We start from the raw sequence: 288,358 nt of genomic DNA, 5'->3' as shown, positions 1-288,358 counted from the left end.
TTTGCAATATTTAGAATTATTTTTTGTCATTTTTTTAAATTAAATTAATAGTGTAAATCTTCTTCTTTCATAAACTATGAAAAGTATTACTGTAACTTCATCATTTTCTGACTTAAAGTGTTGCAAAAAAAATTAATTTGGGATAAACAAATTAAATAACTTTTCAACTATTTGACCAATTGCTTTGAAATTTAGGGTATAATTTAAGCACCAGAAGTATCAGCAATTCGTGTAATAAGAAGGTTCTAAGTTAATTTTTACATAAGTTATGAATATTTATAAAAACTCAAAATTTATTATTTATTTTGCAATTTTCTAAGCAATCAATAAGGATTGACATATTCCGCGAACGCCATATTGAAGTTTTTTATTCCGTTTATGAGTTTCTTACTCTCAAATTTGTTTAAAATGCCTAACTTTTTGGTAATAGACGAAAAAAGCGAAAATTTACCGTTTTTTATCTTCATTTGTTTATAACTATGTATATCATCAAAATCGACTGCAGGAAACATATAGGTTATTATTATAGATGTCCATACTACTCAAAAAATTTGGTTTCCGCCTGGAGGGGGTTGTGTCACCAACAGGATATTTTTTTCCTTATTTCTCCGAACTATATACCTATCTTGGAACAATAGTAAACGAACAATGGGATCACTCACAAGAAATAAAAGGTAGAATAGAGAAGGCTAGGAGTGCATTCAATAACATGGCCAAACTCTTTAAAAGCCACAACCTTAATCTGGAGATAAAATTAAGACTCCTACAATGTTATATCTTCTCAATATGAGAGTTGAATCCAGGACACTCACTAAAGCGATGGAGAAAAAAAATTAAAGGCACTCATGGGAGTGCCGACAGAAGTGAAAACTTCTTATAGTATATAAATTACGAGCTCAATGCTTTTACCCCATCCTAAAAGAAGTGCTGTACCTATATCATATACGATATACGCGATGCGTATGCCCTGTGCTATTTATGTATACATACACATAATTTATATATATGTACAAAATTTATTTCAGCGAAGTGATGACCATAAAGAAATTTTCAATTCAAAAATTTATTTCGTCGAAGCGATAACGGTCGCTAATTTAATAATTTTCCCCATCCAAAAAGTGCACAACGTCCCTCAACAAGTTTCACTTCAAATATTTATTTCGTCGAAGCGATGATAGTTGCTAATTTATTACTTTTTTACATCGAAAAAGTGCACAACGTCCCTAAATAAGTTTCATTTTAAATATTTATTTCGTTGAAGTGATTACGGCCCTAATTCAATACTTTCCTCCATAAAAAAGTGCACAACGTCCCTAAAAAAGTTTTTACTTAAAAAATATATTTCGTCGAAGCGATGACGGTCGCTAATTTAATAATTGGTTCTTATCCAAAAAGTGCACAACGTCCCTCAAGAAGTTTTCATTTCAAAAATTTATTTCGTCGAAGCGATGAAGGTTCGCTAATATAATATTTTCCCCATCCAAAAAGTGCACAACGTCCCTCAAGAACTTTCCACTTCTAAAATTAATTTCATCGAAGCGATGAAGGTCGCTAATTTAATACTTTTTTCCATCGAAAAAGTGCACAACGTCCCTAAAGAAGTTTCACTTCAAATATTTATTTCGTCGAAGCGATGGATGACAGTCCCTAATTCAATACTTTTCCCCCATCCAAAATGTGCACAACGTCCCTAAAGAAGTTTCACTTCAAATATTTATTTCGTCGAAGCGATGACGGTCTCTAATTTAATATTTTTCCCCATCCAAAAAGTGCACAACGTCCCTCAAGAAGTTTTCACTTTACAAATGTATTTCATCAAAGCGATGACGGTCGATAATTAATACTTTTTTCCATCCAAAAAGAGCACAACGTACCTAAAAAAGTTTTCACTGCAAATGTTTATTTCGTCGAAGCGATGACGGTCGCTTATTTATTACTTTCTCCCCATTCAAATTTAATAATTTTTCCCCATACAAAAAGTGCACAACGTCCCTAAAGAAGTTTTCACTTCAAAAATTTATTTCGCCGAAGCGATGACGGTCGCTAATTTAATACTTCTTTCCCATCTAAAAAGTGCACAACGACCCCAAAAGAAGTTTTTACTTTAAAAATTTATTTTGCCGAAGCGATAACGGTCGCCATGACGTTCGCTAATTCGATACTTTTTCCCTATCTAAAAAGTGCACAACGTCCTTAAAGAAATTTTCACTTCAAAAAGTTATTTCGTCGAAACGATGACGGTCGCTAATTTAATACTTTTTCCCCATCCAAAAAGTGCACAACGTCTCTAAAGAAGTTTTAACTTCAATACATATACGTACAAAATATTTATTTCGCCGAAGAGATGACGGTCGCGAAATAAATCCTTTTTCTCTATCGAAAAATAGGTTTTACATTTATTTTAAATTTAAATACTTCTATACAATTATTTATGTATAGGTACACGTAATATAGAAAAGTATTGTCGAAGCGAAGATCGGTGGAATATGCGCATTTTATCAGTGAAATTCGATATTTTTAAGATATTCCAGAAGCCGCTACAGATAAAATGTTTTAACGACCTATTAATCATTTATAATTACTCAACGGATATTAGTACAGTTAAAATAATTAAGACGATAACCGGACAACATTGATTTAATGAGTAAAATTTAGTTTTTTTTACTTTAATGACAAAAAAGCAAACCCATTAGTAGAACCCAATTAAAATTATTTTGCACATCATATTTGAAACATTATTTGGTTGAAAAATCTCATTTTTGTGGGCAAAAAAATATATTAATTTGTTTGGACTAAATTACAGTTGTGCTTATCTTAAAAAGGATATGTTACTATCAACATTCGCACAGTGTTGCCAAACTGAATTTTGTTATTTTGGGTGTAAATTTTTTCCACGGATCTCCGAGGGTACAATACAAAATTTATTTTGGCGAAGAGATGACGGTCGCAAAATAAATCTTTTTTCCCCATCCTAAAATAAGTTTTACATTTATTTTAAATTTAAATACTTCTATACAATTTACATATACATACAAATAATATATATAGCATAAGTGATGACGGTCGCAATGACGGTCGCGAATTCAATGCTTTTTCCCCTATCCAAAAATCTCACAACGTCCCTAAAGAAGTTTTCACTTCAACAAGCAATTTACATTTCGTGAGTTCAATCAAAAAATAGATAATATTACTATTATTATACGTATATTATTATAATATACGTACAAAATTTATTTCGTCGAAGCGATGTCGCGGTGACAATCGCGAAATCAATCCTTCTTCCCCATTCTAAAATAGATTTTATATTTATTTTAAATTTAAATACTTCTACACAATTTATGTATACATACAGATAATAAATACACGTAGAAAATTTATTTCGCCGAAGAGATGACGGTCGCTATGACGGTCGCGAAATAAATCCTTTTTCACCATCCAAAAATAGGTTTCACATTTATTTTAAATTTTAATACTTCTACACAATTTATATATACATACACATAAAATATATATTGTACCTACAAAATTTATTTCGCCGGAGAGATGACGGTCGCTATGATGGTCGCGAAATTAATCTTTTTTCCCCATCATAAAATAGGTTTTATATTTATTTTAAATTTAATACTTGTATACAATTTATATATACATACACATAATAAATTAATATATATATATATATATATATATATATATATATATATATATATGACTGAAGGATGATCACAGCTGTCTAATTAATATCAATGTCAAAGGTAAAGTTCATTGGGTGTGCAGCTGGAAATGAAAGCCAAAGTGTACTCTTTTCAACGAGCTAGCAATATTTCGTTTAATTTCTTAAACATCATCAGGCCAGTTGTTGGATGAGCTTGTTAAGCCTCGATAGAAAAAAAGTTCCATGAAGAAACGCCAAAGTGAAAAAACCAACATTTGATTTAGTGTACAGTGAAAGGCATAATAACTCACACAACCAAGTGTATTAATTTCCGTGTGTGCCGGAGTAGTCAAAATTACTTAAATTAACATTTAGGACAAACAATTTTACGAATACATATACGAAACACTTAATAATTCAACATTTTGATGTTGCCATGTTGAGAGGAGGGCGTGAAAGCAAAAGCCTTTTGCTTTCACGCCCTCCTCTCAACATGGCAACATCAAAATGTTGAATTATTAAGTGTTTCGTATATGTATTCGTAAAATTGTTTGTCCTAAATGTTAATTTAAGTAATTTTGACTACTCCGGCACACACGGAAATTAATACACTTGGTTGTGTGAGTTATTATGCCTTTCACTGTACACTAAATCAAATGTTGGTTTTTTCACTTTGGCGTTTCTTCATGGAACTTTTTTTCTATCGAGGCTTAACAAGCTCATCCAACAACTGGCCTGATGATGTTTAAGAAATTAAACGAAATATTGCTAGCTCGTTGAAAAGAGTACACTTTGGCTTTCATTTCCAGCTGCACACCCAATGAACTTTACCTTTGACATTGATATATATATATATATATATATATATATATATATATATATATATATATATATATATATATATATATATATATATATATATACACAATTTATTTCGCCGAAGAGATGACGGTCGCTATGATGGTCGCGAAATTAATCTTTTTTCACCATCGTAAAATAGGTTTTACATTTATTATAAATTTAAATACGTCAACACAATGTATATATACATACACATAATATATAGCATGAGCGATGACGGTCGCAATGACGGTCGCAATGACGGTCGCGATGAGGGTCGCGATGACGGTCGCGAATTCAATGGTTTTTCCCCTATCCAAAGAAAGTGCAAAACGCCCCTAAAGAAGTTTTCACTTCAAAAACTTGAAGTCTTCGAGATGTGGCTATACAGGCGAATCCTAAGGATATCGTGGACGGACAAGGTAAACAACGAGACCGTATTACGAAGAAGATGGATAGAAATAGAGGTGATGTATACCATTAAAAGGAGAAAGTTAGAATATCTCGGACACATAATGGGAAACGGCACTAAATATAGAATACTGAAGGTAATTCAAGGAAAAGTATTCGGAAAGCGATGAATTGGGAGAAGAAGAATATCCTGATTAAAGAATCTGAAGAAATGGTTCTCCACAACAACAAATAATCTATTTAAAGCATCAGTTAATAAAATAATTATAGCCATAATTATCGCCATTATTCGAAACGAATAGGCACCAAAAGAAGAAGAAAAATATTTTTAGTATAAAGTCTATTGTTTCCTTGGATTAATTATCCTTGCGACAGAGTATATGTCAGTTGGTAGTTCAGATTTTTTTCCTAGGTGGCGCTAGAAGTTATCGTCTCGGATAAGCTGTGTATAGGATTTATATTAGCATCCAAAAAATAAGACTAATCCATATCGATTTAATTTTTAAAAGTCAAACAAATATTATTTACATGTACTGTTTACATTACGTAAATGGCTGACATTGTTTCTGCAATGTAGGCCACTCGTTTTGAAAACAACGGAGTCAGCAATTATGTTACTATTAGTATTTTCATGGTCACATTCAGGTGTAGTCAATCATAACAAAACAATTACGATTTATTTATAGATACGGAGAAAGTAAAGAAGAGAGATTATTCATTATTCAGACAGCGACGTGGTCAGTGGCGGCCCGTAAGGTAGTGCCATAGAGCCATGGCACTACCTTGCTAACTATCCATAAACATATTTTTTATCTTCAAAACTTTTTAGTTCCTATTAATTTTTTTGTGTGTATTTCTTTTGATCTTCATAAATTATATAAAATATGGCAACTATGGGCGCAATACAATCCCTGCCGACAGCGGAGAGCATTCGACAGGAGAATCTCCTTCGCGCCGAAGTCAGTACTGGCACGAGTAAAGAGAGAAAGATTTTACGAGCATTATATGTAAGTGACAGAAAAAGAGCTATATTGGACTATTAGTATACCTTAACATTAGAATCTCTGTGCCAGGCACGAGGGTATGAAGCCAGGTCTATTTATTTTGAGTTTCTTTACGTGCTGGTTTGTCGCTTTTATTATGTATATTTTCTGTTAAAAAGTTTTTGTATTTATAATTAAACTTTTAGTGCATCATGATCGTGGGTATTTTGATAATATTTTGATTATTTATTAAGTTTAATTTATTAACTGACAATAAAGATTAGTATTTTAAAAAATTTTTTGGTGGTTTTTCGCTAGAAAAAAAAACTACAAATGTTATAAGGTGTTGTGGAGCTTTCGAGTTAGCTTTAAGAGGTCACGACGAAAAAGAAAATTCAGAAAATAGAGGCATATTTAAGGAGCTGGTCAATTTTAGCGCCGAATTAGACAACGACTTAAAGGTTCATATTATTCAAAGTACCAGATCTTTCAAAGGTCTACCTTCTCCGGACATTTAGTTGCTTCTAATTTATTTATGTCGGAGAAGTTTTCTGCTTATAAGCATCGGTTCTCCGAATCATTTCTTAATGAACCATGGAGACAATTTTAATTTTTAAGCAAAACTCGGTTTAAAACTGAATTATAAGTAGGTACTGTATTAGCGAGACGAATTAAGTACTACCTCTGGGGCTGTTTCGCTATCGGTTTTATTGTAGAGGGAAGGTTTAAAAAGCACATTTGAAGAAACTATTAAACTTTTAAGTATTTTAGTTACCATTCCTATATCAACATCTGAAGCAGAACGCTGTTTTTCGATGTTTACATCGAAACCTAGTGCTTTAGGTATGCTATCTGCAGAAAAGCATTTTGTAAATTGTATTGATAATTTTAATTATAAAGTCATTGAAAACTTTGCAACCAAAAAATAGAAGAATGAACTTCATATATCGTAAACTTTAAAAGTGACATTACAAAAATTTGTGTATGTGTGTGAATAATGAAATAGTATTATTTTTATAAATTGGTAAATAGAGACTAAATCGTAATAACAATTTTCAAGCACTATTAGCAGTAAATGCTGGTGGTAGGTTAAGAGGTTTTTATTATTAATTAATTTACGGAACTGTTTTGATCAATGTTGGACAATTGCTTGGCACCTCAGATCAATAAACTTAAGATATGTACATAAGATAAAAGTATCCGCGCATATTTTTTTTTTAGTTTTTGTTGTCAGTATACCTTTTTTTGACAATATCGTGAATCCGTCACTAAAAATTTTGGCGGCTGCCCGAGTTGTGGCACTACCTTCTTAAAGTGGTACGAGCCGCCACTGGACGTGGTTAGATCAGATACGTTGTCCACCAACTAGTTACTATCTTATTTAGTGTTCTAAATAAATATATTTTGCTAAAAAGTGTTTCAACCCCATTATCGGGGGTAACAACCCCCAGTACCAAGATAGCCGCGTTTCTCCTTGACGTTTGATTTTACAATGTCAAATCATAACTGTTATGTCATTATGTGACATGTTAAGGAATGGCTAAATTGCCGATCTACGTTATTTAAATTCGCAGCATTCTGCAAAAATTTTTGACCGTTATTACTTATATTTTTTGTTCTATGCGTTCGTATTCAAAAACCCTGTGATTTGTTTTTAACGAGTATAAGGAAAACTTCATGTTGTTCCCGTTGGTACACGTCTGGCACCGCCACCAAACCCTTTCACTTGATCCCCGTGACCCATCAAACCGGCAAACAGCGAGAGCGCTCAAATCAACGAAAACATAGTCGGCGGTGGCTTTCACCTGCCGGTGGGCCGTTGGCGGGGCGGTGGCGGCGGCAACCAGCGGCGAATGCACCGATTGGGGGTGGGTCGGGGGCGGCGAGGCGGCCGCCGCCGCCGCATTGATCCCGCCACTCGAGACAGACGCGTCGCGTCGGGGTGCAGCGCTCCTGCCATAATGCAGGTCGTCGGCCGTTACTCTAGGACATTGGCACTCGCTTGTGCTCTTGTGCCTTTCAGACCGACCAGGACATTGTACACTTCTTGAATTGTACCGAGGAAGGAATCTGTCCTTGTTTGAATTAAATCCATACAGTGGAAGAATGATTAATAAAGTACAGTCGGAGGAATAAGTAATATCACTCATTTTTTTTGCAGTTTCGTTATATTTACTTTTAAAATAAAAACCGTGATGTATCTCTTAAAAAATGAATAGGTCACAAATATAGTCCTAAACGTTCTGCTTTGGCACAAAATATATATATATTGTATTTTTTTAATAAAGAACATTTTTAAGCACCATAGTCCAGGAAGGATCTCTTTTGAATTGGACAATTTCCATAGGAGTCTATTTTTTTGCTGAAATCACCTCAGGTTGGCCGTTCTATCTAATAATAACGATATGCGCCAGTCATAAACCTTGTGCTTAATTTTTTATTAGGTACTAGCATTGTATAACTAGACCACAATGTAGTGTAAATAAACAATGGTACTAGTACACTTTAAAAAACCAAAAATAATCATTTTTTCAAGAATTTTTTTCTCAGAACCTTTATTAAAAATGAACATAAAACTTTTTATATATTAATATCTAACTCTTAGAGAGTACAAAAAATATATCTTTTTTCATTTATGCACGTACGCTAATATTGTAGAGGGCGCAAAAGTCGAGGCCTCGAAAAATGATGGCGGACAGTTAATCTCAGGATTGGGATATCTGAAACAAATGAATCGTACTACATGTGAAAGAGGAAGGTTTCTCACGTGACAATTTACCACAATTTGACCAAAAAATAAAATATAAATATTTTTTAACCATGAAAAACTGAAGAAAAACGGGCGATTTTTTCACAAATTTTTTTCAAATTTCCGTAAAATCTTTTTTTTGCGGAATTTTTCACTAAAGGTGGTAAATTGTCACGTAACAAACCTTCCTTTTTCAAACGCCGTACGATTTTTTTGCTTCAGATCCTGAGATCCAATCCTGAGATTAACTGTCCGCCATTGGTACTACTTTTTTTCGAGGCCTTGAATTTGACGCCCTCTACAATATTAGTGTACGTGCATAAATAAAAAAAGATATATTTTTTGTATTCTCTAAGAGTTAGATATTAACATGTAAAAAGTTTTATGTTGATTTTCAAGAAAGGTTCTGAAAAAAAATCTTGAAGGAATGCTTATTTTTGGTCTTCTAAAGTGTACTAGTACCTTCAAAAGTTGAAAAAAATCGAAAAAATTTGCTTTTTGCGCCCATATTTTCGTCTGTAACTTGAGAGATACAAAAAAAATTATACAAGGTCAAAGTTTCAATTTTACGTAATATTTACTAGTAGTCTAGTAAAATAAAATTACACTACATGTAAATCAAAATGTAAATTCGTACAGGTTGAAACAAATTTTATACCAAAGTTTAGGTGGGTACAAAAGATATTTTCAAGAAAGTATCCAAATCATACAAGCGGATCATTGTTTAAATAATTAAAAAGGGGTAATTTTTGCAAAAAATTACTTTTTTAACTGCTGAGGTCATTCAATTAAAAATGAAGGTCTATAGGATTCTTTTCTGTAAAGTTGAAGGGTAAATCTTTCACATAAGTCTTACTAAATTAAATTTGACCCCCTATTTGTTTAAATAATTATACATAAATCTTTAAAAATAAATTTGCAAAAAATTATTTTTAGCGTTTTAAATAAGCCCTATAAGATATCTTATTTTACAGGATAAATTGTAATATGTTATCAGTATTAAGCAAAAAAAAATTGGTCGAAAAATATTTAATATTTTTTGAGATATTGAATTTGTTTATTAAATGTTACTATATTTTCAATTGCAAAAACGCGGTTGTTGCCAAAGAAATGTTCACCTGTATTAAATCTTATTATTTTTATTTTTATGTATATTTTCGATAAATGTATTGATAAATTTAAATTTCAATTAAACTGCCCCCTAAAATTGCATTTGAAAATAATTCAAATTTGTTTAAAATTTGTTGTTTTAATAACGTCGAGGTGATTAAATATTTTAAAATGCCGTTTCGATAATTGGGTTCCTGGGAATTTTTGACTAATTAACAATTTTTTTTGTCTTTTTTCCTCTTCTTTTTTTTTTCTTGGCATTGTATTACTACGGGCCCTTTTTGGGTTAAGTTTCATTAAGAATATCGAATCTCTAAGTTGTAGATTCTAGACCTAAAAATATTAAGATTGGTCTAAAATCACTTAAATAAAATGTGGCTACTTACTGAGTTACAGGGTGTTTTATTTAAAAATTTAAAAATTATTTTTACCAAATACTTTCAAACTAATTGGTGTATCCTTATCATACTTGGCAGAAAGTGTGGCTACTATACAGTCTACTAAATTGTGATAAACAAAAGTTTCTATCTACTACGAGAGGCGTACGACAGAGGATAGTGAATGGTTGACCCTTCCCAAATTCTACGCCACTGAGGGAATTACTATTTTAGCGAAATTTTTCGATTCTCCAATACTTTCTATGTAAATAATATACTCTTTACTGGTAATGATTAAGTCATTAGTTTTCGAGATATTGGACGTTAAAAATGAAACGGCATAGTTATTTTGATTCATTCATTCATTCATTTTATACTTCCAGTATCTCTCAAACTGATGACTTTATCAATACCAATAAAGTTATTTACATACAAAGTATTGGAGAATCGAAAAATTTCGCTACAATAGTAATTCACTCAGTGGCGTAGAATTTGGGAAGGGTCAATCATTCACTATCCCCTGTCGTACGTCTCTGGCACTAGCTAGAAACGTTTATTAATCACAATTTAATAGGGTGTATAATATCCACACTTTCTGCCAAGCATGATAAGGATACGTCAAATAGTTTAAAAGTACTTGGTAACAATAATTTTTAAATTTTTAAATAAAACACCCTGTAACTCAGTAAGTAGCCACATTTTATTTAAAAGATTTTAGTTAAATCTTAATATTTTTAGGTCTAGAATCTACAACTCAGAGATTCGACATTCTTAATAAAATTAACCCTAAGAGGGCCCGTAGTAATGTAACTCCAAGAAGAAAAAGAAGAAGAAAAAACGACAAAAAAATTTTGTTAATTAGTAAAAAAATCCCAGGAACCCAATGATCGAAACGGCATTTCAAAATACTTAATCCCCGCGACGTTATTAAAACAACAATTTATAAACAAATTTGAATAATTTTCAAATGCCATTTTAGGGGGGAGTTTAACTGAAATTTGCAAATCTTTGAAATTTGAAATTTTTTAAGCAGGTGAATATTTCTTTAGCAACAATCGCGTTTTTGCAATTGAAAATGTAGTAACATTTAATAAACAAATTCAATATCTCAAAAACTATTAAATATTTGTTAACCAATTTTTTTTGCTTGATACTGGTAACATAGCGCAACTTAGTCTGTAAAATAAGATATTTTATAGTACTTATTTAAAACGCTAAAAATAATTTTTTGCAAATTTGTTTTTAAAGTTTTATATATAATTATTTAAATAAATAGGGGGTCAAATTTAAATTAGTAAGTCTTATGAGAAATATTTACTCTTCAACTTTGCAGGAAAAAATCCTATAGACTTTCGTTGGCAATTGAATGACCTCAGCAGTTAAAAAAGTATTTTTTTTTTGCAAAAATGACCCCTTTTTAATTATTTAAACAATGATCCCCTTGTATGATTTGGATACTTTCTTGAAAATTTCTTTTGTACCCACCTAAACTTTGATATAAAATTTGTTTTAACCTGTACGAATTTACATATTGACTTTTTTTATTTTATTAGGCTATAGCTAGAAATTGAAAATTTAATGTTTATTGTTTAAAAAATTGCAATAATTGGGAAAAAAGGGATAATAAAAATTGAGTATTTTCTTTAAATTTTTTCGACCCATTAAACATAACTTTTTTCTTTCATAACTAAATTTCGTTATAATCGGTTTAATAGTTATTACTTAACAATTTTGCAATCCACGGACTGCAAAAAAATTGCAAATTTCCAAAATTATACTTGGCCCAAAATAAGCACTTTTTTTACAGTTTCACTGCAATCCTTCTTTAACAGTTCTCTCCAGCTTGCCTATTTCGCCAATCCCCATTTTAAATACTTTTCCATGATCTCATCTACTTCATCTCCAAACAATCTTGGATATATTTCTCTGTTTGTTCTTCATATCGGAGTTCATTTTATATTTTTTTATCCAGCCTTCTGAGTCCGCTTTTCTGAACTGTCAGAAGTAGAATAATTTTTTCCCTATATATCTGAGGTAATATTCTTATATCTTTTAATCTTAACATTCTATAACTTCTCCTTAAGAAATTATATCTCTATTGACCTTATTTTGACTTCGTTTTTCTTATTTCTTATCTATTTTTCCGATCCGTAGGGTACATATCGTTAGAAAATTTAACAAGTCTTTACAATGACTTATATTCTGAAGCAGATCATAAGTGATTAGTGCAGATTAGGGACATACAACTCAAACTTAAAAAAGAAAATCATCAGCAACTGCAGCCGACTAACTAAATAAACCTCGACTGTATATTCGAAATAATATCCAAAATAGTTATTCATCTACTCTATGTCATATTATGTATAAGTTTTTTTTGTGCAGCCGTCCCGAAAATAAAATTTTCGGTCATCATCATCATCATTCTTTTTGCCTTATCCCTATGCGGGGTCGGCTTTCCTAATTGCATTTCTCCACACAATTCTATCTTGGGTCATATCAATGTTAATCCCCTTTACCAACATGTCCTGCCTTATCGTCTCCCCCCAGGTCTTCTTTGGTCTTCCTCTCCTACTCCTTCCAGGAATCTGCACTTCAGCTATTCTTCGTATTGGGTGATTAACGTCTCGACGTTGAACATGACCAAACCATCTTAACCTATGCTCTCTCATTTTGGCATCAATTAATTGGTGCCACACCTAGACTTCCCCTAATATACTCATTTCTAATTTTATCCTTCTTTGTCACTTCACTCATCCATCTAAGCATTCTCATTTCCGCCACATGCATTCGTTGTTCCTCTTTCTTTTTTACTGCCCAACATTCAGTTCCGTACATCATAGCCGGTCTTATGGCTGTTTTATAGAATTTTCCCTTCAGCTTCATTGGAATTTTGCTGTCACAACACACCACTCGCTTCTTTCCACTTCATCCATCCAGCCCTAATTCTACTGCATGCATCTCCATCTATTTCTCCATTACTCTGTAATACCGATCCTAGGTACTTAAAACTATTGCTTTTCACAATCATTTCACCATCCAAAGATACCATTTTATTTGTAGTAGCTCCATCTTTAAATGAACATTCCAAATACTCTGTTTTTGTCCTACTAAGTTTTAAACCTTTTTCCTCCAGAGCTTGTCTCCACTGTTCCAGTTTTTGTTCTAAGTCTCTTTCACTATTTCCTACTAACACGACATCATCAGCATACATTAAGCACCATGGAATAATGTTACCTTGTAACATTATTTCGCTGTTATCTGGTCCAAAACTAATGAGAATAAATACGGAATAAGCACAGAGCCTTGGTGCAATCCTACTTTCACATGAAATTTATCAGTCTCTCCCACACCTGTCCTAACACTAGTCGTTACTCCCTTATACATATTCCTCACAATCTTTACATATTCACGAGGGACTCCTTTCTTATTGAGTGCCCACCACAGAATCTCTCGAGGAACTCTATCATATGCTTTCCCAAGATCAATGAATACCATATGAGCGTTTGTTTCTTTACTCCTGTATTTTTCCATCAACTGCCTTATAATGAAAATTGCATCTGTTATATAAAACCCTGCATAGACCCTGCATAAAGCCAAATTGATTCTCGGATATTTCGGTCTCTTCACGTATCCGTCTATCAATTACCCTTTTCCATATTTTCATGGTGTGGCTAAGCAGTTTTATAGCCCTGTAGTTTGTACATTGTTGTATATCTCCCTTTAGTGGAGTCACTGAAGGTGGATATGAGCTATTACCTCCGATTTCGTTGAACCTCCATCGATTTGCATAAAAATTGGTGACTGGTTAGAGGATATCTCAAGGAACAAAGGTGACATGGTGCCAACTTGCGCTTTTACCCTGGGGGTGGATGCCACCCCTTCTCGGGGGTGAAAATTATGTTATTAAAAATAACCCCATAATTAAATAGATGGACAAATTTCAAACAAAATTTGTTATATAAAGTTTTTAAAATAAATCAAAACTTTTTGAGTCATTAAAGATCAAAGATTTTAATTTTTCTTGACAAAAATGCATGTTTTTAACCAATTTTTCATCATTAACTCAAAAAGTGTAAGTTTTTACAAAAAAGTTATTATTATCAAAATTGAAGCTAATAAAAAATGAAATAAATCCCTTTTTACAAAAACCTTTTAATGTTAACTAAAAGTAAGTTATAGGTAATTGAATGTATATTTTTTCGGCGAGTAAAAAACTCTAAGTATTAAAGCTGAAATAACGGGAAATTGATGCATTTTATAACAAACTTATTAAACATTTATCAAAGCACTTAAAAATATCTATTAAATGAGCCCCTGACCATGATAATATCTTTAAAATTTATGTTCCAAAATTTTTTCAAAATTTATCTTTTAAAAATTTTTCTAAAAAAGTTATGGTTTTTTTTAATAAGTCCGTTTACGATATCAGGTTCATCTAAAAACTGTTTGAAAGTTAATTTCAAGTGCTATTTAAGCGCGTTAAACTTAATCTTTTAAACCCCTTACTTTTTTTAAAAATAAAAGGTTGAATGACCCCGGTTGCATGGTCCCCACAGCAAAATTTAAGGTTTAAACGTTTCTATCTCGGTTATTTTTTACGCTATAGAAATAGTAAAACAGGTAGAATATTTGGTCCGGAAAAGACTAAAATTTAGTTATATATAATTTTTTACGTATATTGAGTATTTTTGGAGTTATTATCAAAAACATATGAGAATTACAATAATTTTAAAAACTATGATTTTTTTAAATTATATCTTTTTTTCAAAAATATGCATTCTAAACCGGTCAAAATTATCGAAAACATTACTTTTGCTAATATAAAGAAGTTTTTGTAAGGATTACTATAAATTTAATTTTTTGTGGAAACGGCGTATGTTTTATTTTTCACTTTTCCCTAAAAAATTCGAAACGGTTCTTTTATTTTCATTATAACTTGCTTAATTTTGACGCCATTACCTTGTTCTAAAGCTCATTTGATAGGTACTCCGAAGTACTTTGGCAAATGTTTAGCGGGAATATTTTATACATTGCATCATTTTTCCGTTACTTAAGCTTGAATATTTAGATTTGAGTACTCGTCGAAAAAAATACACATTCAATTGCCAATAACTCACTTTGAACTAACATTAGTTTAGTTCTTTATGTAAGGAATGTATTCAATTTTTTATTGTCTTCAATTTCAGTAATAATAACTTTTTTGTAAAAGCTTATAGTTTTTGATTTATACGTGAAAAACCGATCTAAAACATACATTTTTTTACGAAAAAATAAAATTTTTGGTCTTTAATAACTCAAAAAGTGTTGATTTATTTTAATAACTTTATATAACAAATTTTGCTTATAATTTGTCCCTCTATCGACTTATGGTATTATTTTTAATAAAATAATTTTCACCCCCGAGAAGGGGGTGGCATCCACCCCCAGGGTAAAAGCGCAAGTTGGGATCATGTCACCTTTGTTCCTTGAGGTATCCTCTAATTACTCACAAACTTTCATGAAAATCGATGGAGGTTCAACGAAATCGGAGGTGAAAGCCTTCAGTGACTGCACTACTTGTTTTTTTAAACAGGTACTAGTATACTGCTTCTCCATTCGTCTGGCATTTGTCCAACTTCCATAATTCTATTAAATAGACCTGCTAGCCACCTTGTTCCTGTCTGTCCCAATGCTCTCCATACTTCCCCAAGAATATCATCTGGCCCTACCGCTTTTCCTTTCTTTATTTTTTGAAGCGCTTGAGCCACTTCCTCGTTGGTTATTTTGGTGACCATTTTGGTGGTCTGTCAAATTCTTCATTTAATAAGCTGTCAAAGTACTTTCTCCATCTCTTTTTGACATCCCTTTCGTGAACTAGTATTTTATTATTTTCATCTCTGATACATCTAATCTGATTAAAATCTTTTGCGTTCTTTGCTCTCTGTTTGGCTATTTTATATATCTTCGTTTCGCCTTCCCTGGTATCAAGTTGATCGTATAGGTTTGAATACGCTTCTGCTTTGGCTTTTGCTACTGCTACTTTCGCTTCCTTTTTCGTCACCATATAGTTTTGAAGATCTGTGTCGGATCTGGTTTCTTGCCACTTTTTATATAATTTTCTCTTCTCTTTTATTTTCCCTTGTACTTCGTTTGACCACCACCAAGTCTCTTTATCCTCAAACTTTTTTTCCTGACGTTTTCCCAAGTATTTCAATAGCCGAAAATAAAATGCTTTATTAAATCGAAAGTACCATTTTACACAACCCGTACCGAAAATAGCTACTTTCGGGATTAATTTTTTTCGGGACGATTTTGGGTAGCTGGGTAACGGCTTTGACAATAACTCAACTTTGTATTTTATTATGACAACGGTTGTCATTTAAGATTCGTGTGTGTTTTCGCTCAGTTTTTCGTTTTTCAATTCCAAGAAATGGAAATCAGCAGTGAAAGTGAAGCCGAAATGATTCCAGATGAGATTATGGAAACTAAATATCAATGTAAATAACTGTTATAATTGTGTTATTAATATTCATAAGTAGATTTTTCTAATGTTGAATTCACGAGAATAACTTTAAAGGGTTTAATAAAGTTCATAAGTAAAGTTTATCCATATATTCTTTTTAACATACAAAACGGCTGCAGAAAAAATATTGTACGTAACACGATCCAAATAGTTATTTATGAAACAGTTCGTGAAGTATGCTTTTTGCGAACGCACGCGATATTTAGAGCACAAGCGACAACGGAGCGAGTGCTATAAATCGCGTAAGTTCGCAAAAAGTACTTCACGCACAGTTTCATACAATATTTTATCTACGATAAACAAATAAAAAACTTCGTCACTGGAATTCATTTCTATTCTACAATTTTTAGAACTTTGACATTTAAAAATTCTAACTACTTTCAAACCACAAAACTATCAAAACTTTTGTTGTAATTCATTGCTCATATTGTCATCACCATGACAACGCGAAAGTTAAGGATTGTCACCATGACAACTTGAAAGTTAAAAACAGTGCGAAAAAGTAAGTCCCATTTAAAATACATTGTTACTTCACGCACACTTTAAATCGTTCACGCACTGTTATCTATAATGACAGTTTTCACAAACTAAAAACTTATACATAATGTAACGTGACTATTGTAATTACTTATAATTACAATAAAACTAGCGGTTCGTATTTATTTACGACTTTATTATTTATTTATACAAGTTTACTTTACAAACTTTAGCTTAAGACTAAACTGTATTTACAAATATGCCCGTATTTATACCCAGTTGTTATTCTGGAACAATCGACGCCCATCTCTAGCTATCAGCGTGTTCCGCCTACGGGTCGTATGTTCGAGAAGTTCCTCCTCCTTTCCGCCGAGGCCTAGATCATTCGATGACGTCATTCTCGAGGTGTTTACTGTTATACGGCGGTCGGCCAAGTTTTATCTTTTGTTACAATAATATGACATAGAGTAGATAAAGTGATTTTACGAGACTCGCAGGATTCCAGGACTCGCCTACAGCTCGCCCTGGAAACATCCTACTCGTCTCGTAAAATGTCACTTTCGGAACTTGTTACGTAATAGATATTTATGATATAAGTGTTAAAAGTACAATTTTAAGGCACGCATGTGAAAATTTGCAGAATGAGCGAAGCGAATTCTGCAATTCACATGAGTGCCTTAAAAATGTACTTTTAACACGTATATCATACAATATTTTTTCTACAAACGTCTTATGTGTCAACAATTATAATTTATTCATTTAGTCCAGAAAGCCACTGCGCATCCGCTAGGAAAAATATTCTAATTCAGATTTTTTGCACAATCTTACTCAACAAGGACTCCTTTTAACAAATTTGCATGTTGCCAAAGGTGGTCAAAAATTTTTTAAACGTTTTTTTTTTTTTGTTTTTTTCCTAAAGTTATTTTTTTTGCATGGAAAAAAGTTTTTTTAAGGTTTTTTGGATCATTCCAAAGAGAACAGGTCTTTAGTGACTTTTCTCTAAAAATGATAGTTTTTGACATATAAGCGATTAAAAATTGAAAAATTGCGAAATCGGCCATTTTTAACCCTCAAAAACTATGTGAAAAACTAAAAATTTGAATGTTGCCAAGGTAAGTAGATTTTCTTTAAACATCGTTGATGAAATCCCGAACAGTTTTTTGCAATACAGTATTCAAAACTCCTTTGTTTTTTAATTGCTAATCAAGCGTGCGCGACACTATTTTCCACCGACAGTATGGTGTAAATGAAAAGAATAAATTCGTTATTTCGTAAACCGGCGACTTTAAGGAAAAATTCCAAAACAGGTCGATTTTTATTTTTAAGTTGTGATATTGCGGCATATATGGTATACTAGTGACGTCATCCGTCTGGGCGTGATGACGTAATCGATGATTTTTTTAAATGAGAATAGGGGTCGCGTGCTAGCTCATTTGAAAGGTTCTTCAATTCTCTATTTAGTAATATAAACATTTACATAATTATTTATACGGGGTGTCCAAAAAAATTTTATTAAATTAAATTATTTGACATAAAAAGAAGTAGAAGGACACCCTGTATAAATAATTATGTAAATGTTTACATTACTGAATAGAGAATTGAAGAACCTTTCAAATGAGCTACCATACGACCCCTATTCTCATTTAAAAAATCATCGATTACGTCATCACGCCCAGACGGATGACGTCACTAGTATACCATATATGCCGCAATATCATAACTTAAAAATAAAAATCGACCGGTTTCGGTATTTTTCCTTAAAGTCGCCGGTTTACGATATAACGAATTTATTCCTTTCATTTGCACCATACTGTCGATGGAAAATAGTGTCGCGCACGCTTGATTAGCAATTAAAAAACAAAGGAGTTTTGAATACTGTATTTCAAAAAACTCTTCGGGATTTCATCAATCGATGTTTAAAAAATATCCACCTACCTTGGCAACATTCAAATTTTCAGTTTTTCACATAGTTTTTGAGGGTTAAAAATGGCCTATTTCGCAATTTTTCAATTTTTAATCTCTTATATGTCAAAAACTATCATTTTTAGAGAAAAGTCACTAAAGACCTTTTCTCTTTGGAATGATCCAAAAAACCTAAAAAAAACTTTTTTACATGCAAAAAAAATAATTTTAGAAAAAAACAAAAAAAAAAACGTTTAAAAAATTTTTGACCACCTTTTGGTCCTGGCAACATGCAAATTTGTTAAAAGGAGTCCTTTTTGAGTAAGATTGTGCAAAAAATCCGAATTAGAATATTTTTCCTAGCGGATGCGCAGTGGCTTTCTGGACCAATTCTCAATTACAGGACCATATCTACAAAAACTTTTACTTGAACTTGACCGACATTCCATTTTTATATTTTTCTTGACATTACATCAAAACTGCCTATACTGTCAATACGTAAATCATAACAACTATAGAATAACATCTTACTTTTATTGTATATTCTAACAAATTTTAATAGTTTTTTTCTACAAACGTGTTAAAAATGCAATAATACAGTTTAAATTAAATTTTAAAAAACCTTTTAAACCATCTTTCTCAAATTGCGCAAGATATACTATTAATATTAATGTTAATAAATTAAATATAAATATTTTGACGTTTTACAATTTGACAATTCACTTTTAACTGCAGTGCCTTAAAAATTTTAAAGCACTAGTGCTTTAAAGTAGCATTTTTAACGCTCTTATGGAGTGCTAAAAATTGCATTTTTAACACGGTTAGGTTGTAGAAAAATTACTATTAGTTTGTGAAAACTGTCATTATAGATACTAGCAGTACGTGAAGTGTTTAAAGTGTTGAAGTAACAATGTATTTTAAATGGGACTTACTTTTTCGCACTGTTTTTGACACACTTTAATATAATCAAATATCCTTAACTTCCGCGTTGTCGTGGTGATGACATAATGAGCAATAAATTACGACAAAAGTTTTGACAGTTTTGTGGTTTGAAAAAGTTAGAATTTTTAAATGTCAAAGTTCTAAAAATTGTAGAATAGAAATAAATTCCAGTGACGAAGAGTCACAGTTTTTTTATTTGTTCTTCATAGATAAAATATTGTATGAAACTGTGCGTGAAGTACTTTTTGCGAACTTACGCGATGTATAGCATTCGCTCCGCTGTCGCTCGTGCTCTGAACATCGCATGCGTTCGCAAAAAGCATACTTCATGAACTGTTTCATAAATAACTATTGAATGTCAACAATCTCAGATGCACAAATGACATGGTACTGATTGCTTCCAATGAAAAAGAGTCGCATCGAGTTATAAACAGGCTGCCTGAAATATCTGATGAATATGGGCTAAATCAGTAGTTTCGAGCAGTAGTCCAGGGCGCATCTGTTTTGAGATGGACGTTGAGAGGTGACTCAAATTTTTTTGCAGAAATTGCTTGAAAATAAATCAGATAATAATATTTGAGTTATCCTCCCTCTCAAAAAGGTCCGGAACATTGTTTAAAAAATCAAAATGTCAAAAAATGAAGGAAAAATTCGATTTTTGTCTAAGTTTTTTGATTATAACTTTAAAAGTATTCATTTCCGAGAAAAGTTGTACTGACATAAAAGTTGCGTAATTAAATTTCCTACAATATAAAATTGGTTAAAAATTTAAAAAATAGTCACCCTGGTTGCAAAATAGCAATACTTTCGAAAAAACCATACAAAAACAAGTATTCGCATTTTACGTTTTTCAACCATTTATGCTACATTTAGGACCTTCACATTTCATCCAGAAAAACTTTATGATACAGTAAAACAATACTATAAATTTCATTAAGATCGGTTCAATACATTTTGCAAAATAAATTTTGCAATCCAGCAAAAAAAAACATTTTTTCAAAATGTTACTGAAAATTAGGAAAATGTTAGGACTGAAAATAAAGCAGATAGCAAGTTGAATTTTTTTTGCTTATAGAAGTGTATTGTACCTTTCATTTGCAATTTACAAAATTAAAACCGATTAATTACCACGGCGTCAGGAAATTTTTTAAATAAACATTAGTTTTTGGTGCTACGCGCAGGATAGCGGTGTGTTCGATTCACACAAGTTGATTTTCACCAAAATTTCTTCCAATCTTTATCTAATATATTATTTTCTTACTCTATATTTTGTTGTATTTTAATATTTTAATTCCACAAAAATCAAACTAATTTTATTATTGTTTGTGAAATATTGTTTAAACAATTGCATATTATGTTTAAAAATAATAAAATTTTATTCTCTTAGTTAAAATATATGAACAAAGAAAGTTTTTGCTAATTAAAGTGTTATTTCAAAGGATAGAGTATGTGTTTTTTTTGCAATAAACAAATTTATTTATTTATATCGAAATGTAATAAAAATGAAAATGTATCAATTATTATCAAAGGTCATTGGAATGTCCAATCAGTACAACTTTTCTCGGAAATGAATACTTTTAAAATTATAATCAAAAAACTAAGAAAAAAATCGAATTTTTCCTTCATTTTTTGACATTTTGATTATTTAAACAATGTTCCGGACCTTTTTGAGAGGGAGGATATAGGTCTGGATCCCGCGTATGAAAAAAAAGTTGATTAATAGCAAGCTGAAAATTTGTTAATAGCTTAAGGGTGTCTAGTCGAATAAACTTTGATATATGGGAACACTGGAACAGGGGCAGTTTTAATTGTGGAACAGGTTAAAAATTTGGAACGGCCACACCACGAAAACGGAACATTTATTTTGTCCGACAGAACAGACTTAAACTCTCCGAACAGAGATTAAACTCTCATGCAAAAATCAGACTGCTATTTATCACCTGTCATAATTCCTGTCATTTGACATATTCTACATGTTCCACTCATTAAAGCGCCCATTTGGTGATAAATAGCAGTCTGATTTTTGCATGAGAGTTTAATCTCTGTTCGAAGAGTTTAAGTCTGTTCTGTCGGACAAAATAAATGTACCGTTTTCGTGGTGTGACCGTTCCAAATTTTTAACCTGTTCCACAATTAAAACTGCCCCTGTTCCAGTGTTCCCATATATTAAAGTTTATCCGACTAGACACCCTTAAGCTATTAACAAATTTTCAGCTTGCTATTAATCAACTTTTTTTTCATACGCGGGATCCAGACCTAATAGCTCAAATATGATTATTTGATTTATTTTCAAGCAATTTCTGCAAAAAAATTTGAGTCACCTCTCAACGTCCAAATGTACTAATATTTTTACAGATGCGCCCTGGTCTACAGTTGTTCAAACATGAGAGACAATAGCCAATATTATAAAAAATACAAGATATTTTTTTTCTTTTTCGGCAATGAATTTTATCTTTTTATAGGTCCTATTTTATAGGTCATGACAATACATTTTATTTTTTAATTAAATCTGTTTAAAAATATCAGATAAAGCATAAACTATACGTAACATCTCGTTGTTAGTGTTTAGATACATTTTATAAGAGCGAACAAGAAAATGTGGTTTGCGCTACCAACCCTGTGTAATCCAGTGCGGTCAAGGACACGTTTTGCAGGACAATACTCCCATCCCGTCCCGTCTCCCGCTCCTAACCCGTTCATACGCCGGTTGACGCAGACACTCGCTGGCTCTACACAGCCTTCTAATAGAAAATGGAGATTTGCTATTTGCTGCCTAGATACTATTTCAGCTAATAGACCGGCCGTGGCCGTGGCCGTGGGACAGCCGCACGCATTTTTTGCACATTTTCTTGCTCGAATGCTGCTGGTACATGCAGGCGTCAGTCTATTCGAGTTTTTCTCTTCGCATTAACTATATATTATATCTACGAGAAACTACAAAAAATTTAATGTCTTATTAAGTACAATAAATGGGAAATATAAAAGTATCGCTAGTGTAAATTTATATAAATTATAGTTTATATAGGGCTTCAAATTCTGCATATTCAAAATAAAGGCCTTAAGCTATCTTTTTTAGAATCTATGGAAATTAATAAACTGAAAAATACAGATATAATTCTGAATGACCAACTCGAGACAAACAGCTACCCACTCCTCAACCTCTTCAGTTGAAGACTTAAAAAGGCAAACACATTGTAAACTATATCACTTGAGAAAGGCACTCTGCCGAAACAGCTGTAGTCACTTAATTATAATAAATTCTGTGGAAGTATAGAAAACAAACGTTTTCAGTGTTTTTTTATTAGATTATATAGGGCTTTTTAGTGCTTCGTTGCTTCGCCTACAATGGAGGTTGGCTACTGCAATTGAAAATTCTTGTTTGTCTTCAGCTGTTCTTATTAGCTTTTCAAAATTTATCCCTGTCCATTGTCGGACGTGTCTTAGCCACAATAGTCTTTTCCTTCCTAGTCCTGTCTTTCTCTTGATCTTTCCTCTCACTATTAGTTGAGCATATCGGTACTTATTACTTATTGTTTCTTAGTATATATCCTAGGTATGGTGTTTTTCTAACTTTCACTGTGTTAAAAAGTTCTCGTTTCTTTCATATTCTATGCAGCACTCAGCACTTCTTCGTTTGAAGTATGAGATATGAGATGTCCATGAAATTTTGAGAATTCTCTGGTAGATCCACATTTCAAAGGCCTCCAATTTATTTACGGTTGCCGTTTTAAGGAAGAATCGAAATGGTAATGGAAAATACTCAGAAGAATAACAGGCAACACACTGAAAAACACACAAAAAAATGTTAAAAGGTATAAACAATTGGGCACTAAATAGAAAAAAGAATAGAACAATCACATACACAGAATGGTGGGCACAAGTTTCGTTAAAGGGTCAAATCACCAACTGGTAGAAGAAGTATCAGCCGACCTAGCAAGGGATGGAGTGGCAATCGTTCATAGAGCCAACAACCTGCCAATGAACAAGCAAAATTGCTTATATAGAGGAAGAAAATAAAAAAGAAAATGAGTGACAGATAAATAAAACTAGAAAATATTTATAAAATAAAAACATTAAAATAATGGCGGGAGCGCCAGTTCAAATGATACCTGCAATGCTTTGAATTTTTCAAAAAATCTTTTCTATTATTTAAACGAATCTTTTTTTATTTAGGTGTTTGTTTTTTTTAGTAGTAAGTTAATCTTTTGTAGGCTAAATTATGTAATAGATCTAAAAATATCGCAGTGGAATTAATAGTCCAAAAGACACCTCATTGAATCTATATTATAGTTTTCTGCATCTTTTTTCTATGGTAAGTTCGTGTGTTCCTTAGATTGTGTGTGAAATATCAACAAATCGTTTGATATATTAAGAGACGAGGGTTTTGGTACAAAAGTCCAAGGACATTTACCAGAGATAGATGCCAGAGGTAGCTTGAACCGCGAAGAAGGAGAACTGCCACAAACAAGTATATATATATATATATATATATATATATATATATATATATATATATATATATATATATATGATATCGGTTTTATAACGTTCTACGCCTTTCCGTTCCTAATCGTCACTCCTTTCTATTGTGGCAGTCTTCCTTTCTTAGACATCTTTCAGACATCGCCTGGGAGATGCCCTTTATCCATGTAGTTGCTAATCTTGCTCGTTTTCGTTTTTCTGTGGGGGTCCATTCTAACATTTTTTGGGAATTCTCCTTTCGTCCATTCGTCTTACGTGTCCGTACCAAACTAGCTGTTGTCTTTCGATGTCACCGATAATTGTTCTTTCTATTTCCATTTGTTGTCTAATGTCGTCGTTTCTTATGTGTTCTAGTCTAAATCTTCTTGCTGACCTTCTCCAAAATTCCATCTCAGTGGCTAGTAATTTATCTTTGTACTTGTTGGTTAATTGCCAGACTTCATCTCCATAGGTTAACACTGGTTTAAATATTGGGCTACAAATTCGTTTTTTATTTTCTGTTCTTATATTTTTTTGCCACAGTACCGAATTCAGGGCTCCTATCACCTGTTTTCCCTTTACTATTGTTTTCTTAATATTTTCTTCGTTTCGTCCTCTACTAGTTAGTTTTATTCCCAGATATATGTATTCATTGCAGCTTGTAATTGTCTCCTGTTTGTTCCAGGTTCAGTTTCTCCGTTTCTTCCCGTCCCGTCCTACGCATAGATATTGTGTTTTTTTGGTATTCACCTCCAGGCCCCATTTTCTATATTCCTCTATTAGTTTTTTTGCCATATATTCAAGATCTTCCTTGTCCTGTGCAATTACAATTTGGTCATCTGTATAGTGCAGCGTCTAGAATCTAGAGCTAGAGTATCGCATCACCTATAGGTAGTCCCATTCCATTGCACTTCCTCTTCCATTGTCTAAATGCTTCATCAATATATATATTGAATAATACTGGCGACATACAGCATCCTTGCCTTAGACCTTTAGTGGCCAGGAAACCTTTTGATATTTTATTTCCGCTTTTAATTTTGGATGTCGAGTTTCTATATAGTTCTTTGAGTGCATGTATAATATACACATGTATGCTGGTCTTTTTTAGTACTTCCCATAGTTTATTAATGGGGACCGTGTCATATGCCTTCCTTAGATCTACCATGAGTAACCTCATGGCAGCCTTTTTTCTATTACTTTAGTTATAGAGAAAATGTTGTCTATTGTGGATCTACCTGCCCTAAAGCCACTTTGTTCCTCTGATTTGTATGGATGGTACTCTTCACATATTAGATCTTTTAGAATTCTTCGGTACAATCGACTTTGTGTACTAGTTACGGTAATACCTCTGTAGTTATTTGGATCTTGTTTACTACCTTTCTTATGTATAGATGTTATCCATCCTTCTTTCCATATCTGTGGTACCGGTTCTCCATTTAAAAATCTGTTCATTAATGTTGTTATTATTTTAGCTAATTTGTCAGTAACATTTTTAAGTAGTTCTGCAGGTATTCCTTCTGGCCCTGGGGCGCGGCCGTTTTCTAATACACAAACAAGTGTCAGATGAAAATAGTGTCTAGTATAAAATACGAAAAAGAAGTCTACGAAAATTTTCGATGCAGTTTTCAGTAACAATTTACCTTACTGGGAATTTTATAAGGGAATAAAATTCCAGAAAGTCTTTCCTGCCCATAATAATAAAAACACAAAGAGCATATATATAAGTAGTGGGGTTCCTACGGTCTCCTCCGCATCCCACATTTCGCCCACCATCGTTTTCTATCCACCCATTCGTTTTCGTCAATAGCTCTATCTGCCATAGACTGTTCTATGCCTTTCTTCCATGTTTCTGTAGGCCTTCCTCTTCTTCTTCTATTTATGGGTGTGTAATTTAATGCTCTTTTTGGCCATCTTTCCTCTGACATCCTCATAACATGGCCATACCATAGCAATTTCTTTGTTTCTATATGGTCAACCGTGGAATATAAACTATTTGTCCGTCGTCTTATTTCCTCATTTGGTACATGTTCTAATCTAGATACTCTGCATGCTCTACGTAAGTAATCCATTTCCGCTACTTCTATATTTTTTCTTTCCTTTCCTGTGAGTTGCCAATACTCTGCTCCATAAGTTATAATAGGTTCTACAATTGTTCTGTAGATTGTTAACTTTGTGTTCAGCTTCACCTTGTTAGACCATAGTAGACCATTTAAAATACGAGTTGCTTTCCTTCCTTCCTGTATCCTATGCTGTATGTCTCTTTTTGTAGTTCCTTCTTCTGATATTATGCTTCCTAAATATCTATATTCCTTACATTTCTTAACTCTAATTCCGGATCTTCGGTTTCCTCTCCTATTCTCAAATATTCCGTTTTCTCCATGTTCATACATAGGCCCCATTTTTCATATTCGATCTATAACTTTCTTAGCATATAATCCATATCATGTTCATCGTTGGCAAGAATTACTTGGTCATCAGCAAAAAACAAAGTTTTTAAGCAGTTTTCTTCAATCATTATTCCCATCCCAGCAACTGTTTTCCTCCATTGCTCCAGAGCTTTCTGGATGTATATTTTAAACAGTGTTGGCGATAATCAACACCCTTGCCTTAAACCTTTTGTAACAGGGAATGGTTTCGACATAGATTTTCCCTGCTTAATACAGCTTTTCGGATTTTGATACATATTTTGAATTGCTCGCACATATGCTTCGCTTATGCCTATCGTGGTCAAAATGTCAAAGAGTTTCTTTAAAGGTACCGTGTCGTAGGCTTTTTCCAGATCAATAAATGTTAGGTGAGTAGACAGATTCCTTGCTCTTCTTTTCTCTATTATTTGTTGCATCACGAATATGTTATCTGTAATCTTATAGTATCTTCTTATAGTAATCTTCCCATTCTTTGGTACTTATTAAATTTAAATTACTCTGCCCTTTATTTTCTTTTCTGATATTTTTTATCGTTTTCCATGCTTCAGCTACTTTGGATCCGCCTATGTATCTTTCCACCTCTTCGCACTTTCTTTCCCATGTGTCATTTTTACTCCTTATTACTTCTCTTTTCACTTCTCTGTTTAGTTGTGCGTATACTCTTTGATCTTGTAAGTCCTGTGTCTGTAGCCATTTTTGGTACGCTGTCTTCTTGTTATCTACTAAACCTTTTAGTTTCTCTGACCACCATTCTGGATTTTGTTTATCATCTTTTTCCAAATATCCTAACGCTTCCCTTGCTGCTGCGTGTATGCTTTCTTTTATTTGCTGGTACAACTTTTCGGTGTTATCGGTGTTACTTTCTATAAATCTTAATTTTGAGGCCAGTCTCAACTTATACAAAAATTTGGTCGATTCGTGTTTTAAGCTTTCCAACTTATAACACTTTTCTGAAATGTTAGTTCCTTCGTCTTTTTTTAGCCTTTTTGTATTTGTTGACCGGTAAGTTATTCTTATGCACAAAGAGCATATGAGTATATAAATATCTTCTTCTCAAGGTTCCGTCTTCTATAGAAAGTTTGATATCAACCAGGCTATTCTTATTTTACTTACAGTAGCTCTAAATAGTTGGTTAGAGCTCAAACTAAACCATTCCCTTAGATTTCGTAACCAGAAGGTCTGCTTCCTACATCTCTTTTACCGTTTAGTTTGCCCTCTATAGTCAAACGAAGCAGAATATTTACAGATATAAATGTCTACCTAGGTCAAATTAAGAGCAAGACTGGCTTGGGAAAGATTTGGGAAACTCTAACCAAGACAAATATTAACAAACTAGTCTCAACGGAAAATGCAATGTAAAGGGTGATGGAAAGAGTAACGTTAGGTATATGACAGTCAGATAGAAAGAGACGCGACAGGGTAAGATCCAAAACAAAATTCGAGAATATCACAACAAAAATTGCCAAACTCAAATCGAGATTCGCAGGCCATACTGTTAGACAAAAACCAACGTTTTAACCTCATAATACAAAATTCATCAAAATTCATCGATCAAAAAAATAGCCGGAACAAAGTATTTTGGATAAAGGATAAAGATCCATGGAAAGAGTTGAGAGTATACATACTATAGTTGACAACAATATTAACCAAATTACTTAAAACTCGAGAAAAAACAGCCTTTATTTAAAAAAAATGTGGCTTGGTACATTATTCCATTAATAATAAATACTTTGTTCATTTACAACCAAATGCAATAATATATCAAGCCACGTCATAAGCCACTACATTAATCTTTAATGGTAATAATGTGACAAGCCACATTTAGGAAAAAATTACATATCGCTGGATTTGCACTACTTGTGTCACTTCTAGATTGTACATAGTCAGGGTCACGGGTCACGGTCACTGTCATCAAATGTCAAGTCAACTTTGCTACTTTTCTTTCTAGAATCGTCAGAACTCAATCATTATCCGAAACGCTTCCGCCCATGTCCGCCATTTTGATGTGGCTTGTCATTATGTCGAGTAGATACTAGAACAAACTAGGCCTATGCAATAGTGTGACCATAGATTTATCGGGCCATATATTAACGAAGGGCTGAGATAATTATTTGTTAGTGGCTTGTTATACTATTACTTTAACCAAGAATAACACTAACTCTTTTTGAACTCATGTGTGGCTGGTCATTGTTTCACATTAAGCCCTTCAATTACACCTACCTAAAAGGAGTAGAATACTAAGATCAAGGATGACTTAGCGGTAGAAGCTTAATCATCATCATCATCATCATCATCATCATTCCTCAACCTTCTGCATCCAGTGTTGGATATAGGTCTCCTCCACATTCTTCCATTGTTCTCTATCGTGTGCCTTCTGTATCCAATTTCCCACTGTTTTCTCAAGTCATCCATGCATCTTTTTGGTGGTCTACCTCGGCGTCTTTGATCTCCTCTAGGTCTCCATTATATGATCTTTTGGTCCACTTATTATTATTTAAACGTGCTACATGTCCATCCCATCTTCATTTGGCTTGTGCAATTTTTTCTATGATGACATCTGTCACTTTAGTCTGCTCTCTCACTATCCTATTCGGTACCATATCTCCTCAACATTGCTCTTTCCATTTTTCTCTGGGTTATTCTCAATTTATTTGCAGAATGTTTGGTCAAAGTTATGGTTTCGGAACCATATATTATTACCGGCAGTATGCACTGGTTGTAAACTTTTTCTTCAAGCAAATCGGTAGGGTTCCTTTTAGAATATGTCGCATCTTGACAGATGCAGCCTATCCCAAGCCTATACGACGCTGCATCTCACAAGTTTGATTGTCTTTTCCTATTCTAATTTCATGTCCTAAATAGATATAGCTAAAAACTTGATGTACTTCGTGATCACCTACTCTCATAACATCATTTGGAACTAAATGTTATAGAGAAATGTAATTAGGAGAGACGACATCCCATCGGGATAAAGAGAAAGATAATGATGATGGCCATAGATTTACAGATATTGATATCTATGTATCCAAATATCTATATACGAGTAGATATAGATGGTATAGAATACATTCTAAATTTTGAGATAATAAAAATATATTTATTATTTTGGTGTTATTCTGAAAATCGTTTAAAGTCGATGCTTTTAAAAATTAATGTTGTTCATAACCACCCTGAGTTTAAATTATATTAAATTAGTATCTGGAATGTACTAAAATAAAGATTCCTGCTCATATTTTATTACCTAAACAAATACCATACCAAAAATACCAAATATTGAAAATTTCACGAAAGAAACGTAGTACATATATACTTTGCTCCAGCTGCTGGTTATCAACATTAAATCCTAATTGAAGAGGTGTGTGTACTTGTATATATAGTGATATTCTGCAAATATCTTGTGTTTGTAACCTTGAACTTGAACGCAGAAATGACGACGGTCGTTGATCTTGAACTTGAAGAATTCATTACTTGACTTACACATTCAATAAAGATACAGGGCGAAGCACTACACTGATTTAAGTCGTTTTCACCGGGCACTTATTTGGTATATGACATGTTGGCCATTATTACATGAAATTTGGAGTTGTCTTAAATCGATATATTGAGGTATTAACATAGTACTTTAATATACACATTCCTAATCTTTATCCTTTTTTTTTTCATCCAAAATGAGAATAAGTAGATATGGAATTATTGATTCATCTTGCTTTCACCTCACCTTGTTGAGAAAGAAACTGTGAAAAGGATACACAAGACACAACATAATAAAAATTTGAGAGATACAACAGACAGCTTAGAAATTAAAGAAATCATCAAAAAGAAAAGCAGAGTTTGGAAAAAAAGGTTCGGAGAAATAATGAAAGAAAACAGTAAAGAAATTGTAAAATCAGTTAATAGAACACTAAAAAACCTACAAAGCAACCGACGACAAGAAGTTGATAGAAAGATGAATAGAAAATTTCGAAAAACTATTGAATGGGGAGCAAGGAAAAGTAAAGGAAAATGAAAACAATGTAATTAGAGGATCAGAGGACAACACTGAGGAAGCAGAAGCTATACAGGAAAAAGGACTAGAGGAAGCAATAAGAAAAATAAAGACTGAGAATGCTCCTGGGGGCGATGAAGTTAGTCCAGAAATGTTGAAATATATAGGAGAAAAATCAAAGAGAAGATTATTACATATCCTAAATCTAATATGGAAGAGAAAAATATGGATTAAAGAATGCTCAAACGCAATAATCGTACCAGTGCACAAGAAGAGAAATACCAGAGACTGACAGACCTATAGAGGCATATCCCTATTATGTGTAGCAGCAAAACTATACGAAACAATAATAGAAAGAAAAAACGAGAAATAAAGATAGACAGATAAATAGAATGTAAACTAGATGACGTACAAAGCGGATTCCGAAAAGGACATAACATACAATACCATATATTGCAACGGGTCTTCTCTGTTCATATGGTGTGTATTCTAAACTAGAACATCCTAGACCTATAACAGAATGTAGGAACATAGGCGTAACCAGGATGATCCTAAGGGGGGGGTTACAACTACCTGAAAGGGGAGGGGTTACAACTACTGGGAGGTCTCTGAGGGCTATGGTGTTAAACGTATAGAGCTCAAAGTACATCCCAATGGGGGGGTTACAACCCCCAAAACCCCCCTGGTTACGCCTATGTGTAGGAACGATATTGCAGAGATAATCAGCTCTGTGACGGATGACCGAAGTTATCTTTAACGTAAAGTTATCCTGTAGTTAAGTTATAATCCTCAAATTGGTGTGATGTATCATATTTAACTTAACTACTTGCGTTATTTCTTGACAGTTCTTGAGTTATCTGATATATCAACTGTCACTTTATAACGCGACGTTAAACCTCAAGTTATGAGATAAGGAGGCGTTCAAGTATTTTGACCCCACTCTCCCCTATGTAACGCACCGTAATGGGGCGTTCAAGTAGTACGTAACGCAATTTTTGAAGATTTTTGACCCCCCTTCCTCCCAACCAGCGTTACGTAATACTTGAACGGCTCCTAACTCTGTAGTTATGCAAGGTTAGGTTCATCTTTTGACTTGTTTTTTGACAGAAATCAAGTGAATTTAGAAGCTAATAATTTAATAATTAAGAATAGAAGGGTAATACAATTTTAAAAATTATACAAAAATCAATCCGAGAGATAGAAGTTGAAATTTTATTTTAAGTACATACTGAGCTTTCTATCCAGAGTTACCAGATGATATTTTATAAATCCCCCACTTAGAAACTGAAATTCTCGCAAATTGAAGCTCAAATACCCCAAATTTAAATTTTTGACGCATTTTAATAAATTCGTAGTCAATTATACTACTTATCAATGAGGGCCCTGGAAATAATTCATAGTTCCTATCGTCTTCGATTATATGGGAGTATAATATACAGTTCTATGTACATTCACAAATTTAATTTACCCATGACCCCTTAAAATTCTGCATAATTTTCCGCCCCAAAAAAATCCCACTACAATTTCTGCTTAGAAAAATTTCCCTAGACGCTTTCAAATTACCCCAAAATTGTGGGAAAATACACCAATCTGGCAACCCTGTTTCTATCTACCGTTTGAAACACCACCGAACCCGAACAGCTGTTTGCTGTTCGGTCATCGGCGGTGGCCGACGACGGGTATTTACTTTTACGATCATATACCCATCCTATAGCATGTACTGAACAATCTCTCGCACTCACTCTAACTTGTACTTTTTCTACATAAGGTACTCTTTGTTACTTGAAACTTTGTTCCTCAAATGTTATTTCTAATATAACGTTGAAAAATAACTATCTCATAACGGTGAAGGATACATCACACCGAATTTTACATAAATAGTTATGGCATCGTTATTCCTGAGAGTTATTTTAACTTTAACTCAAACGTTAAAGATAACTTCGGTCATCCATCACAGGGCTGATTAGCAGGGAGAGTAAATCTTGGCAAGAAGCAACACAAATAGCGAAGAACAGAAAGAAATGGAGAAAATCCATCAAAAGCTAGACGCACCTCCTTCGAAACTTAACGGTAAAAGAGGGACGATTATGTATGTATGTAGTATTATTGCTTAAACATATTGTAAAAGTATTGTTACGCTTTCGTTTTATCACAAACACAAACACAGACTATTTTTGTCTTGACCGGTATAGTCATTCATTTTTTTCAAGTCTAATAAGTTTGTACCTTTGTATCGGGTGTCCCAATAAGGATGGCCCTCGGCCATATCTCAGGAACCGTTTATAGTACAGCTTTGAGAAAAAAATATTTATAACAAAAGTTGCCTCGGGAAAAGCCTGGAAATTATTTTCATAATTGTAGGTCCAACGCTAGAGAGCGTAATTAAATATCAAAAATTAAATAATAAAAATTCTACAAAATTTGCCTAATGAAAAGGTACTGGAAATCCCATCATCGTATTCTCCATAAAATTTTGCGCATATTTGATTTCACAAATTTAAGTCTATCTTTGCAAATAAGAGGTGGGGTGAGTGGGAACCTTCTTATGAAAAAATGGCTGTAAGTCCGGTTTTGCTAAATCGAATTTTGCATACTTGGTCTTGTTGAAAATAGCTTTTTTTCGTCAATGTAAGAGTCTTATTTTCGAAATAGCCTAATAAGTAATATGCCAGCTAGTAGGCGTTACTTAATTATTTTCGGAAATCTAGTTTTCTTTGGTTAATATTAAAAACAAGTATGCATTTTTAATCCTGTATTACACAATTAGACCGCATGTCGATACCTTTTTTCTATCGCGAGATATCTTAAGAAACATGTAAATTTTAAACAACTGTTAATGTCACCGGTAAACGAAGTTAAGGAAAAGTAGTGTGCTATGCAAAAAACAAAGAAACATTTTCCAGATGTAAACGTATATAATTGATTAAAACAACAATATAACAAACAACACTATAAAATATAACAAAGAAATAAAAGCAACTACTTACTTAGTGACGACCTAAATGTTTAAATTGTTGCCCATCATTTTCGATGCAAGAATTTACTCTTTCAAGAGTAGATTGAACAGTAGTCTCAATTTCTGCTATCTTGCAATGCTTTGAATGGCGATTCGTATTCTCTAGATCATGTTTTCTCGAGTAGTGGGCCTAGCTTCAAAAACAAGGTCTTTAATCCGTCCCCATAAATAAAAGTCTAAAATAGTTAAATCTGTTGCTGTTCAATCTACTCTTGAAAGAGTAAATGCCAACGAAAATGACGGGCAACAATTTGAATATTTAGGTCGTCACTAAGTAAGTAGTTGCTTTTATTTCTTTGTTATATTTTATAGTTTTGTTTGTCTTTATTGTTGTTTTAATCAATTATATACGTTTATATCTGGAAAATGTTTCTTTGTTTTTTCCATAGCACACTACGTTTCTTTAACTTCGTTTACCGGTAACATTAACAGTTGTTTAAAATTTATACGTTTCTTAAGATATCTCGAGATAGAAAAAAGGTATCGACATGCGGTTTTCGGTATTATATTGCTAATTTGGTCTAATTTTGTAATACAGGATTAAAAATGCATACTTGTATTTAATATTAACCAAACAAAACTAGATTTCCGAAAATAATTAAATAACGCCTACTAGCTGGAATATTACTTATTAGGCTATTTCGAAAATAAGACTTACATTGACGAAATCGAGCTGTTTTCAACAACACCAAGTATGCAAAATTCGATTTAACAGAACCGGACTTACAGTGATTTTTTCATAAGAAGGTTCCCACTCACACCACCTCTTATTTGCAAAGATAGAATTAAACTTGTGAAATCAAATATTCGCAAAATTTTATGAAGAATACGATGATGGGATTTCCAGTGCCCTTTCATTAGGCAAATTTTGTAAAATTTTGATTTTTTAATTGTTGATATTTAATTACGCCCTCTAGCGGTGGACCTACAATTATGAAAATAATTTCCAGGCTTTTCCCGAGGCAACTTTTGTTCTAAATATTTTTTCTCAAAGCTGTACTATAAACGGTTCCTGAGATACGTCTGAGAGCCATTCTTATTGGGACACCCGGTACATTATATTATTTTATAAAATGTTTTTAAAAATCGCATCTCATTCGTAAAATATCGTGCAAAACAATCGAAATCGAGCAAAACTGCTGCTTGTTTTGGCAGGCAAGCTTGCTCGATTTTACCCTATCCTAGATCTGTGCAACTCTCGACTAGCATAGCAGGGAGGAGAAACTGTCTCTCGCTCTCATCCCCTCGACAGAGACTATCAGGTCACCCTCGCCACCCTCGCTAGACAGTCGAGATGGGGAAATTGGGGATGGGGAGAGCACTGCACTTGTTGTAGTTCATTCCCCGTCTACTTTCACTATACAGTGACGCCGAGGAACGGGGGAGATTTGTTTTGAGTGATAAAAGGTAGGCGTGTTTTATGGATTTTTCCTTCGGGTCGCTGTCTATTAAAATGCCTCTGCTGTATGAAAAATGTTTGGTAGATTAAGTCATAAAAGACAAAAGAACGAAAAATTCTTGTTTCCATTACTCGTATAGCAGAGACGTACATATTGTATAGACATGGTATATGAGCAAACACCAGTCCTATTTCAATTGGCCCACCTTTGTAATTTGCAGTTTATGGAGATTACCATTAACAAATTATAATCTACATGCTTTTATAAGTTCCCATAATAATTACATATTATGGTATTTTTCATTAATACTTATTAAAAACATTACTCTTGTGGTTTTTTATTTATTTTTCACAATAACAAAAAAAGAGAATGTGTGTGTACTTTGTACGCACGTAAGAAGATATTCTTCTATTATATAGGTACATAATTTAAACGAAGTAAATATACTTAACATATACTTTGTATTTTATTTAAAAATTAAACTAACTTTCTTATCTACCACTTTCAAAATTTTTTTATAAAACAACCAAAAATAATAAAAAAATATGAATCGCCCAGGATTAGAATCCGCATCCTTCCAATCTCGGAGCTAACGCCCTACCAACTAGTCCATCGAGGTCCTTGTAATTGACGTGTAAGTTTCGGATATAATTACACAACACGGCGACAATTAGTGCAAAAATGTTATGCCTACATAATATTTTATTATTTTACTACAGAGGAACACAAATCCAAAAACACAAGAATTATAATAAATAATACATTTACTAAAAACACTAATATATTCTTTTAATGACTTATTTGCACGGTTACAGATACATACATACCTATCTTGAAAGATTAGCAATGAACTACATGCTGTCTGTGTGCGCAGGCGCGCAGATTTATGTACAATTTTACCCTCAATCGAATCGCCGCTAAAGAAGAATATCTTCAAAAATTCGTTTTGGCATTTCATTCACTTACATCAACATCCATTGACTTTTTCATAATTATGTTAAAACCAGAACTAACTGCGGATGTTAAATAATAGGTTTGTTCTAGCATCAGTTTCAAACGGTTTGAAACCATCAGCGAATAGTGGACCAGCGCAAGTAGAGGGGATAGCACTGGTGACTGAATTATGTTCTCTCACTGGCCAGTTGGTTGCTGACGGTTTCTGACTAGTTTGACTGTTTGCTAGAACAAACCTAATGTCAACTGTATTTTGTGATATCATAAAGCCTATTTTGTGAGTTTTAAAATGGGTGGAGGTAAAGTAATCGATGAGAACATTCGTTCAATCATCATTAGATTTTTTAATTCTGGAAAATCCTATTCAAAAATCGCGAATAAGTTAAAATTGTCACGGTATAGTGTTAGAATATACAGGGTGTCTGCGTAACTTGGAACCATATGGGAAACTTTTTTAATATCAATTTTACGAAAAAAAGTCATTCTTTATAAAGTCTAAAACCAAGATGCAATCATCAGATATAAAATTTTGTCAACAGTATACGAGGTATGTCAAAAAATATGAATTTCAATCAAGAGCAAACTACCTTTATATTTCAAAATATCAAAAAATTTTATTATGAAAAGTTATTTGTAATTAAAAGCCATATTCAAATATGCAATAACAGCCTTCTACTCAAAAAAAAATTCTGAAATTTTCCTAAATTACCGATTCCGAACATCATTTTTATTTATTAGACATGTAATAAATAACTCTTTTATTAATAATTTTAGGAAATAAAGTTATTCTTCATAAAAATCTGTGCATGGTCTAACTCTAACTAAACCTCAAGATGCAACCATCAGTTATCCAAGTTTGTTAATTTTATACGAGGTGTGTCAAATAATATGAATTTATAAAGAATTCTTTCTAAATTCATATTATTTGAACTGGGTATTCAAACTTGGATAACTGATGGTTGCATCTTGAGGTTTAGACCATGCACAGATTTTTATGAAGAATAACTTTTTTTCCCAAAATTATTAATAAAAGAGTTATTACATGTCTAATAAATAAAAATGATGTTCGGAATCGGTAATTTAGGAAAATTTCAGAATTTTTTTTTGAGTAGAAGGCTGTTATTGCATATTTGAATATGGTTTTTAATTACAAATAACTTTTCATAATAAAATTTTTTGATATTTTGAAATATAAAGGTAGTTTGCTCTTGAGCGAAATTCATATTTTTTGACATACCTCGTATACTGTTGACAAAATTTGATATCTGATAATTGCATCTTAGGTTTTAGACTATGCAGAGCACTTTATAAAGAATAACTTTTTTTCGTAAAATTGATATTAAAAAAGTTTCCCATATGGTTCCAAGTTACGCAGACACCCTGTAGTTAGAAGGGTACACGACAATTAGACCGAAATCGTTAGACCGAAAGCAGTAGACTGAACTCATTAGACCGAAAAGCACTTTACCGAAACCTCACTACACCGAACAGCATTAGACCGAAATGGTAAATAAATTTAAAAAGTTTGCAGTAAATTATGCTAAGATTTTGTATATCTGTCTTTTTGTTTATTGTATTTTTTTGTATTATTTTATATATAGACTGTGTAAATTGTTACTCTGTGCAGTCTGTTATGAAATAATTTTCATCCGTTAAACAAATTAGTGAAGGTAAAAATAACTTAAGGGTAGAGTGACGTTAACACCATTTTAACTGTTTATAATAACAATAACAATCCGAATAACATTTAGTTGTAATTACATTAGTCTTATCTCTTTTACTGCGACAAGTGAAAAGAACTGCTTTTCGGTCTTCTGCTGTTCGGTCTAGTGAGCTTTCGGTAAAGTGCTTTTCGGTCTAATGAGTTCGGTCTACTGCTTTCGGTCTAATGATTTCGGTCTCTTTACAGTAAACCAGTTAGAAGATACAAAACCTCAGGTTTAGTCTCACAAAACGTAGAAATGTAGAAATAAGTAAAATAACTGAAGCAGATTGAAGGGCATTAAGGAAATCATTTAGTGAAAAATCGCAACGTAGTCACTGAGGGGCTCACAAATTAGTAAGTACGTTGTATAGTTGAGAAAATCAGTATAAGTTGATGCGAATTGACAAGTTTAATTTTGTTTCAGGTTAAGGAAAAGCTACTTTTAGCATTTCAACAAAGGATAATAAAATGAGTGAAATGAATTTTAACAACGAATCAAGTAATCTGTTAACTAAGGTACTAAAATACCAACGGGCGACACTAGGAAAATATTCCAACAGTGCATCTCAGATTATTCATATGAAACGCTATCATTTTGTACTGTAATAAATACAAAGTATGGTATAAAAGAAAAATGAAAATATTCGGTTTCGTTTTGAACAAATCAGTCTCTTGACATCCTCTGACACCGTGTTTCGGGGTCTACCCTTTATCAAAAGAGGCTTCGCAAGAAAACTGATTTGAATCAAAACGCACCAAGAAGATTGTGTAAATATTCAAATATTTACACTGGAGTAAGAAAATTACACCGGAGAAAGAAAAATAGTTTAAAATGATCAAAGGAGCATTAAAATTCGACACATTCACGATGAGATGCAATAGAATGGAGTAATAATTCCAGATTTGCAGTGTGGATTGGAGACAATAGGAGTCGCGTTATTCCCAGGAAAAATCAAGTTTCTCAAACGACTGTCTTGAGAGAGAAAAATAAAATTGTCTGTGTCTATTATGATCTGGGTGACTCTATTTCCTCAACACTGATAGTAGAAATAATAATAAGGAAGACAAACTATAGTTATTGGATTTTGACAAGAGCTATAAGTCATGCCGATATAGTACACAATACAACATCCAAAACGGATAGTCATTACAAGAAAAAGTTTTATATTGTATAATAAGAAGTAACATTATTATTATTATATTTATATACCAATGCAAAAATTAAAAATATAGTTATATGTATCATTTTTGTAATATTATTTCTTCAGAAATGAGATTTCACATATAAAATTTTATCAAGAAAAACAAATACAGTGGTAAATACACTGTATATTATAATGGTAATATTATTAAATTGTTTTCGGTCAAAATTTAATACAAGTTACGTAAAAATTTTCCGAGCGCGCGAAATTGAAGCGAGCCGGGCGATTTGCAAAATTCGGCCGCTCGCAAAAGCACCGATTTTAAAAATAATTTTTAATAATTTAATGTAATTATAGTTTATGATAATTTTTAATTTAAGATAATATAAGTCTTTCTTTAGTCAATGACTGTAAAATAATTTCTTAATTGTTATAAATAAAGGCACTACGATTTAAGAAAAAATAAACAATTATCTCGGCTTCAGTTGGTTGTAAATTTTTTTTATTTTTTTATAAATCTTCGTTTCGCCTTTAGCAACAATAATCTGTAAGTTAGAAACTCATAGGATGTACAGGGCTGCTTCAGCTCTAAATGTTTATAACGAAATTTGCCCCCTTATTTTCAAACCCAACATTTAGGTCGTAGAAATTTCTTATTTTTTTATAAATCTTCGTTTCCTCTTCAGCAACAATAATCTGTAAGTTAAAAACTCATAGGATGTACTGGGCCGCTTCAGCTCTAAATGTTTATAAAGAAATTTGCCCCCTTATTTTCAAACCCAAAAATTAGAGGTTTAAAAATGTTTTACGCATTTATTTACATCAGAATATGAAAATATAACTCTTTAGAAGAAGATTGGATGTTACAACAACTCCCTACGATTTTTCTTCAAAAAGTTATAGCCTTCGACATTTGACCTCTTGGGATAAACAATTTATAATATCTAAGCAACAAATTCGTTAATCCGGCCTTGCAATTCTTTTTATGTTTAGAATTGAAAGATCTTCATTTTAAAGCTTTAAAAAATAAAAAAAATTATTTGTACAATAAATAACGCAATTGTAAAAAACGGCCATTTTGGACCTTTCGCATGCTGTTTTGCAATAACCAATAAACGAAATTAAACTTATCATAGCTCAAATTGTAGGTTTTTTAATTTACTACAGCTCTCTATCAAAAAGTTTTTCTCTAAAATCAATATCCTAAGCTGCAAAATTAAAAATCTTTAAAAATTGCAAATTTAACAAATGAAAATCGCAATTAAAAAAAAAGCTCACAATATTTTTGGTCACATTTTAGTAGAAGTTATTCCTTGCATCGTCCTTTACAACACCTGATAGGTTTCAAAAATTCCTGAATTATATCACGTTTTTTCACCCACAGCCTGGGGTACGTTTCGTTAGTGCGACAACGTAAATATGGTAATGACCCGGGACGCGGAAACGCGTCCAACCTGCACTCTAAAGTTTTTCAGAAAGTGGTAGACTCGCTCAAACAAAACAATGAAGACCATTTTTAAGAATTTTGTAAGCATCTTCCAAAGAGGACGATGTACTGTGAACTAAATGTTGCAAGAGGAGGAGAAATAATAATGAAAACAAATGCCGAAATTAAAAAAGAATTAAAAGAAGAAAATAATCTCTTTGCTTGGAATGGATAGGACCGTGACCCGTCAAAATAGCCCGGACACAAAATAGCCCCGGTCAAAACAGCCCCGGCTAAAATAGCCCCGGCTAAAACAGCCTTTTAGAAAACACCTCAAATAAAAAGTTTTACCTTTTAACGGAGTACCATTTATTTTAAATTACTATTCTAATTGGGAAATAAGCCACAATTTACTTAAAAAAATATTTCATTAACGTTTCAACTTCCACTTTCGATGTCGTTGTCAAAATACAAAATATTAATAAATTAAACAAAAATGTTGTTGCTCAGTAAAAAAATTTTTCTAATAATTTAACTTAATCTGACTCATTCATATTGGCAATTCAGCTACAGTATGGTGCAAATGGAAGGAATAAATTCGTTATTTCGTAAACCCGCGACGTTGAGGAAAAATCCTGAAATAGGTAGATCGATGTTTATTTTTAAATTACGATATTCTGTTATATATGTCATACTAGTGACGTCATCCATCTTTGCGTGATGACGTAATCGATGATTTTTTAAATGAGAATAGGGTTCGTGTGCTAGCTCATTTGAAAGGTTATTTAATTCTCTTTAGTAATATAAACAATTGCATAATTATTTATACAAGGTGTCCAAAAACTTTTTTTAATTTAAATTATTTGACAAAAAAAGAAGAATGTATGTAATTGATTTAATTTAAAATGCATTTTACTGTTGCCCGAAAACAGAAAAAAAAATTTATATCACAAATAAACATTGATTTTCGCTTAAATTAAATGTTCAAACTTCCGAGAGGCAGAGAAGACTGGACTCGAGTTCTCTGAAAAGGCCATTTTTATTTAATGTGGTTAAGATAAACATCTGAAGAGAGCATAATTACCATTTCCGAAAAAATGTATTTTTAAGGGTTTATTTCATGATGAATTCTGAAGGGAACTATTTTGTCGCGGCTATTTTGTCGGCGGGCTATTATTCCGCGGCTATTTTGTCTACAGGCTATTTTGTCGGAGCTATTTTGTGTGCGGGATATTATGTCGGGGCTATTTTGTCGGAGCTTTTTTGACGGGGCTATTTTGACGGGGTACCGGATAGGACATATACAGAGACCAGGGCCGTCTTAAGCATACACGGCGCCGGGGTGCAAGACTCATCTTTACGCCCTCTTTTGTAAAAATATTATATAGGTTATAGTTTCGGTAAAATTAAAACTAATTATTACCTACATTAAAAAAAACGTGGTTTCACTATTCAAACAAGATCAATTTTATAATTCATATTAAAGTCAATTTTTCCAGCTTTTAATTTGGCAAAAGTTTTTATTACTTCGGTGGTATCTATTTTTACTTGCTTTTCTATACTTAAATATTAAGATCAGGTTTGTTAATCTGTCTTGGGCCATTGTTGAGTGCAGTTAAGTTTTGATCAATTTAAGTGTAGAAAAAGACCTTTTTTCTTCAGCTACTGTTAGTGGAAGTGTTAAATGTATCCTAAGACACCTAGAAAATTAATTTGGGAAAACAGAGACAATATACATATATAACTGATAATATAGAGTGGAGTTGTGTCTTTATTTATAAAAAATATTGGTAAGAAATTCTAATTCATGGAATAGATCTTCACCATCTATATCAGATCAATTTTCATGCGCTAGTTTCTTTTTTCAATTTAAACATTGCGTTGTTTTTAAGTTTTCTTCGGAGTTTCTCCAACTTAATATATTTTCCAGGAAAGAAATATTATAATTATGTTTGCTTAACATTTCAAATCTTTCATCTAATTTTGCAATGACAATGTCCAATAAATAATAATAATTTAACTTTAAAATTTTGTTTTCAGTTTAAAAGAGGCTCGTTTGCACCCTCGTAATTGAGATTGAGATGTATTTTTCGGGGACATGGACGAACAGTTTCAGAAAATTTAGCTTCGCAATCTAGTTCTTTAGCAATTGATACTGAGTCAATTAATATCTGCTCAAACGCAGTGTCAGTGTGGTTATTGACAGGGCTGGATTTACATATGGGCTGAATAAGCTATAGCCCAGGGCGGCAGAATTTAGGGGCCGGCAAATTTTGGTAAAAAAGGAAAAAATGCGGAGGGGAGGGCGGCAAATTGTGGATAGCCAAGGGACGGCAAATCTTCAAATCCTCCTCTGGTTATTGGCTAAAGCTTTATTGACTTGATTAAGCATCTTGACAGCTTCGGAAATAATAATATCGCTCGTTTGCAAAGTTTTGTTGATAATATTAAACCTTTGCTAGAAAGTATTGTACCATGTCACGAAAGAGCAGATAAACTAAAAGTTCTTTAATTTGAAAAATTGAGGATAATACATCGTACATTTTCCCCATATTAAAACGAAGTATTTTTAATGAGTTAATTCTACTCTCACATCGCGTATTTGAAAGCAGTTTTAATGTAAAAGTGGGTATCTTATTGATTATGACATTCAACCGTAATGTTGATGAGGAAAAAAGACATAAATTTCTTGAAAACAAATTGTTATTTACAATGAGCATTTAACAGCATAATTTTAGCACTGAATTAAGGTGTGAGCCGTACACGAAACATAAGAGCACCAGGATTAATCTAAGGCTAAACATTTTTTTGAAGGCCAATATATTTTCCTCTGATATTTACCCCACTAGCATACCCTCGGCTTCGTAAATCATATCTAATTTAAATCAATATTAATTAATTTCAAAAATTCTAACAAATAGATTGCTCATCCTTGTTCGGTTAATATCAGTAACCGGTAAAAAACTTAGACTAACTTCGGCCATCATAAAAGATACTGGCGCCACTTTTAAAAAATAACGACTAGTAATGCGGCGCTTTTACATACATACATAACTCCGCAAACCGCAATTATACTTTTGTTAGCAGAATCGGAACTTTGCTCATAATCTAAATGGATTTCATATTTCATTTTCATATCGTAGGTGTAGTAAGCATGAATGCCTTTGTAAAAAAGACCGAAAGTGCACTTGTATATTTTTGTTATTTGTAGTTTTTTTAAGGACAAGAAGCGCAAGTTTGAGCCTAGCAAGAGTTCGTCTTGCGCCCCTTGGACTTGGCGCCCGGGTTCTTCGCACCCCTTGCACCCCCGGGTTAAGACGGCCCTGACAGAGACGCCCACACTCAGTTATGTTGACAAGGGTAACTAACTGGACATCACTATTGCCCAGGTGTAGAGGAAGACCTAAAAGAAGATGAAAGAATGGGAAAAAATCATATTTTTTAAGTGTGTAAAGGTATTTTAAATTTCTAGCTGAGCACTTTAGGCTTACAAAGCCATCATCAGAGCTATGCTACAATAAATAACTCTAATAATAAACTGAATTTATATTTAACAAAGTTAAACTTACATCAAAATTGTTAAAGTACCACTAAAAAGAGACAGTGGGATTCCATCTTGAATGGCCAGAAAAAGTTATTGGTTTTTATAATAAACAACTTGGTTGTTGGTTGAAGATTTTTTAATTGTACTATGTAGTCAGTAGCAGTGGCGGCGACTGGTCTAAAATATTGGGGGTGCACACATAATGTTAACATATAAAAAGACCTTGAGACCCTATTTCCGTAGGTAAAGGTTTTTGAGTGTCTTCAAATTGTAAAAATCGAAGGACCTTATTAAAAATTACAATAAATAATGTATTTTATTGACTTAAAATTATAATTTAGTGTTTAAATGTTACAAGCAAGTTTTGTAACGAAAGTCAGTCGACTGTTATTTTTTAGATAAATTATTCACAAACAAATTCAGTAAAATTTGGAATTTCTTGAATCATTTTTTTTTATTGAAAACATTGCGAGTGCAGTTAATCGATCCTGGCCCATAGCTATTCTAAGGAAAGTTTTGATACGTTTCAATGCAGAGAGATATCGTTCTGTTTCTGCAGTTGTCACTGGCATCGTAACAAGTACATAATTGGAGAATTCCAATCTGGAATTCCAACTGGATAGTTAAAATCGTATCTTCTATTTTATTCATTATGCTTCCTCTTCTCCAAATATGTGCTTCGCACCTACACAATTTGTAAGTTTTTACACAAATCTCCGTTTTAAATAATCATTTATAATCCCGACGTTTGCACTTTGGTACATTCTTAATTAACAAATTTGGTTTCGGCATTTTTAATTTTTCTTCTAAATATAATGAAAAAAATTTAATTGATTTTAAATATTCCACGCTAACATTTACGTCCACAAATCATTCCATTCTTAATATAGTTCCGAAATTCGAACTTCATGAAAGCAAAATTTAAACATACGTTTGCCGTGCACGTTTAAAACACCAAAGATCATGCCATAAGATCACATCCAACTTGTGATCCTATTGCCATCTAAACTTGTGGCTATAGCGGGTAGCGGGGTGGGTGGTGAGTTGTAATTTGTCGTATGAAAAGTCATTGGTATAGGAACCACTGTGAGAGCGGTGAACGCGGGGTTCTGTCTAAGGCCTCGCATCCGTGAACTTTCTCTTTTGAAATAGAATAAAAATAATTAAATGTTACCTATTAGATACTTATAAACTCCTTGGACCTGTTATTTCGAATTTCAATTACTGTATAGTTAGATTAAAATGTTATTTATAGAATGATAAATATTACATATATGAATGTTGGTGTGAAAATAATTTTGGGGGTTCACGTGCACATGTGCACTTATGGAGAAACCGCCACTGGTCAGTAGGTATTTAGTTGCGAAGAAAACAAAAAAACATCCAGGACATCACAGTAATGGATGTAAAGCTATAGGACAGGGGTGGCCAAACTGTGGTTCGCGAGCCACATGTGGCTCTTTGAAGGATTATTTGTGGCTCTCAATAAATATCTGAATTATTTTTAACTTTTTTCTTTCAAAATGTCTTAAAGTTAAGTAAGTAATTATTACTGACAACAAAAAATATAAAAGACTGTAACATCAAGACTTTGACAAGGAGACCCCTTGTCAATTCAATTTGCCGATTTGCGAATCGATGATCAAAACTATTGTTGGCCTTTGCTGGTGATCTAGGTGCAGTTGATTATTCTACAAGAGACGTGAGAGAGGTGTTTTCACAACTCGAGGAAGAAACAGGTTGTCTGGGCCTTCGAATTAATGAAGAGAAGACGAAATACATAATACATATTACATATGTAACCAACAATCCAACACCAACATTAGGCAGAACATAACTATTAATGACTACAACTTCGAAGTAGTAAAAGATTAATTATTTATATGGGAAATAAGCCACAATTAAAATGAAAAAAATAATTTTATTAACGTTTCGACGCCCAAATCGGGTGCCGTTGTCAAAATACAAAATACTACTAATGGAAACAAAAATGTTGTTGCTTAGTAAAAAAAATTCTTCTAATAATTTATTTAATTTGACTCATTTATATCGGCAATTCAGATACATATGATACATTTTAAAGTAGAAGACTTTAAAATGATATTGCCAATATTTATGAGTTGCGTTTCTGGGACGACTTTACTGAAAGATAGTTCATTCGATTACATGAAATCAACCCCAACTCAAAAATATCCGTCACAAAAAAAATCATAGCATGTGATCTATCTTTAAAAAGACAACCACATGCAACGGTGACATTAAAATTCTAGTGTTAGAGATCTCATAGTAAATCACGAGGGAAAACCAGGAAAAACCTCGTGATACTATCCCGACATCGTAAGTATTTGGTCTTACATTTAAATTACTCTCAAAATTAATACCAAATTCTGACTTTACTATAATTTTGTTTAAATTATAAATAATATCAATAATATATGGATATATAAGTAATACTAAAATATAAAATATGTACTAACTCGACTATTGACTTATTAATTGTGGTATTTTCTTTCTATTGGCTTCCTCTTTCAGTATGGGTATCCACATCCTACTGCATTCCACCGAGGAATTTGCGACACAATTGGTTTCGTTTAGCATAATTAGAGCCGCTTCTTTGATTTTTCTCTTTTTACTATCTGTTTCTTTCAGGACTATACTTGAATCTCTCCACTGAACTCTATGTTCATTATCCCATGCGTGTTGACATATTTGAGATCTATATAAAAGGACTATCCGAGAAACTTAAAACAATAGGAAATAAATTCAACATTTCAACAACATTCAAAACAAACAACACATTGAGATCTATTCTATCTAGACTAAACCTAACAATAAACAAGAAAGGACAAAGAATTGTATTTATAAAATACCTTGTGAATGCGAACAGTTTTATATAGGTGAAACATCAAGACCATTAAACGTTAGAATAAGTGAACATCAATCTTATATTAAAAATAGAGAGTTTGATAGATCTCAAATATGTCAACACGCATGGGATAATGAACATAGAGTTCAGTGGAGAGATTCAAGTATAGTCCTGAAAGAAACAGATAGTAAAAAGAGAAAAATCAAAGAAGCGGCTCTAATTATGCTAAACGAAACCAATTGTGTCGCAAATTCCTCGGTGGAATGCAGTAGGATGTGGATACCCATACTGAAAGAGGAAGTCAATAGAAAGAAAATACCACAATTAATAAGTCAATAGTCGAGTTAGTACATATTTTATATTTTAGTATTACTTATATATCCATATATTATTGATACTATTTATAATTTAAACAAAATTATAGTAAAGTCAGAATTTGGTATTAATTTTGAGAGTAATTTAAATGTAAGACCAAATACTTACGATGTCGGGATAGTATCACGAGGTTTTTCCTGGTTTTCCCTCGTGATTTACTATGAGATCTCTAACACTAGAATTTTAATGTCACCGTTGCATGTGGTTGTCTTTTTAAAGACAGATCACATGCTATGATTTTTTTTGTGACGGATATTCTTGAGTTGGGGTTGATTTCATGTAATCGAATGAACTATCTTTCAGTAAAGTCGTCCCAGGAACGCAACTCATAAATATTGGCAATATCATTTTAAAGTCTTCTACTTTAAAATGTATCATATGTATCTGAATTGCCGATATAAATGAGTCAAATTAAATAAATTATTAGAAGAATTTTTTTACTAAGCAACAACATTTTTGTTTCCATTAGTAGTATTTTGTATTTTGACAACGGCACCCGATTTGAGCGTCGAAACGTTAATAAAATTATTTTTTTCATTTTAATTGTGGCTTATTTCCCATATAAATAATTAATCATAAAAATGCCACAAGGAAATAGCTTCAGAACAGTAGTAAAAGAGTTTAAATATCTGGGGGCTGTAATCATAACCACATATAAAAAGGGGTCTCGGCAAGGATAGCTGCGGTGAATAGATCATCTTACTCCCTATCATCATTGTTAAGATCCAAGTTGCTAAAAAGACATTCTAAATTAATACTGTACATGCCAATTATTCGCCCAATGGTTACATATGAAAGTGAAAGATAGACTCTACATCAGCGGAAAATAAATATGCTGCTGGTTTTAAAAGGAAAGCTCTCAGAATGATATTTGGCCCTCAAAGAGATGAATTGACAGGAGAGTGGAGAAGGCGCCGCAAAGCTGAATTTGGTGACTGTATGGTACTAAAAACATCATAAGACATATTAAATATTTATAAAAGCTAAGATAAAATGGGCAGGTCATGTGGTAAGATCAGAGGAAGACAGAGTGTTTCAGACAGTGTTTTTTGAGAGACGGCAGAAGATCAGTAGGCCGTACCAGATAAAGATGGAAGGATGATGAAGAATCTAAATATACTGAAATAGTAAAGGCTGCTTGTAGACTTATTTCCATATTTGAAACGATTTGATCAATTTTATTTCAATTTAAAATTCGTGAAATCCAAACACCGAGAGAAAAATTTTATACCTTTTTTACACTTTCTAAATTTAAATAATTGTTTAATTGCGGCTCGCGAAAAATTTCAAATTTTGAAAAATGGCTCAGATTATCAAGGAGCTTGGCCACCCCTGCTATAGGATGTTAATTTTTTTAAACAGAAACATGAAAACGAAAACATTGAAAAGATGTGATAACGCAATAAAAAAAGACTGCTGAAACTTACCTTTAAAACAAAATCTACGTAGAACTATATCTCCTGTTCCGCTGGTCTGTATCAGCATCCATTACTGGTAAACTGGCGCTTCTCAGCATCCTTTTAACGATAGGTCGCGTGAATAACTCCGGACATCTTCTGATCTTGACGGTGACCAACCCATTCTGACATAAATACACACCATCACAAAACAGTTTCTATTAGTTATCCATTCAGTGTCATAAAGAAGAATTTTGATGATTCCTAATCAATGTTTGTGCTGCTTTTATTATGTAATTTTATAATGTGTTTTAGTGTAGACTGTCTAGATTCTGCCGTCAACCGTAGTCCCTAGTGACCATTGTACTCTGTAAACATATATTTTCATATATGCTAGACCTCGTCGGAGTTCAAGAGACAGTTTTCGACATTGTTGAGACAGATTTGTGTGATTGTAGTGTGTGGAAGTGAGAAAACAGTTGCATCTATTTCCATTTCCTTCTTTGCATCAAAATTCCTCTTTTAGACCGCTTTTTGGAATCACCTTGGTTAGCCTCGAACAACTTACCCAGAAGTCTCGAAAGACTCACACAGATTAGTTATGCTTATTGGCCCAGAAACTGGCAATTATCCCACTTAACAGTTATCAAAATTGCACTCAACTCTTACTCTGTGGAGTCCCTACATTTAATAAATATTTCAAAAAGGTTGTGAAACTGTTATCTTGTGGCATGTTCAAGAGTTTAAGTTAAGTATGAACTAAAATATACTCAAATATTTCAATATTTGATTTTAAATTATTATATTAAATATTTTGTATTTCATTTTTATTTATATTATTTAAACTTTTATGAATCTCATATCTCCACCAGACATATACTCCTACCTTTGCCGATAATAAAGGCTTGACATTAACGACACAGCGCTGGATGCTGTAAAAAACGAAAATTTGTTAGAAATTACAAATATATAGCGATGGCTAGTGTGAAAATAACAGTGCCGAGTATAGCGCCGATAACATCGAAGATTTACAGATGCTGCTAAATAGAGTAAATACTAAGCGATTAAAAATTGAAAAATTGCCAAATCGGCCATGTTTAACCCTCAAAAACTATGAAAAATTAAAAATTTGAATGTTGCCAAGGTAAGTAGATACCCTTTAAACATCGATTGATGAAATGCCTAAGAATTTTTTGCAATACAATATTCAAAACTCCTTTGTTTTTTAATTGCTAATCAGGCGTGCGCGACACTATTTTCCACCGTTGCATGTGTATACAGTATGGTGCAAATGAAAGAAATAAATTAGTTATTTCGTAAACCGACGACTTTAAAGAAAAATCCCGAAACATGTCGATTTTTATTTTTAAATTATGATATTGCGGCATATATGGTATACTAGTGACGCCATCCATCTGGGCGTGATGACGTAATCGATGATTTTTTTAAATGAGAATAGGGGTCATGTGACAGCTCATTTGAAAGGTTTTTCAATTCTCTATTCAGTGATATAAACATTTACATAATTACTTATACAGGGTGTCCAAAAATTTTTTATTAAATTAAATTATTTGACAAATTGACAAAAAATTAAATTATTAGACACCCTGTATAAATAATTATGTAAACGTTTATATTACTGAATAGAGAATTAAAGAACCTTTTAAATGAGCTAGCACACGACCCCTATTCTCATTTAAAAAAATCATCGATTACGTCATCACGCCCAGACGGATAACGTCACTAGTATTATATTTATGCCAAAAAGTCCTAATTTAAGAATAAAAATCGACCTGTCTGAGGATTTTTCTTCAAATTTGCCCATTCTCGAGATAATGAATTCATGCAGACTCAAACGTCCTCACTTATACTACAGTGTCGCGCCCGCTTGATTAGCAATTAAAAAACAAAGGAGTTTTGAATATTGTATTGCAAAAAACTCTTAGGCATTTCATCAATCAGTGTTTAAATAGTATCTACTTAGCTTGACAACATTCAAATTTTCAGTTTTTCACATAGTTTTTGAGGGTTAAACATGGCCGATTTGGCAATTTTTCAATTTTTAATCGCTTATATGTCAAAAACTATCAACTTTAGAGGAAAGTTACTAAAGACCTTTTCTGTTTGGAATGATCCAAAAAACCTAAAAAAAAATTGTTTGCATGCAAAAAAATAATTTTAGAAAAAAAATAAAAAAAAACGTTTAAAATATTTTTGACCACCTTTTGCAACTTTGGCAACATTCAAATTTTCAGTTTTTCACATAGTTTTTGAAGGTTAAAAATGGCCGATTTCGCAATTTTTCAATTTTTAATGGCTTGTATATCAAAAACTATCATTTTTAGAGAAAAGTCACTAAAGATCTTTTCTGTTTGGAATGATCCAAAAAACCTAAAAAAACTTTTTTCCATGCAATAAAAATAATTTTAAGAAAAAAAAACAAAAAAAAAAACGTTTAAAAAATTTTTGACCACCTTTTGGTCCTGGCAACATGCAAATTTGTTAAAAGGAGTCTTTTTTGGGTAAGATTGTGCAAAAAATCCGAATTAGAATATTTTTCCTAGCGGATGCGCAGTGGCTTTCTGGACTAAATTGATGAAATCAGTTCATCTCTGGAAGATAAATAAACGTACTAATTTTCGTTGTGATTTATTTGGGTTTATATGACTGCGGACACTAAATTCATTCGCCAATTCGTTTTTTAAATAGTTTTTTGATAAATTTTTTTTAAATTCAAAAAACGAAAAAATTTTAAATCGGATTTTCTGGAAAACGGTGTAATCTACCGACTTAACAAGAGTACCTTTTAGTACTAGAATTCCTCATAATTTACTAATCTAGTTTCAAAATGCCTAAAAATTAAAGACAAAAAATGTATGCGATAAAATAACCGTTGCCTTACCCAAAACGGACGCCTGTGACCGGTACTAGAAATTCACAATTGATGGGATCGATTTATCTCTGAAAGATAAATAGGCGTACCAGTTTTAGTTTTTCTAGACAGAAGCGTTCTGGAACTATTTTATAAAAACTAATTACTAAAACTAAGGCGCCATTTTCAAGGCGCCAGAGCCCTAGCTCCCTTCAGACCAGGTGAATTGGGTTAAATTATCTGAGGAATCTTCTGTCTTCGTTTGTCAGGAGAGTTTCTGGACACCCTGATTAAAAACAATCTAAATGTGGAATAGATCTATTTTGAATAAAAATGTCAATCATTTTTGAGTTTCTCACTGAACTACGGCCCTGAAACTATGCAGTTGAGATTATGCCGACGGACAGTTTCCAATCAGTAGTAAATCCGGTTGACCACTACCATTACCACTAGGACTAGGATAGTTAAATAGTTACATTATATGAAATTGGCGATGGCTTCTCCCTCTAGGATCAATAGCTATAATGTTGCCCTTTAGCGATAGCGATGAGCTCCAGGCGACGGCGACGCCGGCCGATACCGACGCCTACGCCCATCCTTCCAAGGTCAGTGCCCTGATCAGTTCCAACGGGAATTGACCCGCTTTTAAAATGCAGACACCTCTCGCTATTTATGGCTTTCGTTTGAAAGTCTAGGTGAGCAATAAACTTGGAAATAATCATTAAAGGGACAAATGATGTAGATGTAATGTATACAGTGAGCGCGTAGAGGTTGGAATAAATTCATTTCTTCGTCAATGAACGATTTTGGCAATAAATCCAGAAACCGGTCGATAAATAAAATCAATATAAATGTGAGGATAACAAAAATGGGGAAAACAGGAAAATGGAGAACAGGGGAAAAATTCTGAAAGGCAAAAAAGCATACGGAATGAATAGAAACCTTGCTGAGAAGCAAGACTCGTAAGTAAGAGAACAAAGAATAACCTATAATATAGATAAGACCTTAATACGACCTGTTAGGCCAGGGTAATAAGACAAAAATATGCCCTGTTCGTGACACTTCAGCAGCCAGGGTACTGAAGCGTTTTTTCGACAAGTAATACCAATAGGAACAAATTGTAACTATTTCCTGCCTAGGATCTGACGGCCATTTTTATTTATAAACAATTAATTGTCAAACAATGGCATTTTTCCCTTTTTTTTTTCAAATCAATGTAAAACAGTGAAACTTATGATTTTTTTAGTACAAATATCTTTGACATTATGGAAAAAGCTTTAAGAGGATCGGTACGTATTTTCAGCTGCAATGCTATTCAAATGGGGATTCATTTTTTTCGAATCCTGAGAAAACTAATAAGTATTTTTGAAAAATTTAAACGCAGAATGAAAGATCACGTTATTAGCGAGGGCCGAAAGTCCCTGAGAACTTCTATAATGTTTATTTTAATAAGTTACAGGGGTGAAAAACTAAGAGAAAATTTAGTGTGATTTTTAATTTCAAATATATTATTCAAAATAAACTTTTTATTTATTCTAAGGGACTTTCGGCCCTCGGTAATAATTTAGTCTTTCATTCTGCGTTTAAATTTTTCAAAAATATTTATTGGTTTTTTCAGGATTCGAAAAAAATAAACACAATGCCGTGGTAATATTTTCCAAATCTATCTTTGTCTTACAACGCACTCAGCCGAATATAATATTGTCAGCATATATTGTCAGTCAGACACTGACAATCAGTGACAATTTTAAATATTTGACATTGCATCGGGAATATGTTGAGTTATTGATTAAATAGTATTGAAATATAGTGTATTTGATAAATAATTGATTTAAGACGTGAACTTAATAAAAAGTTATTTATTGTGTATTATTTGTGGAAGATCCAAGCAGAGAATACATCAGGATAATATATTCTGTGATCCAAGTATTTTGTTGTTAAAGATGTTCAAAATTGTAAGCGTTCCATAACAATATATCTATTATTAAAAAATCACTTTAACACTTTTCTTCTTTTCTCGATTGAGTATTAGTCTTTGTTGTACAAATAAATTATTACAATCACTGAATACATAGTTAGTGAAAAAATTATCACATTTATTAACTAAATTAATAATTTCCAATTATAAAAATAACAGTTATCCAAGAACATTCAAAACCCATCTCTTTAAATTAATGATGACATTTTCAAGTAGAATGACATTCTAGTAATGTTTACATATCCATACCAGTGTGAATTTTACTACACGTAATTTGCCGTGTAAAGACAGAAAAAGTAGGGCTACACGTAAAATATTTGCGAATTATGTACCCATAGCCTTAAAATGACATTACAAAGTTTGATATACTCATTTATTGTTAATATAATTGCGAAAAAAGGTCGGAATTGCAAAAAAAAATTATTTTCGCAATAACTGTTGTAAAAATTGGTGTGCAGGTTTTTGTCAATTGAGGGTTCTTTGGTGCTTAATATGTGATAAAAATTTCAAAGCGATTCATTCAATTGTTTAAATTTTATTCGAATTGTTTATCTCAGAGAGCATTTTTTTTGCAATAACATAAGTCAGAAAAAAACGACGTTAGAACCATTCCACAGGTGTCAAATGGAAGAGCATGAGCTATATTTTTAACTTGGTTTAAAAAAGCGAATAAACAATGCATTTATTAATAATAAATAATTATGCAAAAGTATCGTAAATCTTTCCTTATAAACTTTTTGAATAAGTTTTCCCAAAAAAAATTAACTTTTTTAACCTGTTTTAAGTGCACAACTACCAAGTAATGTTATTTATATCATAATTGATAAAAAGTTGTAATAAATATATATAATTTCTTATATAGAGTGTCCCAAAAGTAGTGGAACGGTCGAATATTTCGCGAACTAAACATCGGATCGAAAAACTGAAAAATACGTGTTCAATCATTTTCAAAAATCTATCCAATGACACCAAACACCAATCCCCACTACACCCCCTGGAGGTGGGATGGGGGGTAACTTTAAAATCTTAAATGGAAACCCCCAGTTTTTCTTGCAAATTTTGATTCGTTACGTAAAAGTAGGCAATTTTTATTCAAGACGTTTTTTCGAACTGTGGATAGATGGCGTTATAATTTGGAAAAACGATTTATCCTGATACCATAGGTAAATTATAGAAACGGTCTAATATCTCACGAAATACACTTCCAAATGAGAAACCAAAAAACAGGTTTTTAATCTTTTTGAAAACCTATCGAATAACACCAAACATGACCCTCCAACCCACCCCCTGGATGTGGGGTGGGGGCAACTTTAAAATCTTAAATAACACCCACTTTTTATTGCAGATTCGGATTCGTCATAAAAAATTAAGCAACATTTATTCGAAACATTTTTTAAAATTTCTGATAGATGGCGCTAATAAATCGAATTTTTCCAATTAAGGCGCCATCTATTAACAATTCTAAAAACTGTTTCGAATAAATGTTACTTAATTTTTCATGACGGATCCGAATCTGTAATAAAAAGTGGGGGTTGCTATTTAAGATTTTAAAGTTACCCCCTACCCCACATTCAGGGTGTGGGTTGGAGGGTTATGTTTGGTGTTATTCGATAGTTTTCCGTAAAAGATTAAAAATCTGTTTCTTAGTTTCTCAGTTGGAAGTGTATTTCGTGAGATATTAGACCGTTTCTATAATTTACCTATGGTATCAGGATAAATCGTTTTTCCCAATTATAGCGCCATCTATCCACAGTTCGAAAAAATGTCTTGAATAAAAGATGCTTACTTTTATATAACAAATTAAAATCTGCAAGAAAAACTGGGGGTTTTCATTAGAGATTTTAAAGTTACCCCTCACCCCACCTCCAGTGGAGGTTGGTGTTTGGTATCATTGGATAGATTTTTGAAAATGATTGAACACGTATTTTTCAGTTTTTCGATCCGATGTTTAGTTCGCGAAATATTCGACCGTTCCACTACTTTTGGGACACCCTGTATAATAAAATAAAAAGTTTATAAGGAAAGATTTACGATACTTTTGCATAATTATTTATTACTAATAAATGCATTTTTTATTCGCTTTTTTTAAACCAAGTTGAAAATATAGCTCATGCTCTTTCATTTGACACCTGTGGAATGGTTCTAACGTCATTTTTTTCTGACTTACGTTTTTGCAAAAAAATGCTCTTTGGGATAAACAATTTGAATAAAATTTAAACAATTGAATGAATCACTTTGAAATTTTTATCACATATTAAGCACCAAAGAACCCTTATATGACAAAAATTTTAAAGCTGTACACTAATTTTTACAATAGATATTGCGAAATTATTTTTTTTTTGCAATTCCGATCTTTTTTCGCAATTATATTAATAATCAATGGGTATATCATACTTTGTAATATGTCATTTTCATATATGCTTTTCTCATAATCTCAAAGATATTTGTACTAAAAAAACCATAACTTTCACTGTTTTCCATTGATTTGAAAAAAAGGGAAAAATGTCATTTTTTGACACTTAATTGTTTATAAATAAAAATGGTTGCCATATCCTACGCAGGAAATAGTTACAATTTGCTCTTATAGGTATTACCTGTCGAAAAAACGCTTCAGTACCCTGGCTGCTCGAGTGTCATGGAAAAAACCTTATTACCCTGGACTATGTTGTTACATACGGGATGGAGACAACGACGATTAACAAGAAAGAGGAAGATAGATTTCTGAAATTTGAAAGAAAAATAATGAGAACGTTAAAATCCCCATCAAGATAGGGAGAAATAAGAATGAAAACAAAATTTGTTTCGTCTTAATGCCGAAATTTACAAATAATTATAAAGAGAAAATATAGTCAGATTCATAAAATCTCTTCGTTTAGAATGGATAGGACATATTATAAAGAGACGCTCACAGTCAGGTATGTTGAGTAGGATAACTATAACTGGACACCACTATGGCCCCGGTGTAGAGAAAGACCTAGAAGATGGCTGGATGATATAGAAGAATACATAAGAGCAATGAATGTTAAAGACTGAACAGATCAGTGCAATGACAGGAAAGAATGGAAAAACTCACAACAGCAGCAAAGATACACAGCTAGCTATAAATGACATAGGTAGAGGAGTAATCTACTTCAACCAAGAATAGGATTTTGAACGCCAGGGCATTAGCTATAATCCCTAGGGACTGTAATGCTTCATGAATGCATGAATAAATGTGAGGAACTACACTAGGGTGCAAAATTAACCGGACACCTTAAAAATGGGTCATTTTTGATGTCTCGAATTTCCTAAACCTGTTGTCCGATTTAAGTGATTTTTTAATATGTTATAGCATTATTTGTTAACAATATCGCTGTAATAATATTGTTGCTAAACGGGTAAATTTTCATTGTATACCTGGTGTACCAATGACACTGTGTTTTTTTCTCAAACTTCGCATCACCATGTGGAATATTCCAGTATTTATTATAAAAACTGAAATTAAAACTCAACTATAGATTCATGTTTTCTCAACATTCTGTTTTTTGATTCATTCGTTTATGTTGGACCCTATAAAGTTAGGTACTATAATAATTACCCATGTTTTTCATGAATACAGGGTGTTTTTTAGACAAGTGTGGCAAACCTCAAGGGTTTGCCCACAATTTTTTCTACATGAAAAAATAATGACAGTTGGCCTGATAAACCTATGTCCGCAAATGCTTCGTTTGTGTTGAAACCGCTTGAAATATGCAAATGAAATTTGGTGGGTTTTAAGACGTAGTTATTGTACATTTTTTGACATACAAGTAAGAATTTAATATTCACCATTGGCGCAGATCCGGGTAATATGAGCGGTTATATTACCCGTAGGCGCGCCAATGGTGAATATTAAATGCTTAATTGTATGTCAAAAAATGTGCAATAACTACGTCTTAAATCTTAATCAATAACTAAAACCGGTTAAATTTCAACACCCCCTATCTCGGAAACCAAGCATTTTCGGACATACCGTTTATACAGCAAACTGTCATTATTTTTTATGCAGAATTTCCCCTTAAAGTTGTCCATACTTATTTAAAACACCCTGTATTGATAAAAATCATGGCTAGTTGTTAAAATAACTAACTTTTTTATGGTCCAATGTAAGCGAATGAATCAAAAAACAAAATGTTGAGAAAACATGAGGTTATAGTTGGAATTTAATTTCTGTATTTTATAAATGGTAGAATATTCCACAGGGTGATGCAAACTTTTAGAAAAAAAACACAGTTTGACTGGTACACCCAGTATCAGGGGCGTAACAGAGGCTCCCACAGCGTGAAGCTTGCGGGAGGGCCCCAATCGATCAGGCTCCCCATCTTGTCGTCTGATATTTTCTAAAAATCTGTTATAGGTATATGATTTTACTTTGTGTATTTAAATTTAAAAACGTAAATTTCTAAATAGGCATATTCAGCAAATGAATCATCTCATATCTATAAACTTAGTCCTTTCCGGTCTCACGAACTTTTATGGTGACGACAATAAACTATAATGCTTTCTACGTGACTATTAAAAGATTTGAGAATTGCAAATTGCCGAATTTTAGAACAATATTTCTAAACTTAGAAACTTTAATCTTTACCTACGTTCAGTATTTCAATACAATTATCCAGAGGCGTAACAGAGGCCCCCACAGCATAAAGCTTACGAAGGGCCCCAATATGTCAAGGGCCTCTTGTCGTCTAATATATGTAAAAAAATGTAATATATTGTAATATATATGTAAAAAATGTAATGTCGTCTAATATATGTATTGAAAATGAAGTTGTCCATCCTAATTAATAAAATTGTAGATACATTATCTGATAGTACGTAGTGCACGAAGAAAATTATTCATCTCATAGAATAATACTATGTACTAATGTAATCATTTAGTATTTTTGTTCTATTTTATAAGATGAAAAATGTAAGTCGTCATAAACAATGCATGAATACACCAATAGCTCAGTAAATGACAGTTTTAGAGTGAAATTATCAGCGTCACGACGGACGTATGTGCTTGACAATTTGGATTTAGGTTCTAGTTACACTCCACTTCAAAGTTGGACTTATGTCGTTGGTTGTTTTTACTTTGGAGGGTGACATCCCTCCTTGGGGTGAAAAACATAAGTCCGAAAATGCATAAATTGACTAATTATAAAGATGGCCACTTTTTTGCGCTTTACCATTTACTTTAAATATTTATTGTTTATATGATCTGTAAGTTTGACCGGTTCGAAGTTCTTATTTTTGAAAAAATTTGGTTTCATAGTAAAAAAAGTTTTTTTATTTTGAAAAAATGCCTTTTTTTAAAATAACCTAAAAAGTAAGTATTAGTGATACGAAAAATCTCAAAGAGTAAAGAAATGTAGGTTTTGCTTTTATAAATATTTTGGCTTTATTTTATTTTTCTGTAAGACAAAAATTGGTTAAGATATGGCTGTTTAAAATTTGTATATATTCGTGATTAGTGACTCGTTCAAGCCCTTTCAACTAGAACCCTTTCAAAAATAAGCACTTTGAACCGGTGAAACTTACAGGTCATATAAAAAAGTTAAGTAATTTGTAAGGCGATAATGATTAGTTTCATTTGGGGTGCTAAATAGGGGAAGATTTTCACAATTTTTTTATAAAAAAATGGGATTAACTGTATTTTGAGCGTAACTGGCTTAGTTTTGATGCTAGAAATTTTTTTAAAAAATAAAGCTCCTTTTAAACACTTTAAAAAAGTTCTAATGAGTTTTCCCGAAAAGTATTTCATTTTTGGGTTACTTCAAGTTAAAATGTACGATTTGGAATTTGACGAATAAGAAAAACTTTTCATGAGCTACAACTATTCTTTTACTGGTTCGATAGACTTCATTTTTGTTTCATTTGTTTATAAGCTAGATATATTTTTGCTAACAATATTCTGTTCGATAAAATACTTACTCATTGAACTATTTGCGAAAAATCGCCTAAAAACGTGTTTTTTTTTGTTAGACAATAAACATTTTTATTCATAAATAACTCGAAAACTCTTGAGTTGACCACTTCGGTGGTGACACTGAAAATTACACGGTATCGCTATATTTTATGTTCATTTACTGGGCTGTAACACATAAGTATAGGTATTTATTGCACATGTCGCATTTAGTAATTTTTTAAAGGGGGCCCCATTTTCAATTCTGCGAGGGGGTGCCGACGGAGTTTGTTACGCCACTGCCCGGTATACAATGAAAATTTAACTGTTTAGCAACAATACTATTACAGAGATATTGTTAAAGAATAAAGCTATAATGTATTAAAAAAATCACTTAAATCGGACAACAGGTTTAGGAAATTTGAGACATCAAAAATGACCCATTTTTAAGGTGTCCGGTTAATTTTGCATCCCAGTGTAGTTCAATAAATTAAAACATATTTCTGTAAAACTTTTACCATACCATACATTATACAGAATTATTGTACGGAATGATCAAAGAGAGTGCCAAATTAACAAAAAAAACTCATCGCAAGAACCTGCTAATAGTAGGTACCTACTACATATTGATTGTATAAAAATACCATTAAATACTAAATAGACTCAAAAGTGCATTTTAACGTTAACTTATAATCATATAACAAGGAATCTAGTAAAATATTAAGGAATAAATGGTTGTATTACATAATTTCATCATGGCTGTTCTTGTGCTGTTTAAGTTACATCCAATAATTATCATATTTTTGCATTTACCTTTAAAAAATCATCAACAGAACAAATACTTACATTATGTACCATTAAACACTCATTCTTTACACTAATAAACACATTCTTGTACAGATTATTGGTAAAAAACTGTGAATAATTCATCAAAAACAGACGCGACCTAGTCAACAAACCGGCCATTACATCGTCTCTATCATTTGAAGATGGTATTAGCAAAATAACACCTTGTTATTGGTCCCGTAAAAACAATTGCCAAGTTGAGGTAACTAGAAAGAAACGAGCTGTCAAAACTTGATTGCACAAAACCCTTTGCTTTGCCCTATTGCCAAACCTATATTTGGTTTGAAGATGAAAACAAAAACAAGTGGAATATAATTTTTAAGGCAACTAAAACCAGAATTTTAATAGGAGGGTCTATTATTTCGTCCGATTTCCTAAACTTGAAATATAAGAATATTATATTATTTCAGTTCTTAGAATATTATTTGTAAGATATAATCACACCGCTTTATTAAAATATTCTTCTTTTAAATGTTACTAAATGCATGTATCGACCGCCAAATATGATTTTTTGTCACTTCTCAATTCTTCTGAATATACTTGTTTATACAGGGTGTTAGTAAATAAGTATGAAACATTTTAATGACTAATTCTACATGAAAAATTAATGCCAGTTTGCTCTATAAACATATGTCCGCAAATGCTTAGTTTCGGAGATACGGGGTGTTGAAATTTTTATTTTAAACTGCCAATTTATTTATTGCTCTAAGACCAGTTGAGCTATGAAAATGAAATTTGGTGAGTTTTAGGAGGTAGTTATTATGAATTTTATGACATACAATTAAGAATTTTGTATTCATCATTGGCGCGCCTACGGGCAATGGTCTGAATTATTTTAAAGAAAAAAATAGTACGCCACTGAGATATTTCGAATTAGAAATTATTTTTAAATTCCACGTCTAATTTATGATAAAAAACCTCTCTTGCCTTTTTTTCATATGATGCACCGTTTTTATGCAGAAAAATAAAACATCTTGGCGCATATTTTTCATTTCTTAATACATCATCAAGAACTATCCAATATAATAATACTAAATTAGAACAATAACAGAAAATATTACTAATACCATTTCAACTAGGTGCAAAGCTGCAAGAAATGTTTGAAATGATCTCCTTTACAGGTAACAGAAGAATTTTATATTCATCATTGGCGCGCCTACGGGTAATGGTCTGAATTTTTTGAAGAAAAAAATAGTACGCCACTGAGATATGTCAAACTAAAAATCATTTTTGAATTCCTCGTTCAATTGATGACAAAAAATCTTTCTTGCCTTTTTTTCATATGCGGCTCCGTTTTTATGCAAAAAAATTAAACATCTTAACGTTTACAAAGTATTTGAACTTAATTTCTATGCATATGGAAACTACCTCAAATACTTGGTAAGCGTTAAGATGTTTTATTTTTTTGTATAAAAACGGAGCCTCGTATGAAAAAAAGGAAAGAAAGATTTTTTATCGTAAATTGAACGAGGAATTCAAAAATGATTTTTAGTTTGACATATCTCAGTGGCGTACTATTTTTTTCTTCAAAAAATTCAGACCATTACCCGTATGCGCGCCGATGATGAATATAAAATTTTTCTGTTATCTGTAAAGGAGATCATTTTAAACATTTCTTGCAGCTTTGCACCTAGTTGAAATCTTATTAGTAATATTTTCTGTTATTGTTCTAGTTTAGTATTATTATATTGCAGAGACAATTTGTCACTGTTAACAATTTGAGACTGTTATTGTCAATTGCCCTCTCCTTGAGACTTCGCCTGGTGTCGCCTTTTTTTAAGAAAGAGATAATTATGATTGAAAATAAATAGTGAATTTTGTGTCCTGTTGACAACTGAATAATGGAATGAAACATAAAACAGAATTCCTTCTGCAAACTACGTGTTCTCGGTTTTACTGTATGGTGTCGAGTCTTGGACTGTGAATAAAATCGATCTACATACCTAAATCGCCTTGAGGCTCTCGAAATATGGTTCTATAGAAGAATTTTAAAAGTATCTTGGGTGAAGAAGATTCGAAACTCCGCAATACTATAACGTCTCAGCAAGACTACTGAGATTATAGAAGGCATCAAGAAGAGAAAAGTGGAGTATTTTGGACATGTAATATGTTTCAAATATAGGTTGCTACAAAATATTATGCAAGTGAAAATAGTAGGCAAACGCAGTCCAGGACGAAAAAGCACCTCGTGTTTGATTTAGGGTGGCAGTGATTAAAATTAAGATAGCTATGATAGTAACCAACGTTCTGAAAGGACATGGTACATGAAGAAAAATAAAGTAACAGCCCATACCGAAAAAGAATCCTGCGTACGCGAGTGGCGAGAAAATTTTTATTTCATTGCCCCCTCCTTGCAAGATTGCTGGATCCGCCGTTGTTATATTGGATAGTTCTTGATGATGTATTAAGAAATGAAAAATACGCGCCAGATGTTTTATTTTTCTGCATAAAAACGGTGCATCATATGAAAAAAAGGCAAGAGAGGTTTTTTATCATAAATTAGACGTGGAATTTAAAAATAATTTCTAATTCGAAATATCTCAGTGGCGTACTATTTTTTTCTTTAAAATAATTCAGACCATTTCCCGTAGGCGCGCCAATGATGAATACAAAATTCTAAATTGTAGGTCAAAAAATTCGTAATAACTACCTCCTAAAACTCACCAAATTTCATTTTCATAGCTCAACTGGTCTTAGAGCAATAAATAAATTGGCAGTTTGAAATAAAAATTTCAACACCCCGTATCTCCGAAACTAAGCATTTGCGGACATATGTTTATGGAGCAAACTGGTATTAATTTTTCATGTAGAATTAGCCCTTAAAATTTTTCATACTTATTTACTAACACCCTGTATAAAGTTCTCTTCTCTTTTGCTCTTAGATTCCGTTTTTTTTTTCGCTTTTATAAATATGTTTTTATACATGAAGATGTGAATTTTAGACCAGGGCATTTAGGAAAAAATAATAATAGTCTGGGCAGATTATCGGAGAATAGGTCATTTTTGGTAATAGTATATTACTTTATGAGGCGGAGAAGCATGACTTTTCTTGACGCGCCCGATATTACGCGCCGAACGAAGTGAGGCGCGTAATAGAGGGCAAGTCAAGAAAAGTCGCTTCTTTGCCGAATAAAGTATACTATTTTTTCTTCAAACGTAGCAATTTTCAACCATAAATAGTACAATTCATACGCTATTTTTACTCGAAATTAACTGTGACAACTATCAAAGTCGTCTAGATGTTAGAAATCAAGCACGGTTGCCGAAGGATATATAGAGGATTCAATAAGAAATAAGAACGATAATGCTCAAAAAATTTTAAACCCTCATGATTCGCCAACATCGGGAATGATTGCTGAAAGTTGTGCTCGACCATCAGTATCATCAGCAATTACCAATGCGTATCAAGAGTCGGGAACATTTTTGCACGGTTTCAATTTTGAAAATGCCTCATTAACTAATTGTACTTTTAATATTACTATAAATAAAAATGATGTTTAATTGTTGTTAATGACATTTGTATTGTTGCTTTGTGACATGTTTCATATTGTTGCCATGACAACATTTTTCCCTCCGCCGTAAAGAAATGGGAAAAAAACTGCTGCCGGCGGAGACATCAAACTTTGACAGGATCAAGTTAGATAAGTAATGTCATCATTATTTGACGTTTGAAGAAAATAGTACATTGTTTACCGGGTAGGAAAAGCTTAACATTCCTGGACGACTGTGAAGATTGCTAAGTCGAGGCGCAAGCCGAGACTTAGCAACACAGAGTCCAGGAATGTGGCTTTTCCTACGAGGTAAACATACTATTTTTCCGCAAATCGTTTAAAATTCGACAGATATTGATTGATTTAAAAAAAACGCGATAATTTTATTCCCAAATAAATGGTGCTTTGAAATTCCTAATAAAATTACTTGGGTTACTATGGAAACGTATTGAGGTTGAATTGTCAAACTTGACGCTTATAAATTTAATTGCTGGTGTTCTCGAAAGTAAAATGATAAGTGATGATGAAATTTCCATTCCTGGGACTCCTCCAGAGCTGGTTGAGGCAGTGAATACTGCTTCATTAGAATTATTGCCAAAGAAATCAAGAGAAAAGTACGAAAATGCATACAGACGTTTTATGGATTATCGCATGAGTAAAAATACGAGTTCTTTCTCAGAAAATGTTGTAATGGCATACTTCCTAGACCTTTGTTTAAAGATGAAATCTTCAACATTATGGGCCAATTATTCAATGCTGAAGTCAACCCTTGCACTTAAACACAATGTAGATATATCTACATACTCAAAACTTCGTTCTTTATTGAAACGGCAAGCTCAAGGTTATAGGGCAAAGAAATCTAAGATTTTAACGAAGGAAGAAATTGAAAAATTTATCCAGGAAGCTCCAGATAAAGAAAATTTAATGATTAAGGTAATTTACAAGGTTTTAATAGCAATGTGTTTTCTATCATTTATGTAGAACACTAACAACTGTACGGAAATATCATTTCCTTACAGTAAGGAAATGACATTTCCTTACAGTAAGGAAGTCCTGACTTTTTCTTCAAGAAATTTTGACAGGAATGTCAAAATTTCCTGGCGATTTGCGGAAAAAGTTATTTATTACCAGCAATTTTATTGCTGGAATCGAATCTTATGATTGTATATGTTACAGTTCAAGTTGATTATCCAGTTGAAGTTGACTTTTACTAGTTCGAGTCAACTCTAACGGATGGTTTCAGTAACAGTTGATTATAAATATAAAATGAAGATTTATATTCAACATTTACTAGTAAAAGTAGACTCCAACTAGGAAAAGTATACTCTTCCCAATGCCATTTAGCAAAAGTTGATTCTGATTCACACAAACAGCCGATTCTAGAAATTAAATGTTACTGAAGATGTTCAAATTAGTCTAGGCTATATTATCGCCCCCGTTAGGTAAATTACTCCGATTCGAACTTTTTGCACAAACTTACTCAAAAAGAGGTCCTTATAACAAATCTACTGGGTGCCATGCAGTACCTTGATCAATAAATTGTTTAAACAATTTTTTTTAGACAAATTCACAAAAATAATTTTTTCACTTCGAATATTTTTTTTAGATCATTTGGGTTATTCTGAGCAAAAAAAAGGTATTTTGTGATTTTTCTCTAAAATTGATTGTTGTCGAGTTATACGCGATTTAAAATTTGAAAAATGCGAAAATAGCCATTTTCAAGGCTTAATAACTCGGTTAAAATCCATTATTATGAAAGTCAGAAAGTGACCAAATCAAATTTTACAGCCCCATCTACAAGATCCAGCAGAAATTTTTGTCACTATTTTATTACTAAGCTGTTATTTTTAATTATTAACAATAAGCGCTAAGTGCGTATTAGGTGGCCGTCAATGGTGAGTGCTAAAGAGGTGCACCATTCCGGCAGTCCAATGGTGAATCTCACTCGCACTCACATTGACGGCCGCCTCAATACACGCTTAGCGCTCATTGTTGATAATTAAAAATAATATCTTATTAATGAAATAATGACAAAAATTTCTTCAGGATCTTATAGATGTAGCTTTAATCTTTGATTTTTTTTAGTTTCTGACTTTCATAATATATAATATCGTATGGCATTTTGCCTTTCGGACAGTTCCGGCGCCAATTACATCTTTAACCCTGTTTCAAGTAACTAGTGTCGATGTACACTAACCCAGGGGGACCGACGGCTTAACGTGCTCTCCGAGGCACGGTGAGACGGCTCGTGTCATTATTGGAAATGAAAATGGTTTGTCTTTGGCAGGGCTCGAACCCACGTGCACGTGCGTATGAGGCCAGCGATTATGAAGTTACTCCTCGGCCGCTCGCTCGACTTTCGCAATAATTATCTTTAACCGAGTTATTTAACCTCGAAAATGGTTATTTTGGCGTTTTTCAAATTTTAAGTAGCTAATAACTCGACAACAGTCAATTTTAAAGAAAAAAAGCCCAAAGGATCTAAAAAAAAATTGTACGAAGTGAAAAAATTTTTTTTGCGAATTTGTTTAAAATCATTGTTTATCGCCAAACGTCACTAAAATCATTCATTATTGTACTCATTTGCCCTCATTTTCGGAAGTAAAGTAACACTTTGTTGTATTGAAAGAAGAATGTTACTTTACCTGCCGCGATTATTAATCAAATTAACCGAGATTGAATGTAAGTGGTCAATGGCAGCAATCGATTATTTATTTGAGTGAAATTAAAATTTATTTAAGTGGTACTTTAATTATTAAAAATATTGTACAAAATTTATCTTATTATTAATAAAATTTATGTCAAAAAGTAAAATTCTGTAGTGTTTCGCAATTATATTCATACAAAATAATTCAAAACTTTACAGATTTAGTAATTAGGTAGGTATACAATATTGATAACTATCGATTAAACATCAAAACCGCCATCATGCAAAAGTCATCTGTCATTACTGTCATACGAATTTTTTATTTCGTCTAAAATTAAAAAAATTGCTCAAAGTTATAAGTAAGTGTTAATGTTTTTTATGATTGACGATACAATTTTGTACGCACGCTTCCTTCGCTTCCTCTGCTCGTAATATCAGACTCGTTCGATAAAGAGCCACTTTACTGACTTAGTACATAAATAACTATTAAACAATTTTTCGAACGCGGTACCGCGTGACACCCTGTGTATTTGTTATAAGGATTGTTATACGGATGTATTTCTTTGAGTAAGTTTGTGCAAAAAATCGAATCAGAATAGTTTACCTAACGGGGGCGACGTTACAGACTATACTAATAAGTAGTTGAAACGGTCAAAACAAAGAAACGCACACTCATCAAAAATGCATTTGAGATTCTCGTATAATCAACATTTACTGAATCGATCCAGGCAGAGTCAACTCCAACTAGTAAAAGTTGATTTAAATTTTTAAAATCAACTTTTACTGCTCGTTTCATTTGGAGTTGACTCCAACTAGTTGGAGTCAACTCTAACTGAGAATCAACTTGAACTGTAACATATATATTACTAGTATTAACATAGATATGCAAAGTCCGCAGATAGTGTGCTACTTTTTTTATAAACAGAACGGCGCCCGAAAATCGTGTGTTTCCCAAATTTTGCTCTCTATAACTCCAAAGATTTTAACTTTACACCAAAAACACTCAAATAAAAATTCACCGCAATTAAATTCTGCATAGAGACGTGTTTTTTCCGATTTACTTCGACGACAATTTTCCCCGGAAAATGCGAGTTTTTCCAACAAAATCTTTAATTTTCTACTAAAATTTGAGATAAGTAATCGTTTATCAAGAATTAAATAGCTTGGTAATATAAAAGCTCTTTTCATATAGATTATAATTCCAGAAGCTGATGGAAATTGAATAAACAGTTTAGCAACAATAGAATTGTTAATTAAAAATTTACGGTCGCTATAATAACCAGAATAATTATGATACATAAAAATAACTATGATTTTATATAAAAAAAGGCTATACCTATCTAATTTATTTTACAGAATTGAAATTGGACTATTTAAGCGATCTCAGGAATATTTTAAAATTATCAATAATTTTTTGGCTTATAAACAAATAGAATATCTCGGGAAATATTAAATTAAATTAAATCATGAAAACGGTATTGAAAAAAAAGCGGCAGGACTCTTCTATTAAAAGAAAAAACGTTTAATTGTGATAAGTGGTTCCTGAGATACAACCGGTCAAAGTTGACCGATATTTACGGTAAAGATATAAACAATAGAATCATAATTTTTGAACCATCATCTTTTTATTTTTGTCCTCTTTCTCCACACCAATTTTCGTACCTTTAAAATACTCATAACTGACATTATTATAAAAAAACTATCGATATTACGAGTGAAAATTTCCAACAATAGCAAAATTCCAATCAAAAATTAGGTTGGAGAAAATGTAATTTCAAAGTTCAAAATCGGTATACGTTAAAAAAATGCATTTTCTCGGCTTCCCATGGAGCAACTTTCTTCATTCTTTTTTTGTTCCCAAGTAACTCGAGTAAAGCTATCTAACTAGCGTATTATTAAATTTCAAAGTTGCTTTTGTTTTCTTATAATAAATTAATTTATTTATTATAACAAAAATTTTTAATTAGTTTAAATAAAGATTGTTTAATAATGAGAATATTTGTGTTTTTAACGTTAAAAGGTACACTTGTAGTAAGTTTATCTAAAAAAAAAAGTCTACAGCTGGAAAACATATGTAGTTTTCTTTTCTTATAAATAAATTAATCTATTATAAAAAAAACATAAGCAAGTTTGACATTCAATAATGCGTTAGTTAGATGGCTCTACTCGAGTTACTTGGGAACAATGGGAACAATGGCTCTACTTGGGAATGAAGAAAATTGCTCCATGGGAAGCCGAGAAAATGCATTTTTTTAAAGTATAGCGATTTTGAACTTTCAGATTACATTTTCTCCAACCTAATTTTTGATTGGAAATTTGCTATTTTTGTTAATTTTCACTCGTAATATCGATAGTTTTTATTATAATAACATATGTTATGAGTATTTTAAAGATATGAAAGTTGGTGTGGAGGAAGAGGACAAAAATAAAAAGGTGATGGTTCGAAAATTATGATCCTATTGTTTATATCTTTGCCGTAAATGCCGGTCAACTCTGACCGGTTGTATATTAGGAACCACTTATCACAATTAAACTTTTTTTCTTTTAAAATACCGTTTTTATGATTTAATTTAATTTAATATTTCCCGAGATATTCTATTTGTTTATAAGCCAAAAAATTGTTGATAATTTTAAAATATTCCTGAGGCCGCTTAAATAGTCCAATTTCAATTCTGTAAAGTACATTATATAGGTACAGTGTCTTTTTATACAAAAATCATAGTTATTCTTATGTATCATAATTATTGTGGTTATTATAGCGACCGTACATTTGAATTAACAATTCAATTATTTCTAAACTGTTCATTCAATTTTCATTGGCTTCTGGAATTAGAATCTATACGAGAAGAGCTTTTATTTTACCAAGTTATTTAATTATTGATAAACAATTACTTATCTAAAATTTTAGTTGAAAATTAAAGATTTTGTTGGAAAAACCCGCATTTTTCGGGGAAAATTTTCGTCGAAGTAAATCGGGAAAAACACGTCTCCATGCAGAATTTAATTGTAGTGAATTTTTATTTGGGTGTTTTTGGTGTAAAGTTAAAATCTTTGGAATTATAGAGCAAAAATTGAAAAAAAAAACACGATTTTCGGGGGCCATTTTGTTTACAAAAAAAGTAGCACACTATCTGCAGACTTTGCATACCTTTATTATTAATATATACAATCATAAGATTCGATTCCAGCAACAAAATTGCTGGTAAATAACTTTTCCTTGTATTTTGCTATAATTAGCCCAGAGTATAAATAAATTTGTAAATATAGTACACCGTACCTTATAGTGACTTATAACTTTTTGCAATATATTCAGGAAGACGTCAGGAAAAAGTTTTCAATACCTACAAAAATAGGTGAAAATGCATAATTGCATTTTAAAGTGCATAATGTGCATTCAAAAATAAATAAACATGTCAAAATCCGTATATTAAGGGCCAGATTTTGATATTTAGTGGGTTTGGGGTCACTGAACACGAATACGCAATCAGAACCTATCCCCGAAGCACTTGGTGCCCTGGTGTTGCCCAGGGTTATTGCTAAGGCACTTCATTTGAAGTTTCGAGGGTTTTCGGCACTAAATTTATATAAACAGGTTACTCGGAAGTTTTTGGGAATGCTGAATACGCATACGTCATCAGAATCGCTCCCCGCAGCACATGGTGCTCAAGACCACTGTTGAGAGTTGAGACGCGTCATCTTCTGGATATTCGAGGGTTTCCGGCACTAACTTAATACAAACAGATTACTCGGGGGATCTTTGGGGTTGCTGAATACGAATATGCCATCAGAACCGACCCTCGGAGCACCTAGTGCACAGGGTGACTGATATGCACGTTATCTTCTGAAATTTCGAGGGTTCTTGGTTTTCGGAGATCATTATTTTTAATTATATTCTTTTTTCAATGGCTATTTCACTATGTTTTATAAAGCGCATAACATTCTTACTTTATATCCTTAACTCATATCCTTGCGTTATCCAGCTAATATGAGTCAAAAACACATACTCAGATATCTTCAAATTAAAAGCCGAAGTTCGTCAAAGATGTGGTATCTCCCTCACGTTATTAAATGTATCTAGCGAATACACCATGTATATTACCTTCATTGGATAGCAAGGAGGAATACCAGTGGGAGACAAAAGATCAGCAATATCCGTGCTAATACTTTAGTGCTAGCTTTATTAACAGATGAACTTGATTTCATTATGAACAGAGTAGATACTGCTAGAATATGGACTCCAACTAAATTCATAGAAGACCAAAGTGATAATCATTGATCTAACTAGAAATAACCAACTGGAAATACGAAATGTAACAAGGTACACGCAACAAAAAAGGTACGTAATATCAATAAAAATGTTAATTCTGACAACAAACGCAATACTTAAAATTTGTCCAATTCTTAGTTTTATTGGAACAACAAAGCGATGTTCATCAATTCATTATTTTCGTTAGTTGAGCCAATGTATTACGTTTATTGAATGGATGAACATTCATTATGTATACCATAATATCAGTTTATTGGTATTACGAACTCTGTTCACTGAGTCAACGAACACTATTTATTGATATTACGAACTCTGTTCACTGAGCCAACGAACACTATTTATTGAAACAACAACGTCGTTAATTGACCGACGAAGACTATTCGTTGTGTCAATAACAGTGTTATTTCTCCTAATGTATTTCGTTTATTTCTACAATTATTTCCGTTTATTGTTACAATTAATTCCGTTCATTCCCACAATAAATACGGTTTTTCTTACAAGCAATTCTATTCATTCTTACAATCAGTTTCGTTCATTCCTACTAGGAACGTATTTTATATCAAATTACTGAATGCATTAGTCCGATGTATGATATTAATTGATTAATAATAATTTTTTAAATTCCCCTTTTTTATCCTTAACCTAATGGACTTTACTCTGTGTGATTTCTCATATGATTTCACTTATACAGTGCACTTTAATAAGTGTTACACTCCCCCCACCCCCTTATTAACTTATTTATTTTTAGCACGTAAGCAAAACGCTCGGACAGGTCGATTTTTAAAATAACCAAAGTATATTATAACATCAATGTTTCGAACGCAGAATAAAAGATTACATTATTACAGAGGGCAGAAAGTCCCTTAGAATAAACAAAAAGTTTCTTTTGAATGGTATATTTGAAATTAAAAATCATTCTAAATTTTCTCTTTTTCACCCCTGTGACTTATTAAAATAATCATTATAGAAGTTCCCAGGGACTTCAGACCCTCGATAATACTGTAATATTTTATTCTGCGTTTAATTCAAAATATTTCACGATAAGACACACACGAAAACTTCCTTCTACTACGGACTACACTTGGAAACGAAATATCCGGCACTTCGGTAGAGGTAACAGCATTGTTTAACAAAGAATTCTTTTTTAAACACAAAGAAGCTAGGGGTATCACGATAAGGAAAAGCCGTTACATTTCAAATGGTCAAGCAAAACATTTATTGTCTCAACAACCACGATTATTGTCACAATGAACGCATTGATTGTGGGTATTAAACGCAGTAGTAGATTGATTAATGCATTTGTTGTCTCAACAATCAGTTTACATCTTTACAATAATCATATATTACTCTATATTAACAACATTTGTACATTGTTTTAATGAAATATATACGTTGTCACGATAAACCAAGGTAATTGCTTGTCATGTACGAAATCAAGAAAGTGAGTTGCTGCCACAATTAACATTATTTATTAAATATACGAAACTAAGTTATTGGCTGAATAAATTGAGTGTTATTGATTAATGTACTCTAGTTATTCTCACAATTATTATTCAATCATTGTGACAATAACCAAATACATTCGTTAACGTCCAAAAGTTCGTTGAAACAACAAATTAAATTGTTGTTACAACGAAATACTATTCAATAATCACTGTTATTCAATAATGAACTAAATTTTTTTGAGTGTATGAAATGGTAAGCCGTTTCAATTACATACTTAGGTTCTGTTATCACAAACAAGGGTGGATGCGAAGAAGAGATACATCGACGCCTTACAATACAATGGCCAGATTAGTAATGGTCAAACTTACTAAAATCTGGAAAGATACGGCCATGACCAAGAACAAGAAACTGCTACCTCTCTTTCTGAGAAATTAAAACAATTTTTTTTCATTATTTTCAGTAATAAACCTCATAAAATGTGAACAAAAGTACTAGCTGTGCTGCGACTGCCAAAGTACTCTAAAATGATTTACTGCCAACCATTTCCTAAAAACTCTTGTGCAGAATAAAAAATCATTAAAATATTGTTCAGACACATTGTGTATGCACTTGGTCACCTGGTATTCTCCAAAGATGTTATGTTTTTGAATCCATTGAATTATTCATACTCGAGTCGAAATTTGGTTAAAACATTTTGAATATCAACTCCAGACGGTCCACGAATTGTATTCATGAAAAAGTCAATAACTTTCTGAGATACTTACATCAGTTTTTAAACATTACATTTACATTTTTATTTGCGACTAACACTTTATAGTTTAAATACTAAGTTTTCAATCTAATAGCACATAAAACAACATTAAAAATATTACTCTACATCCCACCAGATTAAAAACAATGGGAACCTTCTCTGGTAACACCTCCGAGGCTTCTAAAATTTGCAAGCCATAACGGATGCTGACACTATATAGAGAAGTCAGAGAGAGCAGCATATGTGCCTCCTGATAAGAGACTAATAAGTTTCGAAACCGGTAGAGGTGCTTGCTGCACTCTCTGATTGGACTAGAATATGGTGCGGGTGTATTTTTGTTTTACAACGAAATTGAAAATGGTTATTCATTTTTGACTTTATAGTTTATTAGAATGTTAGAAATCTTTGGAATTGGCTGTTATGTTAAACTAGCGTTCTTATTTTTTCCTATTCTTTGTCCATTTCTTGCAGTATTTCTGTGTTCATTTTCTTCTGTGTCTGTGTCCATGCTATTCTAAGCATCCTTCTGTACCACCACATTTCAAATGAATGCAGCTTATTTATGTGTTGTTCCTTCAATGAAGTTCAATGTCCAGCTTTTAAGTTCTTATTGTAGCATCGAAGATACACAACATCTGAGCTCTTGCTCTCAGTTCTAATCTAATGTCTTTATTGCAGAGAATTGCTTTTATTTTTAAAAACGTATTTATTGCTATTTTTATCTAATCAGATGATTTTATTCAAAAACTTTAATTTCTTTTTGATTTTTGTTTTGAATAGCACTATTCATCCCCAATGTATGCAGAGGTATTGCAGAAGTTCGTGATGGCCATACATACAAAGATTATTTTGACTCAATTATAAGGTTTAAATGTATGAAAACAACAGACTCTAGTGGAGAATATCGTAAAAAGGAGCAAAAAGAAGAGAATTTTATATTTATATATGTCAGAAAAACAGAATTTTGAGTCGAGAAATAATAAAATTCGTCGGCCAAGCAAGATCAGCCACTAGACAGCTACAAGGACTATTGTGAAATAGTAAAATAACAAAAGAAAATAAAAGAAGAGTTTATAAAACAACAATAGAAAGTATTGGGTTGTGTGATGCCGAACTCTGGGAAATAAGTCAAAGAAAATTAAAAATGAAGGCTGTGGAAAGTGGAAAAAAACTATTGGAGACGAAGTTGCAGGCACACCATACTTAATAAGGTGAGGAACGAAGATAATAACTATCTGGTATAAGTGATATAATAACTAACTGGTATATGTCTTATGAAATAAGACTAAACTGGTATCGTCACCTGCAGAGAATGCTTGAAAATAGATGGACAAACAGGATAGAAATATGGACCCCGCTCACTAGAAGAAAACGAGGTAGACCAAGACGGTTCTGGAGCAGGCGCGGATCCAAGGGGGGGTCAATGGGGTCAATTGCCCCCTCCTTGAGACCTCGACCGGTGTCTACTGACACGGTTTTTAAGAAAGAGATTACGATCTAACATAAATAGTGAATTTTGTGTCCTGTTGATAACTGAATAACTGAAACATAAATATGGCAGAATTCCTTGGAATAGAAAATCATTTAAAAGTCTTTAGAACATAATATGTAAATGAAAAAGTTCCACAATAAATCTGTTTATTGCCATCTATTCAATTTAATGCCAGAGACCAGATAAAAATAGTATGTAATTGGCGGTGCTGTTATCGTAATTTGATCATTTAATAAAACCCCCCGAATAAGAGGCGCTTTTAGAAGGATGCCCAAAGTAGTATGTAACAGAGACCTAAACTTGGCATTAAGGATCCGGACAACTTCGCTCCTACGTGTTCTCGGTCTTACTGTATGGTGAATATTGGTCTTACTGTATGGTTTTGGACAGACTGTGAATAAAATCGATCTAAATCGCCTTGAGGCTCTCGAAATGTGGTGCAATAGAAGAATTTTAAGAGTTTATTGGATGGAGAAGAATCGAAACACCACAATACTAGAATGTCTCAGCAATATTACTGCGATTATAAAAAGCATAAATAAGACATAGCTGAATTATTAGTCCAAACGTAGTCCAGGACGAAGAAGAACTTCATGGTTGATTTAGGGTGGCAATAAATAAAATTAAGATACCTATGATGGTAACCAGTTCTCGAAGGACATGGTACATGAAAAATAAGAAAATAACAGCCCATCCCGAAAGAGAATCCTGGGTACGCCAGTCACGACAAAATTTTTATTTCATTGCCCCCACCTTTCAAGGTTGCTGGATCCGCCTTTGTTCTGGAGAGAAGATGTGGAAGATGCAATGATCGCCAAAGATCAAAGATTTAAAATTGAAGATTGTTTCGACAGAAAACGGTGGAAGTTAGGATAAGAGAAACGGCGCCAACTGCAGAAAACTCGCCTATTATGTACTTGAGGTACTTTAGATCTTTTGGTAATCTTCTGCTATAAGCTATAAAAATTGTACTACCACTCATTTCCAAATGGAGTATAGTTAAATCATCTCTAGAATTATTTCTTCTGAATTTGCAATACCTTGTTTTTTAATTTTTTATACCATAATTTTTTTTATTTCGTAAGACCTTATATAGGTGTCTTATTTCCCATTCAAAGGACAGATATAGCTCGACCTAAAATAAAATATTCAGGTTCTCGAATAAATTCGTATCTGTTTTCTCATCCCTGGAAAGTTCAAGGCCGGAATAAGGGTCGAGGTCCTTCGATTCGCGTTCCGGCCTCTGGATATTTATTTTTGGGATGGTTGATAGCAAAACATGTGTGAAAGTTTGATAGCTGTAACTCGAGAGGAAAATTAGTTTTATATCATGTTTTATGTAGTTTGAATAATAAAATACTACAACTAAATTAATTCAGATACCAGATACCTACTAAGATAATGAAAAATTCCTAATTTTTACTATATCATGGGGCTATTTTTAAACTTAACTTGGACTGACGATATGTTCTAGACATCTAGGATATTTGTAATCTATTTAAGTTATGTCTTCTAATAATACACTGGAGACCAAGACAAGAAACATATCGAAGTAGAGGTCGTCCGCCAACCAGATGGTCTGATGACATCAAACGGATCGACAGAAACTGGATGCAGACAGCACAGGACAGAAATGCATGGAGAAGACTGAGGGAGACCTATATCCAGCAGTGGATAGATCCGGGTTGAATGATGATGATGGTGATGTCTTCTAATTCTTGACTTCCAATCCTAGATAAATTTGCTTCAACATCATCCTTCCAGCCTTCCATCTTTTTCTGGGACGGCCTACTGATCTTCAACCATCTGGTCTCCTCAAAAAACGCTGTCTTTCTCTAATCTTATCACATGAACTGCCCATCTTATCTGGTAGTTTTTACATATCTGACGATGTTTTCAGTACCATACAGAGTCACCAATTCAGCATTGCAGCGCCTTCTCCACTCTCCTGCCAATTCATCTCTTTGAGGCCCATATATCATTCTAAAAACCTTCCTTTCAAACGCCAGCAGCTTATTTATTTCCCGCTGATGTAGAGTCAATGTTTCACTTCCATATTATGTAACAACTGGACGAATAATTGACATGTACGTACAGTCTTAATTTAGATTTTCTCTTTATCAGCTTAGATCTTAATAGTGATGATAGGAAGTATAATGCTCTATCCTCTGCAGCTATCCTTCCTAAGACCTCTTTTTATATGTGGTTGTCATCTGTGATTACCGTCCCCATATATTTAAACTCTTTGACTACTTCGAAGCTGTGGTCATTATAATAGTTATGTTCTGCCTAACTCTTGGTTTTAGACTTTTGGTTACTAGCATGTACTTCGTATTCTCTTCATTTACTCGAGGCCCAGATTTCCTGTTTCTTCCAAACAGCATCTCCTTATCAGTATCATTATCATTCTCTTTGCCATTAACCCTATGCGGGGTCGGCTTCCCTAATTGCATTTCTCTACAAGTTTATATCTTTGGTCATATCAACATCAATCCCATTTACCATCATGCCCTGCCTAAGGGTCTCCGCCCAGGTCTTCTTTGGTCTTCCTCTCCTACTCCTTCCAGGAATCTGCACTTCAGCTATTCTTCGTATTGAGGGATTAACGCATCGGCGTTGAACATGACTACATGACGAAACCATCTTAATCTATGCTCCCTCATTTTGGCATCAATATACTCACACTCAATATACTCATTCCTAATTTTATCCTTTTTTGATACTCCACTCATCCCTCTTATGCCCAACTGCCCAACATTCACTTCCGTCTTCCGTACATCATAGCCGGTCTTATGGCTTTTATAGAATTTTCCCTTCAGCTTCCTCAACACACCATGGTGTGTTTTGTGACAGAAAAATTCCAGTGTACTTACTTTCGTCTATTTCATCAATCCAATGATTGATGAATAATGATATTGCATGCATCTCCATCCATTTACGCATTACTCTCGAATACCTATCCTCGTACTTAAAATTCCCACTTTTCACAATCATTTCACCATCCATCCAAAGATAACATTTTATTTGTAGTAACTCCATATTTAAACGAACATTCCAATTCCAAATAAGTAGGTAGGTACTCTGTCTTTGTCCTACTAAGTTTTAAACCTTTGTCCTCAAGAACTTGTCTTAAGTGTTCTAGTTTTTGTTCTAAGGCGCCTTCACTATTTCCCACCAACACCACATCATCACCATACATTAAGCACCAAGGAATGTTGCCCTGTAGTTTCGGTGTTATCTGATGCAAAACCAATGAGAATAAATACGGACTAAGTACCGAGCCTTGGTGCAATCCTATTTTCACATGAAACTTATCAGTCTCTCCCACACCTGTCCTAACACTAGTTGTTACTCCCTCATACATATATCTCACAATCTTTACATATTCACCGGAGACTCCTTTCGTATTGAGTGCCCACCGCAGAATCTGTCGAGAAACTCTATCATATATGCTATCTCAAGATCAGATGAGCCCCATATGAGCGTTTGTTTCTTTATTCCTGTATTTTTCATCAACTTCCTTATAATAAAAATTGTATCTGTTGTTGATCTTCCCTGCGTGAAGCCAAATTAAATAAATTGGTTATGGTTATTGACTATTTCGGTTTCTACACGTATCTTCTTCTTCTTCTATGGCACTACAGCCCAAATTGAGCCTTGGCCTCCTTTATTTTTTGCCTCCACCCTTGCTTGTCTGTGGCTGCTCTTCTCCATACACGGACTCCTAAAAGGGCTTGTGCGTCGCTGTTTACTGTGTCTTCCCAGCGTTTTATTGGCTTTCCAACCGGTCTCTTTATCTGCATTCTAGCATTCAGTGCTCTTTTTGGTAGCCTATCCTCTCCCATTCTTATCACATGTCCGGCCCATTGCAATCTTTGTATTCTAATGAAGTCTGACAGGGGTGCTTCCTTATAAAGTTGATAAAGTTCGTTGTTGTATCGACTTCTGAGATTCCGTTTTACTTCACAGGTCCTAGTATTCTCGTCAGTACTTTCCTTTCGAATGTGTCGAGTTTGTTTTTGGATGTTTCTTTCAGGACCCAGGCCTCACTGGCATAGCATGTTATTGGTCGAATTAAAGTTTTATAGATTCTCATCTTTGTATTTCGGTGGACACTTTTAGACCGAAATATATGGGAGAGGGTAAAATAAGCTCTGTTTACCTGCGTTATTCTCTTCCGTATTTCTCCATCTTCTGATCCGTCGGCATATATTTCTACTCCCAGGTATGTAAACTTTCCAACCGTTTCAATGTCATCTTCATGATAATGAATATATTTCTTCTCGTCTGAGTCATTATTTTTATTTTTTCTGTGTTCGTTTCCAGACCTAGCAATTTTGTTTGTGTTTTTAACTCTGCGTATGTTTCCTATGCTCATGTTGATGCTCTACTTATAATATTAATATCATCGGCATAAGCGGCCAGTTGAACCGTTCGGTTGGTCAATAGATTTCCTCGTCCAGTTTACATTTCCTAACCGCCTACTCCAGTGCCAGGTTAAACAATGTTGGGGCCAGCCCATCTCCCTGCTCTAGTCCCTGCGAAATTTTGAAAAAGTCTGTCCGGTGGTTTTGTATTCGTACACACGTCTAAGTTTCGTCCATTGTGGCTTTATTAATGAGTCTTATTATTAGCTTTTACACGTATCCGTCTATCAATTAGGTACTTTCTCACATATTTTCATGGTATGGCTAAGTAGCTTTATGGCCCTGTAGCACAGTATAGAGAGGAAACCTCTATATACTGTGCCTGTAGTTTGTGAATTGTTGTATATCTCCCTTGTTTTTGTAAACAGGTACTAATATATTGTTTCTCCATTCCTTTGGCGTTTTATTTGTCAAACTTCCATTATACTCTGGGCTAATTAGCAAAATACAAGGAAAAGTTAATTACCAGCAATTTTATTGTCTCTATATTTACAGCTATTGTCTCTATATTTACTATTATTTACAGCTCTATAACTCGAAAGATTTTAACTTTACACCAAAAACACCCTAATAAAAATTCACCATAATTAAATTCTGCATAGAGACGTGTTTTTCCCGATTTACTTCGACGAAAATCTTCCCCGGAAAATGCGGGTATTTCCAGCAAAATCTTTAATTTTCAACTAAAATTTTTGATAAGTATTTGTTTATCAACAATTAAATAACTTGGTAATATAAAAGCTCTTTTCCTATAGATTATAATTCCAGAAGCAGATGAAAATTGATGAACAGTTTAGCAACAATTGAATTGTTAATTAAAAATTTACGGTCGCTATAATATCCACAATAATTATGATGCATAAGAATAACTATGATTTTTCTATAAAAATATACTGTACCTATCTAAAGTACTTTACAGAATCGAAATTAGACTATCTAAGCGGCCTCAGGAATATTTTAAAATTATAAACAATTTTTTGGCTTATAAACAAATAGAATATCTCGGTAACTATTAACTTAAATTAAATTATAAACGGTATTGGAAAAAGCGGTAGGACGCTTCTTTTAAAAGAAAAAACGTTTAATTATGATGAGTGGTTCCTGAGATACAACTGGTCAAATTTGACTGGCATTGACGGCAAAGGTATAAACAATATGATCATAATTTTCGAACCATCACCTTTTTATTTTTATCATCTTTCTTCACACCAATTTTTATATCTTTAAAATACTCATAACATATATTAGTATAATAAAAACTATCGATATTACGAGTGAAAATTGCCAAAAATAACAAAATTCCAATCAAAAATTAGGTTGGAGAAAATGTAATCTCAAAGTTCAAAATCGATATACGTTAAAAAAATGCATTTTCTCGGCTTCCCATGAAGCAATTTTCTTCATTCTTTGTTTTGTTACCAAGTAACTCGAGTAGAGCCATCTGACTAACGCATTATTAAATGTCAAACTTGTTTTTATTTTGTTATAATAGATTCATTTAATACAAAATGAGCTTTTATATTACCAAGTTATTTAATTATTGATAAACAATTACTTATCTAAATTTTAGTTGAAAATTAAAGAATTTGTTGGAAAACCCCGAATTTTCCGGGGAAAATTTTCGTAGAAGTAAATGGGGAAAAACACGTCTCTATGCAGAATTTAATTACGGTGAATTTTTATTTGGGTGTCTTTGGTGTAGGGGAGAATGGGGGAATGAGAGCCATCGGGTAATGAGAGCCACCCAGTTTTATTTAAATTACGCGCTTTTAAATACTTGCTGACACTGGCGACACGTTACCGACAATGCAGAGATGCAGCGACATCGTTGCAGATGTTTATTCAGTGTTGTTTGAATGTTGTGTGAGCATAGTAGACTTTTTGCAGTAATCGTTATAATACACGTGGTTTACAAAATTCACGGTAAGTTAGTCCCAACATGTTTTTCTTAAAAACTATTTTATGCAAACTAAACTTAACTACCTAAAGAATAATTGCATGTGATTTGTTTTTTTAATCACCTGGTTTTGGTAATTTTTTTCATAGGTTAAAATTTTCTAAACAAAACGGGTAATGGGAACCATTATGAAGACTCATCAGATGGGACTCATCGGATTAAGAAAATGTCAGTGGTAAAGACCTTTGTGATGATAACTCGGATAATGAAGATGAAACAGATTTATGTTTGATCTGCTATGTACAGCTTGTGGTCAATGGGTACATGCAGATTGTTCGGGGGTTGACACAGCTAAAGATTATCTCTGTGACTTTTGTTTAAACAAAATGAGTTAAAAACAATGTATTACTATTTTTGTTATGAAAATTAAAAATTTAATACAGATAAAACTTAAAATAAATTGTGGTTCTTATTACCCGACCTATTGGGGCAATTGGAGCCATTCACTATATTTAGTAATTTCATAATAACTTTAACGTAACTAAATAAATTTACGCAATAATAATAGCGAAGGATAATTAACATTTTAAAGTAGCTCTTAGCCTGGACCGATTTTTTATATACCCTAAAATTTATTTTTTATTAAAGAATATAGTTAAGTGGTTCCCATTCCCCCATTCTCCCCTATAGTTAAAATCTTTGGAGTTATAGAGCAAAAATTGAAAAAAAACACGATTTTCAGGGGCCATTTTGTTTATAAAAAAAGTAGCACACTATCTGCAGACTTTGCATACCTATATTATTCCAGGAATAAAATTGCTGGTAAATAACTTTTCCCAAAAATAATGGCCTATTCTCCGATAATTTGCCCAGACTATGTTAGCCAACTTGCTCCTGTCTCTCCTAATGTTTTCCACACTTCCCCAGGAATATCATCTGGTCCAACTGCTGGTCATTTCTTTATTTTTTGAAGTGCTTGAACCTTGAACCACTTCCTCATTTCAAATGAGTCAAATGAGTCATTTGTCATTTTGGTGACCATTGTAACAAATGAGAAAGTGGCAAAAAGCATAATCCTTATAGATTCCTTTAATTTTTAGAAGTCTAATTAACTTTGATATAATAATTATTATAATGATAAAATCTACGTCATATTTTCACATTGTGTTAACATAAAAGATTGATTTTTTAACGGATTTCTGTCCATATTTTTTAAATAAGACCTTTTTCACAGCATCCAATATCCTGCACATCTGTCTGACATCTTTCGGAGAATGCTTGAACGACTATAGGTAAAATTACGTAATGTTGGATCAAAATTCAAAATATGAATTAAAACAAAGCATAAACAATATTTTACTATTTTGAGTACAAATATATAAAAAAATACATACAAATTATTAAAAAACTAAAAGTTTTCGAGAAAATGTCTGTAACAGTTTCCTCTTATTTTTGTAAAGTAGCCGCTAGATGGTGCACAATGTCAGTCAAGAAAATTCTTTAAAATATATTTTAAAAATGTACATGATGGCTCATTTTATTTATGAAACAGAAAAACCATTTAGACAATTTTTGGTTTTAGCAACAGACTTTATGTATTTCTTAATAAATGTCTATGTAATTTATCCTTTTACCCTAAAAAGCCCCATTTCTCTTATTGGCGTTTGAAATTGATACTTACGAAGATGGCAGCACATCTTCGCATCTGTCATATCTCAGTTACCAACCGAGTGACGGGACGCCACCATTATAGACGTTTTGTAGTCAACATTTTGAGCACGTGGAAAATTTCCTCTGCTTAAATCTTGTTTTTATTATTATTGAACTGCTATTATCGTGAATTTTGTGTGACAACTATTGCCCAGTGCTTTCCTGATTCTGTTACAGCTGAATTGGAGAAGCAACAAACTGTAAGTACTTAAAAATTAGCGTATGTTTGTCTGCAATATTTTAGCAATGTGGCCGGCTTACCTACATCTCAAAATTTGGTGAGGAGATATTTTAAGAATGCGTTTGGGTTGATTCATCTTTGGATTATTCTGATTTTATTGAATACAAAACTTACTAGTTACTGTCAGTTTTAGTGGTAATATTCGTGCTTTTGACAAGTTTTTGTACACCGTCTGGAACTTGGGTGTCGACATACTCAACGACTGCCGAATTCGTAGTAGTAGTTATTAAAATGTAGGCAGATACTTTATTTTAAAATTATAGGGCTAGAAATATGTTGTTAAGACGAACATTATGTGAAGCATGATCTTAAAAAGGTTTATATAAACAAAAACTGAACCTGTAAGCCTAATGTCAATTTGATTGCGGCTTAGAATACCTGTTGGTTATGATCAAAACTTATCACATAATAATTAAAGATTTTTAAGTTTGTTTGTTGGAAGATAACAATGTGTATTTACAGTGTTTTGTACTTGCTTTTCATATGTCATTTATTTAGGTTGAACTAAATCCTTTTTGACCTATTTTCTCTATCTATGTAATCGGGCTAGAGGCAGTTCACAGCATATTCGCTACACAGAAAAAAGGATAGTTTTCATTCAAACATTGTTTTATATTTAAAATATATTTATATTTCCTTGACACACGATTTAATTTATGTGGGTTATTGTAAACAAGAACCCCATAACTCAGTGAACAAATATTTTAAGTTCAAACCAGGGTCATTGTCTTGATTGTTCAATTTTAGTGTAATTGGATCAGGCATTGAGTTTGTAGTTTTCCTTAACAATTTGCTAAATGGAATTATTTATTCATCTGACTCCACACTTTTGCAACCTAAATATGTGGAATTGAAACAATACTAACTTGTTGTATTTGTTGCAAATTTCTGACTACACTAAGTAAGGCCTGTTCAGTTTCTAGTCATTCTCAAGAGTTCTAGTATATTAAATTTGCAAATTTGGATATGATAATACCATGAGATGAACAAGAACAAGTAATTTAAACATAACCTCCTTGCAGCCATGTGCTTCTTTGTTAATGTAGATTTGTCCAGGTCCAATTTTTTATTTAAATTTTAAAGATTATTTAAATATTGTTTGGAATTTGTATCCTTCTGCATTTAATATTGTATGCTAATAACTGGAAAGACCCATTAATTTGATTTGGTTGTGACACAAATAAATCAATTCTTTTTGATGACGAATGATGATCAACTCAGCTGATGATGTAAAGTTATGTAAAATGTAAATAACCCATAAAAACAAAGAGTGTATTTGTCCACCATCCACTAGAATGAGTAATGTATCCCTCCGGTGGACGGACCCATATGGAGATACAAGGTAATTTTATTTCCCATCTGCTGGAGGGTTCAATTACTTATTTGAGAAAAAAAGAGACCTTTATCAGAAAATTGACAGGATTCATTATAGGCTTGGATCCTGCGTACCAATAAAAGGTTGATTAATAGCAAGCTGAAAATTTGTTAATAGCTTACTAGTGTCTAGTCGGACAAACTTTGATGTACGGGAACACTGGAACAGAAAAAGTTTTAATTGTGGAACAGTTTAAAAATTTGGAACGTCAGATTACGAAAACGTCTTATGTATTTTGTCAGACAGAACATCCAATTGATTTGTTACCTTTTCATTAAACTCTCATGCAAAAATCAGACTGCTATTACTAACCAACATGATTCCTGTCATTTGACATGTTCTTCGTGTTCCACTCATTAAAATGCCCATTTGGTGCTAAACACCAGTCTGATTTTTGCATGAGAGTTTAATGAAATGGTAACAAATCAATTGGAAGTTCTGTCTGACAAAATACATAGAACATTTTCGTAGTCTGACGTTCCAAATTTTTAACCTGTTCCACAATTAAAACTTCCCCTGTTCCAGTGTTCCCGTACATCAAAGTTTGTCTGACTAGACACCGCTAAGCTATTAACAAATTTTCTGCTGGCTATTCAACTTTTTTTTGATACGCGGGATCCAGGTCTATTAGAGCAAGACAAAAAATGGTACCATGATAAAAGTTTATAATGATAGGTATCTATACCTATAGGTACCTAATCCTCACATGGTTGTTGGTCTCTGTTATGTGGATGTGGAAAGTTAGGTAATAACGAGAGTTACGCAAATAAGCATATTTAAATGTAAAGTATATGCATAAATATGCATGACTTTTCTCAATGTATTCAAAAAAATTGATTTTTGCCAATAATAGCATGAAAAAATTCAGTGTTCAACAAAACACACTATGAATACACGTAACTATATTTTTTGTTATATTGAATAGGCAAAAGTAAAACTTATAATAACTGTAGTAATATAACTCGTTTTATACTTCAGATTTCTCATAAAAGCAGACAATTAAATGTTTTTCAAAAGGTTCTTTTGAAAATATATGTTTTCTGTCAGAATATAGATATTTATAAATAAAAGAACTACTTGTTTCGGCATAAGGAAAGGAGTATATTTTAGATTGGCTAAGAGGCATTGGTCCACATTTATTTCTTCCGAAAATTTTCTCAGGAAAATATTTGCTACTTGAAGAACAAATGCTACAAATCGTTTATTTTTGTTAATGGTATTATTTTTTCTTCTTTTGGTGTCTATTTGTTTTTCGAATATTGGCGATCACTCTGGCTATAATTATTTTATTAATTGATGCTTAAAATAAATTAGTTATTGTTGTTCTGAAGCTATTTCCTTGTGGTATTTTTATAATAAACTATTTTAAATGGGAAATAAGCCACAATTTTTACAAAAAAATGAATTTATTAACGTTTCGACGCCAGGTGTCGTAAAAATACTAATTGTATTTTGACAACGACACCCGACTTGGGTGTCGAAACGTTAATAAATTCATTTTTTTGGTAAAATTGTGGCTTATTTCCCATTTAAAATTAGTTATTATTGTGGATAACCATTTTCTCAGGTTTTTTAACCATGATATTCTTCTTCTCCCACTTCCTTGCTTTCCAAATATTATTATTTAATTTTCGTAAAATTTGTGCTTCAATTATTTCCTTAATGTTTTCACATGAAAAAATATAATTGTTTCTACTAAAACAACACTTTCTGAAAGGGAAAAGACACTAAAAAAATTGATGTGTTAAACAATTTCGTTTTTAAATGTTCCTTGAACGGAAGAAATTTGATAGATTGTTGTCATGAGAAAATCTAAAGTTAAACATTTATTAAACATTTATTGTCTTCAAAATTATCTACATAAAAAAATACAGGATCTAACCAGTTCATCTTGTCACCACTGGTTTTGGAGGAAGTGGTGTGTTAGGAAGCCTGTCTTTTTAAAGTTAAACTCGTAATGGCTTTAACCAACCTTAGAGGAAAGTTTATTCTAATTTCTTCAGAAACCCTATTAAACCATGGACTTGACATGTCAAATGAATCATTTTGGGATAAAATATTTGTATTTTTTTTAACATCTTCATCATATGACAACATCAGGCAAAAAAGCAAGAGATTTTCATAAGTACAGCAGTTAAAAGATAAAAGTTGGACAATTTTTCTTGAATGAAACATGCAATTGTTATAGAATTTGTTTTATCTACTTGTTTTGAAGTTATTAAGTGAGATTTTGGTAATTATTTAATGTTGCGTACCCCAATCAGTAAATGAACTATGTATCAGCCTACTGAATCCGTCATTTCATACCCAATTATAAAAATAATTGCTTCCTATTTTGGAACTAGTTTTTTCTTTGTCTGACAATTTTAAACAATCAACATTGTTTGTGCTTAAAAGTCCTATCTTCCAAAATATTAAATTTACAATACTTCTTAAGAAATGAACTGAAGTTATTGTAGATATCTGCAAGAGCATTAGGGCCATCAGAGATCCACATAAATCTGTATTGCACAGTATATTTTGAACAATGTTGGTGACATTTAACATCATTCTTTTAAAACTATTTTCACATTATGCAATACTCATACTATGCAACACAGATTATGCAACCGCACTTGCCCACGCGATATTTTCAAGCAATTCCTGGGCTAGACAAAAAATTAGAACATGTTTTATTTTTTATGCAGTTTTGATGCAATTTTATTACCGTTGAAATGCATATTGTTAACATAGCAAAATTTATAGTTTAGAATAGAACTTAACCTTATTGTGTAAGTGTAAATGTTATTTATTTTATATAATTATGTTTGATTTATATTTGAATACATTTAATGCTGGACTGTAATTTCCAAGTGAAATATCTAAAATTAATGATTCAATTATCTCTTCTGTGGTATCTAAAATCACAAAGAAATAGCTCTGATGTAAACAAGATCAGGCTAGGCAAGAAATATCCTATGCAAGACGGACTTGCATAGCCTAGGGCCTAGATGTAAAGTTGCTTTAATCCTTTGGTTATGTCAAATTCTGGTGTTACGTTTTGTCTCAATTTAATTTGTGATTGATTATTTTTGTAGAGTGATTTTACTGCTTTTATTAATTATATATTGATGTTCGAGAGTTGTAACGTTTCTTAGAGTTTACTATTAATATATTCCTCATTATATGCTAGATTTTTTCATTATATGCTAATTGTTTTCTATTATTTGTGTCAGTGTAAACAGATGGTCATTTTTTATCGTCCTGCTCTAAATCCAGCTTGTTCTTTTGTTTCCATTTCGTTGTATTGTATCGCAGTTTATTTTGTTGTTGTTGCTTTCCATTGTTCAGGGACTTCTGATTTATTCATACAATTCCGAAACAGTTCTTTAAATAGAGAGTATAGCTTATCTGTTTTGTGTTTTATTCGTTCTCCTACTAGATTTCCTGGACCTGGCGCTTTTTTGTCCTTAGGTGATTTATAAACATCCTTTACATATTAAGATTCAGTCTGGTTGAGCCTTTGGTTATAATCTAGTCATTCGTGCTTTCACTGTTAAATTCTTTTCTGTTTTTCATGGAGCATGTTTGCAAAGTAGTTTTTTGTCAAACAAAAATTTAAAACAAGTTTAGTTTATGTTTTGCTTTTATTCAGACTGTCAAAGTTCAATGCAAATATCGTAATAAAGACAGCAAAATATTACTTAATAGGGTTTTTCATTCACATTCATTTGTTTCAAGTTGCAGTCATTTGTCATAAAATCCGTGTATATTAATATAATACACAGACTATACAACTTGACAGAAGCCCGAAACAAATGACAATCGATGAAAAGCCCTATATTAGCAAAATTGATTATTTTGGTGAATATCAATCACTATTTCATTTCTTCTTCTTCATGTGCCTCATCCTTTAAGGACATCATCATGGCCCATTTCACTCTGTCTGTAACAGTTTTGAAGAGTTCTATTGTTGTTTTTACACTCCACTGCTTTAAATTTTTCAAGCAGGACGTGCATCTTCTCTCCTGTCCTCTTTTATCTTCCACTTCCCCTTGTATAACCAATCGCTTCAACTCATATTTTTCTTTTCTTAGTATGTGACCAAAGTAGCTCATTTTTCTTTCCTTCATAGTGTTGAGTATTTCCTTTTCTTTTTTCATCTTAATATTTCCGTGTTTGTTATGTGCTGTGTCCATGATATTTTCCACATTCTTCAATAACACGTCATCCCAATTTCTACTACTATTTCATTAGACTCCAGTATTATAATAAAAATTATGAAATATTCCGCACTAAATCATGATATAAAGAAAAGGTTAGTAGAAATACAGTCAGAAAAATGAAAGAATACCCATGAACGATCACATCAATCACTTATTTTGTATTTGCTATAATTTTCTATAACAAACCTTTGTTATTTATAGAAAAAGACAGCAAATACAAAATAAGTGATTGATGTGATCGTTCATGGGTATTCTTTCATTTTTCCGACTGTATATAGTTTTGTTTTATAATCAAATGAAATGTTTACATTTGTATAACGGACTCCCCTTGTTAAGTAAATTGACACTTCCATCTACTTCACGTGTCGCTGTCAGTCGTGACGATTTTTCGTTTTACTATAGAGAAAAATTAATACAACATCACTATAAAAGTTTCGCTTCAAAAATTGCTAATGCCGAGAAGTATTCTGGGTAAAAAATTATCGATCATACAATTGTTATCAAAAATAAACAAATCAGGTCTCAAAATATTATACAGGGTGTTTCATTGGGAAACGGAAATACTTTAATGGTGAATAGAGGTCACCGAGCAGGTTCTAGATATAGTACTTACGTTTTTTGCCCTACCGACTTTTATAACCGAGTTACAGGGTGTCTTATTGATTTTGCCCATTTCTTTCCTAAGCCATAACTTTAGAACCACCCTGTACATTTTTTTGATATTTGGTACACATATGTCTCATTCAAAACCCAAACTACCGACATACTAACCATAAGAAAAATCTAGGTCCGGATTAACAAAAAATTATAAAGTAATTGTGACCTTAAAACAACACCCTGTATATTGAAATTTTGAAAATCTGCATATTTGAAAGGAGCACAAAGAAGTAAGTTAATGGTTCGCTTAAATTTTTCGGCCAGACAATTTTTAACTTTAATTTTGAAATTCTATTGAATTTTTTAAGAACTTTGACATTAAAAAGCAGATATTATTAACTTTTAGTTATAAATTATTAAAGTTAATGAATAAATACTCATTTTAAAAATAATCAATACTTATTTACCACATTGGAACGACCCAATTACTAATGACAAGAAAAATCCAGGTCCGGATTAAGAAAAAAATATGAAGTAATGGTGACCTTGAAACAACACCCTATATATTGAAATTTTGAAAATTTGTTTGTGTATTTTAAAAGAGCATAAAAAACTGCGTTAAAAGGTGCATGTCAAATTTTTGCGCAGATAATTGAATTACAGCAATTTTGAAATCATATTGATTCATTCTGTCAAGGTCACAAGAAGCTAACAGAAAAATGAAGAACAATCCCAATGTAATTAGAAAATCGATTCGAAATATTTTAAAACGAGCAAGGAAATGCATCAAACAAAATGGCGGACATTTTGAGCAACTGTTATAGTTCAAATATTTTTAATTTATGTTAAATTGTTGAATTGTAACGAATTTTTGTTTTATTAGATATAGCAGTTTTTTTAATTCTTTACTAAATCATTAAAATATCCCAATTCTCGCAATTCTAATTTTTAATGATGTGCATATAGCTACAAATCCAGAGAATATATGAAGCCAGCGTAGTAAATAAGTATTAAGTATTTTTAAAATAAGTATTGATTCATTAACATTAAATTGTTGTTAACAGTTAACAATACCTGGTTTTTAATCTCAGAGCTCTTTAAAATTTCAATATATGTAATTTCAAAATTGATGTAATTAAATCAACAGCAAAAAATTAAAATAAGCATTTAATCACAGTTTTTCATGCTCTTTTAAAATGCGGAGACAAATTTTTAAAATTTCAATATACAGGGTGTTGGTTCAAGGTCACAATTAGTTTGTATTTTTTTCTTAATCCGGACCTGGATTTTTCTTGTCATTAGTAATTGGGTCGTTCCAATGTGGTAAATAAGTATTGATTATTTTTAAAATGAGTATTTATTCATTAACTTTAATAATTTATAACTAAAAGTTAATAATATCTGCATTTTAATGTCAAAGTTCTTAAAAAATTCAATATAATTTCAAAATTAAAGTCATAAAATTGTCTGGCCGAAAAATTGAAGCGAACCATTAAACTTACTTTTTTGTGCTCTTTTCAAATATGCAAACAGATTTTCAAAATTTCAATATACTGGGTGTTGTTTTAAGGTCACAATTACTTTATAATTTTTAGTTAATCCGAACCTGGATTTTTCTTATGGTTAGTATGTCGGTCGTTTGGGTTTTGAATGAGACATAATATGTGTACCAAATATCAAAAAAATATACAGGGTGGTTCTAAAGTTATGGCTTAGGAAAGAAATGGGCAAAATCGATAAAACACCCTGTAACTCGGTTATAAAAGTCGGTAGGGCAAAAAATGTACTATATCTAGAACCTGCTCGGTGACCTCTATTCACCATTAAAGTATTTTCGTTTCTCAATGAAACACCCTGTATAAATACATAAATATAGTCATTGACCTGATCTGGCTTGTATTTGTTTCGCGTGCGAATGAATACAGGCCAATTTGGGGTTTTTCTCCTAATCTGCGTAGATTGTTTGGCAACATAACGACATTGAAAAGTGGAGTTCAAAACAAATCCTTGTCCTAATGAGTTGTGGATATGTCGTCACTTTCAAGATTGTTGGAATTATGTGATTTGGTATTTTTTGTCATTACCTTCTTTATTCAAATTTAGCACTCGTACTTTAGAAACTAATTGATAAGGTTTTTAGAATTCAAGTATTGATAACTTTTAAAAACAAGTATTCGGGTATATATAGTACCTACTACTTGAAGATGTAAGTCCACAGTACATCGTCCTTTTTTAAAAATGATTACAAAAGTCTTAAAAATGGTTTTAATTGCTTCGTTTGAGCGAATCTACCACTTTCTGAAAAATTTCAGAGCAGGTTGGACGTTTTTCCGCACGCCCCACGCCTAAATCTGTAACTTTAGCGCGGTTAGGTTTTGTGGTCGCAAAACTATAATTTTTAATTTTAATCAAAAGATTATGCGTTAGAATAAAATAAATTATTTTTGTCGGACAAGAAAGAGGGGATCGTCGAGTCCGACACCCTCAACAAAGTGCGGGTGTCGGACCCGCTTTTGTTATTACAAAATAGCTCGATCAAAGAACAATCTAACCCCAAAAAAAATAAAGGAAGGATGAAAATTTGGGAATAGGTAGTTGAAATTGTCTATTATTATATAAGAAAAAGTTTACAATTCTGCAACCCCTCCATTTTTCAAAAATATAGGGGAATACCCCCCTCTCGAAGGTGAAAAATATACATTCAAAATAAGTCCGGAATTGGATAAAATGACTAATTCTAAGCAACTTTTGTTCTATAGAGTTTTTTCCCTAAGTCAATACTATTCGAGTTATTTGCAAGTGAATATGTTCATTTTTAACAGAAAAAAACATGTTTTTCGGCGGTTTTTCGGAGATAACTCAAAAAGTAACTATTTCAGCGAAAAAATATTCCTAGCAAAAATATACCTTATAAAAAACTGAAAAAAATGGTGTATGCTTGAGATCTGTAGACCCAGTAAAAGCAGAGTTGTAGCTAATGAAAAGTAGCTTCTTCTTCATAAAATTTCAAATCGAATATTTCAATGTGAAATAACCCAAAAACTGAGCACTTTTCGGGGAAATTCATTTCAACTTTTTTAAAGTGTTTAAAAAAAGGATTATTTTTGTTGTTTAAAAAAACTTGTAACATTAAAAGTAAGTGAGTTACGCTCAAAATATTGTTGGCCCCTTTTATTTTTTGGTAAAAAAATCGCGAAAATCACCCCCTAATTAGCATCACAAATAAAGTTTATCATTACACCTTCACAAGTTACTTTGCTTATGTATTTAAAGTTAAATTGTAGCTAAAATGGCTTGAACGAGTAACTAATCACGAGTTAAGGCAAATTTTGAACAGCCATAGCACAATCAATTTCAGTATAACAAGAAAACAAAAAAGGAAAAATATTCAGAAAAGCAAAACGTACATTTTATTACTATTTAAGATTTTTGATATTATGTACTAATAATTTTTAAGCTAATTCCATGAACAATTCCTTTTTTTTTTTCAAAATTAAAAAAAAATGTTTTATTTTAAACCCAATTTTTTCAAAACTGATCACTTTGAACCAATGAAACTTATAGATAATATAAACAATACATAAGTAAAGTAACTTGTGAACCGGTTACGATTAATTTCATTTGGGAAGCTAATTACGGGGCGATTTTCGCGATTTTTGTACCAAAAAATAAAAGGGACCAACAATATTTTGAGCGTAACTCACTTATTTTTAATGTTAGAAATTTTTTTAAAAAACAAAAATAAACCTTTTTTTAAACACTTAAAAAAGTTGTAAAGAATTTTTTCCCGAAAAATGCTCTGTTTTTTGGTTATTTTACATTGAAATATTCGATTTGGAATTTGACGAAGATGAACCTACTTTTCATTAGCTACAACTCTGCTTATACTGGGTCTGCAGACCTCACGCGTACACCTTTTTTTTCAATTTTTTATAAGCTATATTTTTACTAAGAATATTTTTTTCTCTAGAGTACTTAATTTTTGAGATATCTGCGAAAAACCGTTCATAAACATGGTTTTTTCTTGTTAAAAATGAACATATTCACTCGCAAATAACTCAAAAAGTATTGACTTAGTGAAGAAACTCTATAGAACAAAAGTTGCTTAGAACTAGTCATTTTATCCAATTCCGGGCCTATTTTAAACACATTTTTTCACTCACGAGAAAATATTTTTCACCCCGTATTTCCCAATTTTTGTAAAATGGAGGGGATGTAGAATTGTATACTTTTTCTTATATAATAATAGACAATTTCAACTATGTACCTATTTCCAAATTTTCATCCTTCCTTTATTTTTTTGGAGGTTTTCGTAAAATTTTGTGTTCCCTGATAGGGTTAAAACCGCGTTTTTATTATTACAAAAATTTTCAATCGAAAGTACTTATAATTATGTAATTAGTAAAGATTGTCGATCTCTTGTCCGACAAATTTACAGCCTCGTTCCTTTAGTCGGACAACGTAAATATGTTAATTATGGCAGTTTATGTTTTGCGATTTAAAAATTTCTGATATGAATGATTGGAGGGTCATTTATCCAAATATAGCACTGTCCGACAAAAATTGGGTATCAGATAGCCAGTCCGACAAATTAATTTCAAAACTTTCTATACCGTAACCTTCGCGCTACTAGACACACGGGTACATTGAGCTAATACAGTCCTGGACCCTTCACACTTGCTTACTTTTAAGGCGAGTTGACATTACTAGTGAATAACGAAAGTGGCTCACGCTTACGTATTTTGCTCGTGCTATAGATAATACAATATCTAACAATAGCACGGGCAAAATACGTAAGCGTGAGCCACGTTCGTTATTCACTAGTAATGTCAACCCGCCTTTATGTCTAGAACATCAGAAAATGTATAGAAACCGAATGTAAACATAACCTAATTACTAAACGTTTCATATCCAAACAAAGCGTTGTTATGAAGCATTGAGACTAGAGGTAGGTGATTTGTGACGATACCGACAAAGTACAAGTAGACTATGGGCTGTTTCACATTATAAGAATTTTGAACGTGCGAGGGTTTTCTCGTGCGGTAGTTTTGATGCACTTGTCCTTTTCACACAATAGGAATTGAGTCGCACGAAGATATTTTGCTGTGTTGTTTGGTATACTATTTTTTATTACACTTTGTGGCGGAGGTAACGATGTCTGATATGTATCATTAATCATTACGATGTATCATTAAAAATGGGTATTTTTTGTCCATACTTTTGTCCTAATGTACTGTAATGTGTATTTAATTCATTTGCAATTTCTATTTTGTCAGTTATTAGTTCTTATGTTTTTAATTAAAAGTCTTAATTTGTTTTTATAATCGTTGTTCTACTAAGTTATTTGTGGAATCTTGGATAAGTTCATCTAATTAGCTCATACTATCTATGTAATAAACTATTCTAAATGGGGAATACGCCACAATTTAACTAAAAAAATGATTTTATTAACGTTTCGACATCGGATTTGGGCGTCGAAACGTTAATAAAATCGTTTTTTACTTAAATTGTGGCTTATTTCCCATTTAGAATAGTTTATTACAAAAATGCCACAAGGAAATAGCTTCAGAACAACATTACAATCTATGTTTTTCATGACTTTCATGAATTTAAAAGACCCTCCGTCATCCACTCGTTTTTAAATGTTGTTCCCCTCGTTTCAAATGTTGTTTTTAGATAATTTCACACAATACGTGACGGCCGTCCTACTCCAGTCTTCACCGAGTCGTTTACCCTATAAAACTAAATATAATTTCGTAGAATAAAAGGTATAGTTGTATTATATGGACCGAAATCAAATTATAGCGTTGTGGTTACTTTATCGTCGAAGAAAGAGAAATAAGAGGAACCGAATTCATTGGGTCCATAATATGAACGCAAAAAGATATAGACCAGGGCGCATCTGTAAAAATATTAGTACATTTGGACGTTGAGAGGTGACTCAAATTTTTTTGCAGAAATTGCTTGAAAATAAATCAAATAATAATATTTGAGCTATCCTCCCTCTCAAAAAGGTCCGGAACATTGTTTAAATAATCAAAATGTCAAAAAATGAAGGAAAAATTCGATTTTTTCTTCGTTTTTTGTTTATAACTTTAAAAGTATTCATTTCCGAGAAAAGTTTTACTGACATAAAAGTTGCATATTTAAATTTTTCACAATATAGAATTGGTTGAAAATTTAAAAAATAGTCACCCTTGTTGCAAAATAGCAATAATTTCGAAGAAACCATACAAAAACAAGTATTTGCATTTTACGCTTTTCAACCATTTATGCTACACTTAGGACCTTCATATTTCACTCAGAAAAACTTTATAATACAGTTAAACAATACTGTAAATTTCATTAAGATTGGCTCAATAGATTTTGCAAAATAAATTTTGCAATCCAGCTGTCTCAAAAAAAAATTCATTTTTTCAAAATGTTACAGGAGTGAAAATAAAGCAGATAGCAAGTTGAAATTTTTTTTGCGTATAGAAATGTACTGTACCTTTCATTTTCAATTTTGCAAAATTAAAATAGATTAACTACCACGGCGTCAGGAATTTTTTAAATAAACATTAATTATTGGTGCTACGCGCAGGACAACGGATAGTTTGCTCTGATTGGGCATTCCAATGACCTTTGATAATGATTGATACATTTTAATTTTTTTTACATTTTGATATAAATAAATAAATTTGTTTATTACAAAATAAAGACACATACTCTATCCTTTGAAATAACACTTTTATTAGCAAAAAATTTCTTTGTTCATATATTTTAAATTAGAGAATTAAAGTTTATTATTTTTAAACATATGCAATTGTTTAAACAATATTTCACAAACAATAATAAAATTAGTTTGATTTTTGTGGAATTAAAATATTAAAATACAACAAAATATATAGTAAGAAAATAATATATTAGATAAAGATTGGAAGAAATTTTGGTGGAAATCAACTTGTGTGAATCGAATACCGCTGTCCTGCGCGTAGCACCAAAAATTAATGTTTATTTTAAAAATTTCTTGACGCCGTGGTAATTATTCGATTTTAATTTTGCAAATTGCAAATGAAAGATACAGTACAGTTCTATAAGCGAAAAAAATTTCAACTTACTATCTGCTTGATTTTCAGTCCTGTAACATTTTGAAAAAATGAAATTTTTTTGCGAAAGCTGGATTGCAAAATTTATTTTGCAAAATCTATTGAGCCAATCTTAATGAAATTTACAGTATTGTTTTACTGTATCATAAAGTTTGTCTGGGTGACATATGAAGGTCCTAAGTATAGCATAAATGATTGAAAAACGTAACATGCGAATACTTGCTTTTTTAATGGTTTTTTCGCAATTATTGCTATTTTTCAACAAGGGTGACAATTTTTTAAATCTTTAACCAATTCTATATTGTAGGAAATTTAATTACGCAACTTTTATGTCAGTACAACTTTTCTCGGAAATGAATACTTAAGTTATAATCAAAAAATGAAGAAAAATATCGAATTTTTCCTTCATTTTTTGACATTTTGATTATTTAAACAATGTTCCGGATCTTTTTGAGAGGGAGGATAACTCAAATATTATTATTTGATTTATTTTAAGCAATTTCTGCAAAAAAATTTGAGTCACCTCTCAACGTCCATCTCAAAACAGATGCGCCCTGGACTAATACGATTTATATATTTTTATATTCACACATATTGATGGAACACCCTCTATACTCAACGTTAATTGCAACTATGTAAAATAACGTTTATTATAATATACTTAGCAGTTTTAATTACTGTTGTTATCAGTAACATATAATTAATTTTGCTGTACTTTACCAAATGTGTTTTTTTCTTTATAGTCCTGTCGCCAGGGGGGGTACAACGGCCTCCTGTATTCAGATGGACTTACCCAAGATTTTTTTATGTATTTTGACCTGTAGAACACGAATTTTTTGGGTAACAGTTGATCCGGATGTCGATTAGATTGTTATAAACCAAGAAGTTGAGGAATCACATAACAGCGATTTCTCGTAAAACAAAACATTTTTTTGTATTTTTTTGGCCATTCTAACCAAAAAATGTTCCTACAAATTTTTTCGTAGGATGCATAGTTTTCGAGATAAACGCGGTTGAACTTTCAAAAAATCGAAAAATTGCAATTTTTGAACCCGAATAACTTTTAATTAAAAAATAAAATAGCAATTCTGCTTACCGCATTTGAAAGTTCAAGTCAAATTTTATCGGTTTTAATTATTTGTATTGCTAAATATTTATTATTTTATTGTTAAACAAAGCTATAAACAGCTAGTGCTTGAGTGATGTTTTCAATGATTTCTCATTTAAAATCGAACGAGTAGGTAGCAGAGGTAGAAGTGCAAGCGGGCCTATTACTAAAAACGCATGTATTAGGCACGGGAAACACTATGTGTTTATAGCTTTTTTTAACAATCAAAAAATAAATTTTTATCAATGCAAATATTCAAAACATATATAATTTGACTCAAACTTTTAAAGGCGGTAAGCAGAATTGCTATTTTATTTTTCATTCAAAGGTTATTCGGGTTCAAAAATTGCAATTTTTCGATTTTTTGAAAGTTCAACCGCGTTTATCTCGAAAACTATGCATCCTACGAAAAAACTTGAAGGAACATTTTTTGGTTAGAATGACCCAAAAAATACAAAAAAATGTTTTGTTTTTCGAGAAATCGCTGTTATGTAATTCCTCAAGTTCTTTGTTTATAACAATCTTATCGACATCCGGATCAACTGTTACCCAAAAAATTCGTATTCTACGGGCCAAAATACATAAAAAAAACTTGGGTAAGTCCATCTGAATTAAGAAGGCCGTTGTACCCCCCCTGGCGACAGGACTATTATCGCCTAATTCATCAAATTTAATATTAAGTGCACGGCATACACTGTTCCAAGCATTTCTCGTCAAGTTTCTATCTTTATTATATTTCTATTGTTTTGTCCCAAAGAACAGGTCTCGCTTCCATTAATGTTATTAATATTTCACTATCAATTTGAGAAATCATAATATAAAATATATGCACCTACTTCAAACAGCCACAAAGTGTAAATGAAAATAATGTACCAAACAACCAAAGAAACTACCTTCGTGCGACTGAACGACAGTATCATATTATGAAAGGATGCATTAAGTCTCCTATGCGTAAGACTGGGTGCGTAAAGACGGCACGGCTGTCGTCTGTTGTTGTAGCAAGGGACGACATAAACAGGGCGACTTCACCGAACGTTCCAACCACCGCGACCGTCTAGTGAGAAAGGCTCCATATGATTACATAAGCCACCATTGGATTGTCGTCGTGCGTTCTAACTCTCGCACGTTTAAATTCTTATAATGTGAAACAGCGCTATCACTGTTTAAAAAGAATTTCGATTTTTTATAAGTTTGCGTCATTTTTTTTGTCGGTGAATTACGTTTTTAATAAACAAGTATTATTTGACCCGTGTTGAGCTGCCCCCCCCCCACTTGCAAAAAACAAATAGCCCTGATTTATGAGCTATTTATGAGCTCTCATATTCCGCAAACTAAAAATTTTGAGCTCGTTCCACTGAGCAGGAATTTGATACTTTAGTGGGGGGGGGGGGGCTGACTCAGCCCCCCCACCACTTAAAAATAGGAATATTGAATCGTTTTTTGCGGCAGAATTACGAGCTATTTATGAGCTCTTGAAATTATATAGTTTCGATTTTTGAGCTCATCCCCTTCACCCCCAAACAACCCTTTAATTGATTTAACTTAAGAGAAAAATGCTGAGAAAACCTAAAATATATAGTATTGCGGATATAATTCCTATAACTTATATACTCTAGGAATAAACTATTAAATCACGTGCATTTCGATTATTGAGCTACAACCCCTTCGCAAGAAAACCACCCTATGTTCCCGGCTTAAGAGAAAGTTGTACTTAAAATGCATTAAACTAATTATTTGGCGACTACATATCATTGAATTATTTATACTCTTCCAAATTACGCGCATTTAGATCAGTAAATTTCAATTTATTTTGTATAGTGCAGTCACTGAAGGTAAAAATCAACGATTACCTTCAATTTCGGTGAACCTTCATCGATTTTCACGAAAATTGGTCAGTAGTTAGAGGATACGTCAAGAAACAAAGGTGACATGGTACCACCTTGCGCCTTTACCCTGAGGGTGGATACCGCCCCCTCTCGGGGGTGAAAATTATTTTATTAAAAATAACTTCACAAATCAATAAAAGAACAAATTAAAAGCAAAATTTATTATTTAAAGTTAATAAAATAAGTCAATACTTTTTAAGTTATTAAAGATCAAAGATTTTAATTATTCGTGAAAAAAATTCATGTTATGAAGCGGTTTCGTAAATCACTGAAAAACTGTAAGTTTTTACAAAAAAGTTAATAGTAGTTTAATTCGTATAGCTTATATTCTAAGAATAAACTCTTAAATCACGCGCCTTTCGATTATAGAGCTACAACCCCTTCGCAAGAAAACCATCCCATATTCCCGGCTTAAGAGAGAGTTGTACTTAAAATAATTTAAATTAATTATTTGGCGACTACATACCGTTTAATAATTTATGAGCTTGCAAAATATACGCATCTCAATTATTGAATTGCCATTTTCTTTCTATAGTGCAGTCACTGAAGGTAAAAATCAACGATGACCTTCGATTTCGGTAAATCTCCATTCATTTTCACGAATTAACAATAACAACTTGGGGTTTTAACCTGGGGTATATGTCACCACTTCTCGGGGGTGAAAATTACTTTATTAAAAATAACCTAATCGAGAGAGGGACAAATTGTAAGCAAAATTTGTTATATAATGTGATTAAAATAAATCAATACTTTTGAGTTATTAAAGATCAAATATTTTAATTTTTGTGAAAGAAAATGCATGCTTTAAAGCGATTTTTCATAAATAACTCAAAAACTGTAAGTTTTTACAAAAAAGTGTTCATCACTAAAATTGAAGCTAATAAAAAATATAATAAATTGATTACTTGAAAAACCCTTTAATGTTAATTTAAAGTAAGTTATTGGTAATTAAATGTATAATTTTTTCTGCGACTTTTCAAATCTAAGGATTCAAGCTTAAATAAAGGGGAAAGATATGCATTTTATAACACTTAGGTACTAAATACTTGTCAAAGTACATACTTAGAAATACCTATCAAAAATGAGCAATTTCATTCAATTTTTTTATTCAAATTTTCGTGAAAATGAATGCAGATTTACCGAAATCGAAGGTCATAGTTGATTTTTACCTTCAGTGACTGCACTATAGAAAAAAATGGCAATTCAATAATTGAGATGCGTATATTTTGCGAGCTCATAAATTATTAAACGATATCTAGTCGACAAATAATTAATTTAAATTATTTTAAGTACAACTCTCTCACCGGGAATATGGTATGGTTTTCTTGCGAAGGGGTTGTAGCTCAATAATCGAAATGCACGTGATTTAAGAGTTTATTCTTAGAATATAAGCTATACGAATAAAACTACTAATAACTTTTTTGTAAAAACTTACAGTTTTTCAGTGATTTACGAAAAACCGCTTCAAAACATGCATTTTTTTCACGAATAATTTAAAATTTTTGATCTTTAATAACTTAATAAGTATTGACTTATTTTAATAACTTTATATAATAAATTTTGCTTATAATTTGTTTTTTTATAGATTTGTGCAGTTATTTTTTTATAAAATAATTTTTCACCCCCAGTATCCACCCGCAGGGTAAAGGCGCAAGGTGGTACCATGTCACCTTTGTTTCTTGAGGTATCCTCTAACCACTGACCAATTTTCACCAAGGTTCACCGAAATTGAAGATAATCGTTGATTTTTACTTTCAGTGACTGCACTATATAAAATAAATTGCAATTTACTGATTTAAATGCGCGTAATTTGAAAGCTTATAAATTATTAAATGAATGTAGTCGCCAAATAACTAATTTAATGCATTTTAAGTACAACTTTCTCTTAAGCCGGGAAGATAGGGTGGTTTTCTTGCGAAGGGGTTGTAGCTAAATAATCGAAATGCACGTGATTTAATAGTTTATTCTTAGAGTATATACGCTATAGGAATTAAATCCGCAATACGATATATTTTATGTTTTCTCAGCATTTTTCTCTTAAGTTAAATCAATTAAAGGGTTGTATGTGGGTGAAGGGGATGAGGTCAAAAATCGAAACTATATAATTTCAAGAGCTCATAAATAGCTCGTAATTCTGTCGCAAAAACCGATTCAATATTCCTATTTTTAAGTACTCAGCCCCCCCCCCCACTAAAGTATTAAATTCCTGCTCAGTGGAACGAGCTCAAAATTTTTAGTTTGCGGAATATGAGAGCTCATAAATAGCTCATAAATCAGGACTATTAGTTTTTTAATTTTTGAAAGTGGGGGGGGGGGGCAGCTCAACACGGGTTATTATTTGAACGTTAAAAAAAGTTAAAATGACTCTTGTAATCGCAAAACATAACCTGTCATAATTAACACATTTACGTTGTCCGATTAAAGAAACGAGGCTGTAATTTGTCGGACAAGAGATCGACAATCTTTAGTAATTTATTAATTATCAATACTTTCAGTTGAAAATTAAGAGTTTTGTAATAACGAAACTGTACCGCGCTAGAGTGACCTCTTGCGGGTGTCGGACTCGACAATTTATTGTATTCTAAAGCAAAATCTTTTGATTAAAATTAAAAATTATAGTTTTGCAATCACAAAACCTAACCGCGCTAAAGTTACAGATTTAGGCGTGGGGCGTGCGGAAAAGCGTCCAACCTGCACTCTGAAATTTTTGAGAAAGTAGTAGACTCGCTCAAACAAAGCAATTAAAACCATTTTTAAGACTTTTGTAGTCATTTTTGAAAAAGGACAATGTGCTGTGGACTATATTAAGGAGATACAATACACAGCCACTATAACAGGATGTTTAAATTTATCGAGATATCACATGATGTCAGAAATGAAATGAATACTCATTACATTCATTATATTCTACAATACGAAATAATTTACGGTATTTTAAATCAAATCAGATACACATTATCAACCTATCTATTTTAAGCTTTTCATTAATAATCATGAACTTTACAGCAGATACATAAAATATTTAAAAAACGCTGATACTATACGCGATCACCTTGCCACACCAGGACGTACTGTTATAATGCCATCAGACTAAATTATTAATTGACATTTAATTTCAGACAATCTGCATAAATTTCAATAAAACCCAAATAAAAAATGATACTGCCAAATCATATATACGTAAATAATATATGATATCTTTTTAAATTGGCGCAAGAATAAATCATTTGGGTATTGTTTCATTCTAATTTTTCTGTGACACAACACATCAGTGGCCTCCTTCCATTTCGTCTTCTTGCTTTAACTGTGCGACACCCATCTACATCTATTTTGTCATTGTTATGCAATAGATTCGATCATAGATATCTAAAACTATTACTTCTGTGTGATGGAAAATTCCAATAAATTGAAAGGTAAATTCTAAAAGATCCTTCTCCTTAGACCAGGTAAATGTATGTGTAGTACTTGTTTCTCAGAATGTCTCTCTCTCTCTCTCTTCTCTCAATATGCAAATTCCAACAGTGTACTGTTCCTTGTGCATAGAAGGCATAAGTATATTATGTAGTTTTCAAAAAAGACTTCCCAAACACCAGGCACCCGCCTAGACATCAGAGCAAATTAAGACCTGGACCAAACAACATTTCTGTTGGCAGTTCTCAAAAATCCGTCAACGTTATACTGTACACTGTACATTTACAAAGTGCTCTTCAATATGTCCAAATATTGTCCTGCTTTTGTTAAAAATTATAAGTTTAGTATTGCCCTTTTTGTATAAACCAAAGTGTCAGCAGTTTTCGTATTGTTCTCATGGTAAACTTAGATCTCAAGGTTGCCACATCTCTACATGCAGGATCTTCGTGATAGTGACTTTGATAGATAATAGTGCACGCAGACATTTGAAAGGCTATATGTCGTAACTAGTAAGTAATATTGTAGCTCTAGGGTTTTGCTTATGTTTATTTTGTTCCTATTTGTGTTCTAGTTTGTTTTGCTCTATTTGTATTTTCTCTCTTTCATAAATTCGTAGTACCTTTGGATAGTTTTTTGAACCGTTACTGTTAAGACATTTCAAAATTACAGATAAGAGTTCTCATATTTGTATCCGGCAACCCAAGTTATACACTCTCATTTAGGACAGTCTTCATGTTTGTCCTATTGCAGGGATGGCCACGCTCCTTGATAGTCAGAACCATTTTTCAAAATTTAAAATTTTTCAAGAGCCGCAATTAAACAATTATTTAAAAAGTGTAAAAAAGGTATTAAATTTTTCTCTCACTGCAGATGGACTTGGATTTCACAAATTTTAAAGTTAAATAAAATGGTTAACATCGTTGTTTCAAATATGCAAATATATAATTCTACAAGCAGCCTTTACTATTTCAGCATACTTCAATTCTTCACCATCCTTCCATCTTTTTCTGGGACGGCCTACTGATCTTCTACCGTCTGGTCATCAAAAAGCACTGTATTTAACCACCACTCTCCTTTCAATTCATCTCTTTGAGGACCAAATATCATTTTGAAAACTTTCCTTCAAAAACCAGCAGCATATTTATTTCCTGCTGATGGAGAGGCCATGTTTCATTTCCATAATCTAATAATTGGACGAATAATTTGCATGCACAATCTTAATTTAGATTGTCTTTTTAACAGCTTGGATCTTAATAATGATGATAGGGAGTATAATGCTCTATTCCACGCAGCTATCCTTGCGGAGACCTCTTTTTATATGTGGTTATCAAGTGCGATTACCGCCCCTAGATATTTAAACTCTTTTGCTACTTCGAAGTTGTGGTCATTAATAGTTATGTTCTGCGTAACTCTTGGTCTTGGATTTTGGGTTACTAGCATGTATTTCGTCTTCTCTTCATTTAATTCGAAGGCTCAGAGTACCCTGCTTCTTCATTGAGTTGTAAAAATACCTCTCTCACATCTCTTGTAAAATGAGTGTCTGCACCTAGATCATTAGCAAAGGCCACAGCAGTTTTGATCATCGATTCGCAAATCCTGTCAACTCACATGATATTTTACTTATTACATATTCCAAGGCCAAATTGAGTAGCAATGGTGATACGGGGTCTCCTTATCATGTCCTTATCTAAGTCCTGATGTTACACCTAGTCATTTATATTTTTGTTGTCAGTAATTTAAGACATTTAACACAAAAATTTAAAGTATTTCAGGTACATTTATTGAGAGCCACAAGTAATCCTTCAAAGAGCCACATGTGGCTCGCGAGCCACAGTTTGGCCACCCTGTCCTATTGTGTAGATATTAATTTTATCTACAGGTCTCCATCTTCAGATGTTCATAGGGGTTACATAGGTGTTGCGGGTAAAAAAAGTGACTTTAGAAAAATATATCTCGAAAACTAAAAATTATTTTTATTTATAATTGTTTCATGTAAAACTATAGACTTAAGGTACTCTCAAAAAAATTTTCAGCCAAAAATATTCATTTTTGTAGAGTTGACTGCAATTTTTCGACAACAGCCCGTTTTTTGCGGTGGGCAGCATAACTAAGTCCAGTCTCATCTGAAATCAAAAAATCAAAAAGTTTCTTGTAGCTTATACCTCTGGCTAGTGAATGAGCGAAGGAATTTTTATTAGGTGAAGTTGTTTTTGTTTTATAAAAAAAAACTACTTTAAAAATGGTCATTTTTGAAAAAATGAGAAAAATTGGGGTCGAAAATGTTTTTAAACTGTAAAATCTTCAAATTTCATTTTTTTTTAATTCCTTCGTTCATTCACTAGCCAGAGGTATAAACTACAAGAAACTTTTTGATTTTTTGATTTCAGATGAGACTGGACTTAGTTATGCTGCCCACCGCAAAAAAAGGGCTGTTGTCGAAAAATTGCAGTCAACTCTACAAAAATGAATATGTTTGGCTGAAAATTTTTTTGAGAGTACCTTAAGTACTATATTTTTACATGTTCCAATTATAAATAAAAATAATTTTTAGTTTTCGAGATATAATTTTTTTAAAAAGTCACTTTTTTTTACCCGCAAGACCTATGTAACCCCTTAAATAGTAACTCACTGGACTATTAGATGTTCCGATTACGAAAATTTGATAACTCCGCACAATATCTGCCTAATCATATTCAAAACTAGTTGGCGTAAAAGTGAAACTCAATCAATAAAGTGAAGCATTCAGAAAGCTAACCTGTCACTCTTCTTACAATCTAATAAATACCTGCCACTCTAAATAATTAGAGTGGCGTATCAATTATTTAATAGGTGCGAAGAAACATAAAAAAACGTGCTTATGGACAAAAATATTTTATATTTCTTCGATTAGGTGTACCCTGTAATCTGTAATGTAAAGCTATGAGATTGATGTCTGAGGTTTTGTCAGGCTCTCACGTTTATTGACAAGTCATGAATGCAGGTACATACCACAATTTGAATAAAGGTATCACTATCGTGATTATTATCGTTTAATAAGTTTGTGGTTGTTTACTCAGTAAACAAAATTTACTGCTATACTTTATAGTCGATATTTAACAGGTGTTTTTAAAATAGCAAGTATGCTCAACCCAATTCCAACGACCCGTTGAAGCGTGTGTTGAAGGGCGCTTCACCAGCTTACCAATTTAAACGTCGTCAAAGAGAGATAGAAAATATAATAATAGTGTAAAGGAAAGAGAACACGATTAGCACCCCTTGTTACTGTGCAATTAATAAATATTTTATTTTTTGATAAAATTGGTCGGACCCAGAGTAACGACGATACACCACCAGTGTGGGCGATAGAAATTTTATTAAGTTGGTTAATTCATACATTGATAAAACTCTTTAACACAACTTGGTTAGACCACTACATGTAGTAAAATTATCACGGTACTGATCGTGTTTCCATCGGTAGGATGGACGCTTTAGCACCTGTATGTTAAATTTCTTTGAACCGTGTCATTTTACCGACTATTCACGGGAAAAATGGGACGCTCCACAGGACAGAAAAATAGGGTACAGAGGCCATAAATTAGGTTTCGGTAAATAGGGTTTAGGTCCCCGTAAGGATCATTAATTTACTTTATGTAAAGGCTTCTTCACAAGCTGTCTCCGTTTCGAAGTTTTGCTATCGTCATTGCTATTTTGAGCTTAGATAAAGCTGCACGGAACAGTTGATTGCGATTTACAACCAAACCACTCGATTTAATATTAGTCCAGGAACCGAAGCTTTTCACCTCGCAATTTTTACAGAATGGATCGATTTGCTTGAAAATTTGAGAACAAGTAGTGGATAGTCCAAGGATCAAAATCTGTACGATGCCGAAAGGCATTTTTACCATGGGGGTGGTTGCCACCCCATCTTGGGGGTGGAAATTTTTTATTATATTTTGACCGCAAAAGTTGATAAAAACATTCATTCTAAGCTAAAAATGTTCTATACATTTTTTTGATAAAATTAATAGTTTTCGATTTATTCGCTATCGAAAGTGTTAGTATTACATCGAAAAAATCAATGTTTTTCGATAATATTCATTTACGATTAAAAAATTTTTCATATCAAGTTCTTGGGAATTAAATAACCTACAATTTCATATTTAAACATTTTTTCGTATCTCTGATGCTAATCTTTCTATTCTGAAGAAAATTGCATTTTTTACCAAACTACAAAAATTCGTTATTCGCTTTTAACTCCAGTGTTTTAAAAACTAACCATTCTAAGCCAGTCAAACTTCTAGAATCTATTAATAATACATAAATAAAGAAGAATCAATAAGGCCAATGACAAACACCGCCAACTTACATTATTATGCTTCCAATTGGATATCTCTTTTTTTTTCAAAAAAATATATTGATTTTTTAACAGTAACTTTTTCATTTTTTATCTTAGAAAGTTGGGTAAAAAAGAATTTTGTAGGTTTTTATAAGATCTATAAGCTTATTAATACTAAATCTTTTTAAAATCCTCAGTCACAAAAAAAATGACTTTGAAAGGGTTGGTAAAGGTGGTTTTTGCATGTTATAAGTTTTAAGTTTTAATTGTCAATAGCTTACTCAATTTTTGTCGTAGAAAAAATTTTTGCAAACAAGTTCTTGGGAGTTAAATAATCTACAATTTCCTATTTAATAGTATATTAAGTATGGAGAACGGTAAGGGTTTTATACCGATCGAAGACAATTATTTGGAGGAGGAGCGGAGCGACGACTCCAATTATTGTCTGAGATCGGTTACCCTTAACGTTCGACATGCTTATAACGTTTTTTGCACGATTGATACCATTATAAATTATAAAATTAAACATTTTCGTCATATTGACTAGTTTCATTCATTTTATCAAGATAGATACTTTGGTTGTTAGGTAGTAACTAGGGTGCATAACAACAATGGATAATTGAGTTTTTATTTAGTTGTCAATAATTTTAAGTACAATTTTGATTATTATAAATTAAAATATGAGCGAAAGTGAATTTGAAGAAATTGAACGGGCTTGGGAAGAAGGGTGTTCCGCAATTATTCCCGAAAAATCCAAAATCCGTTATCAAAATACCTACCAGTTTTAAAAAAAGGCAAGAATTTAAGAATCGAAGAAAAGACTCTATTGGCATATTTCGTTCAAAGACATATGCAGTTGAAAGCTCCTGGAAGCCTCTGGGCAGAATAGTCAATGATTAAATCCACCGTTTTTCTTTATGATGGCATTGATATTTCCAAGTTTTCAACTTTGATCGCGTATTTGAAGAGAAAAAATGTTGGCTATAGGCCTAAGAAGTTTCAATATTAATAAATAATTCGTTAGTTTTCTTTATTCTTTCAAAAAATAAATTAAAATTAAGAGATTTTTTAACTCGACGGTAAGTGAATTACTTACCGTCGAGTTGGAGGACTTACCGTCGAGTTGGATTACTTACCGTCGAGTTGGATTACTTACCGTCGAGTTGCTAGTAAATGTCACCTACTGACGTAAAATCTGTCACGGTAAACAGTCAAAAATGATCAATCGTGCAAAAACATTTTTTCGTATCTCTGATGATAATCTTTCTATTCTGAAGAAAAGGGCATTTTTTCCAAACTACAAAAATTAGTTATTCGCTTTTAACTCCAGTTTTTTAAAAACTAATCATTCTAAGCCGGCCAAACTTCTAGCACCTATTAATAATATATAAATAAAGAAGACCAAATAAGGTCAAGACTAATTTTAATTAGGGTGGTGATTAGGAAGTTGCTTCCGATCACTTTTTCGCTGAAAAAAATAGGGACTGACATTCTTTTCATTATAAGTCACTTAATTTTTGAGGTTAAGACTTTTTTGAAGTTATACTTATTTAGGCGCGATTGAGAGTAAAATTTTATATTACTGCGCGCATGCGCACACAGACAGTATTGCCGTTTAGTTGCTGAATCTTTCAAGTTATGTATAAATATATCAGTGCAAGAAAAGGTGTGAAAAGAATATATTAGTGTTTTTGGTAAATGTATTATTTATTATAATTTTTGTGTCTTTGGATTTGTCTTCCTCGGGAATAAGATATTTTATAATAATAGTAAGTATATTTAAAGTATTTTGTATTAAATTTGTCGGTATGTATGAGAAATCTTGTAACCTGTCAAAGCAAAAGGGATATAGCTCAGTGGTAGAGCGTGTGACCGGAGATCAAGAGGTCCCGGGTTCAAATCCCGGACGATTCATATTTTTTTATATTTTTGGTATCGTTTTAATAAACAATTTTTAAAAGTGGTAGGTAAAGAAAGTTATTTTAATATTTAAATAAAATTCAAATAACCTGTTAAGTATATTAATTTCGTTGAAATCATAATAATAGAAGTATAACTCCTTACGTGCGTGCAAAGTACACACACATTCTTTTTTTATTTCTGGAGATAGATATTTTTAAAAATATGTACTTTAAATTAGTTTGAACAAGTTATTCTAAAAAAAAATGTATAGTTTTCCCGTCTTTTGACTTTGAAACTACAATATTTATCGTTTGACGAAAAAGAGCTAACATAATAAAGTATAGCTCGATTACTATTGGTCTTAAAGAAAATTTAAAAAACAGTTGTGTTTATTTTTTTAAAAGGTACATTTTTGTTAAGTAAAGTTGTTTTGATAAAACGAAAACTTTTTGAGTTATTAGTAGAAAACTTGTTAAAAACATTGATTTTTTCAATATAAAACTAACACTTTTGATAGCGAATAAATCGAAATCTATTAATTTTATCAAAACAATATATAGAACGGTTTTTGCTTAGAATGAATGTTCTTACCAACTTTTGCGGTCAAAATATAATAAAAAATTTCCACCCCGAGATAGGGTGGCAACCACCCCCATGATAATAGCGCCTTTTGGCATCATATAGATTTTGATGCTTGTACTATCCACTACTTATTCTCAAATTTTCAAGCAAATCGATCCATTCTATAAAAATTGCGATGTATTATCCTATTTTAATCTTAATTACTTGGACTATATCGCAGCCAAGGCATCTTTATTCTCCCTATACTGTTCCTACAATTTATCCCTGGATTATGTTTAGTAGAAATTGTTAATTTATTGAAGCTTTATTTTCTTCTCGGATGTCTTCAATAAGCTATTTTACGGGTACTATTTAGGGATTTGTAGTATTTTCTGGTTTCATAATAAACTTTGTATCTAATTTAACGTTTTCTGTTCACATTCCCCCTTCTTAGGTCGATGGATACGCTTTTTCCTCTCTTCTGAGACGTCTATACTCTTTTTTTCTCCGTGTGCAACCTGCTTCAAGAGTGTTTTGATATGCTGCGTTTTTGCTGATTGTTCCCATCTTGCATTCTTTACAAAACCACGGACTCCTTTTTTCTGTCCTGCTTCTACCCAATAGTTAACCAATTTCTGCAATACAATATCTCGTATTTTCATCCATAGCTGGTTCATACCTTCTTCTATTACGTTTTCTGTCCTTATTTTATCTATTTGCACTCTCTTTTTTTAGTCTTTCAGTTTGTGAATTTTTTTCCTTTTCCTGATCTCATTTTTTTATTGACTAATTCTTCCTTTAAGAGCAGCCAAAGTCCGAAAATTGAATTTAAGTTTTTTTTTGGGTTATTATTGAAAATTATTCTCTGAAATCTTCTCTTTTCAACGATATACAGGGTGTCCCGGAAAATAGTGCGTTCCTTTAAGGTATGGAGAGAATACACAATTTGGAACAAAAAAGTCCTATACCATTTTTTTCTAACGTTAACCGTTTCCAAAAAAAAGTTAACATTGTTTTCCATATACCTGTATTTTAATGTTTGGAAATTTTAATAAACTGGCAACATCGTACGCACTACGGAAACGAAATAATAACATAATAAGAACTCGTTTGTGATTGTGATTAACAGTATTTAAAATAATCCAACCTAATAGTAGGTAATACTTATGTATTTACTATTTGTTTACTAAAATTATTTTCTTTTGAAATGTATTGAAATACCTATTGCATAATTTTAAACGAATTACACATCTTTTAACATAAAAACACATCTTTTAACTAAACTAGTATTATGTATTTACTTAGTAAGGTTTAAATGGGTTGAATGCTGAGTATTGCTGAGGGCTTTAAATGAATTACATAGTTTTAATAGTTTACAGTGGAACTTAAATACACCAGATAATGTCTCAGTAATTTGTTTACTTGTGAACTGAAATAACTAAGTTGTACTTACTTGAAAATAATTAATATACCGAATAGATGTTTCAAGTAACCTTTCACAAACACCATTCATAGGTAATAACATAATAGGTAATACACTCACTATTCGAAAACATTTTCGGCATTGACACTTAACAGGATTCTTTAAAACTATCTGTTTACTATCATCTTCTATATATTTACATGGGACTGTCTATGCTTAAATTTGCGTACCGCACATAGTTGTCAGATTTAAATTTGGATATCAAAATACATTTTAATTTTTTGGTCAAACGGTTGCATTTAGAAAAAAATGTTACAAGAGTTTTTTGTTCTACATGGTGCCTTCTACCTATACCTTTAAGGAACGCACTATTTTCGGGGACACCCTGTATAACACAAGTAGAAAATATCAGTGGCTACAAAATTATTTGTTTTTGAACATCCGCACTCAACTTAGCGTGTACCGGTCAACAGCAAAACCAGGATGATCCATGATCCAAAAGGGGGGGAGGGTTAAAACTCCTGGAGGGTCTCTGGAGGTATGGATTAAGCTCAAAGTAGTACATCCCAATGGGGGTTATAACCCACAAAACCCTTCTTGGTTACGTCGCTGGTACCGGTAGCTTTCTTTATAACCTATAAACTAGACATAAAGTATGGTATAACTAGACCCAAACCCAGACATCCAAAGTGAAAGTTATCCTCCAACACCAAATTGTTCTATATGGTCCACATAATGTTCAGAAAAAAGTCACACCATTTTGAGCGTCGGGTTTGGGGGGAGAGGGGGAGAAATCGGTAAATTCGTAGTTTTAGGTTTTTCGTCAATATTTCTAAAACTATGCGGTTTAGCATGAACAACCTTCTATACAAAAATGTTCTACGTTAAATTTGCAATAAAAAAGGTCCTATGCATAATCCTTCTAAAATGAACGGTTCAAAAATTACGGAGGTAGTATAGTATAATTGGTCCAAAAAAGGCCTAACCCAGACATCCAAAGTAAAAGTTTTCCTTCAACACCAAATTGTTCTATATAGTCCACATATTGTTCAGTAAAAAGTTACACCATTTTGAACGTCTGGTTTGGGGGGGGGGGAGATGGGGGAAAAGTCGGTAAATTAGTAGTTTTTTTACGTTTTTCGTCAATATTTCTAAAACTATACAAAAATGTTCTACGTGAAATTTAAAACAAAAAAGGTCCGATACATAATTGTTATAAAATCAACGGTTCCAGAGTTACGGAGGGTAAAAAGTGGAGGTTTTCGATACTTTTTATATTCTTTGGGCAATTTATAGAAATTTTCTTTAACAGGATTGTGTTTTGTAAATAAAATTTGCTATTTCAGTGACCGATGATATGTTAGTGATAAGCTCTTGAAGAAACGTCAACCTCACCACCCAAAATCATCATCAATTGCCCAGATAATATAGAAAGTATCGAAAACCTCCACTTTTCACCCTCCGTAACTCTGGAACCGTTGATTTTTTAACAATTATGTATAGGACCTTTTTTTGTTTTAAATTTTATGTAGAACATTTTTGTATAGACTATTGTTTACGCTAAAGCATAGTTTTAGAAATATTGACTAACTACTAATTTACCGACATCTCCCCCCCCCCCCCAAACCGGACGCTCAAAATGGTGTAACTTTTTACTGAACAATATGTGGACCATATACAACAATTTGATGTTGGAGGAAAACTTTTACTTTAGATGTCTGGGTTAGGCCTTTTTTGGACCAATTATACTATACTACCTCCGTAATTTTTGAACCGTTCATTTTAGAAGGATTATGCATAGGACCTTTTTTATTGCAAATTTAATGTAGAACATTTTTGTATAGAAGGTTGTTCCTGCTAAACCGCATAGTTTTAGAAATATTGACGAAAAACCTAAAAAACTACGAATTTACCGATTTCTCTCCCCCCCCCCCCCCCAAACCCGACGCTCAAAATGGTGTGACTTTTTTCTGAACATTATGTGGACCATATAGAACAATTTGGTGTTGGAGGATAACTTTCACTTTGGATGTCTGGGTTATGCCATTATTTGGATCAATTATATCATACTATTAGAGTGTTTTATATTTTTGCAATTTCCCGAATACTAGGTTTTTTAAATTTTGATGTCAAATGTCTCTGGATCCTTAGATGATAGAAGGTCCAAATTTTTACAGTAGTTGTAGGTAGATAATATCAAGTCCCGCGTAAAATATTATTGAAAAATGTATAATAACAAGTAAAATAAAAAATAAAATCTAAACATTTTTGGGTTTGTTTTGTAAGAGTATTTTCAACAAGCTGAAAATGCGAGCATTATCATAACGAAAACTTTGTTTACGTATTTTAATTCATAATATGGAAAATTGCTATTATGAAAAGTAGTTTAGAATTAATAATTATGTTTTAATGTGCAATTATATCATTCTAATTTATATGTTATGAACTGTAAAGGTAGTTTACTCTTGATCGAAATTCATATTTTTTATATACCTCGTATAAAATTAATAAATTTTTACATATGATGGTTGCATCATAAATCTTAGAACATGAAGAGCTTTTTATGAATAACTTTTCTTCGTCAAATTAAAAATAAAAGAGTTATAAATGAAAATGTTGTTGGTATCCATAATTTGAGAAAAACCTTCAAATATTTTTTTCCATTAGAAGGATGTAATTGCACATATCAGACCATAATTTTTTATACCAAACAATATTATTTCATATACTGTCGGTTCGCTAAACTCAGACACAACGCAAAAAAAAAATAATTACTAAGTAGTTAATAATTACTAATTTTGTCAATTTTGGCAAAATTCGCAAAAACAAAAAAATTGCCTACTAAAATCACTAGCCAGTTGTGTCGAGTTTAGCGAACCGACTATATTTTAATTTCATAGCAAATAGAACAGTCCATTTATCATAAAGGGGAGGCCGAATACTCGTATAAACCTTTTTAAAGCTGTTAATAAATTATTCCTTTTAAAATATACTCAAATTGTATTTTTGAACATCTTATTTATTTTATATAATAATTAAATTCACTATCAAATGCCATTGATATTTTATTAATACTTAATTTAAAATTTAGTTTGACATTCACGAAGTGTCAAACTTAAATGTAAATAACCTATGCTTTGCTTAACAAATCGAGATTAAAAAACTAGCCTACTTAATAGCAACGGTTTCAGCTGGACGTGTAGTGTGTCGGAAGAAAATAAAACGATTGTGACGTCACATTTTAGATTTTGAGGTCGATTATCTCGAAGACGGTTAGAAATATCGAAATGCCGTTTTCAGATTTGGATTCAGAAGAAAAAACTACATACGAATCCATCGATAAATCTGATCTGAGTATTGCAGGAGCTGCAACGCAATAACACACACACTTTTGCGAATTTATAAACGAAATGTTTTCGTTGAAAATTTTAAAATAAATGTTACCTTCACTGTAACTTTACAAAAATCTACGCGGTACTAAACAATACATCTAGTTTCAAAATAAAACAGAAATTAGGTCCCTAAGTACTTTGGTTACAGAGCTATGTGACATAATGTTAACATTGTCGTTAAATGGGACTTCGGATGCCCTTAAACCGTGCCTTAACCAAATAGTGATCACTATCTAGGTTTGCTCCTCTGAAAAACTTAACATCTAAAATGTTGAAACAGTGTCTTGCATCAATGACTATAATAACGTATTGGTTAGTCATTTCATTATCAGGCGATCTTCAAGTTCCCTTATGTATGTCTTTGTGGGTAAATCGTGTCCCACCTATTACAACATTCTGGATCATAGCAAAGTCCTAGTCCGTTGTCATTCGAGCCTGCGTGTAGGCTCTCTTCACCGAAGGTAGGGTTTGGTAAACGATTTGTCGATTTTCAATCTGGAAATCTTTCTCAAAAAAATTATTTATGAACGTAAAAAGAACCCTAAAGTGTATTTTTTTATTACAGTTATTTAGTTGTAATCAATGAAAAATGTCCTACAAAAAACTAGTTGAACAGAAACAAAACATAAAAATGAAGCAATTACTGTATATTTGATTAATTTTGTTTTCTTCTGTCCCAAAATTAAAGCAACCACCTCTGTATGAATACTAAAATATTATAATCAGGATTAAAAGATGTAAATATTGCTCCCTATTTAAAATAATTTATATCTCCGTTACTGTCTTCATGTAAGTTCCAAATTAGAAATCAACATTCTTCTAATGGCAAAATTTGACATGTCGCTATCACTAACCTAGATAGAGCTCTTTCTTCTTTCTTAATTTTTTTCTTTTTAATGTATCGGTAAACTTTCTGTCACGATAATAAACTCATTCCGTTAGATACGATTTGGCCGTTTATCATAGTGTTTTGTTGCAAAAAAATTGAACGTTTGAAATGTCGGCAACCAGAACTGAATTGTAATAGTCATCATGTATTTAGTCGATTCGTATATTATAACGTAGTAAAGTTATGCGATTAGCTAAAATATTTTTTTATTTAACTCGACAACTAAGGCCATTGACATGGTACGTTTGATTTCGCAATCAGATTATAATGTAATGTGTAGTGTGTGTGTGTTGAGTAAACGTCTTGTTACTTAGTAAAGTCGACGTCATTGTCTTTATAAAGAGACGCTACTTCATCGATCCCAATCCCAAAAGGACAGCAATTATTTTTATTTATTAATTTTTAATATAAAGAAAAATTTCCTACCCAGCTGGGTTTCGAATTCACAATCCTTAGATCCAAAGGTAGGCTCTTTTACCACTGAGTCATAGAGGAGGGGGATTTTTTTATTCATGAAACTGTAAATTAAACGATCTTTATATAATACAAATACCAGTAAACACTACATTTAATAATATTGGATGTCAACAAGAGAGAAATAACTATATTACGCCAAATTATTTTTAAAACATCATTGCTTAAATGCGATAAGAAGTGATTAAAAACAAGAGAACTTCAATATTTGCGTAATATTTTGCTGAATAATGAAAATTATACTACATTGTTGGGTATCATATCGTTAATACACTAATTAAATCTCTGGAAAGACGAAAGTTCAAAAAATTATCGTAGTTTTTATAATTCGCTCCGTATCAAGGTCAAATTTGTCAAATCTAAGTCAGTCAGGCTGATAGTAGATTTCCATAGCAACCAATACAAGCCCTAACATTTAATGGTTCTGGATTATAATATATAGCAACTAACGTCGAGGTAAAGAAAGAGGAGGCTTCTGAAATTTGAAAGAAAAATAGTGAGAACTCTACTGGGCCACAATGAAACAAGAGAGGGAGAAGGAGGAAAAAAATGCCGAAATTGAAGTAGAATTAAAGCAAAAAAATATAGTCAGATACCTACATCAAATCTCTTCGGTAATTCGGAAAAAAATGAACACGAACATGAAATGAACATGAGACGATTTAACATATTTTAAGTCTTCAAATCTATTTTGGAGTTCGGTCAATATTCCTTCCGGCTTTTTTATATAATATACCTACTCGTTTTTCTAGTATAATATGGTAAAAAAATTTTTCTAAGTCGAGTAAAATGACTTAAATTCAAAAGGTGTACCTAATACAAATTACAAATTACATCTGTAGCAAGAGTTATACAAAAATCGGTCTGGATTCGGTTGATTACTGACTTTTACATTGCGCCACTCTTATGTAATGGAATGTAATGAAATGTGATGGAAATGGAATTTGTTACAAAGTCTTTCATGTTTGTTGTCAGTAAATTAAAAGACATTTTGAAACACATATTATGGAACGATAATAATTTTTTTAAATCATATCTAATACAAAATTGAAAAATAACTCGGGTACAATCGAGAGCCACAAGTAATCCTTCAAAGAGCCGCATGTGGCTCGCGAGCCGCAGTTTGGCCACCCCTTACATAGAGGATTAATCCACCTCACTCAAGAAGAGGATTTTGAACGCCATGGCCTTAGATATAATCCCTAGGGATTGTAATGCTTTATAGTACCTTCTTTAAAGGTAAAATATTGCAAAACCTCTAAATTTTAAACAACCGCTTGGATTGACATGAAATTTGGCATGCACATAGCTAATAAGTCGAAAAAAAAAGTGATATTGTGCCGATATGTGCTTTTGCCCTAGGGGTGAGTTTCACCCCCTTTTGGGGGTGAAAAATATATGTTCAAAATAAGTCCGGAAATGGATAAAATGACTAATTCTAAGCAACTTTTGCTCTAAAAAGTTTTTTCACCAAGTTAATACTTTTCCAGTTATTTGCGAGTGAATATGTTAATTTTTCTACAAAATAACCACGTTTTCAGACGGTTTTTTGCAAATAACTCAAAAAGTAAATATTTTTGGTGAAAAAAAAAAATGAAAAACATGGTGTATATATAGTGTGACCAACTAGCCCGAAAAATCCGGGACATAGCCCGAATTACGAAGTCGTGTCCCGGCGTCCCGGACAAGGCTTCCGGGCCACCGAATTTTCAACGTTTAGTAAAGATCTATTTTGAAATTTTGAATACGTTATTCTTCTAAGAAATTGGTGGGACGAAAAAAAGTTGACAATTTCTGGAGTGTGATACTAATACCACATTCAAAACGCATCCATTTTATATCGTGATATTATAGTTCCACGAAAATTCAAACTGTGGACTTTTTTCGTTCCTGTATTTTAAATATCGTCCTGAAAAGACGATTCAAAAACAATATCAATTCATGTATAGGTGTACACATGAATCAGCTGTCCGAGACACGCCGCATGCAACGATGTAATGATGGCTGATAAATGTTTTTTCTCTGTTTTTGGAAAATGGCCCGTTTTTCATTGAAAAGTCCCGGATTTCAAGTATTTTTTTCAGCCTTGTCCCGAATTCGACTGAATTGGAGTTGGTCACATTATGTATATATTAGGTCACTATACCTAGTACAAGCAGAGTTATAGCTAATGAAAAATAGGTTCATATTCGTCAAATTCCAAATCGAATATTTTAACGTACCATAACCAAAAAACGAAGCACTTTTTTGGGGAAAACTCATTTTAACTTTTTTAAAGTGTTTAAAAAATGCTTATTTTGTTGTTTTAAAAAATTTTTTAGCATCAAAAGTAAACAAGTTACGCTCAAAATAAAGTTGGTCCCTTTTTTTTGGTAAGAAATCAGGAAAATCATCCCCTAATTAGCATTTCAAATTAACTTAATTGTTACCACTTCACAAGTTTTTTATTCTCGTATGTATTGGTCATATGATCTGTAAGTTTAATCGGTTCAAAGTCCTTATTTTTGACAGCTGTAGTTAAAAGGGCTTGAACGAGTCACTTATCATGAGTGTATGCAAATTTGGAAACCCCGAATCTTAACTAATTTTTGTCTTACAGAAAAACAAAAAATACAAAATATTCAGAAAAGTAAAGCCGACTTTTTTTATTGTTTAAAATTCTCGGTATCTCTAACAATTTTTAAGTTATTTTGAAAAAAAGCATTTTTTTTAAATTAAAATTTTTAAAAATTTTGCTTTAAAACCAAATTTTTCAAAAATAAGCACTTTAAATCTATGAAACTTACAGATCATATAAACAGAACATAATTAAAGTAAGTTGTGAAGCGGTAACGATTAATTTCATTTAAGTTGCTAATTGGGGGGTGATCTTCCTGATTTTTTTTTGCCAAAGCAAATGGGACCAACTTTATTTTGAGCGTACCTTGCTTGCATTTGATGCTAGAAATTTTTTTAGTAAAAACAAAAATAAAGCTTTTTTATGCCCGGTTGCACCAACAGATCTTAAGCTTAAGTCGAGAATATCATAAGAATTAATATAATATAGTTATAATATATTACAATAAGAATACCATAATATAATAAGAGATATAATTGGTAATAAGGTAAGAATCTAAAATTATGGTGCAACTCAAGTGATACTCAAGGAGGCCCTATTTATAAGTAAAGCTTAGCTAATCTGCAACTTAAGATCTGTTGGTGCAACCAGGCATAAAACACTTTAAAAAAGCTGTAATGTGTTTTCCCCAAGATGCTTCATTATTTGGATATTTCACATTGAATTATTCTATTTGGAATTTTTCGAATATGAACCTATTTTTCATTAGCTATAACTCTGTTTTTGCTAGGTACAGAGACCTAATATATACACCGTTTTTTCACTTTTTTATAGGCTATAGGTTTACTAAGAATATTTTTTTCGGCAAAATGCTTGTTTTGAGATATTTGCGAAAAACCGTCTAAAAACGTGGTTATTTTGTTGAAAAATGAACATATTCACTTGCAAATAACTCGAAAAGTATTGATTTGGTGAAAAAACTTTATAAAACAAAAGTTGCTTAAAATTAGTCAATTTATCCATTTCGGGACTTATCTTGGACATATATTTTTCCACCCCCGAGATGGGGTGAAACTCACCCCCAGGGCAAAAGCACACATCGGCGCCATATCACTTTTTTCTTTGACATGTTAGCTATGCGTGTGCCAAATTTCATGTCAATCCAAGACGTTCTTTAAAATTTACAGCAAAAACCGTGGAAAAATGGACTATTAATGAATTAATGAACTTGGATGTGAAAGTCAAATTGGCATGAAAAAATGTATCATCTGTGAAAAGGAGTACTGTTATAGTTCATTTAAATTATTAAAGCAGACTAAGGGTTTGTTTATACTCTCACCCTGTTTAAGCTCCAATAAAATATCTTACATGGGAAACAAGACTCAATGGTTGATCGCTTGATTTAAATACCGGGTGTCCACTTATATTTTCCCCCGTTTTTACTGCCTATAACTTCTAAACGGCTTAAGATACAAATATGCGGTTTTAGCTGAAATGTTAAATGTTTTATTTTAGTAAAAGTTTTGTCTGAATGGATTGAATTTTTTATATCGCTTTCAAATACAAAAAAAATGGCGAATTTTTGAAAAAAAAAACGTTTTTTGACTTTTTTTTAATGGAACACCCAGTATATTTTGTAAATTAAAAGAAAGGTCATGCACCTATCCAGCGATATAAAGTTTTTCAAAATCGGTTGTCAAATGACTGAGTAATTAATTTTTAAAATTAGAGGTGCAACGTGGATATCACATAACAAATTTATGTGATTTCCATATTGCATCTCTCATATCGCTAGATAGAATTGAGTGACACAATTTTCAATATGTGAGGTTCATTCCTTGCATATCACATCCACGTGGGTTGTAGTCCTGTGTTGCCCTGGGTTATATCCAGGAATATTTGCTACATCCATGTTTTAATAAAAATATGTAGTATCATTTAAGATCTTGAAACTTTTAAAGGGTTCTTACCCATAACTTTTTGGTGGCTCACGCATGCATGCTATTGGCTTAACACTGATGATGGATTACCATAACTTTTTGGTGGCTCACGCATACATGCTATTGGCTTAACACTGATGATGGATTACCTATTAATCCGAAAACGTTTTGTTTTGTGATGTAACCCTTATTGGGTCTTTTAAATATACCTTTTACAAATGATCTTGTATTTTTTGTAATTTACATAAGTTATCATTGTAAACAATTACAAAAAATACCTAATTCAGCTAAAAGATTAATCAGCAGACATTTGCTTGTTATTTAAAGATTTATTGTGCTTAAATGCATATTTTATAATTATCACACATTATGCATCTAACAAAAGATGTAATCACTTCCTCCTTTATAAGCCGAAAACAAGTCAAATATGTATTTTGTTCTGATAATTTTTCAGTCATAATTCGTGGATAAAGTTATTTACAGATTGTAGGTGAAAAGGCGACAGACAGTAGGCGAAATTTTGTGGTAAGTGGCTTCGTATCTAATCAGTTCCTGAGATAAGCCTAATTCAAGTGAGGGAATATAAAATCTACGATAACACAATATGCTTCGTTCAATGTAACAAAAATAAGTATTTTTTAACAACATTATAGTCTTTTTATAATATAATAAATATGTAAGTTTTTGATCTTTTATCAGGCTTTCGAGTAGCTGTTTTTGTATTAGTATAGGTAATAAGGTTTTTGATATACTTAAAATGTCTGAAGATCGATAATTTCAGATAATCTTTTATTACACATGAATATAAATAGGGTGAAACAGTACGCAAAAAAGTTATATGAAAATATATCAATATTGAAGCTATCAAAAATAATACAATTAGAAAAAAATTGCAAAAGGAAAATGACACGATATCGCCGTATTTCCCGTTCATTTACTGGACTACAAAGTGTTTCTATAATCTGTATTTAATCCTACATAATAATAATAATCAGACAAAATTACAAAAAAAAATCGTAGAATTATTTATTTTTTTATAATTGATGGATTCAACCGTTACTTGATTTCCGTTCATTTTATCTAACAATGAAACACTGAAAACGTTTGTTTTCTATACTTCCACAAAATTTATTACAACTATGTGACTACAGCTGTTTCGGCAGAGTGCCTTTCTCAAGTGATATAGTTTACAATGTGTTTGCCTTTTTAAGTCTTTAACTGAAGAGGTTGCGGAGTGGGGAGCTGTTTGTCTCGAGTTGGTCATTCAGAATTATATCTGTATTTTTCAGTTTATTAATTTCCATAGATTCTAAAAAAGATAGCTTAAGGCCTTTATTTTGGATATGCAGAATTTTAAACTCTTCATTGAAAGAATGATTATGATCTAGAAGGTGAAGTGCGTATGTAGAAGTGTCTGTTTTTCTATTGTTGAAAGCCCTTTTGTGTTCTGCTATCCGTTTGTCAAAAGTTCTGCCAGTTTGACCGATGTACGTTTTCGGACAGTCACCACAAGTTAGTTTGTACACACCACTCTGTAGTTACTTTCTCTTTTGGCTTTTATTGTTCTTAATATATTTGCTTAAGTTGTTGTTAGTTCTGAAAGCTGGTGTTATTCCTTTCTTTTTTATGTATCTGGCTATTTTTGTTGTTATCTTGCCAGTATATGTGAGAGAGCAGAAGGTACTGGGTTCTTTCTGTGGCGGTGGATACACTAATTTCAGGGCTTTCTTATGGAGTTTTTGGTTTAAAATTTTGTTAACTGTTTGTTCGTTATAGCCGTTGTTTACTGCTATTTGTTTAATGATGTTTAGTTCTATCTCGAAGTTATTTTTTGTCATGGGAATTTCTGTCAGTCTATGTATCATGCTATGGTAGGCTGCTAATTTGTGTTGTGTAGGATGGGATGATGAATTGTGTATAGTTGTGTCAGTATGTGTAGGTTTATGATATACGGAGAACGCATGTTTGTTGTGTAGTCTGGTAATCGTTACATCTAGAAAGTTTATGGAGTTATTCTGTTCTGTTTCTATTGTAAACTCAATATTACTATGAAGTGAATTAATGTATGATAGAAATTGGTCAAGTTGTCTGTTAGTTCCTGTAAAGCATACTAGTATATCATCCACGTATCTCCACCAAACAATATATTGGTCTATATATTACTATAGCGGATCTATTGAGCTTTATCCCACTAATCAATCACCCTGTAGATTAAATTTTTTTTAATATATCCTCGTAATTGCCCATATTTTGAGGTGTTTTGCGAGTTCTTCAAATTACTTATCAAATAATTTACATATTTTCATTCATTCATTATCTCCATCATTTTATATCATCCATCATTCATTATCTTTTTTAGACATAATAATTAATTTAAATAATTTCATAAAATTAATTATTATTGAATATTGAAGTTACTCAAAATCTTATCTTGCACCGCTCTCTCTCTCTCCTTCAAAATTAAAAATTTATTTTTCCTAAGTTGCAAAAAACTATTTATAAATGCTCGATTTAGATTATCCGGAAACATTTGGACAATTTATGCGATTTTTTCGTCCAAATTTACCCAACAAATCACAGTATAATGGTCGGCATTTGGTGCCAAGCAAATTTTAAAAAATCTTTGTGTTTTCGATATTTTTAAAAATCTAGTAGGAAGTTTTGCGCACCTCAGAACTTATTTTAGCAAGAAAAGGTAGAAGAAAATGCCAATTGGCAACAAACATTTTCATGATTAAAGGACGTCATATTGTTATTGTACAATATTGGTCTTACATATTTTTCAGTGTCACTTATAATTTATTTTAAAGTAAGTATTAAATTGTTTCCAAGCAATTTTCATTTTGAGATTTTTTGTACTTTCTGTATTTTCTTCTCCTTTTTCTTATACCGGGTGGTGAATTGGAAAACGGGCCATAGGAAACTCAATGTAAAATTCTAAATTGTTGAATTCCTGCTTCCCTAATTATTTTACATCAAAAGTCATGAGAAACTATTTGTAGAGGATTAAAATCTGTATTAAAAACAAAAGTTAAAATTGTTCTACGATTTAAACAGAGTCCAAAATTTTGAAAAATAGAATACATTTTTGCCATACCTAAGTAAGTGCGTAAAAGTAAGGCCACACGTTACTATTTCTGACAGTACACAAACTAATGACTAAATAAAACACCTTTATTATTATTACTACTTTCTCCTCAACTGAGGACATCTTTTCGACTTTATTGTTTTTTAAACAATAAAAACGATAAAATAAAAATACTGACAGTTCAAAATATTGTTAATATAATAATTTCATTGTGACTGAAGGCAACCTTATACACATTATTGCACTGTGTGTGGCCTAAATTTGCCAAATACTTTGATAAAATTTATTATATTTTACAAAATTTTGGAATGTGTTTAATTCGTAGAACAATTTTAACAATTGTTTTCAATAAAGATTTCAATCCTCTACAAATAGTTTCTCATGTCTTTTGATGTAGAATAATTAGGGAAGCAGGAATTCAACAGTTTAGAATTTTACATTGAGTTTCCTATGGCCCGTTTTCCAATTCACCACCCGGTATAAGATCTTGGGTTTACTCTTTTTCAACCTTAAGGTTTTATTCGGACAAATAAACAAGGCCGCAGTCATGTCCAGATGTTTGAGAGATGTGGTCTGGAATAACCCATATATGAGAATGGACAGCAAAGTTAGAATTTATAAAACTTGCATCAGACCTGTTATGACCTATCCTATGGTATTAAATCAAAAGAAGACACCAATAAAACCAGAAGCATGCTTCAGACAGCTGAAATGAAGACACTAAGAGCAATTGTAGGGAAGACAAAGAAGGGATAGAATACGAAATAACATCAGGGAACAATGTGGCGTGCAAGATGTAGTAAGATGGGGTAGGCAAAGACGAAGAGAATGGTTCAGTCACAGTAGATAGAGGTTCCACAGTAAAACCACTCCTCTGTCGGCGCTTTGATCTCAAGAAGTAATACCGGCAGTACGCAATTGGTAATTCACCAGTGGTGGATGCGGATTTTTCCTGTTAAAATCCGTACGTTTCTATGCGACTAGCAATGCGAGAGTGGGGCAAAAGCGACTAAGAACATTGCGCGGTCGCCATACGCGACTACAGATTTTACTTCCAATTTTTCGGAGAGTGGCTCTACTGTCCCTCTTTATACTGTGGTTCAGTCATGTAAAAATATAGAGGAGCACAGACTACCAAGAATTGCGCTAGAACGAAAACCAGTAGGCAATCGTCCACCGGGGAGACTACCAAAAAGATGGAGAGATAGCTGGCAGTCTAACCTCTCAAGAAATACTTCAACGTCAGAATTAACAGATCGACAGATCTACAGCAAGTATAAGAATAAGAAGGTTGTATTCATATTTATGACATCAAATGCACAATCTTTTAAATGATTTTTCTCTTGTCTGGTGTTCGTTGGTTTCTGTCCTCCCTCAGTAAACCTCTCCATTTATTAAAGTCTGTAGCCATTCTCGTCCACGATGGACTGCCAAGAAGATTTCTTGCGTCCTCATCCACATCATCCTTCCATCGCTTTCTCGGTTTTCCAATAGATCCCTTATTCCACTCCATTTGCATTTTATTATGTAAATCTGTCTAATCAGGCCTAAACATCCATCCTTGGGTATAGGCCTCCTCTTCCTTGTTCCATGCCTCTCTGTCTTTGTCTCTCTATCTCAGTTTGCATCCATTTTGACCCAGTGTGTTTCTTCAGGTCATCCGACCATCGCATCTGTGGCCTTCCCCTTTTTCGCTTGTGGTTCCACGCTCTCCAATGTATAATCATCTTAGTCCATCTTTCATCCTTCTGCCGTAGGGTGTGTCCGGCGAACTTCCATTTAAGCTTTGCTACTTGGGTAGAAACGTCTTTCAATTTTGTTTTGTTACGGATCCATTCGTTTCTTTTCCTGTCTGATAGTTTAATGTTCAGCATTTGTCTTTCCATTGATCTTTCTGTCTTTGCTATTTTTTCCATATTTTCTTTTGTAAACGTCCATGTCTGAAAGCTTATATTAGAACAGAGAGTATACATTGATTGAATACTCTTGTTTTTAGGTATTGCGGGTATTTTCTGTTCTTTAGAATATAAGACAGTTTTCCGAATGATGCCCAGGCCAATCTTATTCTTCTCTTTATTTCTTCGGTTTGATTTTCTTTATTTAATCTAGTGATTTGTCCTAGATATATATGTTATAGTCAAAGCCCGAATTTCAGGCACTCCTAGGTTTGACTAGGCAATCCTCAGGTCTGACTGACGGTCTTAGTCAAAGCCCGAAATAAATTACCGTTTCGGCCTTTGACTAGTCAAACCTAGGAGAGACTACGTTGGTCAGGCAAAGGTCGAAATTTAATTTTATGAAATCGGGGTTTGACTAGTCAAACTCCGATCAGCTATTAAAATGTCGTAATTTGTTAGATTAGGTTTAATAAAACGTCATTTTTTAATTTTATTGTTTATTATTTTTATATTGTCTTAACTAAAATATAAAAATTAGTGTTTGTGTTTATTCTCACATGTTGAGGCATTATGGCATTTAGAGTTGTACAATACGTTAGACCTTTTACACTTACGTAATTTGGAAGAGCATTTTTATGGCAGTAGCATTTTATAAATCCTTGTCCTCCAAATTTAGAATCTTTTGTACTAATTTCTTTTAGAGACAGAGACAGCTTAACGTCTGGAACATCTTCGAAATTAGGAAATTTCTCTTTGCATTCCCTTATTTGATTTCTTGAAAAAAGTGTGTTTATTATTCCGTATTTCGTACCAACTTATTTTTTCGTATCTTTTAGACTTATCTGTCGTTCATTTCGCGAAATATTCGCTTTTTTTGTGAAATATTGTGACTCACCCATTTCCTTACGCCCGCTGAAATCTTCAGGTTTTTGAAATTTTAACTCTTTTGCATATTTTAACTTATCTAAATCTGACGATTTCGAGATTTTCTAAGGATATATTTTTTCCCCTTAACGAACTCCCCTGTATTAAGAACCAATATGTGATAGAGGTACATTTACAGGGTACAAGGTTTCTCCTCATGTGATAAACTGACGCGCTCGAGTAACTGCAAAAATCCCCGCTTGGTTTCCCCTACCATTATATACCTAGTCCAGTCGGGATAGCATTTGACCTTGCATGTCAAGCTACCCAGAATTTTATTATTCCAATCTTTAGGGGAAGTCAACAGTAGAGCAAATTTAAAATCGTATCAAAAAGTATCAAACTTGTATAAAAAAGTATCAAAAGTAAGGTCACCATAGTACTAACTAAGGCCCTGGACCGTCGCGTCGTCACTAGTGGAGGAAGAAAATTGTCAAACAATTCAGATTATTTCTTCAGATGTGGTTTTTTGTATTTGCCAAAAAAGAGAGCTCTGACTCATATACGCGCATAATTTGTAATCGGGCGGTACAGACATGCGTTGTGCACAGGCAGAAAAGATTAAAATAAATAAAGGAAATGCGATTGAAGGTCTTCATGACCAGCCTATAATGCTATGAAACAATTAAATGAAAAAAAATGTCCTCCAATTTCGATCGGAAAAACTGTAACAATACCTATCCCCAGCTTTGATAGAGCCAAAGGAGATGCTTGAAATATTTTGGGTATCATACAAGATAAAACAATTGACTTGGTTTATATAGAGTTGGTACGAAATACGAAATAATAAACACACTTTTTTCAAGAAATCAATTGCAACAAAACAAAACAAAAAGAGAATGCAAAGAGAAATTTCCTAATTTCGAAGATGTTCCAGACGTTAAGCTGTCTCTGTCTCTAAAAGAAATTAGTACAAAAGATTCTAACTTTGGAGGACAAGGATTTATAAATTGCTACTGCAATAAAAATGCTCTTCCAAGTTACGTAAATGTAAAAGGTCTAACGTATTGTGCAACTTTAAATGCCATAATTGCCTTAACATGTGAGAATTAACACTATTTTTTTTTATTTTAATTACGACAATATAAAAATAATAAACATTAAAATTAAAAAATGACGTTTTATTAAACCTAATCTAACAAATTACGACATTTTAATAGCTGATCGAGGTTTGACTAGTCAAACCCCGATTTCATAAAATTAAATTTCGACCTTTGCCCGACCAACTTAGTCTCTCCTAGGTTTGACTAGTCAAAGGCCGAAATTGTAATTTATTTCGGGCTTTGACTAAGACCGTCAGTCAGACCTGAGGATTGCCTAGTCAAACCTAGGAGTGCCTGAAATTCGGGCTTTGACTATAACATATATTATACTCTTTTACTTGTTCTATTCTTGTTTGTGCCACTGTAATTATTAGTTCTTCTTGTTGATTGGTCATGGTTTTTGTTTTACTGTAATTCATCTTCAGTCCTATCTTTGTCGATTCTCTATCTAGTTCTTCCATCATTCTTTGCAATTCTTCACTTATTTCTGTTATTAATACAATATCATCAGCATATCGTAAGTGATTCAGATATTGCCCGTTTATGTTTATACCCAAGCTATCCTATTTGTTGTACCTTGTTGTACCTATTTTATTTTATTTGTTGTATGTTCAATTTGCAATTTATATAAATTTTGCAATAAATTGTTTTTGTCTTGGCTTTTATATTTTATACTGAACATTATTGACGATTTATCTAATTTTAGTAAATTGTAGTTGTTATTTGTTATTTATATTATGTTTTTCTTTTGACTGTATGTAAGCTTTGTCCATAAAATTGTAAAAATTTTCAGTGGCAATAAAGCATAAATATTTCTATTCTATTGTATCCCAGTGTAGTTGTTTGAACACATCTTCTAGCGCTTGGTTGAATAGCTTGGGCGAGATGGTATCTCCTTGTCTTACTCCTCGGTTTATTTTAATAGGCTCCGTTTGATTCATTAGCTTAATAGTTGTTGTTGCATTATCATATATATTTGTAATTAAGTCAGTATATCTGTAGTCTATTCTGCTGTTTTGTAGGGAATTCTTTACTGCCCAGTGTTCCACACTATCAAATGCTTTTTCGAAGTCAATAAATGCCATGTATAGCGGGATATGATATTCGTTAGCTTTTTCGATTAATATCTTCATCGTTAAAAGGTGGTCACTTGTACTGAAGCTCTTTCTAAATCCGGCTTGTTCTCTTGCCTGGTATCCATCTAATTTAGTTGTTTGTTAATATCTTGGTTAATAGTTTGTACATCACATTTAGTAAAGATTACTTTTTATAGATAAAAGTTAGATCCTTTTTATCTCCTTTCTTAAATAGTAACAATGTTACTGCTTCGTTCCAAGTGTTGGGTATTTGTTTTGTCATTAATATTTTATTCATAAGTATGTACAAAACTTCTCTACATAGTTGTTTTCCCACCATTTTTTAGCATTTCTACAGTTATACCGTCTTTTCCTGGCGATTTATTATTCTTCATCTCCTTGAGTGCTCTTTTTATCTCATTCTTACTGATTTCTGGTTGTAAGTCGGAATTGACATTTTTTATTATGTAAAATGAGTCATTATTCTATTCATGTACAGGGTGTTTCGTTCATAAAGATATCGAAATAAAAATGCTCATAGAGCCCGTTAAATACTCTGTAGAGTTGTGTGAATTTTCGCATTGTAAAAACAGGGATTATTAGAGGAACCTACGCAAATATGAGAAAATATACAAGGTGTCATCCAAGCCTGGAGAATACCATTGCCTACATTTTTGACCCCGCGTTGAATAATAATAATTTTGGTTTTTAGAAAAACCACTATTTTGACGACGTTTCGGCAAAGTCGCACTTGCCATTGTTAAGTCACGAGTTCCACTTAAAGTCCGCTGTGGCTTAAAGTAAACTGACACTTTTTCCGATACGGTCACTTATATAGTCGATCTTGACGCGCTTCCCCCGAACAGTTCTTGGCTCTTGTTATTGGTCATGTACATGTACAGGGTGAGGCAGATAAAGGTCCTATTAATAATATCTCGAGAACTAAAGGTAAGAGAATCATGAAAATTGGAACACAGGGGTTTTGAGGTATGAACTATTTAATGAAAATATTTTGGTCTCTTTGCTACTTCCGGTTATACCGGAAGTTGATTGTAACTACGTTTTTTTAAATGGGACACCCTGTATATTTTTACAATTTTGGATTCTGCTCGATGTCTTCTTTCTTAAAATATGAGGTTTTGTAATATTATACAGGGTAGTTTAAAAGATAATTACGGTTTTTTATAAATTTTGTAGCAAAAATCACATCCTGTAGAATTGTACTGATTTAACATCGAAAACTTCATTTATGTTCAAGTGATTTTTAATATAGTCTAATATTATTAAAAATTAATAATATAGCGAAATGTTTAATTTTAGTATACAGAGTTGGTCGAAACTCAGAATGAGTATTTTCTGAGTTTTCTTAAATGGAACACCCTGTATTTTTGTATTGTAATGAAATTATATTTTATATTACTTTTTTATTTCTTAAGCATTCCCTATACCTAACTGTTTTGGTTTGTAAGTTATTCGTAGTTCTTTAAGCCAACCAATAATTGCATCAAAAATTAAGTGAAATTTTATTAGGTTTGCCGTGAAAATATTCAATCATAAATAATTTTTCGAAAATAAACACATTAATCTCGACTGACCCTTAATTTATTAATACTGGTTGATATATCAAAATACCTACGTAGTTAAGATTGTTGGTGTGTTTAATATTAATAAAAACATACAATATTCTATCTAGTTGGCTATGACTTTGACACTAAAAGATGCTTAAACATTTGTTTGCTTAAACATTCTACGTTCTAACGAGGAACTGATTCAGATGTTTTTCCGTTCTAGGAGAGTATAACAAATAAAAATGTGCTACTAGCAATAAGAATTTATAATCAGCAATTCCATGATAGACGACAGCCAAAAAGAGAAACTTTTCAAAATTTACTAGAGCTGTCTCAACGAACTGGACATTTAGATTACGAGAAATCTGATCGAACGAAAACTATTGTAAATGATTAAAATGAATTAAATGTTGGTGTCACTGAGAATCTGCATATTAGTATGAACGTCCTCGTAATCTAAGTGTCTAGTACGTCGAAACTATTCTATAATAGTAAACTTTGAAAAGTTTCTCTTCTTGGTTGTCGTCTATCAGGGAGTTACAGATCATAAATTCTTATTGCTAGTAGTACATTTTTATTATACTCTCTTAGAACAAAAACTTTACTAATCAGTTCCCCATTACAAAAATTTATATTAGTAATGGTAACACAGCAACTGGAACTATAAACATAATACAATGTCTAATGTTTAATCAAGTTTAGTGTCAAAGCCATAGCCAACTAGGCAGAATATGGTTGGTTTTTATTAATATTTTATGCACCAACAATCTTAACAACGTAGGCATTTTGGTATCTCATCCAATATTAATAAATTAAGGAGCATTCTAGATTAGCATGTATTTATTTTCAAAAATTTATTCATGATTGAATATTTTCACGGCAAACCCAATAAAATTTCACGTAATTAAAGCAGTTAGGTATAGGGAATGCTTAAGAAATAAAAAAGTACTATAAAATACCATTTCACTGTAATACTAAAATACAGGGTGTTCCATTTAAGAAAACTCAGAAAATACTCATTCCGAGTTTCGACCAACCCTGTATACTAAAATTAAACATTTCGCTATATTAATAATTTTTAATAATAATAGACTATATTAAAAATCACTTGAACATAAATTGAGTTTTTGATATCAAATCAGTCCAATTCTACAGGATGTGAAGTTTGCTACAAAATTTATAAAAAACCGTAATTATCTTTTAAACTACCCTGTATAATATTACAAAACCTCATATTTTAAGAAAGAAGACATCGAGCAGAATTCAGAAATGTACAAATATACAGGGTGTCCCATTAAAAAAACGAAATTACAATCAACTTCCGGTATAACAGGAAGTAGCAAAGAGACCAAAATATTTTCAATAAATGCTCATACCTCAAAACCCCTGAGTTCCAATTTTCATGATTCTCTTACCTTTAATTCTCGAGATATTTCTAATAGGCCCTTTATCTGCCTCACCCTGTATAGGTTGGAGGGGCAATACTCGTCGATGTCTTTGCCTGATTTATTTTGGTATTTTTCTTCAGTACCGTTTTCCATGTTGTAGGAAGCATTTGAGCATCATCTCTTTGGTTTAGACCAGCGGTTCTCAACCTTTTTGAGTGATGTACCACCTACAGTTATTTTTATTATTTTTGGTACCACCTATATTTTTAAATTGTATTATCAATACTTACTAAGTACTACTATTTTAATTGTTTCTGTGTTTTGTGTACCACCGCCAATAATGATATGTACCACCAGTGGTACATGTACCACAGATTAAGAACCTCTGGTTTAGACTATTGCGATTTTTTCTATTTCTATCGATTCTCTGATTTCACGTTGTCTTTTGATTTTTATGTTAGCTAGTATCGTCGTTGGGTTCAGGTTTATTGTATGTCCTGTATTTGCTACATGTTATGCAAGGGATAAGGTTTTCTCTTCTTTCGATGGCATTTCGCTATTCTTTTCGTCTAACATGGATTCTTCGGTTGGTCTGTCCAATGTACGACTTTTCACAATCTCCACATGGAATCTCGTATACTCCTTGATTTTCTAACGATATTTTGGTTTTTGCTGTTGATAAAATAGTCGAGATTTTTCTGTCCGTGTTAAATATCGTTTCTATTTTGTGTTTTCTCAGCATTCTCCCTATTTTCTCTGCTGTACCCTCCACTTACGGCAGAACGGTTTTGTAAATCGGTTTTTCGTCTTCTGTTGGGTCCTAAATTCTTCTTCGAGCATTCTGAGCTTTTTCGATGGTATGTGTTGAGAAGCCGTTTTTCCTTAACGCTGTTTTCATATTAATGTATACAATATACATTAATAAATAAAACGACGACCATTCAATTCATTCACTTGGTTCTCATTGAACGGAAGTTATTTGCAGTCCAATGTTGTGTGACAACTATCGAAAAACAACAAATGCAATGGTCTATTTACCGTACATTCATAACTAAAATAGCTAAAATAAAGGGGAAACTCATACAGAATAAAACTTCTCATTCACCAAAAACTCGGCGAATCAAAATGCTTGCTTTCTCTCTTGATTTGTCACGGTGTGTAAACCGTAAGGTTTTTCACATGAATGGCACTAGAAAAGTGGTTAAGCAATTGTTTGTTTTGCATTGCGATTGTGTAATGTTCAAATAAAAACAAAACAAGTAAATAAGTTAGGTATGTAAATATGTATGTACACTCACCGGCACAAAATTTCGTCACCCAAATTTTTGATTAAGTTTGACAATTTAAAACTTTATTATTTGTACTCCGTTTCTAAGTATTGATATCGTTTATTATTCTGGTAACAAAAAATTTTGCTTACATGGCATTATACGGGGGTGAATGGAAGCGTTGTGTTTTCTCTTAACTTTAAAAAATTCTGTGGAAAAATTGAAGTGCTCATTTTGTTTCATCGTCCTGTGATATTATCCCGGGGGCATCACTAAAATTTTGTTTTTTGAATTATCCGAATATCTCTTTTCTTGTAAGAGCTGTACAATTTTTTATAAATAAAAACACTGATTGGCTCATAAACATAAATATCTTAAATGAAGGTTGGATTGATAAGATTAGAATGGCCCGCATACAGCACAGATCTCAATCCTATTGAGAATTTATGGGATGAATTCAAAACTATTCGCCGTCATTTTAGGCCTCCAGAAAATTTGGTATAGTTTTGGCCCTGGTAGAAGAATATCGAGCTATTCCCCAGGAAAGGATAACACATCTTTATTCGATTCCAAACAGACACCGAGCAGTCGTTGCTGCGAGAGGTGGACATACCCGCTATTTAATTGTTTTGTTGTTAATTTTAGTGCGTTTGATATTTCTAATTAAATAAACTTTTACAGCAGAGTTTTTATTTACAGCTTTTACAAGAAAAGAGATATTCGGATAATGTATGTATGTATGTATCGGTTTTAGAACGTATTTCGACGTTGTCCGATGCCTAACTTCCACGTCCTTCTATCATCCCATTGGTCATCTCTAAAATCCCTTGTACTCATTGCTTTGGTTACCCCTTCTTTCCATGTCTTTTTGGGTCTTCCTCGTTTTTTGCGGTTTGGCGGTACCCACTCCAAGATCTTTTTGGGCAATCTTGTGTCTTCCATTCTTTGAACATGACCATACCAAATCAACTGTTTCCTCTCAATGTCTGTTGTTAAGTAACCATCTATTCCAATTCGTCGTCTTACTTCCTCATTTCGAATTCTTTCCCTACGGGATATACCTAACGATCTTCTAAACACATCCATTTCTACAGCTTCTAATTTTTTCCTGTTGTTCTCGGTTATTCTCCAAGTTTCTGCTCCGTAAAGTAGGCTGCTTTTAATAAGTGTTTCATAGATGTTGTATTTTCGCTGTATTCCTATTTCGGAGCTCCAAAGTATTCCATTTAGGCATCCAATTGTTCTTCTAGCTTGTGTTACCCTTTTCTTTATTTCCTCATGGTCTTTTCCCGTTCTATCGAAGATTACTCCCAGGTACGTGTATTCACTACAGGATGTGATTTGTTCATTATCCTCTAGTTCGATATTGGATAACTCAGCTCCTATGGGTAGGCATTTAGTTTTTTCCACATTAATTTCCAAGCCCCACTGTTCATATTCCTCCTGATGATGACTTGGTCATCAGCAAATTGTAAGGTATACAAACAAACCTCTCCGAGGTCTATACCCATACCGTGGCATTTACGTTTCCACTGGTTTAGTTAGGATATTCGGATAATTCAAAAGCATTCTTCATTTGCCATTAAGTCATCGGTATGTAAACAAGTAAATTTTGGATCCCACGTGTTGGGATATACATTACCTTATGGCATTATCCCAGTTGCCATGTAACCTCACAAGGCAATTTTTCAAAGTACAGTAGAGCGTCGATAATCCGAACTAATTGGTACAGGGGTAGTTCGGATTATCGAACATATGTTCAAAATACATACAAAGTTCATAAACATAGTACATGTACATATGTACATACGTTTTAGTTACAAGGAATAAAACACCTGCATAATAAACAAATATATTGTATGTATTTCTGCATAAACAAAACAAAAATCCGCGGTCACATTTTGCCCATATTGTCATATTAAATCCAAAAATTCGGTCCGCGATCATATTTTTTAATTTTATAATTTTTTTTTGCGTTCGGATTAGCGATCGTTCGGATTACTAGGGTTCGGATTATCGACGCTCTACTGTATGCACTTATAACGCATCAATGTGATATTTAAAGGGTGTTTACCCTAATATTTTTCTTTTGTGACTCAGCTAGCATCAAGTTTATCTTCAACACTGATGATGATTTTATAAAAAATCGAAAACGTTTTGTTGTGATGTAGCCCTTTAAAGAGATTTTTAATAAAAAAAATTTATACCTTTTACAAAGGATTTTTTTCCAATTTTGTGATTGATGGTATACAGCCAACTACAGGAAAAACATTTCTTTTTCTTTGTGGATTTTTTACGTCGCTCTATTTTAGTTTCCGACGATATTCTAGGTTGCTGAAACACTCTATATACATATCATCTAATGCTAACGTATTTAGGTATATTATGTAAGCACAGATAATTATTGTTTATTTACTATGTTCTTATCACATGTAAGACGAATTCCTAGAATTTATCAACTTTATTCAAATCAGCAAAATATGGAAAAAACATGAATTTTGATGAATACCTAATAACCTAGTTTTAAAATAATTTTAAACCTATTTGTAAATATGTTTATACATTTGTTTACCTTCACGGAAATACCAGAATTTTAATAAATTTACACGGTTATTTATTAAAAATATAATATAATATATATTTGAATATATATTTTTTATTTTATATAGTTATCTTTTTCTTGCGCCCTTTCTATGACCGCTTGAATTTGGATTGTTTTAATAATTTATATAATATTCATAGTTCAACATATCTGAAAAATTTTCAGAGTAGATACATACAAAAGGCAAAAATACTCTTTTAGAAAACATCCACTCATTGTCTTCTTTATGTATGAATAGAAAACAAAAAAGTTGTGACTGGCTAATTGACACCCAAGCCTATGCCATAAAAAAAAACATCCAACAGTTTACGAACTGTCTTCTATTATTGTACATTCAGTATGTCACATCTACACTCACAAAATTCCGACAACCAAAATTGTTGATTAAGTTTGACAATTTATAACTTTATTATTTGTACTCCGATTTTCAATATTCTTTCATCAGTTTGTAGATAGATGTATTGATGTCGTTTGTTATTATTCCGGTAACAAAATTTTTTTGCTTAGATGGCATTATACGGGGGTGAATGGAAGTGTTGTATTTTCTCGAAACTTTAAAAAATTCTGTGGAAAAATTGCAGGGCAATTTTGTTTTTTGTTTTTGAATTATCCGAATATCCTAACTAAACCAGTGGAAACGTAAATGCCACGGTATGGGTATAGACCTCGGAGAGGTTTGTTTGTATACCTTACAATTTGCTGATGACCAAGTCATCATAGCTAATGATAAAGACGACCTACAGTATATGGCAAGAAAACTGAAGGAGGAATATGAACAGTGGGGCTTGGAAATTAATGTGGAAAAAACTAAATACCTACCCATAGGAGCTGAGTTATCCAATATCGAACTAGAGGATAATGAACAAATCACATCCTGTAGTGGATACACGTACCTGGGAGTAATCTTCGATAGAACGGGAAAAGACGATGAGGAAATAAAGAAAGGGGTAACACAAGCTAGAAGAACAATTGGATGCCTAAATGGAATACTTTGGAGCTCCGAAATAGGAATACAGCGAAAATACAACATCTATGAAACGCTTATTAAAAGCAGCCTACTTTACGGAGCAGAAACTTGGAGAATAACCGAGAACAACAGGAAAAAATTAGAAGCTGTAGAAATGGATGTGTTTAGAAGATCGTTAGGTATATCCCGTAGGGAAAGAATTCGAAATGAGGAAGTAAGACGACGAATTGGAATAGATGGTTACTTAACAACAGACATTGAGAGGAAACAGTTGATTTGGTATGGTCATGTTCAAAGAATGGAAGACACAAGATTGCCCAAAAAGATCTTGGAGTGGGTACCACCAAACCGCAAAAAACGAGGAAGACCCAAAAAGACATGCAAAGAAGGGGTAACCAAAGCAATTCTTCATTTGCCATTAAGTCATCGGTATGTAAACAAGTAAATTTTGGATCCCACGTGTTGGGATATACATTACCTTATGGCATTATCCCAGTTGCCATGTAACCATCACAAGGCAATTTTTCAAAGTATGCACTTATAACGCATCAATGTGATATTTAAAGGGTGTCTACCCTAATATTTTTCTTTTGTGGCTCAGCTAGCTCAAGTCTATCTTAACACTGATGATGATTTTATAAAAAATCAAAAACGTTTTGTTGTGATGTAGCCCTTTAAAGGGATTTTTATTATAAAAAAAATTATACCTTTTACAAAGGATTTTTTTCCAATTTTATATACATTAATTTTGAATCTCCAATGTAACAATAAATAGGTACCCCCCGTTAAGATTAGCCCGATCAAAGAACAACCTGAAACATGACCCAAAAAAAAAATAAAGGGAGGATGAAAATTTGGGAATAGGTAGTTGAAATTGTTTAATTATTATATAAGAAAAAGTTTACAATTCTACATCCCTCCATTTTATAAAAATGGAGGGGAATAGCCCCCCTCTCGAAGATGAAAAAAATACATTCAAAATCAGACCGGAATTGGATAAAATGACTAATTCTAAACAATTTTTCTTCTATAGAGTTTTTTCACTAAGTCAATACTTTTCGAGTTATTTGCGAGTGAATATGTTCATGTTTAACAAAATAAAACATGTTTTTGGACGGTTTTTCTGAGATAACTCAAAAGTAAAAATTTTAGCGAAAAAATAATTCTTAACAAAAATATAGCTCATAAAAAATTGAAAAAAATGGTGTATACATGAGGTCTGCAGACCCAGTAGAAGCAGAGTTGTAGCTAATGAAAAGCAGGTTCTTCTTCGTCAAATTCCAAATGGAATATTTCAATGTGATATAACCCAAAAACGGAGCACTTTTAGGGGAAAATTCATTTTAACTTTTTTAAAGTGTTTAAAAAAAGGTTTATTTTTGTTTTAAAAAAAACTTGTAATATTAAAAGTAATTGAATTACACTCAAAATATTGTTGGTCCCTTTTATTTTTTTGTAAAAAAATCGCGAAAATCACCGCCTAATTAGCATCACATATACATTTTAATATTACCACTTCACAAGTTACTTTCTCTATGGGCCATTCCACGAACATACGCCTGTTTTGGATTACTTGACAACGAATATTTTACTGTGCAAAATAAGAAGAACGAAAGTAAATTGCAAATTACATTGTTGTTTATTGGAATAATTATTAGCGCCATTTCCTTTCGTACTTCTTATGTTGCACAGTAAAATATTCGTTGTCGAAGTAATCCAAAACAGGCGTATGTTCGTGGAATGGCCCTATATATAGTATTTATATGATCTGTAAGTTTCATCGGTTCAAAGTGCTTCGTTTTGAAAAAGCTGTAGTTAAAATGGCTTGAACGAGTAACTAATCACGAGTTTAGGCAAACTTTGAACAGCCATAGCATAACCAATTTTTGTCTAACAAGAAAACAAAAAATTAAAAATATTCAGAAAAGCAAAACGTACATTTTATTAATTACTCTTTGAGATTTTTGGTATTCCTAATTGTTTTTAAGTTAATTCCATAAACAATTACAATTTTTTTCAAAATTAAAAAAAAATGTTTTATTTTAAACCTAATTTTTTTCAAAACTGAGCACTTTGAACTAATGAAACTCATAGATAATATAAACAATACATAAGTAAAGTAACTTGTAAAGCGGTAACGATTAATTTTATTTGAGAAGCTAATTAAGGGGTGATTTTCGCCATTTTTTTACCAAAAAATAAAAGGGGCCAACAATATTTTGAGCTTAGTTCACTTACTTTTAATGTTAGAAGTTTTTTAAAAAACAAAAAAAAAACCTTTTTTTAAACACTTTAAAAAAGTTGTAATGAATTTTCCCCGAAAAGTGCTCCGTTTTTTGGTTATTTTACATTGAAATATTCTATTTGGAATTTGACGAAGAAGAACCTACATTTCATTAGCTGCAACTCTGCTTCTACTGGGTCTGCAGACCTCACGCGTACAAATTTTTTTTCAATTTTTTATGAGCTATATTTTTACTAAGAATATTTTTTTCGCTAAAATACTTACTTTTTGAGTCATCTCCGAAAAACCGTCCAAAAACATTTTTTTTTTGGTTAAAAATGCGAACACATTCACTCGCAAATAACTCAAAAAGTATTGACTTAGAATTAGTCATTTTATCCAAGTCCGGACTTATTTTAAACTTACATTTTTTCACCCCCGAGAAAAAATTTTTCACCCCGTATTTTCCAATTTTTGTAAAATGGAGGGGATGTAGAATTGTAAACTTTTTCTTATATAATAATTCAACTACCTATTCCCAAATTTTCATCCTTCCTTTATTTTTTTGGAGGTTTTCGTAACATGTTGCGTTCCCTGATCGGGCTAGATTGCTAGATAGTCAAAATGTCCTCACTCCTAGAAATTCAATTTGTTTAATTCTAAAGGCAGCTTTTGGAAACTAAAGGTGTAAGTGATGATTCAGTTGAAATGATAAGAAAATAGTTCTTGTCCAACATAGTGTACAGCAGAAGGCAGTTACGGGTTCCCGACTTAACCAGACAGCACAAGATTGACCGCCTAAATTGGCGTCTTTAACACCAAAACTGGAACATTGGAAATTGGCAAAATGTGATATTGTCAGACGAAACCAGGATTTATATAAAATCTGATGACCGACGAACTCCTGTACTGGAGGGCGAGGACAACAAGCAAGAACAAAAACTGCCAGATCTGTTCAAAGATATAAACGAAGAAGAGTCATGTTCTGAGGAGGCATTATGATCGGTAAAAAAACTCCTTTTATTTTCCACCAATCAACTTGTAACAGCTCTCAGGTATGTTAAATTGGTTCTAGAACCTATAGTTAGGCTCTGGAGATGTGCAGTGAGAGAAAATTGAATTTTCATGCGTGATAATGCACCTCCACATACTATCAGAGTGACTTCGACTTCCTTGAAGCAGAAGATATCACTGTTCTGGAGTGGCCCGCTTGTTCACCCGACCTTAACCCTATAGAATATTAATGGAATATGTTTAAAAGAAAAATTAGAGCTCGCCAGGATAATACACAAAACACGGGTCTAGGACGTTTCATCGCCGCCAGTTCATCGCCGCCGTTTCGATGCCGCCAGTTCATCGCCGGCCGATTCATCGCCGGCCGTTTCGATGCCGCCGGTTCATCGCCAGTCAGTTAATCGCTAACTGATATATTTCCGAATTTTCGACCAATTTTCGACAGTTACATTTATTATTTATTTAGTATTAATTAGGAATTCTAGGAAATGCGAGATATGACCATTCCCGTTGCCATACTTAATCTTTTAATAGACTTTTAAACTTTTATAATATAAAATATAATTTAACACTACAAATTTAATACTGTTCAGTATCAAATTTAGGGGAAGTATAAATAGAACAGTAAATTAATATAATAATATTTTCAACGAAAACTTTTCGTTTATAAATTTGCAAAAGTCTGTGTGTTATTGCGTCGCCGCTCCTGCAACACTTAGAGCAAGTGTATCGATGGATTCTTATGTAGTTTTGCCTTCTGAATCCAAATCTGAAAACGGCATTTCGATACCTCTAACCGTCTTCGAGATAATCGACCTCAAACTCTAAAATGTGACGTCACAATCCGGTTATCTCCTACCGACGCACTAAACGTCAGCTCAAATGGTTGATTAGGAAGTAGGCTACTTTTTTAAATCTCGATTTGTTGAACATAACATAGGTTATTTGTTATTTACATTTGAGTTTGACACTTCGTGAATGTCAAACTAAATTTTAAATTAAGTATTAATAAAACATCAATGACATTTGATAGTGAATTTAATTACATATTATATAAAATAAATAAGATGTTCAAAAATACAATTTGAGTATAATATTTTAAAAGCAATAAGTTATTAACAGCTCTAAAAAGGTTTATACCCGTACGCCCTCCCCTTTATGATAAATGGACTGTTCCATTTGCTACGAAATATGAAATTAAAATATACCTAGTCGGTTCGCTAAACACGACACAACTTGTTAGTGATTTTAGTAGGTAATTTTTTTGTTTTTTGAGAATTTTGCCGAAATTGGCAAAATTACTAAATATTTAGTAATTATTAACTATTTAGAAATTATTTTTTTGTCGAATTGGCAAAATTATTGACTAAAATCACTAGCAAATTGTGTCTGAGTTTAGCGAACCGACAGTATATGAAATAATATTGTTTGGTATAAAAAAATATGGTCTGATATGTGCAATTACATTCTTCTAATGGAAAAAAATATTTGAAGATTTTTCTCAAATTACGGATACTAACAACATTTTCATTTATAACTCTTTTATTTTTAATTTGACGAAGAAAAGTTATTCTTCATAAAAAGCTCTTCATGTTCTAAGATTTATGATGCAACCATCATATATAAAATTTTATTAATTTTATACGAGGTATATAAAAAATATGAAATTCGATCAAGAGTAAACTACCTTTATAGTTCATAACATTTAAATTATAATGATATAATTGCACATTAAAACATAATTATTAATTCTAACCTACTTTTCATAATAGCAATTTTCACAAATTGTAAATATACAAAGTTTTCGTTATGATAATGCTCGCATTTTCAACTTGTTTATCTATTTATTTGTCATAAGTTTTGAACTGAATTTAACGTCGTGTCGTGTCATCTCCCATAATACAAAATCTACTGACTAACTGGCGATGAAACGGCCGGCGATGAAATGGACTGGCGATGAACCGGCGGCGATGAAACGTCCCATTCCGCAAAACACCGTACGGCTAGTACAAGCTGCTTGTGAAGAATGGAACCACCTATCACAACAAAATGTTGACAATTTGATGAGGAGAGTGCCCACTGCCCACTCAAATCGAAGTTTACTTATGACGTAGGGGTGGAGTATGGTTCATTCCACCAACATACGCCTGTTTTGGATTATCGCGACAACGAATATTTCAGTGGGCAACATAAAAAGTACGAAAGTAAATGGGTCTAATAATTATTTCAATAAATAGCAATGTAATTTGCAATTTATTTTCGTTCTTCATATTTTGCACAATAAAATATTGGTTGTCGAAATAGTCCAACACAGGCGTATATTCGTGGAATAGGGTATAGTAAAGAAACTTAAATAAACAAAAATAATTTAAACATTCGTTTTACATTGACATTTTTTATGCTATTGACAAATAGTTTCAATGTATTAAATTTTATATATTAATTATTGATTTAAAATATTGTTTAACTTCGTACGTCGCTTTTTTTTTTAAATTCGATTGAAATGATAAGAAGTATCGGATGATTCCATGTAAGTTGGGTTGTGTGTAAATATAATGCTACAAATTTCCAATCAGTATTTTTTGCATAAACAGTTTTATAATCAAAACAGGAAAATCCCGTGGGCACGCAAGAATTTATGACCCCAGAGAAATTCCCCGCGTAAGAGTACTGACCTACAAGTATCTTATATTTCAGACGAACTGTATAGCATAGAGACCCAACGAAAATGACGAATGAAGAACATCGTCAAGAAATAACACGCGGGGTAATTGAACTTGGTCGGGTCGGATAATTCGTTGGTCTTCTTCGTTGCGGCATTCTTATTATGTATTACGGTTTTGTTGCAGATCAGTCAGACAGTCGGAAATGTAGTTACGATTTTATATCCGAAAACATATAATACGAAAGGATTTTAATGACTTCATCATAAAATTATTAAATACAATAAGAATCAAAAGTATTTATTACTTCCCTAAATTTTATCTCTGCAGTGTTTATAGGATCTTCCTGGTAATGTGGGGTATGTTGGTTATATATGGATTTTTACAATTTTTGATGGCATCTGGAACTATCTAGTGTTAAAAAAGAAATGTTTCCATATTTTTCATTCGTACTTACAGTATTATCTGTAAAAACATTATAAGTTCGTTCCAAGACGACACATTTGTACGATCCCTTGAACCATCACGAAATCGATTGGACTGTTTTAAGGCGCAGAATCGCCGTTGAATCCTTGAACGGTTTTCTTTCGATCCCGAACCGATTACCGATATATAACCGTCTTGGAACGTATTTGTGTACCATTTCAAGTTCGAGTTGCGCCTGAGCCATTTTCAGTACGAGTACCACTAGTAGTTTGCTAGATGGTTAGAAATTATTATTTCTAACATGTTCATGTTCATTAAACATCACTTCAACTGCAAAATCTTCCCCAGAATCGATATCTGACAAATCGTTGTCTTCTATGAAAAAAAAACCATATTTTTAAGATTAATTTGAAAAAAAAAAGAATTAATAATTATTTAAACGAAAATCAAGATTCACAGGTACTAATAGCGTAGATTATTCTATTATTGAATCATCAGCTGATCTCAGCAGTGAACACGACCAGTAAAAATGAAAACAATCCTAACTGCGCAAGTCAGTACAAATAGTTTATGCTTGAAGGCATGTATCAAAAGGACCGTTCAGTTACCGATTTCGAAACGGTACATGGATAGCTTGGAAGAACACGAGCCGTTAATAACCGCTATGAATTCCACGATTTTATTGGTTAGAACTACCCACGTGATATCTGTGTTCGTATTGGTCAGAGAATTAAGCAATAAAGACAAATGACAATCAGCTGTTAGACATCATTATGTGATGGAATTTTTATTTTGATGTAAATAAATATTAAATATTACTGATAATTTGTATATGCAAAATTATTGTACTGCACCTACAGTGACTCACAGCCTCAATTCTGAAATGATACAGTCGTTACTCAATAAAACTAGCTTGTGTCAGTGACCCAATATTAGAAAAAAAATTGCATACTGAAAGTAAGTTAGTAAGTCCTCTAAAATAGCATAAGCTATGTTTTGGGTTTCAAATATACCATACTTAAATAACAATAGTTCTTTAATTATTTTGTGTACGATTTTGATATAAGCTAAAATGATGTAAACTTTTAAAGGAAAATATTAATAAAGAAAACAAAACTCCTTGTTGCTTATTTCTTTGGCTGATAGAAGATGTATTTCTTGCAGTTCAGCTATGTAGATTATTCTTTTGTAATATCCGTCTAATTGTTTTAGGGTTACATCTTTTTCCAAACTGTATTTCCACCTCATCTCTCAATTTTGGTGCACTTTTTTGGGATTATTTGCTATTTCTCTGACAATACATCTTAGCTATTAGGACTTTGCAGACGACTGCTCTGAAAAGTTCGTTTGATGTTCATCCGTACCATTCTCTCAGGTTGCGCAGCCAAGATATTCTGCATCTCCCTATGCTTCTTTTTCCTTGAATCTTTCCCTGCATAATGAGATGGAGCAAGTTGTTTTGGCCCATACATGGCAACATTTTTCATACGAATTTCTAGTTACATACAATCTATCTTTTTATGTCATAAGGCCAAACCCAGTTATACCAGGAAATTGGCTCAGGCCATAGCATTATTCTCTACATATAAAAACTTAGGAAAGTGTGTCCTTTTAGGTGACACAATAGATCGAACACAACGAGCCATGTGTATCTTTTTCGGTACACAGTGTTGAGGACAGTGTATATCTAAAAGGATACACTGGCGCTGAGGGTGTTAATTATTGCATATTTGAAACCCAAAACGTAGCTTATGCTATTTTAGAAGACTCATACTAACTTACCTACTTTCAGTATGTAAGTTTTTTCTAATAAATATTGAGCGACTGACACAAGCTAGCTTTATTGAGTAGTGACTGCATCGTTTAAGCTGTGAGCCCCTGTATATGTTTATCAGTCATGGCCTAGCTACACATTAAAATTGTTTCGTTGATCATTCCTTGCTTTGCTTTCTTCAGCGTGCACACTGATTTTTGTACAGCAGCTTTTGTAGCCAATAGTTACTCTTGTTTGTTTTCTAGATTTTTCCTAATCAGGACTTGATTTCTTTTTGGTTTGTTACTAACTCCCTTCTACAATAGAGAGTTTGGGGCTTATTATTCGCTAAAGTGTTGGAATGCTTGTGGGTTTTGATATATGTACCTACTACCACAACTCTCAATACAAACTTTGATCAAACTGATAGTGTGACGACTAGATTTTTATAATTTGAACAAACTGCAGTTGTGACGTCACTTCCTGAGTTTGCTCAAACTGTTTGATCAAATTATTTGATAGTGAAACCACGATTTTAAGGATTTAAGTAACATCAATTTAATTTGCAATAAAAAAGATCATGAAGATTTGACGATGCTTGTAAATATGTACATACACCCGATTTAGATAATTTAAGTGACAGCAATGTTTAGATTGTTTTGTCAAATATACCTACATGCAATAAAAAATTTGCATAAAAAAATTGAAGTGTTTTAAAGGTTTCAATATGTAAAAACATTGAACCACAGAAACGGTTTTTCTCCACAAAGGAACAAAAATCGTAGCGACATATTAATAAGTGATACGTTTAAAAATCCAAATGTAAATGAAATTTCAGACTTTTTAAAAGGACACAAGACACAACATGCCCTATACTTCACAAAATGCCGAAGAAAATCATAATTATTATATAATATAACATATAATTTCCCCTAAATTACTTTTCCCCATATCCAGTATGCAGTATATTAACTTTATGTAAATTATCTCTTTTTAATTTTCATGCATTTATAATTTAATTTATAAGATCTATTCTAGTGCTGCCGTGTTTGTATTGAACAACTGAAATAAATTAAAAGAATATTATAGCTATACAATAATTGTTTATATTTTTTATGAGATAAAAAGAAATATTTTATGAAACTAAGGTACAGTCTAGAAAGAAGACTAGTAGAAACGAATAAATAGTGTTTTTCAATCAATACCGTTTTTCAATACATATATTGATTTTCTACCACACTTTTATTTCTATCATAAAAATTGTCAATTGTAAGATAAACAAGAAATTAATATTTATCCATCATCCTCAGTCAGCTGACTTGTTTTCTTGAAACGACACTTTGCATACAATATTGGTATTTAAATATCCCGTTCTGTCATTCTTAATCATTTGACCAATACGAACACAGATATCACGTGGGTAGTTCTAACCAATGAAATCTTGGAATTCATAGCGGTATTTAACGCTTCGTGGAAGAACACAGTGTACGATACGAATCATCGTTTATGTTCGCTTGGAACGCATTTTTTATAATGCGCATGACGAGGGCAGTACGAGGGACGGTTTTCATGTCACTTGGAACGCGCCTTATAGAACGACGTGAAAAATCTGCCTCGTGGTGTTATTATGTCGTTCATTTTTGGATATAGGTCTCTTCCAATTCCTTCCATGGATCTCTGCCTTGAGCAACTTACTTCCAATTTAATCTGTCTCTTTTTTTATGTCCTCTGCCCATCTCATCTGTAGTCTTCCTCTTGTTCGTCAACCTTTGTAAAGCGTCGTTTAAACACAACGATAAGTCACAGCAACTAGTTGTGATGACAAGTTGAAACGCTGTTTAGACGCTGCGATTCAATGCGATACCACCTTCAACCCAACTCCAACTTTGATAAGTTGTGCGATGCACCGTTTACACACAATGATAAGTTGCAACAACTCGATTGACCTTGATAAGTTGTTTGATTTATCGCTGTGTTTAAACGATCCTTAAAGGGGCGTTTAAACACAGCGATAAGTCCAGCAACTAGTTGTGATGACAAGTTGCTGTGATTTGTTGAGGTTGAAACGCTGTTTAGACGCTGCGATAAGTTGACCACAACAAGTTGAAGAGGGGACCATTGTGTACATTAGACCCTTTTAGACCCTTCAATGAATTATAACTAGTTTTCATCCTAAACAAATAGATCCTGTTACTTTCAAAATATAAAGGTTGGGTATGTTATACAGGGTATTTACAAAGTTATAACCAATTTTATATGAAAATCGTAACAAGTTCAACTCACTGTATAAATAAAAATAAGCACAACGGCAATGGTTTATTGATGCCATATTTTATTTATTGTCAAAATTTTTAAAAATGATTGATATTGCTAATTTACTTTATATCTAATAAAGGGTGAGTTAAAACTCAAGTAGGTAGGTACATTATTTTTTCAGTAAAATTTAAATGGGATACCCTGTATTTTATATCACTATTAAAAAGTACCATTACCGTACTTTAATTTGTATACAACATTCCCTATTCGTCTGTCTACGCAAAAGAAAAAGTAATTAAAAATGCGTGATCAAGGGATCAGGCACGTCAACTTCTGTCGGTTTTTCAACAAAAGCTTTGATGGTTCGCAATACGTAGTTGGACGGGTTTGCGAGTGGTTTGTTGGTTTTGGAGCGCCTGAGTTGAAAATATCAACAAAAAACATTCATACATTAAAAATTTAACTTTGTTTCTGGTGAAGCAACACAGTTGGAAAAAGCAGCTGATATAATATTATAATTGTCACCGGAAAGCAAAAAAGGTAACGCACAACTTGGAAGAACCTATAGTTTTCTAACTTCGCTTCTGGTGAAGCAACAGGGTTGGAACAACCAGACATATTATAATTGTGTCACCGGAAAGTGAAAAAGGTAACTCACAACTTGGAAGAGCCTATAGTTTTCTAACTTCGCTTCTGGTGAAGCAACGGAGTTGGAACAAGCAGATATATTATAATTGTGTCACCGGGAAGCGAAAAAGGTAACGCACAACCTGGAAGAACCTATAGTTTTCTAACTTCACTTCTGGTGAAGCAACAGGGTTGGAACAACCAGATATATTATAATTGTGTCACCGGAAAGTGAAAAAGGTAACTCACAACTTGGAAGAGGCTATACTTTTCTAACTTCGCTTCTGGTGAAGCAACGGAGTTGGAACAAGCAGATATATTATAATTGTGTCACCGGGAAGCAAAAAAGGTAACGCACAACTTGGAAGAACCTATACTTTTCTAACTTCGTTTCTGGTGAAGCAATGGAGTTGGAACAAGCAGATATATTATAATTGTGTCTCCAGAAAGCGAAAAAGGTAACGCACAACTTGGAAGAATCTATAGTTTTCTAACTTCGCTTCTGGTGAAGCAACAGGGTTGGAACAACCAGGTATATTATAATTGTGTCACCGGAAAGTGAAAAAGGTAACTCACAACTTGGAAGACCCTATAGTTTTCTAACTTCGCTTCTGGTGAAGCAACTAGTTGGAACAAGCAGATATATTATAATTGTGTCATCGGTAAGCGAAAAAGGTAACGCACAACTTGGAAAAACCTATAGTTTTCAGGGACTACCTTTTTCGCTTTCCGGTGACACAATTATAATATATCTGATTGTTCCAACTGCGTTGCTTCCCCAGAAACGAAGTTAGAAAACTATAGGCTCTTCCAAGTTATTCGTTACCTTTTTCGCTTTCCGGTGACACAATTATAATATATCTGCTTGTTCCAACTGCGTTCCTTCACCAGAAACCAAGTTGGAAATCTATAGGTTCTCCCAAGTTGTGCGTTACCTTTTTCGCTTTCCGGTGACACAACTATAATATATCTGCTTGTTCCAACTTCGTTGCTTCACCAGAAACGAAGTTAGAAATATATAAGTTCTTTCAAGTTGTGCGTTACCTTTTTCGCTTTCCGGTGACAATAATTATAATATTCTGCTTGTTCCAACTGCGTTGCTTCACCAGAAACAAAAGTAAAATTTTTAATTTATGAATGTTTTTTTATATACTGATAACGATTTCCGAAGTGACACTCGAAACGTCAAGTAAACTTGATTTCAAACTCGAATTGTGACTTACGTCCAAATAAAATAGTAAAGCTTATTTTGTATTTCTCACGCCGGTAAGAAGACAACAATGAAATGACCTTTTTTACATTGGTCCGCATGTATATTCTTTATTTCAGCTTCGAGATGGATGACGTCACTAGTATGTAAATGCCAAAAAATCATAATTTAAAAATATGTCCGGATTTTTTAGTCGTCGGTTTACGAAATAATGAATTTATTCCATTTGGTTTTGCCACACTGTAGAACGTAGAACTAATAATAATTATTAAGTTACATAATATTTATTTAATTATAAAATTGCATAAAGTTATAAATTTAAAAAGCCATCGTCGTCATCTGAATAGGGAATCTTACTGATTCAAAAACAGCTTTCTTTGAAACACTTCAGATATCAGGACATCGAGATTCATTTTTCGGAAAAATAACAAAGAGTGCGAGCGGAGAAATCAAACTTGTTTGGTTTCGCTGTTTTGCTCTATGATTTCTGCCACTATGTTATCGAACACCCTATGTAACATTCTAATTAATTTTATAAATGTGAATCTAAAAGTTGGCTACAATTTTTGTTATTAACTTTTATTGCTATCTATTACTATAACGGATCTACGTAGCTTTACCCCACTAATCAATCACCCTGTACATTATTTAATTATATATGTAAATAAATTCTAATACGGTAAGATTCTCCTAAATTGATACGACCCAAGTCCAATGATAAATCGCTGTACCGTTTAGACACGACGATAAATTAAAACAACTCGATCCTTGTGATAAGTTGATACCAACCTCAACCCAACTCCAACTTTGATAAGTCGTGCGATGCACCGTTTACACACAATGATAAGTTGCAACAACTCGATTGACCTTGATAAGTTGTTTGATATATCGCTGTGTTTAAACGATCCTTAAGGTCTCGAATGTTGTATTGTGTCGTTCCAAGGTTGATCTTTTTGTCTAATAGTGTTGCCTGTCAAGCACCATTTGAGTTGAGGATTTTTCAATTTGACAGTCGTATACCCACCATTACCCGTTCCATTGCTCTTTGTGTTGTGGCTAGTTGATTCATGTTTTTCTTAGTTAGAGTCCAGGTTAGGGTCCTGTCACGCGAGTCAGTAAAAGTTACAGTGAGACAATAAAATATAGTCCGTTCTTTAACGGTAAAATATTGCAAAACCTCTAAATTTTAAAGAACCGTTTGGATTGACATGAAATTTGGCATACACATAGCTAACAAGTCAAAGAAAAAAAGTGATATTCTGCCGATATGTGCTTTTGCCCCGGGGGTGCTTTTCACCCCCTCTTGGGGGTGAAAAAGTATTCGTCCAAAGTAAGTCCCGAAATTGATAAACTGACTAATTTTCAGTAACTTTTGTTCTATAGAGTTTTTTCACTAAGTCAATACTTTTCGAGTTATTTGCCAGTGAATATGTTCATTTTTTCAACAAAATAACCACACTTTTAGACGGTTTTTTGCAAATAACTCAAATAGTACGTACTTTGTCGAAAAAATATTTGTAGCAAAAATATAGCCTGTAAAAAATTTAAAAAATGGTGTATATATCACGTTTCTATACCTAGTAGAAGCAGAGTTATAGCTAATTAAAAATAGGTTCATATTCGTCAAATTGCAAATGGAATACTTTAACGTGAAATAACCAAAAATGAAGCACATTTCGGGGAAAACTCATGACAACTTATTTAAAGTGTTTAAAAAAAGCTTCATTTTTGTTTTATAAAAAAAATTTATAGCATCGAAAGTAAACAAGTTACGCTCAAAATAAAGTTAGTCCCTTTTTTTTTGGTGATAAAATCGGGAAAGTCACCCCCTAATTAGTATCTCAAATGAACTTAATCGTTACAACTTCACAAGTTTCTTGACCCATGTATGTATTGTTTATATGATATGTAAGTTTCATCGGTTCAAAATCCTTATTTTTGAAAGGGCTGCAGTTAAAAGGGGTTGAACGAGTCACTCATCACGAATGTATGCAAATTTAGAAACACCAAATATCAATCAATTTTTGTCTAACAGAAAAACAAAAAAATACATGATATTCAGAAAAGCAATGCTGACTTTTTTGTTTTTCGAGATTTTTGGTATCTCTAACAATTTTTAAGTTATTTTGAAAAAAAGCCTATTTTTCAAAATTAAAATTTTTAAAAATTTTACTTTAAAACCAAATTTTTTCCAAAATAAGCACTTTGAATCGATGAAACTTACAGATCATATAAACACAACATAAGTACAATAATTTGTGGAGCGGTAACGATTAATTTCATTTAAGTTGCTAATTAGGGGGTGGTCTTCCCGATTTTTTTTTGCCAAAACAAAAGCGACCAACTTTATTTTGAGCGTAACTTGCTTAAATTAAATGCTAGAAACTTTTTATAAAAACAGAAATAAAGATTTTTTTAAACACTTTAAAAAAGTTGTAATGGGTTTTCCCCAAAAAGTGCTTAATTTTTTGGATATTTCACTTCGAAGTACATATTCTATTTGAAATTTGGTGAATATGAATCTATTTTTCATTGGCTATAACTCTGGTTTTACGAGGTCCAGATACTTAACGCGTACACCATTTTTTTGCTTTTTTACAGACTATATTTTTGCTAAGAACGTTTTTTTTGACAAAATACTTACTTTTTGAGTTATTTGCGAAAAACCGTCTAAAAATGTAGTTATTTTGTTGAAAAATGAAGATATTCACTCGCAAATAACTCGAAAAGTGTTGACTTGGCGAAAAAGCTCTATAGAACAAAAGTTACTTAAAATTAGTCAGTTTATCCATTTCCGGACTTATTTTAGACTTATATTTTTTCACCCCCAAGAAGGGGTGAAAGTCACCCCCAGGGCAAAAGCACACATCGGCACAATATCACTTTTTTTCTTTGACATGTAAGCTATGCGTATGCCAAATTTCATGTCAATCCAAGCGGTTCTTTAAAATTTAGAGCAAAAACCGTGAAAGAATGGACTAATAGGGGGAGTCATGAAAAATTAGAGGAAGACGCGAAAAAATAGAAAGTTGTAAAAATTAGCCATAAAGAGGTAGTCAGGAAAGATTAGTGGGAGTAGGAAAAGTTAAAGGAAATCAGGGAAACTTAGAGGGAGACGCGATAAAATAGGAGGAAGTGAGGAAAAGTTAGAGGGAGGCGCAAAAAATGAGGGATTTGTAAAAACTAGAGGAAGTCAGAAAAGTTACAAGGTAATCAGGAAACATTAGGCGGACTCGGGGAAAATTGAGGAAGACGCGATAAAATAGGAGAGAGTGGGGAAAAATTAGAGGGAGGCGCAAAAAAATGGGAGGGAGTTGGAAAAATTACAGGGAGTCAGGAAAAATTAGAGGAAGTCAAAAAAGTTAGATGGAGCTAAAAAAAAATTGGAGTCAGGAACGAATAGAGGGTGAAAGGTAAAATGAAAGTGAGTCAGGGAAAATATTAGAGGAGGTAAGGAAAACGTAGAAGATAGTCAGGAAAAATTAGAGGGACTCAGTAAAAGTTAGAGGGAGGCTTGATAAAATTGGAGAGACTCTAAAAAAATTGAAGGGGGTAAGTAAAAATTGTAGGAAGTTAGAAAAAATTGGAGGGGGTCAAAAAAAATTGAGTGAAGTGATCATAGACGGCAATAATTGCTTGGATCCCCCGGGCAAAATAACTAGTGCATTTATAAAAAGAATACTAAAATCTAAAATCATAATAAAAGCAGGAACTAATTGAACCATAATGCAGGGAAAAATACAGGGAAAACGAAGTATTGGAAGACGACGCATCTCCTGGCTCAACAATCTGAGAAAGTGGCATAATTGCAGTTCCATCTACTTGTTCAGAGCTGAAATCTCAAAAGTGAAAATAGCTGTGATGATTACCAACCTCCTTAGAGGAGACGGTACCTAAATATGAAGAAGGAACTCATTAAGAAGACAGATAATAGTTTCCTTTTGCTTTCTTTTCTCCCTGAAGAGGCCTAGGCCTAAACGGGGAATAAACAACGTGTTTTCATTCATTTCCTTTTCTTTGTAATAAAACTATCACGGGAATTTGGTTTTTATCTTATTCACTAACACTGTTTGCAAATTTAATTTAACATTAAAAATGTTCGTTCTCTTTCTCTGTTACTTAGAACAAAAAAAACTTTTTTCTATTAATTTCTAAAGAATGCAAACTGACTAATTGAACACGATATCTTTGACATATCTGAACGGTATTTTGCATTGCTTATTCGATTTTCGCAATTCCGCCGGCCAGTGAGCCGTTGTAATGTTTTATAATAATAGTCTTCAGTGCTTAATAACATTTACCATTACAACTTGTACTCTTGGTGTACCCCACACGCCTCGCAAGAAGAATATGCGGCCTTCGTAGCTATGTTGCCACATGCGCGAGTACTTTGTTGTGATTGCATAACAAAAAAAAACTATAATTCTTTTCTAATCAAGACAGTAATAAATCAATGTTGAAGGAAGTTTAATTCAATTGTACAGATTTTTCTGAAAAACTAGCGTTTCTGTTTGTTAGCCAGTTAATGATATCCTGTTTCTTCCAAGAATTATCTTCCGTAGTTTGTTCTGATTCGATTTAGAGTTACCAGTTAACCAAATCTTACGGGGACTTTCAAATCCGTCAGTTTTTTTCTATGGTATCCAGTGGAGTAGACTATGGTAATGCGGACCTGTTTTCTTCTTGTAGTGCCTATCCATTTCGGATGTTGGCGACCATCATGGCGATCTGTGCTTAACACACTGCTGCTCTGATAAGAGTTGTAGTTGTTGTACGTAGATTTTTCAGCCAGGAAATCCTTCGCTTTCCTGGCCCTCGTTTTCTTTCTACGTTTCCCTGCACAATTAGTTGCAAAAGTACATATTTCTCGCTGTTCCTCATGATGTGATCGAGGCATTCGATTTTGGCTGTTTTTATTGTGGTTAACAGCTCTTTTTCGTTTTCGTCGGTCTAATAAGCAAATTGCCTAAGTCGCAAATCGAAAATTTTACAGGAGAGGCAAAAAACTGTGGAACTTGCCTGAAAAAAAGAAAATTACCTAACTCCATGCAATACATAATTTACCAAAATTAATTAAACAAAATATTTACACGAACTTTTTACTTATTATACTATATCCATATTAATAACAATATCAAAATATATTTATTTACTTACATTTTCTAACGCTTTCAATCAAAACAACTTTAGAAACACTGTTACGTGCAAGTGAACACGTGATCAAACAATGGACATAGGCAATATTCGTATGAATGTGAACAGAACGTTGGACTTCAGCAAAATTTGTTTAGCGAAATTGGCGCGAAATAAAATAATAATGGCGGTTTTGGGAATTGTCAGGCTGTAGCTTTTACCGTCTACTACTAGATGACACCAAAAAACAATTTTCGCAAAAAATGGACTTAGGCAATTTGCTTATTAGACCGACGTTTTGCATTCTTAATAAAACACCACCCTGCTTAGTAAGTGGTTGGTATAAGGTATCTTCAGGATTCGACGATTGTCAGATTTCGTATTGATAAAATCATCATGACATTTGAATAGCTTAGCCATGTTTTGAAATGCAGATCTTGCTTTCTGTCTCCTACATTTGATTTTTATGAATAGAATAGTTTAAGGAAGGTATATGTTTTTATTATTTCTATTTGTTGACAGTTTACACTGATTCGTCCAAATTGCTGTTCCTTCTTAGGATTTGTTTTACTTTCCCATTATTCTCTCAATTGAGGACCTAAATCAAAACTGGAATGAGGTAGCGCTTGAGCGGATAGGTAGCCTGGATCGTAAGAGGTTTCCAAGAATATCGGGAATGTCGTGGACTAGAAGTTGGCCATTATCCATAATAATGTTATATTCTTTAACCAATGCATGGCTAAATGATAATCCGTTATCACTTCCAGTATGGCACCTTTAATCTTGTAGATAATCCTTCCAAAAAAGTCTATCGTGAAGATTGCACGTTTGTGTTCTATCACATTTTACCCATCGTGTAACCCTCATTCCCTCATTTATAACCAAAGACCAGAAGGAGTGAGGAAAGAGGTAGGTCTAAAGCACGATTTAAGGACCAGGTGGAAGACGACTTGCGAGTGTTAAGAGTACGAAATTGGAAAACCAAGGCGAAGGATAGAAAGGAATGAAAGCTGATTCTGAAACAGGCCAAGACCTACCAGGGGTTGTAGAGCCAATGATGATGTAACCCTCATTCGCCCAAACTTCGTCTAAATATAATGTTGGTTTACCTTCTGCAAGTAATTTAAAAATAATGGTTCTGAGGTATGTCCGTCTCCAACAAATAATTTCCTCAATATCAGTGACAGTTATCAATTTCTATAGATTCTAATAAAGACAGCTTAAGGTCTTCACTTTGAATGGGATAATTTGAAATTTTTCATTAAAAGAATGATTATGATTTAAAAGGTGAAGTGCGTACATAGTATTTGTTTTTCTAATATTGAAAAGCTCTTTTTTGTTCTGCTGTACGTTTGTTAAAGTCTCTACCAGTTTGACCGATGTAAGTTTGCGTACACTGCTGTGCTTTTTCTTTCGGCTCTTGGTTTTCTTAATATATTTGCTGAAGTTATTGTTGGTTCTGAAAGCTGGTGTTATTTCTTCCTTTTTATGCGTTTGGCTATTTTTGATGATGTCTTGCCTGTGTATGTAACCAACCAAAAATTTTTCGGTTTTTGAAGTTATACTTCTTTAGGCACGAGGTTGAATTTTTATTTTCCCGGGCGCATGCGCACACCGACAGTATGGTATTAGTCGCTCAAACGTTATACGGGATCTGATTGGGTGTTAAAATCATTTGTAAATAATTGTTCAGTATGGAGATTATGGATGAACAAGTGTTGTGTATATTAGTTTTTATTGTTGTGATGGCAGAGAAAAAAGCAAGTTTATAATTGTAGTGACTTTTTAAATAGTTTTTAAAAGCCACAGGTACGTAATAATTGTAAATGTTTCAGTATCCTAATAAAAAATTACATAGGTACCTACCTATTTGGAAAATTTAAAATGAATCTACGAAAATAGTATGTAATGCTTTGATTTAAATAATTTGATTACTATCAAAATTTCTACCAATATTCACCTAATATATTGTTATTCCACAAAATATTCCTTTAATTCCACAAAAATCAGACTAATTTGATTAAATTCATATAAGTAATAAATAACTGTCAAAAAGTTTGTGGTGTAAGTAAACGTTCAGTTGGTGTATATTCCCACATGACAGAAACGCGAAGATGGCGCAATGCAAGTTACCATTTTTTTATTTTTTTTATACATTTTATGATTGTAAGTATATTATTGTATAATTTTTTTCAGAAAATACGTATTTAGTTAAAATTTTTGGCAACAATAATTATTGTTCAGAAATCATTTCTTTGTGGCATTTTTCAATGTGTTTGTGTGTGTTTTATTCTTTAATTTTTTTCATTTTTGGTATTGTTTTAATAAAATTTTTTGGAAAGTAGTAAGTATTAAAATTAGTTTAATAGTTAAATAAAATATAAATAAACTGTTTAAAGTATATTGATTTCGTTGAAATCATATAATAGAAGTCTAACTTGTACAGACACAAAACAATAAGGCAGTAACGTAAATAAAGGTATTCGTAACGTCAGGCAAAGCGACCACACTACCACAATTTTGTAATATCTCTACAGCACAGGTAAAAAATATATTTATTTTTTATTTTCTAAGCCACTACACTTTCGTCTCGGTATTATTTGTCTGACCTGGTTGTACATAAATCTGTATCACCTGTTCAAAATAGTAGACGGCAGTCCTTAAAACGAAACATAAACAGACCCAACCCGGTAATTTTCCGTTTCAGGTGCAAGTACGACCGAGTATTATTCCAAAAAAACAGTTTCTGCAAAAAGGGTGACGCTCCCTAAATTCACAATAGAGGGTAACGTCATTTTTCTGTATGCCTTATTAGCAAGGTAGTGACGCTGTTGTCAGATGTATCTGTTAGTCAGAAGTATCAACTCATGTAAAGAAAGATGACGATAGACAATGATTGGTTTCTTGCAATTATTAAAGCTTACAGATTTAGCTTGAAATCTTGTCGTTGTCTGTCTCTCTCTCTCTTTCTCTGTGTGATCAATTTTGATGGAGTCCTAGGGTTTTGAAACTTAGTAAAAAGGTTCCTCTCGGTCCAAAGAGGAATCTTATTGAATTTAGGGCCGGTTTCACCAACAATAAAAATCAAAACGAATACTTATTCGTCTAATAACATTAATTTATTGGTGGATTATATTTTTATTGTGTTTCATTCATACAATTTGATAATTTAAAGTTATGACGAATTTTCTTTGTTATAGATATTTAAAGCGAGATTGTCAATTTATTCGAAGAATAAATACTTATTTGATAAATAAATAAATAAAATGATATTTGATATTAGTGAAACGTAGATGTGTCAGTTTATTGGTAAAATAACTTAATTCATTGAGTAAACTAATATTTGTCGTTGGTGAAACCGGCCAAAGGGTTGCAGGTTATTTAAACCAAAGTATATTTTTATAAATCACGTGACGAATAAAGATTGCTTTCGGCATTAATTCTTCTTTCATAAATGTTAAAAAACATTTCTCTATCTTATTTTTAATAGATTGATTCCTGAGTTTTCCAGTTCTTGTTGTCACTTTTTTTCTTTGGGTACCTACCTTGTTGTATTGTAATATTTTTTTGATGATCTCTCTTCATTGTTCCGCAACATTTTAATAGTTCATTTGTGATTTCGTTAATTTTCTTTGTACTTCCTTCACTTCCATTGTGCTTATTCTGGTTTGTTTCGGTTGTAAATTAGTTGTAATTTCCAGTTGTGTCGGTTGGTCTTCTGAGTACAGTATTTTCAGGTAACTATCTATTCAACATCCGTGGTTCTATGAGCACTGCTGTATTTATAGTCCTCAGGTAGGGTGCTAACCTGGTCTGATGACTCCCTACTACTTTATCCTGGCTTGGGACTGGCAGTGATAGCTGATGAGCTAGTGAGTCCACCCTTCAACTGTTCCAGGCGGAGTTAAAAATAAGTAAGGGCAATAAAACGAATAAAACTGAATAAAAACAGAATTACTTATTACTAGTTATATCTATTATTTATAAATACATGTAGCTGAATATAAATGTTTATCTAGTTGGTAACATTATCGAAAATAGCAACAGTAGCGTCATTTAAACCACAGAGAAGTTATAGCATTCTACACTCATGGACAAAAATATGGAATATTTTGAAATTATCATATAAAGTGAAATTTTTTGTGCTGTAATCCTTATCCCTCCCACTGTCATAGGAATAGGATTTCTTTTCCGAATACTGTATTTTAAAGTGTCATAAATGCTTGATCTGATTTAAATCCGGTGTATATGGCGGCCAATATAATTTTTGAATTGAATCTCCTCAAGGTAAAGGTATTCACTATTCTAGCGGCATAAAGACGTGCGTTATCGTGCATGAGCACAAGTCTGTCATATCCATTATGGCTGGCAAATGGCAAAACATGATCTTCTAAAGTGTTTTCAATGTACACGACAGCTGTTATTCTCCCAATCACCTCCACAAGTTCGGTATGTCCTTTCCAATCAATAGCGCTATAAGCACTATGTCGCCATCACCAAAACTAACGCTAACGATGAGGATATACAACTGGCATACCGTTCGACATAATATGGAAGCGATGTTGACGAAATTTCTACAGAAGAGTTTTCGAACGGTATGCCAATTGTAACCTCATGCAGGGTATCATAGTGCTGTGGAGCGGTATGGCTTGGAAAGGACATAAGGACCTTGTGGTGTGATTGTGCGAATGGCAGCTGACATGTACATTGAATTGAAAACATTTTGGAAGATCATGTGCTGCCATTTAGCAGCCATATTGAATATGGTGACCGCATGTCCTCATGTCGCTAGAATAATGAATACTACCTTGAGAAGATTCGATTTAAAACATTATATATTAGCATAGCGACACGCTTCATTCATTTTTTTAATTGCTAATTTTAAATATTAACTTTCTTTTCTAAACTAAAATAATATGGGTAATTTAAAAATTCACTCATGTTTTTCGCTCCTAAAATACAAAACCAGATTGTATAAAATTAATGTTTTTTTTCTGGGAAACAAATTCCCCATCAAATAGTTACCTTATCAGACCTTATGCCAATAAATCACTTTTTAAATGCAATCGAAGACGCTTCTTAAAACTACAGAACTGTTTTCAGCTTTTAAAACACCAGATAAAGAGCCAGCCTCTTTATGTCGATAAATTAGTCTTCAACGTAAAACCACAGACATGTGTTTTAGTTCAACCACATCAGTCGATACACAACCCCAGCAGGCATCGGTCGGCCATACAACCCTCGCTGGGCCCAAACAATAACAAACCCTCTTACGAGATATAAGCACGCCTTTTTTAACCAAAAATAAATAAATATATTACTGTTCGTTGTTTTACACTTATTTTAATTTAAGTTAATTGTTTCCGTTAACCACCCTTCTTCTAAAGGTGCCTATTTTCTAGAGATGTTGGCGACCACATTGACCCATATTATAACATTATAGCCCATATTAGGTTTAAATGCAAGCATTTATGATACCTACTTGTAACTTTAAAACATTGCATTCGGAAAATAAATCTTATTTCTTTAACACTGGGGAGCTAAGGATAGCAGCGCAAAAAATTTCACTTCACATGATAATTTCAAAATATTTAATATTTTTGTCCATGAGTGTATGTTTTTCCTTGTACACAGTAGTAAACTCGCGTATCGACTTCCGCCTTTTCAAGGATACCTTCACAGATATGTCAACACCGCCAGCTTTCTTTCCCGCGTTCCAATACAAATCGAATATCGAGTTGTCCTTGCGCTGTGTGCGCAAGCGCCTCTCATTCGAACTTTTCGGTACCGTGAGAAGGCAACCCGGCCACGTGGTAATGTTAGCCGGTTCTCTGACCGCATAGACACGTTGCTGTTGTGTGTTGCGTATTAAAAATTAAAACATAAGGATCAGAAACGGATTTTCGTTGTTGACAACTTGGCAGTGGTCCACCCTTTGAGGAATCGTAGTTTCGAGTGTGTATGTGTGTTCACGGACTATTTATTTTTGGATGTTTGTTGAATTCTATGATGGTAAGTATACCATATTGTTTGTCAGTGCCATACAAATAAGCCTACTACGGACCGGATACGTTGCGAATACGTTTTGAATAAATGCTTTTCATTGAATTTCGTTTTCGTTTGGACAGGACAAAGTATGTATTTAGATTTGTTGTGAATTACTGCGCAATTTGTGTTCAATCCGTAACGTTGTGAAACTTTGTATCACGTTAATGCATAATAAAACATATTCGCCATGTAAAGGACAATGTCAGGACAATGTTAATGAAAAAACAACTATTTTGTAGTGCGCAACGAGAAAATTCCAATCCCAAATTTAAAAAAAAAACGTGTTAAATATGTATATTTGTTATCGCAAAATCGTTATCAATGTCCGAATTGATTAGCAGTTTTGACGCGATAGAAAGTTTTCCAATTTGCCCAATCAAGTGTAATTGTTTACTAATTTTGTTTGTCATTTCACATATAAATAAATCTAATTAAAAGCTCTTTTTAATTAAAGCCCTTGATAAAAAATCAAAAGAAAATGTTTTGTTTATAATACAACGATAATACTAAGAACCACCATGTTATTTTCCATAAGTTTTATATTTACATTTTGATATAACAAATATCCTGCTCGTATATTTGATTTGGAAATGCATGGTATAGTCGGTTCGCTTAACTCAGACACAACTGGCTAGTGATTTTAGTAAGTAATTTTGCCAATTTGGTAAAATTGGCAAAAAAAATAATTACTAAATAGTCAGTAATTTTGGCAAAATTGGCAAAAAACAAAAAAAATTACCTACTAAAATCATTAGCCAGTTGTGTCTGAGTTTAGCGAACCGACTATAGCACTGTCTTTATGACAGGTGATTTCAATGGTGTTTGTGCGGTCCTGTTAAAATCAGAGAAAGTATAAATATCTTTCTTCTTAATGTGGCGTGCATTTTTGCGTAGGGTCCACGTGCTTTGTCCTGTCAGGTGGCATGTCAGATAGTTTAGATTAAATTATTCTATTTTAGACAGCATTGCGAGCATTTCATAATTGTTGATTCCCGTCCATTGGCTGAAAAGTGTTTCGCTCTCGTCGTAATGTGTGCCCTAAATATGAAGTCCTATTCTTTACTTAATCAAAAGTTTCCTATTCTGGAGATCCGCTCTTCTTCATACTTCTTCATCTCTGTCTCTGACTCTCCTTCAATGATCTCTACTAATAAAAACCTGGTCCGACTCTAATTTGCTCTCTTATCAAGTGGATAAGACAGTAGCATTATCCTATAAAGGAGCTCTTCAACACTTGCTTCTTAATAACAACCAGATTAGTACCTTTGATTGTGTAAAATTTCTTGGTATTTTTTTAGACACCAACCTTAAATAGTCTCTTCATATCGCTTCGTTAAGTAAGATGCTAGAATTTAGCCTCAGTTTGCTATGCAATACGATCTATTTCGAAGGAAATTAATTTAGCATCTTCCAAAATAACATATTTTTCTTTGTTCGAGTCTCATCTTCGATATGGTCTTCCTTTTTAGAGTTATGGTACAGCTGCCCAAAGAGGAATAAGATATTTGTTTGGCCTGATAAGAACAACACGTTGCAGAAGCTACTTCAAAGATCACGGAATTTTAACCCTTTCATCTTTGTATATTTTAGAAACTGTTGACTTAATTCGTAAACACCTACATGTCTTCCCATCAAGACCTCATCATGACTACTCCACCAGAAATTCAGCCTTTGATGCCTATTTACCGATCCCGTCCAGTGAGTTAGTAAAGAAATCTATATTATATTCTGCAAAAAAAAAAACTATAGAACCATCTCCCTTTACATCTTAATTAAATTTGCAATATCTTTCATGGCTTTATGTATAGGAATTTTTCTACCCGAGTCTTCATTTGGTCTTCCCATCGTATTGGAGTCCTTCCTTTTGGTCTTCGGCCATCTACTTTTCCTTCTACTAGCAATAATCCCATGGCCTCCGTTCTTCTGGATATGTAGCAGAATGTTATTCATAGTTGAATGAACGGAGTACCGAAACTATAGGTACAAACACATATCAAACGAAAAGAAAACAAAAGAAACGAAATAAGAAAACAAACCAAACAAAATGGTCTTTGATATTTTGGACTCATTGAAGGCCTACAGGAACAAGAAAACGAGTGAGAGGGACCATGTAGATGGTAGAGATAGAAATCTACCAGAATAGAATGCCAAAAATGTCAAAAATTGTTGATGCTAAGAATTTAAAAAATCTTGATACTGTGCGCTACATAGTAGTTTTATAAATACATACACCCATTGCTATAAAATATTCTATAAAAACACGTCATGGTTTATTGTTAAATAACATTGAAAATCAAAATATATATGCCATCCCATGGTAATCTGGAATTTCCTTGTTAAACAGAATAAAAACACGATGTTATTTGTTTTATGACACGCGAAGTACAGAAATCGCGTTAATGTAATTTTATAGATGGTATAATAACGGTGTAAAAAATTCCCCGAAGGGAAAAATTAGTGTTAGTGCAGCAAACATGAAAATAAATGACATGTGAATTAAGAATGAATAATTAATACTCTCACATCTTTTCACACCCACACAATTAATAATACTCTTCAGGTGACAAGAGAAACGTAAATCTTTTCTTGGCGTATTTTATATATTATAAATCTTTTCGGTATTTTTAAATATAATTCCAGGACATATTTACTAAGCGATTCTATGAAGAGATTTAAAAATTACATAAATATTGTGTTTTGTATTTCCCCTTAGAATAAATATGTTTACTATCATTTTTATAGTTTGTTTGTGATTTACATAATAGTCCTGTCGCCAGGGGGGGTACAACGGCCTCGTTAATTCAGATGGACTTACCCAAGTTTTTTTTATGTATTTTGACCCGTAGAAAACGAATTTTTTGGGTAACAGTTGATCCGGATGTCGATAAGATTGTTATAGACCAAGAACTTGAGGAATCAAATAACAGCGATTTTTGGCAAAACAAAACAATATTTTGTATTTTTTGGGTCATTTTAAGCAAAAAATATTTCTACAAGTTTTTTAGTAGGATGCAGAGTTTTCGAGATAAACGCGGTTGAACTTTCAAAAAATCGAAAAACTGCAATTTTTAAACCCGAATAACTTTTGATTAAAAAATAAAATAGCAATTCTGCTAAGCGCCTTTGAAAGTTCAAGTCAAATTATGTCGGTTTTGATTATTTGCATTGCTAAAAATTTATTGTGTTATTGTTAAACAAAGCTACAAACAACTAGTGCGTGAGTGATGTTTCTATGATTTCTCATTTAAAATCGAACGAGTAGGTAGAATAGGTACTAGTGCAATCAAGACTATTTCTACGTTACATGCGTTAAAACGCATGTAAAAGCACGGGAAACCCTACGTGTTTATAGCTTTGTTAAACAATAAAAAAATAAATTTTTACCAATGCAAATAATCAAAACCGATATAATTTGACTTAAACTTTCAAATGCGGTAAGCAGACTTGCTATTTTATTTTTTAATCAAAAGTTATTCGGGTTCAAAAATTGCAGTTTTTCGATTTTTTTAAAGTTCAACCGCGTTTATCTCGAAAACTGTGCATCCTACGAAAAAACTTGTAGAAATATTTTTTACTTAAAATGGCCCAAAAAATACAAAATATTGTTTTGTTTTGCCAAAAATCGCTGTTATTTGATTCCTCAAGTTCTTGGTCTATAACAATCTTATCGACATCCGGATCAACTGTTACCCAAAAAATTCGTGTTCTACGGGTCAAAATACATAAAAAAACCTTGAGTAAGTCCATCTGAATTAACGAGGCCGTTGTACCCCCCCTGGCGACAGGACTATAATACTAATTGTTATGTTTAACAATATTAAGCTTATGTTGTTGTCACTGTATTTTCCAAATATTATTTCTTGTGCGTAAGTGCACAGAACCTAGTGAATTTGTTCGTTTTTTTATGTACCCAATCCTATGAGTAACCAGTATTTTATATTTATCCTAATCTGCTAATATACTCCTTCCATCGGTATCTATCCTGAGCAACATATTTCAAATTTGTTCCGGCTATTCTTTTAATATCATCAACCCATCTCATCTGTAATTTTCTTCTTGGTCGTTTATCTTCGTAAGGCCTCCAATGTTGTAATGGTTCACATTATAATCTAACAATTATTATTGCAGTGTTGTGGCCAGGTTCCCTGCCTGAATTTAAACTAACATCTATACATTTCGAGAGCTGAGAACAATAAGGTTCCAAGCACCATTTCATAAATTTTTCAGGAGACAAATTTCTAATTTTAAACTATCATAACTTCGTTATTTGAAGGACTGTAAATCTTAAAATTATTTTATACCACAGTGTGGTAAATTGTGATAACGCCTCACCTTAGATAATGTCATAAGTACAGTATTTGTCATGATCATCTTTCAGTGCGTCACAGTTTTTCGATTTCTTTCTAACGCATTAAATTGTATGTGACAGAAAAAAAGGCACGTCGGTGATTACATTTCGTCGGTGACATTTTTATAACATTTATTCTAGTTATTGTAGTTGTCGATAGATGGCGCCATAATAAAAAAATAATTTTTTTTTAATTAGATAATAATATTACAACTATAATCTGTATAATTTATAAGACTATACAAATCAAAGAAAATACCATTTTATAAATGCAAGAAACACATTTGATTTGTTTTTATTCCAAATTGAAAATAAAATGTGACAACTGTCAGATTTAACTAATGTCATAAATGCGTATTATCACAGACTTACCCTTTTTCCTATCATTTGTTACGCACTGAAAAATGATCATGAAAAGGACAATAAGATTCTAACGTTCAATTTTGTAACATATTTACTTATATCGATACATCAGTATCAGACTGCACCAACCCAAAATTTTTCAATATTGAGATAAGTATGAGGAAATGGTTAAAATATGTTTATTTATCAGTTTCAAATTACACCATCTCAAAATTCCAACACCATCGTAAAAATTTTGACTTGTCAACATGCAGAATAGAAAATTTTGTTTAGAACGTCGTAGTTTCATACCGCATCATTTTGAGTTAGTGCATAATGAAACTTGATCGGTAGAACTATTGTCAGCTACTAACTCAAAATTGTCTCTGAAAGCTGCTTGCACTGACCGTTGCTAAATTAAATGTTCGGAAAAATTTAGTGATACAGAAAGAGAAGAACTGCTAAATAACTACTGGAGTCTTGGTGATGTAAATAGGCAGTGAGATTTTATAGTTAACAATGTAATGCCAGTTAAGCCAAAATATCAATATAGTCGGTTCGATAAACTGAGACACAACTGGCTAGTGATTTAAGTAGGTATTTTTTTGTTTTTGGCCAATTTTGCCAAAATTGTAAGACTTACTAACTATTTGGTAATTATTATTAACTATTTAGTAATTATTTTTTTTGCCAAAATAATCAAATTGGCAAAATTACTTACTAAAGTTACTAGCCAGTTGTGTCTGAGTTTAGCGAACCGCCTATATAAGAAAGCAGGGAGTCGTAGAAGCGAAAATAGAGCTTATTACTTTGAGATAAGAAATGAAAAAATTAGAGTATGTAAAGTTTTCTTTATGAACACTTTGAACATTTCGAATAGGATAATAATGAAAAAGCATGCACAGCAATTAAAAAAAAAACAGAGCTACGGTTTGCACAGAATGACAATCGCGGAGGAAAAAAATGCTTGGCGACCAATGGTGCTAGATGATAAAAAAGAATTCGTGTGGTCCCAGATCAAATCTTTTCCAGTAATTGACTCTCATTATTGCGGAGCAAGAAAAAACAAATCTCTAAACTTAGCCACCATGTACAGACTGTACCAAGAAAAATGTAGAGGAGAACTGAAGATTCCCGTAAAACTCCATTATTACACTAAGATTTTCAACAGTGAATTTAATATTGCCTTTTTTCAGCCAAAAAAGACCAGTGTTGTAAAAAGTATTACAACAACTTAAGTATGATGCACATACAAAAGCAAAAATCGGATTAAAAAACGAGTTGGATATCAGGGGATCAAAGGAAGATGACAGTACTGTAGTTTGTTGCTTTCATCTCCAAGTTGTATTATCACTACCAAATGGAGATCGGAGTGATTTTCTTTTTACATGAGACCCTATCATGTTACCACTTTACTATATTTGATATTTCTCACAAACATGGCTATAGTTTTTTGTGGCACGAACGAATCGCAAGCAGAGGTTTTAATGAAATAAGTTTGTGTCTTTGACAGTATCTAAAGAACCATGGACCTCAATATGAGCACATATTTTACTTCGATAATTGCCTGGGCGAAAACAAAAACAAGTTCATTGCTTGCTGGTTTTTATATTGCTGTCAAAACTTAGCAATAAAAAGCATAGCCCACAAATGCTTAGTAGTTGGACATACTCAAAATGAGGGTGATGCGATGCACGCCCTCACATAAAAAGAAAAAAAAAAAGATACCTAAAAGGAAACCCGCTCTATATTTTATAGCAAACGTTACCAATAATAAATTAGCCTGGCTAAAAAAACTTCCGATAAAAATAACGGAAAAGAAATGAAAGGCAAAATTTACAAAACAGTCATCAGACCAATAATGACATACGCGGCAGAAACACGACCCGACACAGAGGACAAAAAGATTGCTCGAAACAACGGAGATGAAAACCCTTCGAAAAATCGATAGTAAGACTCTATGCGACAAGCTAGAAGTACAGATATACGACGGAGATGCAAGGTGGATAACATTCAATAACTAGGTAAGGAACCGAGGAATAGAATGGAATAACCATATAAGCCGAATGACAACAAATATTATAGTAGTCAGGACAGCGAGAGACGGTTCTCCAATATTAAGACGATCAGTGGAAAGACCACGAAAATGATGGAACGACAACTTACTAGAGGCACATTGTAAAAACAGACAGAGTCATGTCTATACAAAAAGAAGAAGAAGAGAAGAAGAAAACTGGACGGCCTGGTACGTTACAGAAGAAAATGTCGAAGTGTATGAAATTTTTAATATAAATGAAGCCGGAGACAAAATACAATGGAGCGAAATACAAATTCTAAGAGTTGAGAAAGACCAGCCACAAAAAAATAAGATAGTTATAATAATAAGACAATTGAAAATTATTTTAATTTTATTATATTTTTTCATAACAAGGAAACAATAATGATTTTATAAGAAAAATAAATAAATAATTTTAATTGAGTTCCATACAAATACCCTACACAAAATGCACTAACTTTTAAAAAATCATGTGTCGACAGTTTCATAGTGCACCAACTCAAAAAAAAATCTGAATTCTTTAAAAAAAAATTAATCAAAAATTATCATCTAAAAGAACCATACAATAAACATCTAATTCCAAAATTTTGTTCTATTTGAAAAACAAATGGACCATTTACAACAGATTAAAAATATTTGCTCCCAAAGAAAATAAGTTAAAGTTGATTTGTGAAGAACTATGTTTTTTGAGTTGGTGCACTCTGATACTGATGTATCGATATATATATTGACGTCTGCAGTGTACTTGGAACCTTATTGCACTATAAGCTGTTAAAAGTATATTTATTTCGTTAAAATCATATAGTAGTTATCTATCGAAACTATCTTATAATAGTTTCGTTAAAATCATATAATAATCAAGTTCTTATGTGCGTACAAAGTACAGACACATTTTTTTAAATTTTTGTTTTAATAAAATTTTTTAGAAAGTAGTAAGTATTAAAATTAATTTGATATTTAAATAAAATACAAATAAACTGTTACAGTGGCAGATCTAGTAGAATTTTCCTTGGGGGAGGGTTGGCTTGGGCTATTGTTTGTGAAAGACAAGTTACATTTTCCCACTACACTTTAAACATTTTTTTAAAAGCGCTGAGGGGGACAAAGCCCCCTGGGTACGCCACTGAAAGTATATTTGTTTCGTTAAAATCATATAATAGAAGTATAACTTATTACGTGGGTAGAAAGTACACACACTCTTAATTTTTCTAAAGTACTTGTCGCTTGGAACCTTATTGCCCGAACCTGAAAGTATTTCACGTACTTGAAACCTTATTTATTTCATCATTGGTTACACCGCCATCTAGAAACAATTCAACGTTTTTCAACTATCATTCGATGCAGAATTCTTTATTAAATAGAATTCTTAAAAAAAAAAACGATTTTGTACAAAATGTTGCTTGGTCTCAGTCTCAACCCTCGATTTATCTCTATCACCCAAGTTCGATAGGCTTTGTACGTTTGAGCCTGCGGACTAGGTCTTGATTATCTAGCAGTTCTAACATCTTTGTTTGTATGGCTATGGAGTCGGTTTTCGTGACCCTTGGCAATCTTCTTTAATAGTTACTACTCGGAGTTCCCAATGCAAGACTTTGTTGCGCATATACCACAGAGCGTTGGCTGATTCGGTTTTCGTTTCTTTAAAGGCAAGCATAGTTGCTCTGAGTAATGCAGCCCCATGTCTGTAGACGATAGTACCATACTGGTGTGAGCATTTGTTTGTAAACTAATATCTTGTGACTTGTGACATTCAGGTAACCTGCGATTCTGTTTACTTTATTCACTTGATGTTCCATTTCTGTGTCGAGCTTTCCGCAGCTAGATAGTGTGATCCCTAGATATTTAAACTCCATCACTTGTTCTAGTATCTGACCATCCAACTCTAATTTACATCTTATTAGTCGTTTTATTTTTGATATGTTCCTGCAAGTGAAATCGATATGAGTAGATTTCCCTTCATTAATTTTTATGCCCCATTTATTTATCCCAAGTTCTTATTTTGTTCATTGCATTTTGGAGGTGTCTAGTTGGAGTGTCTCTTCGAATGTTTCACTCACTGTTAGTATTGCAGTGTAATCTGCAAATGTTGCCAGTTTAATGTTTTCCGTAACAAGGATGTCACCGGTATGTAATAAATATAGTATGGGTCTCAGAACGCTGCCCTGTGGGATTCCCGCTTCGATTAGTCGTATTTCTAAATATTCGCCCTCCTGTTCAATTCTTAAAAGTTTTGTCTACCAAATAAGGCTGTATTAGCTGAACAAATTGTATGGAAAGATATCTTTTGAGATTTAGTAACAAAGCTTTGTGTCACATTTGATCGAATGCTTTTTCTATGTCTAAGAAAATAGCTGAGCATATTTTATTCTCTTCTAGAGATCTCTCTATATTATTTGTTATGCGATATATTTGGCTCATTGTTGAGTGTATATTACGGGAATGAATAATTTTTGGGTTATCCATTATAAGTTGTATTCTTATTAGCGATATCTTCTCAAAAAATTTTGAGATCATTTGGAGCATCGATATTGGTCTGTACGATTCTACTTTATTTATTGATTTACCTGGTTTGGGAATCATGATTATTTCAGTTGTTTTCCACCTTTGGTACATCTTGTAACATGAGTAATGCATTTATTAGTTTTTTGAGTTTTACGATGGCCTTCCTAGGTAATTGTTTACTATTATTAACTCAAATCCCGGATTCTTTTTGGAATTTATATTGTTTTTTATTACTTTGGTTACTTCTTTAGGGGGAGTAGACTGTATTATTCCTTGTTATAGAAATACGAACAGTGCCTGTTTTACATTTTATATGTGAGCATTGTGCATACACACTGATTTTTTTTTTGTAATTTTTTGAAACAAAAAACGAGAAACCATTTTACATGGACACACAATTGAACACATTTATAAAATGGGAGGTAGAGTTATTTAGGTCCATGTCACCAGCCCCCCCTTTTTCGATTTGAGGGTCAAAAAAAAGCTCATTCGTTTGTATTGCGTTAGTACTGGATTGTATCACCCTTCATTCGTTTGTACTGCCCCCACCCTTTTAAATCTGCCTGGAGGGGCTGGTGACATGCCATCCCCCCCTTTTTCGATTTGAGGGTAAAAAAAAAGCTCATTGGTTTGTATTGCGTTAGTACTGGATTGTATCACCCTTCATTCGTTTGTACTGCCCCCACCCTTTTAAATCTGCCTGGAGGGGCTGGTGACATGCCATCCCCCCCTTTTTCGATCTGGGGGTCCGGGATGGGTATGTTCGTTTGTACTGCGTTAGTATCGAATTGTATCGCCCTTATTTTGTTTGTACTGCCCCCACCCGTCTATATTGGCCTGGGGGGGCCAGTGACATGCTACCCTGTACTCTGCACTTTTTGCCTTCTAAATGTCGAAAATAGGCTATTTCGTTTGTACTGCGTTAGTACTGGATTGTATCACCCTTATTTTGTTTGTACCGCCCCCACCCGTCTAGATTGGCCTGGGGGGCCAGTGACATGCTACCCCTCTACTATGCATTCTTTGCCATCTGAATGTCAAAATTAGGCTATTTCGTTTGTACTGCGTTAGTACTGGATTGTACCGCCCTTATTTTGTTTGTACTACCCCTACCCTTCTACATTTAAAACAGAGAAGGATTAGTGCTAGGAGTAAGGACACAAAATCAGCCAAACATTGCACATAGGAACACCGTGGGTGTAAAATTTGGTAAATTCGTCAAAAATGAAACGAATTAAATTCTGAAACTGAAAAACAGGCTTACAAGCCACTCTCCACTCTCCATGGGGAATGGAAATTTACCCCCTCAGATGGATCTCGGAGTAGTAGTGATTTGAAAAATGGTACATGTATTTGTTGGAGATATTTTGAACACCATTTTCAATCAGAAATCAGAGCAGCGACCTTGTCTTTTCCTGCTAGGAAGAAATTTATCCATCCCCTCAATAAATTTTACAGTTTCAGACGCTATCGATATGATTATCAAAGATCTTATGCGGCGTATTCCGAAATGCACTCTTCGTTGTACAATTTCAACCTCTCTGGATAACTGATTAACTGAAACATACATACGGCAGAATTCATTGGAATCGAAAATTATTAAAAGTATGTATTTGGAACATTAAATGAAAAGTTCCCACAATCAATATCTTTCTTACCATCTAATGTCAGAGACCAGATAACAATAATTGCAGCTGCTATGTTCTGGCAATTTGTTTTCTAGAAAGGTTTGTATTGTTCATTTATGACTGCAATAAGATTCAGAATTTCCGTAGGTATTTCATTATTTGTAAAATAAATATAGTGTCAAAAACTTGCTTATACATTTGACGCACTGTCCGTCAACGTGTTAATTGACTTTACAGATTCAGTGCCAAAACGAGACATTTTTATAGAAAAATATTTGCAAGTATATTAAATGCCAAACTGACCTATTAAATAAACAATGACATTGCAATTTTCGATTTCTACTATGGAATTATCGCTGTATAGACCAGGGCGGATCTGTTTTGAGGTGGATGTGAGAGGTGGCATTCCGATTTTTGCAGATAAAATTAGGTGACAACTTCAGTAATTATAATTGACTTATGCTCCTTCTCAAATATGTTTGGAACATTATTAAAAAAATTTAAATATTTAAAAATTTCGAAAAACATCGATTTTTTTCAACTTTCATTCCTTGTAACCTAAAAACGATTCATTTTGGAACAAAGTCATACGGAAATAAAATAAAGATAATTGAATTTTGTATGATATACGACACGACTGGTATAAAATATCTTAAATGATTATCCTTTCTGCAAAATAGCAATAAATACAAAATAAGAGGGCAAAATAAGCCTCTTTTTATTCAATGTTTTTCAACCACTTTGGTTGCACTTAGAACCTTCGTATTTTACGTAGAAAATTCTTACAACATACTCAATCCGTCCACCACATTTCATTAAAATCGACATAATAGATTTTGCATAATAATATTGCAATCTAAATTTTTTTAGAAAAAGTTCAAATTTTTTAAAAATTTCTGAACAAAAAGTATACCTGTTAGAAGTTTGCTAATTTTTTTACATATCGAGAGGTACTTTACCAATCCAATACATTTTACAAAATTAAAATCGGATTATTTAAGCGGCCTCAGAACTGTTTTAAGGATATAAACAACTTTTTTGTTTATACTCGTAAACAAATATAGTGAGGACGTTTGGGTTGGAATAAATTCATTTTCTCGAGAATGGGCAACTCTGGAGATAAATCCCTAAACAGGTCGATTTTTATATTTAAATTATAATTTTTGGGATATCTATCATACTACTAACGTCATCCATCTGGGTGTGATGACGTAATCGATGATTTTTTAAAATAAAAATGTGGGTCGTGTGCTAGCTTATTTAAAAGATTCTCTATTTATTACTTACTTATTTATACAGGGTGCCCAATTTTTTTTAATTAATTGAGACAAACAGAAGAAAGTATTTAATTTAGTTAATTCGAGATACATTTTACTGTTGTCCTAAAACATAAAAAAATGTTTATTTGATAAATAACGGAAAAATGAATTTCTTCATTAACTCAAACGTCCTCACTGTATTTGTTTATAGGCCAAAAAATTGTGTATAACTTTAAAACAATGCTGAGGCAGATTAGTTCTGTAAAGTGTATTAGATAGGTAGGGCGTATCTTTATATGTAAAAAAATTAGCAAACTTCTAAATAATGGTCTACTTTTTGTTCAGAAAGTTTATAAAAAATTTTAACTTTTTTAAAAAAATTCATATTGCAAAATTATTATGCAAAATCCATTAAGTGTATTTTATAGTCGCGTATCATAAAAAATTCAATTATCTTTATTTTATTTCCCTACGACTTTGTTCCAAAATGAATCGTTTTAAAAACGATTGAAAAGTTGAAAAAAATCGATGTCTTTCGAAATTTTTAAATATTTGAATGTTTTTAATAATATTCCGGACATATAAGCCAATTATAATTACTGAAGTTGTCACCTAATTTTATCTGCAAAAATCGGAATGCCACCTCTCACATCCACTTCAAAACAGATCCGCCCTGGTCTATACAGCGATAAATCCATAGTAAAAAAATCGAAAATTGCACTGTCATTGTTTATTTAATAGGTCAGTTTGGCATTTCATATATTTGCAAATATTTTTCTATAAAAATGTCTCGTTTTGGCACTGAATCTGTAGAGTCAATTAACACATTGACGGACAGTGCGTCAAATGTATAAGCAAGTTTTTGACACTATATTTATTTTGCAAATGGAATACGGAAATTTTGAATCTCATTGCAGTCATAAATGAACAATACAAACCTTTCTGGAAAACAAATTACCATAACATAGCAACGGCAATTATTGTTATCTGGTCTCTCGCATTAGATGGTAGGAAAGACATTGATTGTGGAAATTTTTCATTTAATGTTCCAAATACTTTTAATAATTTTCAATTCCAATGAATTCTGCGGTATGTATGTTTCAGTTAATCAGTTATCCAAAGAGGTTGAAATTGTACAACGAAGAGTGCATTTAGGAATGCGCCGCATGAGATCTTTGATTTTCATATCGATAGCGTGTAAAACTGTAAAATTTATTGAGGGGATGGATAAATTTCTTCCTAGTAGGAAAAGGCAGGGTCGCTCCTGTGATTTCTGATCGAAGATGGTGTTCAAAATATCTCCAACAAATACATGTACCATTTTTCAAATCGGTAGCGTAGAACTACTCCGAGATCCATCTGAGGGTGTAACTTTCCATTCCCCATGGAGAGTGGCTTGCAAGCCTGTTTTTCAGTTTCAAAATGTAATTCGTTACATTTTTGACGAATTTACCAAATTTTACACCCGCGGTGTTACTATAATAGTTTTGGCTAATTTTGTGTCCTTACTCCTAGCATTAATCCTCCCCTGTTTTAAATGTAGAAGGGTAGCATGTCACTGGCCCCCCAGGCCAATCTAGACGGGTGTGGGCGGTACAAACAAAATAAGGGCGATACAATCCGATACTAACGCAGTAAAAACGAACATACCCATCCCGGACCACCATATCGAAAAAGGGGGGATGGCATGTGACCAGCCCCTCCAGACAGATTTAAAAGGGTGGAGGCAGTACAAACGAATGAAGGGTGATACAATCGAGTACTAACGCAGTACAAACGAAATAGCCTATTTTCGACATTCAGAAGGCAAAAAGTGCAGAGTAGAGGGTAGCATGTCACTGGCCCCCCCAGGCCAATCTAGACGGGTGAGGGCAGTACAAACAAAATAAAGATGATACAATCCGATACTAACGCAGTACAAACGAACATACCCATCCCGGACCTTCAGATCGAAAAAGGGGGGGATGGCATGTCACCAGCCCCTCCAGGCAGATTTAAAAGGGTGGGGGCAGTACAAACGAATGAAGGATGATACAATCCAGTACTAACGCAGTACAAACGAAATAGCCTATTTTCGACGTTCAGAAGGCAAAGAGTGCAGAGTAGAGGGTAGCATGTCACTGGCCCCCCCAGGCGAATCTAGACGGGTGAGGGCAGTACAAACAAAATAAAGACGATACAATCCGATACTAACGCAGTACAAACGAACATACCCATCCCGGACCTTCAGATCGTAAAAGGGGGGGATGGCATGTCACCAGCCCCTCCAGGCAGATTTAAAAAGGTGGGGGCAGTACAAACGAATGAAGGGTGATACAATCCAGTACTAACGCAATACAAACGAATGAGCTTTTTTTTGACCCTCAAATCGAAAAAGGGGGGGATGGCATGTCACCAGCCCCTCCAGGCAGATTTAAAAGGGTGGGGGCAGTACAAACGAATGAAGGGTGATACAATCCAGTACTAACGCAATACTAACGAATGAGCTTTTTTTTGACCCTCAAATTGAAAAAGGGGGGGCTGGTGACATGGACCTGAGTTATTTGTTCGTATTCACATATTGAAAAATGTATTTTTGTGTGTTGTTCCTCTGGATTGGTGGTGTTTTTTATTTCATCATTTTTTTAGTGATTCTCGTCTCTATATTTTTTTGTTAGGTATTGGGAGTCATGTTTGAATTGGTATTTAATAGTGTCAATGACTAAAAATACTTAAAAGAATAAAAGAATATCTTCAAGGTAAAAATTTGATTGATTCTTTCATTCATAGGAGATTCTGACCAATAGAAAGCTACAGAAATAAAAATTAAGCTGATTATTTTTTGATAATTTTAACTTCCAATCGTATAGTAAGATATTTGATCACGTGTTTAATTCTGTCCAGTCAGATTAAAATTATACTGAGAATTATCTACTGTACAAAATTACCGATATAATTTTTTTAAGTAAATTGTTTCTGTTTAATGGCAACCAGTTTCCTAGTTTTGACAACTGTCACATTTAAGAAAATATCCATAATATACGTATTAAAAAATAATCTTACGAATATCACACGACAGTAAGAATAAATAAGAAAATAATGATTCATTTTTACTCAAATTTGTTGTCATTGGGCAATAGCCACTCAGCTCTGCGGGCTCTCGTGTCTATTGCCAGACAACACATTTTCGAAAAACTGTCGCATTATTTTCAATTTATTCTCACTCTCTTGTGATATTATACCCGATAATTTTTGATAATATCCCGTCGTCAAGTATATTACGTCAGATGCCCTTCGTTGCTACGAAAAAATACATTCAGTGACATTAATGACAATTAATGTTTTAAAAATTATAAAAGTGATGACTTTCAACCGTCAAATATTTATAACTGTGTGTTTAATAGTACTAATTTGTACTTAAATAAATAAATTACAATAAAATTTTGGTTTTGAACAGTTTTATTCATGAAATAATCGCAACAAATTGCACTCGATCTCTAAAATTATTATCGAATTTGTTGCCCTCGTGACACTTTGACATAATTTCACTCCCCTTCGGGTCGTGAAATTAAAACTGTCAAAATGTCACTCGGGAAAAATTAGATAATTTTAGAGCTCTTGGGCAATTACTATTGAAAATTAATTTGAAAAGCGGTCTGTTTGATGGCATTTCATAGTGTTTTGATGTCGTTATAGGCCAGGGTAATAAGACAAAAATATACCCTGTTCATGACACTTTAGCAGCCAGGGTACTGAAGCGTATTTTCGACAAGTAATAACTATAGGAACAAATTGTAACTATTTCCTGCGTAGGATCTGGCGGTCATTTTTATTTATAAACAATTAACTGTCAAAAAAATGGCATTTTCCCTTTTTTTTCAAATCAATGAAAAGCAGTGAAACTTACGATTTTTTTAGTACAAACATCTTTGAGATTATGGAAACAGCTTTAAAATGACATTTTACAAAGTTTGATATACTCATTTATTGTTAATATAATTTGGAAAAAAGTCGGAATTGCAAAAAAAAAATATTTTTACAATAACTGCTGTAAAAATTGGTGTACAGGTTTAAAATTTTTGTCAAATGAGGAATCTTTAGTGCTTAATATGTGATAAAAATTTCAAAGCGATTCATTCAATTGTTTAAATTTTATTCGAATTGTTTATCTCAGAGAGCATTTTTTTTGCAATAACATGTCAGAAAAAAATGACGTTAAAACCATTCCACAGCGAAAAAAAGAGCGAATAAAAAATGCATTTATTAGTAATAAATAATTATGCAAAAGTATCGTAAATCTTTCCTTATAAACTTTTTTAATAAATTTTTCCAAAAAACTAAACTTTTTTACCTTGTTTTAAGTGCACAACTACCAAGTAATGTTATTTATATCATAATTGATAAAAAATTGTCATAAATATATATAATTTCTTATATAACAAAATAAAAAGTTTATAAGAAAAGATTTACTATACTTTTATATAATTATTTATTATTAATAAATGCATTTTTTATTCGCTTTTATTAAACCAAGTTGAAAATATAGCTCATTCTCTTTCATTTGACACCCGTGGAATGGTTCTAACGTCATTTTTTTCTGACTTATGTTATTGCAAAAAAACGCTCTCTGGGATAAACAGTTTGAATAAAATTTAAACAATTGAATGAATCGCTTTGAAATTTTTATCACATATTAAGCACCAAAGAACCCTTATATGACAAAAATTTCAAAGCTGTACACTAATTTTTACAACAACAATAGTTATTGCGAAATTAATTTTTTTTTGCAATTCCGACCTTTTTTCGCAATTATATGAACAATAAATGAGTATATCAATCTTATTAAAATGCCATTTTAAAGCTTTTTCCATAATCTCAAAGATATTTGCACTAAAAAACCATAAGTTTCACTGTTTTCCATTGATTTGAAAAAAAAAGGGAAAAATGACAGTTTTGACACTTAATTGTTTATAAATAAAAATGACCTCCAGATCCTGCGCAGGAAATAGTTACAATTTGCTCTTATAGGTATTACCTGTCGAAAAAACGCTTCAGTACCCTGGCTGCTCGAGTGTCATGGAAAAAACCTTATTACCCTGGACTATTATAGTAACTTTAAATAAATCATATATGATCGATCAAAAACAAAAAAAAAGAATCAACTTATAGATTGCTCTCATCAAAAGTACCTACTGGTACTAGTTCGGCACTGCCTCTCACTTGGTTGATGCAAAACTCGACAAAAATTACAAATACAGCCGGTTAGACGACTATTTAACACGGTGTATAACAAGGCAAATATCTAGATTGGAAAGAAATCGAGCCGCGCCCAATGCCGTTTGATATTTGTAAATTGTTATTGTTTCAGACGATCCCGATCCAATGGCGCGGCGGCCTTTCTCTATCTTATATAATTAGCGAAGAATTGTTTTATAATAAACGAGTTTCGTATTGTTTAGCTAACCGAATTCGCGAATTCTTTATGTATTCAGCGAGTGGGTTGAACTTTAACTAATATTTCATTGAAGAACAACTCCCTGGGTGTTTGTAAATAATAGATGCGAAATATTGTATAGAAAGCAACCAGGAGATTAGAACAAAACCGTATTAAGGCCGGCCATTGGTAATGTTATAAGTATAGCCGATCCCATCACCTTTATAAAGTACACCACTCATAATCTAGAGCATATATGTATACCGAAAAATGCTTAACCTACTAACAATATATGTCGCTAGTTCCAGCCATATTTTTGTTATCCTACGTGTTGTGTATTGTTTATAAAAAAATGTGAAAGTTTTGCTTTTTTCTCAATAAATATAAGAGCGTTTATATCTAAATTACTTAAGTATTTAAATGAATTTCATGATAAAATTCCGTTTAGCACTACAGTAGAAGTAATGGAAGGATATAACGTTAAAAAAATGTGAATTAATAAAGTACTTTTTGCGTGGTGTACTTTTAAAATCAATTTCTGAAATTAATAGAAATTGGCATGTGAAACGTAAATATTCGACATATAATACGAATACAGTATAGGAATCTGTAAGAATCTAAGCTCTGTTAATGTAGCCATTATGTATAAGATGGCGCTACGAAAAATATTATATACATGTGCAAAATTCAGGAGCGGTATGGCCCGTTTGAAACTTTCCTTTGGAAATTTCGGTACTGTATAGAGAGTAATACCGTTTTGAGGGATGCGGGTGGTTCATTATTGCGTACTTGGAATAATATCAGGGCCCCGTAACCGGGCGTGCAACGCGTGCGGTGCACGCGTGCGTAACCCCAATGGGGCGCCAAACCGAAGGATTGGTAAATAAGAAATATTTATTTTAAATGAGATAATCATTTTTTATATACAATTTTATTTATTTCATGAACAGCTAGAGAAATCTCAAAAATCAAATATTGTGTTATTACTGAAAAAATTATTATTATTCCCGTCCTGAAATGTTGAACGTACTCCGTCTAAAATATATTACATTTTATTGTCCCTTCCTAATTTTTTTCTTTGAAGTATGTAGATAGATTGAATTACGCTTGCCATATGAAAATCAAACATCAAATCACACTCCTTGACGACTAGAAACATAAATTAGTACCCATAACGCAACTTAGCAGTTTTACTCCTATAAAGTGAATCTTTTACTCTAATGATAATTACCCTTAAGTAAACACATACTCTATGAATTATGATTATGTATTTAACTTGGGTATTACCTTTTCCCGTAAAATTAATAATGTATTAATAATAATTAAAATTAATAATTAATAAAATTAATATGAAACCATATGGTTGCTAGTTATGCAGACACCCTATATAAAATTTGTTTGAAAACTTTGATATAACAAAATATTATTGTTTATTTACTTGAATGTATATTTTTAATTTAATACACAGGGTGCTTCATTCATGTTGCAAAAAAATTTAAGGGGAAAGACGCAAAATGTCGCCTCTCAAAATTTTCCTGTGTTTTAAATGTGTTCATTTTTTTCGAATACTGAGAAAACTAATAAGTATTTTTAAAAAAATTAAACGCAGAATGAAAGAAAACGTTATTGCCGAGGGCCGACAGTCCCTTAGAATAAATAAAAAGTTTCTTTTGAATTAAATATTTGCAATTCACTAAATTTTCTCTGTTTTCACTAAGTTTTCAGGAGAAGTTTTTTCAGGAGAAGAATAGGAGAAGTTTTAATTGTAGGACAGTTTAAAAATTTGGAACGTCAGATTACGAAAACGCTCCATGTATTTTTTCGAACAGAACTTCCAATTGATTTGTTACTGTTTAAACTCTCATGCAAAAATCATATTGCTATTTATCAAAAATATAATTCCTGCCATTTGACATGTTCTTCGTGTTAAACTTATTAAAATGCCCAGTTGGTGATAATACCAGTCTGATTTTTGCATAAGAGTTTAATGAAATCGTAACAAATCAGTTGGAAGTTCTGTCAGACAAAATACATGGAACGTTTTCGTAGTCTGATGTTCCAAATTTTTAACCTGTTCCACAATTAAAGCTTCGCCTGTTTCAGTGTTCCCGTACATCAAAGTTTGTCCGACTAGACACAGTTAAGTTAAAAATTTTCAGCTTGTTATTAATCAACTTCTTTTTTGTACGCGAGATCCAAGCCTATAATTCAAATTTAACTTATAAATAAGTGATTTTTACTCAGGTCAGCCGTTATGATGAAACATTTTATTTTAGGGAATATAGTATGGTATAGTTAGACCCATACCCAGACATCCAAAGTGAAAGTTATCCTCCAACACCAAATTGTTCTATATGGTCCACATAATGTTCAGAAAAAAGTCACACCATTTTGAGCGTCGGGTTTGGGGGGGAGAGGGGGGAGAAATCGGTAAATTCGTAGTTTTTTACGTTTTTCGTCAATATTTCTAAAACTATGCGATTTAGCATGAACAACCTTCTATACAAAATTGTTCTACATTAAATTTGAAACAAAAAAGGTCCTATGCATAACCCTTCTAAAATGAACGGTTCCAAAGTTACGGAGGTAGTATGTTATAATTGGTCCAAAAAAGGCCTAACCCAGACATCCGAAGTAAAAGTTTTCCTGCAACACCAAATTGTTCTATATGGTCCACATATGAGTGATCGCGTCTAACCTTAATTTATACCGTTTTTTTTTAGTTGTTATATGCATGTTTATCCGATTTTTTTGCCGGTACGGCGAGCTCTATTTCAAAAATCTTCTAGTTTCCTCCAAATAATATTTTTTCTAGATTTTTTGTGATATTCTAAATAAAATAAGTTTCTTGACATTTTTCTCCAAAGTTAATGGTTTTAAAGTTATAAGCGATTTAAATCCGAAAAATGTCAAAACGCATTTTTGGATTTTAAATCGCTTATAACTTTAAAACTGTTAACTTTCGAGAAAAATGTCAAGAAACTTATTTTATTTAAAATGTCCCAAAAAATCTAGAAAAAATATTTTTTGGAGGAAAACTGGAGATTTTTTAAATAGAGCGCGCCGCACCGACAAAAAAATCGGATGGACATGTATATTTAACAATTAAAACACGACGGTTTAAATTAGGGTTAGACACAATCACTCTTTAGAATCTTCAAGCTGAATGTTTAAACTTCAATTTAAGAATCTGGCAACCTCAAAAGTTCTAATTTAAATATGAGTTTTTAGGCCTCGTAAATGAGTATTTTCGCACTTTTCAGATTTTAAATCGCCTATAACTCGAAAACTATCAATTTTTGAAAAAAATTACAAGATACCTTTCTTGTTTAGAATGACCCACTAAACTTAAAAATATATGTTCCGGGGCAAAAAAACGTGATCTTTTCTATTTGTTTATAAAAATTGTTTAAACAGTTTCTGCCCAAAAATTCCGCCCGGCACCCTTCAGATTTGTTTAGAGGGGACATGTTTGAATAGGAATCCACAAAGAAACCGAATCAGAAATTTTCCCAGACGGGAGCGGTCTCACCACATGGACTAAAATAGATTTCTCCAATACTTTTGGTTTAGATTTTACCACGAGATACGAGCACAGTATTTATCCAAGTAAAATTTTCAGCGAGACCCCGTCCTTAAACCGCCTACTAAAAAATTAAAAGTTCGCACCTGATATATAAAACGATTTCGAGTCATCTTAGCGAGGCCGCACCTGCATACTCTCTGTACTTAACTAAACTATCGACTCACTAAAAATTCTGCCGTTTGCGGCCTCGCTTAGATATCTATTGCGTTATTTCTCCGATAGAGGCAGCATCTCTCGGGAAAGAATCTTTTCTCTCTGTTGCGCCGGCATTTGGGGACCTCTCTTTCATACAACGGCCGGCCTTAAGTGTTTTATTAAGGGTACGGTTGTGAAGTTGTGTATTATAGAAAGGCTTTTTATATTTTAAACTGACGAAAAGAAAAAGGGAACCTAAAAAGAAATATATGGATTCAAAAAATCATTCTACGCAAGAAAATTATCTCTAGTCACATCATGAGGAACAGCGAGAGATATGGACTTTCCCTGTAAGATATGAACTAATCTTACAGGAAAAAGTAGAAGGAAAACGTGGACCAGGAGGGCGAAGGATTTCCTGGCTGGAAAATGTACGTACATGGTTCAACACAACAATCACAAATCTTTTTTTTTTCAAAACTTGTTAGATATTCAGGATTAAATAATTCTGATTTTAGTAGCATTGCGAAGCATTTAATAGTTGTGGATTCCTGTCTATTGGCGAAGTATGCAGTTTTCTTACTTTTAACATAATTAAAAAGCTCCATATCCTGTAAGCCCGCTTTTCTTAATACTTCTTCATTTCTGACTCTGTCCGTCCATGATATTCTAAGCATTCGACGCAGGCACCACATTTCAATATTTCCAGTTTGCTATGGAACTGGCCTTTAACGTCCATGCTTCCATTTCATATAAGAGCACAGGCCAAACGTAACACTTTAGCATCTTGTATCGGAGGTTGAAATCCAACTTGAGATCAGTCAGAAATTTACGATGCCTCAAAAAAGCATTTCTGTCTTGTTCTACTCTGTTCTTTATTTCATTCTGAGTCCCAACCCTCGTTCAGCAAACAACCCAAGTATTTAAATTGCCTGACTTGTTCGATTTCTTCTTCATAGACTTACATCTTTGCATTTGGTTAATTATTTCTACTTATGCTCATTGTTTTTGTCTTCTTGTATTTATTTTCAAACACCGAGCTTCACTTTCGAGAGTTAGACAATTTAAAAGGCATTGAAGATCTATCTTATAGAGTCTACCACTGCTTCTGTGAAGGCCTTTTCGACTTATAAATTGAACAACATTGGAGACAGTACATATACAACCTTGCCTTACTCCTTTTTTAATTGACAAGTCTTCTGTTTCGTTGAAATTTTGAAGACGTGCTGTTGCTGTCTTAGTCCAGGGTAATAAGGATTTTCTCAGGACACTCAAAGATCCAGGTAGCTGACTACTTTTTAATTATTGTAGACCTATAGGAAGAAAACCTACCTGTTTCCTGCCTAGAGTTACTGTCCGTTTTTTCAAAATTTGAGACCGATCCATTAATTAGTTTAAAAGTTATTCTATTTGTTTATCCCAGAGACATTTATTTTGCCATAACATAAGACAGAAAATAATAAACCTTGGGCAATTCTGAGTATGCCAAACGAAAGTAGAAGACCGATAGTATCAAAATGTATTAAAAAAAGATGAAAAAATTAATCAATATAATCAAAAATCTTAATGCCAAATTTTTGAAATTTTGTAGTTTATAAACATTTAGAATAACTTGACAAATATTGTCCGTAGGAACAATCTTTTTATATATTCGGAAAGCTAGTATTTTAACACGAATTTTCATATAAAAAAATTTAGCATGGGTTCATTAGGGACAAAGTTAGCCATTTGTTTTTTTTTAATTCACAGCTAATTTGTTTATAATAATTAAGGAATTTAATTGATGCCATTTTAAATAATTGGATTTGTATTTTTTGTTAAAAAATTTGCATAAACATTGTATCTTCACAGCACCCTCTACGATTTTTCAAAATTGTAGTTCAAACGGTTACTAGGGGGAACCTACGAATCCACCGAGTTAAAATACCGAAAAAGCAATTTCAAACTAATACAATTTTCTGTATCTCCGGATCAACTCAATGGATTTTCATCTTCCTTTTTTTAATTTGTATGTAATTTCTACGTACATTACAAATATGCAATTTGTTTATAAATTTATTAATTAATAATCAGTCTAATTTATTTAAACAATTATTGAAAAAATATTTTTTACAAAAATCTATTTTTTTACTCATAGTATCATTAATGATCATACAAAAAGTTCACTTTAATAAATAAATTATTTTTATTAGATAATTATTTATTGAAGATAACTTATTTATTAAAGTATAACTTAACTTTTTCTATGATTAATCATAATAGTCTGATTAAAAACATGGATTTTTGGGAAAAACTTATTTATTCAAAAATTGTTTAAATTAGATTGTTTATTAATTAATAAATGTCAAATTGCAAATAGACAAATTACATATTTGTAATGTACAGAAAAATTAAATACAAATTAAAAAAAGAAAGATCAAAATATATTCAGTAGATCCCGAGATATGGAAAATGAGGTACCCCGTCAAAATAGCCCCGTCAAAAAAGCTCCGACAAAATAGCCCCGACATAATATCCCGCACACAAAATAGCTCCGACAAAATAGCCTGCAGACAAAATAGCCGCGGCATAATAGCCCGCCGACAAAATAGCCCCGACAAAATAGCCCGACAAAATAGCCCCGAAAAAAAAGCTCCCTTCAGAATTCATCATGAAATAATTCCTTAAAAATACATTTTTTCGGAAATGGTAATTATCCTCTATTCAGATGTTTATCTTAACCACATTAAATAAAAATTATCTTTTCAGAGAACTTGAGTCCTGTCTTTCCTGCGTCTTGGAAGTTTGAACATTTAAGTTAAGCGAAAATCAATGTTAATTTATGATATAAACATTTTTTTTCTGTTTTCGGGCAACAGTAAAATGCATTTTAAATTAAATAAATTAAATACATTCTTCCTTTTTGTCAAATAATTTAAATTAAAAAAAAGTTTTTGGACACCTTGTATAAATAATTATGTAATTGTTTATAAGAGGCTGTTTTAGCCGGGGCTATTTTAGCCGGGGCTGTTTTGACCGGGGCTATTTTGTGTGCGATCTATTTTGTCGGGGCTATTTTGTTTGCGGGCTATTTTCTCGAGTCTATTTTGTGTTCGGGCTATTTTGACGGGGCTTTTTTGACGGGGCTATTTTGACGGGTCACGGGAAAATGATAGTAGTTTTAAGTTGCCTTTTTTAGTTTTTGAACTCGTGCATTTGTCGTCTCCCAGCTCCCCATTCACTTACCACGACTAGTCACCAACTGAACAACATTTTTAAAAATTCGTGTAGAATACCAACTTTTCGAATATGTAAAATGATTTTTTCTACGGACAATATTTTTAAAGTTGTTCCAAATGTTTATAAACTACAAAATTTCAAAAATTTGGCATTACTATTTTTGACTATATTAGATAATTTTTTATCTTTTTTTAGTACATTTTGATAGTATCACTTTTCTACTTTCATTTGACATACGCAGAATTGCCTTATCTTCATTATTTTCTGTTTTATGTTATTGCAAAATAAAGGTCTCTGGGATAAACAAATATAATAACTTTTAAACTAATTAATGAATTGGTCTCAAATTTTAAGGGTTTGTTAAGTACCCCAATACACAACTTTGGGTGAAACCCTGAAGTTCTAAAGTAGTTTCAGTAAAAGTTATTAACAAATAACGATTTTCACTTATTTTGCGTAGCAACAAATTAACTTTTTAACTTTCAAAAATCGGCATTTTAAAGGTTTTTCAATGCTCTAAAAAATTAAATTTTGTAGTTTTATGTCAACTGTTTATCTTTTGAATGGGGTGCAAAAAATCTAAAAAATCGCGATTTTTGCACTAAATTGTTAATTATTAAAAGGCGGACGCGAACTTTATGCAGGAAACAGGTAGGTTTTGTTCCTAAAGGTCTACAATAACTAAAAAAGTAGTCAGCTACCTGGATCTTTAAGTGTCCCGAACATGGTCTATTTCCAGCTTATTACCCTGGTCTATCTGGTTCCAATACAGATTGGCGATAATTCTTATGTCCTTGGCATCCAGTCCCAACTCTTGTAGATATTTTATCATCAGTTGCACACTGCTGCTATTTTCAAAGCAGCAGTGTGCAAAGTATATATTGCCATGATGGTCGATAACATCCTAAACGGATAGGCACTACAAGAAGAAGATTAGGAACAAAAATTTCGAATACCTCCCCGTCCTTTATTAAAGTTTATGCGATTTGTTGCTAAAACGGATACGTAGGTACTCCTTGTAAATGTTTCTACGTTCATGGGAATTAGTAACACTCGCTATTATGAATATTTACACCCGATACACGGGGATTGTTTATACACTGCGCGTCATAGAAAACGGGCACTCTAAAAAATGGGTCATTTTTGATGTTGCGTATCTCCATAACCTGTTGTCCGATTTAAGTGATTTTTTGAACATGTTATAGCATTATTCTTTGTCAATATCCATGTAATAATATTTTTGATAAACAGGTAAATTTTTATTGTATACCGGGTGTATACGAATCAAACTGTGTTTTTTTCTCAAAGTTCGCAACACTCTGTGGAATATCTTAGCCTTTATAAAATACTGAAATTAAATCCCGACTATAGCCTCAGGTTTTCTGAACATTCTGTTTTTTGATTCATTCTCTTATGCTGGATAGTACAAAAGTTATGTACTTTAACAACTAGTCATGACATGATCTTCATTAGTATAGGTTGTAAATAAGTGCGACAAACTTTAAGGGGCAATTCTGCATGAAAAAATAATGACCTTTTGCTTTATAAACTTATGTCCGCAAATGCCTTGTTTACGAGATACGGGATGTTGATTTTTTTACAAACTGACGATTTATTTTATTGTCCTAAAACCGGTTGAGATATGCAAATAAAATTTGGTAGGTTCTAAGAGAGATAGTTATTGCGAATTTTTTGACTTGCAATCAAGAATTTTATATTCACTATTAGCGTGCATACGGGTAATACGACCGATCATATTACCCGTATGCACGCCAATGGTGAATATAAAATTCTTAATTGTATGTCAAAAAATGTGCAATAACTACGTCTTGAAAGCCCACCAAATTTCATTTGCATATCTCAACCGGTTTTAAAGCAATAAATAAATCGTCAGTTTGTATGAACAAATTCAACATCCCGTATCTCGCAAACGAAGTATTTGCGGACATACGATTATAAAGTAAACTGTCATTTTTTTTAATGCAGAATTACCCCTTAAAGTTTGTCGCACTTGTGTAGAAACACCCTGTACTGAAAAAGAACATGGCTAATTGTTAAAGTACCTAACTTTTGTATTATCCAACATAAGCGAATGGATAAAAAAACAGAATGTTGAGAAAACCTGAGGCTATAATTGGGTTTTAATTTCAGTATTTGATAAATGCTAGGATATTCCACAGGGTGTTGCAAACTTTGAGAAAAAAACACAGTTTGATTCGTACACCCGGTATACAATGAAAATGTACCTGTTTAGCAAAAATGTTATTACAGGGATATTGACAAAGAATAAGGCTATAAGATATTCAAAAAATCACTTAAATCGGTCAACAGGTTTAGGAGATACGCAACCTGAAAAATTACTCATTTTTTAGGGTGCCCGTTTTCTATGACGCGCAGTTTACTACACTCCAACGTTATCAATTCAGTATTTCGTTGAAAAAAATGTAGGTCGTATATTTCTAGACTATTTAAAGGAGGTACTGATAACGATTTTTTTGATACAATTTGAAGTAAATAAAACTATCAAACTGATGTATGTAATGGAGGATTTAACTTATTGCACGTAACTTGAAAACTAATCTTTTAAAACGTGCTTTTTTAGTATTGATTTTGTTATTACATCGTTTTAAGAGGAAACAGTAGCGATCAACAGGTAGCGAAAACGCGTTCCAAGATTGCTGCTGTAATTTTGAATATTTTTTCGAGATATTTGGCACACGTATTCCTAATATAATAAAGAATGGCGGTACAGAGCCCAATTTGAAAAATACATTAATATGTGGAAATTACTCCGTAATTAAATACAATATTAAAAAAACGAGCCTGTACCGCCATTAAGAAGAACAAAAATCTTTGAATGAAGCACTTTTTTATCCGATGCCTAGATTTTGTGTCATTTTGGAACTACTAAAATTTTTTATTTCATTAGTAGTTCCAAACTGACACAAAATCTAGGCATCGGATAAAAAAGTTTATTTGAAGAAAGTGTATTTTTTTGTTCTTCTTAATGGCGGTACAGGTTCGTTTTTTAATATTGTATTTAATTACGGAGTAATTTCCACATATTATTATATTTTTCAAATTGGGCTCTGTACCGCCACTCTTTATTATATTACGAATACGTGTGCCAAATATCTCGAATAAATATTCAAAATTACAGCCGCAATCTTGGAACGCGTTTTGGCTACCTGTTGATCGCTACTGTATCACCTTAATACAAGATCTTGTACCAATCTAATTTTTCTTTTCTTATGTTGTTGCGTTTTTTCGACATTATATAACCCAAATATGTATTTAAACATTCTTCGTTCTTTTTATTTCTACGTGTTCTTCTATTTCCAAATTTTTGACGTCTTCTTTCGATATTACTTCCGTTTTCTTCATATTAATTTATTTCCAGGCCCACCTTTCTGTATTTCTCTTTTCTCTTCTTTTTTTTTGTAATTATGAAATTAACATAAAACTTGCTATGGAAAAAATGGGATTTATTGAATGAGGAGAAAAAAAGACACTTACTGCAGCGAATCCATGGTTTGGAATTATTTCTTTCTGAAAATTTCTGATTGTTTTTTTTTTACTTCGACTTTGGATTGATCGCTGACTAACAATATCTGCATTGGTACATCTGAGCAGTAGGGCGCTACATCTACATGTCCTGCTTTTGACAGATTAATAATTTATTAAGTTTCATAGAAAAACCTTATACCTCGAGTAACCAGTAAATAACCAGTTACTCGAGTGCGTCATAAAATCACATGGGGAGAAACCTTGTACCCTGTAAATGTACCCCTACCATATATTGAGGAAGTTCGTTAAGGGAGGGCCCGAAAAAAAAATCTATCCTTAGAACTCGAAATCGTCAGATTAAGATAAGGTAAGTCAAGTACATGCCGAACAGTGTATATTTAAAAAATCTGACGGTTTGAACAGGGCGTAAGGAAATGGGTGCGTCGCAAAGTTTCGCAAGAAAAAAGCGAATATTTCGATAAATAAACGTCAGATCGAAAAAGTAAAAAAGACGTGTTCAATATTTTTCAAAAATTTATCGAATAGTCAAAAAACACGGCCCCCCTCGGAGTTTTAAATAGGAATCCCGCGAAATTTGGCGAAATTAACATCAGATCGAAAAACTGTAAAATACACATATTCAATATTTTTGAAAACCTACCGAATGACACCAAACACTCCTCACGGAGGTGGTGGGGTGGGGGTTACTTTAAAATCTTAAATAGGAGCCCCCATTTTTTATTGCAGATTTGGATTCCTCACGTAAAATAAGTAACTTTTATTCGAGACATTTTTTCGAATTATGGATAGATGGCGATTAAATCGGAAAAAAAATTGTTGGAAATGGAAAATTAAATTAAAAAATGGAAAGTTCTCCATCTTATGGAAAACTTAACTTTTTTGGTTTTAGGACCTACTCTTCACAAAACAATAGGTCTCCATAATGCTCGAGTAACTGCAAATTTAACATACTTTCCTCCCCTACTGTTAAAATATGTGACCTTTTTTATTATACAGGGTGTCCCGAAAAGATTGGTCATAAATTATACCACAGATTCTGGGGTCAAAAATAGGTTGATTGAACCTCACTTACCTATATACAATAGTGCACACAAAAAAAGTTACAGCCCTTTGAAGTTACAAAATGAAAATCGATTTTTTTTCATATATCGAAAACTCCTCGAGGTTTTTTATTGAAAATGGACATGAGGAATTTTTATCACAGCAACATCTTAAAAAAAAATTATAGTGAAATTTGTGCACCCCATAAAAATTTTATGGGGGTTTTGTTCCCTTAAACCCCCCCAAACTTTTATGTACGTTCCAATTAAATTATTATTCTGGAACCATTAGTTAAACACAATATTTTTAAAACTTTTTTGCCTCTTAGTACTTTTTTGATAAGCCAGTGTTTATCAAGATATTTTGAATACTTGTCGAATCCACCACCTATTTGTATATGGTTCAGTATGATTATAGACACCTGTTAATAATCTGAAAATTTATTTATAACTTAAATTTTTTGGTACATTTTGAAAAAGAAGCCACATCTCGATAAAAGTTGACTTATCAAAAAAAGACTAAGAGGCAAAAAAGTTTTAAAAACACTGCGTTTAACTCATGGTACCACAATAATAGTTTAATTGGAACGTACACAAACATTTGGGGGGTTTAAAGGAACAAAACCCCCATAAATTTTTTATGTAAATATAGTAAAAAGGAAGCCGTATCTCGATAAAAACTGGCTAATCGAAAAAATACTAAGAGGCAAAAAAATTTTAAAAACGTTGTGTTCAACTAATGGTACCTCAATAATGAATTAATTGGAACGTACACAAAAGTTTGGGGGGGTTTAAGGGAACAAAATCCCCATAAATTTTTATGGGGTGGACAAATTTCACTATAATTTTGTTTTAAGGTGGTCCTGCCATAAGAACGATACATGCCCGTTTTCAATAAAAAATCTCTGAGAGTTTTCGATATATTGAAAAAAATCGATTTTCATTTTGTAACTTCAAAGGGCTGTAACTTTTTTTATGAGCACATTTGTACTAAGGTAAGTTAGGTTCAACCGAACTATTTTTGACCCCAGAATGTGGGGTATAATTTATGACCATTCTTTTCGGGACACCCTGTATATTTGCGACCATTCCCCATTCTATATCTATTAAATATATTATAAGAAACAAACACTGATTATTTCTCATTTTTCATGTTTAAATTGACATAATATTTGCATATAAATGAATAATACTGTATAAGGACCACCTTTAACACCGCCATTAATATTAATCCCGCAGAAATCTTTCTAAATAACAACTCTAGAGAATGTCTCGCATTGCATATAATAAAGTAGTAAAACTTGTGTAATATAAAATTCAAGAACCTGTTAACCTTATAGTAGTAGCGAGAATTAAATTGCGGAACGGTACACTTTTTTCATTAATGAAATAGAAAGTACCATAACTGGTGGACGGGTATGCCACAGGGACGTACCCGAAAAGTATTATGTACCTCTGAGAAAGCCCGATCTTAGCTAATTGCTATACTTTCACAACATGAAGATAGCTTCCAACATATGTTATAGTTATAGATGAAAAATATAACGTAAACGATTTTAGTGGATAGTAGATTTTAATCGTTGTCAGCCTGCTAGGTTGGGGTGTGTTTTACACAAGAAAAATATGCTTCAATACAGACAGAGTATGTATTTTCTATAGTATATTTAATATGTTTCAGAGTAAAAAAGATGTTGCATTTTTTCTTACAAACGATATACTTTGTAATTTACTATCCTAATTGGGAAATAAGCAACAATTTAACTTGAAAATGATTTTATTGACGGTTCGATTTCACTTTGGAGGTCGTGATCTATTATCATTTTGTATCTAGATAACGATCTCCGAAGTGGAAGTCGAAACGTCAATAAAATCATTTTTCAAGTTAAAATATTGTGGCTTATTTTCCAATTAGAATAGACTGACATTTTCTACAACCCCTTGGACTACTACTGTCCGGATTTGGTCTTAATAAATTATGGTAACCCTACTTATAATACAGGGTGAGTCATGAGGAACTGTACATACTCCTACCTCGTATAGAGGCTCCTATGAGGAATAACAAATGACCATTAAAAAGTGTCTGCTCCCCTTGTTTAATAATATACAGGGCGAGTTTCGCATTTTGACAGAAATTTATATTCGTCATAATTTTTGAACGGTCAGATCGATGTGTCTCTTATTTTGGTCAATCGTTACACTATTACCACCTAGTCAACTGATTTATTCAAACTATAAAAAAACAGGTCCGTCTTTAAAAAATTAGTTCATTTGGGTCTTAGAAACAATCTCACCCTGTATACGCTTTTTGAAAACTCTAATATGAATTTTACAAATTAGACAAACAGTCAATTAAAATGGCATAATTATTTTTCTCCCCACACGATTACTTATTTTTTTTTATAAAAAAAATCAAATTTGACTATGAATTAAAAGTTTGGTAAAGTAAACCATCGATTTAAAAAAATTAATTTTTATTACAAAAATTAATTTTTTTTTAACAAATATTTGATTTATGTTACCACCCAATCAACTGATTTATTCAAACTAGAAAAAAATCAGGTCCGGCTTTAAAAAATTAGTTCGTTTGGGTCGTAGAAAAAATTTCACCCTGTATACGCTTTTTGAAAACTCTAATATAAATTTTACCAATTAGACAAATAGGCAATTAAAATGGCATATTTATTTTTTCCCCACATTATTATTTAATTTTTTATAAAAAAATCAAATTTAACTGTGAATAATAATTATTAAAAGTTTGGTAAAGTGAACCATAGATTTAAAAAAATTTACTTTTATTACAAAAATTAATTTTTTTTTTGAACAAATATTTAATTTATGTTACAACCCAATCAACTGATTTATTCAAACTAGAAAAAAATCAGGCCCGGATTTAAAAAATTATTTCGTTTTATTTTTTCCCCACACGATTACTTAATTTTTTATTAAAAAATCAAATTTGTCAAAATCGGAATTTTAACCTAAAAATGAAAAAAAAAAAAGATGAAATCACGGTTTAACTCGCTAAACGTTCCATTTAAAAAATTTTTCCTGAAATTTTTACAGCACATATCTCTTACCATTGTGAAGACTATGACAATTGTTGTAGACTTTCAGTCTTCTTCTCGTAAAAATTTTTAAAAATAAAAGGTGCAGATTCGTGAATTGCAAAGTTAAATCGCAAAAAATAAGTGAAAAAATTTAAAATTTATCTACTTGATCACGTCTATGTTAAACTATAGAGTCCAAAGAGAAGTGTTATGGGGAGTTTTAGATCTAGACGTGTTTTTTTTATTTTTATGGTAAAATTGCGATTTTGACAAATTTGATTTTTTAATAAAAAATTAAGTAATCGTGTGGGGAAAAATAAATAGGCCATTTTAATTGACTATTTGTCTAATTTGTAAAATTCATATTAGAGTTTTCAAAAAGCGAATGCAGGGTGAAATTTTTTCTAAGACCCAAACAAACTAATTTTTAAAGCCGGACCTGATTTTTTTCTAGTTTTAATAAATCAGTTGATTGGGTGGTAACATAAATCAAATATTTGTTTAAAAAAATTAATTTTTGTAATAAAAGTTAATTGTTTTTAAATATATGGTTCACTTTACCAAATTTTTAATTCATAGTCAAATTTGATTTTTTTATAAAAAATTAAGTAATCGTGTGGGGAAAAAAGAAATATGTCATTTTAATTGCCTATTTGTCTAATTTGTAAAATTAATATTAGAGTTTTCAAAAAGCGTATACAGTGTGAAATTTTTTCTAAGACCCAAACGAACTAATTTTTTAAAGCCGGACCTGATTTTTTTCTAGTTTGAATAAATCGGTTGATTAGGTGGTAATAGTGTAACGATTGACCAAAATAAGAGACACATCGATCTGACCGTTCAAAAATTATGACAAATATAAATTTTTGTCAAAATGCGAAACTCGCCCTGTATATTATTAAACAATGGGAGCTGACACTTTTTAATGGTCATTTGCTTTTCCCCATAGGGGCCTCTATACGAGGTAGGAGTATGTACAGTTCCTCATGACTCACCCTGTATATAATTATGTAAAAAAACATAATGACGCCACTGTTTACCTCTTCTACAGTCGGCACATGCACACGATTGGGCCTTTTAATGTGGTATTTACAGTAGTTATTTTTAAGACAAACATTTTTTGTAAATATTTGCCAAAATTTAATGTTTTTCTTTATTTTCAGGTAAGTCTTAGCTACAATCGTATAAGTGGTAAGACCTTTTAAATTATTAAACATTATTTTAAATTAAACATTAAGTATACGAGTCAGTACTTCAAAAAAAATATTAGTTTGTTCAGTTGACTTAGAACTGTGCTCAATCTTGAATATTTTTTCATTTCTGGTAAAGGTATAATCGGCGCGAGAATCGGTGGGAAAATTTACACCGAATATAACAAAATTCAGTTTGGCAACATTGTGTGAATGTTGATATTAACATATCCCTTCTAAGATAAGCAGAACTGTAATTTAGTCCAGACAAATTAATATATTTTTTGCCAACAAAAATGAGATGTTTCAACCAAATAAAGTTTTAAATATGATGTGCAAAATAATTTTGAATTCGGTTCTGCTAGTGAGCTTGCTTTTTGTCATTAAAATAGAAAAACGTTAAATTTATCATTTATAATCATTATCGTCCAGGTATCGACTAATTATTTTCACTGTACTAATATCCGTCGACTAACTAATGATTAATGTCATGTTAAAACATATTATCGTTAGCGGCTTCTGGAATGTCTTAGACATATCAAATTTCATTGATAAAATGCCACCGATTTTTACCTCTACTATACAGTCTACCTATTTTTCTTTTTCTATCCATTCATTCTTGTTTTCTACTTATCTGCGTCTTATTTTGGTGGTTATAGCTGTATCGTATGGCTAAGTGTTTTTTTATAATTCTTCTGTCCCTTATAGACATTTTTTATTTAATCCTGCTATTAATACTATTAAATTGGTTAGAATTTTATCAGATTCCCTTAATTCGTTCCAATGGAAATAAAAAATACACCTTAGGTCTGTTAAACGGATGTTTTAAGATAATTTACGAATTTATACCTTTTTCCAACTCACGCTGTAGAGGGTTTTTATCGCTCAGTTCAGCCCATTCAACTTTCTTTGCGCAAAGCAAAAAATTCTCGTAGAAGATGTAAACGCGGTGGTAACGAACTGGTTCCATAAAAACTCTACTTTGTTTCCCGTTTATATCGAGCTTAATGGACGATTCGATCTTAATTAAACGTTGTTAAACAAGGTGTGATCCACTCGAGAATGTCGATTCGTGTACTGTCATTCAAAGTTTCTTTTTATTACAATTACTGAATTCTTTTCCATGGAATTACAGAATTTTGTGTCTTTTTAAAAACAACAAGACTGCAATAGATTAAAAGTTTTTTTAATGCTACCCTTAGCCTCTTTAATATAGCCGGAAGCTTCGTTGAAATCAACAATTTGACAATTGAAAATTTCTCGCCGTTATTCTCTTCATTCTCGTGAATTATATGAAAAAATAATCAAGAAATTGCTTCAATTATCTAGCAATTTTGAAAGTATCCTATACCAAGTGATACATACCTTTAATGTACATAGTGTTTCTTTGTCTGTGTTGATACCTTTTGAACAAAACCACATTTTATTTACATATAGGTATATATGTATACCAAGGATTTCCACAATTTTCACTGTATTGCTTCACTCGACCGTTCTCTCCAGCTCTTTCTGTTTTACCAATCCCCTTCCTGTAGATTTTTTCTCTCCATTGCTTCCTCCACTTCATCTCTGAAGGATCTTCAGGGTCTGCCTCTCTTCTTTCTTCCTGTCGGGCCTCATTCTGTTATTCTAATTATCCAACGATTTTGGTCTGCTCTTCTGACATGTCCGTATCAGGTTAATCTCTTCTGTTCGATGTAGTCTATTATATTCGAGTTCACTCCCATTCTTCTCTTAATCTCTGTTATTTATTCTATCTCTTCTTGTTACTCTGCAGCTTCTTTTTAGGAATTCCATCTCTGTTGCTCTTATTTTGTTTTTGGTTTTCTTATTTATTGTCCAATTTTCACCTCATAAGTGAGGATACTTCTTGTTATGGTATTATATATTCTTCTTCTTCAAAACCACATTATAAAGTGGTGAAAACAATTTAGATTGATAAAGAAGGTGGTACTGATTATGATAACGTTGACCATATCAAAATTTCATCTGGAATTTTTATTTTATTGTAACTACCCTCGACTAACGTCCATAAATTTACTGATTACTTGGGTCTTTACTTTCTTAGCTATCTCTTTCTTTCCAAAAAAACGTTGTTCTTAAGTTATTGAATAGTTTTCTCACTTTCCAAATTGTATGAATTATTATTCTTCGTCTATATTTCCATTTTCTTCAATAATTGCAGTTATTAGATAGTTATAGTTACTGACCTGGTCTCATGCTTTGCTTCCCGTGATTTCGTTCATCTCTCTTGGTTCCAGTTCATCTTCATTATCTTGTACATATTTCTTCTTGGGGTTCCTCTTTCATTTCTGTTAGTTCTTCGAAGAATTGTTTCTATCTATGCAACAAGACATGATTTCAATGTGGAATGAAGTAAACACTTCTGTTGTATGTATATAGGCATATGAATTTATTAAAAATCTTAAAATTTCTCCACAAGGGAGTGGAAGTACAAAACGTTTTCGGTCAGACTGACCATCATCAGTGTAAACGTCCGGTGTACAATTAATTGTAACTAGCCACTTCAATAGGTGTACAAACCTCTAAATTACATTATTGTTACATTCTATATTAAAAAGTGGTCGACATTAAGTCGATGTCTTAAGATTTTAAAGATCACATATATGTGAATGTATTTCATCCTTGCTCGAAAATTGCACAAGGTACTTGTGTTCAAGTGAGAGGTTAACAACCAACTGTTTACCCCTTTAACAACAGGGTTTACCCCTTTTTAAAGTTTTAAGACATGATTTTGTTTGTCTCGAATGTTTTTCAGTCTGGATGATTTCGTTTGTCGAAGCTGTTTCACGGTGCCGTAAGCAGTTTTGGATTAATCGGATTTCATTCAGATGTCCGATTTCTACCCATGTTTTCTCTTTTGCATTTTGATTAGTTTTTTTTTACTTTTACATTTTAAATTTACGCGGTATAGAAAGGGTTGACGGGTTATATGAACTTCGTCGATGTTAAAACGAACACATCCCGGTAAATTCCCATTATTAAAAAATCATAGTGAAATGTAATACCTGTGCTCTACATTCATACCGCAAAACAATGATCGATTTTGGCTTAACCCATGACTACATTTAAATATCCTTGAATGTAATATAACGTTTTTAAAATATGGAAATTGTATTATAATGTAAACAGGTCATATTTGTTAAACTAGCGTTCTGCTTAATTTTACATAAGATCGTTTGCATTTGTTTACCCCTGCCTGCTTTAATGTTCGAGCATTCAACAAGTTCGAAATTTAATGAAGAAAACTTTCCAATGGTCGATAACAGGGTTTGTATATTCAATGCTCCTATTGAAACAAGAAAAAGAAAACTTCTGTTGGAGTGAAAGTAAAAAGAAAGATATACTCCAACAGAAGTAAGGAAAAAGAGAAAAGTAACTAGTGGAACAAAAATGTAAATAGATGGGATGTAAAGAAGAGAGTGAAGTGGCTTCTACGTTGAGAAGCCGCAGTTGGAAAAATACTACTTTCCAGTAGTATTAGTGGAGGAAAGTGGAAGAATGTAGAAGTGAGGAGAAGGGGACATTAAAAGGGATAAACGTAGAAGTGGGAAGAGACAAATGCAAACTGAATGGAGTTGGGCTAGCAAGAGATGCAAGAGAACAACTTGACACTCAAGGATGGATACGGCTCGTTTGCATGCCTGTCGAAGAACAGTAGCTCTAAGTAGATAGTAATGATGACTAAAAGGTGAAATAATAAAATAAGAATAATGTAATGAAGATGAATAATTGCTAAAGACGAACAAATTAAATAAAACTAACAAATCATGGGCGCCAAGAAAATGATCTTCGATCACTCTCCCAGGTATCTTATACTGCTGTCAAATATTTAATATATTAAATATATAGGTAAATGTAAATATAAAGGAAATAAGAATAACTGATATGAAAAATAAATAAACATTTATTAAAAATAACTACTAGATTTTTAACAATCTCTGAGTTAGACAAAGCATATACTGTGACTCTAACAGGACAAAAGTTATTCAAAAGTTATACATGACAAAAGTTATATCTAAGATAACAACAATAATGTTACCTGTTACAAAATTTACATAAGTACCTCTTACTTACATATAGGGTACAACTCACATGAGATTTCTATCAAATGGTTATAGTACGCTTGATACGTACAACTAAATTAAAACCCGAAAAATATGACTAATATAAATAAATAGGCAAAAGCCTGACGAAGAGAGAATACAATGATGAATTAAGCAAAATGAATTAATAAAAGTTATAAAAATGAAGCTAAGATAAATACCGAAACAATGACCTAAATTAACCGAACAAATGGAATAAAGCGAATCAATAATAAAATATTTGGGAAACAAGCAAGTAATATTACAAAAATAAATATCAAACCAATAATAAAATATAAAACCCTAATTTTCTAGGCCTGATTACCTTGTGGACACAAGTAACTTACCATAGCTACAATAGTTTGGGAACCAAATATTAATATACAAATATGTCATATAAAAGAAACCAAAGGTAAACTAAATCTGAAAAAAATTAATAACATAGTGCATTAAGCCAAATGTCTGAAATATAAAAACCAGTAGTTACTCAATGCACAACACTAAATGTTCCCAAACAAACCCATTCATCGAACGACTTCCAGATAAGGCTCGATGCTGCAATCCGTAGAATGAGCACTCGGAGAGTGCTAACCTGTCCTATCCGTAGGTGCAGGTGGAAAGATGACAGAAAATGGGACTGGAACGTCCCAAAGTGTATTTCCCAAATTGACATATTCCCATGGTGACTTGACTGTGGCTGTAATGGTTTCCCTAGGTGGTCAAAGGGCTACGACTTCATATTAGGGTTTCTCCCAAATGGCTAAAAAACATTCCCAGTTTTATTTCCGATATAAACATGAGCAAAAGTAATGAGAAGAAGAAATAATTGAGGAAAACCTTTTAGAAGCAATAATATAGAAAAACCGACCATTAAAATGGAACAAAAACTAATCTCAGGTAACCTTGAACTATTTTGAGTGTGAAGACATGAACAAATAATGACATTGAATGTGAAATTTCAATATGATTTATCTGAGGGAATATCTGTAAAAATATATTGAATTTATAAAAATATTGGATGTTCAATAAATTTAAAACCTACAGAGAAATGATAATTATTTCCAATATTAATTGAGAATTGCATATGTTTGGTTATGTCTAACCAAAATCTATTAATATATAACTCCTTGAATGGATATTAAATAATCGAAATAATCTATATATTTCACTTAATCAATGGACTAAGGTTTAACAATGGGACTAATATTTTAATATTCAAGGCTAACAAAAAATTATTATAAAAAAGATTTTATTACCGGTGATTTTTATTCCAATTCCAGAAGGAGTTGTGTTAACCACATGTCTCCCTAACTCCAGACAACCCTTGGTGGTAACTTTTTCACTTTAAAACTGATGTTGAATAAAATAATTATGATGGAAATCCACCGCCATTTTATGGTACCAACTACCCACCTCACAGCCACAAGTCAAGTAACGAACATTCCTCTCACTTTAAAGTGGAGAACCTCAAACGACCACAGAACATGAATTAAATGTCACGGAACGATTCGACAAGTGTTCCGTGGACGTCGACGTGTGACGTCATGTAAGTGGTCCTTTACGAGAAAGTTACAGAAATTAATTGGGAGGTCAAGAGAAAATAATTATAAAAATAATTAAAGAGCTAAAACTGATATTATAACGGGTGGACCGTTACACTCTAGGAATTTGAAACAGCGCCCAGAACGTTTACAGCATCAAAAAATGAGATGTAGCTAGACTAATAAAGCAGTCACATGAAGTGTTTTCAAAGCAGTATCAAACCATGTATGTTTTCTTCTTCTTGATGTGCCTATCAGTGACGAATGTTGGCGATCATCATGGCAATCTTTATTTTATCTGCAGCAACGCGAAGAAGCTCCACAGATGTTGTGTTGAACCAGGTTCTGAGGTTCTTTAACCAGGACGTTCGTCTTCTTCCAAGACCTCGCTTTCCAAATATTTTTCCTTGTAGGATGGCTTGTAGGAGGGCATATCTGGATTCATTTCGCATAATGTGTCCAAAGTATTCCAACTTTCTAGATTTGATGGTGGTTAGTACCTCTCGGTTCTTCCCCATTCTTCTAAGGACCTCTTCATTTGTGACCCTGTCATTCCACGGAATTTTAAGAATGCTCCCATATAGCCACATCTCAAATGCTTCCAATTTTCGCCACATATCTTCGTTCAAGGTCCGTGATTCAACCCCATAAAAAAGGACAGAGAAGACGTTTGTTTTAGGTAAAATTAATAAACATTTGTGCTTGTCGTATAAATAATAATAATAGTCTTTACAGTTGAGTCCGCGACTCTTTACCCGTGCGTCATTAATACCTGGCGAGATAAAACACATACTTTTGATCTAGCATCATTCTCTTCCACGCATGAATCTAATGACAAACCAGCTGCCGTTTGTTATTAAGTAACAACACATGTTATTTTTATTAACCATCTAGACTCAGTGCATTGAAAAGAGATAGGTACAAAAAAAGACGATTCGGTATGTTTTCATATTTTAAGCACAATTTGTTTGACGTTTCTGATTTGTTTAATTTTGTGGCTGTCAGTCAGTTGAACTTTTTGCGGTTTTTGTCGAATTTTTGCGTTTTGAAGTTTCTTGATATTACACAAACAGTTCACAACTAATTTTATATTGGGCTTTGAAATTTTAAGGTAAATAATTATATTTTGGCAATTAATATTTAAAACATACAAAGCTAACGTCATTCACACAGTAAAGAAATGACTGTGTTTAGATTTCCGTCAAAGTGAATAAAATAACAAAAATAAAATATGTTATTGGATTTTTTTATAAATTGTTTATTTATTTATTAATCAATAATAATAAAAGAATTTATTAAGCTACTTCAAATGTAGCTGTAATTCTGCGCAAAAATTTTGAAGCAAAACTTACATTTGACATTCTATATATTTGATAACGTCAAATTTTATAATAAAACCCGTAATCGGAACAGTAGCCACTTTCTGTCAGTTGTTGTTGCGTGAAATATATTTCCGACTTATTTCGTATGCTTTAAGTGATGACGCACGGGTAAAGACTCGCGGACTCAACTGTATTTCTTTTTCAATACACACATGAAAAAATTAATAAACATTTGTGCTTGTCGTATAAATAATAATAATAGTCCTTATTTCTTTTTCAATACACACATGAAATTAATATGCTCTCTCTCTTGTTTTTCCATTCTCTCTCCCATAATCTCTCTAATTAATCGTCACCTCTGCGACCCACGTGATCAAAGAAGTTTCCTCAGGTTTAGGATTTGCTCGCGTGTACTTTTTTCCTTTACAAAACCCACTTGTTCCTGTGGTATTTGATAATGTAGGTAAGTCTTTGATCTGTTTTTTATGCTTTGCGACATTTTACTGGCATGTGTTATTACTGACAATGTACGGTAGTCTTCATGTCTGGTAGTGGCTCCTTTTTTGTGAAGTGGAATATAAATGTGAGGTACGTCGATCAGTTGGCCATTTTCCCAAATTTACATAGTTAGAATGGCTGATATGTAATCCTTTGTCACCTAGTGACTGCAGCATTTCCCCTGGTGTTCTGTCAATTCCTGAAAATTTATTTCTCTTTAGCGATTTAATTGAATCTTTACTTCAGAGAGCAAGAAAGTAGGTTCTCTAGGGTAGTCGGAATGACAGTAGATGTAATCTCATCAGTTCTATATAAGTCGCTACAATAGTTTCGCCACGTTTCCAATATTTCGACAGTCTTGATCTGTAGATTATCTTTTTTATCCATCACAGACCACCTCTGTTTAAACATAAACCCAGATTAAAAATCAAGTAAGAAATTATTACTGTTAGCAACATAGTCACGAAGCTGCTGCATTTCCTTATTGAGTTCTAAAACTTTTGATAGAATTGGAAAAATACTAATCTCACATTGCTAATAGGGTCTCAGATCCTGGATCTAACTATTGCTTTCTTCCATTCCTCTGTTAGATAGTTTCTGGAGAGAAAATAGTTCATTGATTGAGTAAGGTGATATGAGCAAGCGAAACAACAAGCAGAAAAATGTGGTTAACTGACGCTACACCTACTGTACTTTAGGTTTATTGATTAAACAAATAGATTTTTAAGTAGCCATCTGTGTAACAAATACACATCCTGGTGTTTTTGTTGGGCAAATTATGCACCAGCGCGTGATATGGTTACTTCAGTCAGGTGACGTTCACGCGCCAGCGAGTGATTTGATTACTTCAGTCATGTGCCGTTCAACGGCGCATGATGTGACGGCGGAGTGTCTGTATTTTTTCTCTAAAAGTGTGTCTTCGTTCTCACAACACGATTGCCTTTGTTGAGATTCATTATTGAGAAAAATTCCCACATGAGACAACAGCATTGTCTGGTTATCTTTCGCCATATATACTTTAAAGTCATGAATGGCTGTGTCTTTCTCTAAAAATTAGACATTTCGTTCATAATAAATATGAGTTTGTGACGAATTGACTCGTATCCTACAGAGGGTGCTATCCTATCCTACAGAGGGTGCAGGATAGATCAACAACAGATGCAATTTTCATTATAAGGCAGTTGATGGAAAAATACAGGAGTAAAGAAACAAACGCTCATATGGTATTCATTGATCTGGAGAAAGCATATGATAGAGTTCCTCGAGAGATTCTGTGGTGGGCACTCAATAAGAAAGGAGTCCCTGGTGAATATACAAAGATTGTGAGGGATATGTATGAGGGAGTAACGACTAGTGTTAGGACAGGTGTGGGAGAGACTGATACATTTCATGTGAAAGTAGGATTGCACCAAGGCTCTGTGCTTAGTCCGTATTTATTCTCATTAGTTTTGGACCAGATAACAGCGAAACTATAGGGTAACATTCCATGGTGCTTAATGTATACTGATGATGTCGTGTTAGTAGGAAATAGTGAAAGAGACTTAGAACAGAAACTGGCACAGTGGAGACAAGCTCTGGAGGAAAAAGGTTTAAAACTTAGTAGGACAAAAACAGAGTATTTGGAATGTTCATTTAAAGATGGAGCTACTACAAATGAAATGGTATCTTTGGATGGTGAAATGATTGTGAAAAGCAATAGTTTTAATTACCTAGGATCGGTATTACAGAGTAATGGAGAAATAGATGGAGACGCATGCAGTAGAATTAGGGCTGGATGGATGAAGTGGAAAGAAGCGAGTGGTGTGTTGTGTGACAGAAAAATTCCAATGAAGCTGAAGGGAAAATTCTATAAAACAGCCATAAGACCGGCTATGATGTACGGAACTGAATGTTGGGCAGTGAAAAAGAAAGAGGAACAACGAATGCATGTGGCGGAAATGAGAATGCTTAGATGGATGAGTGGAGTGACAAAGAAGGATAAAATTAGAAATGAGTATATTAGGGGAAGTCTAGGTGTGGCATCAATTGATGCCAAAATGAGAGAGCATAGGTTAAGATGGTTTGGTCATGTTCAACGTCGAGACGTTATTTACCCAATACGAAGAATAGCTGAAGTGCAGATTCCTGGAAGGAGTAGGAGAGGAAGACCAAAGAAGACCTGGGGGGAGGCGATAAGGCAGGACATGTTGGTAAAGGGGATTAACATTGATATGACCCAAGATAGAATTGTGTGGAGAAATGCAATTAGGGAAGTCGACCCCGCATACGGATAAGGCAAAGAGAATGACATGACAGAGGGCGCTATAACATTTTGGCGCCAAAATTATGAATGAGAGTCGGATATTTTTGGAACAAACCTCGTATTTTTAAAAGATACTCACTACTGTTACGTCTTCACTTATTCGGCTGATTAAACAATTTAAATTATATACCATATCTGGTTTAAATTACTTAGGAAGTTTGATTGATAATGTACGAGATCAGAGATCCTGGAGCATTTTTCAAACAGCTTTCTTCTAATGATGTAATAATCTGCGTGGCGGTTACATAAATCAATCTTATTTATAAATCATTTTGTGAATAATTTTACATACATTTAATGCATTTTATATCTCGTAAACATAACTCATGGTATTTTTTTATGTTTATTCAGTATCTCTAATGAGTTTGAAAGTTAAATATGTGTTTAGCCATAAAATATTATAATTGGAAATGTCAAGCATAGGTATTTACAAAAGATTTTAAAGAATTGGATTTTAGGATTGTTTGTTGTAGGAGAAATGCTTTTGCTGGTCTTTTAATTGAAATTAAATTGAAAAAATAATTTTATTAAAGTTTTGACGCCCAAATCGGATGTCGTTGTCAAAATACAAAATATTACTAAATAAAACAAAAATGTTGTTGCTTAGTAAAAAATTCTTCTAATAATTTATTTAATCTGACTCATTTATATCGGCAATTCAGACATATATTATACATTTTAAAGTAGAAAACTTTAAAATGATATTACCAATATTTATGAGTTGCATTCCTGGGACGACTTTACTGAAAGATAGTTCATTCGATTACATGAAATCAACCCTTTTGTGGCGGATATTTTTGAGTTGGGGTTCGTCTCTGCATCGTCCATCCATGTTTTACTGGATTCCTCGTTTCTTCACCCTTGAGGCTTCCCTGTTTGCATATTTGTACAATGTATAAAAAAATCATGATTAATTGCGTATCCATTTTGGGTACTGTTATTTTTTTAAGAATACTATATTTTATTCATGCTTACAAAACTAGACCACCTAAAAAACGAATTTATAGATCATGTTTTGGTCTGGATTGGAATCCGAATTAAAATACCGATATTTTTCTCTTGCTTAATAAAAATCATATCGTTTCCTTGTACTATTATCGGAAGGCCAACGGGTAGTCTCGATCAACACGTGTTAGAATAATAATATTCGGCACTAAACCATCAACACTTGACATTCGCATTCCTAATCAAATCATTAATGTTTGAATTAGTGTCTTTTTTGTATAGTGGGCTTGGCATTAGATGGTAACTAAACTTTTTATAGCTCTTTAAAAAATTGTAGATGAACTAAATTTGATTTTTGTCTCAATTTTTGAGATTTCAAATTCTTTTAGTTCAGTGTTTCCCAAACCTTTTTGCCTTACTGAGATTTTTGGTTTCCATAGACCTCATATTTTAATTCGAAAAAACATGAAATCTTTTCTATTAGCTAATACATTTTTATCAGTCTATTTCTAGATGTTCATCTGCTTCTCAGTATCCCACTGAGTCTTCTTACTGCTGTCTAAAGGTAGACTTCCGCACTACGCGACCGAGACAGGAGACCGCGACAGGCGACAGATTGGCGAGGTCTCCCCACTACTGCTCTCAATGCAATTATATCGGGGTAGTGCTGCAGACCGAGACCAGCGACCAACTATCGCCTTTCCCGACCTATCTGTCGCCTGTCGCGGTCTCCTGTCTCGGTCGCTTTGTGCGGAATTCTACCTTAAGATATCCCAATTTTTCTAGTAACATTTGCCGTATGATTTAATATTTATTTTACTAAACGCGAAATTGACTAAACGCAACAGCAAGTGACAGTAAGTAACCACTCCTCCGATCACGGGTTAAAATTTGACGTTATCAAAAAATAAATGTCAAAGTAAGTTTTGCTTTAAAATTTTGGTGCAGAATTACTGCTACATTTAAAGTAGCTTAATAAGTTCTTTTTATCATTGATTAATAAATAAATAACAATTTATAAAAGAATTCAATAACATATTTTTTTTTGTTATTTTATTCACTTTGGCGGAACATTAAACACAAGCATTCCTTAACTGTGTCAATGAGGTTAGCTTTGTACGTAGTCGAAATTAATCGTAAAATAACATAAACTTACCATAAAATTTCAAACTCCAATATAAAATTAGTTGTGACAACTGTTTGTATACTATAAAAAACTTCAAAATGTAAAAATTCGACAAAATAACAGCAAAAAATTTAACAAACTGACAGCCACAAAAGTAAATGAACCAAAACGTCAGAAATTGTACTTAAAATGTGAAAACATCCACAATCGTCTTTTTTGTACCTATCTCTTTTCAATGTACTGAGGCTAGATCGTCCATAAAAATGTGTTTTTACTTAATAACAGGCGGTAGCTGGTTCGTCATTAGTTTCATGCGTGGAAGAGAATGATGCTAGATCAAACGTATGTGTTTTATTTCGTCAGGTATTAACGACGCACGGGTAAAGACTCGTGGACTCAAGTGTATCAAATCTTTTCTAAAACATGAAAATTTAACTGATATACGGCGTTGGTCAAAAGTCTCCCCCCCCCCCTCGTATCTTTTGAACGGTTATATTATAATACTGAAATTTGGAGGGAGGAAAGCTTCTCAAATAGTCTTAACAGGTGTAACAGGTCTCAAATAGTCATAACCTAATAGTGACAGATCAAGTTACAGAGCCAATTTGACCGATTATTTCATTCATAGAAGATTCTGACCAATAGAAAGCTACATAAATCTAAATTAAATCGATAATTTTTGATAATTTCCCGTCGTCAAGTATATTACGTCAGATGCCCTTCGTTGCTACGAAAAAATACATTCAGTGACATTAATGACAATTAATGTTTTAAAAATTATAAAAGTGATGACTTTCAACCGTAAAATATTTATAACAACTGTGTGTTTAATTGTACTAATTTCTATTTACATACATAAATTACGATAAAATTTTGGTTTTTAACAGTTTTATTCATAAAATAATCGCGCAACAAATTGCACTCTAAAATTAACATAGAATTTTTGCCCTCGTGACACTTTTGACATAATTTCACTCGCCTTTGGCTCGTGAAATTAAAACTGTCAAAGTGTCACTCGGGAAAAATTCAATAATTTTAGAGCTCTTGTGCAATTACTACTGATAATTTTAAATGGTACCTTATGGCAAGCGATATATCTAAGCAAGGACATGAATCGTGTCATGTACTTATGTTTTGTAGACTTTGAAAAGGCATTTGATAAGGTCCAACATAAAAAGCTTGTAGATATGTTAGATAAATATATATGATATGTAGATTGACAGGTGTAATATGAAAATTATATCTAATCAATGTTAAATTAAAGAAAAAGTCGTATACAAAATATCAAACTTGAGTAAATATTTAACACAAGTGGATGACGAGTAAAAAAACCAAATTTACGTCTCTTTAATTCAACACATTTGTTACAAGTATTCATTATAAGAATTTTGTAAGTTCCTCAAATAACAAGCTTTGCGATCAATCAATGGAACATAAATATTTAAGCATTGCCCTTGAACTTTTACATTCAGAATAATATAGCGGAAAACTTTAAAAATAAAAACTGTCATCGGAATTTAAACAGAACTGGAGTGAAAATGGAATTTGTTTATGGCAATGGTTTAGTAAAACAATCATTGGAGAAAAAGACGAGACTATATAGGGTGAGGCAGATAAAGGGCCTATTAGAAATATCTCGAGAACTAAAGTAAAGAAAATTATAAAAATTAGAATATAGGGGTTTTGAGGTGTGAACTATTTAATGAAAATATTTTGGTTTCTTTGCTACTTCCGGTTATACCGGAAGTTGATTGTAACTTCGTTTTTTTTAATGGGACACCCTATATTATTTACACTTTTGGACTCTCCTCGATTTCTTATTTCTTAAAATATAAGGTTTTGGAATATTATACAGGGTAGATTAAAAGATAATTACGTTTTTTTTTATTAATTTCGTAGCAAAATTCACACCCTGTAGAATTGTAGTAGTTTTACATCAAAATCCTTTTATATGTTCAAATAATTTCTAATATGGTCTACTATTGTTACCAATTATTAGTATAGCTAAATTTTGAATTTTAGTATACAGAGTGGGTCGAAACTCGGAATGTGTATTTTCTGAGTTTTCTTAAATGGAAAACACTATATTTTAGTATTGTAATGAAATGGTATTTTATGTTACTTTTTAATTTCTTAAGCATTCCCTATACCCAACTGCTTTAATTTTTGCTTAATTGTTAATCGCACCAACAATCTTAACTACGTAGATATTTTGATAGCTCAACCATTATTGGCAATTTTAAGTATCAGTCTCGATTAGTATGTATTGTGATTGAATATTTTTACGGCCAACCTAATAAAATTTCAGGTATTTTTTGTTGCAATTAATGTTTGGCTTGAATCACCAATAACTCACAAATTGAAGCAGTTAGGTATAGGGATTGCTTAAGAAATTAAAAAGTATCCTAAAATATCATTTCATTACAATACTAAAATACAGGGTGTTCCATTTAAGAAAACTCAGAAAATACTCATTCTGAGTTTCGACCAACCCTGTATACAAAAAAGGAAAAATTTAACTATACCAATAATTCTTAACATAGTAGACTATATTAAAAATCATTTCAAAACTACTACAATTCTACAGGGTGTTAATTTTGCTACGAAATTAATAAAAAAAACTTAATTATCTTTTAACCTACCCTGTATAATATTACAAAAACTTATATTTTAAGAAACAAGAAATCAAGGAGAATCCAAATATGTAAAAATATACAGGGTGTCCCATTAAAAAAACGAAGTTACAACCAACTTCCGGTATAACCGGAAGTAGCAAAGAGACCAAAATATTTTCATTAAATAGTTCACACCTCAAAACCCCTGTATTCCGATTTTTATAATTTTCTTACCTTGAGTTCTCGAGATATTTCTAATAGGCCCTTTATCTGCCTCACCCTGTATATGTACTACATTATTTCTATTCATTTCCATTATACATATTCTTCTTTTGGTGAATATTCGTTTCGAATATTGGTGATCATTCTGGCTATAATTATTTTAACTGATGCTTTGATTAGATTAGTTGTTGTTGTAGAGAACCATTTCCTCGGGTTCTTTAACCATGATATTCTTCTTCTCCCAATTCCTCGCTTTCCAGATACTTTACCTTGAAGGATTACCTTCAATAATCTGTATTTAGTGCCGTTTCTCATTATGTGTCAGAGATATTCTAAGTTTCTCCTTTTAATGGTATACATCACCTCTCTTTCACTCTTCTGTCAATTCGTCTCTTTAAGGACCAAATATCATTTTGAGTCCCTTCCTTTCAAATACCTGTAGCTTATTGATTTCCCGCTCATGTAGAGTCAATGTTTTACTTCCATATGTAACAACTGGGCGAATAATTGACACATTAAGAAACAAACTTCATTTCATTCAATTTTGTTTCCATCACTTTTGTTATAGTTTTTACGATGACACTTCCCCAACTTTATTTAATTTTTTTTGTCAAGAGAACATAATCTCGATATTATTCGTTCATCACATTTAAGTTTTTCTTCTGGCTTCCCCCGAATCTGTTAGGCTTGGATCTCGCGTCCAAAAAAAGTTTATTAATAGCAAGCTGAAAAATTTTTAATAGCTTAACGGTGTCTAGTCGGACAAACTTTGATGTATGGGAACTAATGGAACGGGGTCTATACAAATAATCCCAGACAAAAAATCCCCACAAGTTATGTCTGGACCAAAAATCCCCGGACAAAAAATGACCACAAAAAATTCCGGAGAAATAATCCCCACAAATTTTTTGGACAAAAAATCCCGGACAAAAAATCCCCAAGAAATATTTGCTGCCGTATATAGTTCTCTAAAAGTTTTTTCGAAATTTTACCAAATTTCGAATTCCAATTCCATGCCGAAAAACTTTAAATGCCAAAAAATGTGGGTTTTTTCAAAAATCTTTCATAGCTGCTCGGGTAGAGGCCAGATAGGAGAAGGTCTGTAGGACGGCCTAGAAAAAGGTGAAAAGATGCAGTTAGAGAAGATCTGGACAAAAGGGCAGTGAGACAATGAGAAATAGTGGCACAGGACCGACAAACGTGGAAGGTAATAGTAAACGCGGTAAAGAAAGACTCGAGGCATAACGACATTGATGATGATGATGATGATGATGATGATGATGATGACTAAATATTTTTGACGTTAAATTTACAAAAAAGGAACAGGTTTTTTGCATTACAATCAATATTATCGTTTTTAGATGAGATTTTAATTTTTTATCAGATTAGATGTATTCGAGATGAAAATAATAAAATACTAATTCACGAAAAGGATGTCAAAAAGAGATGGAGAAATTATTTTGACAGTTTATTAAATGAAGAATTTGACAGACAGCCTGTGGAGTTAACGGAGACAGTAACAGCAATGTTTACCAGAATAACAAACGAGGAAGTGGCTCAAGCGCTTCAAAAAATAAAGAAAGGAAAAACAGTCGGACCAGATATTCCTGGGGAAGTATGGAGAGCATTGGGAAAGACAGGAATAAGTTGGCTAGCAGGTCTATTTAATAGAATTATGGAAGTTGCCAGACGAATGGAGAAGCAGTATATTAGTACCTGTCTACAAAAACAAGGGATACATACAACAATGTACAAACTATAGGGCTATAAAACTGCTTAGCCACACCATGAAAATATGGGAGAGAGTACTTGATAGACGGATACGTGAAGAGACCGAAATATCCGAGAATCAATTTGGCTTTATGCAGGGCAGATCAACAACAGATGCAATTTTCATTGTAAGGCAACTGATGGAAAAATACAGGAATAAAGGGACCAACGCTCATATGGTATTCACTGTACTTGAGAAAGCATATGATAGAGTTCTTCGAGAGATTCTGTGGTGGGCACTCAATAAGAAAGGAGTCCCTGGCGAATATGTAAAGATTGTGAGAGATATGTATGAGGGAGTAACGACTAGTGGTAGAACAGGTGTGGGAGAGACTGATAAATTTTAGGTGAAAGTAGGATTGCACCAAGGCTCGGTACTTAGTCCTTATTTATTCTCATTAGTTTTGGACCAGATAACAGCGAAACTACAGGGTAGTATTCCATGGTGCCTAATGTATTGGGACCGTGCAAGTTCGGCAAAGCGACCCCTATTTCTACGCTCTGCAACTTTATTCGCACTTTTAATTATATTGGCCAATTATATTCGTTCTGGTTACTGGATAATTGTCAAGGCCATAGTCAAGGCCATAGCCCAAAAAAAATAATAAGAAGAAGAAATAAGATTCAGGTTAGGCTATCAAAACGTAAACAATTGTATGTAGTAAATAAAATTAGTTATTAAAATGCAGTACTGCAAGCAAAATAGAATTATTTAAATTTACCTTTATATAATAATTGCATATCATATCAATATTGTGGAGCAATATATAATTTTTCTGCTTCATTGACAGAAGGTATGAAATATACGTCAATTTGACAATTTCAGAATTATTTAAGATAGTTGCAATATTTCTCCGCGACTCGCGCACGGTCGTTTCTCGTTTCCCTTCCAAGTACTTGCACACCGCGAATACTGATGATGTAGTGTTAATAGGAAATAGTGAAAGAGACTTAGAACAAAAACTGGAACAGTGGAGACAAGCTCTGGAGGAAAAAGGTTTAAAACTTAGTAGGACAAAAACAAAGTATTTGGAATGTTCATTTAAAGATGGAGTTACTACAAATAAAATGGTATCTTTGGATGGTGAAATGATTGTGAAAAGCAATAGTTTTAAGTACCTAGGATCGGTATTACAGAGTAATGAAGAAATAGATGGAGATGCATGCAGTAGAATTAGGGCTGGATGGATGAAGTGGAAAGAAGCGAGTGGTGTGTTGTGTGACAGAAAAATTCCAATGAAGCTGAAGGGAAAATTCTATAAAACAGCCATAAGACCGGCTATGATGCACGGAACTGAATGTTGGGCAGTGAAAAAGAAAGAGGAACAACGAATGCATGTGGTGGAAATGAGAATGCTTAGATGCATGAGTGGAGTGACAAAGAAGGATAAAATTAGAAATGAGTATATTAGGGGAAGTCTAGGTGTGGCACCAATTGATGCCAAAATGAGAGAGCATAGGTTAAGATGGTTTGGTCATGTTCAACGTCGAGACGTTAATCACCCAATACGAAGAATAGCTGAAGTGCAGATTCCTGGAAGGAGTAGGAGAGGAAGACCAAAGAAGACCTGGGGGGAGACGATAAGGCAGGACATGTTGGTAAATGGGATTAACATTGATATGACCGAAGATAGAATTGTGTGGAGAAATGCAATTAGGGAAGCTGACCCCGCATAGGGATAAGGCAAAGAGAATGATGAATCAATATTATCGTTATCAATGCCAGCGGAAAAGGAACAGCTTTTTTGCATTACAATCAAGATTATCGTTTTCAAGACCAGCAGTTATCATCACGAATATGCAATGTTTTGAACATCATAGTTATTCAAAGCAGAGTGAGAAAAGATTTTAGCGAATAATTAAACATGATTCCCACAGCCTTAGCTCATTTCACATATCTTGCTATGAAAGAGTTTTGAAAAAACTCACACTCATGTAAAAGTTTAAGTTTTCGACATACCTATAATTGGAATTCGAAATTTGGTAATCAAAATTACAAATCATGCGTAATCTTATTTGCTATTCAATATTTTGGTACCGAAAAGCGGTTTCATGGCGATTGCTATCTATAACTCTTATGCACTGAGGCTGAAAAACATCTGCGTCGATTGCATTCTCGGGAAAACTTTTATTTTTTTGTGGGGATATTTTGTCCAAAAAAATTTGTGGTGATTATTTGTCCGGGATTTTTTGTTCAGGGATAATTTGTGGGGATTTTTTGTCCGGGATTGTTTGTCCTAGCTTCCATTGGAATAGGGAAAGTTTTAATTGTGGAACTTGTCATTTTGACAAGTTTACGATTGTGAAAACTAGCAGGTTGTTTTTAAGTTTATTCGATAGCAAACTTTATATAATATAGGAAAAAATGTTTGTCCGACAAATATGTAGACATGTACGTAGAACATGCCAAATGACAGGAATTATGTTAGTGATAAATAGCAGTCTGAGTTTTGCATGAAAGTTTAATGAAAGGGTAACAAATCAATTGGAAGTTCTGTCCGACAAAATACATATTTATGACGTTTTCGTAGTCTGACGTTAGAAACCTGTAATCATCAAAGTTTGTCCGACTAGACACCGTTAAGCTATTAACAAATTTTCAGCTTGCTATTAATATACTTTTTTTTGGTACGCGGGATCCAGTCCTATTTTTTTTCTCCACAGTTTCGAGTTACTCGTTACGTACATTTTTATTCGCTAAAACCAATTCACCTCCAGCAAATGAAAGCCTCTAATTTCATCACAATTTTTTTATGGGAATTATGCGGACAACTCCCGAATACGTTCCAGAGCTGAAACGTTGTTTCCCTCGCAGACAACCTTCGACCGTTTTTCACTTGTAACCTTGAATCGCAGTTGACCTTTCTCCTTGTGTCTCGGGGCTCGGAAATGGGCCATCCTCCCTCGCAGGGGTTCGTGCGCATTTTCCCTCTACGCCCACACGTCGTCGCTTACGCGAAAATCGGAAAACGCAATTGCCAAATTTTCCGACGACGCGTTCTCCAGATTCCAGTCTCCGCTAGACGGGTGCCCCTCCGGAACATGTATCATCGGTGAGTCATTATTTATTGTATCATTATGTTCTATTTCCATTTATAAAATGTTGTGAAACACTTTGAAAGATTTACGTTAGTATTATATTTGAATTTTTTAAGTCTATAAATCCGCAGAATTGTTTTTTAGGTTAGTATCTTTCTAGTCTAGACGTTGTAAAAAGTATACTTAGTTTTTGATTCCATATTTATTTTTTAACGAATATATTATTCTTTTTTATGATTCTTTCACGTCTTATTACGAATTAACTTTTTTTAATTGCTGAAATCTGTTAAATGTATTTTTGGCGCCTAAAGAAAATCGATATTCATATGTGAAAGGGTTAACCACGCCAGCTAATTTTTACTTCTCCACCATCATACAATCTGTAGTGTCTACTACAAAACATAGGCTTCTCTCAGTTATAATACCTTGATCTTTCTCCAGTTCTGTATTCTCTAGGTTTTCAAAGCCGTTATTCACATATTCTGTACATTTAAAAGGATTTTCTGGCATTTCATTAGATTCCTCGTTGTTTCGGGTTTGGTTCTTGACTATGACTACTTTTCCTCTTGCATATCGATGTTCACTGAGTACGGAACACTTCTTAACACATTCTATATTGTATTTTACTATTTCTTCGATTACTTTTTACTTATATAAAAGAAAAGGTAGAATTTTCACTACTAAAATAATATAAAATAACTTTTTGCTTATTATTGTACATCCGTCGTATCGTATACGTTTTCCTTTTTGGTGTTTTTTATGTTATAGTCTTCGACTTTTTCCAGTCATCTTCATTTCTCTTCTTTTAGCTCATAGTCTTCGACTTTTTCCAGTCATCTTCATTTCTCTTCTTTTAGCTCCTCTTTGCTGTTTACATTATTTATATTATGTTTCATTATATTATATAGATTTCATTCTTTGGTTGTTCTTAGACTTTTGTTCATCTTCTTGAGTTCTTGTTGAAAGTCCTAATCGTGAGATTGTTTTATCTCCCCTGGGCTCGTTAGATCCAAAAGATCTTCGTTATCACCTGAAGCTGAAGCTTATTTTGTTTGCTGCCCATGGTTGATTCCTAACCCAGTCTAGAATTTGTGTACCCTGTAGAAGTTTGTACTGGTCTTTTGCTTGGGTAGTCCCAAAAATACCAGGCTTTCCTCTTGGTTACCCATATAGTTTGTGTCTTTTGGTGTCCAGCGCCTCGCACTCGCGTAATACATGGTTTACAGTTTGTGGTTCCTTATTACAAAGTCTGCAGTTAAGGTCTTCATTCTCCATTTTATGTCCCTTTATTGCGAAGTTTCAGTGATTGTTTTATTCTGTAGACTCCCCATCTTGCATTTCCTTGTATTATTAATTGTAAGGGAAGCAGGCCTAATAGAACCTCATTAGTTTCTATTGGAGTCGGACGCATCGCAATAGGTATCCCCTTAAACGCAAATCTTTGCACCTTGTTCAGATTGGCTTTTATAGCTGTTTGTTGTGGATTTGCGGAGGCTTATATTTAGCCCCTCCCAAAAGTTCACGGTCTCACTGATTCTAGATTTCGTTTATACGATCCCTGATTACCGTATAGTAGTATAGTACTTTCCTTGCGAGATGATTTCCATTGCATGTCCAATAATTATTTTATGACCATTTGCCTTTCAAGCTCTATTAGTCCATCCATCACCAAGTTCCACAACAGTGGTGACAGAACTCCCATCTGTGGGTATCCTCTGTCGTCCCGGGCCAACACAATCTCTCGAAGGATCGTAGTACAATAGACTCCCTCTATAACGAGAACTGAAATGGCGGACTAATTACCTCGTTATAAGCGGATCTCGTTATATCAGAGAACAATAATATTGTGCATACCACCACCACTGAAATGTTTTGATGCCTCTTACGTAGTTTATTAGGTGTCGATGGTCGACCTCAACAATGAAATTTGGCCATCGTAAATTGTAAATTTTCTACAATATTCAATATCGGTCGATAGATAAACAAGGAAGAAGTTTATTACCGGCGGTGGAATTTATTACAGCACTGGTCTCAATAAGCACACATATGTAGGGCATTCCTTTATACGGGCAGTTATGGTATTTATTTATGGCCATCACCACGCCAAAAACAGGCAAAGAAACACATTCTTCGATTTCATTTTTCCTCGTTATAACCAAATATGCCTCGTTATAGAGGTGTTATAGTTCAATAGGAATTTCATGGGACATCTAGTGTACCTCGTTATAAGCGAAACCTCGTAATAACCGTGTTCGTTACAGAGAGAGTCTACTGTATTTACAACTCTATTCCTGAGCATAGGTTCTATCCAGTTCAAACAAATATCCTCTTCATTATGTCTCAGGACATTGGTTATAGATATTATCGAAGTTTTGTATCGAGGTTTAGGAAGCCCCTCTATATCCAAAAAGCACGTTTTGAAGACTACCACAAGCAGGGGTTCTTTCAATTTCCTCACGGTGCTTCCTACACATCTCTCTTGAGTTCTCTCATAGCTGTATCTCCGTCCGTTAGGCCTACTCCTGGTGGAAGTAATTTTCATTGGAGGGCAAGTTTCTTGGAATGAGTGACATTTAATTCCTTTTGAAACATATTTTGACGTTATATGTTATTAATAAAATGAATTTATAAAATTCATAATCATTATTTTGTAGATAAATACTTTGGTTGCATAATAATAATTTTTAATCAATTATTTTCATTAAAAATTTTATTATTTCTCGATTGCATATATGGAAGTGGGAAGGTAATATAAACATAATCGAATCAGCAATGTTTATTTCAATTAAAAATGCATACGTAGTTTATTTATATATGATATTTTAAATTAATTTACAAATAATATAGACCTGTAGAAAAATCTTAACTAGAGGAGACTATGCATTAAAACATATCTAGTTGGTCTTTTAGTCCATTACTCTGAATAGTGCATGATTTACACATAGATAACCGAACTAAGTCTGAGAAGAGTCAACTTACTGAAAAAGGGGAGTCCGTTATACAAATGTAAACATTTTATTTAATTATACAACCTATATATCTCTACCAACTTTTTTAACATTAGTTGTTAAGGGGAAAGGCGCAAAATGTCGCCTGTCCAAATTTTCAATGTGTTTTAAATGTATTCATTTTTTTCGAATCCTGAAAAAACGAATGAGTATTTTTGAAAAATTTAGACGCAGAATGAAAGATTACGTTATTACCGAGGGCCGAAAGTCGAATAAATAAAAAGTTTTTAAATGAAATATTTGCAATTAAAAATCACACTAAATTTTCTCTTTTATTTTCACCCCTGTAACTTGTTAAAATAAACATTATAGGAGTTTTCAGGGATTTTCGGCTCTCGGTAATAATATAATCTTTCATTCTGCGTTTAAGTTTTTCAAAAATATTTATTAGTTTTCTCAGGATTCGAAAAAAATGAATACATTTAAAACACATTGAATAGTTTGACAGCTGACATTTTGCCCTTAATAAATTCCTTTCAAACTACATACACTCAAATTTTATTTTGAAACATCTTATTATTTTATATAATAATTAAATTTACTACCAAATGATCTTTATTTATATTTTACAAATATAAATAATAAAATTACTTCATTCAATTTTAAAAATATTTCAATTTTAAACATACAGAACACATAAGGTTTTCTGTATAAAAGTGGAAATTGTATTGATGTCATGAGAATCGTAGAAACTGACTGCATTTGCGGCAAAATGCAAAAATTGCATACAAAATGCACTCTTCACTTTTAAAACGCATTTTGAATTTTGTTAATAGGATACCTACTCTGATCAAAAGATACCGAATTTTTACTGTAGTTGATACAATTACAAAGTTTATTCGAAAAGTTGATTTCGCGCGCGTAACTGACATTCAAATTCGTCGGTACTTCAAGGGTTGTTTCTGACAGAACGGTTCACTACCCAAAAAAATGTACTTCTTCTTCTTAACGTGCCCTATCAAGTCCCCTTGACGTTGGCGATTAACATGGCGAAACTGTCTCTGTCTCGAGCTATTCTAAATAGTTGTTCTGCTTTCTTTATCCCTGTCCTCTCCCGGATATTCTTCAACCAAGAGGCCTGCTTTCTACCAATTCCTCTGCGTCTTTCGATTTTACCCATCATAATAAGTTGAAGAATATTATACCGGACTCCCCTTACTACGTGTCCAAAATAGGCCATCTTTCTATATTTGATGTTATCAAGCAGTTCGGGGGCAGCATTTGCTCTCTTAACGACTGCCACATTTGGCAGCATAGCCGTCCATGGTATTTTCAATATACGTCTGTGCAGCCACATTTCAAAGGCCCCCAAACGATTAATGGTGGATATTTTTAATGTCCATGCTTCGACACCATACAAGAGGACTGACCAAATGTAACATTTAATCATGCGCTTCCGAAGTTGAAGTTGTAAGTTATCATTACAGAAGAATGACCTCATTTTTAAAAATGTCGTGCGGGCTATCTCCATTCTACATTTTATCTCTTTATCTGGATCTAGTTGTTCAGTAATATGGCAACCAAGATATTTAAAAGTGGGACTCTTTGAATTATGTGACCATCAACATATAACCTTGAATATTGATGGGCCAAAACGGCTAAATACCATGTATTTTGTTTTTGAACAGTTTATGTTTAGGCCAAACTCTCTTCCCACTGTGTCAATGGCATTTAAAAGGTGTTGTAATCCATTCATATCATCACTTAAAATAACTGTATCGTCTGCATATCTGATTGTAGTTTTCAGAATTCCATTAACTTTTACACCCCATTCCAAATTATGCAGCGCTTACTTAAATATTCTATCTGAATATAAATTGAATAACAGTGGGGACAGTATACAACCCTGTCTGACACCTCTTTGTGCAAGCTGTCGCTGTTTGACGCCAGTATAATTTTTCGATGATTCGTACATCTTAACGATCAACTCCTTTATCCTTTAATATTTTAAATAATTTGTGATGTTGTACTCGATCAAAGACCTTCTCATAGTCAATAAATAAAGCAAAGACGTCTTTCCTTTGATCTCGGCATTTCTGCAATAATACATTTAATAGTGCAAATAGTGCGTCCCGGTTTCCCAGTCCATTTCTGAAGCGAAATTGTGTTTCATCCTGGTCTTCTTCACATTTATCTCTGATTCTACTGTGGATGATACGTAGAAAGATTTTCAAAGTGTGGCTCATAAGGCTTATCATTCTATAATCGCTACTATCGTGAATCGTGGTCATTTTCACCAAAATACACGGACGCTCTCGAATGGGTGTGGCCTAATGCATATGCACTATAATGTATAAAGAGGCGTGGAAATCGTCATTCGGGAGCAGATCCTCACCGACCACGAGAGCGGCACGTAGACCTTCTGGTTCTTACCTTTCGAAATACTTGTTTACTTTCGTTTTCCTGTTTCTGCTACTTTTTTTTTCAGCTTTAAATATTACCTTCACGGTAATCTCTTAATGTAAAGGGTCGTTTAAACACAGCGATAAATCAAACAACTTATCAAGGTCAATCGAGTTGTTGCAACTTATCACTGTGTGTAAACGGTGCATCGCACAACTTATCAAAGTTGGAGTTGGGTTGAAGGTGGTATCGCATTGAATCGCAGCGTCTAAACAGCGTTTCAACTTGTCATCACAACTAGTTGCTGTGACTTATCGCTGTGTTTAAACGATCCTTAAGAAAAGAAATTACTTATCATTAGCTTTTATTAAAGCTACACTTTGCTGTTGGTATTTACTGACGATATTTATTGTTTATTCTGTACTTTAATTCGTTCTTTATCGTTTATAGGTACACTGTGCTGCTTGTTATTTATACAGCCATTACTAACATTTATTTAACCGTTTCTTTTACTATTTTACTTACTTTAACATATTCTAGGTATATGTGTATGTTTATATAACCATTTACTAATACTTATTTAACCATTTCTTTATTTACTCATATTCTAGGTATAAGTATATGTATGTGTGCGTAATATTACTAACCATTTCTCATTGTTTATTTTATGTATATTATATCCTAAATCGACTTATCCGTTTGCTATCGGAATTCTTATTGATATACTTATATAATATTTACTTTGCCTGCTTATTATTATTTCTCCTTGTTATTTATATGTGTATATAATCGTTCGCACATTCTTATCTTTCATGCTATTCTTATAAGATAGTGTGCTTATATTCTTCTTCTTTTCTTTTGTTTTCTCGTTTTCTGTGTCTCTCGCCGTCGCAGGTCCTCCTATACAAGGGAGATAGAGGTCTGGGAGTCCCAACTTGTGTCTACACAAGCCACGACGATAGCCTTTTGGTCTCTCCTTCCTGAGAGCACTTGTTACAACGATGTCGGAAGAAAGGAAAGCCTACGAGACCAGGTCCAAAAAGGACCAAGAGAAAACGCTCCCTGTCGTCATGGAAGAACCCAAAGACGAGTCGGAGCGTCATGGCGCCCAACTTAAGGGGACTAATAACCCCGACCCTGACCGTTCAACCGATACAACTACAGCTAGCAAACAACTAGTGAACCTGGAAGAAAAGATGGCTATCATGATGGAAGCCATCAGATCGCTAGCCCTACACCAAACTACAAGGTTTGAGCAGCCGCTGGTAAGCCCACCACCACAACAACCCAAGTGGAGGCCAACGCTAACTAGATTCACGGGTAGTGAATATGAGAGCCCAGAGGAGTTCCACGTAATGGCACAGGAACACCTAAGAAACATGTGCTTAGAGGAGAGGTTCTGGACCGCCTACATCCTGGAGCAGGGACTATCTGGTGAAGCGGCCGAATGGGCCGAGCACCATGCCAATTCCAAACTGGACCACCAAACATTCTTCACGAGATTGGTGGACCATTTTAGTCATCCCTCCAAGATAACCAAGCTGTTATCAAAGCTGTATGGTCTACATCAGAAGTATTCAGAGACAGCTAACCAATTCATCTCTGACAAGATGGCCCTCTTCAACAGGGTAGCACCAGAGACACCAGAGGACCGACGCTGCAGGGTCATCATTGACCTTTTACGACCAGAACTGAGGTTACACATGCGGGTTAACCCGCCAAAAACCGAAGAGGACCTCCGCAGAGCTGCTGACGAGCTGGAGATCGACAACAAGATTCAATCGTCAAACACCAGAAGGCAGGAGCAACAATCCTCTTCAGGTCAGCAACAGCGGCGAGATAACAACTCCTCGAACCAACCGCAGCAAAGGGAGGACAACCGTCCATCCCAGACACCCGTAAAAACCGAAACCTTGGACGACTGGCGGACAAGAGGCTCCAACCGCCAATCAAACCGCTCAGCATCACGGCAGAGGGGAAGAAACGACCGTCAGAACCAAGACCAGGGAAACGCCGAAGGGGGCGACCACTAAGGACCCCAGTGGAGCCCCAACTCAATCCTATGGTGACCAAGCATGTCAGACATCATCTCCCGATGATTTCAGCCGAAATCAACTCAGCCAGGATCAGGGCCCTGGTAGATACTGGAGCATCGAGCAATTTCGTCAGTATGGGCCTGATTGAGAAGGAGATGATCGAAGACAAACCCACCATAGTCCGTCTGGCGTGCAGTGGCCGCACGTCTAAGAGTCTAGGAACAGCCGATGTCCAGGTCCGCTTTACAGATGACCTTACCAGCACGGTTCGATGTCAGGTGATGGAGCATCTCAACTATGATATGGTACTAGGCATGCCATGGCTGAAGTCAGAAGAAGTCCTAGTAGACATTCCCAGGAGATGTCTACACGTAGGGACTAGAAGTCGCAGTACCTTATTTTGGGAAGCTCCAACGAGAACACCAGCTTCAGAGAACCAAGCTAAGCTGAAGAGAGACCAGGCCCCAGACTTTGCCTACGACGTGGTCAAGAGGACAATCGAAGACTACAGCGACGTCTTCGACGACAAGGTCCGCCAGCCCACGACTAGAGCCACGACGATGCGCATCGAAGTAACCGATGACCGCCCCATCAATGTGAGGCCCTTTAAGTACTCCCCAGAGAAGAAACGGATCATGTTCCAAGAGGTCCAGGACATGCTATCTGCTGGAGTCATACGGCCCTCCAAGAGTCCGTACAACAGCCCAGTGGTGATAGTCACCAAGAAGGATGGCACCCCCAGATTTTGCGTGGACTACCGCAAGATCAATGGCATCACTGTGGATGAAGTCTCCAACTTACCACCAATCCATGACAGTATTAAAGAACTGGGTACAGCTAAAATCTTCTCGATCCTTGATCTCAAGAGTGGATTTTGGCAAATTCCGCTGGACGAGGAATCAAAACCAAAGACTGCCTTCAGTCTACCAGATGGTTCCCAGTACGAGTTCACGGTGATGCCCTTTGGTTTGAAGAATGGTCCTGCCGCCTTCCAGAAGCTGGTTACCGCCGTCTTCGCTGGCTATGTCGACGAGTTCGTGAAGGTGTATATGGATGATATTATCATCTATTCAAACAACTGGAAAGAACACCAGAAACACCTTCACCTGGTACTGGAGAGGCTGAGGACTCACGGCCTGTGGGTGTCCCTCAAGAAGTGCCGATTCGCCGCCAAGGAGCTGGAGTACTTGGGCCACAAGATCACGTCTGCCAACACCCAGCCAATAGACCGACATAGAGAGAAGATCCAAGGCTTCTCAACCCCTAGAACCTTGAAGCAGCTGAGAGGGTTCATAGGCACCGCAAACTGGCTCCGTGACTTCATTCCGAACTTCGCTGAGATGATCACTCCATTGACTGACCTCACAGCCGGAAAAAGGAAGTTCAAATGGAATGAAGAGGCCGAGACAGCGTTCAACCAGGTCAAGAACGCCATATCTGGTAGATTGGAGCTGAAACGACCGGATGCCAGCCTGCCGTTCAGCCTGCAGACGGATGCCTCAGATATTGGTATGGGTGCAGTACTGTTCCAAGGCGAACCTGATGATAGACAGATAGTGGCCTACAGCTCAACTAAACTCAAAGCAGCAGAGAGGAAGTACCACATCAATGAGAAGGAGTGCCTTGCCGTCATCTGGGCCCTGAAAAAATTCAAACACTACCTTCAGGACCAGAAGTTCACCCTCTTCACAGATAGCCGAGCTCTGTTATGGTTAGACAGGTATAAAGCAGATAAAGCCAAGCTGTCCAGATGGGCTCTCCTTTTGCAGGAGTTCAATTTCGATGTGGTACACATACCTGGCCGAGAGAACGAGCTGCCTGACCACCTCTCTCGCAACCCTAAGATGGAGGAAGAAGATGTCCACGATCCTGATGCAGAGGTCGAGCGGCTGGCCTGGCCGCAACAACCAAGCGAAGAGGACGACAACTTCCCCCTACTGTGTCTCCTGGATGACAATGAAGCTGGTGCTGACCATCCAATATTGGATGACCTCAATGATATGCCCCTACAGACTAGAATCCAAAGAAGTCACCAGACAGATTTCGGCATGCATAGATTCACCGATCTGCTGGATCAAATTCAAGAACGAGGACCACAAACCGACATCGAGAGAGGCCTCCTGGAAGAATTCAGAGTAGAAAACAACGCAGCCTTCTACGTCAGTAATGGTAGCCACCGTCTCTACGTCCCTGGTTGCTTCCGAGCAGAGGTTCTGCAAGTTTACCACAACAGCAAGGAAGCTAACCATCCAGGACAGGAAGAGACCGCTAGAGCCATCAGAGACCTCTACTACTGGCCGACGCTGACGAAAGATGTCATAAAACACGTGAGATCGTGTCTGAAGTGTGCCAAAACTAAAGCAGCACGACGACAACCAGCAGCTCCAGTCGTACCAAGAGCTCCGATGAATCCTTGGGAACGAGTGTCGTTCGACGTCCTGGGTCCCTATCCAGTAGCCAGAGGTACCAAGAACAGGTACATCCTCCTAGCAACGGACTGCCTCAGCAACTGGGTGGAGTATCGCTGCACCACATCTGCAAAAAGTCGAGACTGCATCAATTTCCTTAACGACGAAATCTGTAACCGATGGGGCCACCCAAACACCATCATTACAGACAATGGTGTCCAATTTCGAGCCGACATGTGGGAGAGGTTCCTCCGTCGCCACAACATAGAACACGAGAAAAGTCCCATCTACCACCAGAGGGCCAATCCAGTCGAACGCAGAGTCCAAGAACTGAAGAAAGGGCTACGGGCCAGAGTGACGTCACCGGAGGATCCACGCTGGGATACCTACGTCGGAGACATAATCTTCACACTCAGAACCCGAGCCAACGGTTCGACAGGACAAACACCAGCAGAACTTCTCCTTGGCTACAAACCAAGACGCTCCGAGGAATCTGGTTTCGGGATCAGGAGGAGGGAGACAAGAGAGCAGAGGGTCCAACAGGCCATCCAGAGCGCAACCATCTACGGCCGAAATCTGTCCCCCAACAATCCTGAGGCACGCCATCCTCCGAGGTACATACCAGGTGAACAAGTCCTCGTCAGGAACCATATTAGGGGGAATTTCGGCGAGACCTGGACAGGACCACACTCTATTATCAGAGCAGCCGGTGACCACACTTACGAGGTCCAAAGAGGTCAAGACACCGACCGGCTGGTCCATGTTGACGACATCCGTCCAGCACCACCTCAACAAGACGAGGAACCTCCTCAACAAGAGCAGCAAAAACAACCAGCCAACGACGAGGACATCGCCGCTGAGTGAAAATGTGCCAAATCAGACAATTTCAGAGACTGTCCAATGCCTGAAAGCCATTCGTTGTACTGTGTTGTGAAACCTGGACTCTATTAGAGCTATTTTACCTTTTTTTACCTTTTTTTTTTCTCTTGTACCTCCGTCTTGACTGGCCAATAAAGGTTCTTAGCTCCCAACATGCAGTCAAGACGAGAGCTGCTTTCATTTCCTTATTAGGCTAATAGCAGCCGCCTTTTGTTCTTTTGTTGTATTAACAATTACTTCAATAAATTACTCACCAGAAGGTCTCCAATGGGAGGGGGATATCGTGAATCGTGGTCATTTTCACCAAAATACACGGACGCTCTCGAATGGGTGTGGCCTAATGCATATGCACTATAATGTATAAAGAGGCGTGGAAATCGTCATTCGGGAGCAGATCCTCACCGACCACGAGAGCGGCACGTAGACCTTCTGGTTCTTACCTTTCGAAATACTTGTTTACTTTCGTTTTCCTGTTTCTGCTACTTTTTTTTTCAGCTTTAAATATTACCTTCACGGTAATCTCTTAATGTAAGAAAAGAAATTACTTATCATTAGCTTTTATTAAAGCTACACTTTGCTGTTGGTATTTACTGACGATATTTATTGTTTATTCTGTACTTTAATTCGTTCTTTATCGTTTATAGGTACACTGTGCTGCTTGTTATTTATACAGCCATTACTAACATTTATTTAACCGTTTCTTTTACTATTTTACTTACTTTAACATATTCTAGGTATATGTGTATGTTTATATAACCATTTACTAATACTTATTTAACCATTTCTTTATTTACTCATATTCTAGGTATAAGTATATGTATGTGTGCGTAATATTACTAACCATTTCTCATTGTTTATTTTATGTATATTATATCCTAAATCGACTTATCCGTTTGCTATCGGAATTCTTATTGATATACTTATATAATATTTACTTTGCCTGCTTATTATTATTTCTCCTTGTTATTTATATGTGTATATAATCGTTCGCACATTCTTATCTTTCATGCTATTCTTATAAGATAGTGTGCTTATATTCTTCTTCTTTTCTTTTGTTTTCTCGTTTTCTGTGTCTCTCGCCGTCGCAGGTCCTCCTATACAAGGGAGATAGAGGTCTGGGAGTCCCAACTTGTGTCTACACAAGCCACGACGATAGCCTTTTGGTCTCTCCTTCCTGAGAGCACTTGTTACAACGATGTCGGAAGAAAGGAAAGCCTACGACACCAGGTCCAAAAAGGACCAAGAGAAAACGCTCCCTGTCGTCATGGAAGAACCCAAAGACGAGTCGGAGCGTCACTACAGTTTTTCGGACGTTGTTTTTTGGTAGGGTTGTGAATTCGGACTTTAACCAATCTTCAGGGATATCACCGAAAACATCATTGAAAAGTTTGACTAGTATTCCAATGTTTTCCTCATTTATGAGCTTTAACACTTCTGTAGGTATGTTGTCAGGACCAACGGCTTTCTTGTTTTTTGCCAATTTAATAGCATGCAGTATTTCTGATTTTAGTATTTCTGGTCCTTCACCTTCATCTAAAGTCTCCAGTTCTTCGGGTCTATCATCATTATACAGTTCATTTATATAATTATACCAGGTAGTTCGAATTTCGTGTTCGTCTATTATTATTTTTCCCGACGAATCGGTTATAGTATAAAAAGTACTAATAAACATTTTTGTTCAAAATGATCTAGGCTATACTTTTTCTACTACAGGTTCTTGGTAATAGTGGTTTGGATAGGGGGTTAGGAGTGGTAAACTTTTTTACATCTTTTTGATTCTTATTCAGCGAAATTCAGCATAATCGTATGAATTTAGAGGTTCAAATACATTTTCGTCTCTGACGACTCGACTAGAGCAATAAAATGTGACAATTCCTAGCAACACTCATTATATTTTTTAACTATCACAAATTTATCGAACTAGCATCTAATTTAGATTAGTCGTTAATGTTTTTCGAAGATGCTGCGACGTGTAGTTATAATTTATATAAATGGTATTAAATGGCCTCTCAACGAAGCAATGGCATCTCCTACACGTTCAAATCATCGCTCAACACATTAATCAAGGTGGCCTCTGTGTAATGGTCGAGTTTTAGATGTAAAAAAAACAGCGACAATCTAGTAGACTGCGACCAACGGAACGCGTTAATTTAATGTACAGTTATTCGGTCACAGATGAATCAATGGATCGCGAATAAGAATTCGAGATGGTATTTCACTGATACGAATTGTATTCATTGATGCTATTACCGAGTCGACCCGATTTCTTAACCTTCTCTTCTTGCGCTGCTGAAGATCATTCAATATATTCCGTCTAAATACATTGTAACGAGTGAAATCAGTTACCAATTTAAGAAAATTTGATGTGAAGAATTAAACGTAGGAAAAGACAATGGAATATTGAAATATATCAAGCCGAACAGAAGGAAAAAGGTGGTACAGGTAGACCGGGACGGTAATAGACTTGAGCATAAGATGCTCACGTCTATTTTCGGGGAACATCGATATAAAATTTATCACTTCCATTGACTCGTCGCTATGGAATTTTCATTGTTAGATACTAATATACAAAAAAAAAGAGTGTCCTAACTGTAATTTTTTGAAAAAAAAATGCAATGTGATAGTAGGGGAGCTTAGGTTGTTAAATTTGCAGTTACTAAAGCGTCATGGGAACCTATTGGTTTGTGAAGATTAGGTCCCAAAACCAAATAAAGTTAAGTTTTTCCATTTTAGTGGGGATTTTCCATTTTTTAATATGATTTTCCATCTCCAAAATTCGTTTTTCCGATTATAGCGCAATCTATCCATAATTGGAAAAAATGTCTCGAATAAAAGTTACTTATTTATTAGGTATCTAAGAAATCCAAATCTGCAATAAAAAATGGGGGTTAATATTTAAGATTTTAAACTAAGCCCTCACTCCTTTGGTGAGGGGTCGTGTTTCGTATCATTCGAGAGATTTTTGAAAAATATTGAACACGTATTTTTACACTGTTCTTCATTTACTTAACTCACCTTGTCTTAATCTGACCTTTTCGTGTTTTTCTATGGATAGATTTTTTTTACGGACTGCCCCCAACGCACGTCTCTGTATTAAGGTTTCCATGTATGGGAGGGGTACATTTACTAGGTTTCTCCCGATATGATTTTCTGATGCGCTCGATTAACTGCAAAAATCCCCGCTTGGGCTCCCCTGGGTACCAAAAAATCCAAACATCGTTATTTTTAAGGTATTTTTGAGGCTTTTTACTTATTTCTCTGAACTAATTGGATCCTTTTCTAGTACGCCTCATATTCAATCTATTAATTTTTTTTCTATTATTAGATAATAATGAAGATTTATCTTAATTCACGTCATTTTTGCGCTCAATTCTTACACCAAGTCATAATTGGACAATTCCCATATGAAAAATATCTGCCTATTTACAGTTATTAACAATAATAAATTAATTAAAAAGTGTGATACTATAATAATAAACATTATACGTATAGGTACCAATTTATTACAAAATGATTAAGAACTTTTTCTGGTGTTAATAACTTAATAAATTCTCATTCTTCTGAAGTGAATACTAATCAACGGGGCACACCCACTTAATGGCTTAATATTTATGGCCGTATAGTTAGTTATAATAGACGTAAAATTAGTGAGTACACAATGGCTTATTATTTATTAAGACCGATGTTGTAAAATTGTGATCTATATACTTAATGCAAAAATATGGAACACTTTTTAACTTTTGTAATACAAGTTCTATGTAGGTACTTCTATTTATTGACATGATAGTAATTTTTTATTCGGTCGTCGGTCTAGACGGTCCAGTTCGCTGAGGCTCAGTCGATCGACAAGTTTTGCAGCGATTTGCGATCGACGGTTCGAGCCTCAGCCAGGTCATGAAATTAATAAAAGGCCAATGTCGGTAGTATAAAATTCAATAGAATCTACGACTTGGTCTGGAATAACTGGCGTCTAATTGGCCTATGGAACAGCGGTACGGCAAGGGATAAGGGCTGGCGGCTTGGTGATACTCCTCCATAGATCCCTACCGAAGGGCGTTGACACCTATTAACGGTGTATATATATATAGTAATTTTTTTACTTTAAAAAATTAATAAACTCTTTTTCAAGTTTATGCCTTATGTTATTACTGAATGTTTCGGTGATGTCACTTCCACGATATAGGAAGAGTTGTCACCCGTTTATTAACTACTTGTATGATGTATTATATACATCCCGAAGAAGTGATCGACAATGACCAGAGGGTAGCTGAAGAAGTGGTCACTTAAAGCTTGAATTCTTCTTCATCTGCCCTCTGGTTATTGACGGTCACTTCTTACAGATATATAATAATACATCATACAGGTGGCAAAGAAATAGGTGACAACTCGTCCTCGTGAAAGAAGAAGAGACCAAACTATAAGCGACCACTTCTTACAAATCTCTTGTTATTGTCGATAACTATTTAGGGAAAGAAGAAGAGATCGACAGATAAGCGATGAGTTATTACAATCTTCTAGTCATTGTCGATCATTTCTTGTAGTCTTTGTACGCCCATAACATCAAAAGAGGCTCTTCTGGTCATCTGAATCGGAGATCTTAGTGGACAGGTTACCAAAGTGCTCCAAAACCCCGCTTGCTTATCTACTCACCATAATCGGTAAAATACGCTGAGAATGACGATGTTATTATGAGACTTGAAGCACACTCCGTCAGTATAAGAACATCAAGAGAAGTCTTCATGGTTTGTATGTAGAGCTAACCTGTATATAGCTAGGAACCCGAATTCTTCTTTTTATATACGATACTCGTACTTATACACATGACTATGTTTGGTTTTTCAATGTGCCTCTAGGAGGTAGTCCTTCCATCGTTTTCGTGGTCTTCCCACTGATCGTCTTCCTATTGGGAAACCGTATCTCGCTGTCCTTACTACTCTTTTGTTGTCATTCGGCTTGCATCTCCGTCGTATATAGATACTTCTAGCTCTGTCCCATAGAATCTTACCATCGATTTTTCGAAGGGTTTTCATCTCCGCTGTTTCGAGCAATCTTTGTGTCCTCTCTGTGTCGGGTCGTGTTTCTGCCACGTATGTCATTATTGGTCTCATGGTCTTTGGCAATGATTTTATATAAAATAATTAATAATATTTCAGGTACAATTGATTTACGAATGCGGATACCATTTAATGTTCCTCGAAAAGCAACGAGATATCAGTTGTTGTTTGGAAAAATAAGAACATCTGTTTGCTCTCCTCTAGAGGCCATGTTGAAACTAGCGAACAATATAAATTTAGTAAAAAACATTGATTTTACAATGTCAGTTGGTTGCTTAGACGTATAGTGCAAGAGCACTTTAAACTAGTAGATGGATAACAGATATCATTAGTCTAGCTGTTTTTGTGTTAAAGTCTTCTATATCTGCCTATCAATAGTTGTGCTAATGACTGTATATATTAGTTATATTTGTTATATAAAGTTTATGATTATAACTGTCCATGTAAAAAGGTTTTAGGACCTGTTTGGATTTTTATAAATAAATAAATAAATGACTGTTTTGTAAATTCTGCCTTTCACTTCTTTTCCTATATCTTTATTTCTCCATACTGTCTCATTCAGGCAACCTGCGGCTCTGTTTGCTTTATTCACCTGATTTCCACTTCTGTTTCGAGCTTTCCGTAGCTAGATAGTGTGATACCTAGATCTTTAAACTCCATGAGTTAATCTATTACATATCTGAACCTTCAGCTCTAATTTACACCTAATGCATTTAGTCTTCTTTGGGGAAATTAACATGGAATTCGAATTTAATCAGTTAATTTTGATATGAATCTAATTGTGGTCCGCGCCGTATAAAGAATGAATTACTCACAACAATATTTTCGTCAATTAACGTTCGCATTTTGCTGCATTATTTTTAACACTTCACTTCCTGCTTGTCAAAACTAATATACTTCCATACAAAAATCTACCTAATTACAGTAATTTCACACTTGTAACACAATTTAACTCGCCAAGTTCAGTTTAGCGATCTTAGTCGAGTAATGAAGTTCATCAGCTCAGCTACTAATTACGAAATAGTGGTTAACGATTTGAATAAAAAATAAAGTCGGAGTCGTCTTTCCAATTAAAAGTTTACGGTACATGAGACAGGGTATATTCGCTTCCTTTCGAAGGTATAAGATAAGATATTCTTCAGTAAGTTACACACCAAAAGTAAATCTCAAATGATGAGTTAATTGCTCGAAATTAAGCCCTCGTAAAAATTAAACAATACAATTTTTTTAATCATCCGATATGTTTAAACAATAATATACAACAAATCTTTTGAAATTCAACATCCTCGGTAAATAGGTTGATGTGTCTTTAACTAACGTACAAAAATACTCTTCAAATTTGTTTTGGATTCGTCTAGTATTTCATCATTATCAGTAGTGCTCCACTCTGTTCTTCCTCTATCTCAACTTCTAGTTCTCATTTACATAATATGTCGGCGTCCTGATGATCAGTTTTGATAATGCGATGTATGGTATTTGGTCTAAATATGAGGGATGGTGACATTCATCATCCCAATTTTCATCTTCGGCGTACAAAGAAGCAGGCGTACAGATTGGGGCAGGAACAGGCGCAGTAGACTGTGGGAGGAACGAGGCAGAAGGTCTAGAGATTGGGGGAGGTAGCACAGATTCTGACATGAGCGGGGCAGAAGGCCTAGAGATTGGGCGAGGTAGCAGACATTTTGAACTGAGCGGCGCAGAAGACCTACAGAGATATATCTCTGACGCAACCAAACCATTGCAGTCTTTGTTTTTGTACAATTGTACAGAAATATCTGAAAAGGCGAAGGTCATTCAGGCAGCAAATCCAGGAGAGGAGTCTTCAGTTAAACGCGCTGGTGCAAGTAAACATCCATTTAAAATGCATTGTGCACGAAATCAGTGGTTTTGCAATATTGTCAGACAAAATTGTCGAATAGTTGTTTATATAAATGTATTATTGTTTTCTTTTTCTTCTTCTTCCTTCTTGTATGTAGGATTTAAAGCCTGTTTCTTCTTCAATATTCATCATCATCATCATTTGGCTCTACAACTCTATGTGAGTTTTGGCCGCGTTTACTATTTCCCTCCATTGTTGTCGGTCTTGAGCAGCTATTTCCCATTGTCGCACCCCCATTTTTCGTAGATCACTGGCTACTGCGTCCGTCCATCTCTTTTTTGGGCGACCAACTGACCTTTCCTGACCTGATCAACTGACCTGATCGGGCCTTTCCCAGAATGTTGCGTTCAGAAGTCTTTCGTCACTCGATCTTAGCAGGTGGCCCGCCCATCTTATTCGGTTTGCTTTAATGTAGCGTACTATGTTTTCATCTCCGTATTCTGTCCGGAGTTCATCATTGTGTCTTCTTCTCCATTCTCCTGTTGTCTCGTCTCTGCAAGGCCCATAGATAGTCCGCAGTATCTTTCTTTTATTATTAGCCTCATAAATTGTTTAAGTTATCGCACCATCTTTTTCTTGGTCTGCAAATACTTCTTAGTCTATTTGGTGACTTACCTCGTGCTATTCGTACTATCCTATCCTGCCATTCTATCCTATCCTGCCATATATCTGCTATTCTACTAATGTGCTCGTTCCGCTCCTCTTTCCGTTTTGTCACCCATCCATTTATGTCTTCTACATTGCTTGATCTTATGTTTTCGCTTCTTTCCCTATCCAACAGACTTTTACTTGATATTCGTCGGAGTATTTTCATCTCTGTTGTTTTTAGTAGTCGTCTTGTTTTAGATGTGTCAGGTCTTGTCTTCGCCGTGTATGTCAATGTAGGTCTAATTGCTGCTTTATAGATTCTTGCTATTGTGTCTTGTCTTAGGTGTTTGTTCTTCCAAATTGTGTCATTAAGAGATCCCGCCGCTTTACTTGCTTTTAAGCTTTGTTGTCGTACTTCATCTTCAACATCTTCATAACTGGTTATATCTATTCCCAGATATCTAAACCTTGCTTCCGGCTTTATTATTTTCCCATCAATTTCGATTTTACATCGTAGTGGGTATTTAGATGTCATACATTTGGTTTTTTCTGCTGATATTATATTGTATTTCTTGGCTGTTGTATTGAAGATGTGTGTTAATCTTTGGAAATCGTCTTCTGTCTCGGCGATTAATGCGGCGTCGTCTGCATAACATAATATGTATTTGGATTTCTTTGTTCCCCATTCTGTAACCAGGACCTCCTTTACGTACTGCTTCTATTATTTCGTCCATTATTATATTATTAAAGAGCAGTGGGCTTAACGAGTCACCTTGTCTGACTCCGCTTTGTACTGGTATAAACTGCGTTAGTTTAATATTGTTTTAATAAACATAATATAATATATTACAAGTGCCGTCAAAAATAGGACACTAAGTGCACGTAGGAGGAAGCACAAGGAAATTTTACTGTGAAACAGGTAACGAAACAAAAAACCGAAACATCTTTGAAACCCGATTGATCTGACAACGTCGCGTAATCATAGTTGTCGATCGGCCTAATCTTGGCAGTTTCAGATATTTCCGTTGACCTGTATCTTTTTTTTTGGACTTTAAAGTCAGACCTAAAAAACTTGGAAATTGACATTACTGGACAAAGGGAAAGAAATAAGAAAATCTTGTGGAATGTGGAAGCTCATGTTCATATTATTCCAGATTGAAAGTGAAAACGTGAATAAAATATCTAAATTAAATTAGTATGGCATATTTCCATAAATAAAATAATTCCACAAAAAGGTTATTGTCTAAAAAAGATACCTCTGTTAAGCTCCTTAGTTATCGGACGACGTATTCAATAATTCTTTTCACCTCTAGTCAATACATTATTGTTAAAATATTCCGTGTGTGCTCTTAACAAATAAAGATTTAATGTTTTCCCGGTACAAAATATTTTATTATTTGTGTACACTCGGATTTAAATATAAAAATGATTCAAAATCTTTTAATGCCCTCGCTATTTTTAGCGCGTTTGTTGTGAAAAAAACATAAACTTTTATTTCAGTAAACACGGGCGGTATTTTTAGGACATTTTCGAATTAAAAAATATTTTTCCCTCTAATATATTCCGTGGACGTATTGTTCGAATTGCTCTGTAGATAGACCGCACTTACAGAAAATTTGGACGCTTCTCAACGATTTGTGCGTTTTGAGTAATTGAACTGAAGTATGTGTTGCTTAACTGGACATTTATTTTTACTCGTATGCGTGGCATACGATTTATTTTTAGGATATAAAAATGCAATAACCTTTGCTTACGTTTTGATCATCTATCTTTACTGTGATATCCTATTATCGAATGTTGATAATCAAACCGGTAATAAGAGTTTTGTTTCATCTCTCCCGTTGCCAGAAGATAGTCATAGTTACCTACGACTGCACCATGGGGTCTGTAAGGGGGATTCACGCTTCACGCACTTACGGGATTCAGGTGACAGCATTGGGAGTCGGTATCTCTATACCAGTGATACTCAACCTGCGGCCCGCGGGCCGCATGCGGCCCTCTAGCGTTTTTTATGCGGCCCGAAGGCTAACTAAAGGGCCCTGAGATCAAATTATTTGTCAAATTTCACGTGTTTTTCAAATTATTTGATAGTGTGTCGATGTGTTTGAAGCGTGTTTGGGCGTGAGGCAGACAATGTAATGACGTTAATTTTAAATTATATTGAAATTTTTAAGAACTCTGATTAAAAGGCAAGGTATTATTAACTTTTAATAATAAATTATTAAAGTTAATGAACTAAATACTCATTTTAAAAATAATAAATACTTATTTACTACATTGCAACCACCCATTTAGTAATCACAAGAAAAATTCAGGTCCGGATAAACAAAAACAAATTTAAAATAATTGTGACCTTGAAACAACACCCTGTATATTAAAATTTTCAAAATTCGTCTGCACATTTGAAAAGAGCACAAAAAACTAAATTAAATTGCATTCATTTCATTTTTTTTTCGCAGATAATTTAATGACATTAATTTTGAAATTATATCGAAATATTTGTTTTGAAAGTTCGAGTTCTTGAAAATTTCGACATAATTTCAAAATTAAAGTCATTGAATTTTCTGCGTAAAAAATAGAAGCTCCATTAAAGCTCTTTTCAAATGTGCAAACCGGTTTTGAAAATTTCAATATACAGGATGTTGTTTCAAGATCACAATGGATTTATAATTTTGTTTAATCCGGACCTGGATTTTTTTTGTGATTAGTAGTTGGGTGGTTTGAGTTCTAAATGTGACATATGTCTAAAATGTGACATATGTGTACCAAATATTAAAAAAATATACAAGGTGGTTCTAAAGTTATGGGTCAAGAAAGAAATGGGCAAAATCGATAAATCACCCTGTAACTGGTTATAAAGTCTTGTGGAGCAATAAATCGAGTATGTATAGAACCGCCTCATTTACCTCTATTCACCATTCAAGTATTTCGGTTTCCCAATGATACACCCTGTATACTACTTCATCTTGATTGCGGCCCGCAAGCTGTGGCAATAGCTACAATGTGGCCCAGGAAAGAAAAAGGTTGAGTATCGCTGCTCTATACATACTTGGATTGCATTCCCAGCCTAGAAAATCCAAGTAAATCAAGACCACATACGCATCAAGGAATTCATGTCAACATAACAATCACAACACGCCCCGATTTGGGTAAAGTAGGGGGCACATGTTGAGTTTTGTTAAACATCCAGAAGGAAGTATATCCTTCCATTCAGGGAATGCGAATCCACTGCAGATGCCATCCACATAATTACACAAGACACCAAGTAATCGAGAAATGCCACAAATACAACATAGAACTTCACACCCTCTTCGTAGACTTCAGACAAGCCTTTGACTGTATTTGGAAAATATATTAGTATTTAATACAATAAAAAATAAAGATATACAGGCAAAGCTAATCATATTAACTAAAAATGATTACAAGGATCTCAAGCTAACAACAGAAGAAGGTAGCACAAACACAATAGTAATAGAAACCTGAGAGAGGCGATTTCCTGTCTTCAGTATAGCAGTAGAAGGAATAGTCAAAGCCAGCGGAATTACAGGAACTATAGTCATCATAGAAATAGTAGCATAATATACAGACAGATGACAGAGATTCTTAAGGGAAAAGATAAGGAAATATTAGAAAAGAGGTCTAGAAATTAACGAAGAAGAAACATAATATCTAATGTGCTCTAGAAGAAAAGATAACAATATGAGGAAAATCTAAAAATACACTGTTGAATAAGTTCAACAATTTAAATACTGAAGTAATTGTGAATGGCAAAAATAAGAGAAGTGCATGAAACGAATATTAGCAGGCAACAAAATATACTGGAGGTACCATAGGCTAATGAAGGACAAGAACTTATCCAGAAATACAAAACTGGAAATATACAGGGTTGCAATCAGACCAGTAGATACAGACACAGCTGAGACAATATGCGTCACAGATAAAGATGAAGAAAGATTAAGAATATACGAAAGGAAAATACTCACAAGTATTATTTATTTATTTATTTATTAACGGGATAAACCCAATACATACAAAATACAATAAAGCAGAGCTTTCGTCATAATAATGAAAATATAAAAATTAGATACACGTAAAACTACAGCTACTATAAAACACAAACATAAAAATAAAAAAAATATAAATTATTTTCAAATGATGAACACAACTGAATCAATAATTATAACAGTTAAATTTATTTAATTGTTTTTTTAAATGCAAAATTCAAGACGCCCGAGTTTTTGTTTAATAGAGGAAACTGAAGAACCAAACAGATCTAAACTGCTCGTCAAAAGTTAGGGATATAGAAAATTATGCTGATTTTCATAGTTAATTTTTTCGCGAACAGACGGATTCCGCTATTTTTTTTTATTTTAGCCTTTTCTTTAGTATTTACACAATTGTGCAAAGGTTTACTCAAACTTATTTTTTGTACTTATACCGGGTGGAAGAAAAAAATATGTTTTTCTTGTGTTAAGTTTGAGACACCCTTTAGGGAGAACGAGGTACAAATGTAAGTATATATCAGAATAATATTGTAGTCTTATGTTTTGTGAACGTGCTGTTGTTTGAATGTCCCTGATATCTTTAGAAACAAAAAAAATAGACGGTTTTGTAATTTAACATGTGTTTTAACCGAAACAAAAGTTTGAGACACCTTGTAGGGAGAAAAAGGCACAAAGGTGAGTATACCCCGATATTATGTTGTAGTCTCATATTTTTTGAATATTTTATTTTTTAATTTCTCTGATATCTTTAATAACAAAGAAACTAGACGGTATTATTCTTTAATATGTTTTTCTATGTTTCACATGTGTGATGTGACGCATGTCGTCAGTTAAAACACATATTAAAGAGTAATATCGTCTAGTTTCTTTGTTATTAAAGATATCAGAGAAATTAAAAAAATAAAATATTCACAAAATATGAGACTACAACAAAATATCGAGGTATACTCACCTTTGTGTCTTTTTCTCCCTACAAGGTGTTTCAAACTTTTGTTTCAGTTAAAACACATGTTAAATTACAAAACCGTCTATTTTTTTTATTTCAAAAAATATCAGGGACATTAAAAAAACAAAATGTTCACAAAACATAAGACTACAATATGATTTCGATATATACTCCCATTTGTACCTCGTCCTCCCTACAGGGCGTCTCAAACTTAACATAAGAAATACATTTATTTTCTTCCACCCGGTATAAGTACAAAAAAAGTTTGAGTAAACCTTTGCATAACTGTGTAAATACTAAAGAAAAGTCTAAAATAATAAAAAGAAATCAGCAGAATTTTCTATATCCCTAACTTTTGACGAGCAGTTTATTAGATGACTAAACTTGTTTCCATACAGGGTCAATCTACTAATTGGTGCATATTGACCATAATTTGTAGCATGCCGTTGTTCCTTGAATATTTGTGGATTTCGTGTCAATCTAGCAGGTATATTAAAGGATACAAGACTTAACAATTCTTCGGAGTTAATAACACCAGAGATAATTTTGCTAAGATAACAAATATCCAACATGACTCTTCTGCGTTCAAGAGTTTGTAAATTTAATCTCATTATATATTGTCATAAGTATAATTTCTACTGTTAAACCCATCTTAAAAGCTGCAAAACGTAAAAATTTGTTTTGAACCTTTTCAATATTTAGGATTTGATATGCAGAACTAGGTGACCAGGCAATAGAACCATATTCAATAATTGATCTCACGATACTGCAATATAAGATTTTTATTGTGTGAATTGACAAATCTTTTGATGAACTTAATACAAAACCCAACATCTTAAATGCCTTCGAAACAGTATGGTCAATGATGTGAGAGTAAAATGGGCTCAATAAAAATGAAAAAATGAGAAATGAGAAAAAGAATGAGCCATGGAATAAGAGACATTAAGAAGAGAGAAGATATAATTATTATCTTTATTAAAGCGCAAAGACTGAAATGGTTGGGACACATAGAGAAAACGAAAAACGATTTACTAATTAAGTAGGTCACCAGATGAAAGCCAGAAACTGAAAGATCAAGGGGAAGACCTAGTAGTAGTTGGGACGACCAGATCATGAGAGATATTAAAATACTGAAAGCGAGAAACCGGAGGGACCTATGCCCAGATCGAAGTGAGCGGGATGAAATTGTAACTGTAAAGGCATAAAACAAACTTTTGACAATACAAATAAGCAAATCTAAGAACTGTGAGTAAGGGCGGCAAATTATATTCCGTTAGGAATGAAAGGTATTGATAATGATGATGATGATATTAAAAAAAATTGTCGCCTTTCATAGTCGAGATATTTTCCATTGTAATTCTAGGCCTAGGCTATTGATTATGTATTTTAGAAAGGAACTACAAAGTTAACGAGGTTTTATTGTTTCATATAGTCAATGGACCTCTATATATGAAAAAACCGCGGAGTGCTACCATGCGTGCGTTTTTGAGAAAGGGGTGAATTAGTTCCTAGGCACAGGGCGAATTAGGGTGAGTTCTATGCACTTTTGGTACAAACACGTCTACAGGAAAATTGTTCCAGGTTAAATTTACTATCGAAGTATCAACATTTCAAAGCCAAAATAATTTTTTTTTCCAAAAATATGTTCAAAAGAAAAGCAAGAAAAAAACACGAAAGATAGCAATTTTGTTTTTTGTCCCATAACTTTTTTCCACGGGGATATAGGTATAGGCATTGCTTCATAGAAAAAAGTCTTCCATCTATTCTCTTTAAAATGACGTATGGTAGAAGTCTCTATGTTTTATAGTTTCCCAAATTTGATTTTTCAAAATTCACCACTCAGCGATTTTGGCACATTTTCCTTGTTACTTCGCAAACATTGTTCTGTAACTTTTTTTTACGCAGATTTAGGTATATGCAATGTTGCATTTAATAGAAAGAGAAGTCAATTACCTTTAAAATGGTCTATCGTAGAACGCTCTATAACTATTTTTAAGCAAGATTTGGTTTTTCAAGGTTTTATACTTTTAATGAATTTTGATATATTTTACGATTATTTTTAAATTTCTCATTATAACTTTGTTTATTGTATATTTAGGTATAGACATTATGCAATAGAAAATAAAGATTATTTTCTTTACTTTAAAATGGTGTATTGTATAATGTAGTCGGAGAGATAGAAGCGGATTTTGTGCGTGATAAGTAATATGGAAAAACTATATGGGGATATGTTGAATTAGTTGTGTACATGACTTTCACCAACTACCGGAAACCAGAGTTGGGGCCGAGGGTAGTTATAAGGGGTCAAAGTCGCGGATTTTATATTTTTTTTTATGACGCTCATGATCGAGATAGTGCACCAAAATTTGGGAATAAGTAGGTCATGACGTAACTAAGTAAAATCTCTAGGGGCGAAACGCTGCGTGGCCGACAAAGGGGTGGGGGTAGGGGTGAATATAAAAAATATAAAGGGTTTTTTGCGACGTTCGTGATTGAGATAGCGGACCAAAATTTGGGAATAAGTAGATCATGACATTACTAAGTAAAATCCCCAGAGCCGGAAACCAGAGTTGGGGGCGAGGGTAGTTATAAGGGGTCAAAATCGCCGTTTTTATTATTTTTTTTGTGACACTCATGATCGAGAGAGTGCACCAAAATTTGGGAATAAGTAGGTCATGACGTAACTAAGTAAAACCTCACGGCGTGGCACGCTGCGTAGCCGACAAAGGGGTGGGGCAGGGGTGAATAAAAAAAATACAAGGGTTTTTTTGCGACGTTCGTGATTGAGACAGTGTACCAAAATTTGGGAATAAGTAGACCATGACATAACTAAGTAAAATCCTCAGAGCCGAAAATCAGAGTTGGGCATGAGGGTAGTTATAAGGGGTCAAAATCGCCGTTTTTATTATTTTTTTTGTGACGCTCATGACCGAGATAGTGCACCAAAATTTGGGAATAAGTAGGTCATGAAGTAACTAAATACAATATCCAGGGATGGAACGCTGCGTGGCCGATAAAGGGGTGGAGGTAGGTGTGAATATAAAAAATATAAGGGGTTTTTGCGACGTGCTAGATTGTGATAGTGCACCAAAATTTGGGAATAAGTAGACCATGACTTAGCTAAGTAAAATCCCCAGAGCCGGAAACCAGAGTTGGGGATGAGGGTAGTTTTAAGGGGTCAAAGTCGCAGTGTGTATTATTTTTTTTGTGACCCGGCACAACATTTGTCCCCCACGGAGCGTTCCGCCCCTGGAGATTTTACTTAGTAATGTCATGATCTACTTACTTCCAAATTTTGGTACACTATCTCGATCACGAACGGCAAAAAAACCCCCATATATTTTTATACTCACCCCTACCTACCACCACTTTGTACCCCAAGCAGCGTTCCGCCCCTGAAGATTTTACTTAGTTACGTCATCACCTACTTACTCCCAAATTTTGGTGCACTATCTCCATCATGAGCGCCACAAAAAAAATAATAAAAACCGCGACTTTTACCCCTTACAACTACCCTCGTCCGCCACTCTGGTTTTCGCCTCTGGGAATATTACTTACTTATGTCATGATCTACTTATTCCCAAATTTTGGTGCACTATCTCAATCACTAACGTCGCAAAAACCCCCTTACATTTTTTTATATTCACACCTGCCCCACCCCTTTGTCGGCAACGCAGCGTTCTACTCCTGGAGATTTTACTTAGTTACGTCATGACCTACTTATTCCCAAATTTTGGCGCGCTATCTCGATCATGAGCGTCACAAAAAAATATAATAAAAAACGGAACTTTGACCCCTTTTAACTACCGTCCTTCCGCACTCTGGTTTCCGGCTCTGGGGATTTTAATTATTTATGTCATGGTCTACTTATACCCAAATTTTGGTGCACTATCTCAATCACGAACGTCGCAAAAAAACCCCTTATATTTTTTATATTCACCCCTACCCCCACCCCTTTGTCGGCCACGCAGCGTTGAGCCCCTAGAGATTTTACTTAGGTACGTCATGACCTACTTATTACCTACTTATTACCTACTTATTACCTACTTATTACTTATTACCAAATTTTGGTGCACTATCTCGATCATGAGCGTCATAAAAAAAATAATAAAATCCGCGACTTTGACCCCTTATAACTACCCTCGGCCCCAACTCTGGTTTCCGGCCGTTGGTGAAAGTCATGTACACAACTAATTCAACATATCCCCGTATAGTTTTTCCATATTACTTATCACGCACAAAATCCGCTCCCAGCTCTTAGACTAATGGTTCTAGGACTAGTTGTAAACAAGATATGCTTTTTCAAAGTGTGACATATAAGTAAGTTGGAACCATATGGAAAACTTTTTTATTATTAAGTTTATGAAAAAAAGTTATTCTTTATGAAATGGTCTGCATAGTCTAAAACCTAAGATGCAATCATCAGATATAAAATTTTATCAATAGTGTACGAGGTATGTTAAAAAATATCAATTTCGCTCAAGAGTAAAGTACCTTTATATTTCACAATATCGAAAAGTGTATTAAGAAAAGTTATTTGTAATTACAAATTATGTTATAATGTGCAGTTATATTCTTCTAATTGAAAAAAATAATTTTTTTTTTAATTTTTTTCAATTTACGGCTACACTTGGATATCCTACGGATATCTTGATTAAAAATAGTCCTAGAATTTTTTGCAATACACTATTTTGTAAAGAAAATATGCTTTTTTTTATTTCACCATACCCAAATATACAAGAAAAAGAGTCATAATGAAAAATTTAAAAAATATCAAAAATCATTAAAAGTATAAATCCTTGAAAAAGCATAACTTGCCTAAAAATAGTCCCACAGCCTTATACAATAGACCATTTTAAAGGCAATTACTTTTCTTCCTACTAAATGTACCATTGCATATACCTAGAAATGCGTAGAAAAAAGTTACAGAAGAACAATGTTTGCGAAATAATGGGGAAAATGGACCAAAAATGATGTGAGCGGCGAACTTTGAAAAGCCAGGCCCTGGATTCCGTGCACTGTAGATATCTACATGTCGCTTTCTATTGGTGTCAATTTTCGTAAAAATATTTGAATTTTAGCTTTAATTGAATTATATTCTAGTTTTGCTAGGTTATACTCTAATTGATGCTGAAGTGAGACTTAGTAAAACAAGAAAATATTTGAATTAAAACTAAAAATTCAAATATATTGACATTAATAGAAAGCGATATGCGCAGTGTCAATATATTTTAATTTTTAGTTTTAATTCAAATATTTTCTTGTTTTACTAAGTCTCACTTCAGCATCAATTAGAGTATAACCTAGCAAAACTAGAAAATAATTCAATTAAAGCTAAAATTCAAATATTTTTACGAAAATTGACATCGATAGAAAGCGACATGTAGATATCTACAGTGCACGGAATCCAGGCCCAGTTTCGAAAACTGTAAATCCTAGAGACTTTTACCAAACGTCATTTAAAAGAGGAAGGATGAAAGTTATTTTTCGCTGAAGCAATGCATATACCTGTACCTCTGTGGAAAAAGTTATGGGGCAAAAAACAAAATTTCTTTTTTTCGTGTTTTTTTCTTGCTTTTCTTTTGAGTATATTTTTGTAAAAAAAATATTTTGAAATTTAAAATGTGATATTTTGAAAGTAAATTTAATCTGGAACAATTTTCCTATAGACGTGTTTGTACCAAAAGTGCATCGAACTCACCCTAATTCACCCTGTGCCTAGGGACTAATTCACCCCTTTCTCAAAAACGCACCCATTTAAATGGTAGCACTCCGGGGTTTTTCAAATTTTGAGTTACATTGACCATATGAGACAATAAAATCCCGTTAACGTTGTAGTTCCTTTTAGCTCTCTTATTTTGAACATAATCAATAGCCTATTCTTTCTGGCATAAATTATAAACTGACAGAATCAATAAGGAAAGACACTTCCCGCACCCAAATTGCTTTCAAATCATCTGTTACCCAATACCAAAACTAATTTGCCATTTTATATAAACATATTTTTCGTACATACTAATCACTTCTACGAGGACGAGTCACAATAACGTCTTCTTCCTTTTACCTTGAAACATAAAAGACAAATCCGGCATATAAATGGCGTTTAAAATCTTCAATATTATTATATCCTTCGGAGTTTTTCTAGTTAGTCACGCTACTGGTATTTGGCTAGACATTTTTGTTGCGCAAATTGTTATGGTTCGTCGTCCTTTTATTTTAAATAGTAAGAGCTAACAAACAAAGAAGCGTAACCTTTTATTAATTCAACTATAAATAATTAAAACTACGGGATACATTGTGTTTCAATTGAACCAAAGTATGTAATAATTTGTCGTATAAAATTTAGAGCCATCGAAAAAAAAAGTCGTTTTAAGAAGGCCGTGAAATCGTTTATTTTCACTGCTCGACAGTAGCGTAGTCACCATGCAGAATTATGGAAAAATTATATTAAACATCAACTTCATAATGCAACATGCAAACCAAGATAGGGATAGACGGAGAGACAGCATACAAAGAGTCTACACCTGATCACAGGGCCCCCGCTACCATATGTGCAAATTGTGCAATGCACACGGGCGCCATCCTTTAGGAGCGCCAAAACCCGGGGTCAAAAATTGCAAAAAAAGCAAAGAAACAAAAAACAAAAATTAATTTTAAAATAAAAGTTGAGAAATTAAATAGTATACAGTTTAAACACACACTAAATTTGATTAGTATATTATTAAGTTACAGCCGATTTCCATTTGCGAGAACATGTCAGAAGTCAGGCATTTTAATTTATTTTGTTATGCTTTTATTCTGTTTGTTTCATTTTGATATTTAGCGTACTAATAATAGTCCATTTACTCACGGTTTTTGTTGTAAATTTTAAAGAACCGCTTGGATTGACATACAATTTGTCATACACATAGCTAACAAGAAAAGAAGTGATACCTACTGTGCCGATGTGTGCTTTTACTCTAGAGGTAAAAGGGGTATTCTCAGGGGAATACGCCCGAGAATACCTGGGGGTATTCTCTGGGGTGAGAAAACATTCGTTCAAAATAAGTCCGGAATTGGATAAACTCACTAATTCTAAGCAACTTTTGTTATATAGAGATTTTCACTAAGTCAATTCTTTTCGAGTATTTGCGACTCAGTATTCATTTTTCAACAAAAAACCCCGTTTTTAGACGGTTTTTCGCAATTAAAAAATAATTAATTTATCGAAAAAATGCTCAGCAAAAATACAGCTTACAAGAAAGTGAAAAAATAATTTATATATGAAGTCTGTAAAACCCAGTAGAAAGCACAGTTGTAGCTAATGAAAAGTAGGTTCTTGTTCGTCAATTTCCAAATGGAATATTTCAACGTAAAATAACCAAAAAATTAAGCACTTTTCGGGGAAAACTCATTACAACTTCTTTAAAATGTTTAAGAATAGCTTTATTTATATGATCTGTAAGTTTCATCGGTTTAAAGTGCTCTTTTTGAAAAAAATTGGTTTTAAAGTAATTTTTTTTTCAATCTTGAAAAAATTTCTTTTTCCAAATAACTTTAAAATTGAAGTGATACCAAAAATCTCAAGCAGTAAAAAAATGTAGATTATGCTTTTCTGAATATTTTGGATGTTTTGTTTTCCTGTAAAACAAAAATTGGAAGATATGGTTCCATATCAAATCCCTGTTCAAATTTTGCATACACCCATGATTAGTGACTCGTTCAGCCCTTTCGCCCTTTTACATACAAAAGCACTTTGAACCGATGAAACTTCAGATCATATAAACAATACATAAGTAAAGTAACTTGTGGTGAAGCGGTAACGATTAATTTCATTTGGGATGCTAATTAGGGGGTGGTTTACATGATCTTTTTACCAAAAAAGGACCAACATTATTTTTAACTTACTTACTTTTGATGTTAAAAAATATAGCTTCTTTTAAACACTTTAAAAAAGTTTTTTCTAAATATAACTATAACAATATGTAATTTCTTTAGCCTTTCGCGTACAATTTAATTTTTTTATGAATTATTTTGCGTTCCGTGTCCTAACTAGTTCTTTTTGTTACAGGGTCGTGTCGTTCTTGAAGAAAATAATCGTGGATCGATCAAGTTATGGCCCCACCCCATTCTCGTCATTTACTAGCGTGGACATTGCCAACTGCAGTCGTTTTACTCAGCTATTTGTGGTACAAAAGGAAGAGAATTGGAGCTCGAAGTGACCCAGGCGATAATAAATCACCTACACATAAAGAAGAAGTGTTCACAGATAAATCTCTAGAAGAAGAATTGAAAGAAGCCGACGAGCACGACTCTTCTCAATCTTCGCCGAACAAAACGTTTTCGAGATCACTCTCCGGGGTAGAATCGACTCCTATAGATATAATCATACCGCCCGAGTTAAGGGCTACGAAGTCTACTCCACGTATCGTCTCGGACGAAGATCTCGATTTGGAAATCGAGAAGATCAAGTCGATGAAGAACGGTGCACTGTTTCCCGCTAAACTAGACTCACCAGTGACCAACAAATCCAAATCGTCCACCTACAGAGACAACAAAGAAAGCAAACCCAAGTCGAAAAAGAACCAGAAGAAAGAAGCAGGAAAGATGGCCCAAAAGGATATCGCTATCGTCGAAGAGAAATTGACTTCTCTGAAAATTAGTAAAAATAAAGAAACTCCCAAAAAGAGGGAGCATAAACATAGTAGTAGTAAAAAAGATACGGAAGAACTGCAACGACAGAACAGTGAAAGAGACTCAGCTAACCACAGTCCCTCCGATGTGATGTTGGCTAGCCCTTCATTGAGCAGTATTTCAGACAACCACAGTGAGGTAAGTCGCTTTAAAATCTTAATATTTGTTATATAGATAAAATCCATAAAGAAATGAGTTTCTTGTAATCGGTTGTATACCATAAATCACAAAAATGTGTTAAAAAATTATTTATAAAAGGTTTAAAGAAACCCTACATCACACACCCTGGGCTACATCATAACGTTTTCGGAATGACAATTTCATCATCAGTGCTGTTTACAAGGTATACTATACATGGTTGGGCCACTGAAAATATCTAGGTGAAAACCCTTTTAATGGTGTAAAGTTATGTTACATTATTTATGTTTATTATTTTTCCCTGAGGACCAGCACCCATATAGTTGGACTATGGCGTTGCCATGGTGTAAAATTTCGAACATCACATAATATCTGCAACAATGCAACATTAAAATAACTTAACACCATTGTAGGCAGGCCGCACATCAAAGAAACATGAAACGTAAATCACGTTTCATGGAAATAAAACACTGCTAAACAAATAGACGTCCGGCCATTTATGAAACTTTCTAAAAATAAAAATGTGTTATGAGCATGAATCACACTCGTTTCATTGGTAGGCTGACTTCAAGATTTGTTTAGCCGTGTTTAATTTTCATGAAACGTGTTTTACGTTTCATGTTTCATGTTTTTTGTTTCATGTTTCGTTGGTGTGCAGCTTGCCTAAGGGGTTTTCACCCATATATTTTTAGTGGCTCAACCATGTATACTTTGTAAACAGCACTGATGGTGGAATTGTCATTCCGAAAACCATCTGTGATGTAGTCCGAAAGGGTCTTTTTAATAAATATACCTTTTATATGGGATTTTTTATTCAATTTTTGTTAAGTGGATGTTTTGTTGTTAGTGTAACTGCGTATGGTGATTCAAAGACTAGGAAATAAACTGTTATTCGATTTCGTGTGAATTTTATATTTAAAATAGGTGCCATTGATCACGGAATGATTGAATGAACAGAAAATACTGACGTAAATCGTAACAGACAAACTTTAAACAAACAGTTGTTCCTACTATCTAAATGTGCACTGTACAAGGTTCATTCGATAAGTATCTAGCATACTCGAGGATGACGCTAGTACATAAAAAATTATGGACGTTCAAAAAATACTACTGAATCCAATATGATCGAAAAATTCCAACGTACTGAATGCCATCCTCCTCTATGTCTTCTCCGTCGTAAGAATATTTACTATTTCTGTCCCATTATCTCCGCTGTGCGTGTTGCTTGGGAGAGTGAGTAACCAATCATGTCCTTTATTTGATCCGACCGTGTCGTACTGGAGATCTTCCTATGATTTTTGGCCCGCTACGTTACCTTCAACTATCATGCGTTCCATGCCTTCTCTTCTAGTTATATAGATGTCCAAAATTTCTCAGTATATTTTGGTTGATAGTTGTGGTGAGTCTAGATTTTAAGTTAAGTTCTTGTATGGTTGTTCTCAGAGCCTTCTTTCAGTGCGTCACAAGTGACAGAAAAAAAGGTACGTCCGTGATTATACACATTTATAATATTTATTCTAGTTGTTGATAGGTGGCGCTATATTCGAAAAAAAATGATTTACCTATTATCTATACGACTATAATCCCCAACATTTCAAGCTGGAGTATGGAGTTTTTTGATCATTTGTATTAGTTGAAGATTGTTATTCACATGCTTTTACATCAACTAAAATCTAAAACTAAACTCATTATTTTTACTCCTGTATTGCCTTAAATTAAATTTCAGCACGTAAAGCCTGCAAATAATACTACTAGATGTACTGTTTGTTGAAGACTAAAAAGTGCTATATCAAATGATGTCTTTTTTGCAACCCATCCTTACGAACTACTAAGGATGTTACTAGTGGAGATCAACATTATCCAATAATAACTTTTTTCAACTAAATATTCTTTTCTCATGAGCATCTTTCAGTGCGTCACAGTTTTTCGATTTCTTTCTAACGCATTAAATTGTATGTGACAGAAAAAAAGGCACGTCAGTGATTACAGACATTTATAATATTTATTCTAGTTGTCGATAGATGACGCTATAATCGAAAAAAAATTATTTACGAATTATATAATATATCTACGAATATAATCTGTACAATTTATAACACTATACAAATCAAAGAAAATACCATTTTATAAATGCAATAAACACAATTGATTTGTTTTTATGCCAAATTGCAAATAAAATGCGACAATTGTCAGATTTAACTAAAATGTCATGTTAGAATAAATATTATAAATGTGTATTATCACGGACTTACCTTTTTTTCTATCATTTGTGACGCACTGAAAAATGCTCATGAAAAGGACCATATCAATCCATGACACACTTTTCGGAAGCAAAAGAAAGTTAAGGATGTTACTAGTGGAGATCAACATTATCCAATAATAACTTTTTTCAACTAAATATATTATCAATCCATGACACACTTTTCGGAAGCAAAAGGTAGCTGTGGTAGATGATTTTTTAACACATTTACAAAACAGATGCATAACATAGAGAAATGTTTGAAAAGTATTGGAAGTATAATCAAGACTTGCATCATATATTTATAGATTTCAAACAGGCTTATGACTCAATTAATCGTGGACGCTAACAAAAAGAGAAGTAAATAAATTGCTGCTGTGGGAACGTAAAATCCCTCGAGTGATATACGGCCCTTGCAGAGACATCATGACAAACAAATGGAGGCGAAGACATAATAACGAGTTAGTCTCTCTTCGGAAAGAAAAATCTAGTCAGATTTAAAGGCTAATAGACTAGATGGGCAGGGCATTTCATACGCAGTAACGACAATCGCTTTATAAACAATGTGTTTTGGAAAAGACCAGATGGGAAAAAGTCTGTAGGACGGCCTAGATAAAGGTGGAAAGATGCAGTCAGAGAAGATCTGGAGAAAATGGGAGCGAGACACTGAGAAATAGTGGCACAGGACCGACAAACATCTAAGTCAATAATAAACGCGACAAAGACTCACCAAGAGTTGTAACCCCATTGATGATATGATGATGATCCGTAACAGATCACACAACATCTAACGGATCTACGATCCTTTCATTGTGCAGACCTTCTGAACACTTTTTAAAAACGTCCTGAACTCTCAATAATCACAGAAGTATAAACTGAGGTGTTTCTGTTTGGAATATTCAGTTAGTGTGTATCTAGTACAATTCTTTGTGAGTCTTAGGACTTCTGATTTTAGTGTGGCTAAGTTCTCTAGTCCTGTGGAAGAAGCTGTCATTAGTGAAGTATTCAAAAGACATTGCAACAACATATTTTGCGACTCGCATTAAAAACCTGCATGTGGAAAATGTGAGAAGAATCGTACCTTCTAGACCAAGAGGCAACGCTGAAAAATCTATTTGAATTTACTAAAGCTATATTTTTCACAGTTAATTACTGTGAGTGTGTAGATAAACATACTGCGGTCGGTCAAGCGAAACGTAGAACAGGGGTTACTGAGAGGGTATCAAAGTTGCTTTCCTACGAAGGTAATTATTTCCATTTACTAAGGCTGAAAATCAGTACACACATTCTAAATTAAATATAAATAAAAGTTATTATAGTCGGTCATCTGTACGACGGGACAGAGCCGGTCGGTCGGCCCCAATAGTCGATTGAGGAAATGAAGTATTTCGGCTCGCAATTTTTTCTTCCAGCATGGATTTACTTGAAATTTTCACAGAAGGTAGGGAATAGTCCAAGGATCATTATTTATATATCATGCCGCTATCATACGCTACAACCTTGGGGTGGTTGCCACCCCATCTCGGGGTGGGACTTTTTTATTACATTTTAACCGAGTAATTCGATGGAAAAAGTGATTCTAAGAAAAACATGTTTTTTACATTTTCTTCGTAAAACTAATATTGTTTGAGTTATTCGCGCTTGAAAATAACAGTTTTTCGACGAAAAATCGACTTTTTTACAGGGTTTTTTTGAGAATACCTCGAAAAATATGCATTTAATCAAAAAAACTTTAGATATCGAAATTGTGTCTTTTAGTAACACAAACCAAATTATTTTCCTATAATATCTTTAAGACCAATACAAACCGAGATACGGCATGTTAAAGGTTAGCTTTTTTCGTCAAATGCATAATTTGAAATATTCAAAGCCAAATAATGGGAAAAATTTGCATTTTTCAAGGAAACTTAAATAATCTTTTTTCAAGTATACAATTAGAGCTTTCAAACAAAAATAATAAAAAGTTTTTAACATGAAAATTAAGCGACTTATAATCAAAAAAATGTCGGTACCTGCTTTTCTCTACGAAAAAATCAGTGAAAACAACCCCCTAACTACCTTCCTAATTCAAAATTGGTCTTTACCTTTCTGTAGTTCCATTTATATTTATATTATCAATACACTCAAGGAGATTGACCTATTTAAAATGTCTAATTTTGGAAAAATTGGACTTTAAAGAAAAATTGATTTTTTGCAATTTGGTATTTTTCAACTTTTACTTCAAAATATCTCCGAAAACACTGAAGATACGAAAAAAATTATAAACTACTAAATTGTAGCTTTTTTAATGACTAAAATTACCCTTTACATAGAATTTCATTACAGTGAATAGTTAGCCAGATAGAGCTGTTTAAAACCTCTATTTACCAGCAAACACCACCTTATTCGAGCCCTTTAAACCCGCCCAATTAAAAACTAAGGGATCTTATGGAATCTAATTTACACAGTCTTATAGCTCTTTAAAAATCCTACAAAATCATTTTTGAAGAAACTTTTTATCGCCAATATAGAATATTTTTCAAGGTATTCTCAAAAAACCCTCTAAAAAAGTTGATTTTTTCGTCGAAAAACTGTTATTTTCAAGCGCGAATAACTCGAAAAATATTAGTTTTACGAAGAAAATGTAAAAAACATTTTTTTCTTAGAATCCCTTTTTCCATCGAATTACATGGTTAAAATGTAATAAAAAATTCCCACCCCCCGAGATGGGGTGGCAACCACCCCCAAGGTTTTAGCGTATGATAGCGGCATGATATAGAAAATGATCCTTGGACTATTCTCTACCTTCTGTGAAAATTTCAAGTAAATCCATGCTGGACGAAAAAATTGCGAGCCAAAATGCTTCATTCCCTCAATCGACTATTGGGGCCGACCGACCGGCTCTGTCCCGTTATACAGCTGACCGACTATAATAACTTTTATTTATATTCAATTTAGAATGTGTGTACTGATTTTCAGCCTTAGTAAATGGAAATAATTACCTTTGTAGGAAAGCAACTTTGACACCCTCTCAGTAACCCCTGTTCTACATTTCGCTTGACCGACCGCAGTATGTTTCTCTACACACTCACAGTAATCAACTGTGAAAAATCTAGCTTTAGTAAATTCAAATAGATTGTTCAGCGCTGCCTCTCCGTCTATTCTTCTTATTGTAGTTCCTTCTCCTATTGGAGGTTGGCTATCCGTACCTTATTGGCAGCTGCTCTGAAAATATCTACTGAGCTGCAACTATGCCACTCTCTTAGGTTTCTCAGCCAGGAAATTCTTCTTCTACCTATGGATCTTTTACCCTTAATTTTACCTTGCATTATGAGCCGTATTCCCATTTCGAACCTCTGGTAATGTGGCCTAAATATTCCAGCTTTCTTGTTTTGATGTTCTTTATCACCTCGCAATCCTTCTGTAGCCTTCTTAACACTTCTGCATTTGTAACTCGTTGTATTCATGGTATTTTTAAAATCCTTCTATAGCATCACATCTCAAATGCTTCCAACTTCTTTATATTGTCTACGTTTAGTGTCCAACTTTCCATTCCATACAACAATCATATCATATCTAGCATCTTAAGGCTCTTATCCTCAGCTCCAGAGGAAGGTCTCGATTAACAAACATTTTTTTTATTTTTCTAAATGCATGTCTTGCAATTTCAATGCTTGTCCTGATTTCTCTAACTTGGTCATTGTTTTCATTTACCTAGGTTCAAGGCCGGATCCAGGATCGATTTTTGGGAGGGGCCATAAACTTTTTTTAGGTAGGGTACCAGGGGGCCTGGGGGTAATTAAAAAAAAATAGCGTTACAATGATGGTGAGTTTTAAGGCAATTTTCACATATTTTTGAGTGCCATAAAGACATTCAAAACTTATCGTTATTAAAGTATTATTAATAAGTATCGATTCCTACACATTTCTTCGGATCCAAGTGCAGTTTTTTCAACAAGTTTAATACTATTTTTCCCAATGCTTCTCCTGTCAGACATTGTTTCCATTTTTCTGGATTTTCACAATTATTTTTATGTTCTCATAAGCGTCCATGAACTTTTGACAAAGTCTTCACAAAATGTTACTGTGTATGTATCTCGAAAGCTCTTCCACGTAGGATACATCGGTCGTTTCGTCAAATATGACAGAGTAACAATTTGCACTTTGACCCTGATTCATTATTTGTTTAATTATTTCTTCACCACAACATGTTATCAATTGATTTAGACTGGCGCTACTAATGTATGTTGCTCGGGAAGATGCCGTGGATAGATGTTGTTTAAGAGTCTTATCTGGTGATGCGATTTTAAACCTTAACAATTCTCCTCATTCACGGGCGCCCATTTAAAAAATTTTAAGGGGGAGGGGGGGCAGGCGTGATGATGTTGCACATTACATTTTGTATTCTTTGGATTACCATAATATATATTTTAAAGCATCCGAAAAGCTAGGCATCTTAGAGGAATATGTTGTCGACGTAAGAACACTATAGACTCTACTATTGATCGTAGTCTTTCTCTATTTTCTTGTGTCTGTTTAGACCTCTGAGAGCCTATCTGGTTAATGACTGATTTTTGCTGGTTGAGATAACTTTGTACAAAATCCAGCCCAACCTGAACGCACTCCTTGAGGTATGTTTTTTCATGGGTTTGTATGGCTCCGTCTTTGCCAATGAGTTTGGCGAAAAATGTTAAAGGTTTCGTGACAAGGCTTTGGGCTGTCATCCCTTTATTGTGACCATATTTTTCATTAGAAAAATAAAACGCAATACTGGCAAAACAATCCTTTTTGAATGTGCGAAGGTACCAACAAACTTTGTTCTGGTCACCCAAGTATAACTCCTCATTTCTTTTTCATTCTTTGTGAGTACAGAATATGGAAATTGATACGATTTTGATGGCTGCCAAGGTAGTTCTAACAATTGGCACTTGTAAAAATGTACTGTAAAATGATCAACATTTTGTTTTACAAAACATCCTATGCCATTCTTGAAGCTTCCGTTACTGCTTTTGTTCAATTGTAGTTCAGAAGACATATTTATCCCCTCTTTTTTTCACATATATGTGTTTGAAACTAAAAACATTTGAACTACAAATATTTTAATTTCTATTTTTTTTAATTCTCGGAGGGGGCCATGGCCCTCTCTCTGGATCCGCCACTGCCTAGGTTACCCATGTTCCCAGATATTTATAGTTATTCACTCTTTCTACTTGTTTTTCCCTCGATATATAACCTTTTTAACGTATGTTGCTTAAAAATAATCATAAACTTGCTTTTCTTAACGTTCTATTTACTAATCAGTGAAGTGCTTCTAGCTAGACTGTCTGCAAAAATAGCGGTGTCGTCTGCGTATCAAGATTTTTCCGTTTATTGATATACCTTGTTCTTCCTCTGATATTGCTTCCTTAAAAATAGCTTCGCTGTACAGATTGACTAACAATGGAGACAACACGCAACCCTGTCTAATACCTCTTGATTTCTATGGTTTCTGTTTCGACATTTTTGATTCTAACCTTTGTTTTTTGATTCCAATACAGATTGACAATAACCCGTATAATATACATTCTTTTCTTTTAAAGTTCTACGAGTTTCTGATGTCTTATTCTATCAAAAGCCTTTTGATATTAATCTAATAAAGCAGACATAGAGATCCTGGTTCATATCTACATATCCCTTACTGTTAACAAAATTTGCTCGTTATTTCACGGTAAAAGTTCGACAAAAACAACCGCTACTCATTATTATATACCTGGATATCTCATACAATTATTAACCCACCTCTAAACTGATAAGACTTTGACGTGGTTAAGCATTCGCGTATTATTGTTTAGTCGGTCCTTAGTACTTCGGTGTTAACAATATGTCGTAGTGCCGATTCTTATCTATTCAATGGATATTTCGAATTTATCGAATTGCGTTGGAGATGACACTTATGATCGACAAACACTCCAAGGTACTTTTTTTCAAACTAGATACCTACTTACATAAATTAATAAAAAGTTAAAAAGAATTAGAGTAGTTATGGTTTTCTATACATTTGGTACACTTGGCATATTTAAATTGCCAACTAGTGCTATTTGTTTATCTCTTTAATTGTCTATTTAAATATATTAGTGTTTTTGTTTATGTGCATGACGCACTTACTGTTCAGTTGAAACTATCCAAAATGGTTATATCGTTAGACCTTATTCCGAACACTCCAAAAACTGTCAATTTTTTGAAGAATTAAAATACTTTTTATTGGTAACAGATGTTGTCATACGTGGCATTCAGAGATGTGTATAAAAATATCGATGGTACCCTAATAAGGTTCTGTGACGATAACTAAAGGTATTCCTGCATAAAAGTTGAACAGATTACTTTTTTAGTATTGAAATAAATTTAAACTTGAAAAAGTGATGAATTAGTTTTATGATAACTGTTATTCCATTAGTTGTTAAAAGTAGTACCACTTTCCTCTTCAATATATGCCCTAACTTAAGGGGGGTATAGTTAACCCTTAAGTACTAACACACCGTCTCTCAGACGGCATCGTTTGTTGAAAGTGGGATATTTCCCTTCCTAGAAAAATTTGAAGGTCATCCGTTTATGACTTTTCAAGTTGGGTTGTTATTTACTAGTATTGAATTCGGCAATTTGCTGCAGGTTGTTATTCCAAAGATATTTAGACTCAAAATGTGATTTCCGTCTAAAAGACGGGGTGTTAGTGTTTGTGCCCAGTTTGTTATTAAACATAATGTGCCCCAGTTCGTCAAAAAGTTCAAATAAGGGGATAAAGACTATGAGGAAACTCTTTTAAAATGACTTGATGAGGTAGAAGACGACGTAAGCGAAGCGGGATCAATTTGTGATGAAAATGTTGCCACTGACTACCATTGCTACACTGTACAAATTTTAGTGCCTGTCAGTTTTTTTTTGTTTTAATATTTTTTAAATTTTTTTTTATTTTCATGTTTATTACTCTTTGTTTAACTCGATTATAAATTTTTATCAAGATTCTTTAATTTGTTTCATTTTTATCCCACTTCTTTTCAGGAATAAAAAGTCACACAAACAATCCTTCCATTCTTGTTATAATGTTTGGTATTTTAATAAATACAGAAAAACTAGATAAATTACTGTATTTTTCGGATAAGTAATACTTTCAGTAAGTCATCGACATATTTTTTTGCATTATAATATTTAACAAAAGAAAAATAACCAGTAAAATGTGAAACCCGTCTGTCAGGCGGTTAGTTAGTGTTTGCGCCATTGATTTAAGATGTTAGTACTTAAGGGTTAATTCTGCGTTTTTTGCATAATTTTGAAACGTGTAGGGTTAAATTAAATGGGTAAAAGGATATCTCAAAGAACAACACTTGACGATTATTCAGTTAAATTTTTATTGAAAAATATTAAAAAGTGAAGCAGTGGCGTCATTTTTAAGTAGATGATCCAAAAAAGAAGATGATTTGCGGTGTACACTTCGGACAGAATCACTTGAAACATATAAACCAAAAAGATTATTTTAGTTTAAGAGTTTCTTGCGGTAGTGACGTCGAGTTTTTATGATTATATTGATTTTTAAATTCATGTTATAACTTTAAAGTGAAAAAATCGAAAAAAAAACAAAAAAAAGTGTGTTCAGTAAAGAGAAAAATGGTAATATAAACAAAAAAATACTAAAATAAGCAAAAACTCGACGTCACTACCTAGTAAAATATCTAAAAAAAGAAGTGTACAAAATTGCAGAAAGTTCGGTGCATTACTTTTTGAGTTATGATATGATGTACACCGCCTCAAAAAAATATGTTTTTCATACTAAGAAAATTTTTGTATATATCCATATCTCCGTCAATTTTGCTCGGATTAACTTGAAATTTTAATGGTATACTCTTGAAAATATTTACAATCAAATAAGCCAATAAAAAAACCGAAAAAAAAATAATCAAAAATACTATACCCTCCCCCCCTTAAAGGAAACCCCCCAGGTTTTCTTTTAATTTCTTCTTAAGATCCTGCTGTCATCAACTTTCTGTCGAATGATGTTGATGATTTTCTCTTCTTCTTGTGCCGTATGCTATGAAGCGTGTAACGTACATGCAGGTTGGATTATGCGCAACAATACTTCTACTGTTTTTCTTATTATCGTAATGATATCAGGTATGCTGCACCAGTTTCTTATGTCTCTGAACCATGATTGTTGTTTGCGACCTGTTCTTCTTCGACCTTCAATTTTGCCCATTAAAATGGTTTTTTTTTCTCCTTAAACTGCCCTCTCCTCAATGGAGGTTGGCTACTACATATAATTGCAAATTATTGTCTGTCTTCAGCTGTTTTTACTAGCTGTTCAAAGTTTAAGCCTGTCCATTGTCGGATAGTCTTTTAGTCTTAGTCACGATAGGCTTTTCCTTCCTAGTCTTCTCTTTCCCTCGATCTTTCCTTTCACTATTAGTTGAGCATATTGGTACTTATTAGTTCTCAGTATGTGGCCTAGGTATGATGTTTTTCTAATTATCACTGTGTTGAAAAGTTCTCGTTTTTTGCCTATTCTATGCAGCACTTCTTCGTTTGAGGTAGGTATGCGATGTCCATGAAATTTTGAGGATTATCCAGTAGATCCACATTTCAAAGGCCTCCAATTTATTTACGGTTGCTGTTTTAATGGTACACGTTTCAACTGCATAGAAAAGAGTCGACCAGAAGTAGTACCATTTTGATAAACTTAGTCGAATTTTAAGTTTTATTCTAGAATCACATAGTAGTCTTTTGATTTTTTCGAAAGATTTTCTGGCCTGTTCTATTCTTGATCTTATTTCTAGATCGGAATTTATTGCTGCCATTGATCTAACACCCCAGATATTTATATTCATTGACCTCTTCTAAAATGTGCTCGTCAGTTGTGCAAAGTTGAGGTACATTATGGTTTTTGTGATTGACATTACCTTATAACCCGGTCTATATAGACATTTCAAATAACAAAAATTGCCGGAGAGCCAAATTTTGGTGGAGAGCTAGGGTATACCATAACAAATAAAGTTTAAAAAGTCCCCATCGATCCCATGTGTGCGTCAAAAGTTATTCGGGGTCAAAGGTCAAAATTTGAGATTTTTTGGATTTTTTTCGAAAACGGTAAGTTTTATCAAAAAAAAACCTTAAACCAAAGTTGTAGATCTTAAAATTCTCTACAAAAATAGTCCTTACTATTTTTTTCCTAAGAGTTGCCATTCCTGAGATATCGCGATTCAGGTGTCACGTAGTATCGCGAAGAGTCACATTATACATGATATGCACACCGTTTCCACACCACCTGTGAGGTAGTGTACTCGGCGCGTTTTTTTTACCGTGGTTTCCCCTGTAGGCCTACTCCACTAACTGTTTTCACAATTTTAGGATAATTTAAGGAAACAATACCGGTCAAGTTCTAGATATTACCTTATTATTGATATTGATTATTGATATTGCTATTGATTATTAGGTTAACTATTGTTTTGATTTCTTTAGATATTTTAATCAGATTCATATTCTTGAAAGTCTACTTCAACAGTCAAGTCTTCTTCGATTTCATCTTCTTCCTCTTCCTCTTGCTGGATGTTCAAAAATTGTTCAAATGTGACTGAGTCATTGGTCTCTTCATTAAAATCACAGGAGTCTTCCTCTGTTGTACTAAACTGGACATTTGAGCAAGACTGACCTTGGCAGTTGGTACACACTAGAGAACACAGCAACCCGACTTTTTTACATCCACATTTGGCACTACAACCTTTTTTGCAATTGCAAAAAATAGTGTTAAGGAGTTTTTCTGGAGCAGGTGGGAGTAAGGTTTTAATCGGTTCCAGAGTATTATTTATTAATTTCCAACGCCAGTCTTCTGGATTCAGTTCGTTGCCTAGCCATGTTTGAACTTGATAATATACTCGATAAAAATGTTGAAAAGCAGATGCTGATGTTGGAAGAAGACATGATAGTTGTACTTGCTTCTTGTTTCGCGTATTTTTTACAAAAGTTAAGTATCGGTATTTATCAAGACAAATAATTTTTTTGGAGCTCCATAAACCGCAAGAAGAAAGCGAATTCCTTCCGTAATTATTGTTTGCGGTGTAGAATCAAGTTCTGTAAAAACTTTACAGCAGTCAGTCAAATCTTTTTTTTCGAATAATTTAAGTACTGACGTTTTGCCCCTTCTGTACATTGCGGACGTAGTGTCGCAGCCGGTTATCGCATGCAAAAATAAAATGTACTTTTGGCATTTGTGATAAGCCAATAAACTATTCGAAGAATATATCTCTGTTCACTGTTGAGCCCTTCCAGGTTTCAGAAAATAAATAACTTTATCTACTGGAGTCCTTGCAGTAATCAGTACCAACAAATCAACATCTTCATCAACTACAATTGTTGTGTTTGTTGCCTTAAATTTTTCAATTGCTGTCTCAATTATAAGGACATCTGCGTCATTTTTAGCTTGTTTCACTTCAATATTCAATATGTAAAAGTTTATTGCAAATAAAGCAAAACTGAGACATTTTTAAAATTATAAAATTGTACAAATAACGGTAACGGTACTAAATGGTAGACGCTTGTAATAAGTACTTATATTCACTTGAACTGAACCTTTAGCACTAAAAGAAACAGATAATATTATGAACCAGACCTACGGACAATACTGTAGCCATTGCCTATAATAGAGAATCTGTTCTTTTTTAAACAATGGTATAGCCAAATGTTTTTCAAGGCCACGCGGATAGAGGAAATTCAGTTTGGGAATGATTACCTTTTGAAGAAATATTTTCAGGATAGTATAATATGCTATATAAAAGAGACACAAATAGGCATTTATACTTGTCTTAAGGGCCACATATGTATATACGTGGCTTATATGTGCATATAATGTATAAAGTAACTTTTAAAATCGCGATATCTCAGGAATGGTAACTCTTAGGAAAAAAATTGTAAGGACAATTTTTGTAGAGAATGTCAAGATCTACAACTTTGGTTTGAGGTTTTTTTTTTTGATAAAACTTACCGTTTTCGAAAAAAATCCAAAAAATCTCAAATTTTGACCTATGACCCCGAATAACTTTTGACGCACACATGGGATCGATGGGGACTTTTTAAACTTTATTTGTTATGGTATACCCTAGCTCTCCACCAAAATTTGGCTCTCCGGCAATTTTTGTTATTTGCCAAGCATTTTGATGTCTAAGTTGACCGGATTATTAGCTTAAATGATTTTTAAGAGATTAAAATTTTGTTGCTTCTTAAAATATGGTCTAGATACCTTTCGCTATTAACGATATTTAGAAGTTGTGTTTGGGTATTAGTTGTTCTTAAGACCTCTTCATTTGTAATATAGCCGACCCATGGAATTTTGAGCAATCTTCTGTGACACCACATCCTGAACTCTTCAATACGGATTAGCGATCTTACTTAAACGGATAAGGCACATGAAGAAGATCTTACTAAGTGACCAAATGTCGCTACCGTACATTATTATTTTAACCATCTCTATTGCCTTCTCTTCCTCTTCCAACCTTCTAGAAGAAGAATTTCCTGGCTGTGAAACCTAAGAGAGTGGTATAGTTGCAGCTCAGTAGATTTTTTCAGAGCAGCCGCCAATAAGGTACAGAGAGCTGTGATGATAGCCAACCTCCGATAGGAGAAAGAACTACAAGAAGAATTGCCTTCTCAATTGTTTCTCTTTTTATGGCTTCTATTTCGTTTGTTTTATTTGCCCTACGTTTATGTCCGTTTCTCCCTCTAGGTTTTCCGTATCCCTGTATGTTAGCCCTTTACGATATTCTCGCCATTCTCCATTATTTTGTCATCTTATTGCATTTGTTGTTTTGTGTAAGTACCTTCTTTTGTCTTATCTGTTTTAGAGTAGTATATAGACATGTTTTTGAATTTCCCCGTAGTTTCTTGTTATTTTCTGCCCAAATTCCTTCCATTTTTGGCTTCTTTTCTGCTTTTTGACTTCCTTTTGTGTTTATTAGCAAGTTTCATATTCTTTGGGTCTCTTCCATTTTTATTTTTTCTTCTTTACTTTTGCTTGAATTTCCACTGTCCTCCATTCTGTTCTTTTCGTGTTTATATTTGTTATTTTTGTCTTGCCGCATGTTTCTTTTGCTGCTATTATTATGCTTTTTTAAGTTTTCCCATTTTTCCTCTATATTTGTATTCCTTTCTCTATCTTTTAACATGTTATCTAATTTTTTCTATTATATGTATTTATCTGTATCTTTTTCGTTTAATTTATAGCTTTTTATTTTTTCATTTACCTTGCGTCTCCTGTTTTCTTCCTTTTCTTCTATTATTTTCAGTCTCATGATTACCAAGTAGTGGTCACTTCCAATATCTACCTTTGAGCCTTGTCCTCTATTAAATTTGCTAGTGCCCAGGAAATACATAGTCTTATTGATTTTTTCTTTGTTTTCTCCTACTCTTGTATATTTGTGTATACCTTTTATATTTAAATTTCGTGTGTTATGGCCAGTCTATTTTCCCTACTTCTTTAAGTGCTGTCTCCCAATTGGAGGTTGGATATCATCATCACTATCTTTACTTTATCTACCGCTGCTCTGAAGAGTTTTATAAAACTGCATTTAAACCCTTAAATTCTTCAAACATGACACTCTCCTTCTTCCTATTCTGCTTCTGCCTCTTATATTTCCCTGTGTATGTATTTAAAATAGTGGTTGGTATAGACACAAGATGGAATACCAATGTGTTATCAATCTGTATCGATCAATTGCTTTTAAAAATAATTTTAATTGTTGTCAGCAACTAGTACGCAGTTGCCTCCCAATATAGAACATTGAACGATTTATAATAAACTGGACAATTATGATGGTGTCGCAGGCAAAACAAATTGTGAGATTAGGTGTTCATGTCTCATTCTAGCATGTCCTATCTTTATAGGATGACTATCTTTTCGAGTGTAATGTCTTTCTAAAACGTTGTAACGTTGACAACTAATTTTATGATCTTCTTGTTTGCTGGTGCTCGGAATAGTGATCGCCATATCGTTGACGCTTTTCTACCTCGACCACATTTGCCTTTGGGTGGATAGTCACAATACAAGTATACCTACTAGTACTTGATAACATTAAGAAATTTGAATCAACTAATTATTTTACTAAATGTTAGGGATAGATTGTGATTTTCATTCAATTTCGTGTGAAACATTCCTTTTTCTATTTAAATTTATTATCAAGTAATCTATGGATATAGGGAGAATCTAAATAACAAATTTTGTATTGTAGGGCTCCAGTGATAGCGGCAAAGGAGGCAGCGACGTTGCGACTCCCCCCGCATCCCGTACCCCAGGAATTGACGTGTCCAGCAACGTACGAACCCTCTACGAGTTCGTCATTCCCCAATCCCTCGTAGGAAAATTAATAGGCAGACACGGCTGTTTCGTCACGCAAATCAAGGACAAAACCAACGCCTTAATCATCGTCAGAGCGCATCCCACCAACAACAAAATGAAGCTTTGTTTGGTGGAAGGTACGCGAACGGAAATAGACGGTGCCCTGAAGATGGTCAGAGATAAGTTCCCCGCCAAAAGGTATCCGGAAATCACTTTGGAAGAAGTCCATTTGGTTCCAGAAGTACCCACAGTGTCGTTAATTTCTGATCATTTATACGTAAGTGTACAATTTTTACAGTACTCATTTACAAACAACCTTAAACGGAATCATCTGATACATATTTCTTATTATTTCAACCGAATTAAAAAAAAAATATATACGAAGTCAAACAATATTTATTTTAAAGCAATTTAATCATCAATACTTAAAAATGACATGTTGCCCGAGATAATCCCGAAAAATGGACACAGAGACTAACCAACTGGAGACCAAGAGAGAACAGGCGAGGAGTAGGCAGACCACAGAAGAGGTGGACAGATGATATCAAAGAAGTCGCGAGCAAGCAGTGGATGTGAATTGCCAAGAGTAGAAATCGATGTAAACAAATGGAAGTGGACTATGTCCAGCAGTGGACGAACACAGGCTGAAGAAGAAGAAGACTTAAAAATTACAGAAAACAATAAAGTCTTGAAATAACAGATTAAAAATTTGTTTTAAAGTCAGTAGCATAAAAAATTTCAATGGAAAACTAATGTTCAATTGTTTTTATTTATTTTAGTTTTTTTTAGAAGCCAGTATTATCACCCCCTAGCCCTTATGCAAGTTTCATTTTTTGTGGGCATGCCCCTAATGAAATTGTCAACATTTTGTTGTGGTAGGTTGTTCCATTCTTCAAGAGCAGCTTGTACTAGCCGTGCAATATTTTGTGGATTATCCACATGTGGATTATAGGGTTAAGCTCGGGCAAGCAGGCCAATCTAGAACAGTAATATCTTCCGCTTGACTTTATTCTTGGAACAATAACAAGTTTTTTCAAAAGAAATAAATATTGGTTTGAAATTGAAATACATGGTGATTCCATATAAGTTTGGTGATGTATTTTTTGATAGACCTTTCTCATAACAACGGACTTTTAAATAGGATTTTTTTCAAATGTAGATGCACATACAAAAAGTATTTGATACGAATACAAGTACCAATTTTTTTGTTAAAAGTGCTATATAAAATGATCTCTTTTTTGCAACCCATCCTTACAAATTACTAAGGGTGTTACTAGTGGAGATCAACATTATAATCGTAATCTTATTATATATCTCTCATTATATCTTAATCTTAGTGGAGATAAAAGATATTAGTGTTAAAATCTTATGACGTTGATCTTACAAGGTTGGTAGTTTGTTTTATATTTAACGAGTTTTCATTATTTCTTATTTTTTGTATTGTTTAAATTTTTATGTAATTAATAAAATTTTCATAATTAGTCAGTGCGGTAAATAGTAGCAATAACTTTGTTTTTTTTTTCTATTTATCAGTTAACAAGGTTCACAATTATATATATTTTAAGGTTACTGATATGATTAATGGTACAGCTAGTGGCAAGTTATGAAAATAGTAAATTACAATAATAATAGTCTCTCTTTATGGAGTCCCCCTTTAGGTTTGGGATTATAGCAGGATAGTCTGCTATCTCCTGGGCATATGGTATACAAGGAAGGTAATGCCAATGCTACACTTCAACCGACTGTTAGTACCCTTGGTTTTATCCAAGGTGCTCATTTTATTCGTGCTGAGTCGACCTTGGGCCTATAGATATTTAAAATATCTAGATGATAGATATTTAAAATATCTACATAGATGTCCTCATAGGTGCTGTCTTTTGCCTGAAAGTGAGACACTATTTCCTGCGCTATCTGGCTCTAAATTACAATATTTACACAAATTTTTACCTGCAAATAGAGAAACTGTATCTAATATCAATCACCTCACTATCATTTCTTCGCCAAAATCTTTCATCGTGTGATAGACAACCAGATTGACACATCTATTATAGTTCTGGTTCTGGTTAGTTCTGGTTCTAAATCTGGTGAGTATGATGGATGGTCGATCAACTCATCCCAATTGATGTATACAGCACAGGTATACATCAATTGAGATAAGAGTTGATCGACCATCCATCATACTCACCAGATTTAACACCGCTTGACTATTTCCTGCTCCCAAACTTTAAAAATGGCTCGGAGGTCAATTATTTTGTAAAAACCGATAAGAATTTGGAGACAGTTTTATTTTTCGAAAAGTTTAAAAAGGTTCTAAAAGGTTGTTATCGAATGTGTTTAGTAAAAAAAAGTGTAGTTGACAAATAAATAATAGACCTGGATCCCGCGTACCAAAAAAAGTTGATTAATAGCAAGCTGAAAATTTGTTAATAGCTTAACGGTGTCTAGTCGGACAAACTTTGATGTATGGGAACACTGGAACAGGTGAATTTTTAATTGTGGAACAGGTTAAAAATTTGGAACGTCAGACTACGAAAACGTTCCATGTATTTTGTCAGAGAGAACTTCCATTTCATTAAACTCTCATGCAAAAATCAGACTGGTGTTTATCACCAACTGAGCATTTTAATGAGTGGAACACAAAGAACATTTCAAATGACAGGAATCATGTTCCAGTGTTCCAAGTTTGTCCGACTAGACACCGTTAAGCTATTAACAAATTTTCAGCTTGCTATTAATCAACTTTTTTTGGTACGCGGGATCCAGGTCTATAAGGAAAATTACAAAAATCTTATTTTTTTCTCACTTAACTAGATAACCTTTAACCTTATATAAAATTAATATACAATGGATTTTACGAGTAAATAATATTAAAATATATTCTTTTCAGCTAAAATTGGTGGAAGGCGTCAACAATGACACCGTCCTCAGCTGTCTCGTCGCCCCCAACCACCTCTTCCTCCAACAACCGACTCATCCCTCGTATCCCAGCCTGAACCTACTCACCAATTGTATGAACGCCTGTTACACCCAATCGGAATCCCCCTTACTCCCCACCCCCATACCAGAAAACACGATCTGTGCCGCATTCTCAGTCAACGCCTGGTACAGGGCGATGGTACTGTCATCGGACGATGAATCTTCCTATGTCAAATTCTTGGACTACGGAGGATTCGCATATGTAGATAATTCCCAGCTAAGACAGATCAGAGGTGACTTCATGTTGTTACCTTTCCAGGCAGCCGAATGTATGCTAGCTAATATTAAATCTGTAAATGGTAAGTATTTAGCTGATAAGATGATTGTAGCGTTTGTCATATTAACCATTGATCAGAAATTATCATACTGAACTCATCTTTTGATTGCATTTTGACTATGCATTTGAATTGACATTGTGCATGAACCACCGTAGACAGAACGTCATCTCGCGATTCTATTGGTTAAAAATCTGTATCATAATGATACAGGCATTGAAATCATGATTGATAATATATTAAAATGAAAATGAGAGAAATCTTATACATATTTCGATTTGTTCAGCTCTTACAAAGGTGGTAAGTGCCATTTTTTACTTTCCGAGTTGTAGGAAAAAAAACCTCTTTCTCTCTTTCTACATCCGCGTCTTTGGTGTTAAATGCAGTTTCGCAGTATAAACTATATCCATGCAGTGCATCAATGCTTGCTTCCTTTCAATACCAAATGACGCAGATAAAGAAAGAGAGAAGAGTTTTTTACTATAACTCAAAAAGTAGATAATGGCGCTTACCCCCTTTCAACAATAAACGGTTCAAGTGTAGAAAAAAAATATACAAGGTTAGCTCCCTTAGGGGAGGAGGTATGGTTTGAATGTTTTAAAATTTTGTATTTTTTTATTATTTTAAATGAAAGTACGCAATTTCAAGAATACTCTCCAAAGATTCAGATTCACCAGCACGTTTGAGCGTACTGAGAAACTTTCAACAGCTATTCCTCTTCTCTTTGTAAATAACTCCGCGATGCAATAACATATTCCAGTGTGCATCACTTTACCATTTGATAGACAAAAAAGACATTGAAAAGAAAAGTTGTCAAAACTTTAAACGCGTTTTTCTCAAAACTGCTTTTTCCAGAGGCGGTGGACATTGTAACTCAAAAACTACTTGACCAATTCACCTGAATTTTTGCACAGATTTTCTTTAGACATTTCTTGAGGTAAGGCTGTTTCTTGTTTATCAATAATAAATATGTTGATTTTCACACTTTTTTTTACAAGAAATTTCGTTATTTTGACTTCTGAGTTACACCTAAAACTCAAAAATCGTTAAAAAAGACTTGACAGCGTTACCTCGTGAAACTCTTGATAATAAATTTTTTTTGAGGTGTCTGTAAGCTTATTTTTCAATATTTTGTTTTGAATTTTTTTTTATATATATATATACATACTTTGAATTATACCGAATATGTTTATTTAATTTAAAAATAAAATCATTCCACCATAGTTTAAAAAAAATTCACAAAAATGTGCTTGAAATGTTAATTTCAAACCATACTCTCCTCCTTAATATTTTGGCAGAAATGATGTTAGAAAAGTAATTTTCAATGACGGGTGTCAATATGTAATTGCTAATAAAAAGAAGTCATTAAAGTTTAGTTTTTCGAAGAATAACAGCAGAATTTTAAAAAACCATTGAAATACCTTTATTTGATTCCAACCTGACTATCAAGTCAGTCGTTTTATCTAGAATTAATATTTTATTTGGAATTTTTTATTAGCCATTGTTTCTCTGTTGTTATACCAATTTTATAGTCATTTCTGCAACCTTTTCCACCCGCCATTAAACTTAAATTACAAAATATAATTATTAACATTATATATACAACAATATAATTCATTATTAACAGCTGATATATAATTTTCTGGTGTATCAACAATGTTTAATGGAAAGTTTTTAAATATTTTACAATCGACTACACAATATTTATTGGCCGTAGTCGAAGAAAAAATAGATACGAATACAAATTATATTGTTTCAATAAAAGTATGCCCCTTCTTGTTTTTTATGACTCCTTGAAAGCATTTTCAGGTTACCAAAACTTGTATACAAAAAGTTACATTCGCCCTATTAGAGGTCATCATCATCATTCTCTTTGCCTTATCCCTATGCGGGGTCGGCTTCCCTAATTGCATTTCTCCACACCATTCTATCTTGGGTCATATCAATGTTAATCCCCTTTACCAACATGTCCTGCCTTATCGTCTCCCCCCAGGTCTTCTTTGGTCTTCCTCTCCTACTCCTTCCACGAATCTGCACTTCAGCTATTCTTTGTATTGGGTGATTAACGTCTCGACGTTGAACATGACCAAACCATTTTAGAAAATGCTCTCTCAGTTTGGCATCAATTGGTGCCACACCTAGACTTCCCCTAATATACTCATTTCTAATTTTATCCTTCTTTGTCACTCCACTCATCCATCTAAGCATTCTCATTTCCTCCACATGCATTCGTTGTTCCTCTTTCTTTTTCACTGCCCAACATTCAGTTCCGTGCATCATAGCCGGTCTTATGGCTGTTTTATAGAATTTTCCCTTCAGCTTCATTGGAATTTTTCTGTCACACAACACACCACTCGCTTCTTTCCACTTCATCCATCCAACCCTAATTCTACTGCATGCATCTCCATCTATTTCTCCATTACTCTGCAATACCGATCCTAGGTACTTAAAACTATTGCTTTTCACAATCATTTCACCATCCAAAGATACCATTTTATTTGTAGTAACTCCATCTTTAAATGAACATTCCAAATACAGTAGAACCCTGATTATCCGTGTGCAGATTATCCGGGCTGCGGATTATCCGTGCTATGATTTTCTATTACTTAAATTGCATTTTTGAGGTTTTATCAAAATAGCGTCACTGTAAATCACTCGACGGAAACTCTATACACGGAGAGGGAGACTCATAATGAAAGATTTATTTTTGAAGATATTCTTCTTTAGCGACGAATCTATTGAGGGTAAAATTTGATTTACCACGCGCATGCGCACACCGACAGTATGGTATTAGTGGTTATACGGGCTCTGATTGGGTGTTGAAATTTTGAAATGATCTGTCAATAATTGTTCAATATGGAGATTATGGTAAACAAAAATATTGTATAATATTAGTTTTTATTGATGTGTGGACAGAAATAAAATAAAATTTATAATTATAGTGAGTTTTTAAATAGTTTTGAAAAGCCGCAGGTACGTAATTTTAAATGTTTCAGTTGGAAATACCTAATAGTTTCAATACCTATCTATTAGGAAAATGTTAACAAAATAATGTAGTTACCTATTAGTAGGCAATGCTTTAATTTACATAATCTGATTACGAACAAACTTTCTAAAAATCTTCATCTCATATATTGTTTTCTTACACTATACTTTGTTATATTTTATTTCGACAAAAATCAAACTAATGATTTTATTAAATTCATATAAATTTATGGTGTAAACGTTTAGTTTGTGTATATTCCCATATGACGTACACGCGGATGTGGTCTAGTTTGAAATGCCGCGGCATGCCGTCAGCTTTCGTACAGCGCGGTAGAAGTGAAGTGAGTTCGAGCCCCAAGCAAGTTATTATTTTTTTATTTTTTTTTATAGATTTTGTGATTGTAAGTACTATATTATTATATAATTTTTGAAGATATTCTTCTTTTTTGAAAGTGGTAGATAAGAAAGTTAGTTTGATTTTTAAATAAAATAAGTACAAATAACCTTTTAAGTATATTTACTTCATTTAAATTACCTATAATAGAAGAATATCTTCTTTTGTGCGTACAAAGTACACACACATTCTTTTTCTGTTGTCTTTTTATGGTAGGGCTATATGTATGGATATACGTACATATGTATTGCAACAAGAAATAAATGTTCGGATTATCCATGCTTTTCAATTATCCGTGCCAACGTCTGGTCCCGAAGAGCACGGATAATCGGGGTTCTTCTGTACTCTGTTTTTGTCCTACTAAGTTTTAAACTTTTTTCCTCCAGAGCTTGTCTCCACTGTTCCAGTTTTTGTTCTAAGTCTCTTTCACTATTTCCTATTAACACTACATCATCAGCATACATTAGGCACCATGGAATACTACCCTGTAGTTTCGCTGTTATCTGGTCCAAAACTAATGAAAATAAATAAGGACTAAGCACCAAGCCTTGGTGCAATCCTACTTTCACCGGAAATTTATCAGTCTCTCCCACACCTGTTCTAACACTAGTCGTTACTCCTTCATACATATCTCTCACAATCTTTACATATTCGCCAGGGACTCCTTTCTTATTGAGTGCCCACCACAGAATCTCTCGAGGAACTCTATCATATGCTTTCTCAAAATCAATGAATACCATATGAGCATTGGTCTCTTTATTCCTGTATTTTTCCATCAGTTGCCTTACAATGAAAATTGCATCTGTTGTTGATCTGCCCTGCATAAAGCCAAATTTATTATCGGATATTTTGGTTTCTTCACGTATCCGTCTATCAATTACTCTCTCCCATATTTTTATAGCCCTGTAGTTTGTGCATTGTTGTATGTCTCCCTTGTTTTTGTAGACAGGTACTAATATACTGCTTCTCCATTCGTCTGGCATTTGTCCAACTTCCATAATTCTATTAAATAGACCTGCTAGCCAAGTTATTCCTGTATCTCCCAATGCTCTCCATACTTCCCCAGGAATATCATCTGGTCCGACTGCTTTTCCTTTCTTTATTTTGTGAAGCGCTTGAGCCACTTCCTCGTTTGTTATTCTGGTAACCATTGCTGTTACTGTCTCGGTTAACTTCACAGGCTGTCTGTCAAATTCTTCATTTGACAGACAGCCTGTGGAGTTAACGCCCTATTAGAGGTAAAACTCACTAAGTGCACTTTTTTGAGATTTTGACATTTTCATCTTTTTTCTCATTGCTGATATAATTTATGGTACAATTCACTAAGTGCATTATTGTGAATATCTGTTTCTGGGTAAAACTATTATTGTACTTAGGGACTTTTTCCTTACAATCTGGAGTGCCGAATCGGTACTTAGTTATCTTTCAAACAATACATTGATAAACATAACTGTATTATTTGTGTGCATTATCTATTCGGCGATTGATTAAAGACATGAGTTTATATTTCTTTGTAACTTTATATTTCTTTGTAACAGATAGCTTACATAAAGGGTGTAATAACATAATATATTTTGCGATTGATACTGTTTAAACAGTCTATTACATTTGTGTGCATTATCTGTTGGGCGATTGATTAAAGAATGAGTTTAAATTTCTTTGTATTATAACAGATAATAAGAATAATAATAAACATAATCTGTTTTGCAATTAAGCAGGTGACTTTTGTGGCTGTCATAAATGCTGAAATAAATGCATTTATTTTGAGAGAATGAATCTTATTGCTCATTTTATCTGTTTTAGTTTTAACATTTTGTAATATAATGCATTTTTTGTTACTTATTTCTTTCATTTTGAATCACAAAGTCATGATACTTTATGGAGACAAATTCATTAACTTCTCAATATCCAACAATTTTGTTCATGGAAAAATTCATCAAGTACAAAAATTGATCTAATATTGATTAAATCATAATTCTTGTGACAAAACAAAATTTAAAATATCTGCTCTTATTTACTCTTTATTGCATTAAGCATTAAAAAAATCAGAACAATTTTTTCCTTTAAATCGATTTTTCTTCACTTTATGAAAAGTATACTTGGTGAGTTTTACCTCTAATAGGACGAAATATTCTTAGGATTTTATTCTCTCTAAACGTTTAGCAGTTTTTGTTCCTTCTGTGTAAGTGACCACGTTTCTGCTCCATACGAGCACTGGTTTTACTAGCGTTTTATAGAAAGTCAATTTAATTTTTCTGGGTGCATATACTATACATTTATGTAAAATCAACTATAACAACATTATTACTATACATTGATGTAAAACAGACCATCATAACATAACTATCCTAATACAGATCAATGGTTTAATATTTCTATTGTACAAAAGCTACAATTCCTTACTTACATTGAACACTGTTTAATAAAATATAATAATCTCTAGATAACTGTGATAATACATGACATATAAAAAGTTAAATGTTGTGTTTATATGGGATTAGCCACCGTTTGATTGTAATGACATACACATACATCATACATTAAAAACAGGGATATCAACAAATCACAGATATGCAACCATGCCTGGAACAATGAACATAGACCACAGTGGAAAGATGCATCAATAATCATGAAGGAAACAGGGATGAAAAGGAGAAAAATTAAAGAAATGTCATCCTACTACAATACTTAAGGAAGAAGTGAACAACAAGAATACACCAACAGTAGATGATAGGAAAATGAGAAACACATAATTTACGAACACTCCCAAACACAGAATAATCAGAATTTGATGTATCATAGGCATAAAACATCCACTCTCATACCTTTCCAGCCATAGCTGGCTGTTACCTATAACCAACATAGGCGAGCACTCAAACCTAAATTTTGTTGACTTTGATGTAACATAATAACCTCAACAACAACTGGCGGTTATACACACCTTTTTTAACACATTTCCTCATTAATCTTTTAAAGACGATTTCCGAAGTAGAAATCGAAACGTCAAATTTTTTATGTAAAAATGTAACTGTCACTACAACCAAACGGTGGCTAATTCCATATAAATGTAACATTTAACTTAGACATGCCACAAGATAGCAGTTTCAGAACCTTACATTAAGAGTTATTAAAAAATATACAGTAGATAAGTTAATGTTTAATTGTTAGAGTTCCATATTTTGTTCATGATACATTTTACTACCTTGACGTTTTTCAGGGGGTACAAACTTATCACTAAATTACTGAAAAATATTACTAAATAATTTTGTGAAGTTTGTACCTGACAAAAAAGCAACAGAAATATGCCTTCAGGTGTTTGTCCCCTCGACAAAGGGACAAACCACTGTATATCTCAGACAGATACGCTTGTATTTATTTTAGTTCACGATTATAATCATCGGTGAAGGTCGTTCATGCAGTTTTGCTGCAGTTCATGTTGCAGTGTTTCTTTATTTAGACCAGGGGTTCCCAAACTTTTTTGTACCACGCCCCCTTTTTTGAAAGAAAGCTTCTCGCGCCCCCCCTTACAATAAATTGTATGCGCCTAAATAGGAACAAAACAAAAACAAATAAGTATTAGCTTGAAAACAAAACATTTATTTATTCTGCCATAAGATACAACAATATCAGTTTCCATTAAATACAAAAATTATTAATAAAAGAAAAATAGATTAGGTTGGTTAGTGCGATGGATATGCTTGCATTTTATTTACTAGTATGCTTATTGGTGGCTGAATTTTAGTAAGTGCACAGTACAAGTCACTACCAATATCAAGTTTATTCCGATACTTTGTTTTAATTGCCACGGGTGTTGAAAATCGCACAAATAGTTACTTGAAAAAGGCAAATATAAATGAAGAGCTTCCCGTGATACACTAAGATACACTTTGAAATATTTGAACCAAAATGAAGGTTTGTCAATTATAACAAAGTATTTGGCAGAGGAATCATGCAAAAAATAATTTGGATTCAGGCAGGGAGTCTATGTTGACATGAAATGGATCAGTTGACATTCTGTAAATAAAATTGTCACAAGTGTTTGGGAAGTATTTCTGGAACTCTTCAATTAGGCTCTCCAAATGGTTTGATATTTGGATTTTCAAACTTGATCCTTCATAAATGTCCTTGAAGCGTGTTTCTTCTGAGATTGGCTCTACTTTAGAGAAATTTGAATAATTTCAGGGGTTTGCTGATATTTTACGCCTCCAAAGTTGAGTAACTAAGCCTCAATCACAATGAGTAACTACTATATTATTTGAGTCTCCACCCTGCTGTTTTAGGTTAAGGCTGTTCAACGAGTCAAAGATGTCTGACAAATAAGCCAATATTACTTGGGTACAATGTTTTTTGAAGGCCATGTTTAGCTCATTTTGCTTTTGATGTTCCAAGGTGATTACTTCATCTCAAAGGTCAAATAATCTTGCCAACATGTTTCCTTTTGAGAGTCGTCATCGTACTTCTGTATGAAGTAACAGTGTTTTGTGATCACTTTCTAAATCTTCACAAAGAGTTTTAAACAGTCGAGTATTCAACGCACTGTTTTTTTAATGTAGTACTTTAATACACAACTTTAAGACAGCCATAAGTTCATTTGGAAGGGTTTTTGCTGCCAAGGCTTGTCGATGTATAAAACAGTGTATCCCAATCACATCAGCATTTTTCTCTATTACTAATTGTAAATAGCCTGAGCGAAAACCAAGCATTGAAGGTGCGCCATCTGTACATAAACTGATCAGTTTTTGCCAAGAGAGTTCATGTTTGTCAAAAAACTCTCACACTGCTTTCATAACATTAATAGCTTTTGTTGTGGTCTCCAGTCTCCAACTCTGTAGAAAAGAGTAGCTCGTCTTTCATTCTTTTGTTTTGAATATACCGAACATAAACAATTAACTGATAACATTGTGATATGTCAGTACTCAATACTCTCGTCTAGTTGAATAGCAAAAAATGGCGATTATTCTACTGCATCAACTATCTAATTTGTATGTCTTCGGTCATATCATCAATGCGGCGTTTCACAGTGTTGTCGAAAAGAGGTATTTGAAGCGGTTAATTTTTAATTTTAGAAAAATAACTAAATTTAATTTAATGTTCAACTTCTTTCGCGCCCCCCCTGATATGTCCTCACGCCCCCCAGGGGGGGGGCGCCCCCCAGTTTGGGAACCCCTGATTTAGACAGAAGAAAACTGAGTTTGTTCCTATTTTAATAGTCCCAGTAGTTTTTTTTATCGTAAAATCTGAGATTTCTCTCGTTAAGTCTTCTATTCATTTCATTTTACAACTAGTATTGAGTATCAAGATCAGTGAGAATCTCAGGCACTTGCCAAGACATTTCTTGCTCTCAAAACCCTTTTAATATTCTTTAGTGCTTCGTTTTCTCTTCCAATAGCACATTTAAAATGATTTGAGAGTTTAGACTGTCTCCAATAGTCATCAACATATACTCCAATATCATTCGTAAACTCTTTACCTCTCTGACTTTTACATATTTAGTGAATTTCTCGCGGTAATATTTCTTTTTTTCATTCCATTTTACTACAGTATTGAATGCCAGGGTCAACATGATTCCTAGATAATCCCAGACACTGTTGCCAAGACCTCTCCTGTCTTCAAAACCCTTTTTAAAGTTTCTTTGTGTACACGTGTAGTGACACAAAAGATTTCTCATTACTAATTCATTTGAAACAGAACCCAGACACCAAATACCTAATCCCAATTGCGCTTCTTCAGATATTTCAATGAATTTTGAATTCATATTATTCATTTGAAAACTTTCATTTAAAAAGAGAAGTTTTCTAGAAATGTTAATGAACGAAAACTATCATAGATGATATTTAATACAATCGTGAACAAAGGTATATTTTCGAACTAAAATCATCTGAGCAATTACGGTTTGTTAAGGACTCTTAAGCAAAGTCCGTTCTAAAAATATTCCTCATTGCAGAGGACGGGTCCTGGCCTGAAGAAGCATATAATCTAATAGCAGATGTTGCAAAAGGATCGATAATGTATACGCAAGTAGCAGATTATACCGAAGACGGACTTCCATTGGTATTGATCTATGCAGTCATAGGAAGCCAGGTAAAGTATACTTTAGTTTAGTCAATTAACATTGACACTCGAGCTTGTTTCAGTGCTCAATAACGTCACAAACACCATTCGTTGATGCTGATCAAAACATCTTATTTTGGTTGTATACTATACAAGATGACACGGTAAGCTGCTTCCTCTGTAATTCCCGAAACGTCGACAGTGTGACATCATTGGCAACGTTTCGGAAATTAATGACCGAAGCAGTTTCAATTTATTTTAAATGTAGAGGTATTATGGTAGTATTTGGATAAGTAGTAAAATCTTATGTTTGTATAATAATATATATGTAGTTGGAAGTCGCAGAGTAAATATGTACTATTTCAAATAGTATATAGTTACTGTTAGGGTGTCATCTTTACTGTATACTTTTGACAGATTTACTTGTCATTAGCACCTGATCTTTCTGATTTCTCCCTCAAATCCTTTGCCACATAGTCCTTCCATGTTGTCTACGGTTTTCTTCTACCTCTCTTTCCCTCAACTTCTAACAGCTAATCCTTAATGTCACATAGTTCTCAATTATACAGTATGTCTCTGTAAGTTGTATCCATATGGAAAACTTTTTTATTATTAATTTTACGAAAAAAAGTTATTCTTCATAAAAAGCTCTGCATGGTCCAAAACCTAATATTTAACCATCAAATATAAATTTTTTTGAATATTATACGAGATATGTCAAAAAGTTTGAATTTCACTCAAGAGTAAAGTAGCTTTATATATTTCACAAGATTGAAAATTGCTATTATGAAAAGTTGTTTGGAATTAAAACTATATTGTAGTAAGCAATTACATCCTTCTAATTGAAAAAATTTTTTTTTGAAAAATTATGGATAACTAACGTTATTTTCAGTTATTTCAATTCAGATAATTCTTTTATTATTAATTTTACGACAAAAAGTGATTCTTAATAAAAAGTTCTGCAAGGTCTAAAACCTAAAATACAACCATCTTATGTCAAATTTTATCAATTTTATACGAGGTATGTCAAAAAATATGAATTTCGCTCAAGAGTAAAATACGTTTATTTTTCACAACATCGAAAATTGTTATTATGAAAAGTTATTTAGAATTAAAAACTATGTTTCAGTATGTAATTACATCCTAATTGCAATATTCTGAACTATAAAGGTACTTTACTTTTGATCTAAATTTATCTTTTTTGACATACCTCGTATAAAATTAATAAAATTTGATATAAGACGGTTGTATTTCAGGTTTTATACCACCTAGAACTTTTTATTAAGAATCACTTTTTTTCGTAAAATTAATAATAAGAGTTATCAGTTATTCAGAATTGAAATAACTGAAAATAATGTTAGTTATCCATAATTTTTCAAAAAAAAATTTTTTTCAATTAGAAAGATGCAATTGCATATTAGAATATAGTTTTTAATTCCAAGCAACTTTTCATAAAAGCAGTTTTCAATATTGTGAAAAATAGAGCTACTTTACTCTTGAGTGAAATTCAAACTTTTTGACATACCTCGTATAATATTCATAAAATTTTATATCTGATAAATGAATCTTGAGTTTTGGACCATGCAGAACTTTTTATAAAGAATAACTTTTTTTCGTAAAATTAATAATAAAGTTTTCTATATGGATACAACTTACAGGGGCATACTGTATGTCTCACTGAACAAACCATTCCTGTCTTTGTTCTGGAACCTTTTTTGAGACTGAGACTTCCAGTATTAAATTCTTATTTGTGGACCCACAACGTATGTCTCCCCTCTCTGGTGTTCTTCATTTTCTGTCCTAAATTTCTACTAAAAATATATCAGTCAATAAATATGTATCATATCGCCAGGTCGGAAGAAGAATGACTAACTGCCAAAAGCAAAACTCTCCAGAAGAGCAAAAAAACTGAAATAATTAAAATATTGATTAAATGAAGAGTAATCGTCCAGGGCGTTTATTCTTACAATGGTAGCTTGTGTTTTCAACCCTCTCTGCAGTTATGTCATTGTTTATCTTAAAATTTAAGTAAGAACAAAAAAAGGTTACCAAATGGGAGAAAAACAACTTAAAATAATCTGCTATGCAGACGACGCAATTCTAATATCTCAAAGTGAAGATGATTTACAACGTATGCTGCATGAATTTAATATAACCGCTAGAAAATTTAACATGTTAATTTCCCCCAAAAAAAAAACTAAATGCATGGTTATAACAGCAAATCTAATAAGGTGTAAATTAGAGCTGGAGGGTCAAGTAATAGAACAAGTCATGGAGTTTAAATATCTAGGCATTACTATCTAGCTACGGAAAGCTCGAAACAGAAGTGGAAGATCAGGTGAATAAAGCAAACAGAGCCGCAGGTTGCCTGAATGAAACAATATTATAGAGAAATAAAAACATCGGAAAAGAAGTGAAAGGCAGAATTTACAAAACAGTCATCAGACCAATAATGACATACGCGGCAGAAACACGACCTGATACAGAAAGGACAAAAAGAATACTAGAAACAGCAGAGATGAACACACTGTGAAAAATCGTTGGCAAGACACTGGGGGATAGAGCTAGATTCAGATTCGTTTATTCATGTCAATAACACAAGTGTTTAACACATGTCAAATAAAATTACACAAAGATTTGGACGCAATACAAATTAAAAAGATGCACAATACGACTAAGAGTATTAATAACATTAAATACTAACATTAAAATCACATTAAATTTGATTACATTAACAATGGACATTGCTTAAAGTCATAAAATCCTAAAATTTAAATGCAAGAAATTCCTCATTACTATAAAAAACATTTTCTAACAAAATATCTTTAATTGTACTCTTAAATTGATTTAATGGAAGACACTTTAAACTATCTGGAAGTTTGTTGAAAAATTTAATAGCCCAGTATCCTGGCCCAGTTTGACACCTCCTCAATCTCCAGTAGGCTGGCACGAGATGGTGTTTATATCGGGTGTCATGTTGGTGTATGTTCTCATGGGTTTCAAAGTGCGCCCCTCCCCTCTTGATAAACATTAGGTTCTCAAGTATATATAGAGATGGAACAGTGAGAATTCTTAGGGACCTATATGCTTGCCTACAATCATCCCTATACCAAAGACCAGCAAGAACTCTAACTGCCTTACGCTGCCAACCAAAGACTGTCAACATTTCTGCTGAATGACCCCAGACTAAAATGGCATAGGCTAGATGAGACTGAAAAATTGCATGGTACACTGTTATTAAGACTTTATGTGAAACATTAGGTGCCAGATTCCTGAGTACAAACAGATTTTTTGCTAGCTTTTTACTTAGACTGTTGATATGTTCACCCCATTGAAGCTTGGGATCTAATAATACACCCAGAAATCTGACACTGCTCATACCATCATTTACATGATGTGTGTCTCTGAGAGAAAAAACAACTCTGTTGGTTTTTGCTGCATTGAGCAGTAATTGGTTTACGCAAAACCATTCATTGGTCACTGACTGTGCAGACATAGAACCCTCAAGCGACTCCCCAAGTGTATCAGTTGTAAAAGACACTTGTAAGCTAGAAGTAGATGCAAGGTGGACAACATTAATAACTGGGTGAAAAACAGAAGAGTAGAATGGAATGGCCACATAAGCCGAATGACAACAAATAGAGTAGTAAGGACGGCGAAAGACGGTTCCCCAATAGGAAGACAATCAGTGGGTAGACCACGAAGAAGATGGAATGACTACTTACTGGAGGCACATTGAAAAACAGACCGAGTCATGTGTACATAAAAAGAAGAAGAAGAAGGAAATTTTAAAAAACCTTTTTAAATATTTAGTATGGCGTTTATTCTCTTCATCCTCCCTTTTTCAATCCTATCTACAGTTGCGTCATTGTGCATCTGAAACAAGGTCTAAAATGGGATGTATTTTTAGTGCACATAGTTACAGTTCTGTCGTTTTTGTATCATATGTACGTACACAGTATTTTAGAAGTTAATTACGCAATAAACAGGAATTGACAAAATTTGCAGTTACGCCATTGTTCTTCCGGGACAGCGATATTGTTTTAAATTTTTAAATTATTTTCAGTTGATTTATTGCTTTCTCTCAATTTGTGTTTGGTTGCTTTTGTTATCTATCTGTTAAAAAGATATATTTAATTCATCATCATTCAACCCGGATCTATCCACTACTGGATATGGGTCTCCCTCAGTATTTTCCATGTATTTCTGTTTTGTGCTATTTGCATCCAATTTTTGTCGATCCGTTTTATGTCATCACACCATCTTGTTGGCGGACGACCTCTACTTCGATATGCTTCTTGATATATTTACATACTTGAGAGCAAATACTTCAACTGGAAAAAGCTAGGATGGTGTTCCAAACAAAAAAATATGTGAAACAATTCAATAGCTATTAAAGATCCATTCCTCTTCAGCCTAATCTTCAATTTTGTTTTTAGGCATTGCTTGTATGGTTTGAAATATTAAATTTTTTATTATTATTTCAAATAAAAGTGCATACTTTCAAGAATACTCTCTGAAAATTTCAAAATAATCGGAGTAAAATTACCAGATAGGGGACACCCATAAACTACGTCGTTGAAAAGGGGGAGGGGAGCCTTTGCTTATTACGACGGTATAGGGGGGAGGGGGCCATGAGTGCACATCCGACGTCGTTTGATGTTCACGAATATAAAAAAATTACCCTATTTTAGAATTAAAAAGAATTAGTAGGTATATTACTTTTATCGCAAACTTTTCATTTCGTTTTTATCACTCACAGTCTTAATAATAATAAAACATTGTTCTATGTATTTAAACAAACGCTTCTATAAAGAACAACGTCTGTAAGCAATAAATATTAAACTGTTCATTTATTTACTGAATACTCTGTGAAACAACTCTACAAGAATGAATAGAAATAAAATATTCTGTTATATTTAGTAAGTACATTGTATTTATACTTAATAAAAAAATGGTATTGAAATCAAAACAAAATAAGTATCAAGATTTACATGATGCAGTTAAGAAAGCATATCGGAACTCCGATAAAAGTATTGTCTTTTATCCCAATAAAGCTAATTAGTTGTACAGTAAATTGAGAGAAAAAAGTACGCGGATATTAATGAACTACACAGTAAGTAAATAAATGTTGATAGCTGACTTTAAAAAATCCAGAAATATCATGGAATTTAAAAAAAAATCACTATAAAGGGGGGCCATGAGTTGCAATTGCGACGTCGATATGAGGGGGGGTCAACTGTAGACGACGCTTTACGACGGAAGGGGGGAGGGTATCAAAAAGTCCAAAATTTTTACGACGTAGTTTATGGATGTTCCCAATTACAGCGTGTTGAATATCTCTACCTTCGACTCGCTTTGCCGCGACTTCGCGCCACCACGCTTGAGCGTAGTGAGAAACGTTAAACAACTGTTCGCTTTCTCTGTTGTAGATTACTCCTCGATTCAAAAAACATATTCCAATGTGCATCACTTTACGATTTGGCAGACAAATAAGAACATGCAGTTGTTAAACTTTAAACGCATTTTTCTGAAAACTGCTTTTTCAAATGCGGTGGACATTGTAACTGAAAAACTTCTCGGTCGATCTACCTGATATTTTGCACAGATTTACTTTAGACATTTCATGAGGTAACAACGTCGAGATATTTTTCTTTTTTTGCTTATTTTTTGTTCAACAATAATAAATCTGTTGATTTTCACAAAATTTTTTACCAAAAATTTCATTTTTTGATTTCTGAGTGATACCAAAAATTCAAAAATCATTAAAAATAAAAAACTCGACGTTGTGACCTCGTGAAACTCATAAGCTAATTAAATCTCTTTGAATTTTTTGTTTCGTATGATCGAGTGACGAGTTCTGATGTCCACCGCAAAATCCATTTTTTTGTGAGCTGCCTGTCAAAATTTGTCACTAATGACTTATTTTTCAATATTTTGGATTGAATTTTTTTCTAAATATTCTTTGAATTTTACTTAATATGCTTATTTCATTTAAAAATAAAATAATTGTACCATAGCTTCGAAAAAAATTCACAAAAATATGCTTGATATGTTGATTTCAAACCATACCTCCCCCTTAAGATATTTTATACCAATTTTCATATTGCCCAAATAACTTTCTGTGTCAACATCTATATTTAGTCTAGCCCCGAACTATAAACTGTTGTTTGTACGTTTATAGTCCGACAAGACGAAATGTTGTAAATATTTTGCAGGGTTGCAAGATTTATCTGTATGTTCGTTTTTTGTAGTTCCAACTGTGCACTTACACAATTGTGATTAAATTTATTTATCTAAGTAAAAAATATTTGTCCAACAACTGTTTTTCTACCGTCTCATAAGGGCATAATTAAATTGGACTTACAAAACCGTTTTTTGCAGGGTGTAGTATTCCTAAACCAGCACTTGGTAGATAACGGTTACGCCGTATGGTTACAACAGACCGACACTCAGACCCATCGCCAGGAAATCACAGAAGGAGCCGTAGGCGGCATAACGGCATGATTCGTCGTGCCACCCTTTCGTTTTTACCCACAATGGGTCTGTTTTAGTCACTTGGTTATTCACTAATCAAGCACTCGTTATATATATATTTTTTTCTTGTCGCAAGTTTGTTCTTTAGTCACCGAAAATATTTTTATATATAGTTCTCGAAAACATTTTTTAAATAATCGACTTTAACTATCTGGTATCGATAATTTAGTTACATATTTAGAGCAGAGAAAACACTAAAATGAAATCAAAAAGTGATTTTATTATACTAACATACAAGATAGGCAACTTTAATTGTTTAACATTTTGCTACAAAAAGGGTACACATAATTTATTGTGGTTATCAAAAAACTTTGCATGCTGTTATAAAATACGTAGGCACCACCAATTTTGACGTGAGAAATTTAAAGATATAACAAACCATGAATTAAGTGATTAACACGTTCACTGCCACGTTGGTCCTGCAGGACCAGCATTGATGCTGCCTCAACAGGCTACATTCGCCCGATAGGGCCAACATCTTTGACGGAGAATTCCCCAAAATTCTGAGCTGTTTTAAGAAGTTCACTTAGAGACAAAGCTGTCTTATAGAATACATAACATCATTAACAGAAGTTAATAAGCATTCACTTCTTTGACTCCTTTCTCAACGATTTCAAGCAGATGAAAGAAATAAATATAAGCACTTCGTTTAGTTCTTCAATTGTTCAATCTCAGAAACAAGACAATCAAAAGCCGACTTTGAAATAACTTCCAATAACAGCAGTACCCAAAATTTTAACAGGACAGCCTCTCTTAAAGAATATACTACCGACATGGCACAAATAGTCACTTTTCAAACTATTCCAGAACAAACTGCCATTACTGAAACTGTAATCTCTACATCGCCCGTACTTCTTAGCATTCCTCGCCCACAAATAGTACAAGGGTCCAATACTTTGATTATTTTAAGTCCTGCTCCATCTGCACAAAATGTTTTAGTCTCTGCTCCAACTCTGAAAACTGTCAATTTGCCTCCACCTTTAGTTACTGCAAATGTAACTCCAGTACAGCGATGCACCTACAGTGGGATTGGCAAACATACCATCCCCAACTATTATACAGATTCAAGGTGAACTCAACCTGAACTTTTAAATTCTCTAAACTTACCCCAGGCAGAAACTATTCCAGTTTAAACCACTCCAACTTCAGCTATCCACAAACTGATTGTGTTGACAGTTGACATATTAGATATAGGTTATGTTATGTGGCACCGGACCAATGGCGCACGTAAATAATAACTTATCTCACTGGGCCGCACTGCCCCAATGGTACCAACGTTTTTATATCACGGCTCACTAGTGCTCAATGTAAAAGATATGTTTGGCGTACTTTTGAATAACATGATCGAAGAGGATAAGCAAAGGATGAATTAAAGAAAGGTAATATTTACCAACCAGATCCTTCCGATTCCAGACAATCTTCAAAAGGGGCAAGTATCAATGTAAGGACATATATTAAAAAATATGTCTGGCAACGAACGTGTTAAATAAGGTTATGTGTTAAAAATATTAAGAATAATAAAAAAATATTTTAAGTAATCCTTAAATTCTTGTTCAAACACTAATGCTTTAGCAATTTTAATATTCGAAATTTCAGAAATACTAAAAAGTTGTCAAAAATGTCATTTGTATGATTTTCAGTGTCATTGTCAAATGTCATTTTCAAATGGCAAATGTCATTTTTACGATTTAAAACTTTGACTACTCTTTATATATTAAAATTATTTAACAAAACGCATAGAAAGAAATTAAGAAATTGTGATTAAAGAACAAACTTCAAACAATTGATGTTAATCTTTATATTGTGAATTAATTGATAGTGCAGTTAGCTGTAGCTGTTTTATCGACGCGATGATTTTTGTCCCGCTTTTATAAGAAAAACTGATTTATATTGTTAACTAGATGATTTAATATTTTATGTACTATTTTAAGGTTAGTTTGCACGACTGTCAAATATAGAATATATCCTGACATTCAAGTTTTACTTGCTTTCTTTAGGTTGGTAGTCGCTATAGGGGCGTAATTTTTGTTGTACTATTACTATAGGTTGGCGAAACTGCACTTTGTAAAGATTGCAATTGTGATTTTCATTTTTTTTTTTCATCAAATATCTCATTCGAAACAAAACAGGTAAAGTATGTGTTGTAATTTGTGTTTGGTGTCACATTATGAAGTAAATTCAGAAAATTTTCAATCAAAAATATCGTACGCAGAAATGCTATTTCTGGGATATAATCTAACTTAATCTAGTTAAATGAGATTAAAATAGATAATATTAGTGTATCAGTAGAAAATACTAACGTTGGCAATCTCTACGTTGAGAAATAAGAAGAAAGTCTAGTATATGTGACACTAAGAGCTGACATCTAGTGACTAGTTGCGGCTTCCTAATGTGATTCTAAATATACACTTCTCTAACTTTATAATTATCCTATATAAATTATGTAAATATCTACAGGCGGACTGTAAACTAGTTTATATTTAATTTATTTTTTTCTTATTTCAAATTATAGTGCTAATGGACTAAAATATTTTACTGCTCATCACTATTACTGGATCTATGTATTTCTAAATGCCATATTGTGGTCCTTCGAACCGGATCAACGTTTAACGTTAAATGAGGTTTGCTACAATGTATCTGTACATTAAACCTGAGCCCTATAGTTGCTTTGTTTCATCATGCTCTATTCTGATTTCACGGAAACATGAGAAACTAATGTACTTACTTATAGCTTAACACTATAATGGAAAGATGTTACCAATAATATAATCTCAATATATATTTTATAGCGAATTAGACGGCTTAAATTTTTACTCTGCTCCAATTTTTTTTTCCTTTTACTATCGACCTCTATATATCCAAATCTTTTCTATCCCTTCCTTCACATCATTGTCCTACTAACAATGAAAATAAAAATTGGTTCGCCTTTTCACTATATAATATTAAAAAGATTCGTTTTTGAACGCATTTACATTTTGTTTACTGTTTTTCACCATTCTCACAATTGTTTCTTTATATTGTTTTTTCTCCTTCAAATTTTTGATATAGCATAATTTCTGATAACCTGTTTCAGCTTGTCCACTGCTAGTCCCCCTGTAAGTAACAAGAAACTATTTTATTAAAATTTTCAAAATCTTTTATGACTACACTTTATATTACCAACCTTATATTCTAGTTTACAAGTCTTTGCTTAAATTATCTCCCCATCTTTCGAAATGGTACAAAAATATAAAACAGTTTATTATCTATCACAACAGATATTCATTATAAAATATCAAATTTGAGCAAGCTATAGATACACTAGTGTTAAAAACACATCGTGGGTTGTTTTTGCGCAAATTTAAAACGTTATTCTTATATAGATAGGTCAAATGCTTATCATTGTAACTGTTATTGCAAAAAAATCTTTTTGGAAAGATGGGAGGCTAAATATAATATGAACCGTATTTAAAACCCGTGAAGGAGAAGAATTTTTGACTGATCCAGTTTACTTACATTACGAATATTCTATACTTTGTGTTTTGCTCAAACTATTCGTATTCTTTGAGACACAAATATGAAATAGACGTACTCAAAACAGTTCCAAAATGATCTTCCAGATGTGAGAACAAGGCTGGTAGGTTTACTTTGCATTATTGCCAACATTATTTGAAGTATGTAGTTTTTGTCTGTTAATTTTATATATTTGAAGCAGAAATGAAATCTAACTGAATGGATTTGGAAGATGCATCTACTATTTTTCAATATACTAGTAGAGTTATACAGAGTGAGTCTGTAATTTGGAATACATTCAATATCTTAAATATTAATCGTTTTTTTTTAAATGCTCAGACTCATCGATTAGTATTTCAAATTGTCCTTTTTGACATACAATATTAATATATACAGGGTGTCCCAATTTAGAGATATTATGTCATCGTTGATTTGCTTAAATGGCAACACTGACATTTTGATAGCTATTTTGATCGGGTGTGTAAAGTTATACATAACTGCAAAATATCAAATTTTTATTCTTTACCATTTACAAAATAATAAAAAATAAAGTTATGTCTGTGATTTGGAATAAATTCAATAATTCAAATAATAATTGTTTTTTTTTTGAAAAATTCTCAGACCCGTCGATTAGTATTTCAAATTGTCATTTTTGACATACAATAATAATGTTTACAGGATGTCACAATTTAGAGATATAACGTCATCGTTGATATTCTTAAATGGCAACACTGGTATTTTGATAGCTATTTTGATAGTGTGTGCAAAGTTATACATAACTGCAAAATTTCAAATTTTTATTCTCTACCATTTACAAGATAATAAAAAATAAAGTTATGAAAATCAAGTAATCAAATAATAATTTTAATAATCATTTCAATTAAGCAAATGCTCATAATGTTGCCCTCAATTATTGTCAAATAGTCAATGGCCAACATTATGATCATTTGCTTAATTGAAATAATTAAATTCAAAATTATTATTTGATTACGTGTTTTTTATAACTTTGTTATTTTTTATTATCTTGTAAATGGTAGGGAATAAAAATTTGAAATTTTTCAGTTATATATAACTTTACACACCCTATCAAAATAGCTATCAAAATGACAGTGTTGCCATTTAAGAAAATAAACAATGACGTCATATCTCTAAATTGTGACACCCTATATGCATTGCTATTGTATATCAAAAATGACAATTTGAAATATTAATCGACGGGTCTGAGCATTTTTCAAAAAAACTATTAGTATTTGATTTATTGAATTTATTCCAAAGTACAGACATAACTGTTATTTTTTATTATCTTATAAATGGTAGAGGATAAAAATTTGATATTTTGCAGTTATGTATAACTTTACACACCCTATCAAAATAGTTATCAAAATGACAGTGTTGCCATTTAAGAAAATCAACGATGACGTCATATCTCTAAATTGGGACACCCTGTATACATTATTATTGTATGTCAAAAAGGACAATTTGAAATACTAATCGACGGGTCTGAGCAATTTTCAGAAAAAAACAGTTAGTGTTTGAGATATTGAATTAATTCCAAATTACAGACTCACCTGTATATACAAATTCAGCAATTTATAGTAGTTTTAAATAAGGTTACAGTGATGTGTGTATCAGCAACAAAATGGAGGATAGTAAGTTACTGTTTCTTGATATTAATGTGTTAGAGACTCATTTAACATTTAAAAAAAGAGCTAAAGTATCATTCATAAAATACCAAAATGTAGATACCATTCTAAAGTGTCGTCGTGCTATTGGAACGCTTTTTGGGTACGTCTATCGAAACTTGTATTAAACAAATGTATATAATTACTGTCCTTTGTGTTGTATTTAATTATTGGTAACGGTAAAGCCTGTATATATTTGTTTGGTTCGATTTAAACCGATGGCGCAGATGTTATTTTTTTCTTTGAGAATATAGTTTTATTTTTTAGTTGATGCTTCGGTTTTGTTGATGAGTAGCAGAAGTTGGTAGTAGCTTCAGACATGCAAATTACTGAATTTGAGTTGATACGTGCACCGAAACAACGATTTATGTTACATGTTGCCAATATGTAACATAAATCATTGTTCCAGTGCACACTTCAATTATCTAAATTTAGGAAAACTACAAATTTTGAATAGAAATCGTGTGTTAAGAAAATGTAATACAAATAAAGGACAATTCTTGTGTTAATAGGAACAGTGGCTTGAAAGACTGTCGAGTCCTAGACTGTGAATAAAAGTGATCTAAATCGCCCTGAGGTCTTCAAAATGTGGTGCTATAGTAGAATTTTAAAAGTTTATGGTGGAGAAGATTCGAAACTCCACAATATACTCTAAGAGGCAGCGCTGAAAAATTTCTCTGAATTTACTAAAGCTGGTTATTTCACAGTTGAGTACTGTGATTGTGTAGAGAAACATACAGCGGTAGGTCAAGCGAAACATAGAACAGGTGGTACTGACAGCTTGTCAAAGTTGCTTACTTGCGGAGGTAATTAAATCCATTTAGTAAGGCTGAAAATCAGTACACACATTCTAAATTGAATAAGAATAAAAGTTATTATAGTCGGTCAGCTGTATGATGGGACAGAGCTGGTCGGTCGGCCCCAATGAATGTACAATGTTATTCACTATATTTTGACCCCCCTCTAAACTGCTGTATTTACAGAATTAAAAAAAATGTAAAATACAAAACTTAATCAATTTTTAAATTATGATTTTTTGACATATATACCATACTAATGACGTCATCCATCTGGGCGTGATGACGTAATCGACTATTTTTTTTAAATGAGAATAGGGATCGTGTGCTAGCTCATTTGAAAGGTTATTCAGTTCCCTATTCAGTAATATAAACATTAACATGATTGTTTATACAGAGTGTCAAAAAGAAATTTTTTAATTAAAATAATTGTTTAATTAATAATTCAAAACATTTTTTTGAACACCCTGTATAAATAACGATCTTAATGTTTATATTACTGCATAGAGAATTAAATAACCTTTCAAATGAGCTAGCACACGACCCCTATTCTCATTTAAAAAAATAGTCAATTACGTCATCACGCCCAGATGGATGACGTCAATAAACGCTATTATTATTATTATACGTCAAAAAATCATAATTAAAAAATCGAATAACTTTGTATTTTACATTTTTTTCTAATTCTGTAAATAAAGCAGTTTAGAGGGCGGTCAAAATATAGTGAATAACCCTGTACATTCATTGGGGCCGACCGACCGACTCTGTCCCGTCATACAGCTGACCGACTATAATAACTTTTATTCTTATTCAATTTAGAATGTGTGTACTGATTTTCAGCCTTAGTAAATAGATTTAATTACTTCCGCAGGTAAGCAAGTTTGACAAGCTGTCATTACCACCTGTTCTACGTTTCGCTTGACCGACCGCAGTATGGTTCTCTACACAATCACAGTAATCAACTGTGAAAATACCCAGCTTTAGTAAATTCAGAGAAATTTTTCGACGCTGCCTCTCCGTATAATACTAGAACGTCTCAGCAAGACTACTGAGATTATAAAGAACATCAATAACAGAAAGCTGGAGTACTTAGAACATGTAATGAGATGTGTCAAATATGCTAAATAATGTAATGAGATGTGTCAAATATGCTAAAAAATATGCAAGGGAAAATAGCAGAAAGAAAAAAACTTTATAGTTGAAAAACTTGCGTGATTGGTATAGTATTGATACAAGCATTCTATTTAGGGTGGCAGTCAGTGGTGTCATGGTGCGGGAACGCCGTTCCGGCACTGGTTAAGAAAAGAAAAAAAATAAATAGAGAATTTGGGTTTTGTAAACAAAAATTAGCAGTGCGTTCCGGCACTGCTAATTTTGCCATGACACCACTGGTGGCAGTGAATAAAATTAAGATAGCTATGATGGTAACCAACGTTCTGAAAGGACTTGGTACATGAAGAAGAAGAAGGACTCTCATCACCACTGTTAACACCATTTTAAATAATGGTCAAATGATGTGACATCACATGTGAATTTAATGAACTACAGTAGAACCCCGCAAATCCGAACTAATTGGGGGGACAGCCTGTTCGGATTCCGAAAAGTTCGGATTATCCGAAAGTTAGCCTTAACTAGTAGTTCAAAGCTTTCATTGTGATATTGAGTAGCCAAACGTTCTCGCAAGAGTGTGGACAATATTTTTGGACTCCAAGTTGACTACGAGAGAACCAAAGTAAGTTTGTGTTTAACCTTTATAAACACTTTATAAACCTATATATTAAAGTATAATATTTATTTTTAAGAAATTTTAAATGTCAAAGTCCTAGTAATCCTACATTGTCCAATTTTCTGGCTTTACTCTGTATAATAAACATGTTATTGTTCGGATTTACGGGGTTCTACTGTATATCACCCAATTATGAATTATTGCCATAAAGGAAGATAATATCTAGACTAACAGTTCTGAAGTAAGGAAAGATGGAGTAAAGAAGTGATATCTGAAAATAGAATACAAGCAAAAGAAATAAAGGAAGAACGATAGTAAGTTAAGGAGCTGAAATAGCCAAAACATTGTATAAAAAGAATGTTAATCAGAAAAATCTTGAGACATATCGAGGAACTGTTAAATTAAGTCTGGGTACAAGTTGAGTTTTATCTATTGATATTTTGCAGAACTAGAGAAATATAAGAAAAATATTGTATCTGCTTCTAAGACAAATGCAATTTTACAGGAAACGTACAAGGAAAATGAGAACCAGGAAGGCGAAGGATTTTCCGACTGAAAAATCTACATATTTTATGTGGCTCAACACAACAGCCACAAATCTTTTCAGAGCATCAGTTTGCAAAGTACAGATTGCCATGAGGGTCGCCAACATCCGAAACGAATAAGCACTACGAGAAGAGGAAGTCTTACATTATTATTGCCCTTATCGTGAAATTTCACAAAAGTGAGTGTATCGAAAGAAAAAAAAAAGAATATGTTTGGTTTAATTCTCTTTTGAATTGTTATTACTGTTTTTTTATGTACATAATCGTAGAATTTATTGCTTTTATTAGTAATTTTGTGTAAAATTATAATTTTACCATATCTTAAGTTACTACCAACTATGTTCTTTCTTTCTTTTTTATTTCTTCAAATTTCTTTCCTCACACACAATTTTACCATCGAACTATGAAGATTTGTCGAAATTTGTCGTGTCGGGAGATGAATAGGTTATAACTGCTGTATTTTTTTTATTTTATTTTTTTATATAAGATGACTTATTGCTCTTATTTATTGATACCTATATAGATGTATAAGTGAATTAATCATATTTATTATGTAAATAAAGCGAAACTTCTATTAAAAGTGTCAAAATCGTAGTCATGTAAGTGTTTTCTGGGTATTTATCATTGTTGCTTAACTACTTACTGGAAATAGTCATAACTTTTGGTCTCGTTCTGTTCTTCTCATTCTCTTCAATCTTGAACATCAGTAGCTTGTCCAATCTCAAATTTTTTAGGCGTATTTTTTTACATCATTTTGCATTTAGTCATCTTTATCCTTCGTGACATATTTTTGTTGGTTTTTGGGTCTGTCCACAAGATGTTTAGTACAGTAATATATAACGAAGATACATTTTAACCAGACAAAATCGAACATATAGTGAATTTTTTATCTATTGAACGCCTGATATTGTCATGTTCTATTCACAACTCTTCTATTTGATTTATTTCTTCACTACAAATATGTACTATTATATAACTTTGATGAAATTAATTTACTATTTTGTTAAGCAGGAGTATAAAAGGTGTTGTTTCCTTTCTCTACAGTGACATAAAGTGTATTAAATTTGTGGCTAACTGAACGAAGGATAGAAAATTGTTAGATAAGTTTTGATTATTTCCATTCTTTGAATTGACCACCATTTTTCAAGTATCTACTTAGTTATTTAAGAGCGTTATTCATATATATGTTATTAACCTTTTTATTTTTAGGTAGTTTTGTTTTTAGATTATATTTACATAGTTAGCGTTTTGTACATAAGACATACTTGTAATATATATAATGTTTTGGATTGACATATAAACCCAAAAAACTAAAATTAGTCTTTTTTTTCTTGAAGTCTAATAAACAGATCATTGTAGTTATTACATACAGGTGTAGCAAAAGTAAGTATTTATTATCTGATGACGATATCTCATGGAGAAATGCTCAAGTTATATCTTATGGTTCGGATGTTCCAGAAGAAAATTGAGTCTTTTGGTGAGGATTATTTTAGTGGGAACTCATTACAGGTTAGAAAATTAGAATAAGGTCTTGAGAGTCTTGGAAGTCTTACAGGTAAGAGTGTGAAGCCAACAGATGCGCTTAAAAAAGGAGAGAACAATTCCTTGCATTCATGAGCCAGAGGAAAAAGCAAAGGCTGAAAGTACTAGGTGAAGGATATAAATTGTAGGGAAAAATAACACTAG

At 33.2% G+C, this 288,358-nt stretch overlaps 1 protein-coding gene across 4 annotated transcripts; it reads left to right on the top strand.

Annotated features, from left to right (window-relative positions):
• Positions 1–82,377: 82,377 nt before the first annotated feature.
• On the top strand, positions 82,378–287,988 carry LOC114326210 (KH domain-containing protein akap-1). 4 transcript variants are annotated; one of them, XM_050646190.1, is made up of 7 exons: positions 82,387–82,571; positions 192,178–192,205; positions 242,886–243,646; positions 259,106–259,489; positions 262,100–262,487; positions 271,787–271,923; positions 278,278–287,988. In XM_050646190.1, the coding sequence occupies exons 3-7, from the start codon at positions 242,930–242,932 to the stop codon at positions 278,398–278,400; spliced, it is 1,749 nt and encodes a 582-aa protein (XP_050502147.1). In that variant the 5' UTR covers positions 82,387–82,571; positions 192,178–192,205; positions 242,886–242,929; the 3' UTR covers positions 278,401–287,988. The 4 variants fall into 4 exon arrangements, with proteins under 4 accessions (XP_028130291.1, XP_050502147.1, XP_028130292.1 ...); XM_028274490.2 differs by lacking the exon at positions 192,178–192,205 and having other exon boundaries at positions 82,378–82,571; XM_028274491.2 differs by lacking the exons at positions 82,387–82,571; positions 192,178–192,205 and adding an exon at positions 158,636–158,875.
• The last annotated feature ends 370 nt before the right edge of the window (positions 287,989–288,358 follow it).

This window comes from Diabrotica virgifera, chromosome 3, assembly GCF_917563875.1.
Source record: "Diabrotica virgifera virgifera chromosome 3, PGI_DIABVI_V3a".
NCBI classification, from domain to species: domain Eukaryota; kingdom Metazoa; phylum Arthropoda; class Insecta; order Coleoptera; family Chrysomelidae; genus Diabrotica; species Diabrotica virgifera.
The sequence above is the reverse complement of the archived record's forward strand: the minus strand, read 5'-3'. Positions and strand labels throughout refer to the sequence as shown.

Coding starts and splice junctions, on each gene's coding strand:
- LOC114326210 (XM_028274490.2), top strand. CDS start 242,930: ATGGCCCCACCCCATTCTCGTCATTTACTAGCGTGGACATTGCCAACT. Junction 262,488..271,786: donor TAATATTAAATCTGTAAATG/GTAAGTATTTAG, acceptor TCCTCATTGCAG/AGGACGGGTCCTGGCCTGAA. Junction 271,924..278,277: donor ATGCAGTCATAGGAAGCCAG/GTAAAGTATACT, acceptor CGTTTTTTGCAG/GGTGTAGTATTCCTAAACCA.